Genomic DNA, 254,789 nt, shown 5'->3' on the forward strand with positions numbered 1-254,789 from the left:
GATATGGTCATGTAGTCCCCCACTGGCTTAGCACCCCAACTTCCTTGCCTTTGCTCGTTCTGACCACCATTGTGTGAGTGTACAAGAGCTGTGCAGGAAGTTTCCCCGGACTTTTGTCTGTGGCAGGAAGTTTTCAGAGGCATTTCTCATGTGGCAGGAGGTTGTTGCAGGCCTTTGTCAAGTCTTTGCTAGGGTTTATTCAGGCTGGGTGTGCCTGCCACACAATCCTCCCTGTGACCAGGGTCATGGTTCGATTGGTTTCCTTGGAGTTGTGGTACAATCACCTCTTGCCTCCAAATTAAAAGGGAGCACAGTCTTGGTGAGTCTTAGTACTCACTTTGAATTATCATTCCTCAGTTATTTTACTGCTATCACAATAGGTCGTACCATCAATCGCTTAATACAACTCACCATAATGCAGACTTTGGAATGTGAATATAACAGTCATCTGTCAGCAGATTCAAAACTCCACTATTTGCCCTTTCTTTAGCATCGAGGCTTCCTGCCACACTTCCCATCTGTTTCATGGAGTGCAGTCCTGGTGCTTGTGGGGCACAGACCCTCCTTGAAAAATGTCCAAGTCCACTCCATGCCTTCACTTGCCGGGGTGAATGTAGCAGTGTGAAACTACATGTTATGTCCCACACCAACCTGGCATTTGACGTATCTGATGACCTGGTCCTGGTGGTTCATGAAGGCCACTGCTACTGATGCCTGTAGAAACATTATGGTGATCCATGTCTCCATGTACGGCTCTGTAAGGAAATAAAATTAGGCCTCCAACCTTTGAGACAGGGCTTAGAAGTCAAGGATTATTCATCAGGCACTAACACAGATGTCTTCCTGCTTCTATCTAGGGCTTCCCAGGCTTATAAGCCTCCTGTTTTTTTCCAGGATCATTCATGGACACAATGACACTAGAGGGCAGTTTCACCACAACAGGTTGTCCCACTTTGGTTCTCAATGGAAATTGACCCCTTCAATTGTCTGGCAAGGGGGTGTCACCTGTCCAGTGGCCCAGCAGGACAGAGCACTTGAGCCTCTGGATTCTGATCATTTCCCCAGTAGTTACTGACAATGAAGACAGCTTGTAGTGGTTGTACATCTCAACTGTGTCATGAAATGTCAGTATGTCTTTTAATCAGGCCATTAGTTCACTCAACTATACCGTTGGCTTAAGGATAATAGGCAGTAGGAAATGTCCATTTGATACCCTCTCCTTGTGCCCACCTTTGTACTACTGTGGCTTTAAAATGTGAACCATTCTTGCAAAGCTTTGACTATCTGGTCTCTCATAGCAGCACTGACAGTTGTAGCCATAGACAATCCTGATACTATTTCTACTTCTATGAGGATGTATTTTTTAACATTGAGTGGCTTCCAGGGCTTGATGTAATCAGCATGCCAGGTGCTCCAGAAAGCCTTCCCTTATTTAACATGCCAGAATGGGGCTTGATTTGGCTGGTTGGACTTATCCGACATCATGGGCAAGCTGTGAGGATTGCTTCACAGGTTTTCATAAGGCACTGTCCAGCCTCAGGATCCATGTTCATAATAGAGGTCCAACTTGGCTGAATGGCCTTGCTTGATATACAACCATTCAGCTAAGTGATCCCAGTCTTCCTTTTCTCAGGTCATTACCCTGAACTGGGTTGAGGAACCTAAAGGCAAGGAGCAGATACACATGCAAGCAAGGCTGCAGAATAAGGCTCGCTGAATGTACCTTAGCGTCAGTCTCCATCAAAACCAAAGCAGTTTTGCATCATTTGAGACACATCTGTCAAACTTGTGTTATGATGTCTGGCTTCTTCTGTTGGACCTCACAAAGGTGAACTCTTTCACATACATTCTTTCTTTCTGAAATTCCTCTTGGAATTCTTTCACATATATTGTCCCTGACCATGGCAGGGGGGTTGGAACTAGATGATCTTTAAGGTCCTTTCCAGCCCAAGCCATTCTATGATTCTGTGATATGCTGTGGAAAAACAATTTCTCAGACTCAGGAATACAATGAGTGACCAAAAAAACCCTCTTTCAGTCTAGCTCCACAATATTTTTGACAGCCATTTTAAATTAAATATTCCCTTTTCACCTCTCTTTATATTCAAATTCAGTGAACAATGGCAACTATCAAACCAAATTTCTTTTATGAGACAATAACTTCATACTACTCTTTGGAACTCTCTCTGAGACAGCTAATTTGAAACATCAGTTTGATCTCCCACCTAGGAGGGACTCAAGACAACACATGATTAACATACCTATAGACATTTACAAAACATTTCTGATTTACAAACACACAAGTAATCTGAGTTTTGGGGATTAGGGGTAGTGTTTGGTTTTGGTGTAGCATTTTTTTTTTGTGTGTGTGTTTGTTTCCTGACAAGCAGGCAGTTTGTCTCTACTTGTCTTTCATTTATGAATATATAAAAAAATCAAAAGTATCACACTGATTTGCCATCAGTGTTTCAGTTTACTTGCCTATTTCATTGTAAAAATGGGATATGTTGCAGATTATGTGTCCTAAGTTTTGAATTTTCCACTAAATCTGGAGTACAGTAATACTGAAGCTGACAATTTGAAGGATGAGGATGCTTTGGTTTGGGGCCTTACTATCCCTTGCCGTCTTTGGAACGGATGTGATTCAATATTAATTTCTTTCTTCAATTTATTTAGAAAACTGTTAGAAGAGTTGAGTATCATTTATGTCATTTCACAAATGTATCTACTGGTATGGAATTCTCTGTGCACTCCCCAGAGTAAAAAAAAAATCTGTGCTGGAGCAGGAAGAAAAAATGGAGAGAAAACTGTAACATCGAATAATCTTGCTATGATAAAATGACACTCCCTGATTGAGCAAGTGTTTCACAATACTTGCCTTGCAGAACAGCAATACTATAATTGAAATTGTGCTACAGAAAAAACAATGGTGAGACCAAAACTTGTTTGGATGAGGTTTTTTTTTTTGTTCTTTTTTCAATAAATATATTACAGCTTTTCTAGTTGAAGGTCCATTTAGAAAGCAGTTAGTATATTGATCTTAAGACTGCTGTTTACTTTATTGCCTTTAGAAAACAGACGGCTTAAAATTATTCAACTTTATCTTTCATACATACAATGGTGTTTGGTTTTGTTGTTTGGTTTTTTTTTAACTGCAGGAATCAATATAACTGTAAGTACAAGGCATCAGGCTAAAAGCAGACTTTGAAATTCATTGCTGCAGTTCTATGAAAAAAAAGTAAAGTAGAAAAAGATTTGGAGGGTTTTTTTTGGACAAGTGTGGAAGTCAGGTTAAGCGAAAGAGTAAATTTACTTTTTAGGAGTAATTAAGTCAGAAGACTATTAGCCCTGTAAATTGATGGATTATATGAGAAACAGGTAAATATACTAAAGCCAAACATTTTGAAGTTTGGAGGACAAACCTTTTGAGAAGGAGGACAAACCACCTAAAATTACTTGTCAGAAACTAGCAATAGCACTAGCTAGCATGACAAAACAAGACAGTGAGGAGTCACAGTACTGCTTTCCATTCACAGTCTTTGCTGGCTTTTACAGAGCTTGTTTTTTGTGGGTTGGTTTTTGTTTTGTTTTTTTTTTTCCTATGTTATTTGTAGAAAAAATTATAAGGTTTTCTGAACTATTTGTGAAATCTGTTCATTTTATGCAGTAAGAACCCATAACTTTTGTCTGAAAGTTTCTTCTGAAGTTTTAAAAAAAGAGGATGTGTAAGAATATTTTTGGTGCTGTAAATCTGGGTTCTGACATCTATCTTTTGCATGTGCTTTACTTGAAGTGCCATGTAATTCCCCTCATTAAGTGCTATACAGTACTGAAATTCCCTCAGCTGACTGCTAATACCTGGAAAACACTCGATGGCACATTTTCACATGCATCAGATATCACTACCTTTCTTGCCAGATAGTTGAATACAAGGTGTTGTACTCTGACAAATCTTAGCTTTTTCTCATGTGCTTAAAAATAATTTTCTGAGGCATTTGCTTTCAAAACCATTTAGGCACCAATCTGCTTCTCGAGCTGACTTCCAAGGCAGAAACACATTTAGAATTGAAGATTTATAGTTAATTAATTAAGTTCTAATTTAAGATAGTCAGTGCAGCTGGTACCTTTCCAACTTGTGCTGTTGTTCCCTCCCAAATGTCCTCTTTGACCAGTTCTTTACTATTAAGGTATGGCAATCATATTTCTTTGCTTTTAAGTAGTGCTTCAGTTAGAATCTGCTGGAGTTTCCATTAGGTTTTTGATTCTTTTTTTCACAAGCAGTTATTAGCTCTGCTGTTTGCAGCATCACAAAGTCCTTTTGTTATTTGCTTACTAGCTGACAATCATTATTCTAAAACACTGTTAAGCCGGAAACTCAAAATATCTTTGCTAATTTTCTGTTATTACGCCAAGTGCTGTTTGTATTAACTCTATTTAACCAAGTTTTTAATAACAAACCCAATGGCGAAGTGAAAAGTAAGAGACTGGAAGATTGATTCTAAACACCACACTGAAGCTCGCTGTGTTCACTTTAAAAGTACTTGCTGTAGCTGTATGTAAAGCCTTGACATTGTTAATTGGTTTTCCTGCATGTACTATCATTTCAAGTTGTTCCAAGAATATGATGTTCAGAAATCTGGTAAAGGCTCTCAATAGCTTCCTTCAAACCCAAATTCTATGGTAAGAGATTCTCGCTATTCAGTGCCCCCTACAGTGCCATGATTATGTTCTGCATCAAAAAACTACCCTGCTCTCCACCTCAGCTACTTCCTTTATTCTGCTCTAAAGAATTTTTCCTGGTGCTATACTTATAAGTAATGAATGATTTCCCTCTTCTTCATGTTGTCAAAAACTCTGAACACTTCCCTTATCTTGATCTTGATCTTCAGCTACCCCAGATTTTAACTCTATTTATTCCCATTTTTACTTCCTTGTAACTTAAAACAATGCAGTGGTTTGTTCTGGATGTTTAAATTCTTTTACAGAAGGATCACAGGGTGTTAGAGTGGTTTACTTGGGTTTTTTTTTATTTTACATGGGCATTTATAATAATCACTTGAATGACCTGTTTGTTGCTTTCTTATTTAAGGTTTTTTCAGACTTCCTTGTTGCAGTAGATAGTGCAAGATTTCCCATTAAAAATTTGCTAAGTAAGATTTTGCAACTTCACAGCCACAATTTTCAGTAATCTCTTCAATAGCCTGGGAATATGATTCACTGTCATGTCATGGTTTGAGCATGTTTTGAGGGTGTTTTTGTTCAAGGTTTTTTCCAGCCAGGTGGAGCAGGGGAGTCCGGGAGGAAGGAGAGACAGGGCACCTGACCCAGGCTAGCCAATGAGGTATTCCATAGCATAGCACGTGATGCCCAGGATGCATACTGGGAAAGAGAAAGCTGGAGGGAGAGAGCTCTGGAGAAAAATGGAGGAGGGAGCACATGGTGCTCGGCCAGGCAGGGTGGAGTGAGTTATGGGTCGGTGGCTGGTGGGGTGTTGTATTCTCTTCACTTGCTGTTTGCTGTATCATTATTATTTGTAGTAGTAAATGGCAGTAGGGGTTTTGTGTTATGCCTTAGCTATTAAACCGTTCTTATCTCAATCCGTGGGGGCTACATTCTTTGGATTCTCCTTCCTAACTCTCCGGGAGTAGGGGGACTTGGTTTAAACCACGACATTTTTTTTTTGGCGCCCAACGTGGGGCACGAGGGTTTGAGATAAGAACAGATCTGAGCGGATTTATGGTCTCTTGTCACAATGCTGATTTATTGGCTCTTAGAGGTTTTTCTCTGGATCTCGCTGTTTCGGGATTTTGCCGGGTACTTTGTGTATGGATTGGATGTGTTTGTGTTTGTGTCGGAGGCTTGTAATACGGTGGGGCTCCGGCAGCAGGGGGGGATGGACGTGGCCGTGGACTTGGACTTGTACCAGGCCATCCCGCTGCTCTTCGCCGTCCTTGTCCTTATCCTCGTCGTCGTCTGTGTGAGGCTGCGTGAAGCCAGGAAGGAGCGGCCCCGGGAGCTGCCGGCAGCTGAGGCTGCCAGGGAGAGCGGCACGGGGAGCCAAACGGCTGTGGCAGAGCAGCGGGAGCAGGCGGGGGAGGAGCGGAGCAGGGCGGTAGCTGAGCAGCAGGATCAGGCAGCGGGGGAGGTGAGTCCCGCCGCCATTCCCGACCCTCCAACGGCCGAGAGTGTCCCCCGGAAGTCGCCCACCGACCCCCAGCAGGATGCAGGAGACTACACAGCACTTCCCAGCAAGGCAGAGAAGGAAGATCCGGACTCAGGAGAAGAGAAGCTGATAGTGGGAGAGCTGGCAAGCACGGCAGCTACATCAGCCCCAGTGACAAGTGCAGCAGCATCATCTGAGAGTTCTGATGGTTTTGAATGGCTTTTGGGTGCCCTTGGGACCTGCCTGCTAATTATCATAGGGATCAGCATGATGGCACAGACACAGAGTGTGTTCTACCCACAACCATTTTGTCTGATCCCAGAAGTTAAGCAGAGTCAGGTTTGGGCCTTGTCTAGGGTTAGACAAGGATATAGGAGCACCAGGAGACTGTCCCCAAGGCTGGACAGTCATGAGTGGCTGGGTATGTGGGACAGTATGGCCAGGTATCTGATCCACTGGGCCCCTCCAGTGCTTTGGAAGCATTGGAGGTGGAAGGCAGCTGTATGGAGTCCCCAGCAGCAAGCTGTAGAACTGCTGAAGGGGACGGTGAATGATTTTGAGCCTGGTGGGCCCAGATACTTCAGGCTATCAGTCCAGAGATGCAACATAGAGATATCTCATGATCGAGGGGTGGACTTATGAGTGATGGTTTATTGGAAATGTGGGATCTGGGCATGACGTGAATGGTATGGAATAAGGGGTGGATAATGTCATGGTTTGAGCATGTTTTGAGGGTGTTTTTGTTCAAGGTTTTTTCCAGCCAGGTGGAGCAGGGGAGTCCGGGAGGAAGGAGAGACAGGACACCTGACCCAGGCTAGTCAATGAGGTATTCCATAGCATAGCACGTGATGCCCAGGATGCATACTGGGAAAGAGAAAGCTGGAGGGAGAGAGCTCTGGAGAAAAATGGAGGAGGGAGCACATGGTGCTCGGCCAGGCAGGGTGGAGTGAGTTATGGGTCGGTGGCTGGTGGGGTGTTGTATTCTCTTCACTTGCTGTTTGCTGTATCATTATTATTTGTAGTAGTAAATGGCAGTAGGGGTTTTGTGTTATGCCTTAGCTATTAAACCGTTCTTATCTCAATCCGTGGGGGCTACATTCTTTGGATTCTCCTTCCTAACTCTCTGGGAGTAGGGGGACTTGGTTTAAACCACGACATCTCTGATACATAAATGTGCCTCCAGGAGATTTTCTGTTCAGTGAACAAAGAGAAGAGAAAAATTAAGTTAGGAAAAAAATAAAAGAAGCTTCACCCATTGATACAATGAGGAAAAATGTGATAAAATTGAGCTTTTGGAGAATGAGATTAAAGATTAACACTTTGCAGCTGCAGTCATAGAATCATAGAATAGTTAGGGTTGGAAAGGACCTTAAAATCACCTAGTTCCAACCCCCTGCCATGGGGCGCTAGAGTCACCAGCTCACAATCAGGAGTCAAGCTTGTAGTTGTTCAGTGGGAGGAAGCTGTCTGCTTGCCTGAAAAATGTCATCCAGTTTTATTTCATGGAGGGGGAAAGAGCATCACAACACACTGAGTTTAATTCACAGGAAACAACCAGGTCTTGGCACCTTTATCATGGTGTGCTAGCCACATTGTTTGCTTCTCCATCTAGAAGAAATTGTACTGGTGTTTTCTATCACCACTTCCTGCTTCAAGCTTACCCAGCCAGAAAAGTCTCCACTTTGATGTCGGTTTCTGATTGCACTGGATTTATCCTGCCTTCTTTTGAAAGTGGTCTGAAGTCCAGGTATTTCTCAAATCCAGTAATGGTTTTATTCCACAGTTTACTAACACTGTATTTTTAGGATACAGAATTGTAATTAATAATTCTGAAAGCTGATGCAGCTTAAATATGATCTTACTAGTGGGTCCTGACAAAATCTGTCTACCACAAGTTGTTTATTTCAGGGATTCTCCACAGAAGACCTTGAGATGTATGTGCCTGCCACTGGTCACCTCATATCCTGGTGTTTACAAATGGGTCACACACAGAGTTTCAGTGACAGCAAATTGATCCATCCTGAACTCTCTCTGAAGGAGATTTTATAAGGCCATTCTCTGAGGTGGTGTACAATATCGGGAAGAACTCATTAGCAGGAGGCAGCATGTTTGGAAGTCTATTTTGACCTATTGTAGTTATAATGATGTTAATGCTGAGCTATACCAAGTGAGCTGATGGTTTCTTTTACTTTTTAAAGAAAAAAATGGACATTTTCCACTTCAATAAAATGGTAGAAACACCTCCAGGCTACACAGCTTTAAGGAAGCTTACATTCCCTCTGAAGCTCTTCACACTGATCTGCACCAGTGTGTTTTAGCATCTTAACCATAGACCAAACCATAGCACATTGCCACTCTGCAAGGCATAAAATCATAGTAGAAAAACACTTTGAAAAAACTATCAATAAATATGTCTCACATGAAAAAATGAAGTTTATCACTTTCTCATGTTTTTCTTTATGTAAAGTCAACTTGCAACAAACAATGCTAGTACATTGATCAGTAAACATCCTCTTTAGTAACCACTGATGTGCTGTAATCTTCTGGCATGAGGAAGCAGAAGTACAAATCAAAGGCTGGAGAGAATTTTTATTTAACATTTGCGTGCATTCCAGTACTAAATTGTTTAGGGATTTTCAATCTCAGCATTAACCATTTTCGTTTTGTTCTGTTGGTTTGTTGTTTGGAGGTTTGTTTGTTAGGGCTTTTTTCCCCTCTCCTTTGTTATGTTTCCTCAAAAGTTGTGGAGTTTATCACTTTTAAAATCTCTTTATTTTCTTTTCCAAATAAAAATATCCTCTTCTCACAATGAAATCGAGCAGTCTGGTAAAATAACGACAGACCATGAAGAGCAGGTGCCAAAGCATTTAAGAAAAGAGTGAAAGAGTAGAGTATAAAAGTTTGACCCAAAGACCTGTTATTACACAAACTCTCATGTTTTCAACAGTCTTGTTCCTCTGCTGGAATTGTAAATATGGGAAGAGATTAAGATATGGGTTTTGCACCAAGAAAAATCAGTTAAGAAAAAAAAGTGAACTGATGTGATTACATTCAAGTGATTTAAATGACAAAACATGAAAAGAATCATAAATAGTGTAGGAAAGCAATTATCATTAGGGAAAGACCATTGCAATTAACCTAGACCAAGTTTAGGATTTAGTCTTTGGGGCTTAGTCAGCAGGTAGTAGAGTACATCAGAAGTGTTTGTGAGGCTTTTACCTGTGAAAAATACAAATCATTCATTACAACTCAAATGATTTCCTGCATGGTTGAGAAAAATATAATGAGTGCTTGATCAACATTTGTAAAAAATGTGTAAAAATTAATAGTTACAGCTGTTAAAAAACTATAACAGAGAAGGAAAAAAAAAGAGACTGTATTGTTTCAAGATAATCGGATAAAATAAAAATCCAGCATTTCTTGGAAGTTTTGGAGTTGGGTGAGAATGCATAATGAAAGAACTGTGAAATCTAGACCCAGCTTTAATACAGCTGATCATGTTCAAAACAACTAGAAATCACAGAAAAAAAAATATAATTTTCCCATCATTTGTCATACTGGAGATTTTCATCTTTGCATTCTCTTTCGATTGCAGTCATCCTACAAATATATACAGCTAGTTTGCACTGCTTTACTGTACAAAGTGTAAAAGAATATGCCTGGAATTAAATCAAAACAGCTCTTAGAAAAAATAATTGTGTTAAATGCTGCTTCAAAATGCATGACTTGAATATTCATCAGCATCTCTGGCTCTTTCTAAATCTATCTTACACAGATTTTGGCACAACAAGAACTCATCAGATTTGACATCTGCATTTTCAAATCCTTTCAGTTTACAGTTAATGGATAGTAGAAAAAGATGAAAGATGCCCCGTGTAAATAGTTTCTTTAAGCACTTCCAAAAGAATTACTTAGACATAACCTTATTACCATAAAGTGATCAAAAAAAAAATTGGATTAATGATTAACTATGAAGTATGAGTCATGAAGCTTTATTCTGGTGCTTACTTCAGAGACTCTTTTCATGGAACATAGAACATATAGGAGAAAATGTAAGGTAAAGAATATATACCTAAGGATTTAATATATATATTAAAAAAGACCAGTATTCGTGGTCTTTGTCTCTGTGAAGAAGAGACTAGCAGTTCTGCTATGTGCTTTCTTCCTCAGCTGAATTTAGGAAAAGATAATCACATCAGTCCAGAATTCACTGTAGTTTCACTGTCGGAATGAACCCATTTTATCACCACTTCAACTCACTTTGACTGCTAGGCAATAAAATCCTCACTTCATTCACTTTTATATCACCTTACACTGCCATGTGTTCCTGCAGCACGTTTGCTTTTGGAAAATTAAGAACATGACATTGATGACAAATTCATATGCATCTGCTTGCAGATAGTTTGAAATACCCTCTCTATCTCATTATCTTGTTATCCGTAACATCACAGGCCAGATTCTCAGAGCAAACTATAACTGCTACAAGTCATCTTAAAGACCAAAGCTAATCTAAGTATTTTCACAGTAGAAAGCGTGTTATAGAATCATAGAATAGTTAGGGTTGGAAAGGACCTTAAGATCATCAAGTTCCAACCTCCCTGCCATGGGCAAGGACACCTCACACCAGACCATGGCTCCCAAGACTGTTCAACCTGGCCTTGAACACTGCCAGGAAGGGAGCATTTACCACTTCTTTGGGTGCTGAATCCCTAGAATCAATGAGGGAGTGGATCTGCATACACTTTCCAGCACAGCTTACCTATTGAGGATGAACACCTGATTCTGACTGTGCTGATACTGATTTATGTCAGGCTAGTTCCATGGACTTCAGAGAAACTGCTGTGGGGTAATTGTCCAGTTTAACACAGAAGGGAGAAAAAATCCTGGGAGCTCATTTTAAGCTGTCTCCTAAAGTTTGACAGTACTTTTCTTTGTACTGCTGCAATCTATTTTCATTTCTAGGGAAGAAGAAAACCAGTCTTTCAGTCTATCAGTACATATAGATACCATATTAATTTTCCAAATCTATTTATCAGTGCAACCTTTCAAACACCAATAAAAGCACACAGCACATTTCTAATCAACATGAGCAGACTTTGTCTTCTCAGTGTAAGCACAGAATTAGTTCAATGAAAACAGAGTGAAACCACTTAAAAATTAGGGCAACTTAGCTCAAAACCGGGACCATCAAACATACAGAGAGGAAGTCAGCAAACAAAATTAGCATTTCTGAGCAGCCCTCAGGACTGAGAAGGTCAGCAAATTTAGAAAGATCGCATACCAATTAGATGAGGCACATCAACAGTTTCAGGAGTGATGGTAAGTTTCTTAGATTTCTATAACTCAGCAAGGTTATTTGGGTTAGCATAAAATTCGATTTTTTAAAGAATTTGTATATTGTTACATGTCATGTGCAACTGCCATATGTGCTACTAGATCTGTTGCTCTGAAACAGATAGGTGCCTTGTCCCATTTTGTTGGTGTGTGCATCTGTTCTCTTGTTTTTATGTAAAGTAATAAAATCCCTTGAATGGTAGAACAAACAAATGCAGTTGATCTGCTGCTGGAAACATGCCTGTTGCTAATTTCACTTTTTGTTGTCAGCACAGTACTGAAGTAACTTAGTGGCCAATATCAGCTCAGAAGCAGCTTTTGTTGTTTTTATACTGAATGTTTTTTAAGTTGTTTTACAGAACAGAGTCCTTGGAGTTCAAAAAGGCATGAGGAGACTTTTCCTGACATTCCCAAGCATATTCTAGAAACCCATGACCATAACAGAACAGGAAGGTACAGGGCCTGAATCCCCCTAGCAAATGCAAAGCCTGGGCAGCACCTGCTGTTTCAACCTGATGCTCCCCTCTGGCTGCAGCCAGATGGATGGAATAAATCCTCAAGGTTGTTTCACTCAACTCCTGCAGTTTACGCATCAGGTCTTACTGTTTCAGCATGTTATTCTATAACAGAATTTATTCAACTTCACTGAAGGGAAGTTGATATACTCACCAACATTCCTCAGTTTTCCACTGCTTCTAACCTTGTAGTAACATAAGTAGCTCATAAAAGATGGTTTTGTTATTTTTAGGGTTGCTTGATGATAAAGGCCTTATATAAATACACCAAGTCCAGAAGATAATCTGGGAAATGTGTCTTTCCACATCATCTTCACGTAGTAAATGCAGACTCATCTTTGCTCTGAATGGGTTCTGGAGCATGACTTGATTCTGCTTTTCTTTTTTTTTTTTTTTCCAAGCTATGACATAGGTATACTTTCAGGGGCCATCACATTTAGCTATGCAAAGAATTCATCAAGAATGTGATGCTGGGAGAAGTCTGGTCTGGTGTCTTTTCCCACCCTGTTTCTAGTGTCTTTGCACCTTATTACATTTTGTCACTGTGCAAAGATGCATATTTGAAATTCCCAGGTGCAATCTCCAAGACTAATTACAGCAGAGTGTAAGGAGACTCAGCTAAGCAAACAACCTCCTTATCCTTCTATGTAAAATACAACTGTGCAGCAGCAGGGCTTTACACAGTTGCTCAGGTTAAATGATGTACAAACAGGTGATACACTTCTAGCACACTTATTAGCTGCTATCAAGTGCTTCATCTAATTTGTTGAGAAATAAAAGCCTATTTCAGGAGCTCACAAAATGTTGCACAGAAAGTGTATGTTATTCTATATGTCTGGGTGAATTATGAACATGGCATCATGTCAGGTGCTCTTTGTCCCCTTTTTCTCTCACTTCTAATAATTAGTTGAAACTTGGCATTCTAGAATGCAGCCTTTGTTAAATGCCTGCAGGATGAGGTAAGGATATAGGATTAGTTCCAGCATTTCATAGACCTACACATAGTTTAGCAGGGAGGAGCCTTGAGAGGCAAAAAAGTAATTACTCACTTTTTCTCTCCTTTCCATCCAAACCCAAGTAGCTGAAATTTACATGAGATTTACGGTGGCACTTACTAGGCCTGATTTGGTATTCATGCTCATGACATGCTCTCTCTACTAGATTTTAGAAGAATCACTCCTCATTCACTTCAGTATCTTGTATAATCAGGGCCTCAATTAAAGTTAACATTTGTATGTCACTCTCTTATACACTTTCTATTACCCCCCATTCCAGCAAAAAAGCCTGGAAAAGAGGACAACAGATGTTCTTCCTGATTTGGGGATGAGATTTTCCCATTTCCCACATACAGTGTGCTTTAACATTGAATGTCAGTGTATACATTAGCACTGGAAGGCTGCTTAGCTGGTATCAGCTCTTTCCCCAGAAATGTTAGAAAAAGAATAGAGGAATAAAAGAATAGGAACCGGTGGAAGCAAAATTCTCCTTTGCAGTATAGTTCATTTAGTCAGTTATGTCAGGGAAGAGTGGATGTATAACTCTGTCATGCCAAAATTATAGTACTTTGTGACCATGGCAATTGGCTATTAACAATCACATATTGTACAGTACTATTGAGACTCTGCTCAAGGGCTTATGCAGATTTGGAACAAGGCTCTCAAGTGCTGTGACCATAAAATCAAGCTAAGACAAATGTAGAAGGCAACAAAGCACCACTGAAAGGCCTTCCACATTATAAGCAACCTACATCTTCCAATAAGTAGTAGTTTCTGGTTTTGATGATGTTTGCAATCGCTTGAACTTGGTTTTAAGTATGTAATTGGTAGTCTTTAAAATGTTACTGGCAACTACAACTCCAAATTAAGGTTAATGATACATTCTGCTCTTGTTTTAGGAAAGAACCTTGCGAGCTTTGAAAAGAAAAAACATTTATAAATTCCCGCATGTCCCTCCTGTGTCTCTGTACACATATAGTTTATAAGTATATTGTACTGTGACTGTTTTTATTCTTTCCGTCACCATTTTCCTGAAAACTTAATGCTCATGAGCCTCCTGAATCAACATTTAAAATCAGTTTCAATTGCCTGGAATCATCTCCCTACTATTGCTAGCTTGCTATAATGATACTTCCGCTTACATTGAAAACGAAGTTATTAGAACTATTTCATTGGAAGGCTAAATGTTTCTTACTGTTATCAGGTGGAAACTAGGTTATATATCTATCATCTCCTTTGCCTTTTAATTCTTTAAAGACCTATGTGTTTACAACCCATTTCATGTTCATCAGAGCAATGATGCCTCCTATGTCACAGCAGGCCATACTTCATATACTAAGCTATCAATGACATATAGTTTTTCTATTCTCAGGATCACTGTGTCCCAATGGATTCTGGGAAGAGCAGCATAACGCTACTCATTATGTATGGGGTTTTCTAACAGCACTCTGAACTTGCTTCTAGAATTGGCTTAAACAGTATAAAGTAATTAAGTTGAAATTCCATGTCTGTCTTCAGGTGATTTAACTGTGGCATGTTTTGAGCAAACTGAAAAAGTACCTGTCAGTGATTTCTTTTTGCTTTTTGGTTAAACCCAAACTTCAATTCAAATTTAGACTTGAGTATGATTCTCAAGCAGGACATACAACTTAAGGCAACATCAGTTATATTACTTACCTTTTTCTGCAAGCAAAGAGGGGCAAATTTACTCTCATTCACATTTCTGCAGCCCCAAAATGAGTAAAATGCTTAGTGTGCTTTGTCAGGAAAATTTTCTGAACAACAAGAGAAAAGATACTATAAGAAAAGCCTTTTTCCTCTCCTTTTTTTTAGTATTGACTTTAACATAAAATAATATCCTAAAGCCATTAAGCATAAGGAAACAGCAGTAATAATAAGAAATTAGACCACCTAGTGGGAATTCATCTGATGCAATCTGTTTCATTTACTGCAACAGATATTAGGCTTCTTCTTCAGTTTTTCTGAATACAGGTCATCAGAATTACATGCAGCAGCTTTGGCCTCCCTCAAGAACCATGATGATCCTCAGTCCAGAGTTAAACCCAGCTAGTCAGCTACCTGAGCATCCTTTTTGTAGTGGCAGACAGCAACCAAAGCCATTGATCTCTGTAGAGAGCATTTTTGGGAAAGGCAGACTGCAGTCAGCCCAGTTCCACACTGGTGTCAAGTTGCTTCAGAAAATCTTTTGCCAACAGAGCACTCCAGTTTATATAACTAGCAGGCCCAACACCAGCAATTCCTTGGTTCAAAGGAGCGTGCAGATCACTTTTAGTCATAATGTCCCTTTAGCACCTTGTTTCTCTGCTAACAGTCTTTACCATGTGTGATGACTTGAACAATAGCCTTGCATAAGGCCATAATTCATACAATGAAAGTAACTCCATCAGTAAACCATGAAAAATTTCTCAGAACATAGTTTGGCTTCAGCTTGTTCCTGGATATTAAATGTCTCATTGGAGGTCACACGGTGATGTGAAAGTAGAATGAGGACCAGTGAACTTAGCAAGCTCATTTCTTTTTGATCCCTGAGCCACTGAGCACAACCTCTTTGACAGTCATGTTGGGGTCAGGGATCAAAGGAGAAAGTATAAAGTAAATGCAACAAAGCCACTATTATTTGAGTCCCTTTTAGCTAAAACCAAACAACTGCTCCCACCTTTATTTGAAGCAGATTTGCTCATCAATGTATATAGCATGTGGTTTCCATGAAGAAGGCCCATCAAGCTGAAAAGCCCACCTGCCAGCCCAAATTCTGCACCTACCTGTCTGTACAGTGAAATAGGGCAATAAAGTAACTGAGACACACAACTGCAAGCTGTAGGAAAAGCACAGCAAGTAAGACTACCACAGTGAATTTGAGTGCCATTCTTTTTCTTTCCGGTTCAACCTTTAAGCAGTATTTCCATTAGTCAGGTAATCTCACATTATTGGAAATGTTGGTTCAGCTTTTGTTGAGTAATTCTGACAGAAATTACTTGGCATTGTGTTGACTGTATTTCAGCAGGTTCCCTAAAATTACTTTAATGATTTAAATGCAATTTCTATTCAGTATGCATCTAGATCACAACATTGCTACCATATTCAATGCTTTTGTGGACTGACTTAACAAAGCCACAGAAGAGAAAATTGACACTGAAGCTAGATAACTTTTACCCAGCTTTCTTTGGCTTCTAAAGGATTTTTTTTTAAAAAAAAGGTGTATGATAAAATGCAGCTTCCACAGATTTGAAATTTCAAAGTAAAAAATTTCCATATTGTAGAAATGCTTTGATTCCTCATTGGATGAGGGTCCAACTGATCATGAACAAAGGCTTAGTGCAGTAATGGTACCATTTAACACTATTCCCACTTCCTTGATGAACAAGCTGATCCTGTATTTCTGCTTTAACTTTCGCCTAGCATGTTCACTCCATTTAACTTCCATTAAAACAAAGTATCCTTCCTCTTCCTCCAACTGGAGATAGGTACAGCATAATTACAATTGTGTGCTATGAAAAGCGGTGGGCTAACAAGTAAAATCACAATGCTGTCTTGTTATTGTGATTGTAAATATGTCAGCCACAGTTTTAGCAGCAAATTCTGTGTTTTTTCCAACAAATTTATGCTGGAGTTCTCAGCGAATAAGGAGGAAATGTCACCCTGGTTTTCATGAGCTCAATCAACCTTGCTGTGTCCATTTCTGGAACAGCTGAAGGTAGATGATTTACATGTGTAGCCAAGCCTGCAGTGTGCCCATTGATTTGCAGGTTCAAGTGGTTTTTTGGTCAAAAGGGAAAAATGCATGATATGGAGGAAACGGTTATGTTTTCTTCTGTCTACCTAGATGAACTTGTAATGCTTTATCCTGTGCATCTAGTTGCAACCATGCATGAAGTTTGCATTTTCTAGTTTTAACAAAGTTATGTTGAAACTTTTAACTAGCCACCTAGAAAGGTGTTCTTTGTTACACTTCATTGAACTAGTCCATCTCATTTGTGAATCATTAATGATACTGGCTGCTTGGTAAATTTACTTTAGTTGTAAATCTATAAATGGCATGGGAAGATATGGTAGAATGATTTTTCATGCTTAGCTTTTAAATGAGAAAATTATGGTTTCAAGGAGATAGAGGTAAACTATAAATCAACATTTTGGAAAGAGATACAGCAACCTTAAAAAGCTAACATTTTTCATTCTGTAATAAAATTTTGCCGTTGTTTTCTCTAACTATATATTGCAGTGAGTGGGTATACACAGTCATGCATAAATCGTCCACTTTGATACTGTCCATTAGGAGAGAAGATTTTTAAAGCTGCTTCTTGACAAGCCTTATTTACAATGGTTTAAAGACAGAGTTTAAAAATCAAGTAGTTCAAAATGCATTTGATGATACTATTTGGGGTACTAAAGTGATCCAAAGTAGGAAACAGCAAGTCTGAACATGAAGAAGTATTTTCCTGAGGATGACAGCCTAGGAAAATTGACAGTTGTGTTTTCATACAAACATAGTCACTCTAACTTCAAATACAAGGTACCTTGTATTTGACAAGTAAATGCAAACAGATTCATATTCAGAATAGAATGACACTGTTTGTTTTTTTTTTTCCTTTTATTGAAGGAAACAGCTGTATGGCAAACAGAGCCTTACTGAACTGTTTTCTATTAGGGCAGTGTTGATATAAATTCAGGAATACACTGTGGCTTTGGCACAGGTGCACGGGAGAACTCCTGTAACATAATACAAGCAATGAAATAATAATCTTCACCACAAAATTTCCATCTTGTGAGAAATTATGGTTTTCAAAATGGGGCTTCATTCTGAAACAGGAAAAAAAAAACCCAAAAACAAATATCAACCCTTTAAAAAGTTCAGGCAACTTTCATTCAGAAATTAAGTTCTCTGTAGGAATATAACTGTCATGTAAGTTCTCTACTACACTTCACTATTTTGCTATAGAAAGATTTGCAGGAGATCATGAAAAACTGAACAAGCTCAGGCACCCAGAGAAAAGCACAGAGCTTTGAGGTGTTTCAAGACATGTTACTCCCTATTTCATAGTGAACGTATATATTTCTCCATCAAAAAGAAAAATTGAGTTCCGAAACACTTTAATTCAGCAGCTCTCAGGTCTTCATGGTAGGTGTCCTGGGCTCAGCAGTAGCAGTCATTTTTTCTCCTTCTTGGTAGCTGGTGCAGTGCTGTGGTTTGACTTTCGGGCTGGGAACGGTTGCTGATAGCAGCAATGTTTTGAGTTACTGCTCAAATGTTTGGTTTGTCCAAGGACTTTCTGAGCCTCATGCTCTGCCAGGGAGGAGGGGAGGCCGGGAGGAAGGAGAGACAGGACACCTGACCCAAGCTGGCCAAAGAGGTATTCCATACCATAGCACATCATACCCAGGATGTAACCGGGAGTTACCTGGAAGGGCTGGGACTCTGGGGGATGGAGGTATCGGTCAGTGCTCGGTCGGGCAGGGTGGGGTGAGTTATGGGTTGGAGGCTGGTGAGGTGTTGTATTCTCTTCACTTGTTATTTCCTTTATCATTATTATTATTAGTAGTAGTAGTAGCAGCAGTAGTGATTTATGTTATACCTTAGTTATTAAACTGTTCTTATCTCAACCCGTGGGAGCTACATTCTTTGGATTCTCCTTCCCAACTCTACAGGAGTTGGGGGAGCAAGGGGGGGAAGTGCACGAGCTCTGTGCGGCTTGGTTAAAACCACGACAGTAGGACTCATAACTATATTTGCTAAAACCATAGGCAAGTTTCCTACTTTAAATTAAGATGCAGTGTAAATACCAACACTCTGGGCAAAGTTCAGTTTTAGTAAAAGCTCTACTAAGCTCACATGTATACCTGTCATGAATTTGGGCTTACTAGTTTTTGTTCTGCTTATGGTTGACTCAGAGCCAACTGTGCTAGTAATTTCACAGCAAAATAAGTTTGGACCATTATTTTCAAAAGTCTTTTTGCAAACCTATAACAGGATTTTTTTTTTGCACTTAATTAATTTATAGTTTGTATTTTGGCCTTAGATGTCCAGTTCAACTTATGGGTATGGTAAAAGGTAACTTACTTCCTTAAGCATGCTGGATTCTTAGCTTGTGTTTTGGACAATATGGACATTAGCGTGTATTGACTTCTGTCTCTATCTTTTGATAGCATTTTGTCTAGTGCACAGTAAAAATAAATACTCTTTTCTTTCCCTTAAATGCTCTGAAATAACTTAATTACTTGAGCGTGTTAGAAACAATAACCAGACAGAAAAGCAAAATCCCATTACATGTTGTAACACAGAACCACATGAACAAAGAAAGCAATAAAAATCATCACAGCACAAAAATGTAATTACATGTTGTTATTTTATTTGTGTCTCCACCCATGGTGTAAACACACACACTGAGGCATTAATTATCTGTACAAATGTCTAGCCTCATTGTAACAATTATTAAATCCAGACTTAAAACTCTGACCCAAGTATGTCTTAGAACAAATCACTGAGATTCTTTTTTTTTTCTATTTCTGTTTCTAATTATACTAATTCATACGAACACTGGTAGTTTTATGGCGAAGGACAATGGCTGGAGCAGTCTTCTTTAAAGGCATCTCACAATAAGATGTTCTACCAGTCATGTCATTGAGTTACAATTATCCAGTTTTATTTTGTACCACACACATATACCTTTCAATTTTACCTTTCACATAAAAAAGAATTTTATGAAACAGGAGAAATATAACTTACGATTATATGAAAAATAACTGTAACAAATCACAAAATTACACATACTAGTAGAGAAAAAAGGTGAACCTAATCCTCTCAAAATATTTTCATGGTATGCAACAGCTGTCTTTAGAGCAAGTATCAGCCCGATATACAGAATGGCAAATGGAGCTCATATGTGTATATGTTAGCATGTATAAATATGTAAAATACTCTGTAAGGTTTAGGAAAAACATACTCCCACTTTCTCTCCTCGTCAAAGTGCTTTGTGTAAAATAATATTACACAAGATGCTGCTTTCTGTGCAGAATAAAAGGATTTTTTTCTTAAATAAAACCTTAGCTAATTTTAAATTATGGTCCTTTTTTTTTTTTTCTTTATCTGTTCCTAGGAAATATATATGTATCTATAAAAAACGCCCAACAAAGTTTCACAAAAACAACAAAAGTGCTGTTTAAAAAACAACTACTATGAAATTACACAGGTAAAACAGGGACTAAACAGTTAAATTGTAATTTTTGTACTCATTCACACCTCTTTAAAGAAAGTTGAAGACAAAATACAACGTGACAGATGGCCTTAGCACTGCAATACTTCAGCATTCGATATTAGTAAACCGTAACGCCATATATGTATATCTGTATATATACATGTATATATATATATAAAGGGAGATCTAAATACACACATGCACTCTGATACATTCACACATGGACACATGCACTTTGAAGCTGCACTTTTAAACTCCAGTGTAGATCCATTTCTAATGTAGTTATAAACAGACTATGAGTCTGAAAACAAGAGAATTGTATAGAAGAATGATTGTGAAAAATTTAATTAGAATATTGTTTCATGTCCAAAGTCTAAAATAATTTAACCTCTTAGATATGATTCCCTTTAGAAAGTTAACAATCCAGCCAGTACAATGACAACACAAAAATCACTGAGGCAAAAGTATTTGTGTATAAGTCAATAACTGCCATTATGCTGTGTATTTTGACAAGCACCATTTTTCATTGTAACCTGTGACAAATATAATTCCCTATTTTAAGATCCAAAGTGCACAAGAAAATGTCTGTGAGAAAATGGGGTTTTTTACACAACCGTCCTCAGTGATATAAACTAATGTTTCAAAGTCAGTCTAACTCTGAAGAGAATAATCATGAAGAATCCCCTTTGTCTTTGATTAAGAAGTAAACAAAAGGCATACCTTTTTACAGACTAGTAGCCCACTCTCATACAATTTGACTGTAATCTAGCTCTTTTTTTTAAGATTAAGGCTCACAGAAAGCTGTAAAGATACACACACACACATATATATATAAATTAAAGAAAGTATGAATGTCTTGCAAAAGGTTTTTTTTTTTAATGCAGCTGATGAATCCCCCTTTTTGAATTCTCTATTTCCACTTTTGTTTTGGTCTGGATCTTTCATGATGCATAAACTCCCTCTTGACTGGAGGGAGACTGGAATGTACAAGAATGTACAAGTATGGGAATGTACTTGTACATTCAGATACAAGAAAAAGTATTTCAAAAGATTCAAAAGTCAAAGTGGTACAGATCGTAAAATCTTAGAATATCAGGTTGGAAGGGACCTCAAGAGTCACCTGGCCCAGCCTTTGTAAGCTGAGCATGACCTAAATTAGATGTCCTAGCACGCCGTCCAGCCAAATCTTAAGTGTTCCAAACCAGCAGCAGTATTTCAGCTCTGTGCACAGCAACTGACAAATCCTCAACAGCCCTGTGGTTAAAAGAACCTTAAAGGTTTTACATATACGAAAGAACAAATCACAGTCCTACACATTTGAAATTGTTCAGTCTGCCTAATTACTCCTGCTGAACCAAGTTCTGCATGTGCAGTGAACACAGAATGGGCTTTAAGACAGTAGAAAATTAAAGCTTTGTTTAAAAGCAAAACTCTCTGTTAATGCACTGGACTAGATCATAGATTAATGCAATAAGACTCTTTTTGCTTGTGTATGTACAGATGTGTAGGGAAGCCTGATGTCATTTAACCGAATGCTAACCACATATAGTAACAACTAGCACTACGATTGCAAGCTGAAGCAAAAGGACTCATTAATATGTGATTTGAGAAACAGAACTGGAGGGGAAGAATTTGTATTTAAACAGTATTAGCTCTTACCGTACATCACTTACGTGCATGGTTTACCCATATATCCTTTGCTTTTATTGGATGAAAATATCTCCATTAAATATAAGAGCACATACACCTGTTTATAAGATTATACTTCATGAATATAAACCTCAAAAGGTTGCCAATGTTTATAAACATCTGGACATAAATCCATCTATGGAACATAACGGCAAATTAAATTACAAATTTGACTCAAACAGCATTCAACTCTCAAAAGCTTCTCAGGACAAAAGAAACGTTTTACAAACCTTTTCATAATTTATCTTTCTAGATTACTAATTTCAGAAGCATTGTTATGGTCTAGCCTGTAAGAATGAACTTTGGACTTTTATCCTTATTAAATCAAGTTATATGTATATTACAATGAACACTACACAGTAGGAAGTCCACAAAATGGATGGACAAGAACTAACAACCTAAAACACAGTCTTGTCAGAGTTGCTCCCAAGGTATATAGGATCGCAGTGATGACACATGTCCACTGCAAAATACTATTTTAAACTCATCCCTTTTTACTTTTCACAAAGGGCAACCTCATTAGCTTGCATTCTGGACTAAATTTAAGGACCAGAGCCTGACACTGAATAGGAAAATCAGAACCACCAGACCAGTTCATGTTTACATTTCTAAATAACCGACAGGATCATAGCAAACTTAAAAGTAACTCTTCTTCCTGAAAACTTGTTATGAAAATGAAAAATGTTAGCACAACAAAAATTTAATTTAATCAGTACAGATTGCTTTAAAAAAAAATCTGTGGAATTTAAGGAATAGTCTTTTCTACAGGTTATTTTAAGCCTTCTTATAGAGTATTATAGCATATACAGCAATAAAGCTCTACAATATAATTAAAAATCAACAGAAAGTTAAAACATACTTTTTCTTATCTAGCAGCTGTGCTAAATATGGACAAAGTCCACGTACTTTCTCATGTAGTGCATTTAAACCTTTTTCACTGCACAAAGCACTGGGACAGAAGGAATATTGGAAAAATAGCAATGGCCATATTGTACGGGTTAAAATGCAGAGGGAAGAAAAAGACACCTAAACCGAGGCCTGTAAACAATCCAGTACTAATGATGTTTGGCTCCAAACAGAAGCCACACCAAAGCCTCCAAAGGGTACTGCCAGGATGTATGTCTAATTTCTCTCCCTTTTTGATGCCGGTATGTTTTTAACTTTGGAAGCATCACATGTGAACAGGTTGTGCAAAAATCTGCGTGCCTTTGAAATGTTTATAGTATGCTCTGGCTTACTTATTTTCCTTAAAAAAAAACCAAACCAAAACATAATAATAAAATTATAAAAAGAAAAATGGAATTTTCTAAAGCTGTGCTCTTCAGAAGTCCACCCATTCAGCTTGAAAGGACTACAGCCAACAAGCAGTTTTCTTATTCAGTCTGTGAATTCCCTTTGAGAAATTAAGAAGTTAAAAAGAAGAAAGAACAGAAAAAAGTAGAGTTGCTGTGCCAGAGATGAAAAGAAAAGAAACAGTTGCTAAGTTTTTGGCAAAGCTTGCATTCTTCAAATATTCTCCTTCTCAGCTGACTGCTTGATTGCATGATGAATACTTGGTGACTGGTTTTTCCTCTCCATTTTGTATGTATATCAACCATATCCCCATACATACATGGCAGTTTCATGGCGAGAAATATTTTGGAGCAAAATATCAGAAGAGCAAGATGAAACGCAATCAAGTTCTTGTAACTAGATTTATATTACTTTAGCCTTCAGTGTAGACAGAAGAAAGCTGGCTAGAACAATGATCCACTGCATTTACTTGTAGGAAACTGCTATCCTCTGGCATGCTGTGAGCTGAATCACCAAAGATACCTACTGACCCTGCTGGAAAGTCATAAACTGGAAAAAATACAAAAATAATTAATTAACTAGGATAACTATGTAATGGAGAGTGTCCTAATACTTATGCAAAGAACTCAAAATGGCTTTAAATCAAATAGACAAACAAAACAAACAAGCCAATTCAGGTATGAATTTAATAATTATACAACTTTCTACATACCAAGGGAGTAATTTCAGTTCTGCCAGAATGAAGAATGAAGTACAGTAGATTTCATCTAACACTTGCCCATTGGGGTTCTAAAATTTAGCACCTACTGAGATCTAAAATTGTGATAATTTTTAAAATAAACTTCACGCATGGTTATTGAATTTTATCATACCCAACATATGATAAGAGGCAATAAAATACTGTGGAACATATTTGCTGTAAAGTAGAACTTGCCACAGAAATTACTATCTTCTACAAGCAGTAGTGGCAAGCACTAGAGTAACTGCAGAAAAACTCTCATATTTTGGATTACTTCTTTTCATACTGTGAGATGGTTCTTTGAAGTTACAGGTGTGTTGTCTTTTTAATGCACTAATGAAAGACCACGATATAAGAGATGTTTCAAAGCACAATAAATACTCAGTGAAATCATCCTGTGTGGAAAGACAGTAAAGCACTTGGGCATCAATGGTACTTAGGTCCTGATTAGTCCTACTATATTGTGCTGATCCTCTATACATAGGTAACTTTCATCTGTGTAAGCTCCTTATGTGCTTTTCAGGCAGGTGGAGATTGTGAAATGTGCACAGAAAAGTTTTCACTCAAGCAGTTCTTGCCATGGAAATGTAAATGAAATTCAAGACTGAGAAAAATCAAACATGAAAAGAATTAGAGATTTGAATCATCTCAGGTCTCTGCTACAGTACTTACAGCAATGAGGAGTTGCTGCACAAACACCATACAGGGCTCAATGGGCTTTATTTCAAATACACAAACTAGTGACTGGCCCCCATAGGTTAGAATCTTGAGAAGCCCTCAACAATGTGCTGTCTGCACAGATGTCAGATGTTACTGTGATCCACTGTGACTGGGTACCAATGCAAACCACACCACAGAGGTCTGAAAACTATCTCCTCTTTCTGAAGAGTCAAGTCTGTCATAGCACATGTCTGTCACGACAGGTCCCTGCATACATACATACACATCTGTCGAAGTCCACAAACAGTACACAATCACCAAAATGCCCAGCTGTCATTTACCTGCAATACCGGAGCATGTTGAAAAAGTCTGATGGAAAGTGTCAAGTTCTGCCTGGTCCACTGATGTGGGAACTAAGCAATCTTCAAAAGGAGGAACCATATTGCAAGGAACACTATCTTGTACATTCTTCTGAGTGTCAGCATAATGTGGAGGGCAGAAACTCTCAAGCTGTCCATATAACCCTACAACAAGGGGAAGAAAGTGGTCAATAAAAGACCTGGACAGAGACACATGGCATAGCATGTGTAACCATGGCCATAAGAATGATAAAAACCTCAATAGCAGTAGCTCCAGTACTTCAACTATTTTCCACCAATAAACCGGCTTTGATATGAAGCTCCTTAAGATTTTCTCCAGCTGCTACTAATTCTGAACACAATCCACTTCATGGATGTCCTGACATCCATGACTTGTGAGAAGCACTGACTGGCTAGAAGCTGAAATTTTTCAGGGAATTTCTCCCTTTACTCTGCAGTTCTGCTGTCTGAACTGTCCAGATTTCACACTGGGCTGCTGCCTGAAGTATTTAAGATAAAGCTTAATTCAGACTAAAGGAAGATAACTCAAGTAAGGCCTGCATAAAATCTGAGCATCTGTCACTAATGCCAAGACAGATGGCCAATAGTGGGGCATGCATATAAGATCAGAAAGGCTGCCTGCTGACGATCCACAAGGCGTGCTGTTTTTCAGTACATGGTGAGAGTCTAACCCACTCATCTGTAGAAATGAGTCCACATGGAAGAAAATCAAGACCATTGTGTTACATGACATGAAAGATCCCCACCAGGGTTTTTGTTAATAAAGTTGTTTTCTGTTCTTTAAGTGATTATTAGAGATGTTTGAGCACTGTGTAAATTCACATTGAGGTTCATGACAAAATATGTATTTATATAACCCAAACCATGCTTCTGTATAAAACAGGGACATGTATGCAATCTAAAAGGCAGAGACAGATGTTCTGCAATAGGTTGGCCTGAAGATTTTTCCCATGGAAGCAAGATTTTTCTCATGGAAAATTATGACTGGCATGATTTTTTTTTCTGTGCTGAATATATTCTCAGAACATATCACAGAAAACTGAGAAAAAAACCCAAACACACTTCATTCTTTTACCTATAAAAGCCGTCCTTCAGACTCCTGCGCAAAATGTCCAAAGCTTAGAATTAGTAGCAATTTTTTTAATTTACAGAATTTACTATTGTCTTGATGTGCTGTTGTCTTGATGAGGAATATGTTGTGCAACACCCCAACCCAAACAAACCTGCCTACCTCAGGTATCTTACAGTGTATGCTTATATATGTGTATACGGTCTATGCTTAGAAATATGTTAGGAACACAAGAAAAAAATTTTCTGGTTTGTGGCTAAGAGCTATGTGTGTTCCCATTAACTTTCCTATGAAAATGTGCATATGGGACTGTTTGTTGAAGATGCACTGAGTGTTTCTGTACAGATAATGCATTTCACAAATAATAGGTATAGAGAAAGGAGAAGGACACAGTGAAGAACAGGCTGTATCACTTTTTAATTGAAGAATGAGGAACGATGCATCATTTAGGAGTTTTATGATTCTTTGTTCTTTTGAGACTAAAAAACCACACAAATGCTGGCATGCATAAGATGTGCTTGAACTGAAACAGAAATCTCAGTATTTAAAAGCATCAGAATATACCAGGACTATGGACAGACAAGACAGTCTTAACCTGCAGCCAGGAACTCAGAAGAGACCTTATGGGAAGGTCTCTGTAACAATGGTGAGGGAAACACAATCTTTGTATTTTATTCAGTAGCATCGCAAAACACTTTTGTGTACGCAAAATGAGATAAATACCTGATTTACAAAAAGGTAACAGCTGTTTAGATGGGGCAAATAGTTACATGAAAGAACAATGAAACAATTGTCAGTGTAGTGCTGTGTCTGAAAACCTTAATGAAGAAAAAGAGTATCTTGACTTAGCATAAAAGAAGGAAATAAGAAAGAAAATATAAAAAAATAAGAATAATAAAAAATAATAAAAAAAGATATAAGAAAAAAATCAGAAGCAGAAGCACAGTTCTTCTTCCACAGCAGGTGCAATTTGCAGAATTTGTGCTCACTCTGGAAAGTCTGAACACTCATAGTCTTTTGCAGAGGCTGTGGGAACTTTGCAGCATTAGCTGTAAGATAATGGTTTTAATAATTTTTCTCTTTTAAAGTTTGACTGCAACAAAACTGAGTCAGACTGTGAAGCATGTTAAGAATTTACAACTGTCAATCCTTAAATGTTCAGTTGAGAATCAACTCTGGCAAAATAAAGCAAAATAAAAGAAAAAACAATAGCCTTCCAAAACTTGACTTAGAAGCTGCATTGCTATTGTCAGGTTTTGCCTCCTTTAAAAATGCTTTTAAAACTAATAGGACACACTGTGCAAGTTTACTGTTGAGTCAGGCTAGTTAACAGAAACAACCATTTCAATCTACAGTGTCTTAGCCAGCTGGCAAGACCCTTGAAGACACATGCTGAAATGTCCTTTCACATAGCTCTGTGCTCATTCTGTAGTTGTGCCTTTCTCACAGCATCCTGTTCCCAGTGCAGAACAATCTGGCAGTAACTTTGACTACCACTAGCAGAAGTCTGGCAGAAAAACTGCTTACCTTGGGGTTGAGCTATTGCAAGTCACATCACCTGTGTTTGTTCATTCCCTACTTAAGCTAAAGAATATTGTCTAACAAAGTCTTACAAGCTTTGATCCAGTGGTACATTAACCTCTATACTGCAGGAAGAACCAGGGAATTGCACAAATCACTTTCATTAACGGATAAACCCCCCAGTATTTTTTTAAGATAGAGAGAAAAGAGAAATAATTCAGCTTTTACATTTGTTTTTTCATGATTCAGGGTCAGAAATAACCATCTCATAAAATACAGAGCCATAAACAGGAAGGAGCAGAACAGCGCATACATTGTTCTCTACCCCTCAGGTATTTAGCACTTTGTCCATGCCTGCAGTGCATCAGGTCACAATGTAGATGCCTTTGAACTGGAGCCCAAAAATGATACAGCAAAATGTCCTAATTTGGTATCAGGAGTTATTCTCTTTATTCATGTGTTGCCATGCCCAAGATAATCAACACTACTGCTGAAGGTAGGATAACATGAAAACAAACATATGTAATTCAGGCCCTATATCCACACTACAGTTGGTCCCTTGTTTGAGATTATCTGTTAGAGAGCTACACGTAGCTTCATTTTTCTGTGTTTTCATGCAGTACTGGAAAAATAAAAAAGGTGAACAGGTTGGCTAATGAAGTTCCAGCAACCAAACAGTTCTCAGGACTGCAACCTGAACTGTACCATTTGCTCTCTTATTCAGCTATTTAAAAGACACGCATGCACAAGATTATGCCAATTGTGTTTCTTTGAGTCAGTGCACTACAGCCAAGATCCATGATGTCAGGATACAGAATAAATAGTTTAAACAGTTATTTTTCTGTCATGATAGAATTATTTCCTGAGGAAAGTGAAATATTTTAAAATATGATAAAAAAGCTGTGTACTGCAAGGATCTCTTCTAAAAGCAAAAAGCTCTTGTTCTTTATCACTTCCAGAGCTTTTTCCTGAGATGCTAAGCATCAGAAAATCCCAGGCACACACCCATCTCAAATTCCCAGCTGAAATTGTGGTCTACCTAAGTATGTGATAAGGTCCTGATTCCATTGAACTGATGTGGACAGAGAGTTGATTACAGGTATGTAATGAATGATTGTCACAGTAATAATTTTCATAAAGTAGGAAGTTTCTGATGAACATCTATTTCCTTCTCAGTCAGTTCTCTGTCTGGTACCACAAAGAAAGCATATTTTCTCATTAAAATAATTGTAAATGTTACCAAGAAATATACATCATGGGGGAGTAGTCTTTACTGTTATGCTTTGTAAAATATCCAGCTGTCTTTGGCTTGAACTACTTCAAAATAGTGTTCCTCTGCAATACACTTCTACAGTGTCCACTTGGTTAATTTCACAAACAGATAATAATTTGGTACCATCTGAGTGTGAAGAACAGAAGAAAAGTAAGTCATAGATACGAGTCACAAACTGTTCTGCAAGACTGGCTTGTAAAGGTGAAAAACTGATAAAATTTTGTTTATTTAAATCTGGTTATTTGTAATTAAAAGGTAGCTGTTACTAGTGGAGCTGCCTGTATAGATACACTAGTATAGCTAACTCGTATCAGCTAACATTTTTTTCAAATGGCAACTTTTTTCTTTTCCTGAAAATTTTGCATGACATTTTCATTTCTTCCATTACACAGTCAGCACTGGTCATCAGCTTACCTCACAAAAACATGCGCCATGAGTTACAGGCATGATTTTAAAGGACAGTCAGACTCCTAGTGCAAAAATATTTGTAGTATCAGAAGCATCCAAAATCAAGCTAGCTGTGTCCATGCCCAAAGGAGCTTTACCTTACTCTGTGCTATAAACACAAGAAGCTTGACCACTGTGGAGAATTTTTCTATTGCTCATCTTTTTTTTTTTTATCTCACACATCTCTTCTGACTTGTCTCAAAGCAATCCCTTATTTTCACAGTTGCCTGCATGCTGGAGATGCCTTTGTCTTCAGGAACCTGTGTTGAGATCCCTGTAGTTATTCTAGGCTGAAAAGAGTGACCAGTACAAGTCCTGGGCCAATTGTTTCAGATTTCCAGGACCTGAACTGACTTCTAATCTGTTTGTAAACGCATAGTACAATGGCATATACAATAGCATCCAGCTGGGAAGTCATCACTACAGTTTCCAGTTTCAGATTTACTGCTTATGGTAATGGAGTGAAATTTACCAAGTCTACTGAAACGAAAAGCTTCATTTCTGCAGCTCAGTGAGTTCTGAATATTCCACACAGCAAAGGAAAATATGAATTTCACAAGAGGAAGAAGGGAATATTTAGTCAATTACATAATATTAAACAAAGCAATGAAAAACCCTCTCTGACATTACTGTGTATCTGATGCTGAAAATCACTCGGAACAAACACTGACATTTGAACTATAGACAGTGTTCTTTCAAGAAGAAGCAGCTTCACAATGCAAGTAGCTATTAGATATAAAAGGCTTGTCAGTCTTGCACCTCCTACATAATTTATCTCCAAAGGATAGTGCTCTGAGATCTCCACGAGCTTCTAAGATGCTGAGGCTTTTAGTAAAGCAGTCTGTTGAGAACTTGCTGTCTTCAAATAGCTTTTGGGCTATGAAACTCTTTCTTCCTTAGTACAGTCAATTTAAATGGAGTTTGCAAGCTTCCATATTGAGACAAAAATATCACCATTGTTTGGTAGCAGACTGAGCTGAAGTGGCTACAGCTACAGCACTTTAAATCTTGAAAAGGCAAGTTATGAACTGCAGGAGACAGAAACTAACAGAGCTTCCCACAGACACTCCTTATATACCAAATAGTTTAGACTGGTGAGATAACTTTATGTTTTTTCTTCTACATTATACTGACTTGACCAAGGAAGATGTCAATCTTTGCATTGCTGGGAAAATTTGACCATGAACTCTTGAAATATTTCCTTTTGTGAGAGATAGTTTAGCTAAGCCTTTCAGGCATGCAGGACCAACAAAGCTTTCAGTGTAGCACATAGGAATGAGACAACTATGCTTAAGTTGGAGGGAGTACATTCTGACAAAATACCTCTTGGAGTGACAAAAGGTTACTTAATCTTTGAAAAAACATTCAATATCCAAATGTGGCTTTTGTATTGCAATATATCTTTTATAAAATAGAATTCAGCCCACATTTTCTTCCTACCATTTTTAAACACAGAGATCTTTACATCTGCAACTTTCAGTTGCTAACTGTACGCATACAATTCCTGTCACCAATGTCTATTTTCAACATAGGTTTTCCTAGGACATGGAGGCAAACACAGAAAAGCCAACAAGGGATTAAGGTATGGGTTTAAGATCCAAGCCCTTGGGGTTATCCGTTTTTTTGATCCACTCAGAAGATTGTATTAAGCTCTATCTCAAATCTGGATGTGGCACGGGGCTTCAGTCCAAATGTGACATTTGCCCAGGTCTCTACTGGTCTTATAATGGTGTTAATGACACATGTCTTTTTTCCTTTTAAAACCTCTTTGGACTGCAGGAAGGGGAGGTGGGAACACAGTAACATTGCTCTGGCTTGCTCTAATGAGATGATGCCCCAAGCAGATAAGGAGCTAGATTCCCCAGCCAGTGAAAGTCCTGTGTGGAGCAGCAACTAACCTGAGGTGATCTGTGAGCTTCTGGGAAGCAGGGTTCCTCAGAAACTGTTCAACTTCAGAGCAACTGCTTGTGATCCCAGTTTATACAATGCTTCTCCCATGACCACAAGATGGCTTTATGCCATTTATGCACTCAAAGATAACTTTTGTTCCAGGTAGAAGGACAGACCTTAATGTCTGAATGTGTTTCTGGAAGATGAGTTATGCCAAATATTCAAAAAAAAAAAAAAAAAGGAATTGAGCAAAATGTATTGTACTGTGGAAATAGGAAGGCTAACCTGATCCCTTCCTAGCCCCATATGCTAGGAATTTACTGTTTCTGCTCTGGCATGTCTCCACATATGTCATATGACAACAACAGCTCTGAAAATACATCTGAAGAGAAAACTGTAACTCTGTATTAAGATGAATGACAATTATCTAAGCTTGGAATTTTAAGTCAGTATAAAGACAGGTTCCTGAAGGCTACTTCGTAGAGTTTTTCAAAAAGTAAGGTGTCTTAAAAATATCAGCACCATAACTTGAGAGCTTACTTTGAAGCTTCAAAACAGTGACAAACAACTAACATGAGTGATGAGGATTCTTCTTTCTTACCTTGGTTGTGGAGGCTATTTGGTTGAAAAGAAGGGATTGTTGCTGGCTGGTATGTCTTTAGAGACATTCCTGCAGGCTGTGGAAGGTGGGGAGGTTGTGGTGTCTGTCTCTGCATCATGCGGTGTGGAACTGAAATTCTCTGGGTGCTGATATGGTGAGAAGGAGCTGGAGCAACAAACCTAGGAGTTCAGAATCACAGAACTGTAAAATACCCAATAGATAAGAGCTAAACAATGTTCCTACTTTACTTACATCACTATAATGTTTAGCAGTTTGCATAGGTAGAGACTTCCAAAAGAGCAGGGTGCAACTCAGATACAGAGAAGACACATTTTCAAATTTGACAACTGGGAAGATAAAAGGCTGAATTGTACCCTTATCATGGAAACTTCCTTTTATCTTCTGTGGGTGGGTTTAAGTCTTAATAGGAGGAGATACCTCATGGGGAACCTGATTTTTGAGGCACTGCAAACTGTCCCATAGTAAGGCTTTTTATCAACTCTAGCTGTCAATCTATAGCTGTCCTTCCACTCTGTAAGTGAGGGGTCAGTTCTGGTCATTGAGCATTAATGAGTTAGATAATAGTTTCAGGCCCAGGTTCATGTTTCAAGTTCTAGAATTTTTTATATGCTACAGAGAGCTATTTGAAAATAAAAAAACTGAAGTAAATATAATCTAAATAACGACCAGTGTTAAATTGATTCCAATGGGGAAGAGTCTGACCACACCAAATGTTGATCCGACCTCAAAGTATGAGCTTGCAAGCCTGGCAGAAGAGGAGAACCATTCAGACCAAACCTGGTGGTGCAGCTGCCATTGAGTTTCATCACATTAGCGGTGTGTTTTGCACAGCTCTGTCTGTACTGGCACTACAAGGTTACACACTGCTTTGAGAATTTCACAGACTTTGTAAGTTTAACATTTCTCTACACTTCCTTAAAATTGCATACTACAAAGCACATTACAAATAGGTACAACAGTAATTTTTGCAGATAAGAGACCTGGTTTATGCCCCAGTGACCAAACTACACACTCTACTGATGGGATTCGATTAGGGAACAAAAGCTCATCCTGGGCTCAGGAATGGCTGAATCATAGAATCATAGACTAGTTAGGGTTGGAAAGGACCTCAAGATCATCTAGTTCCAACCCCCCTGCCATGGGCAGGGACACCTCACACTAAACCATATCACCCAAGGCTTCATCCAACCTGGCCTTGAACACCGCCAGGGATGGAGCATTCACTACCTCCCTGGGCAACCCATTCCAGTACCTCACCACCCTCACAGTAAAGAATTTCTTCCTTATATCCAATCTAAACCTCTGCTCTTTAAGTTTCAACCCATTACCTCTTGTCCTATCACTACAGTCCCTGATGAAGAGTCCCTCCCCAGCATCCCTGTAGGCCCCCTTCAGATACTGGAAGGCTGCTAGGAGGTCTCCATGCAGCCTTCTCTTCTCCAGGCTGAACAGCCCCAACTTTCTCAGCTTGTCTTCATACGGGAGGTGCTCCAGTCTCCTGATCATCCTCGTGGCCTCCTCTGGACTTGTTCCAGCAGTTCCATGTCCTTTTTATGTTGAGGACACCAGAACTGCACACAATACTGCAAGTGAGGTCTCATAAGAGCAGAGTAGAGGGGCAGGATCATCTCCTTTGACCTGCTGGTCACGCTTCTTTTGATGCAGCCCAGAATATGGTTGAAGGTCACTTTCTTATCTATAGCAGGAGATTCAGGAAGGCTGACAAAACAAAGCCAGGTTATTTCTGCAAGACCATGAGTGAAATCTGATGTGGTATTCCTGTCACAACCTGTCTCTTTTCCCAGTCCTGAAGGCAAGCTGGAAGCCTGTACTGAACAAGAGTACCTACCTACCCTTCTCTGTGGTGGGTGTGCTCATTAGCTGCTGCTAGGAGGGATCAGTGCTTACAGTAAACACTGTCAGGATCCTAAAACGGATCCCTGTTGTTCTGAGGCTGGAACCTTAATTCACTGGATTACTTTCTTTTTAACCCAGTAATAAAGAATGTTTTTCCTGCAGAACTGTAAGAAAACCATAATCTTAATCCAAACACAACAGAAGGTGCAACTGTGGTAGTCACATTGTTGGTGTCACACTGAGGTAGGATACCTCTGGACTGGGTCATTACACATGTTGTAGCTGCGCCTCAGGACACACAAGATCTTTTCTGCTGCAGCTCAAAGTCAGTATCTGCCACACATTACCAGAAACACCACCCTTGACTTGCTGTGATTATCTGTGTGATTATGAATTAATTTGAAACCTATTCACTATGTTTCTGGAAGATCCATAATTTACATTTGGAGTACAGCCAAATTTCAAAATGAACTTTGAATTGTTTACTGCCTATTCAGTTTTCTTTGAGAACTGCATTCTTAGGCATATTAGATAGGATTTGAATTGTCTTTGTGCTGTTTGATATTAACTTCATAAACACGTATATTGTTGAAGGAAATAAAGATGTCACTACTGAGACACTGAGTCTTTAACATGTCAAATATGTCATTGTTCCAGATAACTGATACAGTGTAAAGACATAATAGGGAGGAATAGAAAGAAGTATGTGTGTGTTTCATAATAATATAGGGAATATGAAAAAATTACTATATAAATAAGTAGCTATATTGTGATAAGAATATCAGAGGTTTTTAAAGACATGCTGCAACTACCTGAGTAGGTACTGGAGTTAGTTTTTTTGTACAGCATTCCTGTGGAAAGACTGTTACTTGCTGCCAGAGATTAAAAACAATACACAGGTGGTTTTTACGACTACTATTACTTAAAAAATCATGGGATATCATCCTCTGTGTTTTCAAAAATCATTTGTGAAAATTAATTTCTGAAAAATGGTTTTAACCAGCAGCCAGTAACAGGGAAAAATCCTTTTCAAAACTCAAATAAGCAAAGTTTTACACACCACAGAATCACAGATTTGTGTTGGATGGGACCTTAAAATTATCATCTTGTAAAATGTGCTTCTATAGATTTCCTGTAGGCCCTTTTAGGTAGTGGAAGGTTATCAGATCTCCTGAAGCCTTCTCTTCTCCAGGCTGAACAAGCCCGACTCTCTCAGCCTGTTGCCATAGGAGAGGTTCTTGAGCCCTCTGATCATCTTCATGGCCTCCTCTGGACTCACTCGAGCAGGTCCATGTCCCCCTTGTGTTGGAGGCTCCAGAGCTGGATGCAGCATTGCAGATGGGGTCTCATGAGGGCAGAGTAGAGGGGTAGGATCAACTCCTTTGACCTGCTCAGGTCACACTCCTTTTGATGCAGCCAAGCACACGACTGGCTTTTTGGGTTGCAAAACTTCACATCTGGTTTGACATCCAAAAAATCCTTCAAAAATAATGCATTATTTTGTGTAGCCACACAGGACTCTTTTATAGTAGACTTTAGTGGTCTTTGCAATGATTTATGAACCACTTCACGAATATCTGACTTATTTGTACGGGTGACTAAAGTAGTCTACTTTTACTTCCCTTCTGCTTACAAAAAGAGAAAATTAATCTGGTCTCAGAACAGATTTGTCCTTGAACAAATCATAGCGTGTTACTGGAGGAACTGTAAATTTACTTTTTTTCCTGAAGCAATCAGGACCAGTTTGTAACTGCTCAGAAACTCTCAACCTGCTTCCAATGCACAGAGCCCTCACAGTAGCCAAGTAGCAGATCCCTTTCCTAAAGGGAGGAAGGAGAACAGGAAATGTGGTCTAAGACTACTTTTTTTTCAATTTTGCACTAAGAAGGAAAGCATGTGCCATCATTTAGACAACATCAATCCTTATGGCTGCTTTTAACATGCTTCCAAAATGGAAGTGGAATATTAAAGCTGAAAACTTTTTGTTTGGTTTTGTGTTGTCATTTTTTTGTTTGTTTGGTTGTTTGTTTTTTAATGTAGAGGACATAGTTTTCTTTGAACAATTTCTAAACACAATTTATTGGGTTGGTGATCCGTTGACTGGCTGAGTTCTAATACTTTTTATTGAGATGCAACAGTTTGGAACATATCCAGATGTTACGCAGCTCACATAGCCAGGAGATCAGGTTTTCATCTTCTTACAGTTGAAGTTTTGGCTGGACAGAGAAGAAAACTCTAAGCTCCCTGTAGCAAGCTGCTCTCTCTAAGTGTCCTGTACAGTGCTGCACTTTTTGACAATGTTAATTGAGGAACAGTCTATGCCCAAGCCCTCTTGACTGCCTTTGTATTTCTAGGCAAATCCAGAAAGTCTGGGGTTATATTTTCATTCTCTGCTTTAAACAGCCCTATTACTCTGCTATGATCTCACATTTTAGTTTGGCTCCACACTTTATGCTGTGTGCTAGTGCCTTTGCAGCTCCTCAGTCCACTGTCAATGAGCAAAACATTCTGTTGTGATACAGTATTTTGTAACCTAACATACTGCACTGTAAATTAGTCCAGCTAGCTATCAATGACAATCAAATAAACATGATTTTAAAACACTTGTAAGTAAGGTATAGCTTTTGCCAAGCATGATTTTGAAAAAGTAGATGTTTTGCCCAAAGTCATGAATTCTTTCATTTTGGCAAAAATAACAAAACCCTAAACTTTTTACTGACCTGTGATACAACATGTTTCTCTCCAATGATTATTATGTTGCAATATTTTTATTTTTTTTTTTAAAAAGGAAGCAAATCTTCTCCCTTAACAAAAATATTCTGGCCAGCACAAAACGAAATCTTCATCCATCATTTTGTTCAGCCACCAAATTTATGCTTGTCAAGCTCTGGCTCACACCTTACACAGCAATGATCCCACAGCAGGTTTCTATCCCCATGGTGTCTCTGTAGAGTAGATTGCATGTGCCAGAAGACTTTAATTTTGTATCCTTCTTTTCAGTCACCAATAAGCACCTAAAATCCTTTTTAAGCTCAAGCTTTAGGAACACTGGAACTGCTTTTTCAGATAAAACCAGTGAACCAGTTAGCCCAAAGAAGGGATAGCAGGAAAAAAGAACAGTCCATCTGACCTGCATCATGGGCTCTTTGGTGAGAATAAGAAAGGAGAATTTAAGTGGAATTTAAAGTGGAATTTAAGGAAGGAAGCTGTGAGTGTCGACCTCAATATATGGATTCCCTGAAGACAGAGATACATAACTTTAAAATCTCTCTCAGCATTTTCTGTGACTGTGTTGAATTAGAGAACTGAACTTCTTACAAATTCAAAGGAAAGGAAAAAAATGCCTTTGGAAAAAAGTGTAGAAACAGGCTAGAGAAAAACTGGTTTTGAAAGGAGGTTGTTACAAGGTGGGTGTTGGTCTCTTTTACGAAGTAAACAAGAGATAAGACAAGAGGAAATGCCTTGAGTTTTGCTAGAAGAGGTTTGGATTAGATATTAGGAAAAAATTCTTCACCAAAGGGTTGCCAAGCACTGGAACAGGCTGCCCAGGGAAGAGTTCACCCACCATCCCTGGAGGTATTTAAAAGACATGTAGATGTGACAGTTAGGGACGTGGTTTAGTGGTGGACTTTGCAGTGTTAGGTTTATGATTTGACTCAATGATCTTAAAAGTCTTTTCCAACTTAAACGATTATATGATTCTATGGCTTGGGTTCAGGGTTAGACTTGCTGCCACCTCCACTTTTCAGAGTTTGTTATTTATACGTACACCACGTGTTACCCTTCAGCTGGACATTGAGCCTTTGATCACAATTTTCTGCAGCCATCCAGCCAATTCTTTATCTACCAGGTAGTCCATCCATCAGATTTGTGTCTCTCCAGAGAATATAACCATATACTCAAATAAGCAAAAAGAAGCACCGTTGCAGAACTTTTAGTTCTGCAGTAATGCTAAACTGAACAGTTCAGCCCTACATCCTTCTTTCCAGCTTTACACAATCTCTAGAACTGCCTATGAAGCTGGGATGTCTCATGCTTCAGGGACATGCTACTAGCTGTGGCTCACAGGAGGATAAAAATCATCTGGAACACCAAGTCCAAATGAAGAATTCTTTTCTGGTCTCACACAATTTAACAGACTACTTCTTGCACAAAAGCAAGCCTTAAAAAGCAAAATGTGTATGTTGGGGAATTCAATAAATAATAACAAAAATTTAAAAAATAAATAAAAAAATTAAACACTTGACACCATCAATTTTGGGGCACTGAGCTGTACATGTTGCCTAAGCCAGATAAACACAATTTGGATTTTTTATCTGGGTTTTAATTAAAATATTTTTCCACCTTCCTCGAAAGCCCTTCTATTACAAAAATATGTGAAAAGGAAGCCAAGTACATATTCCCTTTTATATATATGCTTCTGGATACTATTACCATTTGGTACTTTCATTAAATAGTTGTAGTGTTTCATATTAGGGGAGCACTAAAAGCATGAAAGAGTTGGAACACACAAAATGTAAATATGCGCTTTTATTACACATGTTCTCTCATTTGATAAATGAAGTTGCTTCTTGGATCTAAAGTCTATACCTGACTTGCAGTCTGTGTACACTGAGTTTTGTACACAGAACGAAAGCAGTGTAAGATACGTCCCATATTTGGTTCAATTTTTTCACATTAATAAGGCTTAATTAAGTTCATCCTCTTTCTCCCATCACCTAGGTGGAAAAAGATGCAAAAGAAGCTCTCTAATTATTTATCTACCTCATGGTACCTGGGGATGTTTATTTCCTTTGGCTCCTGTTGCTCACAAACCTGAGACTCCTGTGCAAAATGGAAGGATAATATGACTGGCCTCCAGACTTCCCAAAGCAGTTAGAAGATTGGTTCAGCTTCAGTCCAGTAAATGTAGGCTATCACAGAGGTGAGTGACAGTCAGTCAGACCTAGCTCTGGAATTACCTTAGATGCACAGAGTGCATCATGAACCCCACAGCATGGGAGGAGGAGAAACAAATTCCCACCTTCACCCCTAAATCCTGCAGTCCTCCTAAGGAGACTGGGATAAACAGGGTGATTCACACCTTTCAAAGACTTGTATTACAAAGTGTTGCTTGTTCAGTTCACATTTTCACACCTATGATCAGACCATCATGAGATGGTGTAAATTACAGCATATTCACAGGGCCTCTAGGTGAGTGGACTGTATTAGACTCAAGATGCAGATTCTGCAATAGGTTTTCTTTCAAACATTTCCCTTAATTTGTACTGTATGCTCTGTAATCCAGCCAACGCTGTTGTAATACTTTTTTTCTTTTCTGAATTTAAATTACAATTTGTCACACTACCTAAATGAAGATACTGCACCCTTCTTTTCAATCCAAAGTAGCTCCACATATGGGAATTAGCACTTAAAGCCTTTTTAGAGTGAGTGCATACTGTTAACTTAAGAGAAAGGAGTGTATTACACAAGGTTTTTATTGTTCTGTAGAGGGCTGTAGTATCCTGAGGTCTGTAACACACTCAAGGACTTAATGAGTTGAGTTGTACTCTAAACATGTCTGCTCTGGTCCTACACTATCCTCAAAACTGGGCTAATGAGAAGATTGCTATATTTCATCGTTAAATTTACGCCTGTAATAACTATTGATCTGTCCCTGCCTGTGAACTCGTGCTCTGGCAATTGCTGGATATGGATGTTGGACAGTTCATGCACTACAGAGAAAACTTTGTTGAGAAGTAAAGCCTCTGGATCAGGAAAGAGGTCACAGGCAGCCTCAGAGTTTACACAAAGGGCCAGATCCATGGCAGAGGAAAAAGTTCAGGACTGTGTGGCCAGGAGTGGAGAGGAAGGACTGAACCACTGGATGAGCTTCAGTGATCATGAAACAGCAAGTTTCGTCTCAAACTGGTATACAAAAAGCTCAACAACTTCCAGTGGTTCCAGGACTGGCTGAACTCACATGTGCAGTCTGAAACCAATTTCACCTTTTGTCAATTCTCCGAGCCATCATGCTCTTCCATCTTCCTGATACAAGGCAGAGTGAGTACTGTTTTACTCCAAAGAAATTATGCTCTTCTATCAGTAATTGAAATCTAGTGAATATTCTTTTGAGGTTTATAGTTGGACACTTTGTGCTGTCCAAATTACTGGCATTTCTGTCACTCAAGGAAATTAAATACTTTGAATTACGGTAATGAAATACAGCAATTTATCATTTAGAGCACTGAAAAATTGGGAGATTGGGAGATTATCAAAATAATGTTTAAGTATCCTTATACGTATAGTAAGAATTCAGTATTTTGTGTGATGATGTATTTTCCTGACCTATCCACTGAAAAACTATTTGCTTAGGTTTCTTCAGTTTTGCAATCTGTTAGATTTCTGGCTCAATGGACTAAGTGGAAATTTATAATACCATGCACTATATAAATAATTTGAAAGATTGCTGAAAATAATTTAGGGAATATCAAACATAAAAATTAAACTTCCAAGCAATCTGCTTTCACATCACTGAAATACCTGCAATCATGGAAACAGCGAAGGTCAAAGGGTTGGTACCTACCCAGCATAAAGTGAATCCTGACTATAAATGAAGCTCTCAAACACAGTGAATTAAAAACTCTTTCTTGTCTTTTGGTCTTAATAAGATGCCAAGAAAAAAGGGGAAAAGTGCCTACAGAAATATTTAGCATTGAGAGAGTATTGACAGAATATGACTCTCCTACTGCAAGAAAACAGGAACATGAATCTCAGGGCCTCCATTCTATAAGGTATGGCCAGGCTCCTCTGGAATTTAGTATCCCACCTAGTATGACTTGCCACACTGAGGCCACTGGTGGAGATCAAGAGGGGATTTGAGGAAGTCCCTGAAGTAGAGATGGATGGAAAGCCCAGGCTGGGATAATAGAATCCCTTTCACCTCTCCTTCCCATGGTAAACCCACTACCAGAGCAATCGTTACTTGGGAGCTGCCACCAGTGACTTTTTTCACACCAACAATTCAGTTTCCACCCATCCTGGCAGCTCTGAAGGCAGTCCCACGCCAGACTCAGCATGGGAAAAGTAGGGGCTGGTCTTACCTCTCTGAGCCCACAGCTGAGAACAGAGGATGGACAGCAGTACCATGTATGTTATGTCCTGGGGAAAGGTGATTGCTGGAGTGGGACAAGGACAGTGCCTCAGATGCTGGTGCACTTCCACTTGTTTGTGTGCTGGGAAACATAGCTGCTGAAAGCAAAAGGAGAGAAATAACCCTCATCAGGGAGGTGACACCATTGACAATGGATCAAATAGTAATGTATGACATCTACCCTAAAGCCGTAGTGCCAATTATTAGCAACTGTTTTTTCTCAAGTGATGTTTTCTGTCTGAAGGAGAAAAAAAAAAATCAACCAACCAAACAAAAATAATCAAACCCCCAAAGAAAAAAAACCCAAACAAACAAAAAACCCCACAAACAACAGCCCCCCCTCCCCCCCCCCCCCCCCCCAATTAAAAAACAATCTTTGCTGCTCCCACACGATATTCTCATAAAACCAGGCATGATATAGCTGTACTCATTGTCTTGGGAGTTTTGTCTGAATAAGGCTTCAAATTTTCCAGAGCATCCTGTTGTAGAAGAGGTGTGAAACACTTCCTAAGATACGTATTTCTACAGCTAGTGAACAGAACACAGAATTTCGTGAATAGAGAAATACTTCCTACATTTTCCCTTCAGCTGTAAAAATCCTACATTTCTTGAATAAGTTCACCAAAATATTGCTGTTATTGTCCTCAGTCTCCCCATTAATGCATACAAAAATTTCAAACCAGTATGAACAGTTTTGTAATTTTCTATGAGATAATTCATTCTGTATACATTCCAACTAAAGAAAGGTTCTGGATGACTAAAGAAAAAGCAATACAGGATTCCCTCCAAACGTCCTAATTAGTTGACCACAAGTTCTGTAACCTCATTTTTAGAAGTTCTTTAAATCAGATAGTCAGAAGGTAAGATACTCACTACCAAATCTCTCTGAAAATCTAGTTACTCAATTATTTTTACTGACATCTGAGTCAGGTAGCTTATCTTGATGTTGAATGATAGCCAAATACATGTTCTTAAATATTTTATGAACCCTGAGAACAAATTAGATAGGCTCTACAACATGAAAATGATCTCCCACTGTTCGTCACATCTTCCAGTCTCTTTATAAAAAAACTATTAGTTAGCCCTAGTTTACAGAATAAAATTGTAAATATAAAACTTATGTTAGTGAATATGTTGGACCTAATGATTCAAATTTAGTGATAAAATCCTATTATTTAAATGAGTTCCTCAAAGGCCATTGTCCCTGGTACAATATCTTCCTAGGTTAAACTGCCTGCATGGATGCTGTAGTCCTGGGAAAACAAATGCTACTTTAGGAGTAACCCCATTACAGGTTCATTTTTAGGAAAAGGGTCATAATTTTGAATGCCTTTTTCACAGATCACGATTTTGAATGTTGTTACCACCTCATCTCCCAAGTCCTCACCCTATTTCTGGAAAGCCTCTATTCATCCTCACAAGTCAGTCTACATTAGGTAGTTATCAGGCTAAGACAGAGTTAATGAAAGACTCAGGAGTTTAGTTATCCTGTAGTTTCATTTTAAAGACCAGGCTCATTTTAAACAGTGAAGCAGCCCTGTCTGCCTGGACATATTTCAGCTGGTGGAGATGAAACATTGTGCAAAATGACAGATAGGAAACCACTTTGTGAATAGAAACATCTAATACAGATGCTGCAGAGATAATACCAAAGTTTAGGGAAACTTAGTATGAGCCACACTGGTAGGCAAAGCTGCAGGAAGGGAGGCTGCCCTACCACATGGCCAGGAGAACAACAAAAAGCCTGCAGCTGCTCATAGCACTAGCTTCTACAGTTTGTTAATTCTTACATGGACCAAAGCTTCCTAAGCACAACCCAATCTGCGCACAAGACAACAGCAAGCACAACACAGCAACAGACATATGGCAGTAGAAGGTATCTCAAACCTTAAAGAAGTACAGAGGAAGCAGATCCCACAGGGAGATGAGTTATCCCTTATGTCAGCAGTGCAACTCACTAAGAAAGGACTGAAGAAGTAAGCCCATCCTAAGACAGGGGCAGGTAGCTTTTGTTGTTTTTTCACTTTGCTCATGCACCCCAAAAATCACTCTCTCAACACTCATCTTTCAAAACAGGATCAAAAAAAATGCAGAGGGGAAAACAAACAAATGACCTTTTGAATTTATTATATGCTTATATGCAGGGTGGAAGAGGATACTGAAAACAACCAAATGCACATTCTGGCAGAAGAAACAGAGATAATGTTTCACAAATCAGGACACTGCAAAAGAAAACCCTTATTATGTAAATTAAAAAAAAAAATTAAAAAAAAGGATTGTTTAAATAACACCTTGCAAAAAATATGTTAGCTTGCATTTTTCTAGGAGAAAAATACTAACATGTGTAAGAAAATACATTGACTTAGTTTCCCAGTACTGTGATCTTTGAGTTTAAAATAAATTTCTACAAGGCTGTGGCCTTGGGAGGAGGGCTGGACTAGATGATCTCCAGAGATCCTTTCCAACTCTAATGATTCTGTGATTCCGTGATCAAGAGTAAAAAGACTGGACTATGACTGGATTTCCAAATAAGGTAACCAGAGCTATTCTTCCCTGTAATAGCTGTTCTCTGCCACAAACATGAAAAGGCACATATTTTCTAAGTTGTGCTTACATGTTGCTAGCTGGTCCATGACGCAGTGGTAGCACAGGTTCCCACATCACTGCCCAAGACCTGGTGACTCTGTCCCTAGGAAAAAGTTACCTGCAGCCAGCCATAGGCAACCATTTGTCCTTTCTCTGAACTAGAGCAATCTAAACCCCACTGCAGTATTTGCCACCATAGCACTACTTCCTACCACAGTACCTTTCAGCTAGGTTTCCTAGCAATTTCTCTGTACTTTTCTTCTTAGAATCATAGTATCATAGAATAGTTAGGATTGGAAAGGACCTCAAGATCATCTAGTTCCAACCCCCCTGCCATGGGCAGGGACACCTCACACTAAACCATATCACCCAAGGCTTCATCCAACCTGGCCTTGAACACCGCCAGGGATGGAGCATTCACTACCTCCCTGGGCAACCCATTCCAGTACCTCACCACCCTCACAGTAAAGAATTTCTTCCTTATATCCAATCTAAACCTCTGTTGTCTAAGTTTCAACCTGTTACCCCTTGTCCTATCACTACAGTCCCTAATGAATAGTCCCTCACCAGCATCCCTGTAGGCCGGCCCCCTTCAGATACTGGAAGGCTGCTATGAGGTCTCCACGCAGCCTTCTCTTCTCCAGGCTGAACAGCCCCAACTTTCTCAGCCTGTCTTTATATGGGAGGTGCTCCAGTCCCCTGATCATCCTCATAGCCCTCCTCTGGACTTGTTCTAACAGTACCATGTCCTTTTTATGTTGAGGACACCAGAACTGCACACAATACTCCAAGTGAGATCTCACGAGAGCAGAGCAGGAGGGCAGGATCACCTCCTTTGACCTGCTAGTCAGGCTCCTTTTGATGCAGCCCAAGATGCAGTTGGCTTTCTGGGCTGCAAGAACACCCTGAAGCCGGCTCATGTTCATTTTCTCATTGACCAACACCCCCAGGTCCTTCTCCACAGGGCTGCTCTGAATCTCTTCTCTGCCCAACCTGTAGCTGTGCCTAGGATTGCTCCCACCCAGGTGTAGGACCTTGCACTTGGCATAGTTAAATTTCATGAGGTTGGCATCATCCCACCTCACAAGCGTGTCAAGGTCCCTCTGGATGGCATTCCTTCCCTCCAGCGTATCAACTGAACCACACAGCTTGGTGTCATTGGCAAACTTGCTGAGGGCGCACTCAATTCCACTGTCCATGTCACCAACAAAATGTTAAAGACAGGTCCCAACACCGACCCCTGAGGGACATCACTCGTTACTGATCTCCAGCTGGACACTGAACCATTGACCACAACCCTTTGAGTGCGACCATCCAGCCAGTTCTTTATCCACTGAGTGGTCCACCTATCAAATTGATGTCTCTCCAATTTAGAGACAAGGATGTCATGTGGGACAGTGTCGAACGCTTTGCACAAGTCCAGGTAGATGACGTCAACTGCTCCACCCCTGTCCATCACTTTGTAGCCCCGTCATAGAAGGCCACCAAATTGGTCAGGCAGGATTTCCCCCTAGTGAAGCCATGCTGGCTGTCACCAAGCACATTTCTCTTTTTCATGTGCCCTAGCATGCCTTCCAGGAGAATCTGCTCCCAGATTTTGCCAGGCACAGAGGTGAGACTGACTGGTCTGTAATTCCCCAGGTCTTCCATTTTCCCTTTCTTGAAAATGGGGGTTATATTTCCCTTTTTCCAGTCATCGGGAACTTCACCTGTCTGCCATGATTTTTCAAATATGATGGCCAGTGGCTTTGCAACTTCATTTGCCAGCTCCTTCAGGACCTGTGGATGGATTTCATCAGGTCCCATGGACTTGTGTACATTCAGGTTCTTAAGATGGTCTCGAACCAGATCCTCTCCTACAGTGGCCCCAAGGTCTAGGTTTTCACAGTCCCTGCGTCCGCCTTCCAAGACTCAGGTGCTGCGGTCAGAGCCTTTGCCAGTGAAGACCGAGGCAAAGAAGCCATTCAGAACCTCAGCCTTCTCCAAGTCCTGTGTAGCCAGTTCTCCTGAAAGTTTCCAGAGGGGCCCTACATTGTCCTTAGTCTTTTTTTTAGCCGCTACATACCTATAAAATCCCTACCTATTATCTTTAACATCCCTTGCCAAGTTTAGCTCCAATTGAGCCTTAGCTTTCCTAACTTGGTCCCTAACTACCCGGACAACATCCCTGTATTCATCCCAGGCCACCTGTCCTTGCTTCCACCTTTTATAAGCCTCTTTTTTCCTGTGAATTTTTTTCAGCAGCTCCTTATCCATCCAAGGAGGTCTCCTGGCCCTCCTGCTGCACTTCCTTCTGGTCGGGATGCAACACTCCTGAGCTTGTAGCAGGTGATCCTTGAATGTTAACCAAGAGTCTTGGGCCCCCTTGCCCTCTAGGGCTATATCCCATGGAACCTTGCTAAGCAGGTTCCTGAAGAGCCCAAAGTCTGCTCTCTTGAAGTCCAGGGCAGTGAGCTTGCTGCACGCTCCTCTCACTTTCTTAAGGACCTCAAATTCGACCATCTCATGATCACTGCATCCAAGACTTCCCTGGAGAGTCACATTTCCAATGAGCCCTTCCCTGCTGGTGAGCACGAGGTCAAGCAGGGCACCTCTCCTTGTCAGCTCCTTTATTGCTTGCAGGAGGAAGTTGTCTTCCACACAACCGAGAAACCTCCTGGATTGCTTGTGCTGGGCCATACCGTCGCCCCAACAGATGTCAGGGTGGTTGAAGTCCCCCATGAGAACAAGGGCCTGTGCGTGTGAGGCTTTTCCTATTTGTCTGTAGAGTTCTTCATCCACAGGTTCCTCTTGATCAGGCGGTCTGTAACATATCCGCACAGTAATGTGTCCCGTCACTGATTTCCCCTTACTCCTGGCCCACAAACTTTCTGTTAACTGATCACCTGTCCCCAGACAGAGTTCCATACTCTCCAGCCTATCCCTAACATAAAGGGCAACTCCCCCTCCCCTCCTACCGGGCCTGTCTTTTCTAAAAAGCCTGTAACCTTCCATTCCAACACTCCAGTCAAAGGAGCCATCCCACCATGTTTCTGTGATGCCTATTATATCATAGCCCTGTCGATGTGCCCACATCTCTAATTCCTCTTGTTTATTCCCCATGCTATGGGCATTTGTATAGAGGCATCTGATCCGAGCTCCAAATGAAGCCAGCTCAGTGGCTGGAGCGGCTAGAATATCTCTACATTGCTCTGAGCATTTATTATAGGTGCTGGCAGCTGACTGGGTGTGTTGGGATGGAATGATGCTCCCCTCCCCCAACACAACTAGTTTAAAGCATCCTTGACAAGTCTGACAAGTCTTTTTCTGATAAGAAACAGTACACAGTTTAAAGTAAGCGTTAGCTCTGGCAGATAGGATATTTAAGGAAGAAAATCCATACATATTAGCTGCAAAAATACATCCTTGTACACATCATATGTTAAAATGATCACAGCATGACAAAAGAATGTACATGGACTCCCACGATGCCTTGTAATGAAGCCTCCAAAAGCAGCACCATGAATGATGGTGTAGGAGACCATATAATTTCTGCAGGCAATGCAACACATCTTTAATCAGTGCAGCTTCTTGCTGCATAGAGGTACTGTGCTGACAAAAGCACCTCTGTGGACACCCAGCAAAGTGATATCACAATACTAGCAGCTGCTTCCCAGTGGAAATGCCACTATTAAAACCTCCTACTGTAGACACAGCATTGGTCCAAGCTACTACTTGAATCTTGCAAATATTAGTTGAAAGTAAACATTGTCAGCCAGTAGAAGTCTACAGACTAATGGTAGACAAAAATACTGTTAGGGGTGGATCATCTCCTTAATAGAGCTAACCTTAGGAGACTGACAGAAAATTTTGGTCACTATTTTTAAGAAACTGCTAAAAACTTTACCACTTTTTCATGGGAGCTGTGTGTGTGGCAAGGTTTTTTAGTGGTTTAGCTGTTACATGTGAGTTGCTTGATCAAAATGGTGGCAGAAAATACCTACACAAAGGAATGTCTTTTCAGTGTCTCATTCTATTAAACACCTGATTTGAATGGTATAAAACTGAGCAAATGTCCATGGCAACCAGCAGGCTCACTGACTCAAATATACCAACACCAGGTGGGTCCACACAGAAAGATGCAGAATTGAGTCAAAGTTTTACTTAACAGAGAGGCTTTGTACAACAAGGCTCCTCTCTCTACCAATATAAGATAAACTAACACACTCAGAGTAATTTTTAAAAGATTCAGATATTCTTGGAAAAAAAAAACCACAAAAGAAACCAACAAGCAAAAAAAAACCCAAAAAAACCCCCAAAACAAAACAAAGAATCATTGATGCTGTTCCTCTGTGTCCCTTAAGAAGCCCTAGCTATACCATGATTTGCAAGATGGCTATAACCTGTTAGGCCTGAATGAATCTTAGATTGCGTTACACCCACAAAATTTCAGCCAGAGAGACACAGGAACCATGCTTTCATTTCTGGAGTCTTATTACAAATCAATTTATCAACACATAAAAATTTTCCATGAGAATATCTATGCAAAGGCTTCTCTGGGAGAAGCTAAATTTACATGCATTTTCATATGCATAGGAACAAATTAGGTGGTTGGAAGAGAAAAAGCGGATTCTATGAATAATGTTCCCTTAAAATAGAAGACAGAAAAGTGGCATTTTAAATGTTACAGAATCCAAAGCATGTAAGATTTACTTCTTTTTTTTTGTTTGTTTTTTTTAAATGGAGCTAGACCTGTAATTTCACAGAATGTTTTTTCAAGGCAGAAGAATCACCCTCCCCTTTGCAAATTACCAACAATGGTATAATTTACTATCTTGGATTTATTCCTGTCAAATTAGCACACTGTCAACCTATTTCTGCCCCAAAAATACTTCCCCTCTTACCATTGCCAGCAAGAATTTGGAGCAGGGCTGACAATTCTTTCCATTGTCATTTCCATAGAGTAAGACAGTGTGAAGGTTTAATTTTATAGTTCAGTCAGTTAAAATTACATAAATTACATTCATTTGCAAGAGTGGTGGGTTTGGTTTTGGGTTTCTTTTTGAGGATTTGGTTTGTTTTGGGGGAGGGTTAATTACTATGTTTCACCTTCTATTTCCATAAGGAATATTTATGCAGTCCTTGTGAACAAGTTTTACTAGCACACAGAAGGAAAAAGCTGAAATGATGTTTGCTCTTGAGAGCATCACCTTCATATATTCTCCCCTCTTACCTCCCCTAAGGAGCCTACACTTCCCTATAGGACTTCGTGGCCAGGAATACGTGGGCATGTGCTGTTTTGAGCCGGAAGTGGTAAACCCAGCAAATGTAAAACATGCTAACTGCGTTGCCCTGATTCTACTCAGCTTCTCTGTAAGACTGCAGTGTGCATGGAACTTAAGAAGCCATCATGCACTAAGAAGCAGAGCAGAAGTCAGATTGCATTATGTACTTAATTAGCCTGTCTCCAGAGTTGTTCCTCCCATGGCATCTTTATGTCACATCTCTGTCTTTCAAGACATTCTTCTCTTTCAGTGGACTGCAGTTTCTGAAGTTCTGTATCATTATGAAGAAAGAAACTAAATGGTGCTATTGCCTTGTTGCTTATGTTGTTTGTACCAATTCATTAGTAAATGTTTTCTTCACAATGTGAGCCTGACCATTACATCAGTATTTGGAGAACCATTAAGATGCCTCAAAATGGACATCATATACTCAGAAATAAATCTGGTGCACAAAAGGATAAGTCTGAAGGGAAATAAACTGACCTTCTTAAAACAGGTAAGATAATAATATTAACAATTTTCAGCCCCCTGTAACGTGTGTATGGTCCTACCTGGTAATACATCATATTTAGCGTGAATTCTGTATATGTATGCCATACTTAAATTCAGCCAAGAAGGTGACAACAGAGATCTTCTTAGTTGTTGGTTACCCTACATCACCTACTTTCGCCTTCATTCCGTATGTATCAAATAAAACTCTTTTTCACTGCAATGCCCATAAATATCTTAGCTCTTCCTCCTCATTCTTTTTTTTCTTTCAGTAACAAGTGACAACTACTTCCTAAGGCTGTCAGCTTTAACAAACAGACTGCTTTTTCCTCAGACATATCCCACACTTCCCTTGGTGCCTAATGGCTAGGGAGCTCACCCACTAGGACAATTGCTTTAATAAAGTTCTTTCATTTTTCCTGTGTGAATCTCATATCCTCTACCTGCTTGTTGCATCTACCTGATGCCCTAACATTTTCTTGGATATAAACTCCTTTGGAAATTAATTTTTTCTTATTATGTGTGTAGAGCACTGAGCTCAGTACTGTTTTACTGGAACAAAAAACAGACACAAGGAAAAGTGTTACTTAAGTACAACACATCTTAAGTCATAGGCATTATGTAGTAGTTAGGACAAAGATCATAGTACTGGAACATAAGATGTTATTTAAATAAAACTTGGAATTGCAAAACCTTCTCTAACTTCCTTGACAGAATTTTTAATTTCCAGCTTGCAAAGAAAATTATGCACTTGACAAGCCTTAGTAATATCATTTGTTTGCTCTGAAGCAGAGCAGAGTGTGACATTCAGTAACTATTTATAAATGAATGACACATTCTGGTTTGTTCTTGAATATGAAATTTTCATGTTTTAACCAAACAGCACAGTAAAAATAAATTTCTTGTATACTGCAGTATTTATGATTCTTTACCCTTACGTGTTTTATACTGTACTATACAAAGTAAGTTGATATAATTTCACAGAAGAAAAAAACATCATTTATATGTTTTTATTATGAATTAATTGCTCACATCTTCATCCTATGAACTAAATAAACCCCAAAGCCCATGTGTTTTTAAAAAGTAAAACCTAAATGCTACCAGAAATTTTACACTTCACTAGAAACAGGTGTGGATTTCTATTTTACAAAATATCATTAAGCACAGCCTTAGAAGGGTATGCATGCTTGCTAAATTTCAGACCTAAAACCTAAATGTAATTTTGTGTTAGTTTTAAATAAAGAATCTGTTATGTCACCTTACTGTATTAATAGGATTATACTCAGTTCAGATTTTTTTTATAAGGTCACAAAGGCTGAAAGCTACAAATAAAAGCTATGCAGTCTTAACTTTAAGAAACGGATATGTAATCAAAAATCATTGCTGTCTTTGATTTAAATATATCTGTGTTTGCAGACTCTGTACTTTAACAGTACAGAGAAATGCTGATCATTGCAGCTGTTATACTTCGTTATGTAGAAATGAACTAGGATTAAATGTCTACTTTTGTCATACATTTTTCTGGTAGTTTGCTTTCAAATACTTATTCTGTAGATCTCTTGGGAAAGCAGAAAACAAACTTTTGCTTTAAATGTGCATAAATGATAAGAAAAGTGAGCTTCAAGTGAGAAAACTTTGATTAATGGCATTGGAGGAATGGAAACCTGTTCCTTTTTCTACTTGAACAATAACACAGACACATTTCAGCTAATATGCTGTTTCTAACAGTCCCTAGGAAAAAAAAAGAAACTAAAAAAAAAAAAAACCAAACCAGTCCCCAGCAAAAATTTTATTTTTCAGAGAAGTCTCAAAGTTTTTCTTTGTATTTAGGAAAAATTCTGGTTTCAGAGAAGCTGGAAGAGTACATTCTCTAAGGCAGGACACATAAGCTTTCATATATTTTGCTTTTGTCTTCTCTTGGGGCATGAATAATTTTCATGTTGCCATTTCAGTAAAATAATTCCCTCCCTGTTGGAGTTATCTCATATGTTCACATAATATATTATTATGTAGCAGCCCTGATGAGTAGTTAATGAAACAATTCATTTCAACTTTATTGGGTGGTTGTCAAAATGAAGTGACATGAATTCATCTATACCTGACATAATACCCACAGTAACTGAAGTGAACCCACACAAGTGAATAAAATTACAAGAAATTTGTCAGGTTACAGATAACTGTGAACACATGTGAGGGAAAGTAGTTTATTACTTACCAAGAAATTAATGCTGATAAAAAGTATGTTGATTAATGCTGTAAGTATCGCTGAACTATAGGAATCAGTGCCAAGTAAGAAAAAAAAATAAGCCACTATAAATTATTGTATCAAAGAATGTCCATAGTTAGTAGTGCTGTAATTGAAAGACAAAGCATGATGCTTTGATGAAAGACAAAAAATAATGACACAGTCTCAGAAGCTGTTTATCGGGCATCATGACTGCAGACACTAGCAGCTGAGGGGTCCCTGGAGTCAATAGTTTTACTTTGCCTAGGATCCTGACAGTTCATGGGGCAGCAGCTTGTTCAAGCTGTCTGGACTGGTTTGGGCTGACCAAGCATCTGGAGTTTGAGACTTAAGTCTGAAAACTACATGGGTAAAAGAGCTGAGTGCTCAACAGATTCCAGTGGAAATCTCTGAGAAGGTACTCAACTTCTGAAAACCTGGTCTTTGCTCATTGGACACACTGTTCCCATCTAGCTTTAATCCTGTTGGGCAGAGAAGTGATTTTGAGCAGCCCTGCAGAGAAGGACTTAGGGGTGCTGGTTGATGAGAAAACGAACATGAGCCGGCAGTGTGCACTCGCAGCCCAGAAAGCCAACCGTATTCTGGGCTGCATCAAAAGGAGCACGACCAGCAGGTCAAAGGAGGTGATCCTGCCCCTCTACTCTGCTCTCTTGAGACCTCACTTGGAGTATTGTGTGCAGTTCTGGTGTCCTCAACTCAAGAAGGACATGGAACTGTTGGAACAAATTCAGAGGAGGGCCACGAGGATGATCAGGGGACTGGAGCACCTCCCATATAAAGACAGGCTGAGAAAGTTGGGGCTGTTCAGCCTGGAGAAGAGAAGGCTGCGTGGAGACCTCATAGCAGCCTTGCAAGATCTGAAGGGGGCTCACAAGGCTGCTGGAGTGGGACTCTTCATTAGGGACTGTAGCGATAATACAAGAGGTAATGGGTTTAAACTTAAAGAGGGGAAGTTTAGGTTAGATATAAGAAAGAAGTTCTTTACTATAAGGGTGGTGAAGCACTGGAATGGGTTGCCCAGGGAAGTTGTGAATGCTCCATAGCTGACAGCTCAAGGCCAGGTTGGACAAAGTCTTGGGTGACATGGTTTAGTGCAAGGTTGATGATCTTAAGGTCCTTTCCAACCCTAATTATTCTATGATTCTATGATCATCATCAACTAGTGGGTAGCTCTCAATAGCCTTGACAAAACATATCATAGACTTAGCAGTTTTACAAGCCTCACTGTAAAATAAAGTCACTTATTAATGTGACCACTTCATATAATGTCATTTTCAGCACTGCACATAACGTTCAGATAATTCTTTCATTTCCTACATCTGTTTCTCAATTGAAAATGTATTCTGCCTGAAAATTAAAACTAGATGTTTTTAGAACTACTAAAATACTGCATTAAAAAATGGCAACATCCTACCCATCGCTGTCTTCAGTTTTGAGATATTATCTCTTATGACTTATCAAATATTTCAAATTTAGCTGAAATGTAAACAATTGTACACTTAGCCAGGTATGACAGTGTTACATATTTTAATACGAAAATCTAGATACTTAGCTGAAACAAAAAATTAGGATTATCACCTTTACAGCACAAATGTGTTTATTGGTATATTTTAGCTATAATGTGAGAGCTCATAATGCAACATTTAAGTTCATTAATGTAGATGTATTTGAAAACTAGTATGTGATACATGAATAAGGAAAAGAAAAAATACTCCTTCGATTTTTCAATGAAGCTTAATGAATTCAAGATGTCTACAATGAATGGTAGAAGTGAACTGCTAGCCTGAGTCAAATTCCTACAGAGTAAAACCACTGCTTTTCATTTCAGTAGGTCTTTTAATGGATAAAATATGATTTGTCCTGACTCTTTTGAAAAAAAGTTAAAAATCTGTTAATAATCTATCTTTTCATATTATATTGCAGATTCCATCCTTCTAATGAGATAGATATGGATTTTAGAGTGCATCCAACTGTGCAAAGCCATCCCTAATCTTCAGTGAGCAATAATACAGCAGGCTGTTTGTCTTTTTCTATACCTGAGTAAATACTGTGAGCAAGCCCTGGGGAGTGTCCCATAGTATTATCTGCAGCATCATGTGGCGATGGGGCTGGCTGGAGGGGCTGGACTGCAAGGCAGTCATTCAGGATATCCAGGCCAAGCTCTGAGCTTGATTGCAACTGAAACACAGGAGATAAAAAGGGAGAAAAAAAAAAAAAGAAAATAAATCACACAAATCCTTAAGACACCAAAAATTATAATGAAGAAATGGTGAGGGGTTGAAGAAAGAAGTGGAATTTTTCTGTTTTAAATACTGGATAATAACCTTCCATTGCAGCAGGCATTTTCTGAATCTGAAGAAGGAAACTCTTTCAGACGCTTAACAATACTATACTCATAACAAGGACTACTTGTACAGATAAGACCTTATTCTGGTTTTATTGCTATTACTAGTAACATGGCTTTTTCATGACATTAAGTGCATGTGAAATTAAATGCCAGATATATCCAGATCCAAATTCTTATCAGTTACATTAGTAATGAGCATTATGTGACTTTAAACTTCTATGGAATCTAATATGAAAACAATTCTGCCACCTCCCTCAGTACCCTTGGGCGGATTACATCCAGCCCCATAGACTTGTATGTGTGTTAGTGGTGGAGAAGGTCACTGTCCGTATCGGTTTGGATTATGGGGTGTGTGTTTTCCTCCCTGTCTTCCTGCTCAGGGGATTGGGTACCTGTAGAACAATTGGTCTTACTGTTAGAGACTGAGGCAAAGGCATTAAGTACCACAGCCTTTTCTCCTCGTCCTTTGTCACTATGTTTCACCCCACATCCAATGGAGATTCCCATTAGTCCTCCTTTTGTTGGTAATGTATTTATAGAAACATTTTTATTGTCTTTTACTGCAGCAGCCAAATTAAATTCAACTAGACTTTGGCACTTCTCACTTTCTCCCTGCCTAACCTTACAACATCCTTGTAGGCCTCTTGAGTTGGCTGCCCATTCTTCCAAAGTAATAAAAAAGTAATAAACTCATTTTTTTCCCTGAGTTCCAGCCAAGGCTCTCTATTCAGCTGGGCTGGTCTTAGCCACAAGGTCATCTTCTAGCACATGGGGATGGCCAGCTCCTGAAACTTTAAGTTTTCCTTCTTGAAGAATGTCCAGCCTTCCTGGACACCTTTGCCCTTCAGGGCTGCCTTCCAATGGACTCTGTCATAGGCCCCTAAAGAAAGAAGAATTCCTGCTTGCTCAAGCCCACTTTCATGCATATGCTGTGGCAGGGAAGTAAAGACATGCAAATGGAGAAAATGATAGTGTCTACTATTAAAAATGAACCTGAAGAATGTAAAACACTTTGGGCACACACTGACAGCTGTTTACAGAGTTTTGAGATTATATGGAATCTCTTTTTTTTTTTTTTTTTCAATGTATAAAGGTAACGAGGGTGACTTTTCAACACACCACACTGCCAAAGCTCACAAGAGTACAAACTCAGGGCAGAAACCAAGTGCAGGGAGGAGTCATGATGTGAAATAGCAAATGTTAATATCAGACTGTACCAACAATCTCTTGATTATAACTGCAATAGCACCCTGAAAATCATAAGGAGGGTTTTGTTGTTTCCTCTTTTACATTCACCCCTGGAAAGCATATCCCCAATGATTAAGTTTCCTTGTAAGAAATGCCTCATGCAGCAGCTGGGTGCGGGGTGGGATTCAACTACAGCCAGTATTCCAACGCTTTCAGGGTCTGTTTTCCTGTTTCTCACTAACCACACTCAAAAGAACTGGTCATTTGTAGTCTCAAAAGTTTTCCAACAAATTGTATGATTAAATTCCTTAAACACTGCTGCCATTCCTAATCCCTTTTTGCCAACATCCCTTTCAGGAAAAATTGCTGCACATCATGGTGCCTGATTTATATTTCATTTTGAAAACAGGAAGTAAAGGGATTAAAGTTGGGGATTAAAACACTTGCTCTTTACTGCATTTTTTCTGCAGAATAGTTCCTTAGTTGCCATGGGCACTGCTCACTGACCCTTAGCCCCTGAATACACTTCTTTTTGCATTAGTGACATCTCTTAAATGGACTCCATAAAGAACAAATGATGGAAAATATCCTTATGTTCAACTGCTCTCAAAGCAAGAAAATATATTTGCTTCCCTTTCAATGCGTTCTCCCTTTTGCTATTTTAACAGTGAAATCTTAACAAAGAGTTTTAATAAGGGCAAATGAACCCTGAAAGATGCAGAAGCAAACTGGGCTCATAATGCAGAACCTGGCAGTTTACTCCCCACGAGGCAGGTGTTCATAAACAGAGCAATTTCTCCAGATTAATATAGTTGCATAATGGACAATGTCACCAGTAACTGGATTAGTGCCCGAATAACATGCTGAAATACCAATGATGTAATGCTCTAAACCTCCTTGGATTCCTCTTTCCTTAGCAATTGAACATTCTGAGTTAGAAAAAATAAAAAGAAGTTAGTTTATTTCCTGTGAGTAACACATCAAGCATTGTGTTTCTGGATTCTCACATACTGAGAAATGAAAGGATAAAATGGAAATAAGTGTTGTGAAATTAAATAAACCAAAGATACTAGGTAAAGAAAATCACCAGACATTGTTTAATATTCATGTTCTCCACTAAATCTAAATGGTGATGTAAAATTGTGTGTATTTCAAAACTTATAAAGAAACCAGTAGCTTCATCAATTGTGCAGTAAAATCAACATGTCACAATAAAAAAGCTTCCTTCTACTGTAAAACAATGTAAATTATGCATAATCAAGAAATGAGCAGCCCTATAAGAAGCAAGAGCTCTGTATTAATTTGCTGAGGGAGTAATATATTTACTGACATGACTCACATACAAAGGTAGACAATCTCTCAAAGTTTTACAGAAAACTCCATGTTAACCTGTAGTAAAAACACTTGTATGTGTTATTTTCAGAGAAATAACGTCCAATAGAGGATATTGTGTCTTTAAGCATGTTTTTTTCCCCATTTCTCTTAATGTTTTAATGGTAAAACGGACAGGTTTATATACATTATACCTAACAGGGCTCTGAGACAGAAGTGGTAAACTGTCAGAAAAAGGATATAACATGACTAGGATTCGGGACAATTCAGTTATTGAGATCTGCTTCTGAAGGTAAAGATTTTATATCCCCTTTTTGTCTATAAAGGGTTGCACAGTGACAGAGGAGCAGTACCTGCAGGATCATTTTGAGCTGTGCAAGGTGGGTTCAGTACAGCCCCTTCAGTTCAGAGGGGAACTGTGACCAAGGTCAGTAGAGGCCACCACTCTGCAACACAATTCCAGGAATTCCTTTGGCCAGACAATTCATATCCTTATTTCATTATTTCTAATATGCTCCACACCTAGTGTGGACTGCTGTTCTCTACTAGGCTCTACTACAATACAAAGCAGAACTGCCTGTCTTTTATTCCTCTTCAGCACACCTGAAAAGAGTCCATCAGGTATCATAGGAACAAATCCTGGAAAAGCCCATTTTCACTGGGAGAACGTTTTGACAACTCCACAAAAGCCACTGCTCAGCCATCGTGTTACAATTGATCGATCTGTGTCAAAAGCAAAATTATTAGGCAGAAATCAACCAAGCTGGAAGCCTGTGCACATATCCCTTGTCTCCTGAGGTCTCACTGTGCCCTTCATTCCTTAGTAATTTAGTAGATGTGCCATATACACTACAATTCAAAAAATCTCTACCAGCTGTAGATAGTTTTCAGAAGTATCCTTTGCACTGCCTCTCCCAAAGCCATGGCTCCATGCTACTTGCTTTCTGACAGAGAAAATACAAAAACTGCATCCTGGAAGAAGACAGGAATATAGCCACAAGCACAATTGTGTTAGACTAAGTACAAATCAAATACATAAATAAGGAACAAAATAAAATTAAGATTAAATACTGCATGCTTTAGCTGATCTATGCCTCTCCGTATACTACTGAAAAATCCAGTGGAGATCTAGGAGGTGTTAAGCTATCTTGTCATCTGAATCTATGCATGGTTTCCTCCAGACCCATTTGACACACTTGTGAGGTGGGCTGATGCCAACCTTATGAAGTTTAACCATGACAAGTGCAAGGTCCTACACCTGGGTGGGAGCAATCCCAGGCACAGCTACAGGTTGGGCAAAAAGGAAATTCAGTGCAGCCCTGCAGAGAAGGACTTGGGGGTGTTGGTCAATGAGAAAATGAACATGAGCTGGCATCAGTGTGCACTCGCAGCCCAGAAAGCCAACCATAACCTGGGCTGCATCAAAAGGAGTGTGACCAGCAGGTCGAAGGAGGTGTTCCTGCCCTCCTGCTCTGCTCTCGTGAGATCTCAGTTGGAGTATTGTGTGCAGTTCTGGTGTCCTCAACATAAAAAGGACATGGAACTGTTGGAACAAGTCCAGAGGAGGGCCACGAGGATGATCAGGGGACTGGAGCACCTCCTGTATGAAGACAGGCTGAGAAAGTTGGGGCTGTTCAGCCTGGAGAAGAGAAGGCTGTGTGGAGACCTCCTAGCAGCCTTCCAGTATCTGAAGGGGGCCTACAGGGATGCTGGTGAGGGACTATTCATTAGGGACTGTAGTGGTAGGACAAGGGATAACGGGTCAAAACTTAAACAGCAGAGGTTTAGATTGAATATAAGGAAGAAATTCTTTGCTGTTAGGGTGGTGAGGTACTGGAATGAATTGCGCAGGGAGATTGTGAATGCTCCATCCCTGGCAGTGTTCAAGACCAGGTTGGATGAAGCCTTGGGTGATATGGTTTAGTGTGAGGTGTCCCTGCCCATGGCAGGGGGGTTGGGACTAGATGATCTTGAGGTCCTTTCCAATCCTAACTATTCTATGATTTTATGATTCTAAGATGATGTAGGTTTCCAGGAGACAGACAGCTTTCAGAGGCAATTGTCAAGTAATCATTCAATATATAAAAGCTCATCTGTACAATGTATCTGATCCATAACTAACTTACACAACAAGATCACAGACATAGTCTGGGCACTGTTAAAACTGTCAAAGAATCAAAGATCGGGCAGCTCACAGATGATATTAGTTGGTACAAACTGTCTTTCAGTTCAAGACCCAGACTAAGACTTTTACATTCCCTTCTAGTCTTGTTTATCCAAATTCCTGAAAAGGAATTATCTTTTCATTTTTTCCACAAAGATGGAGCTAAGCAGTTGTGCCCTTATCCACTATGCTTTCCTTTAATTAAATGGAAACAATATTTTTGTTCATCATATTTGAAAAATCATGGCAGTCAGGTGAAGTTCCTGATGACTGGAAAAAGGGAAATATAACCCCCATTTTCAAGAAGGGGAAAATGGATGACCCAGGGAACTACAGACCAGTCAGTCTCACCCTCTGTGCCTGGCAAAATCTTGGAGCAGATTCTCCTGGAATGCATGCTAAGGCACATGAAAAACTAGGCACTTGCATAACTTGCAATGTAAGACTTATATTAAATATTTTCTTTAAATTTACAAATACAGATTCCTTCAGCAAGATTCCTGCAGAAATAGCAAATGGTTTTCATGATATGTGAAAAAGGTAATGTTCTTATACTTGTACAAGGCTGTGTGCTAGCTTGCGCAACAAATCAATCTTTATGAAAAGCATAATGCCAGCATTTGTCTTGTATATTGCTTTCAAATCACTGAGTATGTAATAGTGCAGGCTCTGGATTTTGTTAAAAATGCATTATATAATTATGTTTTCACTATCTTTAATAAAAATACATACAAACTAGAACTATGGACTAATATTTTCAAAACCATATCATCAATTCACAGATGAAAGAAATTTGCTGTTTACTGAAAACACAAAGTGTAAACAACTGAAAATAAGCTTATTTGTGCCAAGTAGTGCATTTTTTGACTAGTCAGAGACTCTACAAGATGATTCAAGGAAAAAAAATTAGTGAGCCCTGTTGAAGATACCAAAGCAAACCTCTCATCTGTAGCCTTCCTTATTAAAGCTGCCTGTATGTTCCAATATAATTTCTAATGGAAAATTTGGTTGAACTCTTCACATGGAAAAAATGAAGGAAAGAAACAGGGTGAAAGATGAGAGAATATAGGAGTATCTGGACTGGAAGAAAGTCCTGAGATTGGTTTTATCATAGCATATGCACGTCAACCACCTACATATGTTCAGTTAGGATTGCATACCCCAAAGACCCAAAGCTATGGAAATGGAAGACAGAATAAGAAAGAAAACTGAAAGAGAAAAGGATTATAAAAGCTGAACAAGAGAAAGAAAAAAGCAGAACACATAAATTTAGGGTAGGCTGCCTGAAGGTTAAAGTAACAGTTCAGAAGCAGATGCTTATTCTAGACCAGGCCCAAGGCCCATCCAGAGTGCTTACAGTTATGTACACTGTGTCCATTAGCAGCTGGCATTTCAGGAAAAAAAGTGAGAAGCTGCAAATAAGCAGTACAGAATAACCACACTTTTCCATTATCTATTTAGCTTGATGCTGACTTCTGTTCTGAAGCATGACCCTCAAGCACCAAAATATCCCTTGCAAAACTCACCTTTTTTTTTTTTACTCTGTCCCAGTACCCACAGAAATACCCATTTCTCTTTGAATCCTGCATGGCTCTTACCACATGGTAACTGTTCAACTTACAGAAATCTTCTAAGTTTGTAGTTCTTTCAAAACTGAAAGGAGGAGATGAATAATAAGAAGACAGATTTCAAAAGATATTGTAGCCCAGTGGCATGTTGTGCACTATCATTCCTCTTAGCATCACTTTATGCTCTCATTTTGGGTGCGGCTTACTTTTCCATCACTGAGCTCCCTGCTTAGATCCGCCCATATTGCTGAAGAGATGTTGAAATCAAGGCACAGACAGCATTTTTTACTTTTAAAAACAAAATAGGAAGCACTGCTTTTTATCACACAAAATTATCTTAAAATAGTTCCTGAACATTGTGATGCATAGAGATTATGCCTAAAATGTTTTGCTAGACATTTTTAGCATCTGTTCCCAGGTGTGTGGTATTAGTGTACATATTTTCCCTCATGTTTATTAAGAATTTTACAAGTGATGATATAATGCAGGTATAGCTCTCCTTACTGTCCTCCTTTCCTCTGAAATGTAAATGATATTATACTATCCACTAAATTGCTTGCATTAAATATATTTGTGCCATCATCTACTTGGTTTATAGGATTTTCAGCTCATTACCTGGAGCAATTCCCAATTATTTGATGGATGGTCAGAGGCTGGAGTTTAGAGGAGAAGGGGAACACCAGCTGCCTTAGAAGATTTAGAGAAAAGGCATTTTTGCCTCATATGGTAAGCCATAAAGAAAAGTTATTTTAAAAAAATTCAGAGATGGCAATTTATCAATATCACATTGCTTAATCTGGCCCCATCTTAGAGGGCCAAGGAAATCTTTGAAGACAGGTCTAGAAAATCTGGGCTGAAGATTCAATATAAAGTTTAACACAGCAAGTAGTAAATTCCACTGCTATGAATATGCTTCATCCTGCTACTTTAAGTCTCCGCAACATAAAAAAGACTCATTTGCAGGTACAGTCTTGGAGAGCCAGCAACTTAAGACACCACAATAATGTCACTTGGTGTGTTGGGGGAGGTTAAAAGGAGGATTAAAAGCAGTCAGGCATGATATATTAAATGAATCCATGACTAACGAGGTGTGACAGCAAAGGGTTTTATTCTTTTCAACAGAATAGATCCCTAGGGCTGGAAGTATTACTCCACTATGCCTTTATCACCTTGGAATTTTTGTGGTTATTTTTAATGAATTCACATTTTTGTAAAGACTCTTTTGACATTAAGCCAATTTTCACTTTTAATTAAAACCATAAATAACTTTAACTCTGTATTAAAAGGTTTGTTGTTTCTTACTTATTATTACTACCTGGAAATATTTCAAATACCAAAGCATGATGTTAGCTAGCAATTATAAGTTCTTAAAGGTTCAGTAACTATGTTGTATCTTGTAAACATTGTTCATTGCAAACTTTATCCATGCTTTAAGTATCTGGCTTGATAGAAGCCACAATTTTTCTTTTCTTTTTGTGGTGGTTTGTCTTATTTCTCCTTCCATATATCAATGTATCACAGGTGATCAATGCACATAAATAGATCCTTATCGAACAGGGATGAGAAATAAGCAATTTTAAGTTTAGAATGTGACCACAGAGAGTCAAGCAAGGATTCTGGTGCATAAGGGATGGAAAATAAGCAAAGTGAAATAGTGAATAAAATGCAGGAAGGAAAATCCCATAGAGTATTGCAATCTGGCATAATGATAGAAGGGAGATAACATGTAATTTCACTTTCAAAGACAGTAATGTTACAGTGCAGTTGAATACCTATATTCAGGTCCATTTATGTCAGTTTTAGCTGACACATCACACACAAATTTTTCAGAATGCAAAGTCTTCATTGGCATTTACTCTACATGCCTGTAAAAGACAAGTGCCTGGGTAGCTGAGTTGCCCTCCTCAGATATGCAGGACAGAGCACACAGACCTCCTTTGGTAGTCCTGCCTGTTGGAAGTGTGCACAGAAGAAAGGGAGCCAAAGCACTGCTTGTAAGGTGAAAATTGATGCTCAATTACCTCATCTCGGATACAGAAGTGGGCATTCATGAGTTTCAAAGAAATTCCTCAAGATTACCACAGTGCAGTTCCTCAGAGGCTGACATGGAGTCTCTGCTGCCATGTCCTGCTTCAACAAACCACTGAATCAAAATGTACTCTTTCAACTTGCATACTGCAGCCTTAAAAACTGCCGTGTAGGGCTTCCAATGCTGCACAAAACTGTTTTTTGCAACTTTCTATGAATGCTTGGGCACTTAATTTTAAAACTTCTGAACTATAACTTGTTTTACATAGGGCTCTGTTTCAAAATTTTGTCTATCCCTAAACCAGTTCATGCATGGTCACCTTTTATCAGGACCAATTTCCTTTAAAATGAAAGCTTTCATTTTTATCCTCAATGATCTAAATAATCTAAGGAAATATTGCCTGTGATTAATAGGAGTTATGACAAAAAATGCTCAGGAAAAGAAATCAACACCTTAGACCACAACTCAGTTCTTAAAAGATGTGCTTATACATAAATAACTGCTGACTCATGGACTTGACATCCACAGGGAACCAGTGTTGCGAAATATCTTGGTATATGTAAATATAATTTCCACCTTAATCTCAAATGTGGCCCATCTTACGCTCAGAATCCATCCTTCCATCTAAGACTGGCCATGTAAGCTGGATTTTTTATTACTGTGTATTTACAGATTAGCAGAACTTGAAAAACTTAAAAAAAAAAAGTTTTTAAAAAATGCCTTTTAGTCGCCTCATTATGTATCTTTAGTGATTAATCACCACATCAGAAAATAGAAAGCATTAAAGCACGCAGCCTCATTAAGTCAATATCATTTATATGAAATCCATATGTATTACTTCCCATTAAGTTTTTCTAATCAACAGCCTGATGTCAGCACAGGTACTTAAAGATTCATTGAAACAGCTAATATTAGAACACTGACATCTCCACATAAGCTTTACAACCAGTCAACACAGTAGAAAATTTACCTTTTTCCTTACTTGTTGGTCTTTGGAAGAATGGGCTTTCACATGCTTTCTCAGGGAGCTTGGATCTGTGTATCGTTTTGTACATCCTGGAATCTGACAAGCATAAGGTTTCTAGGTAGAAAAGAAAAAGGATAAAGCAGCTGTTGTATCACAAATTATTTTAACTCCAGATAACTCTTTTTGAACCTTGGGATGCTGCAAACCACATTATTACAGAACACAAATGTTGTACATTGTTATAAGCAAAATGCTCAGTAATTTATTAGAAAGAAAAAGGAGGAAAGTAAGGCTTGTAAGAAAGACAAAAGGAAAGCTTTCATTATGGCACCTGTTATTGTTACCTTTTTTCAGTAATCAGTACAATAAATATTGCTAGTTATACTCACAATTCTTCCACCCTTAGAGCAATCTTTGACTTAATCAGAAATTACACTCTTTAGAGAATCAGGTAAAGAAAGTGCAGTAAAGGCCCAGAGAGACTGTTTAGGATTAAGAAGAATCTGCTTCAGAAGAGAAGAACAAGAAAAAGCATTAGTTTACTACATTACAAAAAGAGCAAGCAAAAACCAAAGCAAGCACTGAAGACTGAAGTTTCAAAAATATTACATACAAAAATACAAATTTTAATGTGAAGTACAAGACAAACTCCTTTATCTCACATTTTCTAAAAAAAAAGTAATTTTAGAAAGATTCCAGATACCTTTGTATTTTTCTTAAAGCCCAACACATCTAACTCACCAAATCAACCTAAATCTTTATAAGTATCTCCTTCTGCCTGTTCTAACCTATCTGTCTTCCTCAAAGACTTTTAGGTTCACAACACATAGTATTAAATGAACTTCAGGTCCAATGGTTTGCTGAAATCAGCTATTTTGCAATGTAGATGTTTATGTTTCACAAAGCATTTCCATAAACAACTGTACAAATTATTAACTTACCAGCCATACTATTTGAAATTGGTCATTTAAGTTTTGTGACTGTCATTTAATTCAAATGGCATTGTTCTCATTCTGTTTCTGGACTTCTGCCCTTTGGAAACTGCTTGTCTCTGACAAAACATCATCTTTGTTATGAAACAAAAGGTTTTAAACTCATCTCAGCTGGGATTCAAATTCATAAGCAACAGTTTGTTAGAATGAAAATTTTTAGATTTACAAAATTATTCTTCCTCTCTTGACTTTTCTGGTACATGCCCCAGCCCCAAGTTCAACTGAATTTTTGCAAGAGAATAGCCATTATTATCATAGATGGCTTCTGTGTCTTTTCATAGTGACTTCAGGTTCCCTAAAGACCATTCAAGTGGGAGAAAGTTACTGCTTTTAGATGAGGCAAAAGCTGTGGAGCTGCGGCCTTTTTATCAACTAGTTTGGCCCATCTTCATCCATGCTTCTAGAACACCTTAAATTGCCTCACCAGACACTTCTCCCTCCTATCTCTAAGGTTATGGGCTACCTACTGACATGAAGCCGGATGAAAGGAGGACACGGTCTAATGTACAGGAGACTGCAATGTGACTTCGGCTTCCTTACAGTGTCCACGTGTGTCCTCTGGTGCTTGGCACGGTCACTGGAGTTGCTGAATGCTTTCTGGCAGCCAGGGTGCTGACAAAGGTAGGGCTTTTCACCCGTATGGCTCCTTAAGTGAATCTTGAGATTTTCTAGTCTGGAAAAGGCTTTCTTGCATCCCTCAAACTATAAAAGAGAAAGAAAAACACACTCAGCAAACTGCAACAGGAAGCACAAAAACAATAAGACCAGGCTGAAAGTGCTTTCAGAAACCTCCAGCCTGCTATGGTTGGATGATCCTCCAGAGCTGAGAAAACATGGCTTCTCAGTGTGGGTATTATGCAGGGTCTGAACCATTTAGACCATAAGAATGTATTTATCCTCCCTGCACATGACTGAATGAGGAAACCACATCCCAATCCTATTTTACACATGGGACACGGAGACCCAAAGAGTCTGGTCAGCTCAGAGATATGCAATTCTCAGTCTATCTGGGAAACACAGCCCTAGCTGATTCGCCCAGTAGCAGACAGAAAACAAAATGGTCACTCTGAAGTTCCCAAGTCCTGTGCTAGTTACCCTTATCTCAGGTCTAGGCTTGAGGATATTAGCAACTGAGCTTCCTCTCTCAGGAGAAACCCGACCTACTAAGCAACAACAAAATCATGCATAGAAATGTCAGTCTGCTCTACCTTGCTGATGATAATTCAAAAAGTAAAATTATTTCTGAAATATTTAAATATGTCTATATATATCTTGGAAATAGAAATAGGAAAGAAAGAATAGAAATTATTTTCTATTTGTCATATTTTTGCCAATGTTTATATGAGCCAAAAACCTGTTCTTTGTCTATTATGTTCCCATAGTATACTTTATCCTAAGGGAAAATAAAAACCATCAGTTCTATCTGACACCAGCATTTTTTAATATATCTTTGATTTCAATTAGGCTTGAATATTTATGAATATTAATTAGAAGTAATAGGCTTCTTTAATTCAAACAGACAAGATCAGTTAATCCCATTAGTTTTAGCTGTTGCATACTCTACTATGCAGCATCTAAAACATGCACTGTATAACATGCTAGTTTGCAGATCCTGTATACTTGCATAAAATAATAGTGCATTAACAGAGATGTCAAACATTTCTAATGTTAACAGAAATTTTTCCAACATTTCTCTATGTATTCATTTTACTCATTGGAAAAGAAACAGGCCATTTTTCACTGATGATTGAATTATACAAATAGATTTTATTAGATATTATTCAGTGTGCGTATGTTTACAAAAGCACAGATAGGAAAATACTGACAGAATTATGATTAAAATTAGCATGGCTTTCATGCAGAACTGCAACACCCTCAAAAAGAGTAATAAAAGGATATAAATCTTTCATCACTTAAGTACCATAGCTTATTAATTAATGTAAGAGAGAGTTACAACTTTGAAGAATAAAGTGTAATACACACATACCTGTATGAATATATAAAGTAGTAATATTAAAATTAAGCTTAAGAAATTAAGATTGAGAAAGGGGATGAAGCACCCCCAACTATATCATAAGTGCAATTTCATCTTTCATATACATCAAATTCAGAAAATTTCTCAACCCACAAAGCATATTTATTTATATCCTATCCCTTTAACCAAAGTAAACCTACAGTGCCTTTCAGATTAACCAGTTTCAGTCAGTGATTATTAATTTATGCTTGTACATAGAGTGTTGCCTTTATGAAAGTTTAGTACACAAGCAAAACATTGTTGCAAGTGTAAACATTTTTTTACTTTCAGGAAAATATTATTAGAAAATATTCCAGGATAAATAAATAAAAATTTTAGACAGACATCTCTTATAGCTGCCTGGATAAAAATACTGTGTTTTATTAGGAAAAAGAGCAGAGGAAGCATAAAAAACACAAGTGCTGAAAGACTGATATACCAAATGGCCTTAGGAAAATAAAACCATTTAAGAGCAGCTATGCTAAAATAACAAAGAAACCCACTGGATTAGCCCATTTTATGTGTATAAATTGTTATTTCTTCTTAAATTCATAAAAGAACAACCATCCATTCTGATGACAGTGACTAGGCTGAATGCAAGTATGAAATAAATTGTAGCATCGCAAATATCAAATTGTGCATTGCAGAAAAGGTCATTCTAGCAAAACACAGGAACTGCAAGCCTGTATTATTAGAAAGACCATCATAACACAACAGTTAAGGAATGTTACATTAAAAGCCAGACTTTTTGAAGCCTTAGGAGTCTCCGATGCTTAAACCAAAACAAATGAAAAGACATTATTTTCAAAAATGCAGAAGATGCATTCTTTCCTGATAACCAGATTTCAATGAAATATTCTAGAAACACATGATTATCTGTGAGGGAAAAAAGCCAGGCAGATTGTAGTTGAAATGGAATTCTTCATAGTTTTTAAGTTATTAAGTGTAGTAAAAGAGGAGAATGCAACACCTTCATTACAAGTAGTCACTTCAGAACATGGCATGCGTGGCAATCTGAAGTCTAACATTCCTAAACGTACTCACAGTTACACCCCTTTTCTTAGAAGTATTATGTAGAATTAATTATATAATGTTTTCCTAAACTGCAATACAGAAATTATAGTTACTGAGCTGTTATTTTTACAGTGGCATAAAAACTGAAACTGCAAAGTAGGTCATAAAGAAAATTTCCTCTTTCGACTTCCTAAACTTGGGAGGATTTTTCCAAAACATATTCATTAGAGTGTCCACATCCATATTTACTTTTCATTTTTGTAAGAATAATTGTCAAAAATAAGAAAAAATGTATTTACAGGGAAAAGTTAAGCATCTCAATAAAAAGCAAAAGTAGTATTTTAAAACACTCATGTTTTCATGGGTGGTCTGTTCAACTTTCTATAGTCAGAGACCATGTCCAGTGTACCAGGCAACCATCCTGTGAAATTACAATATAGTTACATAGATTTTTATAAAATAAACTGTGTAGCATGTAGAGCCCTGTTGGATGCACCAGGCACTTCTAAGCCCTGTAGGGGATTAGATGACAACCTTGATAAAAAATATATTTAGACCCTTACACTGTAAGAACAGCATGGTTCTGTGTCTATACTTCAATGTTAATAGAAGATCTTCAGTGGTCAAGTATTTAAGAAATTAGTTTTCACCATAAAAGGAACTGCTCTGAATATCTCAGTTGATCACCAGGGTAACAAAGACTGAAGACCTTCCTCTGGCACACATCTGTCAGAGATCTGATCCATTCACAGGAAAGTATCTAGTCTTTGTTTTTAAAGTCAATGACAAGACAGCACAGCTTCCTCTTAATCCAACTATCCCTAGTATTATCTGGTATTAAAAATCTTTACTTTTTCCTATCTGAATTTGATTTGCTTCAGCATCCAAACTGCATTTTCTTTTGTCTTTTCTTCTCTATTAATATGGTGAGTAACATAAAACATAACTTCTAGGTATTTTCTGTTATCATGTCACTTAACTAAGTCCCAAAAAATATAAACATACAAAAATTATTCGCTTTCTCACTATAAACACTTCTTTCTCAGATCTACTTTGAAATTTATTCTAACACCAAAACTAATAAAATTAAATACAGAAATATTGACATCTTGGCAGTATTTAATATTACAGTGATGTTTAATCCAACATTATGTTACTGTCTTATTCTGATACTTTCACATTTATGCTTTTAACATCTTTTTTTTTTTAATCAGTTATACACAGTGATTCTCAAATATTTTTTAGCATTAGTGCATTTGGGGGAGGATCATCTTTTAATTTTTAAGTGAAGGATAAGCATTTCTCTAGTCTGTTGCCATTTGTTAGGAGATATTTACAGATATTATAATGAATACATTTCATTACATGTTCCCAGTCTGGTCTTCCTCTAGGGTTATGGGGACAGAGATGTTTCTCTGTTTTAAATCTGACTTTGCTAAACATCAACTTTCCTATAACCATTAAATTGCAATATCCGGCTTTCCATATATCAAGAGGTAGCCTGTATCCATGCAAAGCCTTCATAACAGACCTGGATACTTCAGTGACAGAACTTTGCCTCTTCAACTTGAGGCTGTTTTCTCTTGTCCCATCACTTGTTACTAGGGAGAAGAGACCAACACCCTCACTACATCCTCCTGCCAGATAACTGTAGATATCTCCCTCCACATAAGGTTAAAAAAATACCATATAAACATTAAAAGCCTTGGAGAAACTTAACCCTATTGTACATTCCCAAACACAGAATAGCAGGCATTTCACCAGTGGTATTTTATACTCCATTCCAAACTGATCCACATCAACACCGGGACAAAATTTAGCGCAAGTCTTATAAACAGCATTATCCACCAAAGATTCCATGTTTGAAATATATTTAAGATCTATTCCTCAAAAAATAATTAATAAATAATACTGGACTATTTTTAAATATTCTGTGCTTGTCATTTACAATTTAATACTTTTTTCAGTAAAATATAAATACAGAAATATAGTACTATTTTTCTACTTTTTCCTTCTTCCATGCCAGACTGTAGAAGTAACAGCTTGATAAAACATGCTCCCTCAAAGTACTGATATTTATGTGAGAAGAAAATGAAACAAGTGGGACTCTGCAAAGGCAAAGGGCTTCAAGATGTTTTCGTGTATGCTTCTATGTCTTCAGACAGACAGTAAAATAATTTCATATAGCATGTACTGAATGATACAAATTGGTATGGATTTGCTTGCTTGAACACAGTATAAAAAGTTGACTCTGCCTAATGCAGATGTACTGTCTGGACATTGACCTGATCCCATTCACAACAGCCAGTTACTGTCTGAGATTTCTTTGTCAAGCTATTTGACTTGCTTACTTTAGTAAGCATAAGCTGAACATAAGCATGACAATTAAAAGTTTTAAATCCTAGACTTTGAAGAACTTATATTTTCTAGATGAGAATATAAGCCATTTCAGAATTTTAGGAAATGTATATATGCAAATAGAGAAAACGGTATTCTCATAAAAAAACAAAGGAAGAAATAAATCCGAGTAGCATATACATAAGGCCCCAAATAAAATCTTTGAATTGTCCAGTAATCATGTAGCATTTTGAAAAGGTTTACTAGCAGATAAAGGGCAAGTTAATTAATTAATAATGTTTTATGCCTTCCTGTCAATTGATTTTGAATGGTGTGGTATGCTGACCAGGTAGGTTCTTCTGTGTCAGTACCAAGGCAGGTGGTGTGACAAGGACAAGTATCTTTCCCCAGCTTTGCATTTATCACAAGAACAGATTTAAATGCTGTTCTTTTTGTATGGCTTTCAAACAAGAACAATACATTGCAAACATTAATTAACAGTCTTTTTAAAAGCTTTTCCCTTCCTCAACAGCATTAGCAGGGTGCTGCTGTGTGAGAGATGTAAGGGCTTTCAAAAAATTGAGAGTAAGACCTCATATGAAAACCTTTCAAATAGCTTTTTATTCCCGCAGACTCTCCTGCCTGGCAATCTTGTGAATGACACATAATTAGTGTCAGACATCATTCAAACTGCTGACATCAGGTGCTCACCAACAAGGAGGCTGCATGCTGCAGATGAGATTTAAAAGCCCAGGTTCATTTCATGTAAAATAAGCACTCTGCTTTTAACCCTTAAAGTGTATAAATGGGGGAAAATGTAGTATTCAGAGAAGCACTTCATTATAGAGCAATGATTTCTATCTGAACAGAACACATTTTGAGACATTGTAACTAAATGCTTTGGTAGATTCATGGTGCTTACATAAGGCTGGATTTTTCTCAATGCTATGCAAAGACTGTTATTTATTCTCTGATTTTTTAGTTAAGCTTATGAAATGAAACAGTATCTTGGAATTCTTTGCTCCAGTAAATAATGACAGACTATGCTTATGTCTTGCACATGATTATGGTAGATGCTTTTTTGCCCAACCATTCAATGAAAATTTGGTCCAAAGCATATTGAAGTCAGTAAGTAATTACTCTCTTTTTATTTTCCTCTTAAAAAAGCAGGTTCCTTCCACTATAATATTCTCACCTCCAGTCTATCTGGTAGATTCCATTAAAATTGTACAATCCAGCATTGCAAAATATAAATGCAAACCAAAGATAATTACAGACAAAGCCTAAAGTAAATTGTTAATTTATCTTCTTTGCAACTCCTACATCAAGCTAACAGGATTATTATTCTCAACGGATGTATAAGACAGTTTGTATTATGAGTCAGATGTAAGATTTACAGAACTAGTTGGTACTTATGGCTATAAAACTTTTGACTAAGGAGCACATAATGCTTTGTGTGTGTGTGCATTAATACAACAAGATTAATAAACTATATCCTATTTGATTTCAGATTTCCAATACATACATCTCATTGGGTATATTTTAAGTAAGAAGAGCTATATACTACTGCTGTAACTGAAAAATGCAATGAAATCAACATAAAAAATATAAACTAATGCAGAGCAAAAGTCACATTGGCTAACATAAGAGAAATCAAATTGGGCTACTTCTTCAGGCCAACACAGAAGACAGGCTAGTCTCCAGCACTGTCTTTGAGCAAACTCTCACTTTATCAGGAACACTATACACACTGGTTACTTGAGTTTATCAATAAAATTTAATTTTCATCTCCTTTCCAAGGAGATCAGTATTTATAGTGAACACCCTGGTGCTGATTCTGACAGGACAATCAGGAACAGTGGATTAAGGATGCCACCAAATTGCAGTAAAGGTGGAAGAAGAAAACACGTAAGGAACTGTCCCCAGCCACAATACTCTTTTTATTGTGGGAGCTCTTTCTACAGATGGCTATTTTAATTTATGTGTTCTTGATAAATATAGCATGCTCATTTCTCCTTCTCATTTCAATACTCTGGAGATCATACTTCTCACATTCTTGAAATCTGTACCACACCGTATAGTCTTAATTTCTAGGTAACAACATGCCTAAAAACACAAATAGCTCAGCTGAAATAAGCACAATACATTGAGTGTTATTTATCCTGCAAAATAGTGGTGTCAAGAGATTCATTCACCATGGAAATGCCTCTTGTTTTCATTAGTTTTAGTAAGTGTGGCCATTTCAGCCTTGGAAGATATTTCTGTTGCTGTAGAGAAGGTAAATATTATGACAAGTCCCTTCAAAAGAAACTATAACTGTACACATCAGCTGCTACTGATTAAAAAAGCATATGGTACAGAAACCATTAGAGGAAGAATGAACAATTTGGGAATTCTTTCACTGCTTAATTCTGGAAGACAGTGCACTTAATTTTTTTTTTATATATTTTTTATTTTTGTTTGTTTTTTCACCTTCCATTCTTTTCCACCTTGGCTTTTCTAAAAGATTGTCTCTGATCCTCATGTAACTTAGGTCACCATCTGCATTCTTGAAGCTTTCACAAACAAGTTGACATAGTTTTAAAATTGTTCACTGCTGGGAACTACAGACCAGTCCATCTCACCTCTGTGCCTGGCAAAATCTTGGAGCAGACTCTCCTGGAGGACATGCTAAGGCACATGAAAAACAGCAAGGTGCTTGGTGACAGCCAGCATGGCTTTACTAAGGGGAAATCCTGCCTGACCAATTTGGTGGCCTTCTATGATAGAGCTACGGAACTGATGGACAGGGGTGGAGCAGTTGATGTAATCTACCTGAACTTGTACAAAGTGTTTGACACCGTCCCACATGACATCCTTGTCTCTAAATTGGAGAGACATCAATTTGATAGGTGGACCACTCGGTGGATAAAAACTGGCTGGATGGCCGCACACAAAGAGTTGTGGTCAACGTCTCAATGTCCAGCTGGAGACCAGTAACAAGTGGTGTCCCTCACGGATCAGTGTTGGGACTGGTCTTGTTCAACATCTTTGTTGGTGACATGGTCAGTGGGATTGAGTGTGCCCTCAGCAAGTTTGCCGATGACACCAAGCTGTGTGGTTCAGTTAATACGCTGGAGGGAAGGAATGCCATCCAGAGTGACCTTGACACACTTGTGAGGTGGGCTGATGCCAACCTTATGAAGTTTAACCATGACAAGTGCAAGGTCCTATACCTGGGTGGGAGCAATCCCAGGGACAGCTACAGGTTGGGCAGAGAATAGATTCAGAGCAGTCCTGCGGAGAAGGACTTGGGGGTGTTGGTCAATGAGAAAATGAACATGAGCCGGCTGCAGGGTGCACTTGCAGCCCAGAAAGCCAACTGCATCTTGGGCTGCATCAAAAGGAGCCTGACTAGCAGGTCGAAGGAGGTGATCCTGCCCCTCCTGCTCTGCTCTCGTGAGATCTCAGTTGGAGTATTGTGTGCAGTTCTGGTGTCCTAAACATAAAAAGGACATGGAACTGTTGGAACAAGTCCAGAGGAGGGCCACGAGGACGATCAGGGGACTGGAGCACCTCCCATATGAAGACAGACTCAGAAAGTTGCGGTTGTTTAGCCTGGAGAAGAGAAGGCTGTGTGAAGACCTCCTAGCAGCCTTCCAGTATCTGAAGGGGGCCTACAGGGATGCTGGAGAGGGACTCTTCATCAGGGACTGTAGTGATAGGACAAGGGGTAACAGGTTAAAACTTCAACAGGGGAGGGTTAGATTGGATATAAGGAGGAAGTTATTTACTGTGAGGGTGGTGAGACACTGGAATGGGCTGTCCAAGGAAGCTGTGAATGCTCCATCCCTGGCAATTTTTAAGGCCACATTGGATGGAACTTTGGGTGCCATGGTTTAGTGGAGGTGTCCCTGTCCATGGCAGGGGGGTTGGAATTTGATGATCTTGAGGTCCTTTCCAACCCTAACTATTCTATAATTCTATGTTAAAGCAGCTATTATTAATGCTAACCCCTCAGAGAAGTCATCTAGTATTGAATACTTCTTCCTTCTAGGACAGTTGCAATAACTAGATAAACCTTTGTCAAATAAAAAGTCCTTTTGATTACTCCCTTTTTTAAAAAAAATGATGTCGGAATGCTATCATTCCCACCAACACAAATTCAGACATGTAGCTACATCTCATTTCTGCATTCATCAGGTATCTATAGGATCTCATGACAGAAATATGCTATCAATTGAGACCATAAGCTTTCAAAGATTGGGAAGAGGTAGTGTAAACCACATTGTCACTAGAAGATTCTGTTGTTCTGGAATATTTTGCTCTGTGAATTTCACAGAGGACTACATTTTGATCTCTATCACAATAGGGGAAAAAAAGAAATGTACTGATGCTTTATTAAAAAGTGTTCAGATTAGTATTTGTATGGCTAGTGAAAAATATGAAACAGAAAACTCCCCAAGAGGTACTATTTAGCAAAACTGTAAGCATGTGAAAACTGAGCAAATGTGAATTCTTAATCAACTTTAACTGTATTACTGCCAGCTCTTACTATAACAGTTCTGTCATAACCAGGTCCCAGTTCTGCATCCTTGAATATGCATCACTTCCTCTGACGTCAATGAAAAAAACAAAACAAAACAAAGCAAAACAAAGCAAAGCAAAACAAAACAAAACAAAAAACTCTAAAGGAAGGATTAAGTCCTGTATCTTACGGAGAAATCAGAAATTCTTTTTGAATCTGGAGTATTCATCCTTTTATCTTCCACCCTGCTGGGAAGTGTAATAAGAATAAAGGCAGAAAGGAGCTTTTTTTGCTTAATTTGAGTTGTTCAGCTAAAAACATGCTTTTGACTATTTGCAACTAAATCTCAAAATTCATGACAACTCAGACAATTCTCCCACATGTTATAAGCCTGTGAGTTAAAAAGAGAACTGGGAAGGCTTCCAGAAACCCACGTGGTGAGCAAGCTCTCCCGATTCAAAAGGGTAAGATGGAGTGGATATGAATGGATGTGAAGCAAGCAAGCTGTGACTGTGAGAAGATGGTGACAAGACTTTAGGTACTGGCAATACTTCAGTGGAGTATGGCCCCAAAAGGAAAATAAGTTTTAAAATGACCAACAGAACTGACTAATTAATGGGCATAATTTAATTAGGGATCATAAAAGTAATGGAAGAAGCCATATGTTGGACAAGGTAAAGTCTTGGTTAATGTTTACTATTTCTTTGCAGTAGAATTAAGTGAAATAAAATCATTATGCCTTGACTGTAACATAAAAATAAAAAAAGTTGATGAAAAACCAAGAGGTCAAAAGAGAACGCTCAAAGCAGAAATAGGTGCCATCTTCATTTTAGGATGGCAAATCACCTTGTTTCTTCTATGCTCCATGTCAAATATTGAAAGACTTGCTGTGATCCCATGCCAGTGGAAACAGTGAAAACAGCGAAAACAGCACAGAAAACTCTATAACTTGTTTTCCTCCTTTTGCTGCAATGTACCCAAGTGCAAAGAACAAGTATGTACAAACACACACAAGGAAAGAAATACAGGCTGCTGTTCCTCTCCATCCTTCTCCTTCTTAACATCAGGAAAGGCACAATAAGGAAGCAGTGTGATATTAGTATAATGGCTAGGGTTTACAGCTTTCTGACATTTAATTTAATAATGCAGTGCACAATATGTGAGTAACAAATATTAGCACTGGACCTTGGTTTGGAAGCAGGCAGTACCACAGCTAAATCAAAACATGTCTGGGTACCAGGAAATGGATCATAAGCTCAGAGCAAAGGCTGAACACAAAGGACACAATCTGAAGGACCAGACAACACGGGGAGAGAGGCCACAGCCAGGAGAGCTGCTGGCACATATTTGCTGCTTGTAAAACTGTGGTTGGGGCATAATATTTTTTTTCTAAAGAGCTCAGCAGTCACCAGCTTCTGCCTAAGGGTAATGGCCACCATTGGTCTTTCCTTACTCAGTACAGGGTTGGTATTCCTCCTGCCACACAGGCTGTACAGAAAGGCTGAAGTTCCCAAAACCAGAAGATCAAGGTAATGCAAAACCTATGTGGATCCCCTTGAAAAGCTGTACACATTTAAGTCACACATACATGGCTTTTGGTCCTGTCTGCCAAGACATTGTCTTATGCAAACAAATCACCACAGATGAAAAATCTGTGGTGAAGGGCCCATGATGGGTTAATACAAAAAATTCTCTTAGGGTAAGTCAAAAAAGCTGCTCGTCTCTGAAAACTTTATTACAGGAAAAAATGAAGTGTATCTGTATATATTATATATATATATATGTATATATATATATATACACAAAGATACTATGGTGTTGTTTATTTTTCATTCTCCATCTTTAGTAGAAAGTTATATAATTCATAAAACATCTACATTCCACAACTAACCTTTAAAATACCAATGACATCTACATAACTTAATAAAGTAAGCACATACTTATTTCATGTTAGGCATTGCTTAGAGATGTCCTAAGCCCTTTTCTTTTCCTGGTGCTCCTGAGAAAAGTGACATGGCAGTAATGAAGGGAGAGAACTGTTAAGTAATTTAGGAATAAAGCAGTTTCTCTGCTCCATAGCACAGATCCTCTAATGCATCTATTAATGCATTTTTTTCTCCTGAATATATAAATAGGTGAGTCCCTTAGAATCTTGCACATGAGTCGTTTTCAGCAAACAACTGGGGCTTAAGCTATAATAAACCTTAAGTGATCATTATCAAGCCAGGGCAAGAAAGAGTAAATAGAGTTATTCAGTAATAAATGTAAGGCTTTAATGGAATAATCACAAGCATTGATGAATCTAATTATTTTGTTCCTATTGTACAACAGATGTAATTTTCAAGAGAAGGTTTTACAGACCTTACAGAAACAGAACACTTCAATAATAAATGCAATGGTAGGATGAGAGAAGCCAGTCCAGATTGTGCTAGGCCAGGCAGAAAAATGAGATGCATATAATGAAAAAAAAGATTGGTAAGCATGGCATATTACTAAAGATAAGTACATACATCCATTCCTCAAGTGAAGTGTTTGTTCAACTAGTATTACAAGACTTCTGTTCATTTATGTGGTATGTCTGGCACCACAATTGGTTGGAAATACTTAAAGGATATCTGAAAGTATCAAAGATTACCAAAGAGTACCAAATTTTTACTGCTCAAGGGTACAGTGAAAAAGGACAAAATCCAAAACACCCACAGGTTCAGAGGCACAAGTAAGGGATGAGCTGTGCAATTTTCTGAGGGCAATGATAAGAAACCGAATTTTACCAAAGAAAAATAAAAGGATGATTCAGTAAACAACCATCCTTAGAACATACCACCAATGCATGACGTGAAGGGGTTTTTTTCAAGGTTTTTCTTTTCCTTTCCTTCATGGACACTGCACATTCTTCTTAGTATGTATTTCTGCCTGGCAACCTAACATTTACCTCTTTCACTGTGAATCATTACAGCATTATGTAGTCCTTGACACTAATCTTTTCCCAGTATGAAAGGATATCTTAAGAGAAACTACAACAGATGTAAGAGCTATTTTTATACTGTTGGCCAAAACCATCATGCTTGGGTTTTTTAACTGACAGTATAAACTTTATTTTCTATTTTAATGGCCTGCACCCTGAAGACAAAGCCAGATGATAGACATACATATAGATAGGTGCACAATACAGACTAATTGAATATGAACAGCAAATGAAGCTTACAGGAGCTAATGGAAACAGAAGACTAACTCTGAACCTGGGTTTATGTCTACCTTATAATCAAGAGCAATTCTAAAAGTGTATGCTGAAAACACAGCAGAATGATCCTCTATTACACTTTAGGTATCTGGAGTATTTCTTTGAAAATAACTTAAGGTTTACACTGCTATTGGAAAGGTCAACACCTGGCTAGACAAATGTCCAAATGAGTGGTGAGCAAATCTGGGATCTGTATGACATTTTAAGGCAGACCGGTCAATCTGATAGGTGTTTGTTATTGACAGCTTTATATAGAATCCAGATTATCTTCAGATAACAACTTCTCTGTTAGAGTGTGTGGGAAGGAGAGAATGATGAGTGAGGGGAAAACGTACATGGCTTCAGAGACCTGGAAAAATCAAGGGAGTGAAATGAATAGGTAATCTCAGGATGGTTCCTACTAGACAAAATACTTACTGACTCTAGTCACACCAGCAGCACTGTGAAAAACATCTGTTACATTTATATTCCATTCTTTCCTTTGTACCTTATGTCCCAATAAAGCATTCAAACCAAAGCTGTTAACCTTTAAAGATCACCCAAGCTTCAGACCACAGAGGTGACTCAAGGAAGGTCAGTGGAAGTTCTGGGTGTTGCACTGGAAACTTTTATTTCCTCTAGAAAATTGACCACTCACAGAAAAAGTGAGAGTTTTGGTTTTCATAATTAGTCACAAGGGGAATCAGAGTGCAGCAATGAAGGATTATGGTAATGATGAAATTGCTCACAGGAAAATGGTGTTACAGTTTCATTTTTTTCCTCCGTTAGTGTTTGTTTATAAGAAAGCCCACATCTAATCACCTTTGTCAGCTGTCACGGTTTAAGTGCAGTCAGTAACCCTCGCAGCCCACTCGCTCACTCCCCACTTTCTCCCACAGCCCCACTCCCAGAGGGACGGGGAGGAGAATCAAAAGAATGTAACTCCCACGGGCTGAGATAAGAACAGTCCAGTAACTAATAATGATAAGGGAAATAACAAGGAAAGAGAATACAACACCACCCGTTAATACCCAGCCCAACCAAGCAGTGAACTAGCCCTTCTGAGTAACTCAGTTACATCCTGGACATGACATGCTATGGTATGGAATACCCCTTTGGCTAGTTTGGGTCAGGTGTCCTGTCTCTGCTTCCTCCTGGCTTCCCCACCTCCCCGGCAGAGCATGAGGCTTAGAAAGCCCCTGGTCAGACTAAACATTCGAGCAGTAACTAAAAACATTGGTGTTATCAGCACTGTTCCCAGGCTGAAAGTCAAAAACCACAGCACTGCACCAGCTACTAAGAAGGAGAAAAAATTACTGCTACTGCTGAACCCAGGACACCAGCCCTGCTAGCAGTAACCTGTTAATAAGCAGATGCTTATTAACAGCATAATCTTTAATTCAAAACCCAACATATTTATGGGATTTTGATGTTAAAGCTACACCCCATAGTGATCATATTCTCTTTATGAAAACTCTATATAGATCAAACATTAAACACTTTCCAGTAAGCGCATGCCAGCTGTTACTCTGTTACTTGCAGTACTTTACTACTTGATTTTGTCCTACAGCCTGAAAACCCAGAGAAAAATCTGTATAAATCTTTTGCATTAAGCTAATTTAACATACAGATATATATATATGTATACACTTACCTGCAACATTGCAAGCCACTATTGTGAAAGGTCTAAAGGGCACTTACTAAGATTTTCCTTTGATTTCTGCTTCAATTTATAGTATGAACACTGCTTAAAAGGCTCAGTTGTTTCCTTCAGTATCCTGATGTCCCACCAAACAAAACTGAATTGCTTGAAATACAGCCCATTGATGCTTTTGTATCACTATAGGAGCTGATGGCAACCTTCCACCTCTTTTGCTGAATGGTGTAATTGGCCTGCCAGAGAGGATCTGGGATTTTAACATGTTCATTGTTTGCCTGAGCTAACCAATTATTCTGCAGTTGCTATCAAGTCTGCAGACTTTTCTTCATTGGGGTCATTAAGCTTGTCAAAACTAATTTGTCACCACAACTGCTGACCCTTATTGCCTCTGACAGCAGCACAAGTGTCAAACTAAACAGGCCTTTGAATTACAAGAAAGTAAATGACTGATCACAGCGCACCAGGCATCCTGACCGTATGCCACAGTCTGGCCTTCTGACCCCATGAGAGGTGGAAACATTACCAGCTAGATGATATGGGGTCACCAAATGACCCTACTAATCATTTTGTAAAGTAAGTAAAAAAAAACCTCAGCAGCTAAAGTGAAAGAAAACTCAAAGACAGTGTGCAAGCTGCAATGATGGTAATAAAGTTTTGGTTTGCTTTCTTTTTAATTAAGAACAGATGATGAAAGTCACTTACTCTAAAAACAAATTCTATGAATGAAGTTATCAGCTGACTCAGGCTACATTTTTGGAAAACTGCGCAGACCCAGAGGCTGGCTGTGGAGCACTTTGAGCCAAATCCAGCAGATCATTACTGTGTAATCCTCTGTGTATTCTTGACCACCCAAGTGACATCTGAACAAGGCCAGTAAGAGATTCTCCATCTAATGTAATACTAGCCACAACGTGCTTAGTATCAGCCTATGCTTACTAGAGTGGGGTAAAATTTCTCCCAGAAACATCTGTATACACCTAGAATTTGTTTCACTGAAGGTACAGGGTATAAAGAACCTTATAATGGAGTTACTTCCTTCTAATTATCTGTGTCACTGAATTAGTCTGGTGATGATTCATAACTTGATTTTATTCTTTGCATCACTATTGTAATTATATTCAGTTTAATTATTACCATGTCCTCAGTTGCTAGAGGGTGTTTGACAGGAGAATAAACTTGAAAAAATTAGGTAAAGGTTTCAGAAGACTGCCTTCTCTCATCAGATTCTTAAACATTCAAGGAACCAATTCTAAAGGGACCCTTATCCTCAGTACTCTGGGAGGTCCTAGTGGGTTTGATTAAGATGACTTGTACTCCCATAAGCTCACCTCATGAATAAATCTTTGCGGTGTCAGGACTTCACTTATATACTACCCTGAAACAAATACAAGAAAAGTTCTATAAATACTGTGAAAGCAAGAGATGATCAGTTTTCCCTACAGAAGCTTTCAAATGCCATTATCTTTTCTCAGTACTTTTTGTAGAGCACTTATTTTTCTAAGTCTTTGGAAAGATGCCTCTTTAATGAAAACAGGCAGATGCAATATACCTCAGCAAACAGGATCCAGTCTTAAAAGACAATGACTGTTGTTGGCTTTTTTGTCTAGGTGAATTACACTTGTTTAAACAAGAGTGACTCAGGGTTCATCAGCAATGTATTGTAATGACTTTGAGCACCACTGTTCCCATTTAAGAAAGGAAAACTAAAGAAGGAAGAGGAAAAGAGACTAAGAAGAAATGAAGAGCTGCACAAGATCCCGGGATTTTTTTTTTTTGAGTCCTAATGATGCCATGGTATTTAGTCTCTTGTGACAATAAGTGTTTTTTCCCTCTTTTAAGCAAGAAAGCAAATTCAACATCAACAAAGCCCTGTATCTGAAGCCAAGATTGGATGTGAACCTTAAGTTTTTCCTTGCTTTCTTTATCCCTTCCCCCTGGACAGAGAGAGCAGCCACAACAAAAAAAAATAAAATGCTTAAAAAGCAACATTATTATTTTGAGCTTGTTTTTATTTGGGATATTTATATTTGGGATAGGATGTTACAAAAAGGCTATTACATTCATTGGCAGAAAAATAAATAATGGCAATGGTCATTGCAGAATGAATAATTGGGGAAATGCCAAATACTGCAACTTGCCAAGCATCACAATCAAAAGCTTTCAAAAATATGCACATTCTTTGACTAGCATCTTCTGTTGTTAAAATCAGGCATGGGTGAACAAATCACAACAGAGGAGAGGGGAAGCAGAGTAGGGAAAGAAATAGGTCTTCATATTCTCTAAGTACTAATCACTTCTACAGGGAGACACTCCTCATTTAAAGCAAATTGCATTGTTTCTTGACACTTTTATTTCATGGAAGCGTGTTGACATTAAGAGTCAGAGAAAAGTGAGTGGTTTTTCCTTTTGTTTTACTTAAAGGTTGGCATCCACAAGCACCCAGATAAACTGTTCCTCTCATGTGATATACATTAAAATTGTACAGTCAATGTGTTTGAAAGAACCAGTAAATATTCAAAACTAATATTGCTAGTATACATTAGTGAAGCTTAATTCTTATGTTTTTATGATTGCCCACTAGCAGCCTAAAGCATATTAAGTTCAATGCAAAAAAAATGGCTAAGACCATATAAACTGTTCCACAAAGGTTCAAAGTCAGGAAAGCAACTCCTTAAGCTGCAACGATGTTTGTTCTTTGTGGGGTTTTTGTTTGGTTGGTTGGCTGGTTGGTTGAGGGTTTTTTTAAGGATTCCAATAGAAAGAAAGAGAAAAAGAAATCAGTGTAATTTTTATTTTTGGTAAAACTACACCCACTAAATACAAATTCTTAGAATCATAGAATAGTTAGGGTTGGAAAGGAGCTTAAGATCATCTAGTTCCAACCCCCCTACCATGGGCAGGGACACCTCCATGCCACACAAGGCTTCATACAGCCTAGCCTTGAACACTGCCAGGGATGGAGCATTCACTACCTCCCTGGGCAACCCATTCCAGTACCTCACCACCCTAACAGCAAAGAATTTCTTCTTTATATCCAATCTAAATGTCCCCTGTCCAAGTTTTAACCTGTTTCCCCTTGTTCTGTCACTACAGTCCCTAATGAATAGTCCCTCACCAGCATCCCTATAGGCCCCCTTCAGATACTGGAAGGCTGCTAGGAGGTCTCCACACAGCCTTCTCTTCTCCAGGCTGAACAGCCCCAACTTTCTCAGCCTGTCTTCATATGGGAGGTGCTCCAGTCCCCTGATCATCCTCGTGGCCCTCCTCTGGACATGTTCTAACAGTTCCATGTCTTTTTTTATGATGAGGACACCAGAACTGCACACAATACTGCAAGTGAGGTCTCACAAGAGCAGAGTAGAGGGGCAGGATCACTTCCTTTGACCTGCTGGTCACACTTCTTTTGATGCAGCCCAAGATGCAGTTGGCTTTCTGGGCTGCAAGCGCACACTGCAGCCGGCTCATGTTCATTTTCTCATTGACCAACACCCCCAAGTCCTTCTCCGCAGGACTGCACTGAATCTATTCTCTGCCCAACCTGTAGCTGTCCCTGGGATTGCTCCCACCCAGGTATAGGACCTTGTACTTGTCATGGTTAAACTTCATGAGGTTGGCATCAGCCCACCTCACAAGCGTGTCAAGGTCTCTCTGGATGGCATTCCTTCCCTCTAGCGTATCAACAGAACCACACAGCTTGGTGTCATTGGCAAACTTGCTGAGGGCACACTCAATCCCACTGTCCATGTCACTGACAAAGATGTAAAATGAGACCGGTCCCAACACTGATCCGTGAGGGACACCACTTGTTACTGGTCTCCAGCTGGACATTGAGACGTTGACCACAACTCTTTGTGTGCGGCCATCCAGCCAGTTTTTATCCACCGAGTGGTCCACCTATCAAATTGATGTCTCTCCAATTTAGAGACAAGGATGTCATGTGGGACGGTGTCAAACACTTTGTACAAGTTCAGCTAGATGACATCAGCTGCTCCACCCCTGTCCATCAGTTCCATAGCTCTGTCATAGAAGGCCACCAAATTGGTCAGGCAGGATTTTCCCCTAGTAAAGCCATGCTGGCTGTCACCAAGCACCTTGCTGTTTTTCATGTGCCTTAGCATGTCCTCCAGGAGAATCTGCTCCAAGATTTTGCCAAGCACACAGGTGAGACTGACTGGTCTGTAATTCCCTGGGTCATCCATTTTCCCCTTCTTGAAAATGGGGGTTATATTTCCCTTTTTCCCGTTGTCAGAATTTTTACTAAATATAATTTACCTTATGTCATCAATAGATGTTAGGGGCTGACAATAGCTGACAAAGAGAAAGAACAGCTAAAGATGCACCATGCAAAAGATCCACAATAAACAACTTACATGCCAATAAACCTCTGTCATCTTCTTGCAACTTCCCTAATGTGCCCAGAACATGTAATTGCTCCAGGATCCAAGAGAAGAAATCAGAATTGTTCAGAATAGTGTCACAATTTTTACCAGAAATCTGGGATCTGTGACTCCTGAAGGCACAGAGAGAGAATGATAGCAGTAATGAAAATACTGCATCTTGTTACTATCTTTTCAGGACAGCCATTCACCCCAGAACTAGATTTACCAAGTTAACTCTCCAGGTCAAATCACCATTACCTAATTAACATTCTGCAATACAGAAACATTCATGTTTTCTGTTTATATGGTAATAAAGAACATTTTTCAGTTTTAAACTTATAGATTCCTATAAATTCATCCACTTCCTTGGTATGTGGATCTGGCTACTACAGGAAATCCACACTTTTTAATGTCAGAATGGACAGAAGCTTCTTAAAACTTCAGAGTTGTGAAATACAGTGCAGCAGAATTTATACGTAAGGACTGAGAGTAAGGCTGTTAAATATTATTGCTAGTCGAGTTTAAATCACATCTCTATCATAGAATCATAGAATAGTTAGGATTGGAAAGGACCTCAAGATCATCTAGTTCCAACCCCCCTGCCATGGGCAAGGACACCTCACACTAAACCATATCACCCAAGGCTTCATCCAACCTGGTCTTGAACACTGCCAGGGATGGAGCATTCACTACCTCCCTGGGCAACCCATTCCAGTACCTCACCTATCCAGTCTGAACATTTTGGTAGTCAACGTACTTTAGCAGAAAGATCTATAAAAAGCTGATTTTAGTGACAGGCAAGAGTACCCAGGGGAAATTTTTTTATCATATTCCTAAATATTCATGCTGTCTGTACAAGAATATGAATAATTGTAACTAAAGAGACCCAGCTTGTACACCCAGTCAGAAACATAGAAAAAAGACTTAGAAAAAAAGGCTGAGTAAAAAGCTCAGGATCAGTATGCAGACATGAGTTAAAGTTGTGTCACTGCTGCTCTGTTCACTATTTCAGCATTTTTTATTCATTTTAATTATATGTAAATATCTACACAAGTGTAGGAACACCAATAATCAAACCTGAACAAATGTCAACTAATATTCCATATTATAATATATATCTGAGAATATAATGTGCTATAGGAATATGCTGTTCTATGAATGTAAAAAAAAAAAATAGATACACTTACAAGCGATTCTATACCTAGTTCTACCTACATAAGAAAAAAACATATCCAAATCTGCATTTTTTAAAATTATCAAAGCATTTAGCAATAACCGACACTAAAAACAGTTAAATATGCTGGTGAAAAATCTGTCACGAAAGAGAGACTGTGTGATGGTTTGTGTTTGTATGTTTGAAGGTTCACAAAATAAACTTAGTGATTTAAATATTCAAAGATTCTCACTTGATTAATATATACCGATGAATTCAGTGAGATAAGGCTGCTGATGTATACTGGTGCCAGCTGAAGATTATTCCAACTTTAACTGCTCAGTGCTGCCTAATGGTTTGTTAATAGCTACAACAACACCGCTTAGGGTTGCGATGATGTCAACAGCATTTCCTCATCCAGAGGCAAAGGTATGCAGGTTAATTTGTATCACAGAATCATAGAATAGTTAGGGCTGGAAAGGACCTTAAGATCATTTAGTTCTAACCCCTGCTATGGGCAGGGACCCTTCACACTAGACCATGTTGCCTATGGCTCCATCCAGCCTCGCCTTGAGCACTGCCAGGGATGGAGCATTCACCACTGCTTTGGGCAACCTGTTCCAGTGCCTCACCACCTTCACAGTAACGAATTTCTTCCTTATATGTAACCTGAGCTTCCCCTGTTTAAGTTTGGACTCATTACCCCTTGTCCTCTCTTAAAGCAAAATGGTTTAATACATATGCACATGATTAGGGGAAACCTACCCTACTAGATGACTTCCAAAATCAGCAAAACATAAGGAGAGTAAGTGCCAGTGAAACACAACTACTGGGGAAAGCTTTGTTTTCTGCCATTCCACTGTCTGCAAAAAATACTATGCCTATGTCTTATCAGCCTGTATTTTTTTAGTAGTATTTATTTTTTTCAACCTGTTAATACTTCCTTGTACTCGCAAGGAACACAGATTCCTTCCTTCACATACAGGTATTTTTCCACAATTGATAAAAAAGAAAAAAAAAACAACCCTAGAATGAAAGGAGGCTCATAACATCGCCATTTTTCTACCTGTTGCAGAAAAAGCCATGAGGCAGAAAACCTCCTCCTAGGCTAGATGGGATGCTTGCAGCCCCATTAGTGTATTTTAGGAATAAAAAGCTTCATAGTCCGGATGCTTCATAATTTCCACATAAGTGAGTACAAGCCTGGCATTGTTGAAAACTTCATACATTGATGATACATCTTAAGAAGGTTTACAGCACCTGTGGAAGCTTAGCAGCCCTAGGAAACAAAAATGCCCACAGCTCCTCTAGGTTTTAAGCCTCCTTTTTTTGTGGCTATGGGAAGCAGGAGATGAAATATCTCACCACCACCACCACATCTCTGGCAAGGAAAAATTGTGCACAAAACCAGGGTGCCCTTGACTAACCTTTATGTATTGGCTCCACATTGAGATACTGCTATATAGGCAATGGCAGCAAAGGATGCATTTGTCAACAGCTTGGCATTTGAAGAGTGTGACACAAACAGAATTGAGGCAATAATACCTCTGCTCTTTGCTGTACAATATTCAGTTATTTCTCTGTTTCACTGGTAATTCCCCTTCCTTTCTCAGAAATTACAGCCTTCTTGTTTGTTTCATTCAAAGCCATTCAAACCTAAGGGCATAGAAATTTTGGAAAATTCATACAAACAGTTGCTATTTTTTAAATTACCAAAATTACTCTCACAATAAAGAATTTAATACTTGGGAACAGTATCTGAACAACAAATACACACACTAAATCACAGAGCTGAAGATGCAAATTCCTAGGTAATTATCATCAGTCAAATGTAAACAATACATTTGAATAACTGAAGGCTGAAAATGATAAAGAGCGTTATTCATAAAACATACACTAGAAGCCCAGAAAAGTCAGACCCAAGGTCAGAACAAGCAAAATAATACAAATCAGATACAAACAAGAGCAAAATTTTCTTACCATGAGCTCACACAATTAAACATCTCAGAAATACATAAAATATACAGATGCATTAAGAGCCACACTCTCCCATTCAAATAAAAAATAAATATTTAGGAAACACTTAAGATATCACAGACTTCTCCAGGGAATAACAGTGAATAATAAAAGACCATCCTTCATTTTCTAGGATCTTATAGAAGCTTCATATATATGAATCTGCAAGATGGAGCTAAACTGAAGTCAGTCTACTCTATTCCTCAAGAACATCATTATGCAAAGTTTCATCACTATATCAGTTATATAAGATCTGTGCTTCCAGCACAATACATTTTGACTTGTGGCATGTATCACATTCATTAGCCTAGGGAAATAAATACGAACATCTTACTGAACAGCAGTTTAACTCTCACCTCAGCCATCAGTAAAAAACGAGAGTCATTTGATTTAACAGGATAGAGTATCTGCTATTTAGACCTCTGATCGTAACATGATCTGTCCTTAGTATCAGAAAATAGAAGGATTATGTAAAAGATTGTGGGGGTGTGCGTCAGCTCAAGAAAAAATATTTCTTAACTCATATTCTATAATCAAGTATATTGAAAATGGACTCATAGAAAAAGTACCACTGAATCTATCTTCTGTCTGAATAGGTACACACTGTCTGGCTCTGTTGTTCTCCTGTTTCTTGCTAGCCTTCTTTCAGAATTTTATTCTCACTTCCTTGTAACTGGCTTCCAGCAAACCAGCTAATTAAATACCACAGTGGTGACAGTGAATTTCTGAGTACTATGTGATTACTCCATGGACTCTTGTCAGCTTCCCACCTCAGCCAACAAAAAAGTTATGTGCTGTTCTGCTGAAGCAAGTTCATCGTGTTTCTGCATATACTGCCTATTGACCCAGTAAAAGACGGATTGGCTTTATACTAAATGTTCTTATCCCTGCAAGTACTTGCAATAAAGAAAATTAACAATAAATGAAAGATTATAGAATATAGAATGAAAAATACCACTGTTGCAAATATGTCAATATCATGATTTTCATTTAATAAAAAAGCTTCAGTAAGTGTCTAAGCTAAGAAAAGAGAAAGGAGGAGGCAAAGAATGTAAAGGAATAAAATAAGGGAAGACTGAAGGCAACTTGATTTATGCAGGAGAGAAAAAAAACCAGGAAATAATATCTGTGAACAGATGCTCTCTTTTAGCTGTTTCAGCATATGCCTCTCTCAGGTGGAGGATTTGAATGCAACTTTTTCCTGGACTAGATTTGTTTAAATTGTTTTCTAAACTGGATTTGGAGAACAGTTGTTACTTGACTTTGTGTCCCCAAAGTGGCGATATATGTCCACTGCAGGAGCTGGGTTTAGATGACAAAACTCAGGCAAAGACAACCCTGGTTGAACCCTGGTTTATACCCAGTGGTCAACACTGAGAAGACCTTGAGGAGACTTACCTGGAAACCCTGCAGCCCTCTGATATCAGATTTCTAAGTTCCAAACCCTGGGAAGTGTTCACATCCAAGGCCTTTTATGAAATATTGTCATAGTTGCATCTAAGCAGACATGCTGCCTACAGTTTTTAGGTGCAACTTGTTTTGCAATACCATTTTAAAGTACCTCTACGAACCTTTAAAATATCAGGAAAACAGGAATTTAAGGAGATAAGAGAATCATAAAAAGAAAACCAACCCACTCCTAATTTCTTGGTCAGATTTCTGTGCATATTTATAAAGCTTAAACAAGTAAACAAGACCTACTACAGTTAACGATACATTATCCTCAAGTTTTTAATAGATTGATATATGGTCTCCCAAAGAATAAATCTTAAGGTCCCATCTATGTTGTTAAAGTACAAAAGCATAATACTCATAATACTTAGATACCACATATGCCAGGAATACGTGGTATCTATGCAGCAGGTGAATATGTATAAGCAGGGAACAATCATACCTTTAAAATTCACAAACAAAAATCTTCTCAGCCAGATGGTACACTATGTCCTTTCCAGGGCTCCAATTTTAAAACTTAGGACTACGGTCTAGATACCAGTCATTTTGGAGCTGAACAAATGAGATTTTAATCCTTAAAATTATTTCTCTTTCTTTGCCATACAGCTAAATAATGTCCCTCTGATTTGATCCTTGGAATGGAAACTGAACTTTGAACAGCTTCTCTAAATAAATACCTAAAGAGTTATAGGACATTTTTTTTTTACATGCTCTGCTTATGACCATTTGGTTACACACATTCCACATCACTCTTGTAATTACTGTTTAAAAGGAGCTCACATGTTCACAAACAGACAAAATTAGTGCTCTTAACAGTATTCCTAGCATTTAACACGTTACTTATTGTGTTTCTCATAATTTCAAAACCAACTTGCTAAGCTGTAATTTTACTTTCTTTTAACATATTGCATATCAAAGCAACAGGTTTATTAACACTATGAAGTCCAAAGTATGAAAATGCTAGCACAAGCAACTTATCATACAGACCTTATCAATTCCTAGCAATGTTTTCACTGTAAATTATCCAAAATTGGGGCTTCTTAGGATGTTTGGAGAACTTGATATAAAGATAAATTGTCTGTAAATTGGAGAGACATCAGTTTGATAGCTGGACAACTCAGTGGATAAAGAACTGGCTGGGTGGCCGCACACAGAGTTGTGGTCAACGTCTCAATGTCCAGCTGGAGACCAGTAACAAGTGGTGTCCCTCACGGATCAGTGTTGGGACTGGTCTTGTTCAACATCTTTGTTGGTGACATGGTCAGTGGGATTGAGTGTGCCCTCAGCAAGTTTGCCGATGACACCAAGCTGTGTGGTTCAGTTAATACGCTGGAGGGAAGGAATGCCATCCAGAGGGATCTTGACACGCTTGTGAGGTGGGTTGATGCCAACCTTATGAAGTTTAACCATGACAAGTGCAAGGTCCTACATCTGGGTGGGAGCAATCCCAGGGACAGCTACAGGTTGGGCAGAGAAGAAATTCAGTGCAGCCCTGTGGAGAAGGACTTGGGGATGTTGGTCAATGAGAAAATGAACATGAGCCGGCTGCAGTGTGCGCTTGCAGCCCAGAAAGCCAACTGTATTCTGGGCTGCATCAAAAGGAGTGTGACCAGCAGGTCGAAGGAAGTGATCCTGCCCCTCTACTCTGCTCTTGTGAGACCTCACTTGCAGTATTGTGTGCAGTTCTGGTGTCCTCAACATAAAAAAAGACATGGAACTGTTGGAACAAATTCAGAGGAGGGCCACGAGGATGATCAGGGGACTGGAGCACCTCCCATATGAAGACAGGCTGAGAAAGTTGGGGCTGTTCAGCCTGGAGAAGAGAAGGCTGCGTGGAGACCTCCTAGCAGCCTTCCAGTATCTGAAGGGGGCCTATAGGGATGCTGGTGAGGGACTATTCCAACCCTAACTATTCTATGATTCTATGATTCTGTAAGTGTTACTGTTATATGTCCATATGATATGTCCGTAGTGAGCTATTTGAAGAAAACAGTTTTGTTACTCTTTGGTCAGGATATATAGATTCCTTGAGAGGCTAAATACATCTAAGTTCTCTAACCATAATTAGCAAAAAAAAAAACTTCAGAGACTTGCAGTGTATTTTCTGCGTCATTAGCATGACAGGATAAGGAATTCATACACCAAGGATGCTTCTTCATTTTAACAGAATTCTGAGTATAACTGAGACAGAATAAAAGATAAATACTGTGGTTTCATTTTTGGCATATTTAAGAAACACTCGTGGAAACAGAGGGTCAATGTAAACCCAGCTTAGTGTGCAGACAGTCCACATGAATGGAATACTTTCTTCATGGATGGAAAAAGACAGTGATACAGGTCTAACTTTGGTACAAACATCCTACATTTGGACATTGTGATTTAGCAGAATCAGCCCTGGAATGATTACAAGAACAAACTCCGCATTCAGTCGTTCTCAAAATACCATGTGTGAGAACAGCTTTGCGTTTGGTATCCACCAAGAACCAGCTTTTAAACATTTCAGGAGTTTTGTTCCAGTACCCTGCTGTTCCAAATCAGTGATACTGGGCTCATGTAAAAGTCTGAATATTTATTTCAACTGCAATACCACTTTGTTTTTTTTGGGTTTTTTTAGAGCTATTCTGAATTGTCCTTTGTGAGTTCATTACTACTTTACAGAATAGCAGACTTTAATTCCTTTGTTTTGTTGCAGAACTATTGTATTTACTTGCTAATGCAGATGCATAAAAGAACATGATATTCCAAAATGCACTCTTTCCCATGATTTGTTCTGCCTCTAACTGCATGTGGTACGACTACTCTGAATTTTAATATAACTGCATAAATAACAAAATAAGAATGTTTACTATACTATCCTGATGGCTAAAAAAAAAAAAAGAAAAGAAAGGAAAAAAAGAGCTGGCATATGAAATACAGCTCATTTCTAGGAGAATCTCAATTTACTCTTGCAGTGAAATATTTAAACCTTAGCAAGCTGACCTATTCTTTAACACTAATAGGTTTATTGCAGTCTTCTTTTTCAGTGTCCCTTTACAGAATAAACCCAATCTTTTGTCTCTGTGGGCCTTTCCTTCTACTCATGGTAAAAAGCTTATTCAGGGAATAATAAAAACATAAAGAATATAAAAGCTTCAAGCAGCTGAAGAATTTCTTTTACGGAGAGACTTTGTTGTTGGTATATTATATTTGTAAGGTTGAAGTACTGTAGACATCAGGTCTGGATTCACAATACCTCTAGCACCCCAAGAATCTCTCCAGTTGCTACCCAAAGGAGAGCTAAGAATGCTTTACTCCAAATACCAATCTGCTGCAGTGCCATCAGCTGAAATGCACAGCTTTTCCTTCTAACTCCTATGCTGAGGATGCCCTTGATTCATGTCTTTAATATTTTAATTTTTATTAAAAATACCAGCTGCATTCTTCAGATTAATTTTGTTCATGCTACAAATATATACCTCAATATTTTATTAATCATAAAAAATAAAGATAAAAAAATAAGTATAGTATTTCTAAAATGATGTTGTGAGCTCTATTCTCTTTGGTTAAAAAAATAAATTGGTTTGAAACTGAAAAAAGTACATAACTTTCTGATTAAAAGTAAAAAAGTATTTCATTTGGGAGCGTAAAGTGTAATCTAAAATGAATGATGCAACAAATTTCTACAGTTTGCTAGCTACAGTGCTAAATATCCACTGTCACATCTCAGTCTAGAATTGTAATTTTATACAATTTTATCATTGTCCCATCTTAAATTCTGTAGCTTGTATTTAGCTTACAAATCTGAGAAAAATTATTTCATGTGAAAAGGGAATAATTCTTCATGATCTTGTAATAATTTAAGCAGGAGACATTAGAATAGCTATAGCACCTAAAACAAGTGTGCAGTTTGAGCACAGGAGTATGGGATGTAGAGTGAAGATTTATTAAAAATTCATTGTCCATACAGCAGACAAGGAGAGTACTTCTGTAAATAAGTGCTCTCATCTGCCAAGATGAGCCACCCAGATTTTTTTCTTTCCCCATCTCCTCTCAGCACTCCAGATATTATTTCACGTGTCTGTGACCACCATGCTTTCCCCTCCTATCTACACTCTCTCACCTCTTCAGACCTTTCTACAACTCCGGCTCCTTCTCATGACCTGCTTCTCACCACTGGTGGGACAAATGGCAACTTGTGGCACAGCAAGGCTGGAATAAAGTGTACTGACTGCACAGGATGTCTCCACCAGTCTGAATAAACGTCTTATAACTTATTTTCACTTGACAGAAGTTAGTAGTTTGGGCTCCCAATGTATCCAGTTACCATTTTTTTCACAAGCTACAGGAACTTCAGACCATACCCTCCTGGTCCTTCTCTGGTGATCAGAAACTGCAATAGTGAACCCTTCCTTCTACTGAAGAAAAAAAAGAAAGAGGATCAGAAGCTCAGATCATGAAACTTCACTTTGTATATGTATCAGATCTATCCATTTCTATATCTAGGGTTCATAAATCTTAAAACAATTTTGGTTACCTGCCATCTATACATCTTTATCCTGTTTATCAAGCCCAATCATGAACTGAAACAAGCATTTCTTTTATGGAGCTATCCAACTGGTTTAAAATCACTGTATTTCTTGGAAGCTACAATGCTCATTGGTAAAATATTTAATCACATCACTTTATCCTTACAGTCACATTAATGACTCATTTAATGTTGGCTTCAATAGGATCACCTTACCTAAAAGAGATTCTTACTTTGTTAGCTAAAATTTGCTTGCTGAGTAATGCCAGATATTTATTCAAATGGATAGCTGCAGGATCTGATCTTACAGCATTTTAATATTCTTTCCAGACACATTCTTCCTGTCTCCTTTCTGTGAAAAACAAACACATTCTTTGCCTCATTTTCTCCACTGCAAGGCGTATTTTCTGAAACATGTACAACATTTCTCAAGCATTTTCTTTCATGCCACGTTCAAGCTCTGTATCACTACAAGTGGCACATTAGATTTCTTCAGAGAGCATTGGCCTGGAAAAGCTACTTCAAGGAGTGAGCCCTTTCCAGGGGATGACGAAAAAGGTGGCAGTATGGAATGTGTCTATAGAAAGCAGTTAGTTCATGTCCCTGTCAGAGAGCATGAACTTGCAGCTTCTGCTGAAAGTATTGCTGACTGGCATTTACCTATTTTTCTCAAAAGCCTTCAGATTTATGGTTGCATAGTTTCTGCAGGCAGTCTAGTCCAGAAATTCAAAGCATAACTGTTCTTACTAATGCTAGGTTTTCCTAACAATCTCCCGTCCTGAAAAGAAATCTAGATCAATGAGGGACAGAACAAGAAAAACTGATTGATCCTTTCCAATAACATTTTATGTGCTCAAAGAATTTATGCCTGCCTTTCACTCTTCAGTCCTCCATTCCTAAGCTAAAGCTAACTTGCAAGCAGCCCTTGCATGATGTCTATGTCAAGCTTTCTAAATCTCTAATCATTCACACTGGTTTCCTGGACTTGGGGGATGATGCTTTTCAATTGGTCCATGTCCACTTGAATTGCAGCGTTAAACTGTACAAGTTATTACTGGAACAAGAATAAACTCAGGATGGTATCCCACATCTTACAAACAGTACTTCTACCTAACAATCCCTGTCCCCTAAAAGTCTAATTTGCATCAGAACAGCGTTATTTATTGATACTCAGTTTGAGGGCTATTATCATATTTTCTTTTCCCCTGAAAATCTGTTACATGGCCAAATGTTACCAGGCCCTTACAATGTTCATTATTCTTGCCTAATTGCAATCCTCTATATTTATGCTTACTGAAAACCAACTGACAAAAAATAAATAAATCAAAACAAAAACAAGATAGCTTTGTATTCTGATCCTAATCCTTCAAGATGAACAGTCTCCCAGCTTTATCTGCAAACTGAATAAACATGTCAGACTACCAAGCAAACTTGTGACTAGATGGGACAGATTACTGTGAAACCTTACCCAAGTTACACCCCTCTCTGACACAATCATTGGGGTCTGCTCACAGGGTACCTCTGGCAGGATTACTCAGCCTCTTTGGCATTCACCCTTTAACAGTTCTGTGATTAGACTTCTCCAATGCTTACAATATGTATCATAAGCAAGCAGCAAATGCTTTCATAAAGAACAGTCACAGCATCTATGAACTCATAAAAGTCTTCTCACAAGTGGCATTGGGATTAGGAAAAAATAGTCAAATCCAAACACAACAACAAACTGCTCTTTAGCGCAAGGCTGTGCTTTAAATAACAGAGCAGATTATTTCAGAACAAGGATGATGTCATGGATGTGTCTTCGCTCAGTTGAGAGAATAAAAATTATGTCTTCAGTTGTCTGACTGCAGTCCTTATTTGCACACACTGACTCACCAATAAAGGAATCTGTGGAGGGAGGAACCATCTGAGTCATGCAGGCTGACTCAGCAGCATCCATAGAGCTACTCTGTATTTTCCTGAAGTCTCAGCTCAGCTGTATTTACATGTCTGCAGTGATAACCTCTGCTGCCTCCTTGTCTGTCTAGACTCCTACCACATTATTCGTGTCATCAGGATTTTTTCCTACCTCAACATCTAATGCCTGAGTAAATAGAGACTGAACAAGTCAAGCTCTCTAAACCCATTTTCACCAGGTGTCAAAGCATACCTGACCAGTGTCAAACTACTAGCCTAATTTTGATCCCCACATATTTTCAGCTGATTTCTTTTTATTCTTTTAAGAAACATTTTTTTTAAATGAAAAACTCAGATTCTTAACACCCACTGGAAATACCAAACACTATGTACTGAGGACACAATCACAGAAAACTTTCTGCAGACAGCAAAATGTCATGTGATTGGCCACCTAAGATTTCTACGGTAAATATGTCCATGTCTATTGCCTCTGAAAGGCATGTAAGACTTGAATGTTTTAGTATAAGTGAATGTGAATGTATAGTTTTAAACCTGCATTCATTTACATATAAGGTATTTTTGTTTGCTTTGCATTTGGGGCTTTTGCAGGATTTTTGGTTGGGGGTTGTTTTTTTTGTTCGGTGTCTGTTTGCTTGTTTGTCTGTTTATTTTAGATAAAGCTTCAAATGTACATGGACTGAAAGTGTAAAAAAAAGACCCTGTTTTTTTTTTCTTCTTTATTTTTTGTTGCTCCCTGGTCAAACACAGGTGTCAGAAGCAAGTTTTGCCTCATATGAAGAGTGACTGCAGCTGAAGTCCAGCATTAACACCATTCGGGTTTGACTGCAGAAGGTTCAAAGCCTCATTTTGTATACTGTAGCTGTTATAGGAAGTAATAACTTATTTCTCAGTTCTTTATGTGGCTAAAACTGTGGTATTAGAGGCTTGATCTAGGTGCTTTTCACACGTTACAGCTTATTGTGAATCCCACCATAATTCACAATAAAGAGATACTTAACCTGCAGTGGACTACCGCTGAGCAGCACCTATCACAACCAACAGCTTACAGCTGAAATAAGTACATCATGATTTAGTGACATAAGGATACATGGTGCCATAGTCAGGGGTTGGTGCCATAGTCAAGGGTTGTTACCATAGTCAGGGGTTTGGGCATTTAAAGCATGGGACTCGATTTGGGAGGCCAGGTCTACTGAAGGCTGGTGGAGCTGGTCTGACAAAAGCCTTGCACATTTGGTAGGAGGCTTGCCAGACTGGTCAAGAAAGCTTTAAACTAGATGTGTTGGAGGAGGGGGGCATCATTCCATCCCAACAAACCCAGTCAGTTGCCAGCACCTATAATAAATGCTCAGAGCAATGTAGAGATATTTCAGCCACTCCAGCCAATGAGCCAGCTTCATTTCGAGCTCGGCTCAGATGCCTCTATACAAACGCCCCTACCATGGGGAACAAATAAGAGAAATTAAAGATGTGTGCACATATACGGGGATATGATATAATGGGCATCACTGAAACATGGTGGGATGGCTCCTATGACTGGAGTGTTGGAATGGAAGGTTACAGGCTCTTTAGAAAAGACAGGCCCACCTGACAGGGAGAGGGAGTTGCTGTTTCTGTCAGTGACAGGCTGGAGAGTATGGAACTCTGTCTGGGGACAGGTGATCAGTTAACAGAGAGTTTGTGGGTCAGGGTCAGAGGGACAACAGCTATGGGAGACATTACTGTGCGGATATGTTACAGACCACCTGCTCAAGAGGACTCTGTGGATGAAGCACTCTATAGACAGATAGAAACAGCCTCACACGTACAGGCCCTTCTCCTCATGGCACACTCAATCCCACTGCACTGACTTGTGCAAAGCATTCGACACTGTCCCACATGACATCCTTCTCTCTAAATCGGAGAGATATCAGTTTGATAGGTGGACCACTCGGTGGATAAAGAACTGGCTGGGTGGCAGCATGCAAAGAATTGTGCTCAATGGCTCAGTGTCCAGCTGAAGACCTGCAGTGAGTGGTTTCCCTCAGGGATCGATGTTGGGACCGGTCTTGTTCAACATCTTTGTCAGTGACATGGACAATGGAATTGAGTGTGCCCTCAGCAAGTTTGCCGATGACACCAAGCTGTGTGGTTCTGTTGATACGCTGGAGGGAAGGAATGCCATCCAGAGGGACCTTGACACACCTGTGAGGTGGGCTGATGACAACCTTATGAAGTTTAACCATGCCAAGTGCAAGGTCTTTTTGCTACATATCACATGAAATAAAGATCTCTTGTTACTACCTTTTTCTTCATTTTCTTTTAATTTCTTCTTTTTTTTTTTTTTTGTACTCAAGAGATTAAACACAGGGGAACTGGATGACCAAGTTAAGCCTTCCTAAGGAATAGACTGTCCTTCCTGACAGTTATATGGCTCTGTGCGTACTTTAAAACTCCCACACAAGGCTGTGCTAAAATCCCTCTCTCCTTATTGAGTGAAACATCCAAGAATACTGCCATGCACAATTTATTATCTTTCTCAAGGTTTTTGATGACTGCTGTTTTTCAAAGCCATTAAAACCCATCAGCAAATGGCAGAAGGTCACATAATACCAGCACCACACAGAAACACTTAAAACACTAGAAGGATTGATTGAGGTCTCCATTCTGGACAATGTAGCTCAGGAAATCTTCTGATATATGACCTGCAGCTACAATTTTGAACAAGCAACAGTTCTGTTGTTGAAGAAATAGCATACACAAGCTCCTTTTACTGTCACATTATCTAGCCTTCAGAGCTGAGAGGGATACAGAACAGAGCTTTTTCTCTCTCTTTCAGAAATGCTGTGCCATTCAAACTGCTTTTTTGAGTATTTCAAAGTCACATTAAAAGTCAAAGTCTTTTACTAAGACTGTGTGTGCCTCAGAGAAATATATGAGCCTAGGCAATAAAGAATCATGCTAATTTTTAATTACCACTATTTTTCATACATCTTATTAGCAATAATATGACCATTTGCCATAAAGACTGTAAATATGTGAGTGCATTTATTCCAATAATCACATAGCTGATATTCCATATCACTTTTTTCCATAATAGAAATAGTTATTAGCCAAATCCAAACAGTCAGAGACAACATGATCAGATATTGAGAACACAGGCTGAAAGTCAGAATTTCCTCAATCCTAGCCTCGCAAATAAAATATTATTGAATACTGAGCAAGTTAGTACTAAATCCAACCAAGGATGTAAATATCTTAACAGTTTTGGACTTCTGCAATGCATAGGGAAAAGAAGGAAGCCAAAGCAGCAGCTACCATCAAATTTTCTGTCAGATTCTTATACAGATACAATTGGTGTTCCCCCAAAATTCAAGCTGGGTTAAGCCTTTACGGAACAGACAGAAGAACATCTGTTTTCTGTGCTTGACTGGGAAACAAGAATAAAAAAATGGAGCTATGTCAGCTCAGCTCTGTCAACACCAAATACTTGTACACATTCTGAACCGAAATGCAACCGCCCATGAGACTTCAAAGTCAAGAATATGTATGCCTATGGACCTGTTCAAAGCCAGGCGGTAGTTTACCAAGGGATGCCAACAGGGAGACAGTGTTTCTTCTTCTGGGTCTGGGCCACTTGTGTCTCACTCTCCCTCAGTAACAGATAAAGACTTATCCTCTAATAACGCTCTGTGCCACAGAGTAAACGCTTCATAGCTGCACTGAAGGGCAATACAGCGTTTCCCACCTGTAAAGAGAAGTATCTTCGGTCCTGCCTTTTCCTCCATTCCAGTGTTTAAGTTGACATGTCAGGCTTAAGAGTTAACTCTCTAGTTACTTAACAACACAGTGTCAGGAAGAATTAAAACCCAGTCCTGTGACTGAAGTATTAATTATCACTGCATTAGAATTGAAGTAATGTGTAAATGAAACTGCAAACATTTTACATACACACACACACAACAAGATTGAGAGGCATAGAAGACTAACAAAACTTTCATATATTGGTGAACGGTAAAAGACTAAATCGTTTTTCCACAGAGTGATATCAACAATAGCACTCTTTCCTTACTTACAAGTAACAGAACTCTCGGCTATTTCCAACTGAAGTAAAAATTCCTACTTCTAAACTAATTCCTTTCCAAATTTGTTCTTCCATGCCAACCTGTCCTTTTACCTGAGCTATAAAAAGCAGGTGGACATTAGAAAGTACATGAATATGAGCGACTACAGAAGCTGTTGAAGATAATAATAACCTCCCTCAACTTAGAGGGAAAGAAGCAATTGCACAAAATAGTTACTCATAGTTTTTACCAAAGGTTTTAGTGTTTTCATGTAGAGAAAACCTTTTACTTCTGAACTGAGTACAATGATTAAAAACTCTTGTTACTGTTAACTTATGAGAAATGCTCCCCCAAAACAATGAACTTCTGGCAACCCACAGTCCCTCCCAAACACACACAGACAAAAAAGGACACATACATTAAACAAGATAACATGGAAAATGGTAATTTACAACGAACCTATCACAGATTTTTCAAAATATTCACAGATATTTCAAAATATTACTTATAAATACTGATAAGACAATTGGAAACTATTAGAAAAGGATATTTTGTTTTCCTAAATTATTCAAAGTTCTAAAAAAAATTTGGTTTCCACATTTATTTAATCACAAATAATCTGTCTTGCTTTTAAAAATTAATTTTATCTCAAACTTTTAACTTCATTACTGTAGGCTAATTTATCTTTCAAATTAATGTTTAATCTAATACCACTTCCTATTCCACATTTAAACTTCATGAGTATTTATAGATACATTCTAGTTTTGCACATTTCTGAGACAGGAAATACAGTTTAAGTCAGAAAGAGTCTTGTAAAACAAGCCAAAATAAATGTTTTGTGACTCACTGGAAGGTATTGATGGCCTTTCTGCACTAGAAAGGATACGGGACTGTCAAGCCCTTACTTTAAGGAGCTGGATGTTTACCCAGTTCTGTAGAAGCTCATGCCTTTTAATGAGGCAAGCCCCCATTCAGCTGTCACTAAGAAGTACAAAACCAACTAGGCAGTATGGGTTACATGTTCCCTTTGTGATCCCCTCTACAGAGTGACTGGAAATTAAAGAACTGAGCTTTGTGATGAGCTGTAAAGACTCACATTATGCTGCAGTATTCCCTAGATCAGCCCTTGTTACAAGTGACACCAGCCCTCAGAAAAGCATAAACACTAGTCTGAGCCTTCCAGCACTTTAAATCTGTTTTTCTAATTAGTATGAAATGAGTTTTACAAGTTGGCAGCAGCAGCAAATTAATAATGGCTGCATCATACCAGCAGTAAATGAGGAACAAGAAAAGATGCAGAGAAAATCTGTGCCTGAATAATTTTATCCCATCTTGGATTAGAACTTTCTCAGAAGAAGTGTCTAGAATAAAAAAACACATGTTCAACAACTCTTTTCTCTTACTTGTTCAGTTTCTATGCTAAAACACTGAAGCATCACTATTGAGATTATGTAGTCACTGAATAGTCATGTGGGCAGTGTAGGAGCAGCATCCCATAGACAGTTATATTTGTATCGTGCTCATGCAAAGCTATGGCAAAGGCTGACCTCAAAAACCTACTGGTTTATAGCCACCAGCATCTCCTCTACCGTCCTATTTGCTGCAAAAAGTCAGCAGAGGCATTGCAGAAAGCTCAAGACATCTCAACTGATGATCAGATGAATCACTCCTTCAGAAATGTCCATGTCTGCCTGTGTGCATTCTGAACTGAGTTCAGAGAGACTAGACAACTTGCTGAGGAGAGATGAATCCCACCCCTGGAGATTCACAGAAATTACAAAAGGCAAGAACAAATGCAAAGAGCTGCATGACAGTCCACATGCATATGGTGGCTTTCTTCAGCATGTGTGGAATACAGGAACTCTGATTGCTAACAATTACAGATTTCAAGTTACAGAGGAAAATAAAAAAGTTAAACAGGTTTTAAAGCATACTGATCTGCTGGGGTTGTTTCTATGAAAGATTCATCTACTAACAGTGATCTAAAAGGGCTTTAAAAATCATCCACCATATGTTTTACTCACTTTGGAGAAAGGCCAAAGTGCACATACTTCTGTAGCTGAGAAGGAATATCAGTATTGTTTCTATTTGCACATGATGTTGCTATTCAAAACACATTTTGAGAGATATTATTTTAAATTTAAAGTTTGCCTGATAGATTGCAAATAAATTAAAATTTTAAACAGTATTTAGAACTTAAATAACAGGGAAATTTTGATATCGTAGAAAAACCTGTGTGTTAATTTCAAATAATACTGAGATAAAAATGGTACAGTCCAGTGATGTTAGTACCTTCTGAATCCTTTCACTTTTTAAAATATAATGTAATTTTGGTAATCTAGACTTTAATGAAAATTAAAATAAGTGACCCTGTTTTCTTGATTATTCATTGCTTCAAATATACTTTAGGCAAGAACAAACTTTCTTTTTGTATCAGTTGAGTGGCCCTGCTGAGAAACTGAATTTAGTGCAGATACCAGTTGCTCTTGAGAAAAAGAAAGAGAAACCAGGTTTTCAGGCTTTTACATCCCTACCCCCAAAGGCAGTTGATTTTACAGACTTTATTGTTTCAGTTACTGCTAACAGCCCAGCAGATTTCTGCTTGCACTTGAGAACAGAACAAGTTGATTCATTATAAATGAAAAAAATACAATGTTAATTTACCAGGAGGCTAGGAAGGCACAGCACTTACTCAGATCGGTTAGCACACAATTTTGCCCAACAGCTAAGAGGTTTCTTGCTAAATCCAGACTGCTTCCCAGTGATGATAACCATGTTTTATGGAGCCTGGAAAAGTGGAAGCCTTTAACTGCTAGTGCTTAGATCCCTGGCTGAGAGCAAGGGCAGCTGAAAGATCACAGTAGCTACACGACTGTGGGATTCAGTAAAAGCCTTGAGAAGTACTCTAAGCTTTCCAAATCTGAAAGTGAGACTTACTAAATCATGCGGATAAAGGGATCTTTCATGGTGTAGTTACGAGCAAGAGTGTTTTCTTTAGAGGTGATTAACATACAGTCATCTTCCATTCTTGATATTCCATAAATCTTATTCCTTCAGTGACTGTTTCTCTTGAAGCTCAAAAGAGACTTACACAGCTTGTTACTAAGCAATAAAGATTACTTTTGTTGACAGGCATGGAAACCTTTAATTAGATGAGTCAGTGGAGGTTTACAACTGAATAGGCAGCTAAGAAAACTGGAAAAAACTGTTACAGAAGAGATAACATCTGATGAAAAGTGTCATGCCCAACCATTTATTTATGTCTTAAATGAAGCATCTATTTACAAAAAAAAATAATGATGGAATGCAAAAGTTATGAGACTCTATTAGAATCAATTGTTTGAGTACATCCATCAATGTAATAACATTGTATTGAACAGTTTTTACAACATCCTTTGAATTTTTTACAAACAGAATGGCATATTCTGATCAGAAAGTAAGCCCCCTTTTGCACACAGAAATCTGTATTTTGCTACTTTGTGAGCTGTTGCTTTTACTTTTATGCTGAACCACTATTTTTTTATATTTTTAGACTCAGCCTTGAGGACCAGGTTTATATTAATGGCAGAAATAATGCAATAAATGTTTCCAGGCAATTATTTGGCATTACGATGTGATGTACTAGGATCTTTTTCCTCACTAATTGAACAGAATAATAATTTATTTTATGCTAAAAAAGCCTTTACAGAAACCAGAAATCCCATTATGGAAAACCAGAAGCCAAGAGTGTGAAAGATTGTCTTTTCCACAAGATTGGGTATATTCTGATCACTGATGACATTTATCATGTTTATTTTACTGTCTCCTCATACTTGAACTAGCTTCCTTATACTCATTTGTGTCAGCCCTGGTCGTAAAGCTGTTCTGTCTGATCAAAGAAAAGACTACACTGGTTTCCTAGAGGGCTTTATGTCAGGAAAGCTTAGCTACCTCCAGTAAACCTTGCCTTGTTATTGACTGAATCATAGAATCATAGAATAGTTAGGGTTGGAAAGGACCTTAAGATCATATAGTTCCAACCCCCCTGCCATGGGCATGGACACCTCACACTAAGCCATATCATAGAATCATAGAATCACAGAATAGTTAGGATTGGAAAGGACCTCAAGATCATCTAGTTCCAAACCCCCTGCCATTGGCAGGGACACCTCACACTAAACCGTATCACCCAAGGCTTCATCCAACCTGGTCTTGAACACTGCTTTCAACTCCTCCTTCTTTTATTCTCATGCAGGAAAAGGAGTAAATTTCTTCTGGATGTAGTAAGGAGTTATAAAATTCTCAATTAAAAAAACATAATAAAGCACTGAATGTTGTTCGTGTGTATTATGTGCAAGGCAGACTAATGTGACCTTCAGCTAGGGTGGTTTTTTTTTTTGCTACTGGGAGCAGGAGTAATGTAATAAAGATAACTCAGCATAATTGTGAATCCTGGTGATTACAGGATCACAGAATCCCAAGGATTGGAAAGGACCTCAAAAGATCATCTAATCCTACTTCCCCTGCAAGAGCAGGGTAACCTAGAGTACATCACACAGGAACTTGTCCAGGTGGGCCTTGAATATCTCCAACATAGGAGACTCCACAACCTCCCTGGGCAACCTGTTCCAGTGCTCTCTCACTCTTACAGTAAAGAAGTTCTTCCTGATGTTCACCTGGAACCTCCTATGCTCCAGTTTACATCCATTGCCCCTTGTCCTGTCCCTGAACATCACTGAAAAAAGCCTAGCTCCATCATCCTGACACCCACCCTTTACATATTTGTAAACACTGATGAGGTCACCCCTCAGTCTCCTCCAAGCTAAAGAGACCCAGCTCCCTCAGCCTCTCCTCATAAGGCAGGTGTTCCACTCCCTTAATCATCTTTGTGGCTCTGCACTGGACTCTTCCAAGCAATTCCCTGTCCTTCTTGAACTGAGGGGCCCAGAACTGGATGCAATATTCCAGATGCGGCCTCACCAAGGCAGAGTAGAGGGGGACGAGAACCTCTCTTGCCCTACTAACCACACCCTTTCTAATGCACCCTAGGATGCCATTTGCCTTCTTGGCCACAAGGGCACATTGCTGGCTCATGGTCATCCTCCTGTCCACCAGGACCCCCAGGACCCTTTCTCCTTCACTACTTTCCAGCAGGGCAACCCCCAACCTGTACTGGTACATGGAGTTGTTCTTCCCCACATGCAAGACTCTACACTTGCCCTTGTTGAATTTCATCAAGTTTCTCCCTGCCCAACTCTCCAGCCTGTCCAGGTCTCACTGAATGGCAACACAGCCTTCTGGTGTGTCAGTCACTCCTCCCAGTTTAGTGTCATCAGCGAACTTGCTGAGGGTACACTCAGTTCCCTCATCCAGGTCGTTGATGAAAATATTAAACAGCACTGGTCCCAGCACCGACCCCTGAGGGACTCCACTGGTCACAGACCTCCAGCTGGATTCTGCCCTATTGACCACAACTCTCTGCCTTCTTCCTTTCAACCAATTCTTGATCCACCTCACTACCTGATCGTCAAGCCTACACTTCCTTAGCTTATCTACGAGAATGCTGTGGGAGACAGTATCAAATGCCTTACTGAAATCAAGAAAAACCACATCTACCACTCTACCATCATCCCTCCACCTAGTCACTTCCTCATAGAAGGCTATAAGGTTGGTCAAACATGATTTCCCCCTCATAAAACCATGTTGGCTGCTCTTAATGACCCCCTCATCCTTAATATGCCTAGAGATGGAGTCAAGAATAAGTTGTTCCATCACCTTTCCAGGGACGGAGGTAAGGCTGACTGGTCTATAATTACCCGGGTCCTCCTTCTTGCCCTTCTTATAGACTGGTGTGGCATTTGCCATCCTCCAATCCTCAGGCACCTCTCCCGTTTCCCACGATTTACCAAAGATTATGGAGAGTGGCCTAGCAATGACCTCCGCCAGCTCCCTCAGCACCCGTGGGTGTATTCCATCCAGACCCATTGATTTATAGATGTCCACATTGCATAGCTGATCCCTAACCCAATCCTCATCTACCAAAGCAAACTCCTCCTTTGTCCTGACTCCTTCTGGGGCTACAGGAATCTGGGGCCCCCAAGGAGAGTCTGCAGGAGTAAAGACAGAGGCAAAGAAAGCATTCAGCACCTCTGCCTTCTTTGTATCCTCTGTCTCCAGGGCACCCACTCGTTCAACAGTGGGCCTATATTGCCTCTTGTGTTAGTTTTATTTGCTGTGTATTTGAAGAAGCCCTTTCTATTGTCCTTAACCCAACTAGCAAGATTAATTTCCAAGGAGGCCTTAGCTGTCCTAATTGCCTCCCTACATCCTCTAACAGCTGTCCTATATTCCTCCCAAGTGGCCAGCCCCTCCTTCCATAATCCATAGATTCTCCTTTTCCACTTGAGTTTGCCCAGCAGCTCCTTGTTTAACCACACTGGTCTCCTAGATCCCTTACTTGATTTCCTACCCATTGGGATGCTCTGATCCTGAGCTTGGAAGAAGTGGTCCTTGAATGCTGACCAACTATCATGAGCTCCTTTACCACCTAGTACCCTTTCCTATGAGACTTCCCTTAGCAGTTGATTGAAGAGGCCAAAGTTGGCCCTTCGGAAATCCAGAACTGTGGCCTTGCTAGGTATCCTATTCCTCCCACACAGGATCCTAAACTCCACCATCTCATGGTCACTGCAGCCAAGGCTGCCATTGACCATCACCACTTCAACCAAACCCTCCTTGTTGGTGAGTACTAAATCTAGCAGCGCTCCTCTCCTAGTTTGTTTGTCCACCATTTGCATTAAGAAGTTATCATCAATGCACTGGAGGAACCTCCTAGACTGTGAATGATTGGCTGTGTGAGTCTTCCAGCAAATATCAGGGTAGTTAAAATCCCCCATGAGGACCAAGGCATGTAGTCATGAGGCTGCTTTCAGTTGCTTGTAGAAAGCCTCATCAACTCCTTTGTCCTGATCAGGAGGTCTGTAATAGACCCCCACAGCTGTATCACCCATACCAGTCTGTCCCTTAATCCGTGCTCACAGACTTTCCACTTGCTCCTCATCTGCCCCCAGACAGAACTCAATACATTCTAGTCGCTCTCTCACATAAAGAGCAACTCCACCACCTCGCTTTGCTGACCTATCTAAAAAGGACATAGCCATCCATGACCACATTCCAGTCATGTGAGCTGTCCCACCATGTCTCTGTAATTGCCACCAGATCACAACATTTAGACCGCACACAGACTTCTAACTCCTCCTGTTTATTCCCCATGCTGCGTGCATTGGTGTACAGGCATTTCAGGGAGCGAGCAGAGCACACTGATGGCACCCTCGGGAGGCAGGAGGCCTTCTGGTCTTCACTAATACTAGAACAATGCCGCACTAGTTCAAACCCAGCTACAATCCCCTCACACTTTGAATCTAACCTGAAGCTCTGTGAGTGAGCTCTGCTAACTCTTGCCCTAGTACCCTTTTTCCCCTGCGGGATAGGTCTAAACAACTATCCTTTCCCACAAATGAAACAATAGATTGATAGTCCTCCCTAGTCTGCCATCCTTCAGCCCTAGCATGTTTCCCTTGGGCTTGTTCCTAACAGGCCCAGTTAAATCCCCTTCCCTCTTCATATCTAGTTTAAAGCCCTATCAATAAGCCCTGCTAACTCCTGCCCCAAAACCCTTTTCCCCCTCTGGGACTGGTGTACCCCACCTGCCACCAGCAAACCAGGTGTCTCATATAGCAGCCCATGATTGAAAAACCCAAAACCCTGCCTTTGGCACCAGTCACGTAGCCTTACATTAACCTGCAGCCTCTTCCTATTTATCTCTTCACCCTTGCTTGTAACAGGTACAGAGGCAAACACCACTTGCGCTCCAGACCCTCTAGCCAGCCGTCCCAGGGCCCTGAAGTCTCTTCATTGCCCTTGCCCTCCTTGTAATAATTTCATCACTGCCAACCTGAAAAAACAGCAGCGGATGGTAGTCAGGGGGCTGCACCAGATCAGAGAGTTTCTTTTTAACATCTCTAATCTGAGCCCCAGGTAGGCAGCAGACTTCCCTGTGGGATGGATCCGCTCAACAAATGGGCCCTTCTGTTCCCCTCAGAAGGGAGGTACCCACCACAATTACTCTTCTTTTATTCCTGGTTGGGGAAGTTCTAAGGCATGGGCATGAGTGACAAGCCCTAGGTGACTCACTAGATAGATGTACCTCTCCATCTCCATTTACCTGGGCCTGTAATTCCAAGACCTCATACCTGTTATTCAAGGGCAACTGGGAGGGAGGAAGGGATTGTGAGGGTTTTCACTTACCTCTCTGAGGAGGGACCTCCCTCCATACCTCCTTGTCCCTTAAGTTCTCTCCTTCTGTCTGATGGTAGGAGGGAAGGGGATCCATCACTTGTTCAACCACTTCCCTCTGCCGTTGCCTTAGGGTGTGGCTCCACCAATCTATTTCACTTTTGCCTTCTCTGATGGCTCTCAACCTTTCCACCTCCTCCCTCAGTTCAACCACCTGCCTGAGCAGATCATTTATTTGCTCACAGCAAACACAAGCAGTGTCACTGGCTCCCTTCAATACAAGTGCCGGGCTCAGGCCTTCGCTGCAGCCAGAGACCTGCACGGCTGCATGTCTGCAGGAAGGCTCAGTCTGGATATCCACATTATTACTCATTACCGCTTTTGATCATGTTGTAACCATGACCTATCTGGTCAATCGATCCATCTACGTCTCTCCACACAAACAAGCACTCCTTCCTCTTCCTGCGCTCTAGGCAAGTCCTCTTGAGGAGGCGGTTATCCCGCTCGCCAGCCCACGTGAACTGCTGCGCAAACTGCCTCAGCCCGCTCGGCTGCCTCGACCCAATCCAAGTATTTATGGCCGGTACCAAGCAGAAGCAGTAATACAGTACCAAACAGGTGACAGAAAGCGTGGCTGAATGGCTATGTATTTATCAGGGATACTGAAGTATCCTTGATTCAAGGCCAAGCTGGAAAGGTCTTTCAGCAACCTGCTGTAGTGGGAAGGCATCCGTGTTTGCAGCAGGGGGGCTTGGAACCAGATGATCATTAAGGTCCCTTCTAACCCAAACTATCTGTGATTCTATGATGTCTTCACCATCATTTGTTTGCAGTAAATCTATTTTTTAGAAGACAAATACAATTGTATTATGTGTTGTGGACACACACGGCTGCAAGGAGACAGCCATACTTCTGATTTTCAGCAGAATAGGGTTAATTTCATCCCACCCCAAAAGTAGAAGGGAAAACTAAACAGAGAAAACAACTCAATCACCTAAATAGAGATGGAGACACTAGGCTAGAATCATCCTTGAATCTGGATGATTGCAGGTGTACAGGCAGCTTGAAAACAAGTACTTTTCCTTCACAGGGCATTGATGCGACAAACACTTCAGCATGAGCTTCATTAACATGCCACAGCATCCTTCCTTAATAGGACTGCTTTTGTGAATCTGAACCATGAACAAATACTTACGTATTTGCACATGAGTGAGCACATGGTTATTTTGTTTCTAGTTTTTTAGCTCACTGTAGCAGGCCCATAAATAGCCAACAGTGCCATGGAAATTCCGTCAGTCATCTACTGCCTCTTCCCTTACTGATAAAAGAGAAGACACCATCTAAGATATGCAGAGAAATATAATATTTGAGTAAAAGTGAATATCTACAGTGCATATATCTATTCAGTATAAGTATATATAAAGTTGAAAAGGAGTAAGTAATAAGGACACAATTCACCAGACTGATAAAAAGAATGATTAGGTTTTATGATAAGACCTTTGCAATGCTTCAGCTAGTAAGACACATCAACTAAAATGATCTTTCAGTTGATCAACCTTTCACAGAATCATAGAATGGTTTGTGTTGGAAGGGACCTTAAAGATCATACTGTTCCAAACCCCTTGCCATGGGCAGGGACACCTTCCAAAAGACCATGTTAGTCAAAGTCTCATCCAGCCTGGCCTTGAACACTGCCAGGGATGAGAAAGAAAACCTTGATCTTTCTAGGTAATAAAGATATTCTGCAAAATGCAGTGGACTGGTGTCAATTTTTCTTGCAAGGTCTCACTGCACTCTGTCCCCTCTCCATATTCACATTATTTTCTCCCCCTTTTTTTTTTTTTATTTATATGGGGGAAGGGGGAGCAGGGGCAGCTGTAACCATCCAGCAAGTACCTACTCTGAATGCAGTATTGAAAATTACAGGCTAACTACACAAGCTGCTTGCCCCTTCTTATTTTAAATTCCTGTTCTATGGTTAAATATGGAATAAATTTCAATGTCTGTCTTCCCAAGGTTGTTACTGTCTGTCATGTCCCTCCAACATTCTCAAGCAATGAACATACTTTTGTTCTACCTTCTTGAACGTGTACTAAGACTTAAGAGTTTGCAGAAAGCATTCCATTATCTTCAAACTTTGGTTTCTAACAGGTCGCACGGAAGTCTTAAATGTTAAATTATTTGCTCATAAGCAGGAGACTGGGATGCATACTTATCAAAGAATTACCTTTCACACCATGAACAGTTGATCTAATTCCTACTTTGCAAAATGAGAAAGGTCAAGATAGAAGCTCCTATTTTTATGCAGCACAACCTTTAACAAAACAGATGCAGTAGACAAAGTCCTAGCAGAGACCTAGAAGAACGGAGTCAGGAATGGACTTGCTTGTTCTACTAACTCACATCAACAGCTGCCTTTCTGTACTACTTATAGTCTGAGTGAACATATGCAAGTGTATACATTAAGAAACACCTGAAGATGAAAGTTTTCTGTGTGTTTTTTAAATGACAACATACCCTGCTGAAAATAACGTTTTATGATATAACTGAAGTCTACAGCATAAACACTATCAGTGATTTATGCAACACCATCAACTTGGCCTAGCAACAAATCCCACAACAGAAGTAAAAGTATGCTTATAATTAAAGCCTAATGTGTTCTCAGGGAAGTCTGGAAATTAACCAATCTGGATATACTTTTTATCTATAACCATGCATAGTTAAGATGTGATTCGTATGGTATGTAGCAACCATTCCTATATGTAACACTGGTAAACTACTCTATGATTTTTCTAAATGAAAAGTAATTTCTAAGCATGAGTCATTATTTCCCCCTTGTTCTAGCAAAGCCAGGTAGTCTGAGAGAGTAATGACAGGGTATATTTTCAAATATCCATGTACAGTTCAGAAATGTCCAAGGAGACATATAAAGCAACAAAACTATGCAGCTACACTCTGCTTTATGGCATGAGTTGTACAGAAGGAGTTTGAGATGTATAAATACCAGTCACATTACTAGGCCAACTACATTTGTGGAAGCTGCAGATAAATTAGCTGGCAAGTGGAATAGCAGTGGATGAGAATACAACTAGAACACTACAACATGTTTCAGGGAAGTTGCTCAATGGATACAACATACATCCTTAAAAATAGAGGACAACAGATACATGGAACACTATGAAGAAACCATAAGGTATGGACAATTAGGGCCTGTACTGATCCAATCACCTTACAGGCAGCCTGGTCTGGCAAGACTCTACAGAACTGAACTAACACCACTTACAGGATGACAAGGGAAAGCAGAATAGGACTCCCTGTCTCCTCCAGACAAATCCTATCTCCTCATGTTACAGCACCAACCTTCTACAAGAATAATGAACATCAGGTTAGAGTTTTGACCATGAAAATCAACATATTTAGCTTCCCAAGTCAGAATTTTGTAATCATTTATTGTGAAATTAGTTACAAGTTTCACTAAGCCACATACCTCATATATATCTCTTACAAGAAAACTTTTGTGATCAAATACAAAAACAATGCAATATTTGCCCTTTACTGCCAACAAGCAGAACAAATAAGCAACACATCCTTCAGAGAATTATATTTACTCAGTATGTCTTGACTTTGCAACACAACCAGTTAAATTGCACAATGATTTATTATAGTTTCAGTTACAGATATATCTAGTGATCACACCTTCAAAAAAGGTCTTGATACGCAAACCTGTTCAAGTTTACTGTTCCAGTAAACAAGGAAGGCCACTGTATCTATATAAAGTGACTACAGAGTACACATCAGCTGAAGATTTGTAAGACACTCTGCATTGTCATCATGCATCCTAAACAGAAACCACTGATGAAAGCACTTGAATGTAATCCATTACAAGGCAAGCAAGAAAACAATTAAAAAAACACCTGATGCAACAGCAGGTATTTAATTTTTTTGCAAGGTAAATATATGGCTAAATTCTTACCTGGCATACGCTTTTTCACAGCCATATACATCAACCAACTTACACAGCACAGTATCTTTAACGTAAATTAACCATCCAGACTAAGAATGTCACATCAGAATGACACATCACTCAAAGCTGTATAGCCATAACAAAACACAATGGATTTATCGCAAGCATTTATGGTTTGGTTCCACACTGTCAAAAAACCAAACAGTCAGCTTCTCTTAACTCTTTTGCTCTTGAGACACCCCACCTGGAGTAATGTGTACAATTCTGGTGTCACCAGCACAAGACCAACATGGACCTGCTCAAGCAAGTCCAGAGATGGGCCTCAAAGATGATCAGAGGGCTAAAGCATTTCATTCAATGAAGACAAGCCAAGAAAGTCAGGCTTGTTCAGCCTCGAGAATGCTCATAACAAGAGAACACTTGTAACAGTGTTCCAGTACCTGAAGGGAGACTACTGGAAATCTGGGGAGAGACTTTTTACAAGGGCTTGTAGTGTCAGGACATGGAGGTGTCGTGGTTTTAACTGAGCCGGTAACTCAGAACTACGTAGCAGCTGGCCCACTCCCCACTTTCTTCTCCCCCCTGCGCCTGAAGGGATGGGGAGGAGAATCAAAAGAATGTAACTCCCACAGGTTAAGAACAGTCTAGTAACTAAGGTATAGCACAAATTACTGCTGCTATCACCAGTAACATTAACAATAAGGGAAATAACAAGGGAAGAGAACACAACCGCTCACCACCCATCGACAAACACACAGTCTGACCCGAGCAGTGATCTAGCCCTTCTGGGTAACTCCCCCAGTTTATATAGTGGGCATGACACGCTGTGGTATGGAATACCTCTTTGGCTAGTTTGGATCAGATGTTCTGTCTCTGCTTCCTCCCAGCTTCCCCTCCTCCCTGGCAGAGCATGAGACTCAGTCGTTGGTTGGAGTAAACATTACTGAGCAACAACTAAAAACATCAGTCTTTGTTACCAGTGCTGCTCCTAGGCTGAAAGTCAAAAACACAGCACTGTGCCAGCTTCTGATAAGGAGAAAAATGACTGCTGAACCAAGGACAGAGGAATGGCTTTAAACTGAAAGAGTGGAGATATAGATTGGACACTAAGAGGAAATTCTTTACTATGAGGGTGGCAAGACACTGGCACAGGTTGTCCAGAGAAGCTGTGGCTGCTCCATCCCTGGCAGTGTTCAAGGCCAGGTTGGACAGGGCTTGGAGCAACCTGGTCTAGTGGAAGGTGCCCCTGCCCATGGCAGGGGGTTTGGAACAGGATGATCTTTAAGGTCTAAGGTCCCTTCCAATTATATAGGATTCAATGATCCTATAAAACTGAAAAAAAAGCCCCCAATATCCCTTAATAACATGTCTTTGACATAATTTCTAAATATACCTCAGGATCATTTAGGTTTTTCTTGAAACATTTAAAATCCATTTTAAACATTGTTTCAGAGGCCAAAGCATTTTAAAATTATCAGATTGCAACTTCACTTTTCAGGTAATGATAAAACATCGTTAAACCATGCTTAAAAAGAAGTTATTTAGATGTTAAAATATTCAGAAGAATAGTATTACAAATAAAGACAATCAGGCATTAATATCTGGAGTGGCAGAATTAAAGAAAACTCCCTCCTGATTTTAACTCTCCAGATTAAAATCCCTGCTGAAAGACTGGAACATTCATTTTAATGACAGACTGTAGCCCAAATATTTGCTTTGATCAAAGCTTTTTAATTGCTTGAAGTTTTAATTTCTTTGCAAAAATTATTTTTTTTACTTCTATTTGAGCATGACTGAAAAATATTCTTCAGCTACATTATCCAGGTCATGATTCAGTAACACAATACAATGTGCATAGTTTGGTCTGAAGTTCTTGCAAGCATTTACCTGCTGTTTAAAGTACACTTAATTTAGTACTTAGCTTGAATGATTTAGTTGAAAAGCATTAATATAATGTCCAAAAGCTGAAAGTATTAATATAACGTCCATAATTTTTAACAGTAAGTTTAATTAACCATGCAAACGGGCTACCAACATAACTATTTCTGGTTTCTCTCTACTTTGAGGTACAATTGCAGAAATTAGTTTTAATGCTCCTGCCACTTTAAGTGAGATCATTCGCGGCAGGTAGATACATACACAAGTCACATTAGAAAAAATGTACTAAAAGTACTCAGGTTCCCAGTTTGTTTCTAATTTGATGCTGCAGCTTCATTTGCATTACAAATTTTCCAGCACTGTCTTCTTGGGACCATTTTATATATTATATATGCATCTCTACTTATGTATCAATTAGAGTAAAGTGTACCTTGTCTTACTCCTCACATTACTGATACAGCACTTAACCCTGTATCAGTAGAAGTAAAGAATACTATAGCAGTTACAAGAAACTGTTTTTTTTTTTTTTTCAACAGCTGTCAATTTGATACTGTTGGAGATCTTTCCTACAGTAGGGAAATCCCAAGCAAGGCAACACTGCAGACCTTTCATCTTGTCACCGTATCTGAAGAACTGCCTTCAAGTTGAGAAAACAGACAAAAAAAGCACTTCATGAGAGAAAAGAACAAAAGATGCTTGAGGATCTAGTTCATTAGCTATTCTCTTAACATGGCAGAAAACACTCTCAATATACACAGGTAAAAAAGTCATGTTAAAATATAGCATTGCTTCAGAAATAGCACAGAGTTACACGCAATGTCACCAGATGGCACTATTAACATAGGCTTCAAGCTCTTTCAAGCACGTGAGCAAATTTTTAGCCTTAGAAAAAGCTGTTGTTGATGTTGTTTTGGTTACCTCGACAGCAGACTTGTTACAGCCTGAGGGACAAAGCCCCTCTGAGAGGATTAAGCATTAGTGAAGAGACAGACTATGACTCCTGGGTGCAAATCCCATGCTGTTTACAGAAAATTCAAGGGAGTTGCATTTGCTAGCCTTCCCTGAGCTTAATGAGAACCATAGACCTCTTTTCTGAGTCATTCCATAGGAAAGACTGTTGTCTTCAGAGGCAGGGCCAGTTGTGAAGAAGCAGCTGTGACAGCTGGGTTGAACTACCCTGTATGTCAATGCAGCTGTAATGATATCACTTTTGCCCATATGAATAAAACCTCAAATCAAGTAGAAAGAGATTTTCCTTCCCCCTATGTCCTGAGAGAGATTATGTTCTTTGCACTAAAATTCTAATAGTGACAGAGAAGAAGCTATAATGGTAGAAATCTAATTTTACCCAACTTTTGCAGTGATATGAACCATACAGCAAACCTTCCCTTAAAGTGACATAACCTGGGGTTGCCCTTCAGTGTTCAGTTCATGTAATTTAAAAATTTGGAAGAGATTCTGAATATTATATATCCTGTTCTTTGTATCACTTGCATGGGTCTTAAATTATTCTGCTTATGCTGATGGAAAAATATAGAACTAAACATGTTCAACTGGATGGCATAATGATAGTATTTTAGAGAATTAATTTTTTTATCTTAAGCAATGTTCATTTCTGTTTTAATATTTCATAACCCTGAGTCAGAAAAAAATGAAGAGGAAAACATCAATGACTATCCTGCAAGAACAGTCAGTTATTTCTTCTTGCCCCTTAAAAACTGTTGCATAGTGGACTATTCAGAAAGCTACTCCTGAGATACTGAGTTTTGAAGATAATTTTTTAAAATCCAGCCTGCTATATACAATAATGAAGATGTTACATATCTCTGTGGAATACTAGCCACTAGTGTCCTGAAATCCATCACGCAGAAATATCAGGTTGCCACCTCTGACTGGGGGTTATTCTGTGTGCTTTGTATTTATTATAGAAATCACAAATCTTCTGACAATCCTCTCAAAGAATGTGCTGAGAGGTATAATGAATAACCCTTTGCATTAGAAAGATTCGCAGGACTTTGATCAGTGTCCCAGGAAGCATCAGGTCACAATGAACTGTACAAACTGATTAGGGTCAACCATCATCAGTCTACATGTAAGCACGCCTGTTACTGATTGCCAAATCAACCACAGCAAAATATATTAATTAATAATCATTCATATTTGAATGAACTAGGAATTCAGCTACTTAATTTGTGTTGAAATAGTTGCGAGAGTTTTCATCTATCAATCTCATCCCACAGAAAATTAAATAAAGCATAGTATTATGATGAAAGAGACTGTATGTTATTGGTTCATTTAGAAACTGAAATTGAAATAGACTTGCATGTTGGTGGTTCATTTTGTTGCTGGTGTCATAGAAGAAGCTCAGAATTCATAAGTGATAGCATCTGGAAAAATCTGAGCCAACAGCCACATGCATTTTAAAGTAAAAGACACAATACTTCTATCTTGTGATATTTCTTTTCTATTCCATAATCAGCCTATGAGTTTAATTACAGATGAATACTAAAAAAAACCTGAACCTACCCATCTTCTCCTTCTTCCTCTGTTAAAATGGTCTTGTGCCTACAGTATGCTACTGTACATATCACACTGACAATATATAAACCTGTGCAAACAGTCCTGAGAAATGAGTGAAGCACATGTACTGGAAAATTTCTTCTCTCTCCCGGGGCAAGGCATTTAAGAGATCTCAAGCCACTGCAGCAAAACACAGTTCTCAGACATCCTGAGAAACTGAGGCCAAGGTGAAAGCTATACTCCGTCAGAAAACTTAAAAGCCTCTCAAGAAGTTCTTTCCTATGTCAGCACTTTATCTCTCCCAGCCAGGCAATCAATTACACAATGCCACTTGGCAATGACTCTTTTTAAATTAGAAACAGTCCAGCCTAAATAAAATAATAAAGATACAGTTGACCACAGCTGTGATCCTATAAATCAGTATTCTAGAAGATGAAGAACAAGCCTGTGAAGCTGACAAAGTAGCATGAAATAACCAGGACACCGCTTGTAGGATACAGCCACTACGATACAGCGGAGATCCTCATTCACTCCTTAGTCCTAGTCCTTGTTTGCCCTGCACCAATATTCATCCTATATTGGATAGAGATCACTGTCCTTACTGCTCTGTTCTAGTTACTGCTTTTTAAGCATTTGCCCATGGTCTGCTTAGGCTTCAATTCTAGCTCAAATCCAAATTTGTAGCACAGGTCCCTTAGATTGCTGGTTTCAGACACCAGATGACAGATGCTCTTGACAAGGTTTTTGAAACAGTGCATTTCTTGGCTTGTTTCATCAGAACTATAATTTAATTTGATCATGATGCACAACTCTACCCTTTATGGTTGCCTAAATGTAGCTGCTAGAACTGACAATGTCTATTGCCAACAGAGATATACAAGTACTCCAGTAACTTGAACTTTAGGGACAATATAAAAGGTACACTTTCTTTTTTTCTTTTTTTTTTTTTTTTTAAGTGAACTTTTCTCTTGTCTCTCTTTTACTCAAAATCACCTGAGTTAATTCTGCTCAAATCTGAATAAACACTAAAGACTGTGAAGATAACTGAAGATAAATGATAGATGTTGCTGATGTATCTACTCCGGAATACACACACACACACAAAAAAAAAAAAAAAGGATTCTGTTTCTTGCTGTATGCTGCTTTCCTCTGTATTCTGACATTTTTTATTATTCTGACATTTTTTATTAGGTCCACCTGATGTTTGTGCAGATAAGCACCACTGCAAAAGACCTTTGAAGTGCAAAATAAAGCCAGTTATATTATAGAAGCACATAGCAGTCTGATCTGTAAGATATGTGGATGTCAGTTTGGTAAAACAGAGTTTAAAAAGAAACAAAGATGACTAAAAATGGAAGCTGCCTGTCACTGCAAACAGAATTCTTATGTCGGTCACATCATCCAGCTGCAGAAGATCTAAGACATTGAAGTAACAACACATGCAATGACACATACTCTGACATAATTATAATAAAGCTGTTTTCATCACATGGAGACTTCTGTGTCAAAAAAGTCCTTTCCTGAAGAAGGTACTTTTAACCTGATGGTGGGAGATTTTCTTTTTTTTTCTGTTTGTTTTTTTTTTTTTTTCCTGTGGAGTGCTTAGAACTATTTAATACTTCCCTGTTTGCAATGAAAAAGTCATACCGGTTTCCTTTAGGGTACCAGACATCTCACACTCCCCACCACCATTATACAACATTTTAACTGGTATAACAGAGGCCTGTTCATGCCTAAGTTGCTTAAAATTACACAGCTAAGAACAGCAACTTATGGTCAACTCTTAAGGTGGTTCAGTCCTATTCCAAGTCAAGGGCTTTTGAACTTCAACTGCCATTTACTGGAGCCAAGGAACACTGTCTTCACTCAGCATCTTAGTGCACAGGGCTAAGCATTGCATGGTATGCAGCTCAGAGACTTCAGATTGTTCATTTACCTAACTGTGAATTCCTACTTGTGAGTCAGAACTGTTCAGCTTGAAAGCCACTGTAATTAAGCTGACATGCCATTCAGTGACCTTGGCATAATCCTAATGAGATCTAAGTCAAAGACAACAATTACTGGAAAAATAGAGGTACGGTTCAAACAAAGAAGAAAGTACTAACATTTTCTGTGAGCAAGACCAATGTACTTTACAGCAGAGAGACATAATAAACTCCTTTATCAGCTAAGTCTCTTTATCCACCACAAAAAAGTGGCTTGTACCTGGGTAGTACATGTAGCAACAGAATCAGGTAAACAAATTACTCTAAGAGATTAAGTGACTGCAAACTAAGGCCTTTACAGTATTTCTTTCAACAGACAAAACACAATGCAGGCATGCCTTTTAAAAAAGTCAGCAATCAATACTACCCCAGATTTAGCTGAGTTTTCTAGTTACTCTTGTACACTGGAGGGTGAGAAAAAGCGACTTACCGAGCCACAGTCATTCTCATTGATGGTCTCCTGCCCAAAAGGAGAAGTCAGTTTTGTTCTCTATAAGAATGTTTATTAGCCTTTGAAAAACAGAGGTATTTTCTCTACTTACAAGTAACAGAAAAAAGCTTGTTAATGGTTAGCATTTGATGTGTTTGTACAACACTGAAAAAGCTTCCATGTTTAAGAATGTCTTTATATCATTAGTGGCAGATTATACACTAAAAAGGGAAAATATATGTTTATTATCTTAATAAAACAAAAGGTTGTTAAGCAGATATTCTGAGATCAGCATGAACAATTAATGACACCGTTATGCAGGATCAGTCATTTTTATTAGGAAAAGACAAAGGACAGGACAGCATCTGCTGTTCTGTTATTTTGGCCTTATTTAAAATATACAAATTCAGTTGCCAGTTGGAATTTCAGAGCAAGTTTAGCAAGATAAGAGTCTTGTTTACAGCTCTAGCAAAGTCAACTTTTAATTATTCTTAGACGGTGTTGTGATACTTGGGACTTGATTTCTGTTCAAATATTTCTGAATCATCCAAGTTTCTCAAAAGAAATCTATTATTACTGTGAAAGGATTAGTGTCTTGAAGCTTAACTATCTGCAGTAGCCTAAGTCTGTGTTGCTTTTCAATACACCTCTAGCAATCTCATTCATTTTCTGCCATCCATATGCCAGATGGTATAATTCCTCAAACAGACCAGAGAAAAACTTGTGATCTTCCCCAACACATGGTTATTCTGAAACATCACCACTTAAACCAAAGGGCATCCACACTATGGCTACCCGATTTTTGTCACCACAAAACAGGACCAAGATTGAGATATTTTGTTTGCTGTTGTAACAGGCAGCAAATTGAGCCAGCTTGTTTTACAAAAGATATATTTTATGAAGAAATATTTCTAACAAATAGAAATAGAAGTTGCAGTTCTCAAAAATCAAAATGTCTGTTTACGTACACCTTACAAAGAAAAACTAATGAAAACAAGTTTTCAATAGCATCATTACTAAGAATGTGAGTCATAACTAACTCCAGATTCTAACACATACACACATGTGTGGAAAGCCAGTGAGGCCAAACGTCACATTTTCTGGGATGGATCCTCTGTGAGATAGGTATATGGACCATGTACTATATACTTGCATGCTTACAGGATGCAACTCATTAACTCTTCTTCAATAATGAAACAATGGCATGACAAAATCCACCTGACCTGAATACCACCAATAAGTTATTCTAAGTGTTAATGACATTTGCCCAGGAAGCCGTGTTCAAGGACAGTCAGGTATTCACTGTGAGGTGCCCAATACGCTATGGAAAATACAGCCAATAGCCCCTGTGCATCTCTGTTGGAAGGACAATGATCAAGCTCTTTGCTGCTTCCCTACCCCTTCATCACATTTCTCACTTCAGACGAAAAGCTCTTACCCATGATAACAGTTGATTTGCAGCAAATTTCAGGTCTTACACCATGAGAACCAATGTAAAAATTTAAACGAACTGCATTTTACAAGGTCATAATTAACTAACAAAAAATAATACCAATTTTTAACAGCTGGATTTTGTGTATGGTTTGGTGTTTGCATTATTTGTTTGTTTTTTCTTTCTAGCAGAATTTTCCTGACAAAAAAAAAAATGGGACTAATCTGCAAAAATTGCCAAACATTTTAAGAAATCAGGCTTATTGAAAACTGTCAAGGATGTTTTACAATTCTGACAGTTCTCTCTCATAGGCAGTCAACAAGTACACCTGCAAGCTATCAAGACTCTAACACTTCACAAGTTACTACCTATTAGTTGTGTTGTAGTATACCACAAATATACAACTAGTCTCTTCCAAATACAAATTAAAATGTGTGTCTGACCTCAGGAGTTGTAGTGGACTAAGTGTTCAGAAATTACAATTTAGCATGGTTGTGCGGGTGGCCAGTAACATGTAAAGCTCTAGTAATATAATAATTTGAAATTGAATGCCCATACCCATAGATCAGCTCATCTTCTGACCCTACAAAATCTTATACATAATTGTATCAGCAAATAAAGAAAACTAGAGCATTTTTCCCTAACTTAAGAAATTTCATCAGCTCTTCATATCAACAACTCAAAGAAGCTTAGAAGACCAAACACTGCTAGCAACTCTGGTATAACCAGACTGAGAAGACAGAACCTCAGAACAAAACATTTCATCTTATCTCACAAGCTGATAGAGATGAAAATACTCAAAGAAAATAAATAAATCAAGCAATCAAATAAATAAACAAATATAACACACTATGCCTGCTTCTTACCAAGGACAGATGTTTTTCTTTTACGCTTTTAGCTTTTCCAAAACATATGTGCCTTATACAGTTCAAATACTTCACAACTTCCTGTGCAACTTTAAATAACACATTTTAATTACTTTATTCATCTGCATTTGTTTTAGGAGTAGTGACTGTTTGTGGATGAGGGTTTTTTACAGAATGGACAATTATTTTTCTGGGACTCAAGTGAAACATTTTTCTTTGTAAAGTTTTTAATTAAGTTACAAAGGAGAGCCTATCTGTTATTAAATTTGATGCACAGCTCATTGAGATAAATAGCATTTTGTCTCAGCTTTTAACTTCAGAAGGAAAAACATGAAGTTTCTGGAAACTTTAATGATTAAGCAACCCGAAACAGTGAATGAGTTAATGCAAAGAATGCCAAATACCATTCAAAAATTGGAACAGTTTGAGCTATTTAATTCAGCTTACTCTTACCATACAAAGGAATCTTAAAAAGTAGTTTGTTGGGTTTTTTAAACAAATATGTTTTGATAAAAATACAAATTCATGGAATACACAGTACCACAGGGTATATATACCTAACCCACAGTAACGAGTCAGTTTCTAAAACTTCGACAGAACATTTATTCTGTCTTCCTCAGTGTCATTCTAAAGATAAAACAGAACAACTGAGTTTGTGATTTTTTTGACAAAAAAGACAAAAAAATTACCTTGTTTTTATGGCTTATGTCACTAGTCCATTGAGGGAGGCTCTAAGGATCACAAAGACTGTACCTATATGGTCTTACAAAGAGAGAGATGAGCTAACAGCCTAAACTCTGAGCTTGCTGGGTACATGCTAGAATAGATCCAAATACTACATACCTATGATTAGTGTTGTGGATTGCTCCATCTGGACAGAATTTTGTAAGGACCATGAAAAGAAATCTTTACAACCAATACAAAATTGATTTAATCCTGTGTATAAATGTTGAAAATTGGGGGAAAAAATGCAAATATGCACAAAAAAAGAATAGTGAAAACTGGCATATTGTCCTCATCACATATGACGTAAAGCCTGTTAGTCTAATTTTCTTCTTTTCCTTTTGAAAGCATGTCAGAGTTATACTACACACCCATGTCCTTCCTCCCCATAGTTCAGAGAAACAAGCAGCAGGTTGTCTATGAAAACACACCACAGCACCTGTTTCCAGTCTCTGCAACCAGCACAGACTGTGACAGAAATGTTCTACATCCACATACTGTTGGACATGTTCTCTGCATTCACACCTGAGACATGATTCCCCCAGTACATCTAAAAGAGAACTTGCAGCTGCCTCTTGCTGAACATTGCTGTAACCTTGCCTTGTGAACTGTAAGTCATTAAAGACCTCATGCTTCTCAGTTATATTACATACTATTGAAGAAAAAACCCAGTATCTCAAGATAATGCTGAGGGACAGATGATAACCAACTAGCTTTTACTATTTTCTGGAAATACAATCAGAACAGTTTTGTACTAACATATTTGAGCTAAAATTGTATTTCATGGTCAGGGAAATATCCAAGTTCTGGACAAACACAGTTCTCCTTCCTATAAGCAATCAAGAATTCTCCTTACTCAGATCACTTCAGTCTTCTCTGTCTCCCTCAGGTTCAGAGAGTGTCAGGATATACCATTCCTTTGCTGACCAAATACAATTTTTGCTTGATGGTAACAGAGGATCTGTCACACCAGCACAGATGAGAAGGATACTAGTACTAGAGGGATACTAATACTTCAGCCCATGGTGATGGATTCAGTGACCCATCTCATCTTATGTAAGGGAAAAAAATAAAGCACCCAGATGCTAATATGATGAAAGAAGAACTAAAGTTTGTAAACAGAACCTGCTATGATAACCTCATTTTTGCTGTTTTCTAAGCCTTGCAAAGAATATCTGCAACATATTACCCCTGTGTTTCTTGCACTGAAAACCATATATGAAATGAAGACATTAACACCAAAGCTTTTCTTTGTGGGTGGCTGAAGGATGAGGGGAGAAAATAAGTTTCCAAACAAGGCATCACCATTTTTTCAAGATGTGTGGTGATTCAGAAGCACTATTACAGGTTAGTGTTGCATTCAGTGGCTTTTCAACAACTCCTGCCAACCAGAAGCAGAAAACCTCTGCCTTTAGAGAAAATGTCAGATCTCACAAACACATGACAAACTTTTGAGAACCTTATCACCATTAAAGCAGTTCAACAATCTTGCAGACTGCTTGCTTTTAATTTGGAGCCAAACTCTCCACTGTTCACCATGTTCACAACCCAGGCTTCACAGACACTCATTTAGCTGAGTTTAACAGTCTGAGTTCAACTGGTGACATGTATATTTTCAGTCACTCTGCATGCAGAGCTATCGATTATAATGATTTCTACAGTATTTGCTCAATCTGCATGTCTCTTTCCTTGACAAGTTATAGGATAATGGACCTACTTCACTGATGCAGACATAAAATCAGTGTCACAACCTAGTAGCTCACATTATTAATTTACACAATTGATTCAGGTCACATTTGTCCAGGGCTTCAAAAGCCAAGAGTCATTGTGAGTCAGTCCGAGCTGGGCAGCCGTGTTTCTCAACAGTGGTTCATTTCTAAAAAAAGGACTCTCAATAATCGCAGCAGTCTCAACATAAATATTCCTTAATTCAGTTTATGTATAGCCCACTCCTTTAGACAAAGCAAACTCCATGTTCATGCAGTCTACCAGCTTCTGTAAAAGATTAACATCAAATACCTTAAACAAGGTTTGACAAGTGTGTCTGAATCACTTGGAAATTCTAAGATCACAGGACTGAAACTTTGTCATACCAATTATATAAAGCCACTGGAAAGAAATCCATGCATTTTTGTAAGCAGGCAAAGCAGGCTTTTCATGGAACAAAAGAAGCCTTGTCTTTTTCTATTATGTGACAACTCCTAATTAGAATCAACGATTTTTTTATTGTCGGCCCAGATAAGGTTGTTTGCATAGCTGTAATTTCTTAAAACAGAAATCTGAATGTTACAAGGAAAACACATCCATTGGTGTCTATTCCAGACCTTGAAGAACAGTGTCACTGCTTGGTGTTTACATCTGATTAACCATGGAGGCACTTCTGTTAAACAGTAAAAAATAAAGAGCCAAAGCAATTTAATTTTATTTGAATGTATTTATAGAAATGAACCAAGAGTACCCATAAAGGAACGTTGTCATCTTTTCCTTGAGCTTGTGCCAGTTGATGACCAATAGAATGCATTCAAAGAGGGAGAAAAGAGAGGGAGGGAAATTATTTATAACAACTCTTTGTAAGGAGCACACTGCTTCATGGACAGATGAGGAACATTACATCTCAACATTTTATGCAGAAACTGCTCTTAAAAAAAAATTCTTACCACAGTGACATCTCTCTAAAATGATTCACTTGTGATCTTGAACTTTGTAATGATGTGTATTAATTCTCAAGAGCTGAATACACACAGAATAAAGTTTTTATATATCCTTAAAAATGATGGTAAGAAAGTATCAAACTTAAATCAAACCAGCCTTTAATAGACAGGAAAAACAAGCACTCCTAGTGGATAGCAGTGATGCCGGAAAACAATCACCATGTGACTATACCAAGGTTTAGCAAAACGAGATACACTGAACAGATCTAACTGGGTTCCACAGCGGTTCCAGACAAAACTGTCACAGCATCCTCCCTAGCTCCTCTTCTTGAATTTCCTTCTCTCGGTTAATTCAGCTCTCCACACAGACAAACTGCACCTCTCTGTTTCCATGCAGCCTTGTACAGAAAGGTTTGTTCAGCAGTTTTTCAAGTCCTGTTAATACAAGATCAACAGCAATTGTATTTCTATAACAGAAGACTCCACTGTACTGGCTGTATTGGTAATATCCTTGTCCAAAAAAGCCAATTTCAACCATTTATAGGAAGTCACGTTCTGAACAGTGCTTAATCCTACTGTCCAGGTCCTATGGAAATCTACTCTGCAAGTATCTCTCTGTAAAAGTACACAAGCTTTAACCACCTGCTAAATGCCACCTCAGCTCATTGGGACTACAGTGGCAGTAGAACAGAATTTCTGCAGGGTTAGAGTGAATCAAGCTGATACTTGTCTTCCTCAGGCAAATTTTTAAGAGTGATTTTTTTTTTTTTAGTTTAACATTTATTTATAGTTTGGTATAGCAACAGAAAAAAATCTCAAAAATGTTCAATTAAAATCTTGCCACACGGAAATTGACATGATATAATCTTATAAATAAAATATAATCTTTGTGCCTATCCACAAACACAAAGAGATAATAAATTAGAAACCATTCCACACAAACATAAGTGTTTGTATAATTAGGAATGTTCATTGTTATTTCTGGATACTTCACAACCATGCCGTGGATTACAGTGAAACTGAAAAGATGACTGTTTGAAAAAGTTAACTAAAAATCTGTCCTAAATTTTTGAAATATCTAAGTCAAAAGGCAAGAAAAGCTGGTTCAAATACTTAACAGAACAATCAAATTATTCATTAGAAGAACAAGGTAAGGTTTAATAAATTTTATGCCGTAACATAAAATATGGGTTTCTGGCTACTGGTTTTCACCTTCATCAGTTCTACATCTGCATGTAGAAAGGAGTTTACTTTGCATTTTTAAATGTATGCAATGCGAAGATATTAAGGGTCAGTACTTTGGATACCAAAAGGTTACTTCAGGTGCTCACTGAACTCAACTGGAAGTTGTGCATCTTGAGCAGCCTCAGGAAAAGCATATATCATTACATGTTGAATTATGGATGCATTAGGTATTTCATACTGAAAGAATAGCATTAAAAGAGCATTAGTACCATTGCTTAGAGATAAGATTTTTTTGCTTGGGCTAGGTGCCATCTGATGTGATCAAACAAATTTGAGCTGTTTGTGGAAGCACATGCACAATTCATAATTTGTTTTTCCTTTAAACAGCTAAAACATCCTAACCAAAGCCAGCAGGTTACTAAAATTGCACAAGTTAGGAAGTCTTATCTTTATGGTTGCAAATCAAAACGCAGCTTTTTGGTGTCTATACACCATTATACAGTCAAATTACTCATACATCACTTCCTTTTCCATGGTATTTCTGTTTTAATTAGTTTAGTGAATTAAATATATATATATATATAGTTTCTACTTTTTCACAATACCAGTGCAATATAGGATTTGATATAGCCTTCTCACCAAAAAACAGTGGCATTTACTGTACTTAAAATATATAGTACATGCTATATATAACACATTATATGAAAGCACACTGCTAAAGCTTTTAGATGAAAAAAAAAATCCCAATAATTTTTACAGGATGGATTTAACGGTTTTAATCAAAATTTCATCTTGAACACCATCTTCCAAACACATATTCTTCAAGTAGCATACATAGCTTCTATCTAAATATGCTTGCTCACCCTAAGATGTTTATTTGTGTCTCAAAAAAAGCATTATGCAAGTGTGTTAAGTTTTATGGGGTATTATTTTAAACATATCTTCTATTTTACATGCTTAGTACGCTGTGTGTGGCAGGATAATTTTTGATATTTAGCAGATGTTACATGGATGTTGCTTCAAATCTGAGAGGGATACTAGCAATGTTATTGGTTTATATCATATCAAGCAGCTGTGATAAAAAGTGCAGTATGAGTGCTACTATCCCATACTACAAAATATTAATGTAATTGTGCTGAAGCATAGCTCAAATCTCACAGAAAGCAGAAAGATTTAACTCAGCATCAAAAGGGGAAGCATTCCTAGTGTACCTGAATGAAACTGCAAGGAGAAAGCCTGAATTTTATCTCTAACAATATGCTGTTGCTATTTACAGCAGAATAAACATATTAAGCTCAGTGACTGCACATCATGACAAGACTAATTAAGTACCACTTATTGTAGCTGAACTTGAAAAGTACAGAAACACTCACTGTAAAAGAAAGAAGATTGAGTAGAAAATAACCTCACAGGTTGAGCCAAAAAGAGCAGAAGTTCAGCATTTGCCAATTGCTGCTGTGGAGTTTCCACAGCTACTGAAAATTCTCTTTTTTTCTAACCCAGGGGAAATCTGAGTGAACCTCAGATATCACTGGGTGGTAGCTGCTGGCAAATGTTACAGGTTTTATCTCAAACACTGACATATTAACTGCTTGCATTTCAACCTCCATTTTTTATTCAACTTTTTCTTTAACTTATTCCTACAAAGTACAAGCTGATGCATAGATTAATAAATAAATACAAATCATTGGACATGCCATACCTACTTCATATAAAGAATCATAGGATCACAGAATAGTTTGGGTTGGAATGGATCTTCAAAGATCATCTAGTCTAACTCCCCAGCATCTTCCATATCAAGTTTAGGAATAGACACTATATATATTTTACCATATCATTAATACCAGGTTTTTTCAGTCTTTGAACCAGGCCACTGAAAAGAATGCATTCCAGGAGCAGTCAACTTAGAACAGAATGTGAAACATGTTTCAGCGAAAAGTGAGGGAGATCAATACATTGTAGCAGCTATTTAATGAATTCCTATTCCAAACAAGTCAAATACAAATGAGGACTTTTGTATGCAGGTACTCCTTAATTTCACAAATTTCCATGTAATAAAGCAAATCCAAATACATTCACCTACTTTGGCTTCCATTACAAAGATAAAGCAAGCCTCCATTAAAATAATGCTTTTCAAAATTGAAATGCCTTCAAAAAATGGACAGGAATGAAAAATACACCATGACTTTTCAGTACACAGAGAAAGTATACTGGATCAAATTGCCAAAACCTAATCTGAGCATGCACCTTCATCAGAGAATTCAGTTAAAGCTGGAAAAAAAAGAGCCTGATTCACAGAAGACCAACAACATGAAACAAATCTATCAGAATCAGTATGCAATTATTTTCCAATCTGATCTGATTATCATAATCATCACAAGTTTTTATATATTGCTGATTAATACTCACTCTACAACACTTTCATATTCTAGAACTGAAGAAGACTGATCGTTCAGAACAAGAAGGAACAAATGACTGAAGTATCATTTGTAGCTATAATATATCATTTCAAATTTTTGTTACATAGCTAAATAGAAACTATTTCAGATGTGGCAAAACTACTGGGAAGTCAAAGGAATAGTCTACTTGACTCTGATTTTAACTACAGTCTTAGATGTTCTTCAAGTCTCTTCTCAAATATATGATTTCATCATCACAGAGTGGCAACAGAGAAGAATAAAATGATTTTATGAAGTTCACCTTGTAATTAGTTGTGCATCTGATTCTGTGTCACCGTAACCCAACTTGGAAGTAACCCTCACCTTGTAATACTAAAACTTTGCAAAGCTTGCTGAACTATCACAGCAATCCACTGGGATACAGAAAACAGCGTAAGATGATACACTTTCTGCACTCATCTGCACAGAAACAAGTACTGCATGATAATTATACTGACTAGGAACCACTGCAATATATGCTTAATGAGAAGATTGTCTCTTGAAAAATGTTAAGATCAACACATACAGTGACTACTGTGTGATGTCACTAAGGTAACTCGTGTAAGTGGCTTTCTTTGATTACAGGATATCTTGATAAGTTAAATTCCTTCCAAAGACCTATTGCTTCTGATACATATTCTCTGCAGTAAAGCTGGTTGGCTCACATAATGGATGTGACATCCTTCCTTCCCTGCTTTGTCTACTAGACTGCCTTTTTTCAGTTGTAAACTGCAGTGGATGTAAACTTTTACTTTATAATGTTCTTAGTGAAAGAGGTGTAAATAAACTATAGAAAGACTGTAGGTGGACAAATAAAGATTATTAATTATTGTTTTATCTTAAATCCATACATTCATACAGGTTTCGTAAAAAGCTTGAGATTTCTTTTGCCTATTTTTTGTTAATTACAGAAATCATACTCCATGATCATCTTGCCCAAACTGTTCTCTTTAGTACCTCACTTTAAATCTCAGTTTAAAACCTTAAACTGAATTGATATGAATGTAAATTTCACTGCTTGGTGAAACAGGTATATGAAACAGTCTGGCTGAAGAACAGTTTCCTAAATATATTGAGATACTTCCAGACCATGGGTCCTAGGCATTAGAAAGTCAAATACTCTTTTCCAAATTCACGCCACTAGTGAAATGATAAAGTGAGAAGACGGCAAGCTGTTCCTCTCAAACCCTGCTAAAGAATGCCATTTCTGCATTCTATCCCAAGAAAGCAGGTCTATCCCACATTATGAGAGTTATCATGTCACCCTATTTCTACATTTCATTACACTTATGACATGAAAGCAAGATAAGCATGTGGCTGCTGGTTCATGATATGCAAACTTTTTGGCACTATCTAGCAATGACTCGGCAATATTTGATGAAGTTCAGTGAAATTAGTCACACTTTTTAATGTTTACAAAAGCAATCCTCTCTGAGAAGCTAATAGAGACATCTCTTACATTTTTGTGACACAGTGTGACTTGGAACATGCTTTAGTTTAGATTTAGTTATCTTAAAAATGTTACCATATGAAGCGGTATCTCTATGGCTATCCTCTTAAACATTAACATATTTATCACCAGTGAATGACAATTTCTTCAAAGCTAAGGACTCCTGGGGGAGGCCTCATAATGAGGTCACTTCCCACTTACACGAGAAGGTCACTGTAAGCATCCTTTCTGAATAGGCAGGGCAGAGAGTATAAAGTGATACCAACACCCTGTTTTCCCTGGTCTACTTGGATCCCTCACCATAACTCTCCTACTAGAAGATGCTGGGTATCTCCATTACTCTTTTTACAGTGCTCTTTCACCACTCCAACTCTTTCTTCATACAATTTTCTGCCCTCACTCATCTGTTGATGTCTGTCCATTTTCTCCAAGTGCTATTCCATTAAAATATTACTTTCTTTACTCCTAATAATTCTTTTTTCTCTTCTCTCACCACAAAGCTGACAAGAAATCCCTGAAGAGGAAATGAAATTAATGGTAAACTGTGAAGCAATATATCTGGAGAGCAGAAAAGACAGTATCATGGAATTTTTAAAAAAGTATCCAGAAAGCCCCAGTTCAGAGGCTGGTGTGACTAAAGGGAAAGATAAGAGTCTCCCTAGGGTTGTGACCCAATCTCTACCAAATCCTTTAAATCTGAGAGAGAAACCTAGGAAGATAACTGCTGTCCCTCCAGGAGACTGGGCCTTTGCTGTAACAAAAGTGAAATAAAAAAGTTTTCTCTATCTACTGCACAAGCAAACATCTACATCATGGTAATAAAATTATTTAACTATGCACACAAATAGAAATAGACTCCAGGACCAATTTACATTTCATAACTTACAAATAAGGATTTTTTTTTCAAGTGAATAATATTCAGCAGTTATTCCTAGAAATTTTACACTCATTATTTTATTAGATTATGCTGAGGACTGGAAACAGCACTGGTAAGATTACTTTCTGCTGGCACTAAGTAAGCACACAGTAAAAGTAAGCTACTCATCATCCAAAATACAGACTGTATGTAAGGCCAATCAAGAATCTGAAGTACAGAAATTACAGGTTGTTTACTGGAATTTAAACATAAAGTGATTCTATGCTTTACTGGCTGGATTGTTATCCCATGTGATTACATATGTGTGAGATTGACTTTCAATGACCCTAAGGAAAACAACAAGAAAAACTCTGCGGGTTGACTGCTCATTGCTAGAATCTGCAAACAGAGAAATTATGTGCTTAATTCCTAATGTATTCATAAAAACAGGGCTGTGGGTCTGGTTTTTGTTAGTAATGAAACAAACAACTGCCTTAAGAAATACCGACCTCCTCTCAGTTTTTCATGGTAACATTATGCAAGATCCTGAAAATTCCTCAAGTCTAAAAGGAGTAACATGAGGCAAGAATAAAATTGTGCCATTTATTCTGGAGCACTTTTCCCATGTGTTTCGCTCATACAGGTACTTAAGTACAGAGGGTGCTTTGAATTGTACTTTATCAAGGTCTACTAAGTCAATTTTGTGATCTACAGTAAAAGATTATAAAATTAGAAAATAACATTTTGTCCACCCTTGTCTATTACTGCATATCAAATTAAAGACTACCTTTCCTTTCAATCTAGGGGGAAAGATGGAACAGTCATTCATTCACACAGACTAGTTAAAAAAGCACACCATTAAACTGGAAAAACAAAGGTAGAATTACAAATTCTTTGTATTTTCATGAGTAATATAAGACCTGTTATTGGTAACAGAGAGAGAATTCAGACTTACTGTGCATTTGTTTGGCTTCTCTCCTGAGTGGACTCTCATGTGAATCAGCAGTTTATAACGGGCATTAAATGGCTTGTACCTTCGTGGACACCCTGCCCAGAAACAAGTAAAGTCCTCTCCTTTCCTCTGGTCTATATGAATCTTCTCTATGTGCCACACAAGTTCCTCTTGCTGGTCATACAGTGCACCACAGTCTAACCAACAGCAGCCATACTTGCCATTGAAATCGCCTGACTCGCTGTCTTCATCAAGCAGAGAGCCTGGGGCAGAAACAGGCACAGCCAACGGGTGAATGCAACTTGGGAGGTTGTGTGGATGCTGGTGCTGGTGAGCATGGTATGGTGGTGGTGGCCCTTGAGAAGGAGGTGGTGGTAGCATGGGTGGAAAAGGCATGTCAGCCATGTGGCTCGAGAAGTTGTCCAGCTGTCCATCTTTCAGGATGTTCACCACCTGGTTGTCTGCAGGTAGCATGCTCGCCTGGATCACCATGTTACCCGCAGCACCCATCTCCAAGCTGGCTTGCTCCAGCTGCTGCATCCGCTGGTACTCGCCAGCCCCATTATCAGTGTACCCTGAGAAGGTGACATTGCCATTAGACATGAGGAGGACTTTCTGGGCAGATGGAATAGAGCAATTTTGGGCCATACAGCTTTCTCTCACTCCCAGAAAATGCCCATAGAACTTAGGTTGTGGGAAGACATTTGCTGGTGATGTCCTGGAACTGCTGATGTAGGACACCAGAGAGGTTGGGGATGTACGGATGATTGTATTGAAGTCGATCCCAATGCCATCAGACAGAGGAGATAGAGAGAGTGATCTTTTTTTGGAGCAGGCTGATTGAGACCAGGCTGAGGAATGGTGAGGACTAGTGTAAGGGAAATGCTTATTTTCTGTGCCATATAAGTAGGATAGTAATGAGTTAGATACGCAATTACCTGACACGGATGTTCCAGGTGAAAAATTTAGTAAGTCCCCAAGCTCAGTGCTGTTTTGAAAACCTTCATCAGGAGCTACAGAAGGAAGTGTCTTGTACCCATGTGACCACTCTTGCTTAACACTCGAAGTGGACTGACTTTCTGACAAGCTTAATGTCATAGAGGCCAGAGATTCATGCGCCAAGAGCAACCTACAATAAAGGCAAAATAAACTAAGTAAGAAGACAACTCAACAGTAGTCCTTCTATTTTCAAACACAAAGAAAGGCTACATGTGAAAAAAGTTCTCTGGAATTTTAAGTTACTCAAATTCAGCACTCTCAGTTAATGTACCAGCAGCCATACATGGGCAATACATATGTAACAAGGTCACTTAGGAAACCAGCTTTAAAATTTCAAGATTTTAAAGAAAAGTTGCTGTAAATGTTCTTGATATATCACTGCAGAAATCAATGCAAATCTGTTCATCACCTGTGGTATAAATATTTTTGGGCTTCTGAAGCCAAAGCGTTATGCTCCTGCCTTGTACGAAACTCATATTGATTTGAGTTTAATATTATTTTGCTGGCAAAGAACAGGAAGAAAACTTATTAATAAAGAATAAATATTAAACCTGAATATAATTGTAATGCATACCAATAGTAGTCTTTACAGAAATAACACAAGTTTATAAATACAAATATCTAACTTTACAAACCAAACAAAATTAATAAAGTAGAAGAGCTGCTTGAAGTGGTTTATTTAGTTTTGATCTGCCTATGTATCTCCCACCAAGTCAGCAATCTAAATTTTCATGAAAGTGTAATCTTGCTATTATAATTGTTTTTCACAGAAATAATGTAAAACTTACTTATACTGCAGATATTCTACTGATAGCCTAAAAAAAAGAGCTCATAAGCTCTTAACAGTACTGTGTTATACTGAAAGGTATAAAAAGGAAATATAAGAACATCAAGATCCCTTGTTCATGGCTGCAAATGCTGGGTAAAGGCCAACTGGATTTACGTCTTTATGTTTTCAGTTCCCATGGCAGATTTGGATCTCCTGTCAGCCAACAGTGCTATCAGTGTATGAATTTCAATTTTAAGGAGCTCTAGCAGTAGAAAGAACCAGGTATGCAGCTATATAAACCTGGAGATCTCATAGACACAGAAGCCTTTGCACCTTTCATTTTGGGATTAATTCCTGGGTTGATTATTTTCACAATAAACTTTTAAAAAAGCATAGAATTTCAATGATGGATCCAGTAAATGGGAAATTTAGTTTCTCTTCCACACCTAAATTGCATTTTTTAAGGTAGACAAGCCAATCACTGCTTCTTACCATCTCACATAAAACCCAAGATCCACAACAGTTCCTCCTATTGTACAAAGACTTCAGGAGGTCAAATTAACTTTAAAAGGACAGCTAATAGGTGCTAATAGGTACCTTGAATACTAATAGGTACTTTAAGTACCAGGTGTTGAAATATATTTTCTAAAAGCTCTAAATAAACAGTATATGAAATATTTGCATGCAATATTCCACAGGCACTGTCATGCAGGTAAGGAATAATGTATTTACAAAGGTATTCCTGTAGTTACTTATAATTATTTTACTGCATGTTTTTATATTGCTACAAACCTCAATTTTTGAAAAAAAGCATGCACCATAAGGAAAATTAATAAAATCAAATCTCATCTGTTTCTTGATACATACATCATTACAGCAAGCTTCTGAGGAGGCACTTCTACCTATCTGACTTGCTTTCTTTTTTTTTTAATAGGGAAGCAAGTTCTCATGTCTATGCAGGGTAAGCAATACTGCAGTTGCTTCTGAGTTTCTGCAAGACTTTCTTACAGATACGGCTTCAGGAACACAGAACCATGGGACAGATCTGTTTAGGCTCATACTTGCATCATATGCCTGCACTACAGCCTTACTGCTGCAATCACAGCTTCGCTTGGGATAGATGAAACTACTCAAGTGGTGGTTGGTGGTAGGCTGAAACTGGGAATCCTATTTAAAACAGTATCAGTGAACCCAAGAGAGCAAGAACAGATCCTAACAACTGCTCTGGAGATATTCTCAGTGAATTTACCACATTTCCATGATTTTGCTTTTTGTAAACTGACTTTTTGCCTCTGAGATCTGTGGATTATCTTTCAATTTGACCAGCAAGGTTGAAAGAATATACGAAAACACTACATAAAGTCATTCAGATGAGAGAAATGTATATAGTTTTCCACACTCAGATCTAGCCTTAGAAGTTAAAGATGAAAAATCACAGTGTCTTTGTTATCTTATTCTGCCCATCACATGAGAACACCCTGAATGATGGGATTTTTTTCATATTACTTATTATTGCAGCATTTTCAAACAATTGAGAGTCAAACAACATAAAATAGAAAAGCCATTTTGCAATGATTTTTATTTAAGGGCTGGATCGTGCTACAGGAACACAGCTCAGTCATTGCTGAAGAGCTGGAGGAGGGGAATTTGACTGTCAGGGCACCTTGGCTGTCCACTTAGCTCTCTTTTGTCTAGAGGGGAAGGTTGGTACAGGCTGAGGGAGGGACAAAGAAATTTGCAGGTGCTACATCCGTACACTGAGATACCTCATGAACAGTGAAAATGTAGCTCTAAATATTACTCAGCCTTGTTGTGGTGACCTACAGGATCGATGGGTAAATGCTCCTTTGCTCAAGATACTTGCTTGTAATGGATTGTTGATTTGCTGAACACTGTTTTGTAAGAAACATCCTGTTCAGGTTGAATGTCAGTATAGCCTACTGTTATGAAGGTTATGTTACTTCATCGGGGTTTAAATGGCACTTTCAAAACACACCATTGAAGAAAAGCACAATTAACATGCTGACTACAGTTTGCATTGAGAGAAATGAGAAAAATGGGATTGCTATACCAGGTCAATGTGGTGCAAAATTCAGATCTAAAGGGATAATATTTGTTTGAAAAAAAAATAATATTCAGGCTGTTGGGTCTGTTATCAAAGGGTTTGCTAAAGTTCAGCTCATTACAGGGCAGTTAAATCATGTTAGTATGCTGTGACCCCTAAACAGCTCCAAAGTCTTCAACAGAGCAAGAGGAGTAAGTAAGGTTTGATTTTTCCATACTAGTATATATATATGTATTTCTGGAAAATACAAATAGGGTTGGTTTAGGCTTTTTTGCTGGTTTGATTATTTATTTTCTTTTATAAGTAGGAACAAAAATTCATCAACATAACAAATCTGGTTTTGTAATGTCAAGAATTTTAATCAGATGCCTCACAGAACCAGTATCATTCAAAAAGTTTCTAATGCGTAACACAAAGGGATATACCCACCAGTGAAGCCAAAGAAAAACTGCATTTCAAAAGTCTCAGAACAAAACCAGCAAACAAACACTTTGGCCCAGAATTTCAAGTACACAGTAAGAGCCAGATAATCTGAAGAAGCCCCAGATTAAGCCTCTAAACTCAAAAGCAATGAACATTCCAACTTCCAGAACAAGGAACATTCCTTTAAAACCCAGGCTATACTGTGACTAAGTAGTTTTCTGGGGGAAAATAAATATAGCTAATAGGAAAATGAAGGGCCAGCTATACCATTGTGCCAGATTCTCAGATGGTATTAATTGGGATGTCTACTTATTGTAAATTAAACCAGTTTGTGATCTTTTATGAATGTTTACATGAGATTCCTTGTAATTACTTTCTCCCTCTGTGTACAGAGGCCACAATGTCAAGTATAACCTTACACATAAACTCCTACGTACACAAGACTCCTACCCATAAACATGGAAGAGTGAAAACTGTTTTCTTATCTTTTTGCTTTGTCTTCAGTATTACTAGCCAAATTCTTTTGCTCTTTCCTAGGACATTTTCTGACTTACATCAAAGTGAATCACAATATTGCATCTGGTTTCAAGCAGAATAACTGAATACTCTAAAAAAGTTTTTGGGAAACTCAAAAAAGATGGGGAAGGATTTATCCCTCATGAAATATAAATCTGAAAAATGCCAACTTTTTTCTTTCTTCTATCAGCAAAAAACAAGACAAGTCGTTTTGGTTTTATTCAATTCAGCAAGTAATTTGGTTTGGATTGAGCTGCCATTGCACAGTTCATGATGCCTGAGAGATACAGTTCAGGGAAGGCACTCAGCCCATGAAGGATTATGGAGTCACTCTAAGCAACTGGTTTAGGCTAATGTAGTTTATTGTTGAAGCAACTTCAAAAAAAAAAAAGTGTCTCAACAATCTGTCAATTAAAACCTAACTTTAAGTTTGTTTTGCCCTATTACATTGTCAATTTGAGGGCAAACTGCTGAAATGGACATTCTTTGTCTGGCAAACTGATTTTATATCATCTTCATTGATAAATCATTAAAAGAGACTCTAGGGGCATTAGAGACTATTCTGCCAGAGTTTCAACTTCAGTTCACCCTTAGTAAAAGTTTCTTTAAAATAAAAACAAAAATGTGTAACTCAGTGCTGACATAGTACACCCACCCACACATTCAGATTAAAATAACAGTGTGTGGAACCATACAGGAACACCTACAACTTATTAAGTAATAATTACTTGATGATATTTTTATACCAGCAGTTCTGTCTCAAAGGCATATCTCTGGATTTGTCATTTATCATCACCTTAGCACTGAATGGTTTTCGTTGAAACATGTATACATAATTAATCTTGTAAATTGTCCTGGCAAACTCAGCCTTTACAACTGAAGCAACAAGAAATGTCACAAACTATCTTGAAGTAAAGCAAAACAAAATTTTCTTCCAGTTACGTAATACCAATTTTAATTATTTCAACAATGCTCCTTGCCTTGTAATAAAGTGATGTAGCAAATGGGAAACTGTCTTGAGAGTAAAGATTCTTGTGGCCTTTTGTAAATAAGAACAGTTACATTTCAACTCAGTAAGCAACTGTGCCAATGAGTCACATCTATAAAAGTGGGAATGTAGCTTCTGAAATAATATGCCACAATGTTTTAGCACTGTGTATTTAAGTAATAGGCTAGGATGTGCTTAATGTATTTGTATGGATAAATATTTTCCCTTCATTTTTGCTGACACTATTCACAGCCAAGCCCTCAAAAGTTATTTAAGCATTTAAAAATTAATGAATTAATATTTACCTGTGGTTTAATGATATAAAAAGGCAACATTTACAGGGAAAAGCCATAGTTTTCATGAAACTACCCACGAAAGCTAGGAAAATGGACAAGGTTTTAGGGACATAAGTATAACAGACAAAATTAACTCCTGGCTCAGTACAGACTGGGAACAACTGACCTGATTTATTTACTTATGTGAACAACTGAACAATTTGAAAGCAAAGGTATTTGATGAGGAGGAGAGAAGGCATCTAGGATTTTTTTTTACTTGACAGCACCAACATAGCACTTTTAGTTCTATGTAAGCTTGAAACAGGTCACTGCTCCTGAAGATGCAACATGTGGACTATGTCTGCTTTCATCCTCCATAACATTTCCTGTCCTTAGTACAAAGATATAGTTCAGTGACTATAAAAGAGACCTACAAAACATAGAAAATGTGTGGACAAATTTCACCCATGATTTCAATGATCCAAACAGTATGATTATAGCTGGTGTCAATTAAATTGCAGTGAATAAATGGCATAACAGGGCATCACTCAGGCCATTTTAATCATCAGAAAGGTTGCATTTAAATTACAAGAGTATTAAAATACCCTCTTTTTAAAGTACAAAATATAAAAAAGTAACTCAGAACCTTGTATCTGATGGAGAAGGACTCAGGCTGGAAACATCCATAGACCTCCGTAAGCTAGGGTTGATGCTGTTGCATGCTGTTGAAACCTGATTAGCAGGAAGTGAAACGGGTCTCAGCTGTTGAACTGTCATGGGACTGCTGTAGCTGCCTTTTCCAATGGACTTGCACTGGGGTCCATAACCAAGACCTCCTAAAAGTAAACAAGGCAGGTTAGTATTCATCTTCCACAAACCCATGATGAGGCCACAGAACTCACTTTGCAAAGTAGGAAAAGTATCTGGAACCAAGTATCTCCAGATAAGGATGCAACAGTGAACAACTACAAGGATTCTGCAAGCTTCTCCCAACACAAAAAGTAGTATTTTAAAGGGGAATTAACAAATTCTGCATGTTTAAAACGTGTGCTGAAGTACACAAACTAAAGACCAGGCATCATAGAATCATAGAATAGTTAGGGTTGGAAAGGACCTTAAAATCATCTAGTTCCAACACCCCTGCCATGGGCAGGGACACCTCACACTAAACCATATCACCCAAGGCTTCATCCAACCTGACCTTGAACACTGCCAGGGATGGAGTATTCACAACCTCCCTGGGCAACCAATTCCAGTACCTCACCACCCTAACAGTAAAGAACTTCCTCCTTATATCCAATCTAAACTTCCCCTGTTTAAGTTTTAACCCACTACCCCTTGTCCTATCACTACAGTCCCTAATGAAAAGTCCCTCTCCAAGCATCCTTATAGGCCCCCTTCAAATACTGGAAGGCTGCTATGAGGTCTCCATGCAGCCTTCTCTCCTCCAGCCTGAACAGCCCCAACCTTCCCAGCCTGTCAGAGCCTTTGCCAGTGAAGACCGGGGCAAAGAAGTCATCCAGAACCTCAGCCTTCTCTAAATCCTGTGTTGCCAGTTCTCCCAAAAGTTTCCGGAGGGGGCTTACGTTGTCCCTAGTCTGATTTTTAGCCGCTACATACCTATAGAATCCCTTCCTGTTATCCTTAACATCCCTAGCCAAGTTTAGCTCTAACTGGGCCTTAGCTTTCCTAACCCAGTCCCTAACTTCCTGAACAACATCCCTGTATTCATCCCAGGCCGCCTGTCCTTGCTTCCACCTTTTATAAGCCTCTTGTTTCTTGTGAATTTTTAAAAAGACCCCTTTTTTTAAAAGAAGCATCCGGGTAAAAGAGCAGCCCTTGGCTGAGGGACAGCCAAGCTGTAAGTGCACTGTTATCTGAAGGCAGGAAGAGAGAATCCAAGGAACACTGCCTTGAATCCTAGCAAACACCACAGCTCTAAGCCACTGCAAATCCTTCCATCATTCCTACCACTAGCCATCCAAAAAGCAAGGGACTACAGGCATGCATACAAGTGCAACCCATGTAACAAGGCTGCTGTGGGGAAGCACATAGGCTGCACAGTTTCCCTCGCAGCAGAGGTATAGCAGGAGCCCAGCATCCCTCAGAGGTCTGGGAATAGGAATTTGAGCTGAATCAACCAGAGAAGCATTCTCGACTTTCTTTAAAAGGCCACAATCTGCCCTTAATCACTGCTGCTATGACTCAAACTGATGGCTATTACACAGTAGCCTGAGAAGATTACAAAGGTAGCCGGCAAGTGGGACATATCTGCAAAATGCTCTGTGTACATCATGTTCTGATTTAGGTTACAGATGGTGGTTTGCAAGATCCTCTGCATCAAAACAAGATGAAAAATGTTGGTTGTAATATGGAAGTTACTGGATATAGCAAAGGCTTATCACAGCTGGAAATTAATACTGAGATAATTCACATTTCTAGCTGCTTCCCCATGCAGGGGACAATTTCCCCAAAGCAGGACAGCAACATCAGGGGAAATAGTGAAAAGTGCTTTCAATTTAAACCATTTTCTAAATTGAATCTCCTTTTGACTTGGTTGTAAAATTCACACTATTCTTTTCCAAGACATTCAAATGGGTTGTGAAATCCACAAAGTACATTACGGCATTTATGGTCCCCACAATCATAGGAAGAAAATCCAAATCCTTTAATCTCCTCCAGATCAAAAAGGATTATCTTAAAATTTTGAATTTCACCCCAGAAATGTTAAATTGTAGCTTTCCATAAAGAAAAAAAAAAAGGAAAAAACAGGGGGAAAGTATAACTGTTTATTCCTGTTTCTGAGGCTGCTTCTGAGGACTATGCCTTCTTTTCTAATTATTATTCTTTTTGACTAATTAGTAATATCTACATACACATGAGGAGCACATACATGGTTCTCCATCCACTATGATACTAAGTGCTTTGTAAATTTGTATACAAATATTACAAGTTGATTGCATGATTCACCACCAAAATGTACTCCTTGGGATGAAATATGGCAGCCTTGTAGGAAAAACAACTTCCTCATTGCTACTACTTCAAAACATTAGTGAAGAATATAGCATATGGCTGAAAACTCAAGGGTAAGGAAAGAAAAAAATATTTAATAACCTAAAGTACTGAAATTTAACCAGAAGGACTGGAAATTTATGAGGACGAACATGTAAGCAGAATTGCTTTACTGCAGTCAGCTACTTTGGGTACTAGAAAACAACCTTTCAGGATTGTAGGATTACTGTCTGCTCTTACTGAAGATGTTCAGTTAAATCAAAGGAATAGGAGAAGGTATTTTATTTTCTTTCTTGTAAAGCATTTTATATTTTGAACTCACTAAAGCTGAATCACTGTGCTACTCAGCAGTTGTTTTTATGTTACAGGGTGTTAAAATGAAACCAGCCAGCAAAAATTAGGCAAAAATCCTAAACTGCCCCTGGAATAAAATGAACACCACTCCTCTTGGCAAAAAGCTGGGTTGGCTGAAGTTAAAAATTTATGTAACATTCACATCATATGAAATACATACTACTACGTAGTATCTTTATGTGAATATATCTGTGTGAATATTACATATGTTTAGACAGCTATTCTTTAGAAAAGTGCCCTTGTAAGACTTTCATTTAGGGACAGACCATATACTGGTTCAAACAACAATCTGTAATTGATACAGTGAAATTGCTATTTACACATGATTAACCTGATCTGCTTGAAACTTACGAGTCAGGGGAAAAAAAAAAATCCCAAAAGTAAAACCAGAAAAGTGAGTAGTGTCAAACCAGTACTGTTAAAATACAGAAGTGTCATCCTCATTATATCCTACTTTCCCTTTCAGTTATAGGGTCTGCTTTTATTGCCTGTGCATAGACAGCACCTGAGTGAATCTGAGAAAAGCTAAGAGAACTTGTTGTGTAAGGGTAAGGATGACAGCCAAAGATAATCGCTTATCGACAAAAGGAAAAAACGAGAAAATTAGAGATTGTATTATTGGGATAACAAACAAACGTAATGCAAGACTCTGGTCCTGATAAACATTTGCCTGGGCATTTCTCTGATGCAGAAGTGGAAATAGAAGGTTTTGCTCCTTTTATCATTGACAAACACTTGCTATTAAGGAGAAAAACTGCAATTACTCCACTTAAAAGGCAAAGGGGGTGTGAGGGTGTGGGGAAGAGAAATTATCCAGAAAGAAACTATCATCATTAATGGTTAGACTTGATGATCATAAATGCCTTTTCCAACCTAGGCGATTCTGCAATGCCATAATCATCTCCCACCACTGAAAAAGACTGCAAAGTAAAAAACTACTGCTATGAAAAGCAAAATCATAACATCTTATCCATTGTTTCATACAGGTGTAAATGTGCCAAACCCCCATCATTAATACCTAATCTGTACCCTGCAGGCCACTGGCCATTATTAATTTGATCTGAATCAGGCACGCTCATATTGAGATATCAGATATGTCAGAGCTCAAGATAGGAAGATTACACTGACTTTGCGCCAGCTGTAGTAGTGCAGACCACATCTGATCTAGCACAAAGTTAAATGGGTGCAAAATGGACGTCTAACCTGGCATGAGCCTGCTGCTGTCAGAAAGTTGTCAGAAAGCATGTTCAGAAGCGTTGAATAAATGTGGACTGGCAGATGACTATGTCCCACATCAGCATCTGACATCATATAGCCACAGTGCAAGAGGAGCCCTCAGTACAGGTCTGCTGTGTCATTGACCCAAAGCCTGCAAATTTCAGGACAATGAAAGGACAACCAGGAGTTCCTTAATGTCTTAAATAAAGTTCTTAGTTTAAGTTAAATTAGGAGTTCCTAAATGTCTTAAATGTCTTCACAAAGGGCAGGTGCTGCTTAAACAAACTGATATTCTTCTATTACAAGGTGACCCACCTGGTTGATGAGGGGAAGGCTGTGGACATTGTCTGCTTGGACTTAAGTAAGTTCAAATAACACTGTCTCCCACAGCACCCCCCTGGAGAAACTGGCTGCTCATGACCAGGACAGGTATATTCTTTCCTGGGTTGGAAAGTGGCTGGATGGCAGAGCACAAAGCGTGGTGGTAAATGGTATCACATCTAGTTGGTGACCAGTCAGTAGTGCTGTCCTGCAGGGCTTGCTGTTAGAGCCAGTGCTGCTTAATATCTTCACTGATGATCTGGGTGAGGGAATTGAGTGCACCCTTAGTAAATTTGCAGACATCACCAACCTGGACAGGAGTGCTGATCTCCTGGAAAACAGGAGTTCTCTGCAGAGGAATCTGGACAGGCTGGACCAATGGGCTGCGGCCAATTGTATGAGGTTCAACAAGGCAAAGTGCCCGATCCTGCACCTGGGTCACAACAACCCCATGCAATGCTCCAGGCTTGGGGAAGAGTGGCTGGAAAGCTGCTCTGAGGAAAAGGACCTAGGGGTTATGATTGATGGAGCTGAACATGAGTACTCAGCACTGGTGAGGCTGCACCTTGAATCCTGTGTTCAGTTCTGGGCCCCTCACTGCAAGAGAGACTTTGAGGTGCTACAGCAGGTCCAGAGAAGGACAGTGAAGCTGGTGAAGGGTCTGGAGCACAAGTCTGATGAGAAATGGCTGAGGGAACTGGGGTTGTTTAGTCTGGAGAAAGGGAGGCTCAGGGGGAACCTTACTGCTCTCTACAACTGCCTGAAAGGAGGTCGTAGTGAGGTGGGGGTTGATATCTTCTCCCAAGTAATAAGTGATAGGACAAGAGGGAACGGCCCCAGGCTGCTCCAGGGGAGGTTTAGAGTGGATATTAGGAAAAATTGCTTCACTGAAACCATTATCAGGGATTGGAATAGGCTGCCCAAGGAAGGAGTGGAATAACCATCCCTGGAAGTGTTCACAATCCATGTAGATGAGGCCCTCAGTGACATGGTTTAGTGGTGGACTTGGCAGGCCTGGGATAACGGTTGACTTGATGACCTTAAAGGTCTTTTCCAACCTACTTGATTCTATGATTCTATATAAATCATGAGATAGTCCAGTAAATTGAGGAGGTGGAATTAGTCCTGAGTGGGCTCACAGGAAGAGCTACAGTTGATTAGCATGTCATTTATTCCAAATAAACATATTACACATAAATCAAAACTGCTCTTTCATCAGTAACTAATAGTAACAATTAAAAAATATAAACAGTAAAAACATTTTATAGAACTACTTTAACCCATTCACTTGCTCATTTGTTAGCTTGTCTGTTTTCCCTGTTTATTGTCTACAGCTGGTTAATAGCTAAGTTTCAATCACATTTGACATGCAGAAGTATTTCACTGCAATCTTTTGAAGAACATTCAAAGAATACAGAAAAATACAATGAATTTAATTTAGGTATGCTGAATTTCGGATCAGGTTCTCTTAATTTATATCACATTCATAATTTTTGGAGGCATAATCTGATATTTAAATTATTTAAATAAATGTTCTTTTATCAGATACTGATTGAAAACTAATTGATTTCTTTGTCTGCTTCTCCAAGTCAAGAGTAGTAACTTGCTAATCCTGCCAAGTAAGTCAGGTTATAAAGTAAAACTGCTTCACCAAACCTTTGAAATTGTAAACTATGGTTCCCATGTATAAATGGGAAAAAACCCCATGTAACCTCAAAACAGTTCTAATTTTTTGGTGTTCTGAAACACAACATACCAAATACATAGTACAAACCAGGTTAAATTCAATCATCTCTTAGATCAATAGTATAAAAGAAAGCTATTAAAACTATCTGAAAAAAGCTATTAGAAGAAATAAAAAGAGTTGCAACAAAGGAACAGTAGGTAATTCCCCTGGGGGATTTTCTGTCTGTTGAAGTATAATAATTAAGGGCTTTGGAAACAGTTGGTTTCCCTTGAAAAAAAAAAAAAGGCTTCCAGTCTTGTTTGTGTGGATTCAGTATCAGTCAAAATGGGGAGAAAGAGGCTTATTGTAAGACAATAAAAACAGAGAGGACAGAAACCAATTCAGTAGATAAGTCTTCATCAATGTATTTTTCATGTAGGTTACATATAAGTCATCAAGGCCTTTTCAAACCAAATTTATTCTTTCTCCACAACATGGTGAATCTTCCAGAGGTTGCAGGCCTCTGTTACCATGTACATCTTTGTTCTGTGTCACCATATCTGCAGAGGTTTTGGCACCCTAGTTGGAGGTGCTTCTCAGTAACTGCTAATTGAAAATACTCAAAGGTTTGTTTGGAAGACTTGTTTCCAGATGGGAAATAGCCCAACCCCTCTTGCCCTGGGACTGCCAAACCTTTCAGGCTTCCCCTCCTCCAATTTTAATCATATTATTAATGACTACTAGAGAGCCAGCATTGTCTACTTGTTCTTAAACATAATGGGCACTTTTCTATTGTTTCTACAACAACTTAAGAGGAACCACTGCATGCCAACTACATAGAGACACCAGCTACAGAGCAGTGGATATTAGACCCTTTGAAGCCCTTTTTTAAGTGTTAAACTGTAGCTTCAAACAAGGCAGAATGAAAAGGCGGAATTGAGGGTGAAGAAATCAGACCCACTGTAGGAGAGGATCAGGTTTGAGATCTTAGGAACCTGAATGTACACAAGCTCATGAGATCTGGTGAAATTCAACAGGTCCTGAAGGAGCTGGCAAATGAAGTTGCTAAGCCATCATATTTGAAAAGTCAGGTGGCATTCCCGACAACTGGAAAAAGGAAAATATAACCCCCATTTTCAATTTCAAATTCAAACTCCCGTTTACTGTTGCAGCAAGTCCAGAGGAGGGCCACAAGGATGATCAGGGGGCTGGAGCACCTCCCGTATGAAGATCAGCTGAGAAAGTTAGGGCTGTTCAGCCTGGAGAAGAGAAGGCTGCGTGGAGACCTCATAGCAGCCTTCCAGTATCTGAAGGGGGCCTACAGGGATGCTGGGGAGGGACTATTCATTAGGGACTGTAGTGATAGGATAAGGGGTAATGGGTTCAAACCTAAAACAGGGGAAGTTCAGTTAGATATAAGGAAAAAGTTCTTTACTCTTGAGGGTGGTGAGGCACTGGAACAGGTTGCCCACATAAGTGGTAAATGCTCCATCCTTGCCAGTGTTCAAAGCCAGCCTGGACAGAGCCTTGGCCAACATGGTCTAGGGTGAGGCGTCCCTGCCTACAGCAGGCGGTTGTAATTTGATGATCTTAATGTCCTTTCCAACCCTAACCACTCTATGATTCTATGAACTGGAGAAAGACTGGCACTTGCCTCTATTACAGGATCAGCCAAAGTCTTTGCCTGTTTGGGAATCTGGAATTCTTCACACTGGTAACATTCCCTGAGCCCAAGTCCTTGATGTAAGACCCTGAGGCTTGTAGGTGGACTATACAAAACAAACAAACAAAAAAATCAGTCAAACCTACATTAGTTATGAGCAATTTTGGACAGCATGTAATCTAGAATTTTTCAGGGTACAAGTAAATTACTAAACTATGGCTCAATAAAGTTGACAGATTATCATTTTTGTCAAATATGACAGTTTCTCAACTAATGACACCACACAACAGATTGCCTTTATTTCCTTAGAAAATACAATTTTAAAAAAATCAAGGCTTTCTAGTTAGAGAAAAAATTCTGAAATTGAGATCCTAAAACCTCACTGGTTTTAATTATATGGTTACCATCTCATGATTTTCTTAACACTTAAAATTAGCAATGCCTTGTTAGTAAGAAATTTCCTCCAAAGCCTCTGGAAGTGTCCACTCTGAACAGTGAGTCAGACCATTAATCTACTAGTATCGGCAATTCCCATGTCCTTAACTGTTCAGAGAGACTTAATCTTTACAATCAAGGAAAATAATCTGGAGGAAATACACTGAACAGGATTATATGACCACATTGTATTATGAGAAAATACTACATATGCACTTTAAAATTTCTCCATGCTTTGAATCTTGGAAAAGCAGTTTCTTCACTATCAGAGTGCACTTGGTAAATTAGCTAGCACTAATTTCCAGGGCTATTTGCTATTTATTCATTGTATGAAGTAATCAAGCATGTACTTTCAGCAACTCTATTGTGAGACAAAAGAGACGGACAAAGCACAATGAAAAACAATGTCTCTCTTCAAGTGGAACCAAGGTAAAAAATTATCCAGAACTGACTAGTGAAAACAATACTTCACAGGTGATTAACTTAGCTGGTTTAAAGCAGACAGCAATGAGATCACTGACTTCTATGGAACACTTTAACCACTAAATGTAAACAAATGAAATCAGTGGTCTAGTAATGACTAAACTAAGAATATATTATGAAATATCCAGGTTCAAGAAAGTTCCAGGAGAAAACACACACTGTAAAACAAAGATTTTCAACTAGATCCACGGACATTTACAATCTCATGTTAATTTTGAATCAGTTTTATTCATATTAGGAATGCCTCCCACTTATTAAAAAGCTACTTTGAAAGCTACTTCGTTTTCTTATTTTGCATAAAAAGAAGTTATCAGTTAACTACTGCACAGACCAGTAAATGTTTAACTGGACTAAAATATAAATGTTTTAGCTGCAATGGGTAACTCCTTATTTGTTATCAGTGACATCAGATGACTTTGTTTTTGTCCTTGTTAGGATAATACACAGTATTTGCTCTTCTACTGTAGAAAACATACAGCTTTTCATCTCTGGTTTATACTACCACTACTCCACAGTCTTAGTTACTCATACCAGCTTCTGGTGAGTTTCTAACTACAAAACTTAACCTGACCATTTAGTTTGTATTTCTGAAAAAGTAATACAATGAGCAGGCTCCATATTCTTCTCAAATAACTGGTACAAAACAAGAGAAACACTTCCAGTAACATAATATATTACTGCTATATTAATCCAATGTCAAATAATACATAAGACAGATGAAGAAATGTACAAATACAGGCTAAGAAAGTTGAGGCTCTTCAGCCTAGAGAAGTGAAGCTGTATGGAGACCTCATAGTGGCCTTCCAGCATCTAAAGAGGGACTATCTGTCAGGGACTGTAGTGATAGGAAAAGGGGCAATGGGTTCAAACTTAAAACAGGGGGAATATATATATATAACAAAGAGCTTCTTTACTCTGCGGGTGGTGAGGCACTGGAACAGGTTGCCCAAAGAAGTGGTAAATGCTCCATCCCTGGCAGTGTTCAAGGCCAGGTTGTATAGAACCTTGGGCGACATGGTCTAATCTGAGGTGTTCCTGCTCATGGCAGGGGTTGGAAGTTAAGGTCCTTTCCAACCCTAACTATTCTATGATTCTATAATATCAGGTGGAAAAAAAAAAAAAGTTTCATTTTTTAAATTTCAGTATTGGCCAGCTCCTCAAAATACCGTTACAATACTGACAGAGAAAAAATTGTTATTACAGTCAAAACGAAAAAATACAGATATTTGAAAGAACAGAAAAGAACTGTATTGGAATTAGAGATAATACCTCCCAGTTCCAGTGACATTGGGAAAATACTGTTTGAATCTGACCAAAATTAACACAGAGCATACATCTGTGTGTGAGAGCACAGACTGTTATTTCAACTGACCTGCAAGTGGCATTACTTGAGGAGCAAACCAAAAAATAATATTGCTAAAACTTCCTCATACATTATGAATGGTAGGACTCAAATGAATTCTACAGGGAAACATATTGCCCATCAAATGGTGTTGCATTCAACTGCAAAACAAGCGTACCAATTCTGGCAGTGTCGATGGAATACTTCTTTGCTGATACCACCTGACTGCAATGCAAAAGAGCAAGCAAAGGAAACACTTTAGAATAACAATTCTGTGTACTTCATAACACTTTATCTCCCACAGCTTCTGGCACTGTCCAGTCTGCACTGCACATCTGTGATTTTCTTCATGTTAGAAATACATACATGGCATTTTTTCAGTAATTCCTACAATTTTTTTTCCTCAATTGTAATTAAAAGATGCTCATATCTGATAATTTCTGTTATTTCAACATCTTTAATGTTTTAGAAAACGCCACACAGAAGCTTTGTTATCTGTAACCATAGGCACATGCAGGTCCATTACTGAAAAGACTTTATGGTTCCATGTACCAAAGCAAGGCAGCACATCAATGTACTCCCTGTTCAAAGAGTAATTTATGATTTCTTGCTGCTCTCTGGACTGCTAACACAGAGACAGCCTTCCTTGTGCATATCTTATACTTGCTTCTCCTGTCAGCCTGCTTGTATGGGCAGTAAGTAACCTTGGGAAGAAAGACACAGACCCTTTCCTTCATCCAGACCCCAGGCAAAGAGAAGATCTTTTGTCTCCTTTACCCACCTAGACATAGGGATGCTAGCTCCATCCAACAGAGAACCAGGAGCATGTGGACAGATTCTCAGCAGGGTTAGGCTGCCATAACTCCAATGATCTGTGACAACTTCCCTCTACTAAAACCTGCCACCAGTTGTGCAGAAGTCCTGAGAAAAGGATATAAGAGCAAGGAGGTTGCCTTCTACCCCCAGCATGAGCCAGGTCTCAGCCTTTGCACCATAACACATCAGTGCCAGACTACATTGTATGTCATGATCCAGCAGGAGACACCTGTTCATCAAAAAAACATTCAATAAAGGCTTTGTTTAGTGTTAAACTGTAATCCCATATGACAGTCTCTTTCTAAATCTTTACAGATAAGCCAAGGTATTTGACACCACTTTTCAGAAAAGGATCTTTCCTCCCTGATGAAAGTCAAATGCTCAAGCATTCAGAGTTTGTGCAAGCAAGAAAAAAGATTAAATGCCAACCTGTTTAACAGTGATACTAATTAAGAACAGGTGGCAAATGTTAACATGGAAAGAACTACAGAAACTGGCTCTTGCAGTATGCAAGCAGGAATGTGAGTAACTTACAAGCACATTCAGTATGTTTTTGTTTCTCAGATAAAAGTCCACTGCTCAAGGATACTAAAGGGTAATTTTTACAACTGCTTTGTTACTGAGATTCTGAGCACTACAAGCAATTTTCTCTTTTTCCATGCACGAAAAACAAAATACTGATAATGTTTTTTCTGCTGAAAGCTAATATGACTATGTTATCCTAGTTGTCAGTTTAACCAGGCAGAAATAACAAGCATAAATCCCACATAACGTATGTATTCTAAGAGGATTTATGCTCAGTTAATTAGTTTAACTATTGCTTTCATGGTTCATTTAAAAGTTTCATGCTTCATTAAATACCAGTATGTTTTATCACCTCAAAAAAAAACTTTTCAGTAAAAAAAAGATGTCTTTTCAAGTTCCAGTCTTGTTAACTGATATATACATTTCAAGCATGTCTATCAAACATTATCAACAAATGAATTGCTACAGCAGCAGTATCTCAAAGCATTATGCAAATCCTATTCCAGACACAATGGAAAGGTTGTTGGTTTTGTGTTGGTTTGGTTTGGTTTTGGTTTTTGTTTTGGTTTGGTTTTTTTGCCTGAAACAAAAGTCATTTTCAAGAAAAAGAACTTGGTTTTGACACATGCTATTTTCATCGTTTAAAATGTTCCCACACTGATCTCTGGTTGTTCCACCTTTACAACAATCAACTCAAACATACCTTTGATTCAGTAGCTGTGTCTGTTTTGCAAAAAGTCCTTAAGATGAGAAAGTCAGAAAATCACATTCTTACGGAAGCATAAAGATCAATTAAACTAAGAACTGCAAAGATATAGAGGCGAAAAGCCAAGTGCAACTCATAAAACTAAACTTCTGTAGTTCAGAGAACATTTTTTCTACTATAAACATTTACTTACTTACATGAAGCATGCATTTTCTCAATTCAGGATACAAGATTACCTGAGAGCACTTTAGAACGCTTTCCAGATGTAGAAATTACTCCTTGTAAGTCCACCTGCATGATTACCACAACTTCTCTGGTAATTTTTACCACTATCTTCATGTGCAATCTTGTTGTATGAAACATAATATAGTTAGTAAGGTGCACTGCACTAATAAAATGACAGCAGTTCTTGTTATTTAAGCTGACTTCTAGAGTAGGCTACTATCAACATTCTTCACATTATAGTCTATTCAGATTTCTTAAAAGCCAAAATGTTATTACATCATGGTCCAAACAAAACCTTCCACTTGTCCTTCCACCTTATCTCTTCAGGTCAATGACAGGCAAACCCTGGGAAAATTATAGAAACAACCACAAGTACTTAAAATCTGTATTGTCACTAGATGCCTACAGTCCTCTCAAGGCTTTAGATATTTTCCTTTCAACTTTTTTCTTTCATTACTCCAAGGCATGCTAATTAATTGGAATTTCCCAGGTCTTTTGTTGTTATGACCAGAAAGAAAAGATAAAAAAAAAAAAAAGCTCATTCCATCTTGGTAAAGTGAGTCCATCTACCTTCCACAAAGACAGGGAAATAAGAGGGAGGATTAAGTCCACTTGAATAGCTTAGGCCAAGTAAAGACAACTCCAGCTCCTGCCCTTAGCCGTCATCCTTGCCAAAATTGGTTTATGGAGAATGACATCTTAACCACAGCTATTACTTTGTGAAGAAGAGGCTGCTGTGCTGGCAGGGTTTGGCATCCAAAGTTAGCTACTGAGTAAGGTCTGATGCAAAGACACAGGAAACCACACTGGCATACCAACGCAGTAGTGTGTGTGCGTGTCTGCAAGGGCTGTCTGAAGGGCGGAAAGAAGAGTTCATGGACAAAGGTGTAAAAAGGGAAAATGTGTGCGTGCTCTGCTGAGCTGAAATACCTTTGTTAAAGGGTGAAAACCCACACAAATGTCCTGAAAAATGCTGAAATCTTTTTAAGAAGCTGGTTATCCTGTGTATCTCTCCTTTATATCCCTAAAAAAAAATAAATCAAGTGATACCTATCTTTACATCAGTTTGACAGAGAATGTGATATACAGGTAAAACTAAAATGTTCAAAACTGATTATGGGATTTTTGAGGACTTCACCCTACTGACTTTAAGTGAAGTTAAATTCCCAAGCACATAAGTAATTTTTATGAAAAAATCTGGTCTTATGAGCTGCTTATGTAATTTTTCAAACTTCTATCATATGCAGGTGTTCATGTATTCTTCTTCATACCATTTATGTGAGTTTCTTTCATATTCTGGTATGATTTTCATTAAATTGCAGGGATTCAATTCCCTGCAACTCAGGGACTGCAATTCCCCGAATTTAATGTGAACTGGATATAAATCAGCAACTCTTAGTCAGCTGTAGCTGTATTTCACTATTACCAAAACCCACACTCTATTTTACAGTTTGTAAAATTTTATGTTCAAAAAAAACATGTTTGCTTTTGAAGTACTTCTGATGTGCACTGCATGCTAAAGATACAAAACAAGGCACATTCCACTTCCAAAGGACTCCAGAAGATTAAAATAGGCCACAGGAGAAGTTGAAGTGCTCGCAATTGAAGAAAAGACAACAACCAGAATAATTATTATAGTATTTTTCCTCTTATATGACCACCTTATATCTTCCTCATGTATCAAGAATCAAGTCTGAATCTCCTTCTCCCCCACCCCTTTCAACAGGGGGAAGAAATAAGATGGAAAAGCTCCTCAGTCAAGATAAGGACAGTTTAATAAGAAAATTAAAAGCTGCACACAGAGGCAAAACAAAATAAGGAACATACCAACTACTTTCCACCAGGAGAGAGGTATCCAGCCACTTCCTGGACAGCAGGGCCTTAGTGTATTTAGTAGTTGCTCAGAAAGACAAATGCCAACACCACAAATCATAGAATCATAGAATAGTTCGTTGGAAAGGACCTCAAGATCATCTAGTTCCAACCCCCTGCCATGGGCAGGGACACCTCACACTAAACCATATCACCCAAGGCTTCATCCAACCTGGCCTTGAACACTGCCAGGGATGGAGCATTCACTACCTCCCTGGGCAACCCATTCCAGTACCTCATCATCCTCACAGTAAAGAATTTCTTCCTTAGATCCAATCTAAACCTCTGCTGTTTAAGTTTCAACCCGTTACCCCTTGTCCTATCACTACAGTCCCTAATGAATAGTCCCTCACCAGCATCCCTATAGGCCCCCTTCAAATACTGGAAGGCTGCTACGAGGTCTACACGCAGCCTTCTCTTCTCCAGGCTGAACAGCCCCAACTTTCTCAGCTTGTCTTCATACAGGAGGTGCTCCAGTCCCCTGATCCTCCTCGTGGCCCTCCTCTGGATTTGTTCTAACAGTTCCATGTCCTTTTTATGTTGAGGACACCAGAACTGCACACAATACTCCAAGTGAGGTCTCACAAGAGCAGAGTAGAGGGGCAGGATCACCTCCTTCGACCTGCTGGTCACGTTCCTTTTGATGCAGCCCAGGATACGGTTGGCTTTCTGGGCTGCGAGAGCACACTGCAGCTGGCTCATGTTCATTTTCTCATTGACCAACACCCCCAAGTCCTTCTCCACAGGACTACCATGAATTTCCTTTTTGCCCAACCTGTAGCTGTGCTTGGGATTGCTCCCACCCAGGTGTAGGACCTTGCACTTGGCATGGTTAAAGATCATGAGGTTGGCATCAGCCCACCTCACAAGCATGTCAAGGTCCCTCTGGATGGCATTCCTTCCCTCCAGCATTCCCTTCCCTCAGCATGACATCCAACAGCATGGAATAACCTTTTGGTAAGTTTGTGTCCCCTCCCAGACTCTTGCATATCCCAGCCTACTAGCTTTTTTAATTGTGTGATGGTGATGTGGTGGAAAGCCTTGACACTGTGCAAGCAGTGCTCACCAAGAGCCAAAACATTGGTGTGTTGTCATTTTTGTGTAACCAACACTTTCTAGTAAAAAATGCATAGCATGGGACCACATGGGCTGCTATGAAGAAAGGTAACTCCAGCCAGCTGGACCAGAACTCTGGATATGGAGAAAACACAAAAAAAAGTCCAGAGACTTCTCTGGGAGAGGCAAATGTGTGGGGAACCCACTATGAGTTCCCTCGTAGGGAGGGCAAAGAAGGGGAAGCCCTTCCCAGTGATGTCTGGACTTAGGCATCACTCCAGACTTTGAACTTACTTCTAAAAGCATCATCAGAGTCCATTTTGAAAAGAGGAATGCTTCACCATTGTTTTAAAAATCTTACTTTAAAAAATATGAGAAAAAGGAAAAATAAACATTGAATAGGTATTAAACATTCAGTTTCCTGTCCAAATAATGTAGTTGTAGGATTTAACAAGGCTTGCATTTTCAGGAAAGTCACTAGTTTTGTAACCTGGAATGTCTGGTTTTCAGACAACAGCAAGAACTTTGAATATGAATACTTTTAACTCTGAATAATTCTCTGAAGGTCAAATTCTGTTTCATTACACAACAGTTGTTGCTTTTAAAATCAGCAGGTGTTTTTTCAAAAAGATATTTCTGCCAGAGAAATCCAACCAAAGAGGAATCCCAAAGGCTCAGCCAAAATTGCAAACTGAGCTAAGTGCTGCAGGCACCACAGAAGTGATGCCATTTCCTCATGCACGCCCTTTCCAGAAATTATATTGGCTAAAACACCACAGTTCCTTTCCCTGCTCTTCTCAGGCCAATATGACTTGGTTGTACAGGAGGATTTACCTACTCAAGATGCCCTGAAAGAGACAGGCAGAGGGACAATAGCTCCTCTCTGTAGAATCTGGGCAGTGGGACAAATGCAGTGGTGGCATGAAAAGCTGTGATGTAAATTGCTCTTCCCCCATGACTGAGTGGAGGACCTCTCGGTTGCTCCAAGAGGACGTCAGCTATGCACTAGGATGTAAGGTGACAACCTATCTCACACAAGATGGGTAAAAGCTAGGACGTGAGGGGAGAAGCCCAGAGTAATAACTATCTCATAGGAATACAGATGGTCACAGGGAAATGTAAGCCAGCAAGTGAATTTTATAGAAAACTTCCAACAATTGATCAAAGATACTCTTCTTAGGTCTGGCTTTACTTCCATATAAATGTATGAAAGTACCAGTTACATACATCAAGATGGTATCCTTCCTTCTGTTAGCTCTGCCTGATTGGTCTCAGGATCAGAAAAGAAACTTAACAACCGAGACTGCCCGGTTCCTTCTGCCTATCATGCAAGACAACTCCTACCTAGTTTTCTAGGTGAAAAGTCCAAAAGCATATACCCTTTTCAACAGGCCTAACTGTTGGAAACACTAAAAATTTGTCAGCTAAGATGAAGGTGTAGGCTTTTTTACAATTCCATGTTAAAAGTCAGGTGCTGAAATTTGAAAATCAGCAGCATTTTCTGCAATACTAAATACAAATATCTTAAATCCTACCCACATACTTTATATGAAGCAAAGTTTTGCTCCACTGAGTTACCTATTCAATAGACCTTTTAATTTCTGGTCCAAAATAGGTACTAGTCAGTTTCAAGTCTAATCTTTGCCTCATGTTAATAAGAGTAAAGTTTTCATAAAACTAACTTTAAAATAAGTTATTGGGTTGTTGTTTTAATCTCATTCCACAAGAACTGCAACACAATCATAGCCTGACATAACAAATATCTGCTATACTAACATGTCTTTGTTTCTCTTTAGGTACTCTACTTGGGTTCTACCAAGAATACATGTGAAACTAAACCATCACAGATAAGCGTGTTTCACCACCTAGTGTACACGTACATGGGCAAAAATACAGCTATCCATGTGCATTTAACTTTGCAAATTCTTAAATTAACAATTCAGAAGAAGGCACCTATAAAGTCTGTAGTCTTCATTACTACATTTTGATCTCCTTGTTTTCTACCCTTCTAATCTTGTGATGTTCCAAGTAGAGTGACACCATGTCTTTTCAAAAGGCTGCAGCTGAAGGGCAGGAAAAAAATATTTCTAGAGTTATCAATAGGCCAAAGTATGGTGTTTCATCGAACCTACTATGCAATCTTTGTGATAGTTTGAAAGGGTACAATGTGATCAGCCAAATGGATGAATGCCCAAGAGCTTGACCATGTGCAGTGAAGTAAAAGACTCATTTTAGTGATCTGTGGGTGAAGAACTATTCAAACAATTCAGTTTGACTATTAATGAACTTATAGGTTAGTATATGGTGAAGGAATTCATGACAAGAGCAGTCATGTGGAAAGAATCTGCTCATGAATATTTGTTCTTGTTTTGCAGAATTTGTTAATTTTTTTTAGCCTAATCAATGTGGATTTGCTCTTTCTGATTTAACATACTGTCAACTTTCTTAAGTCTGCACAGAGACTGAGGAATTCAGAATCTTTCTTGAACCAGAATCCCCTAAACTATAAAAAGAAAGACAAAATTAAAGATTAAGTGATTTTTTTGTTTGTTTGCACTGAATCCATGTCCTAATGTTTGATGTATGACTGTACAAAATAAGGTTAATTGCTGTAGCACTTGAGAACATTTTTATTAGTCAAGAAAGGGAATATATTTTTCTTGTAGTCTCAAACACTTCTGTTTCTGAATCAACACCTCTCAATAAAAGGTAATCTTTATAAACATTAAATGGGATAAAAAAAAGTTGAAGATCACATTCAAAATATTCAGCACAGTAAAACACTAGGTCAAACCCATATCTTTTCCCTGAAAACACAGTTTCACACTCATCTTTTTCTTGATGATTCTGCTGAGTTACTCATTGCAGAAAGGAGTGATAGTGCATGCCTCACATAGCATTAATGACTTGACATTTATCAACATTTTTCAATCACAGAGCTGTTTGTAAATGTACTATGTACATTTTCCTTTCAAAGTCAACTAAGATGGACGGGCAAGGGTACTTTGAACTGTCACTCAGTGTTTGCCAGCTTACTCAGGCTCTTCCATTACCTGCCATCAGGAGACAAAACATAAGGGGGAACATGTGAGTGGTCTTGGCATAGTGAGCCACTTGTGTAAAAAGAATGGGTCTAGACTCACCAGGGACATGCAGCCCTGGGGCACCTTGCACCACTGTAGGTATGCCACTGGTAAACAAAATAGGCTCATAACTCAAGCCAAAAGAAAAAGAGCTTTTTCCTTGGTTCTAGCTCTTGCAAGCAAATGTCAGCACTGTTCTTCGCAATATTGTCTAGACTGAGAAAGCATATATGTTAAATTATCTGCAGACACTGGATAAATGTGAAACCTGCTTAAAAATGTGCTTCACCTGCAAACCTTGTTTTGATGAATTTATTCCTAATTTCTTTACCTAAAAACTCAAAAGCTGGTATTCACAAAATGTTTTTCCATGGTAGCTAACAATGAACTGATCATTACATGTTTAAGAACTGAAAAAGCTGTGCTTTTGCAGTTTTTGCATGGTGCCAGCAATAGCAAAACAGATAATTTTGTTTCTATATACAATTATGCAAGCTAATTATATGACCAAATGTTTGCACAGTGTTTTAATGTTTTGGGTTTTTTTTTCCCCAAGAGTTGCTCATGTTTATCAGTTGTCATTGTAAGAAAACCAAGATCAGGGTGTCTCAGCTGCATTCTGCAGTGTGAGAACCCAACTAAATGTGAGCACTAGAGATACGTATTTTTCACAACAGCAGGGCATTTGCTCAGTCCAGTTCCCTACCTACAGCTGTTCTCAGCAGCACTTGAGTATGAACTTGTCTCACACCTGCACTGCATTCAGTCCCCACCTCTACTTCTGAAAATGGAAAATGAGATTTTCAAAAACTGACAGTAAGTTTTTTACTTTACTTCCACTACACTCGGACGCCAGGGTCAGTCAAAGTGAGACTACTGCTCAAGACTGTAAAAAAACTAACCAGTGAAATGTGCAAGAGGCTATTGCAAATTCAAGCTCATCACAATGTAGTCAGTGCTTTGAGACTTCACTATCCTGACACGGTTTTGTGAAAATACAAGAAATTTAAGAAAAATTAAAATACTTCGTAGGTACTTTTACATCCCATACACTGCGACAGTAAGAATTGCACTGTGTGTGATAAAACTGACTTTATTTTTTTTTTCTGCAGGGTATACTGTACTTTATGCTGTTTAAAAGGAATAAAGCAACAGCTTCTTTTCTCTTGCAATGTTTCATTTTCTTGCCTGTTTCACTGCCTTTCCTTTACGTTCAGCTTCCATATAGAAACTGTCATCCCTTACCTCTGAAGGATACAGAGGATCAGAGTGCAGTAACTTGGGGCTAGAAATATTGTTTTCAGCAGTCTGTCTTCCCCTTTCACATATGAGGCCATAAGACAATCATAATTTGTATTACAGAGAAGCAAATGTAAGACACAATCAGTACCCGACTATCTCAGTTATGCTCTTCTCACTGTTCCAACCACAGGACAACAAACAATCCAACAAGACTGATGCCGGTGTTTGGTAGAGACAAAGGCAGACATTAGTGAAGTAAAAATAAAGAAAATGAAGTACAGAAAAGGAAGCAAAGCAACACTGCATCTTCCTGATGAAACCTATGAACCTTGAGGAACAACACTTTCCAGATACCTCCCTCACAAAGTACAGCTTTGCAAAACTTCTCAAATAACCTGAATATCATTTACACAGATTTGGTCCTTGGTGTTCCCTTTGGCATGTAGCAGGGCAATTAGCAGAATTATATTGTGGTTTAAGTAAACATGGGTACGTACGCTTTGTTCTTCCTCCCACAGGTATCCCTTCATATGCTATCAGATCTGACACCCAAATGAATTTCTATCAGCATTGGTCTTACCAGAATTAAAAACCAAAGTAATAAGGAAAATCTACATGAAGAAAAAAAAAAAAAAAAAAACAAACGCATATTACTTTGCTGTGTTCTTGTGCAAGGACACTTTGATTACTCACAGCAGATGTTTCACACTGCAGCTCTACCTGCTCTGTATCTATTTCTTTCTGTAACTGCATGTAAAGTGTGTATTTTTAACACTAGAACCTCATTGTGACTGCTGTCACAGTCACTCTTCATCACTTTACAAAGATACTGGAGACTGAGCCGGGATTTGAACAGTGCTTTAAAAAATCTAAAAATAAAAGGCAGTAATGATGGGGAAATAACCAGACCACAGTGAGAACTGGAGAATATAGACTAGAAGCAAAACCACTATTATCAAGAGATGGAAAGCAAGAGTTACACCCATCACTGCCCTCCATCATTTTATGGTACCTGTTAAAGGATTACTTTCCTAAAGGAGCTTCTGACATGTGCTACCAGTTTGGAGAAATAACAACTACTAACCTGTATCTTTACTGAGTTATTACGCCTGCCACAGGCACTAATTTAGAATGTGCTACTACCCATAATTGCCAGGAATTCATCCTCTACATACAACCACAGGGCTAATGCAAAGAATCATGCTGTAAAATTTTGAAGAGGGAAGAGGCTCAGCAGTATCCAGGAAATGTTTATTAATATTTATAGACCAGGTACATTTCAGATAAAAAGACACATACTGAAGGCGTATGACAGGTAATTGAGAGGTATGGCCATAGACACTGTGCAGACATTAAGACATCTCTGTAATTTCAGCTGTAAATATTCTGTACAGTAATAGCAGCAGATTTTGGCAGTGACTCAGATTAGCGGTGACTCAGAGGAATTGCTAGTGAGAAAGCAGCAAAACTGGAGATCAGGGAAAGAAATGGTAGTTTTCCACAAAAACTAACAGACATGAATACAATATAGATACGTCTTTAACAAAGGGGGGAAAAAAAAAAAGAAACTCTGGCATAATGTCCTACTGCAATACAAACACCAGTTTACTGTTTCTTTGCTTTGGTGATGAGAATATTACCAGAAACAAACAGCAGAAATCAGTGGCCAGTATTTTTCTGCTCACAAGTTAGACAGTTACACTATTTGATTCACTTGTACATATGAATAAAGTAGGTTTGCATCTCGTATTTTGAATTTGTGTTGCACTAGTCATGAGCATATAAATTTAGGATGCATACATATCTATGTAAACAGATAATAAGTAGAAATACTGTAAAGAATTTGAATACTGACTAGAAAAACTGATGAAAAATGCTGAGGATCACACCCTAAATTTTATCATACTGCATTAGGAGCAGCAATTCATTTATTTCAATGAAGTCATCTGAACTTCACATTGCAACCTTTGTAACCAAGTATTAGGCATAAACAACTGAAAATACTGATACTCATTTTTTTCTTACAAATATATAAAACAGTATTTGAAAAATGTTTGCAGTTGGAAAAATCAGGTGCTTTGCCAGTCTTCTACATCTTTTTATTTAACAGCTTGCTTTTCCTGTTCTGAAATAACGCAGGGTTTTAGAGAAAAGACACTCCTCAGTCCGCTTTCCTACTACCGTAATGATTGTGAATGTCTTCTACAGGATGCACATAAAGGAGTGTCCTAAGGAGTGTCCTTTCCATCTCCTGGGAGGATGATTTTTGTAATTGTTTTAGGTTTGAAAAGAATACTTCACCCAGTTTCCCTCAAAAAAAAGAAAACAAAACAAAACAAAAAATCCCACAACAACAACAACAAAACAAAAAAAAACCACAAAAAAACCAACAAACCACCACCAGAAAAACTCTTGTTTTTGCCAATTTAAATGTCAGTGCACAATGATAAGAAAATCCATAATTCTAAATAGGTCCTTCAAACTACATAACATTCAGACCAATCTGTGAAAATGGATTTACAAACCCACACAAGAACTGAGCCCAATATGAATTACAGAATCATAGAATGTTTAGGGTTGGAAGGGACCTTAAGATCAAGGTCTAAGCTCCCTGCCATGGGCTGGGACACCTCACACCAGTTCACGTAGCTCAAGGCTCTGTCCAGCCTGGCCTTGAACACTGCCAGGGATGGAGCATTCACTACCTTCCTGGGCAACCCATTCTAGCACCTCACCACCCTCACAGTAAAGAATTTCTTCCTTATATCCAATCTGAACTTCTCCTGTTTAAGTTTCAACCCGTTACCCCTTGTCCTAACACTACAATCCCTGATGAAGAGTCCCTCACCAACATCCTTGTAGGCCCCCTTTAGATACTGGAAGGCTGCTATGAGGTCTCCACGCAGCCTTCTCTTCTCCAGGCTGAACAGCCCCAACTTTCTCAGCCTGTCTTAGTATGGGAGGTCCTCTAGCCCCTGATCATCCTTGTGGCCCTCCTCTGGACTGGCTCTAACAGCTCCTTGTCCTTTTGTTGCTGATGACACGAGAACAGCATGTGTAGTTATAATGAACAAAAGTGCATAATCATTTGCTAAACTTGAACAAAGAGCAGTATCAATAACAGAATTATACCTGTTGAATTAAGACTCAAATTCCAAAAACAGATTAGGAGATCAAAATTCCATCAAGAGCCACCATAACTGAAGATGTTTCTGCTGAAACTGAAGTAGTACCACTTTACTATCAAACAAAATTCACTGGTAAAGTTACAGCAGTCAGTAATGAGTATTTTGTCATAATTCTATTTACACAACTAGCTTATTAAGAAGCATAAAAAATAAAAAACACTCTTGGCTCTTGCAGCTCATATTAAGACAGTTTAAAAGACTACAGTAAACATTTCATAGCAGTATATTTGTTGCGGCACCTTACAGTTAGTATCCCATTTAAAATTTTTGTTTTGTTCAAGAGAGAATAATGTCTGTATTTACTTAGTCACTATAGACACCTACATCACACCCATCACTATGTATTATATTTTTATCACTGTCATTATGACTTGCACTACAATAATGCCCAGAAGCTGCAGTAGGCTGCAGATTGTGCCTGTTACTGGGTAAATATAAAATAAATAAACTCTTCACCATGAACCCAAACAGAGAAGAGAGACAAATGTGGAGAGTGAGAACAGGCAGAGACAGAGCTAAAATAGGACACAACAGTGCAACAAGACAGCCTGGGTTATTCCTGCTTCCAGTAAAGGCAACCCACTTGTGGGATTGCTTTTGCTCAGGGACCCAGATATACTTGGTGGGTAATGTGGAAAGATGGGGAAGTCCAATGTGTACCTCAAGGGGATTTGGTTTTAGGGGAAAACAGCCAATGAACTCAATTGTATGTTGTTGCCTGCTATATAGCACTTTTATAGCCCACCAACTAGATGTCTTCAGGTCACCAGTGGCTGGCCCTGACTTCTCTCCGATCATCATTCCAACAAAGAATGAACTTTGACGAAACTAGATGAGCTCAGCAGTGACCAGATGAGTTCCATGGTGTCATCAGCAAGCAACAGTCCAACACTGCACATGGTCTCTCCTGCTCTGAAAGACAGTTACAAGAGATGGAGCCCCACATCACACATCAGCTGAACTCAGCAGCTTTATAGGGACTGGTCCATGCACTAAGGAATGATATCTATCTCTCTCTCTCTGTGCAGATGTGTATATATATATATATATGTATATATATATATATATACATATACACACACGAGACAAGAGTGATGATATATTGAAAAAAGTGGGATCTGAGCATGACGTGAATGGAATGGAATGGAATAAGGGGTGGATACTGTCCTGGGTTCAGCAGCAGCAGTAATTTTTCTCCTTCTTAGTAGCTGGTGCAGTGCTGTGGTTTTGACTTTCAGCCTGGGAACAGCGCTGATAACACCGATGTCTTTAATTGTTGCTCAGTAATATTTACTCCAATCAATGACTTTCTGAGTCTTATGCTCTGCCAGGGAGGAGGGGAAGCTGGGAGGAAGCAGAGACAGGACACCTGACCCAAGCTAGCCAAAGAGGTATTCCATACCACAGCATGTCATGCCCACTATATAAACTAGGGGCAGTTACCCAGAAGGGCTAGATAGCTGTTCAGGTCAGGCTGGGTATCGGTCAGTGAGTGGTTGTATTCTCTTCCATTGTTATTTTCCTTAGCATTATTATTGTTGGTGGTAGCAGTAGTGATTTGTGTTATACCTTAGTTACTGGGCTGTTCTTACCTCAACCCGTGGGAGTTACATTCTTTCAATTCTCCTCCCCATCTCTCCAAGAGCAGGGTGAAGAAGAAAGGGAGAAGTGAACAAGTGCCTGCATGGTTCTGAGTTACCGGCTGGGCTTAAACCATGACAATTCTTTCAATAAGCTCCAGCAGCAAGTACCACAGCAAAGACCAGAATAACATTCTGCCATGCTTAAGTGAATACCAAGTTTTGACAGTAAAATCAATTGACCCATGTTTTCACATCTGCATCTCTGCATTCCTTGCCCAGTGCCCCTTCTGCTGCACCCAATATACACTGAGCTGGTATCTCAAGTCTGCTGAAAAGATGGTATGCACTTTTACAACTAGTCATGAAGGACATGCTTCACTAATTCTAGTATAAAGTGTGATACTTGCAAACCCTTCACTGGTCTAAGACAATATTTACCCTGGGAGAGATAAATGGTACGGAAACAGAGACAAAAGAACATGTGCAGGCTATTTATAATCCAGTTAGAAACAGGTCAAATAGATACATTTTAAAACAGTTTTTTTTTGTCCAGCTGCTGTGGTTTAAGCCCAGCAGCTGAACCCAAGACACCAACTTAAGGCAAAATTCAAACATGGAAGCATGGTCTTTCAAAAAAAATTCATATGAATTTCCCTAGCTTCCTTAAAGTCAGAGAAAACTAATTATCAAATTCAGCTTCAGAAAGACTGGCCATAAGTAGAATAGAAAAGAAAAAAACTAACTGATGCAGAAAATTCCCATTTTCATTTCCAGAAGAATTACTGAATCATAGAATCACAGCATATCTGAAGTTTGGAAGGGGCCCATAAAGATCATTGAGTGCAATTCCCTGCTCCTCACAGGACTATTCCATGTATTTATAACTGTGCGAGACCCTGAAAGTAAATGAAGACCATTTTTGCCCTTTATGTATAGAGTAGATACCAGAAAGAAGCTTTACTTCTTGCTGTCTTGTGTCTCTGAGGGGTAAGAAAGCACCTAAAAAAAAGCAAGGAGTTGGTATGCTTCCTGTTTACCATCATCAAACATGTCTGCAGCAGTGGGGACCAAACAAAGGAATGCATCACCATGGTGAAGATCATGTTATAGCACTGCTAAGAAAGGCAATACAGTTTAAGAAGAACACAGGAGTAATAATCAAAAAAGCCAAACTCATCTGCAGTTCAATATTTGCACACATCTACACTCAACTGTGCTTTTTGGCCCCCAGTGACTTTGTGTAAAGGCACAACCAACCTATTCTCTCTCTCTAGTACACACATAGAAATCAATTTTGTGTTTGGTGTCAATAAACTTCAGGTGGAGATCTCAAAGCATTGTGTAAACATAAAAATAACATCCAATATTTGCAAATTAAACTAGATATGAAGGGGGGAGGGGATTTAACTGGACCTGTTAGGGAAAAGCCCAAGAGAAACATGCTAGGGCTGAAGGATGGCGGACTAGGGAGGACTATCAATCTATTGTTTCATTTGTGGGAAAGGATAGTTGTTTATACCCTGTCCTGCAGGGGAAAAAGAGTACTAGGGCAAGAGTTAGCAGAGCTCACTCACAGAGCTTCAGGTTAGATTCAAAGTGTGAGGGGGTTGTAGCTGGGTTTGAACTAGTGTGGCATTGTTCTAGTATTAATGAGGACTAGAAGGCCTCCTGCCTCCCGAGGGTGCCATCAGTGTGCTCTGCTCGCTCCCTGAAATGCCTGTACACCAATGCACGCAGCATGGGGAATAAACAGGAGGAGTTAGAAGTCTGTGTGCGGTCTAAATGTTGTGATCTGGTGGCAATTACAGAGATATGGTGGGACAGCTTACATGACTGGAATGTGGTCATGGATGGCTATGTCCTTTTTAGATAGGTCAGCAAAGCGAGGTGGTGGAGTTGCTCTTTACGTGAGAGAGTGACTAGAATGAATTGAGTTCTGTCTGGGGGCAGATGAGGAGCAAGTGGAAAGTCTGTGGGTACGAATTAAGGGACAGACTGGTACGGGTGATACAGTTGTGGGAGTCTATTACAGACCTCCTGATCAGGACAAAGGAGTTGATGAGGCTTTCTACAAGCAACTGAAAGCAGCCTCACGACTACATGCCTTGGTCCTCATGGGGGATTTTAACTACCCTGATATTTGCTGGAAGACTCACACAGCCAATCATTCACAGTCTAGGAGGTTCCTCCAGTGCATTGATGATAACTTCTTAATGCAAATGGTGGACAAACAAACTAGGAGAGGAGTGCTGCTAGATTTAGTACTCACCAACAAGGAGGGTCTGGTTGAAGTGGTGATGGTCAATGGCAGCCTTGGCTGCAGTGACCATGAGATGGTGGAGTTTAGGATCCTGTGTGGGAGGAATAGGATACCTAGCAAGGCCACAGTTCTGGATTTCCGAAGGGCCAACTTTGGCCTCTTCAATCAACTGCTAAGAGAAGTCTCATGGGAAAGGGTACTAGGTGGTAAAGGAGCTCAAGACAGTTGGTCAGCATTCAAGGACCACTTCTTGCAAGCTCAGGATCAGAGCATCCCAATGGGTAGGAAATCAAGTAAGGGATCTAGGAGACCAGTGTGGTTAAACAAGGAACTGCTGGGCAAACTCAAGTGGAAAAAGAGAATTTATGGATTATGGAAGGAGGGGCTGGCCACTTGGGAGGAATATAGGACAGTTGTTAGAGGATGTAGGGAGGCAATTAGGACAGCTAAGGCCTCCTTGGAAATTAATCTTGCAAGTCGGGTTAAGGACAATAGAAAGGGCTTCTTCAAATACACAGCAAATAAAACTAACACAAAAGGCAATATAGGCCCACTGTTGAACGAGTGGGTGCCCTGGAGACAGAGGATATAAAGAAGGCAGAAGTGCTGAATGCCTTCTTTGCCTCTGTCTTTACTCCTGCAGACTCTCCTTGGGGGCCCCAGATTCCTGTAGCCCCAGAAGCAGTCAGGACAAAGGAGGAGTTTGCTTTGGTAGATGAGGACTGGGTTAGGGATCAGCTATGCAATGTGGACATCTATAAATCAATGGGTCCAGATGGAATGCACCCACGGGTGCTGAGGGAGCTGGCGGAGGTCATTGCTAGGCCACTCTCCATCATCTTTGGTAAGTTGTGGGAAACGGGAGAAGTGCCTGAGGATTGGAGGATGGCAAATGTCACACCAATCTGTAAGAAGGGCAAGAAGGAGGACCCGGGAATTATAGACCAGTCAGCCTTACCTCCGTCCCTGGAAAGGTGATGGAACAACTTATTCTTGACTCCATCTCTAGGCATATTAAGGATGAGGGGGTCATTAAGAGCAGCCAACATGGTTTTATGAAGGGGAAATCATGTTTGAACAACCTTACAGCCTTCTATGAGGAAGTGACTAGGTGGAGGGATGATGGTAGAGTGGTAGATGTGGTTTTTCTTGATTTCAGTAAGGCATTTGATACTGTCTCCCACAGCATTCTCATAGATAAGCCAAGGAAGTGTGTGGGTTTGATGATCAGGTAGTGAGGTGGATCAAGAACTGGTTGAAAGGAAGAAGGCAGAGAGTTGTGGTCAATAGGGCAGAATCTAGCTGGAGGTCTGTGACCAGTGGAGTCCCTCAGGGGTCGGTGCTGGGACCAATGCTGTTTAATATTTTCATCAGTGACCTGGATGAGGGAACTGAGTGTACCCTCAGTAAGTTCGCTGATGACACTAAACTGGGAGGAGTGGCTGACACACCAGAAGGCTGTGTTGCCATTCAGTGAGACCTGGACAGGCTGGAGAGTTGGGCAGGGAGAAACTTGATGAAATTCAACAAGGGCAAGTGTAGAGTCTTGCATGTGGGAAGAACAACTCCATGTACCAGTACAGGTTGGGGGTTGACCTGCTGGAAAGGAGTGAAGGGGAAAGGGACCTGGGGGTCCTGGTGGACAGGAGGATGACCATGAGCCAGCAATGTGCCCTTGTGGCCAGGAAGGCAAATGGCATCCTAGGGTGCATTAGAAAGGGTGTGGTTAGTAGGGCAAGAGAGGTTCTCGTCCCCCTCTACTCTGCCTTGGTGAGGCCGCATCTGGAATATTGCATCCAGTTCTGGGCCCCTCAGTTCAAGAAGGACAGGGAATTGCTGGAAAGAGTCCAGCACAGAGCCACAAAGATGATGAAGGGAGTGGAACACCTCCCTTATGAGGAGAGGCTGAGGGAGCTGGGTCTCTTTAGCTTGGAGGAGACTGAGGGGTGACCTCATCAGTGTTTACAAATATGTAAAGGGTGGGTGTCAGGATGATGGAGCTAGGCTTTTTTCAGTGATGTTCAGGGACAGGACAAGGGGCAATGGGTGTAAACTGGAGCATAGGAGGTTCCAGGTGAACATCAGGAAGAGCTTCTTTACTGTGAGAGTGAAAGAGCACTGGAACAGGTTGCCCAGGGGTTGTGGGCCTATGCTGTCTCCTACGCTGGAGATATTCAAGGCCCGCCTGGACAATTTCCTGTGTGATGTACTCTAGGTTTCCCTGCTCTTGCAGGGGGGTTGGACTAGATGATCTTTTGAGGTCCCTTCCAACCCTTGGGATTCTGTGATTCTGTGAAATCAAATTCACGACAAAATACTCAAATCTTATTTCACTCAGAGGGAGAAGTGGCCTCAATGAAGCTTTTAAGAATTTTCAGGTACAAAACTTCCAGAAATTTCATATTTCAACTGGATTCTTATCCCAAATATCCTCTATAAAAAGGCAGGCGAAACATGCATCTCTCTGTATGAAAGCAAATTTTGTTAGTGCCACCTCCTGGTGATGTAATAAAATTTAAAAACCCCATGCACTCTAACAAAATGAAATGCTAATATAGTATTTTGGCCTGTTCTGGTTTGCTTGTTTATGATTATTTGACCCAAGGCATCAGATTTTCCTCTCTGCAAGCCTGAAGGAGGATACAAAATTAATTAGCCATTTCTAGGATTACTTTTAGGATGCATAATCATCATTTAATCTTTAATCCATCTGCCTTGATTTTATCCTTTGGGAATTTTGCTGGGGAAGACATTCAAAGGCACACTGAGATCTGCACCAGAGGTTGTCCGTAAGGTCATGAGCTCCATCACCCAGCTTGTCCACAGTTTCTTTGCACCCTTGCAGCTGGAGATACTCTTTGTATGCTATTGACAACAAGCTGTCATCATGGTGAAAACAGGCATAGAATCATAGAATCATAGAATACTTAGGGTTGGAAAGGACCTCAAGATCATCTAGTTCCAACCCCCCTGCCATGGGCAGGGACACCTCACACTAAACCATATCACCCAAGGCTTCATCCAACCTGGTCTTGAACACTGCCAGGGATGGAGCATTCACTACCTCCCTGGGCAACCCATTCCAGTACCATCATAAATCTATTGATAAATATAGCCCATTACCTTCAACTGATTTGCCCCAGTCTGAAAGAATAGCATTTGATCTACAAGAATTGTAAAATAGGAGTTTTACTTAAAACTGCTCCTTTGCTATATTGCCCTTGTATGTCCTTAGCTATCCTTTGGATAGCTGCAGCTTATTTTAAAGCTCACTGTCCACACCCACAAATTAGAGGATAAAGGTATGAGTCCTGGTACAAGAGAAGTTAAATTATACTCTTAGCACAGAATGCTAAGTGATGGCAAAATGCCTAACACTGTTGAGGGATTTTACAGTTCCTGTGTAAAGTAGATGCTTTTTGGCATTAAGCCTAACACTATTCAGGGAATTTTTGTGAGTCGCCTGGGGCCTTTCTAGTACATAGTCCAACATGTATTTTTGTATCACCAGCTATTTTTATTCTTTTAAACATTTTGGTCTTAAACAAAATTATGAATGTGTAAGATATAGACTCTAAAACTACAGAGTCAAAGTCAATGTAAATCACCGCCTTCCATCATTTGTATTCAACAGCTGAACATCATTTATGATAGGGAAAAAAAAACGAAAATGTTCAGACAGAGAGGGGGAAGGAAAAAAAAAAGAACTAAAGGAAAAAAAATACCAAGCCACCAAACCTGAAATAAGCATTCCAAAAGAATATTTTGCAACAAGAATCTATGAACCATCTTTTACATAAAAATGATGTAAAATTCTTGTACATTCTATGAGAGGAGTAACAAGAACCACAGTGAACCTTCTCAAACCTGACCAGGATTGCTGGTCATTCAGCCCCTAAAATTAATTGCAGAATTAAACTTGGGGAGTCTCATGTTCTCAGCTGTGCCCTTTTAGAAAGTCCTAGACCAATCAGAAGAATCCACCAAGACCCATACCTCCTGTCTTCAAAATGGATTTCCCCAGCAAGTGCCAGAGCCGCAATGATTTCCTTGCCTTGATGGATCCCGTGCTGTTTTTCAAGAATACCAAGGCCACTGAAGCCTATGCAAAGCTGGAAAATGTGTCATGCTGAATAAAACTAGGATCATTGTCACTTAATCACTTTGCTGTACCTAAACATCATCAATAACCAGGCTTTAAGACTGCTGACAATTGATTATAGAAATCAACTGAAAAAGAAAATAAGTCTTGAGTTAAACTTTCTGTGTAAGAACTGCATGGAATACTGATGAACATTTTTTTTCACAGTGTGCCAACCGACACATAAACCCAACAGCACTAGGAGCAAAGTAAGTATATTAAAGAGATTTCAAGTGTGGCTCAAGTTGCTTACTGATTAACACTTCTGCATATAACACCCCTCGCAGACCTGTGCAGTTATTGTTCAAAAGTGAAACAAGGCTCTTTTGGCAACTAGAAACAAATGATCCTCCCTGACCAAGTTCACAGTTCTCACACAGCTTAGCAGCACTGGAGCTGCTGCTCCTTCCAGAGCCTCTGTGGAAAAAAAAAAAAAAAAAAGAAGAGGAAAACCAATCAAACAAACAAACAAAAAACCCAAAACCAAACAAACAAAAAATCTAATAAACCCTACTCCAAAGACTTATTGCCTGTCAACTATTTCCAGGATAAGGAAGAGCCGTAATGGTCTCCAACAGGAAATGTGCCCATCTTACACATGAACACTAAGTAATTGATTCATTTTACTAGAAAAAAAAAATACAGTCACATTTGCAAGAAAATAGGAAATAAAAGGTGCAATGACTTTTCATTGTACCAGGAACAAGTTTAACATTGCAGGAAGCACAGAAATGGAAGATGAGTGCTGTCTTTTCAATAACCCTGGAAACGAGAACAAAAGGCGCTCATGTCTACCTGAACGAGTTTCTGCATTTCTTACTAACAAATGCCCAGATTCACACCTAGATATTCATTAGTAAGAGCACAATTCCAAGTATTTTCATGTGAACTCTTCACAACTGTGTCATTGTCCTAGTCACGGAGCCACATGTTGACTACACCAGTTTTAGTAGAGCAGTCAAAGTGGAAAAAAAAGGCCAGATCGGTATCTCAGGCTTGAACTCCCTATGTATGCAGTCTCACCAGCTGGAAAGGAGAATGGGGGATGCAAGGAGATGGCTACAGCTCTCATGACTGAGCATTGCTCACAATTTCTAGAAAGTCTTGGCAGACATACTAGCTGAAAGCACAGTCACAATAAGGAAGACCAAAAGCCAGGCTGACAGGCTGCCTCTTTCCTCCCATGGACCTCTCCACCAGGTTATGATCACAGCAGCTGGAAGTGCAACAGCTACACCACCTCCACCATCAGAACCTCAGCATGGAATTTCAGTCACAGTGGAAATTCTTCATCCATCAAATCCAAGCTGCTTTAAGTCTGTAATATATTGTCTTACAGGACAGGTAACCCCCCTCCTAAACTTTGAATGAACTGCCATATGCATCTTAGGATAATCAAACAGATTCAGACCAAAGATCCCATTCCACCAGCAGTACCTACTCCCACAACCATCTTCCACAACTACCTGCACTAAGAGGTAGTTATTTATTTGGTAGATAATTATTTATCTTTCACAATGATAGGAAGAGCCGATATAGAAGGATCAAAAAATGATATCACTATGAATGCTTGGCAGCCACAAGCCAGTTATCCCTGTGGTAACTTTTCTGACACCTCTTGCTTAAAACCCAAAAAGCCAGAAGGATCATGAGGCCCTGCTTTCACGGTCTGTATTCGTACTGAAAATCAAGATCAAAGCAGCTTTTGCCCTTCTGCTCTGTGGGAGGTTTCCGTCCTCCCTGAGCTCGCCTGTTGACTTCCTATCATTGTGAAGCAGAATTCACCAAGCATTGGATTGCTTACCCACTAATAGGGAACATGAGCCAGGTTTAGACTGTCGTGAGACAGGTTAGTTTTACCCTACTGATGATGTGTTGTTGCAATAGTAATCCTGCTCAGTATGAGAGGAACCACAGGTTCAGACCCCTGGTGCTTGCGCTTGGCTGAGGAGCCACTGGCGTGAGGCTACCATCTGTGGGCTTATGACTGAATGGCTGTAAGTCAGAATCCCACCTAGACATAGTGATGCTGTCAGCGCCTCGGTGGCTTGCGATAGCGGTCACTCAAGACTGACCCAGGAAATTAGAGTCTTGTTCCGAACGTGTGGCTTAAAGCCCTTCCTGAATCTTCGGTAGTGAAGACAGGCCCTCCTCATAGGAGAATGAAAACTCCTATCTTTAAATCCAGGTTGATGGAGATCCTCTAACCTTGTACGGTCTTCCATCTAAGAGAAGGACACTCCTACAAAACGTAGGACCTGCAGTCTTTGCTGTCACCGTCCTAGCTTGCTAGGCTGTGGCAGTTAAACCTCAAGTGTAAAGGGTGGGGCCAGTTCTGCACAAGCTGTGCCTCACCTAAAAAATCCACTGTGCAGGCTGGAAGGGCTTGGCTCTCTCTTGTGGGTATGGACGGGTGAGGGTTGAATCGGTAGGTGACAAGGTGCATGGGAAGCTGCAGATCCAACCTTGCATGTGGGCGGACCAGCGCATGGGTAGCTTGAGTTTACTCAGGAGATGACAGTCCTGGTCAGACACTCCCTGATTGCCTAAGCACCCTTTTCAGACCAGATTTGCATATCCCACATGCCCTTGGTCACTATGCTTGAAGTAAGCGTGGTTAAAGCCCTCCCCAGAATTTTCACTCATGAAGTCAAGCCATCAATCTTCAACTCTCTAAGTGGTCCTGCTAATAAAAACAATTTTAAAACTTGATGAATTACTAATCTAAATCCATAGAAACACAGAATCTCAAATCCTGAAGTCTACAGTATCTTGTCTAACCATCACTGTTTATACATAAACTTCCCTAATGTCAGCCCTTCAGCTGAATTCTCTACAGCTATCCAAAAAAATACCAGACTATATGTGAGAGCTAATCAGGCCAAGAAGGAAAGATAGAAATGACAGCAACTAGGAACAGAACGGCCACGCACAGAAGATCAAAATCCTCAAATCAAGGACATTAAACTCAGTGATGTTCTGTTCACCCTGTGGTAACACTCTGCAACACATACTGTAGGTGAATTAGCTGTTATGTAGAGCGATTTCATATCCCAGCATGGATTCCCTGTTTTTAGGCATGTAATTTTGAAAACAGCAGGAATCAGGCTCCATCTGTAGTGAGAGACAGAAACCTCTCATATGCTGTGAACTACAGCCACAACTACAACAGAAACAATCACCAGATGGTGATCTCAGAGGTCACTCAATGAATATGCAAATGTATTACCACTGATCTGACTCAGCAGAGCACTCAAGCATGCAGTTAACTTTCAGCTTGCTCTAAATGATGCTTGTTTCAAGCCTGCAAGCATTGCCCAAGAGGGAGGGACTTTGTCACAATTTTCAAAGGTAAGTAGTGAAGAAAACTGAGAGAAGCAACAGACTTGTAATAAAACGACAAATGTCTCCCTTCCTCTACTTTCACTCAAATTATCAACCCAAGCTTTTCTTGGTATTGTATTTAATTCCTTTATATAAATTAAATTCTCATGTCTATGTGCATTCAGTTTCAAAAGTATGATACCAAAACTCCTCCAGAAAAGTAATCCCTACCTCCAGCATGAGCAGAGTCAAGAAGTGCTGAAAACTTAAAAGTTTTGTATTGAGTTCAAAAACCCAAGGGCACACAGTCAAGTATTTTTTCATTTGCTGCATAAGCACTTACCCACAGAGGACAAATCTCCAAATTTTGTGAGGGATATGCATCATTATTTTTTACAGCATGAACAGTGGCTCCTAAACCTGGATTGCAACTCTATGGTCAAGACATGCTCCAAAGTGTTTTACACCTTGTGCAGCCTAAGCACAGTAAAAAAGTTATCACTACATTGCTGCTTTCATCAGTAAGCAACTGTCAGCCACCAGTGGAAAGCTGGATTCATTAATGCAAGGAGGAGCATTTCTGACAGTACTCACAAAATTCTGGTGCCACAGAACTTAAAATGACTACCTGGTTTTGTTGAGTCAAGAGGTTAGGTTAGCAAAGCAAACTACACTGTTCATAAAGAATCTTAGGACAGCTCCAGGATTCTCAGCAACTGCTGTTGATGCCAATATAAAGCCCCTGGGAATAATTGAACTATGAATTACTTTAATGGAAAATAGCAAAGCATTTCGTTTCAGTATCTCTTCCTTTATAGTAAAAGAGTGGTAAAGAAGAGACTGGATTCCATCTCCTAAAACCATACATCTGTGTATATGAGAGTGGAGAAAAAATGCTATTCCTAATAGCAATAGAAGAAGGAGTCCTGCCTTCACCTGTGCATAGGGAGAAGGCATTTCCAAATTCTTGCTGTTCTGGCTTTAAAGACTGTGGGGCTGGCAGTCTTGGGGGCTGTGGGACTTGTAATACAGGCTTCCCACTGGTAACCACTTGTTTCCTAGAACTTAGAGGAGAGGTGAATAGTACTGTCAATGATGCTGCTCTTAGGACCTACCCCTCCCTTTAAATGTAGGCTGGCAGACAAGTTTCCAATAGTTGGTATTGGGGTGCCACTGCTTGAAGATGGACAGGGAGGTCCTGCATGAACTCTGATAGGGTGGAATCTGCTGTCCACTGATCATTCTAGGCCTATGATGAATACCTGTTGTCTGATGACTCATACTGCATGACCTCCTGTTCATTTTTAAGAAATTAATGTAATCAAAGTGGTTTTGACAGATCCACAGCTATGACTGACATCAATCCAAAATCTGTAAGTAATCCACTGTGTATTATGCCTGTTTAAAAAAATACATAAATAAAAAGAATGGATATTGTAGTAAATAATAAATGAAAGAGCACTGTATATGACCGTTAGCTTTGTGAAATTACTGGTTACAAGAAAAAAAATTACAAGCACTGTATGGTCTGTCAGGGAGAAAGAGCAAAGCCAAGCAATGACTTAGAGCTTTATCATGGAGAAAACCTGCCTCTTCGAAAACTAAAGTTTGCGTAGGGTCAGCTGCCTTTGCATTAGGTAAATCAGCCATGAAATTAAGTGAATGCTGACCAAGTGAAGTAGGCAGCCAGGAATGGAAAGACTTGATAGGATGTTGCCATTAGGATGAACACAGCTATTGCCATCTCTTCAGTCTATTAATAAAATGGTGCCAAAAAGCACAAACAGCAAGCCAGCACTTTGCAGATACAGACAAAACAGGGAAGAGATACCAATTCACATTCTAAACAATGTGCATACAGCAAAATCAAGAGAAAGTCACAAAATCACAGAAATGCCTCTAAGGTCCTTCATACTCTGGGGCACTTAACAATAGAAAAGTATTGCAAAAAACAGAGCACAGGAGTAGCTACAAACACTAATTCAAAAGTAGATGCTTATTGTAAGTGTATAGATATGCCGTAATTTAAATGTAATTATAGAATAGCAAATTCTGAAGGCCATCTTTCAAATTGTCCTAATTTTTTGAACCTTGGCTTTTCATCATTCACATGTTCCTGTTATTTAACTCTTAGAACACACAACTGGTAAGGGATTTGAGAGATCGTCTCAGCCACAGCCTACCTCAAGGCAGAATCAACTAGATCTATATATTTGCTAACATAAAAAAGATTTTTAGGCAAAAGCTGCACTTGCCAGTGGAAATCACTGGATTAAGATATTGCATAGACAGAGTAATTTCAGCCCTAACTCAGTTGAACAGCACATGCCCAGCTTTCATCACTAGGCACATGTTTAATGTTATGCACACATTTAAGTAATTTGTTCAATCATAGACTCAGTGACTAATTAACTTGTTCAGCAAACAAATTAAGCTGACAGAAATAAAACTGAAGTATGGCTTCAATTATGGTTTTCATTCAGTATTATGATCTTTCTGCATCAAAACACTGAACCACAACTTTTACCATCAGCATGCGAGATTTTCAACACTGAAGCCAGTAAGATTATATATAACCACTGTATTCATGACTGAATTACATGTAAACCCTGCATACTTGACCCTTCACTTACTATGATTCTGCAGTGTCTCAATTTTCTCCATCCTGTGAACTATGAAAAAAAACCCAAACCAACCAAAACATGCCTATTTTGCAGAACTTCATTCATAGCACACTTCCAGATAAGAGCAAAAGCCACCTAAATGTCTCTATAGACATCTGTGCATAGATATTCTCACACACTCTGCAGTTAAAACTCACTAATAATGAAAGACCTAAGCATATTGTCTTCAAAGGTAAGAGCAAAATCCCTACTGACAGTAGTAATATATATGCCCTAACCACATTTAAATGGTCATAGAAGATTTATTTTACATACTATTTTTCATGGTTACATTTTTACATTATGAAAATTTAAATTGTAAAGCATATCAGCTAAAAGCAGCATTATTTATTTCCGTGCCTGCCTGAAGCATTTAGGAAGATTTACACTGAAGCACAAATCACTCTCTGTAATTCAGTGAAGGACAGGGAGAACTGAATGTTCTTACACTGTCAGTGTTTGTTACAAAAGCAGGATATACCTTAGCCTAACACAGGCAACTAGATCCTTAGGAAAGGGCATACAACAAGAAAGCAGGTTTTCTGTTGGCAAGGCCATATACCATGTCGCTATAAATCAGCTACAAACAGAATTAATTCTTGCTGTAATTCTTGTCTGCAATTTTGACTACATTAGAAAGGTTCTAATATAAACAAGAAAAGATTATGTATGACAAATGCACTAGCTTTACTCAACAACATCATCTTTAGTTCATGATCAACAGAACAATATTTCTACATAGTTTAAACAGACCTACTAGCCTTATAAAATGCAGGTCAATACACAACCTTTGTTGTTAGTTTGGTCTTTGCTATTATTCTTCAGTAACATTGTAACATAAGGAGTAGCAGTGTTTTATGCCATCATTATCTCAATTTTATCATTAGCTACTCCTGGGGTTTTTATACTTGAAGAAAGGTCTCTGGGCCTGCAATTAATTTCCTCTTGCAAGTAAGCTGTATTTTGAATCTAAAATCCTGAAAATACAAACAAAACAACCTTTTTCATGAAAGCAGAAGCAAGTTAAGTAATTTCTCTATGTTTTCTTCCTCTAATGTCCTTCCTGATTTTATTGTGAAAATATGTAACATCACATTAACATGAAGATCAGCTCGCTCTTTCTTTAAAATACTAAAGCACCTTGGAGAGTGTAACTTTTCCCATTTTAAAAAATTACTATTTGGTGGTATTTTCAATATTATTTACATGTTTGCAAGTAGTTTTTCTTTAATCAGAATTCTTTAGCATCGACTTCCATCATGATGTCAGGACTCTCTCATATCAAGGTCAGAGTGGCCAAACTGATTCAAACCAAAACAACAGATTACCTAGAAGTGCATTAAAGTGTATGTAATGCCAATTGGACAGGGAATGTATTCTAAAAAGTCTGATTTCAGCATCAGCTCCCAGTTACCTGTAATAGTAAGAAGATGTGAAAAATTTCTAACCAAATTTATCCTGGAAATTGTAGGAATACAGCACCAAAGACAACATCTTATTCAGAAAAAAAGTTTAGAGTTTCTGATTAAGGTCAAAGCTTAATGTGCTAAGTTAAAACACACACACACCACACAGAAAAGAATACTATCCTGAGCACCTGAATAACTGTGCTGACAAATTACTTTGTTCTACCAAAAGAACACAAGCACTTGCCACCTTTTAATGAAATATTTCTGTCCATCAGTGACCTCTTCATGCTCTCACAGATAGGGAACAGACAATTATGTCCACTGCTTCTTGAGACATTTTTTAAGCTGAGATTACTCAAAGCTCTGACTGCATCTATCAATAACAACGTGACAACATAATTACTCAAAAACCATAACAATGATTCATAAATTCACTTTCAGAAAGCCACGTAGTAAAATTTAAATTTAAGCTGAAGCCCTGGAAAACCCAAACACTAATCCTTCAGAAAGCAAAACAAAAGAAGAATTCACAATTCTGTGCCTGCAGCACAGTATGCCACATAGCCTGCTTTCACAGTGCAGTTTTGAAAAGTAATCAGAGTTGGCTTACTGCTTCACCCACTGAAGATACATTTCAACTTCAATAAAAGATGAATTACTCCACCACAGAGATCAGTTTAAGGAATTGTAATAAAACCAGCCTAGAGACACTTTCACAGAAGTAGTTACCAGACACTAGCACACTGCACACAGGGTAGCAAGGACTATCTCAAACCAAACAAGACTGAAAGACAATGCACCGAACAGTCCCTCATTTCTATTCTTTATTGGAGACATGTCCACCTCACCTCTCCAACAGCTGCCATAAGCCACAGAAGCAAACAAGAACTGAAAATCCCTCCCTTGGGACTGTGCAATCCAAGACTATGACTGCCTTCCCTCATTCCCACCATGACCACAGACAGCCAAGCCTTTCTCCATGTTCCCTCTGCAACTAAAAGTCCACCCAAAGGGACTACTTCCCCTTTAAGCTCTGCTCTCCCCGGCCAGCCCTCACCTCCTTGCATCGCCATTGTATTTGGAGCATCACCTGTCAGTGGCACCACACTGCAATATTCAGAAGTCACTCCCTCCCTTAACATAAAGTCCTGATGAATCAGTCTGGGTGGACTCAAGGACTGGGATGGACAGGGGAAAAGGACAGCCACCAAAAACTATAGAGATGCCTCATCTCAACCTCACTGACCACTCAGTGTCCATAGAAGTGGGGCGTTGGATGCTTCTGAGGCTTTTTGTGTCTCTCAACTGCTTGTGACAAGGACACATCTAACACAGGTGTAAAACACTAACTTAAGAATCCATTTTCTTAAAAGCTCACACACATATAGCAAGTGCTGGTATTACAGATTTCGTACAGTTATCTGTCTATAGCTCACAGACTAAAGCATGACAATAAATTTTCTTGGAAAGGAAAACCACAGAGGTTTAACTAGGGGAAAAAAAAAACAATAGCTGAGAGCTTGAGATTAGGCTTGGAAGAGTAAGTACATTAAGAATCACAGCTGCAATAAAGGAAGACAATGCAGCTTCAAAACTGAAACTACAAAATAAGCTTTCCACTCAATTTATAGGAAATCTTTTCCCACCCTCTATGCCAGACAGCGTCTCAGCAGTCATGCACCACTGAGGATAATAAATACCTCTCATTAACATCCACTGGTTTGGTAATTTTTATCCATTTCTTGACAATTGTATTCTTGGACTACCATGGGGGACTTAATTCCAAACTATAATACTCTTATAATACCACATTTTTCTTAGGTCCAGGTGGTCAGACAAGGAAAACTAGAAAAGGGACACACAGTCCTAAAGTTTCTAGGTCTCAAACATCAGAAGAATACATGCTTGATGCAATATTAAAACGCAAGACAAATAATGCTAATGGAGCACTGTGAGACAACCAATCCCCAAATATAACTTTCTCGGAACTAGTGCAATGAAATAAACTAATTACTTATTACGAGCACCACTATAATTCCTAGGAAGATTAGTCAGAGAAAGGAAGGCATTTGTGCAAGGGACTGTGCAAACACAGAGTAGAGCACAATCACCAATACTGCTGCAACTGCCACCAAAAGGGCAGCTGTTATCAGTGGGCAGGATGATATAGTGTAGACCAAGCATTTTTACCATTCTGCCAGAAAAGTCTTTGCAGGTTTTTATTATAGTAATTAGGATCTCATAAGCTTTCTTTCTGGTAGTACTTTAAGTGTCAGAGCTGTGCTACTGCAAGTGGTAACAGAACAGCATGAGCTTTTCAGAAGCAACATTACTGTCATTAGGGCTAGTGACAAACTTCAGACCAGCTGCTTGAAAAAAACAATACAAATCTGGCAGCACTGAGCGCCAGAGTAGAGGCATGTTATCTAGCATGCTGTGCTGTCAATAGCTACGGCAATGTTACCTAGTAATCAAAGGCTTCTGCAAATCCAGAGTCGTGCATGTTTTTACTCACACTGGTTCCCTGCTAGCTTTGCCTATAATGACTTTGGACTTTCCAGGAGTGCAACCACAATTGCTAATGTTGCAGCGTCAGCAACAGTGAAAGCTTCAGTGCAAACAGGACACGGGAAACCACCAACAGTGTCCCCATGCGAGCTGGTGACAACGCAGTGACAGAGACACAGGGACAAGGGCACCATTCGCTGGTGCCTTCACTGTGACTACCACTTGTGAGGCAGCGCGAGTCAACCGCCAGCTGCTGCCCAGTGGATGGTCTGGGAGGTACCCACCGTCACGCTTACTACACATACGGCTCATCCCATAGATCTTGCAGCTAAAGCATTAGCATCTTCAACCAGGGCCAAAAGCTAACTAAAGTCTTGGGAGAGAAGGACACAGCTGAAAGTCATGAATTTCAAGTCTATTAAGTTTAAGAGGCCGGAGTTAACTGGCAGCACGTAGGCTCGCAAATGAGGCAGAGCTGTCATCTCACTGGGCACGACATGTCTGGTTTTTTGCCTGCGGGGACACTGCCTGGATGACCACAAGCCACAGGCAAGACACTGCTCGGCGCCGGAGCCATGAGGCTCAGCGGGGCAGCTCTGCGGGCCGCGCATCGCTCCGGCCGGCGCCCCCAGCCGACCTCGGGCTCCCCTCGGGCTCCCCCCGCACTGCCCGCCCTGCTCACGCTGCCCGCCGAGCCCTCCGCGCCGCTCCGCTCTGCTCCGCGCAGCCCCGCCGCTCTCCGCTCCGCAGCCTCCTCTCGCCACTACCTATCTCCGCTTATTCACGGCGGGATGACAAATCTCCCGGGCGGGTGTCTGTCCCGTTCTCCCAGACAGCACTGCGTCCTCATCTCCGCGGCTGGCTTGTCAGCGAGGTGAGTAACTGCCAAGTAACTTCACCACAACAGGGTTTGTTTTGCTTTTTCTCCTCCCCCTCTCTCCGCTTTGACATAGAGGCCGGGAGCCGCTGACTCTCCCTCTCCCCGCCCGGGCCGGCGGCGGGGGACACGGGGCAGCTGACAGGAGCAGAGAAGCCGAGCCGTCCCCTACCCCAGGGGCAGTCTCAACGGGGCGGGGATCCGCCGCACACACCCGCGGCGCTAGCGTCCCTCGCCGGCTGCAGCGTGCGGCTCCGGGCCGGGTCGGCCCGTGCCCCGAGGATGTCATGTGCCCGCGGGCCGCGCTGTTAACCCTTGCTGAGGCAGAGAGGGTCGGAGGGCCGGGCTCACTGCTGAGATGCACTTACCTCGCCACATAAGGAGAGCAGGGAGGTGTCGCCGCCGGCGTGCCCCGTCGGGTTGCCTTGCTGCACGGGACCGGGGGTGGCTCTATACAGGCTACAGATTGTGAAGGCTGTGGAGGGGCAGTGGCTGGGTGGCTCTCTAGGCGATGGAAGGTGCGGGAGGGTCGGGGAGGGGGGGATGGCAGTGTAGGTGCTGGAGGCTCTGGGACTGAATCATAGAATTAAGTAGGTTGGAAAAGACCTTTAAGATCATCAAGTCCAACCTTTATCCCAGGACTACCAAGTCTACTACTAAACCATATCACTGAGGGCCTCGTCTACATGATTTTTGGACATTTCCAGGGATGGTGATTCCACCACTTTCCTGGGCACCCTGTTCCAAAGCCTGATTAACCTCTGAGTAAAATTTTCCTAATAACCACTCTAGACCTCCCCTGGTGCAGTCTGAGGTTGTTACCTCTTGTCCTATTACTTCTTACTTGGGAAAAGAGACCAACCCCCACCTCACTGCAACCTCCTTTCAGGTAATTGTAGAGAGTGATAAGGTTCCCACTGAGCCGCCTTTTCTCCAGACTAAACAACCCCATTTCCCTCAGCTGTTCCATGTAAGACTTACTCTCTAGAACCTTCACCAGCTTTGTTGCCTTTCTCTGGACCTGCTCCAGCACCTCAATGAGGGCACTGGGTTGCCCGAGGTGGTTGCATGGGGCACCCTATAGGGGAGGCAGGGGAGCTGTGTGACTGAAGAGGTCATGTTCATGAGCTCTCTAGGGGTTGCAGGCCAGCTGGAGGGCAGCCTGGGCAGCTGCTATGCTGGCTTTACAAGGACTGAATGGGCGACTAAACAAAGGCTGTAGGAGGCTGTAAGGGCATCTGCATGGGACCTGTCCATGCAGTGGTGTACAGAAAACCGCTAGGGCAAAGGAGCAGGTAAACAAGGGGGACAGTACCTTAAGGGTGGAAAAAAGGATGAGGCGCTTGATGCCTGATGGCATTTTACTGTCTTAGAAATGTGGTGTGAAAGAAAGTGTTCTTCTCTATTATAAGGTAGAGATCCTGCTTGTACACATCAGTGGACCAAAAATGAATTTCAAAGAAACTGGAAGGAAAAGAGTTGGGCAGATCTGCTGCCTCCATCCCATCACCCAGAAAGTCCCAGGGATATTTAGCCCCCAGGCTTGTGATCAGCCTCATGCAGAAACAATTTTAGCCCAGAGGTATCCACCAAAAAAGTACTCATTGCACAGGAAAAGTCTCCTACATATGGGGGGCACAGCCCTCTCAATTCAACATATAATGGAAACATGTTGTTTGTTTCAGTTTGAGTCAGTTTTATTCCCTTCTGCTCTAACTGGAGCATTGACAGTTTAAATGAAGGGAAGATAAGCAGCTGAAATGCTAGGCTTACAGGGCAGCAAACTGCCCTATTAGTCTAAAGGGCATTAATATGCAAACCTCATGGCAGGACACCCTATCAGCTGAGAAGTCTCTGAGCAAGGGAGCACACCTGCATGCATGGTCACTGGAAGAGTGCAGTCGGCTTAGGCCTTGGATGCAAAGCAAGATCAGCCCAGCACTTGGAAAAGATGTTACTCACAGTTCTCCAAGAATGAAAGTACTTGTCCTGGTTGCTTCTTCCAAGAAGGGGAGCCCGTATACCTGTTGCGCTGCGAGCGCCCTTAGGTGAGTGGTTAAGGAGGGGGGCACATCAAGGTGTGCCTAGATCACTGGTTTCCTTAGGGCCAGCCTTGATCTTCTTAGCTGAATAACCTCTTCTGAGCTAAAGCTCCTTTGTCATTCCCTCATATTACATCAAATTTGTGCGACTGTGAAGCTGATAAGAGGTCAATATTATGTGTTGTTTACCCAGAAAACATAGTGGAGCTGTTGAGGTTTCAGGCGTTCCTGTAGGGTTACATTGCTTCCCTGTCTTTTTGTTTCTAAGTGTATGAATGTTTAGGCAGTGAGTCATTTCTGAATAAAATTATTATATGTGGCTTATCTAAAACAAAAGTATTTGCAAGCTTTAAAAAGCATATTAAAAGAATTGACAAGGGATGGTCTTTACCAGGTGAAAGCACAGAACTCACTTGTGAGCCCAATGAGTTAAACGTCCATTTTTTTCTCTCTTTATTTGTACCATATGCCAGAATTTTCTATGCAATTGTATTTTAATTCTAACTTATCATTAAAAATTTCAAGAATTATCCCTGCACAGATGTAGTAGCTACTCTAATGATAGTGTTAGAGTCACATTGCAAATGAGTAATACAGGCTTAGGCAATAAAAAAGGCTTATTTAAAAAATTACATTTTCAGAAGACATATTGTAATGAATAACTACCAAAGCAATTAAATAACGGTGAACTTCCTTTAAATAAATTGGTTTCAATAAACACTGGCAGTGTTGTCAGAAACCAAATCTGACAGCCATTAAAAAAAACCTACTCTTTATTGTCATTCTTATGTATGGGAAGCAAATTGCTTCAGATCTTCAACTGAAAAAAAGTGATGCATCCTAGCAGTGTACCATCTTGAAAAATTCACTGTCTAAAACACAGGTTAAAGGCAGCCTTTACACACAGGATAAGAGTTTTTTTTGTCATGATTGAAGCCTGTTGAGAAGTATCTTGAGAGGGAGCAAAGAGAACAGTCAAGATCTCATATTACCAAAGTTAGCATTAGGCACTGCGACTCACATCTAAAGATCCTACTTAGATTGGTATTCTGAAGAAGTAAGTGAAGTTTATGCAAAATAAACCAGAGAAGTCTTGTCTGGTTTTCTTAGTGGGCAACACCATTGCATGTTCATACATGTCATACACAACTGCATATTCACACCCACCAGTATGAGCTCGTACTCATTCCACACATAAAGCATTCATCTTGATGATGAAAAGGCTATGACTTAGTTCTTCAGAAAACTGCTAGCCTTTATTACATTAAACTTGTTTTTCTCTAGTGCAGATTTTCTCCCCTCTAGCTAAAAGCATGTGTCTAACAGAGGTAGTGGATTCAGAAAAGGATATATTAAAGTTCACCATGTCAGAATCCACAGCAACATCCGTGAATTTATTGTCACCCAATCAGCAGCTGAGAGTAAAAAAATGGGGGTTTGTCACTTCAGTCCCAGTTAAATTTGCTTAGTTCAGTAAAATATTTAAGTTACCTCTCAAGAAAATGCATAGTTACATGCTATGTGAGGTGCAGTGAGCTTTTGATTTAAGCCTGGAGTTTACAAACCCTCAAACACACAAGAACTTTTCCAGATTTTTTTTTCTTTAAAAAAAATGTACTTTCTTTCTTGTTTTTCTTTGTCCCTCCACCCTTCAGAGGCTGTTGGAATAACACAGTCTCCAACAGTTCCACTCCAGTCTCTTTGTAGACTGATTCTGGTTCCACTGTGCTATTGTGTATGTTGTCCAAAAGAGTGTTACTATCAGGAATGATGCAAGAGACACCTGCTCGTATATAAATCATAAATCCTTGTCTCCTTTGTCCTCCAAAAAGACAATTCTTCTAGGTGAGCCCTGAAAGGAGATAGTGAGTGGCTAAAGATGCCTGAAAAGAGCTCATTCAATGCAGAGAGAGAAACTGTATGAAGAGGCACGCATTTATTTTGGTTAGTGGCATTTTTGGAAGGCTTTTCAAGTAAGGGATTGAGTTTCTGGGCAGTGAAGCATAATTTATGGGAAATCAAATTATTTCCTTCAGGTGCCAGAGGAAAGCTGTTGTAGCAGGGGAAACAGGAAACAAGAAATGTGACAAGCTGAAGATAGAGCTGATTTTAGATTTCCTCATCTCTCTTCTCTGTATACCAGCAGCAGTACTGAGTGCAAAGGAGAAAAATTAGGTAGAAAGTTTCTACGACAAATTAATTCTGTTGCATTTCAGGACTGAAAAAAAATTGTTTGGACCAGTACCCTGGAAACAATGGCAGTCAGTTTAACTGGAAGACACCTCTGAAAATAAAGAGAATCCAAGAGAGTAGCTAGTATACAATGATGCTTGATTAGAGAAAACGAACAGAGCTCCAAGGGTTTGCCTTTGATTACTCAGGCATACTAGAATGAACCTAAGTTTGAACATTCACTTCTCAGATGCAAACAGATATGCAGGAGCTTTTTCAACATGTTTTTGTCGTGACTGATAAAAATTTTGTTAACTAATCATTTTGGTCTAATCCTTTAAGTGTTTCTTTCTCAGATCTGCCATATCTGATTTGATATCCAAATTATTTTCACAGTTACTGCATAACTGGGAACACTGGTTTCAGTTATTAAGGTGGCATGACAAAAAAAAACAATCACTGAATTGCCTCTTGAATAATATAATGTATAACGGGAATCTCGTACTGGCACTAATACATCTGAATATCATAGATTTGAGTTTTCCTGGTTTAACTGCAGAAGGAGTTTGGGAGAGTTTGATTGGTTGTGTCTTGGAAAATCTCAAACCGTGCAGTTTCTGCTCTCAGCAGGAAAATTAAAGAACAAGTGAATTGCACATGTTGTGACTCTTTTTATTCAATTTTGTCCTTGTTTCAGCTGTAACAGAGTTAATTTTCTTCCTAGTATCTGGTGCAGTGCTGTGTTTTGGCTTTAGTCAGAGAACATGCTGATAACACACTGATGTTTTAGTTGTTGCTAAGTAATGCTTACCCTGACCAAAGACTTTTCACTCTCTCATGCTCTGCCAGTGGGAGAAAGCAGAGACAGGACACCTGACCCAAACTAGTCAAAGGGGTATTCCATACCACTGCACACCATGCCCAGTATATAAACTAGGGAGAGCTGGCTGGAAGGAGCCCATCACTGCTCGGGGACAAGCTGGGCATTTTGTGCATCATTTGTTGCTTGTTTGTGTGTTTGTTGGCGGGGGGCAGGGGGAGCATTCCTTCCTCTTTGTCTCTTTAGTGCCTATTATTATTGTTATTGTGCTATATTTTATTGTTGTGTGTTGTTGTCTTATAATAAGTATTTGTTGTGTAATATGTATTATAACATTTTGCTTTTATTTTAGATTAAACTGTTCTTATCTCAGCCCACAGGTTTTTACCTTTTTTTATATTCAAGCCCACATCCCACTGGGATGGTGGGGAGTGAGCAAGTGGCTGCATGGTACTTGGGCTTAAACCACAACAAGAATGGAGGGACTACTTTGCCTGGGATCCTCAGTCGTCATGCCTGAACAGAATTGAAAGCCAAATTGAGATTGATATGGACCAAATTATAGTAATCCAAGCATATTTAATCTCCATCAGAGAATGTAAGATTATCAAGAGCTGGCATGACATCCATTCCATTCCCTAGTTACTTACTGACGACTGACATTGCTAGAAATAGCATTATAGGTAGGATGCTAATTGAGGGTGATGTAAGAAGCAAAGAAGGAAATTTCCCACAGTCCAGCTAGAAACCCTAGAAGAAAATTCTGTGATAAAGTAGAACTATTGTTTGTTTGTCCTACAGTAAGATCTTCTGATATTAATAATGATTTCTTTTGTAGGCCTCAGCAATTTAAGATTGATCAGCTGATAAGTGCAATGTTGAAACTTACTTTTCTTGTTTGAGAGAGTAAACATTTTACTAATCACTTCTGTGGTATGCACATACCACTGCAATTTTTATCTTCTTGTTTCTGTACCAACTTACTTCAACACTGATTTTTGATGTTGAATTATACTTCATATCCTGTAAAAGATACCTACATGTCTGTAGTTAGCTTTCATCAATATAATATCTTATGATTTCCCCCCAAGCAACTATGTAGATCAGAAAACAATGGTGGAAAGCACATTGAAAAGTAGGTCCTTAATCAATCAGATGTTAATGATTTACCCCAAACCTGCAACACCCACATTCATGGTTACTCAGAGAGAGATCTGTTGCCTCTTTCCAGGTAATAGGCTTCCTGTGGCAATACTGTACCTGCAACAGCAATAGCTTCAAAGACGTGCCTCCCCAAACCCTTTTCTAAATTCCTTATCATCTCTGGGAAGAGGCATGCTGACTACTGGAGGTAGCCCCAGATCTTCAGAAGTCTGCCTGCTGACAGACAGTTGGCAAAAGTTCTTATGCTCCTTTCACATTATGATACCTCCAGTCTGACTGTCCTCATGTAGCATGGATTTTGTCCCAAGCCACAGAAAGGGGAAAAAGAGTGACTAGTCACTTCAGTAAGCTGACTGGAGATGACCAGACACCTTTCCTGTGTTAAAATCCAGTAGGAGAGGAAGATGTGTGCACTATGTAGGTTACTACCATTATCCTGTAGTGGCATGGTATTTGTAAATGCTGTATCATCCAATTGGGTGGATGAATAAAAGTAGCAAAATTAAATTTATGGTTGTTTAGGAGCAGGGAGATATTATCCTCACTATAAATAAATCTTTCTCAGGCTTCTTCAATCAATGCTAAACCCCATGTGAATGGTGTCTTGACTTTTACTTCTACCATGTCTTTAAGATCTTAAAGTCACTCAGAATCCTTTGTTTTCATTTTTAGAATGTGTCCAACATGGAAAGATACACAATTTAAAAATAAGATGTGACTAATCTGATTCTAACCATTTTTTGTAAAACTTCACATGCAATTCATTCTGATAGATTGAAAGTCTAACTTTTTTCTAGCATCAGGTATTTCACTATCAGAATTTTTCTCTCATGTCTTCTGCCTCTGCATAGTTGAATAAACTTCCTAAAGGAGTATTTCCCTACTTGCAATCAGATAAGACTCCTACAGTTTTTAGTGAAGTTAAAGTCCAGATACAGAGCTGGTCACACAGTATTCTCAAAAGTTTGTGTTTAGACATGTTAGAATTAACAAAGATACCTACATTCTAGGCAAGTATTGAAATACAGACTTTCCTGACTTTGTTCTCACAACAGTAGACGCTCATATTCCCAGCACTGTTAATATAAGAAGTATGGGGACATGTTTGAGGGAGTCCAGAGAAGGGTCACAAGGATAATCAGAGGACTAGAGCACCTCTACCATGAAGACAGGCTGAGAGTTGGGCTTCTTCAGCCTGGAGAGGTGAAGGCTCCAGGCAGAACTTAGGACAGCCTTCTAATACCTAAACAGGGCCTACAAGAAAACTGCAGAGGGACTTTTTACAAGGGTTCACAAAAGATTTCACAAGGGATCACAAAATCACCGAATCATAAGGGTTGGGCAGGACCTCTGGAGATCATGTAGTCCAACCCCACTGCCAGAGCAGGGCCACCTAGACCATGTTACACAGGAACATGGCCAGATGAATTTTGAATGTCTCCATGTTGTGGTTTAAACCAAAGCCACACAGCTCATTCACTCACTCCCCCCCTTGCTCCCCCAACTCCCAGAGAGTTAGGAAGGAGAATCCAAAGAATGTAGCCCCCACAGGTTGAGATAAGAACAGTTTAATAACTAAGGTATAACATAAATCACTACTGCTACTACTACTAATAATAATAATAATAATGATAAAGGAAATATCAAGTGAAGAGAATACAACACCTCACCAGCCACGGATGCATAACTCACCCCACCCTTCCCAACCGAGCATCGACCAATACCTCCTCCAACCCCCCAGACCCCCAGCCCTTCCAGGTAACTCCCAGTTATAACCTGGGCATGACGTGCTATGGTATGGAATACCTCTTTGGCTAGCCTGGGTCAGGCGTCCTGTCTCTCCTTCCTCCCGGCCTCCCCTCCTCCCTGGCAGAGCATGAGGCTCAGACAGTCCTTGGACAAACCAAACATCTGAACAGTAACTCAAAACATACTTGCTGTCAGCAACATTCCCAGCCCAGAAGTCAAAACACAGCACTGCACCAGCAACCAAGAAGGAGAAAAAATGACTGCTACTGCTGAACCCAGGACACTCCAGAGAGGGAGATTCCATAAGCCTCTTAGGCAGCCTGTTCCAATGCTCTGCCAGTCCTCAACATAAAGAAGTTCTTTCTCATGTTTAGGTAAAACTTCTTGTGTTTCAGTTTATGGCCATTGCTTCTCATCCTGTTGCTGGACACCATTCAAAAGTTTGGCACCATCCTCCTGGCATGTGCCTTTGAGATACTGATATGCATTAATGAGATCCCCTCTGAATCTTCTCCTCTCTTGACTAAAGAGGCCCAGCTTCTGCAAACTCTCCTCACAAGAAAGATGCTTCAAACCCCTGATTATCCTTGTGGCTTCTGCCGGACCCTCTCCGGTAGTGCCTTGTATAGCTTGCTGGCTCCTAAGCCCAGAACTGGACACAGTACTCCAGATGTGGCCTATGAAGATGGGAGATATAGATTAGACTAGGAAGAAGTTCTTTACTGTGATGTTGGTGGGACACTAGCTCAGGTTGCCCAGAGAAGCTGTGGCTGCCACATTGCTGGAAGTTTTCAAGGCCAGGCTGAACGGGGCTTGGAGCAACCTGGCCTAATAGAAGGTGTCCTTGCCCACGGCAAGGGGTTGATGACCTTTCAGGTCCCTTCCAATGCAAACTGTCCTGTTTATAATTGTATACACATCTTCACATTTAATTAGCTCTGTAAGAATTTTCAAGTACAGGGATATAGTGGATTAGAAACTCAGATCTTGAGCCTGGTGTTGATTGTGTAAAGCAACACTGACAACTTCTCCTTTTTTATCCATTTGTAACATAATATAAAACCAGTCATGGTGATATTTATTTAATTCCGTTTGAGCTTTGAGTTCTAAGCTGAAATAATGTATGTTGCCCAAACAACATGTAGCTGTTGCTAATTCCCTTTTATACTAGTTTGTCCTTGTTAAAAGGAGACAAAACAGAAAAGAGTGAAAACAGGTCACATACTCTGTTCTTGCTAGAGATACAATGTGTCTCACAAATGATAGAATAAACCACAAATGCACCTAAACTTATGAATAAGCTATGACTTATTTAGTGTGACATAAGTAAATTTGGTGTGTTTTTAATTTAACAGCATAGTATTCTGCACTGCAGGTTTGCAGAAACAGTTTCTATAAAACGTTGAAATCAGACAAGTGTTGTCTTTCATAATAACTTCAAAAGTACAAGAAACTTTTAGAAATTCTTTATCTCAAAATTTTACATTTTTTCAAATCCTAAAGGCTTATACTTGACTGTGGTTCAGCACATTTGTGTTACAGCAAAAGCTGCAGATTTTAGTTTCTATTTATTTTTACTATTTCACTATTTTAGTTTCTATTTTCAGACTTCTACACTTACGTTCAGGCTATAACCCTTAGAGACCATGGTGGAAAGTCCTTCCAAGACTTCTAGGCAACATTGCATGAAAATAAATGCTCATGCAATGAACTTGAATATTATCTTTGCCATTTCAGATTTTTACTTACTATTTCTTGTACTACATGGAATCCTACTCTACAGCATGCCTAGTCACTATCTTCTGTGTGCCTGACAAGACAAATCCGTAAGTGTAAGTGATTTAGGTACATTTTTGTCCATTTTCTCTATATAGGTAAAAAACATATTCTTATAATCTTATGTTGCTTTTTTACTTACTTTATTTATTATGCAAGGATTTTAAAGCTCCCTTTTAAAAATTCTCCACTCAAAGCATGTTATTAATACTCTGTGCTGTGTATGTGAAAGGGCTTGCATTTCCACTAAACCCTCTGGCATTCATAGATATAAGATGGAGCTGACTTGGAAAAATGACGTAAAAAAATTCTACAATATAAGGTTAAGGAAACAAATCTGGCAAACTTTAGCTTTACAGAATCATAGAATCATAGAATAGTTAGGGTTGGAAAGGACCTTAAGATCATCTAGTTCCAACCCCCTGCCATGGGCAGGGACACCTCACACTAAACCATGTCACCCAAGGCTTCATCCAACCTGGCCTTGAACACTGCCAGGGATGGAGTGTTCACGATTTACCTGGGCAACCCATTCCAGTGCCTCACCACCCTAACAGTAAAGAATTTCTTTCTTATATCCAATCTAAACTTCCCCTGTTTAAGTTTTAACCCATTACCCCTTGTCCTGTCTCTACAGTCCCTGATGAATAGTCCATCTCCAGCGTCCCTATAGGCCGCCTTCAGATACTGGAAGGATGCTAGGAGATCTCCACTCAGCCTTCTCTTCTCCAGGCTGAACAGCCCCAAAACTTTCTCAGCCTGTCTTCCGAGCTCTTTAGAGAAATGCTGTGATACTTAAAGAGATCTCCTGCCTTTCCTTTTCTAGGTTTCCAGTTACCTCTGTAATGAAGACTGAGTCCTGACTTTGTTAAAGTCATGTAAATTATTTCTTGTACAGCTGAATTCAGATTGCCTGTTGTTGCTGGGTTAGATGCAAAGTGTATTATGTGCTAAAATGGTTCTTTTTTTTCCTGACAACTGTGAAAACACACATTGCATAGTCTAGGGATACATAAATTGTTGTGGAAAAGCTTGACCACAAAGAAACAGGAAAATTATACACTAATACTGTTTAAAAAACAGAATGTCACCTTTTTTTTTCTATTAGAATCCAAGAGTTTTGGCACAAGCTTTTTTTTGTTTTTTTTAAGAGGTACCATATCTCTAGACAGAATATATGTACACAGATACATATATACTCAAGAATCCAGTCAAAAGTTATCATATCAATATCTAATGCAAGCCTATACCCATTAAACAATATTGTATGTCAGTAACAACTGGAAGTACTTATGTATATTTTTGTTTCATTGCATTGCTCATATGCTCTTTTTTTCTGGAATTGTTATAATGCTGGATGTTACTATTACAGGAGAACTTTTCCAAGATATGAAGAAGTAATTCAGTTGGTTTGGATTCCAATAGCAAAATTTAAAATTTTTAATGTTTAGCTGTATTGCAGCAATGATTTTCTGTACTTCCCCAGGTTGAAATGCTAAAAAAAAAAGGAAAATACAAAAAGAAATGCAATGTAGCGAGAAAGCATGGGTGAACTGAAGGGCTTCCCTCAAGCTAATGATTTTTCAGAGCATACACATTTGTGTACTGGCACAAATCAAAACCTGACTTCTCAAATAGGTGCTCATTAACTTTCACTGCTATGCCATGAATACATTCATAGATGCTTCTCAACTGAGTGTTACAGTGGCTGGAATTGTCTCCTCAGACAGCTTCTCTTCTTTGGCAGGTACATTTATTCCAATTTGGGTTCCTCACACCATGGACTATATTTGCTGATTCATGATTGTCACAGAATCACAGAATCCCAAGGGTTGGAAGGGACCTCAAAAGATCATCTAGTCCAACCCCCCTGCAAGAGCAGGGTAACCTAGAGTACATCACACAGGAACTTGTCCAGGCGGGCCTTGAATATCTCCAGCGTAGGAGACTCCACAACCTCCCTGGGCAACCTGTTCCAGTGCTCTCTCACTCTTACAGTAAAGAAGTTCTTCCTGATGTTAACGTGGAACCTCCTATGCTCCAGTTTACACCCATTGCCCCTTGTCCTATCACTGGATATCACTGAAAAAAGCCTAGCTCCATCATCCTGACACCCACCCTTAACATATTTGTAAACACTGGTGAGGTCACCCCTCAGTCTCCTCCAAGCTAAAGAGACCCAGCTCCCTCAGCCTCTCCTCATAAGGCAGGTGTTCCACTCCCTTAACCATCTTTGTGGCTCTGCGCTGGACTCTTCCAAGCAATTCCCTGTCCTTCTTGAACTGAGGGGCCCAGAACTGGACGCAATATTCCAGATGCGGCCTCACCAAGGCAGAGTAGAGGGGGACGAGAACCTCTCTTGCCCTACTAACCACACCCTTTCTAATGCACCATAGGATGCCATTTGCCTTCTTGGCCACAAGGGCACATTGCCGGCTCATGGTCATCCTCCTGTCCACCAGGACCCCCAGGTCCCTTTCCCCTTCACTCCTTTCCAGCAGGTCAACCCCCAACCTGTACTGGTACATGGGGTTGTTCTCTACACTTCCTACAGGCTGTGATATTATTGGAAAGGAAAGAAAGTAAGAAAAGGATACCCTAACATGAGAATGAGGTACTGGACCTTACTGAGAGCTTGGCATCACTTCTTTCCACTCAGGTCTTACTGGAGCTCTTGTTCCTTCAAAGATTTCTGCGTTGGATGAGGTATTTTGAAAGGCGGACAGCTATTAAATGGTGAATCTTCTTAAATTTACAGATTAAAGCAATAAATTAGTAACATAAACCACATTAAATAAACAATCAAAAAACCCTAAAAAAATCCCAAACAAATTACGTCTTCAATTGCCATACTGTAATCACAGCTCCCAAGGTTATGTGGCATAATCATAGAATCATAGAATAGTTAGGGTTGGAAAGGACCTCAAGATCATCTAGTTCCAACCCCCCTGCCATGGGCAGGGACACCTCACACTAAACCATATCACCCAAGGCTTCATCCAACCTGGTCTTGAACACTGCCAGGGATGGAGCATTCACTACCTCCCTGGGCAACCCATTCCAGTACCTCATCACCCTCACAGTAAAGAACTTCCTCCTTATATCCAACCTAAACCTCCGCTGTTTAAGTTTCAACTCGTTACCCCTTGTCCTATCACTACAGTCCCTAATAAAGAGTCCCTCCCCAGCATCCCTGTAGGCCCCCTTCAGATACTGGAAGGCTGCTAGGAGGTCTCCACGCAGCCTTCTCTTCTCCAGGCTGAACAGCCCCAACTTTCTCAGCCTGTCTTCATACGGGAGGTGCTCCAGTCCCCTGATCATCCTCGTGGCCCTCCTCTGGACTTGTTCTAACAGTTCCATGTCCTTTTTATGTTGTCCTTTTTATGTATCTAACCTGAACTTCCCCACTGGGAAATACATTGCTATTGTCAATTTGTCTGTCTATCTAGACTGCAGGCTTTTTAAGGCAGGAATACATTTTGCCATGTGTCCAGAGTTTGACCAGTATCATCCGAGAGGTGGTGGAGCTCCAATCCCATGAACAATGCATGGTAAAACAAGAGTTAACAGTCTTTCCAAGCACTGGTTGTAGAGCCCTAGGAGAGCCAAAGCTGAAGCTGGGGCTTCATTAGCTCATGAATTGAGACAGTCCTATATCAAACACCATGAAGCCCTATCTGGCTTTAAGCCTGTATGTGCTCCTTTAGTCTAAATTTTAAAAAGACTATTGTAGGACATAGACAGAAATATAAACCGGTCTTTTTTCCTAAAGCTTATTTCAGTGATTTAGAAACACTGTTCCTTAAATGCTATCATGGGAAAAGAAGCACCATATCTCACTTCTCTCCCTGTAGTCCAACACCGCAGTTAAGCTTAAATTCTCCTCTGAAAAATAAACCCATTATTAAATATAATCACATTGTTGTTCAGTGAGGGCTAACATTTGACAGAATTTTTTTCTAAAATGCAATCTTAGGTTCAGTCCAAATGTTGAAACTGTTTTTTTCAAAGGTACTGTTAGCTTTTTTTCTCATTTGAAACACCTTATTTCCCCACTCTGATGTATTACAAAACAACAAAAGACTTTCGCCTAAAATCATAGAAAAAATGTCTCAGGCATCTTTGAAACAGATCTTTGAAGCAGATCAGCTTAAAGAGAAATCAGAAATTTGAAACTGGGGCGGTCTTGTTCTAACTTCAAGTTCAGATTCCTTCTTTAAAAAGTAGAATGACCTGGCAGTTTGTTTTTTTTTTTTTAGCTTGCTCAGAGAAGTTAAGTCAAAACACAGTGTTTGCCAATGTCTTGAACACAGTTACACGGAATCTGTCTATGAAGAATACATATTTATTTGTCACTGTGCAAACAAGCACAAGGTATAAATACAGTTTATAGACAGTAGATCCTTCAGCCTGCATTCAGTGCAATACCTGATGGCATTGAAAACCGCATTGCAGTTGTCTCAGAAGTGGGTTTGCACTGACCTCTGTAGGACAGACCTGAGACAGGATCCATTCATGTTTCAGACTTACTATTGGGAAGTTACAATCCTGCTGGACACAGCTGCAGTTCTTCAGCCTACTCATGGTGCAGATCTTCTGCCTACTCATACCAGGATAAGAAACTGCTGACTTACAGCCCATGATACCCCCAGTACCTGGCAATTCTGCTGTGGTAGTGTGGTAAAGACCTTTCCATCAGTCCCTGGAACCTTTAGACATTTAAGTACTACTTGTGACTACACAAAGATTTCTGAAGAATAATTTCTGTGAAGCCACCTGGTTTCTAGGGTTTACAGCATGCAGAGATCCCCTGGTAACCAGGCTCTGGCTCACTACCACCAACTACACAACATTCAATTCAGTCTGCCTACTGAGATAATTTCTTTAGTAACTGTGCTACAGGACAGGGACAATCTGTGCAGGATAAAGAATATTTTGATCTCGGGTCTGCCTGTTCCTTCATGTAAAGTTAGTGGGGAGAAAGCACAGGTGAAAACATTTGAGTTATGACTCCACAATTACCAATTCCAGTCTCAGTTTATAAACAAAAGATATAAAATAAATTCCAATGAGTGTTCTTAGGCAAAATTTCTTTGACCACGTCAGATTTTGTGTTACTCACAGATTCAGACAAACTGCAGTAAAATGTTATTCAAGGCCAGGTTGGATGAAGCCTAGGGTGATATGGTTTAGTGTGAGGTGTCCCTGCCCATGGCAGGGGGGTTGGAACTAGATGATCTTAAGGTCCTTTCCAACCCTAACTATTCTATGATTCTATGATTATTTTACATTACTACCCTGTGAAGCAATATAGCCTTGGGGCAAATCATCTCAGAAACAGCATTGCAGCAAAGACATTGAGTCACATCTTTGGCTGTACTGGAAAGTGCAAATACAGCAGATCCAGCAGGGAAGTTATCCTGCCCTGATATTCACTCAACATTTGTGAGGTAGGTCTGGATTGCTGGTCCAGTTTTGGATCCTGCAGCAACTTAAGGAAGACATGGATATACTGGAGAAAGTTCAGCAGAGGCCCCAGCCCATTGACAACCTGGAAAAGGGAGAAGAGATCTGCTTCAACTTCATAGAATCATAGAATCAGGTAACAGTTTGGGTTGGAAGGGAGCTTTAAAAGTCATCTAGTCCAGCCTTTCCTGCAATGAGCCAGGGACTCTTCAGAAATGCACATCAATAGATGAAAAGCCAAAGATGCAAGCTAGGGCATGGAAAGTTCAGACCAGAAATAAGTAAAATGTTTTTTCATCATAAGTGTGGTCAAACACTCTGGAACAGGGAGGTTGTGCAGTCTATCTGCCTGTATTGTGAGTGCCTTGCTGCTGGGTAATGGAAACCAACAAAAAGTAATACCTATGCAGTTCTTAACTCCAGAGTCTCAGAACAGAGATGCTGCACTGGCAAGTACTGTGTGCCTCATGGTTGTGAAATACAAAAATATCAGCACTCAAGAATTCCAAAGCTATAAATGACTACAAGAAAAAATGTTGCATACTTTTTCTACTTGTAATTACTTTGAGCAGGAACTCAATTTCCGTGAAGACACCTTTAATATATACTGAACTGAGAAACACATGTTGAACTGAGACATCTTGTTTTTACTTCAAACAGTATTTCTTTCAACAGATGTCATGTCAGTGCTGAAAACCCCCACAGTTCATAGGTATATTTAAGTGCTTTTTACATTGAGACCACATCAGTTAATGGCAAGACAGGTGGTGAAAAGGTGATCTTTATTTACAGATTAAGAGCCTAGCCTGTATTTACAGACTCTAAACTTGTCTCTAAACTGGAGAGACATAAATGTGATGGATGGACCACCTGGTGAATAAGGATGACCGGATGTAGACAGTTGAGGTCAATGGCTCAGTGTATACAACTGGAGGTGGGTAACGATGGTGTCCCTCAGGGATCAGTGTTGGGACCAACCCTGTTCAACATCTTTGTCAGCAACATGGACAGAAAGCCAACAGCATATTGGGCTGCATCAAGAGGAGTATGACCAGCAGGTTGAAGGAGGTGATCCTGCCCCTCTACTCTGCTGTCATGAGACCCCACTTGGAGTATTGTGTGCAGTTCTGGTGTCCTCAACATAAAAAGGACATGGAACTGTTGGAACAAATCCAGAGGAGGGCCACAAGGATGATCAGGGGACTGGAGCACCTCCCGTATGAAGACAGGCTGAGAAAGTTGGGGCTGTTCAGCCTGGAGAAGAGAAGGCTGTGTGGAGACCTCCTAGCAGCCTTCCAGTACCTAAAGGGGGTCTACAGAGATACTGGAGAGGGACTCTTCATCAGGGACTGCAGCAACAGGACAAGGGTAAGGGGTTCAAACTTAAATGGAGGAAGTTCAGGTTAGATATAAGGAAGTTCTTTATTGCAAGGGTGGTGAGGCACTGGAACAGGTTCCCAAAGAACTGGTAAATGCTCCATCTGTGGCAGTGCTCAAGGCCACATTGGACAGAACCTTGGGCAACATGGTCTAGTGTGAGGCATCCCAGCCCAAGGCAGGGGGCGTGGAGCTAGATGATCTTAAGGTCCTTTCCAATCCTAACCATTCTATGATTCTATGACTCTCTCAGCAACCTTAAGGTCAATACTGCAGTCCTTGCCTTGAGAGCAGCAGGAGCAGAAAAGGCCATTTTACTACACCAGTACTAATCTCTCAAGTTCACATCATCATTCTTCACAAAATACATGATGATTTCGACAGCAACGGGGTAATCATTTTGCCAAACCAGAAGCATACTAGGAAGATGAGCTTCCTGCACCACACAGGACACTGGTGCCTGACTTGTTAGAGAAGACCACCTATCTGTTCTTGAATCAAACCCGGTCTCACCATTTCCACAGACAACGACAGTAACACCATCACTCCTGTTCTGTTCGCCTTTAGCTTCTGTATAGGTCACTATGTGGTCCCTGTCCAAGTACACCCCTATCTACCCTTGCACTAGAAGCAGAAGGTGCTACACCCATCTGCACCACTGCTGAACAGGCAATAAGCCCTTCACACAGCTATTGCCCATCTACATTGAGATCTACAGGCTGCATAATAGGTCTTTTTGTCTGAATAAATTATAGGCCCATGTCTCCTCATACTTTCTTACAAGTTAGAGCTCAACATGCCAGGGCTGACTGGTAGAGAGAGGTGTCCCAGCTTGTGTATATGAAAAAAATGACTCAGGAACAGCAAAGCTCTGTAAAACTTTATCATGAATGCCATAAGAATTAGTAAAATAGAGGCGGGATAATGTGCCACAATAAAAGATACCCTGTATGGTACATAGTATTGGTATGAATAGAGTGTCATGGAACACTTTAGGGGCTTTAAATTAGAATTCCAATTTCAGCATAAAGCATTCTTACTTGGTTGGAAGTATGATCTGGAAAAAAATATTTGTGGACAGAAAAATATTTGTTTGTCCAGGGCCTTAACCTTAGTAATTGTTACCCTACCTAACATAAATAGTGCAAGAGATGGAATTCAGAAATCAAATAATTTTCACAAATAACTTTTTAGTTTGTTGAAACACCACTAATTTTTAAAAGTCACTCCTCTCAGAGCTCCTTTTTCTTTATATGAAAACAAAATATTCTCTTAACTTGTCAATAAAATAAAGTTACACAGCAGATCAGGAGCTTCTTGGAAAAATAATTTGGATCTCTGACCATAATTTTGTGCATTAGAACAACACATCCACTAATATATTATCCTACCATAGCTAATGCAAAAATACAAAGTCTCTAGTTTAAATTCCTTTGACATTCATACAGCTTTGGAGAGTTGCTGTCTGGTAAAGAAGTGGTAAAGGAAGCCATCCCAAGGACACTCTAGCATTTTTAATGAGGATGATTAGCTGTTACTGACCCAGTGTGCCTGAAGCTTCTGTTGCAACAGTCTGTTAATTAGACAGGTCTAAGTATGCTTTTAGTCGGTGCTCAGGAAAGGTCCAGCTAAAAGAGGTGCTTATATATAAGAGCACCTATATATAAGAGCCAGGCTTAGACCACAGGTCCCACAGTACAACCAGCAGGTACAGCAGTTTGCAAAGAAGGGGTCTCAGCTGAGTTTGTACCACTGCAATAGCCTCAGACATGGTACTACATGTCGCAGAGTACTTCCCCCAGTAAGAGTTGTACTTGCTAGGGTAGAGGCTTTAGCACAGACGAGCTCTGGATGGTGGATGCATCCCTCCAAGGCTGTAGGGGGTACCTGGGGTCTCTTTCTGATACCAGGTGAGATAGTTCTCTTCCTGCAGGCAGTATGCTGTCTTGGGAGATCTGTGCTGTCAAAAGGAGGAGTTATGGGAGCAAGTGAGCAGGCTATGCAGCATCAGGGAAGAGGAAAGGGAGACAGACAGGATCCGCTCTGAAACTCAGATGCTAACTGCAGTAGAGAAGCTGGCAGTGTCCACCCCTACTATTAAGTGCAACCTCTGGAGAATGGAAAAGATGGAAGCTGTTGACCTCCAGAACAAAGGCTCCTTCATCACCTAAGAACTTGAAATTCTAAAGTCCACTGTCCTCAAAGTTGAACAGGAGACTTATGTGCCTTCATGGTCCCCCTGACCCTGAACCATGCAATACCTCCAGGAAGAAAAAGTGATTAATTCTAACAGGTGACTCCTTGCTGCAGGAGACAGAGGCACCCATCTCTTGTTCTGACATACCAGGTAGAGAGGTTTGTTGCCTCCCAGAAGCCTGGATCCAGAATATTCTGTGGGGACAAATGAAGTTTGTCTTTAACTATTACTTTATCTACTACTCCCTACTGATTTTCCATGGGGGTAAAAATGATACTAATAGAGGCAGCTTGAACAGTGTCAAAAGTGACTACAGAGCTCTGGGGGCCATAGTCAAGGGCCTTAGGTCCAGATGATGCTCTCAGTCCTGCTGCTTAAAGGGAAATATATGAGGAGGAAGGAAATAATGGAAACATTAGTAGCATGTTATTAATTGGATGCAGAGCAGGTGTTGGTGACAGGGTTCTATAACAATGGGACCCTGTTTGCAGGTTAGTCTCTGCTTGGAATAGATGGGATTCAAATCACTAAACACAGCAAAGCAATTTTTGCCAATGATGGCTGACCTCATAAGGAAGACCAGAATATCAACAAAATGGAGCTTAAGCAGGGTCACTTCCAGGATTTGTGTGTAAGCAAGGAAGAGTCTACAGGACACAATTATAGAGAAATCCCCAAAACCCTTTCTAGGAAGTCAACATGCTGAGGTGCCTCTCCAAAGTGCATACTGATCCATATAGTGTGAGGAATAAAGAGTGAATTAGATATGTGTGCATTTGCTGGGCTATGATAGTGCTGGAATCAAAGAGACATGGTGGGATAGCTCCCTTGACTGGAGTACTGCAGTAAAGGTATATTGGCTCTTTAGGAAGGTTAGGAAGGAAAGTTGACCAGGAAGAGTTGCCCTTTGGATGAGAGAGGAGCTGGAGTGCACAGAGCTCTGCCTGGAGGTAGACAAGGAGCCAGTTGAAAACTTATGGGTAAGGATTAAAGAGAGTAAAGGTAAAGGTGATGTTACAGTGAGTGTCTGCTACACACCATTTGACTAGGAAGAACACATGGATAAGGCCCTCTACAGAGACAGAGGGAGCAGCCTCATAGTTGCAGACCCTGGTCCTCATGGGAGATTTCCACCACCCTCACATCTGCTGGAGGAACAACACAGCAGTATATAAGCAATTCTGGAGGTTCCTGAAGTATAGTGATCATAACTTTCTCCAAGTGACAGAGGAGCCAACAAGGAGATGAACCTCATACTCACCAACAGCTTCCTGGGAATGTTAAGGTCAAAGACAGGTTCGGCTGCAGTGACCATGAGGTGGTGGAATTCAGGATCTTGATGGGAGGGAGAAGGGTAGAAAGCAAGGTCACAACCTTGGACTTCAGGAGAGCAGACTTTGGCATCTTAAAAGATCATCTTGGGAGAGTTCTGTGGTCCCGGAAGGAAGAGATGTCCAAGAAAGCTGATTAGTATTTGAGTATCATCCCTTCCAAGCTCGAGAATGGTCCATCCCAGTGAATAGTCAGTCAGGCGAAAATACCAGGTGGCCTCTGTAGATGTACAAGATGCTCTTGAGCGAACTCAAGCACAAAAAGAAAGCATACAGAGGATGCAAGCAGGAACAGGTAACCTGAGAGAAATACAGAGATGTTCCTCAGCATGCAGGGAAGAAGTTAGGAAAGCCAAAGCCCAATGAAATTTGATCTGGCTGGGGACACGAAAGTGCAAGAAGGCTTCTGTAGTTATATAGCTGACAAAAGGAAGAAAAGGGAAAATGAGGGCTCATTGCTGAATGAGATAAGGGGTCTGGTTACATAGGACATGGAAAAGGCTGAGGTACTGATTGCCTTCTTTTCCTTAGTCTTTACTAGCAAGACCACCCGTCAGGAACCCCAGAGACCAGGAGGAAAATATGGAGCAAGGAAGATGTATGCTTGGCAGAAGAGGATCAGGTCAAGGAATACTTGATATGTAAATCCATGTGCACTATTGGGATACACCAGTGAGTGCTGAGGTAGCTGGCAGATGCCATTGTGAGACCGTTCTCAATAATCTTTGATAGATCATACGAAATGGAAGAAGTGCCCTAAGAGTGGAGGAAAGCAAATGTTACTCCTGTCTTCAAGAAAGGCAAAAAAAGAAGGACCCAGGGAGCTGAAGGCTGTCATCTTAATCCCTAGGAACATGGTGGAGCAGCTAATCCTGGAAACCATTTCCAGGCACATGAATGATAAGAAAATCACCGGGAGTAGTCAGCATGGCTTCACCAAAGGGAAGTCATACTTGACCAACTTGATGAAGTTCTACAATGTAATGTCTGGCCTGAGAAGTGAGGGAAGAGCAGTGGATATTGTCTACCTGCACTTTAGAAAAGGCTTTTAACTCTGTCTCCCATAAAATGGGTCAATTACTGAGGTTAGTAGCTCGAGAGAGGACGCCTTCACCACCGGAGTGGGGGGGAGATCAGCGCCTAGGAGACTCAACTCAGAACGGCAAGGGCCACCGAGGGAGCCTCAACTCCTCCCAGGAGCCGGCAGCTCAGTGACGCGAGCACGGACTCACCGGGGGCGGAGCCAGGAGGGGCGGCACCAGCCCTGAGGGGGTAAAAGGTGCTCCAGAGAGCGCGGCGAACAGGGCGGGTCGAAGCAGTTTGCGCGGGCAGGCGGAGGGGTGGTGAGCACTCCCGTATGACCAGGGCGCGGTCTGGGAGCTCTGCCTTGGCTGCCCCGGCGATAGCGAGAGTAGACACCCAGACAGAGCCGATGAGAGGGGAGGCTGCAGTGCAGAGCTCGGAGTGTAGAGGGTGCCTGCACTGGTCTGGTGAGGGAAAGGTGCAGAATGGGCAGGGCTGCAGGCGGTGCTCCCGGGTGGAGGTCCTCCTGCAGCAGGTGGCTGAGCTACGGGATGCTGTCTATCGGCTGCAAGATGTCAGGGGAGCTGAGAGGAAGCAGGACTGCTTGCTCCAGGACCAAACTGTGCAGGGGCCTTAAGATTCCCCTCTAGCTCATGGAGGAGAGAAGGAGGCTGTTGACCAGGGAAGCTGGGAATTAGTAGCAAAAAAAAAAAAAAAAAAAACAAAGGAGGAAGAGAGCAATTAAAAGCAAGGGGCTTCTTCCTAAATCTGTTGTCCCCACGCAGAACCGCTTTGCTGTCCTGCAGGGGGCTGATGAGGAAATGCACCAGAAACAGCAGGCTAGTGCGCTGGTACAGATCTTTACTGGTGCCGCCAGGAAAATGCGGCGGGTTGTAGTAGTAGGGGACTCTGCCTTGAAAGGGACAGAAGTGCTCATCTGTCAGCCTGACCCGGTCGCAAGGGAGGTGTGTTGCCTACCTGGGGCACGGATCAGGGATGTTGCGGAGAGGCTGCCTGCTCTAGTAAGTCCCAAAGACTGTTACACATTTCTGGTGATATATGTGGCTGCGGTAGTCAGTTGAAAGCTGACTGAATGGCTGGTGTCAGAAGAGAACTTTCTGGTACATACTACTTACAACTCTAATTGGGTTGTTTTTTTTTTTTTCCTCTTTCTGTGTCTAGAATATGAGATTTCTTTTGGTAATTAGATAAAATATATAGTATCTCACCAGCGTGAAGTCATGCACTACACTTTTATCAACTGTGGAACTCTATCACACAGCAATGTCTCTCCAGAACATGGACAGTAAAAGCAACAAGTGCTACTTCCATGACTCAGTTTACCAGAAGATGTCACCAGTGTCAAATACTGGCAAGTATAAAAATAACTTCACAGGCTTATTATTCAGGAATTGCATTTGCAAAGCTGATTTACAAAATACACATCCTGTCAAAGTCATTGCTGTTGTAAAAATCATTCCTGTAAAGCAGAGGGTTTTATAACACATAAAGGTGGCTAGTGGTACATTTTTCTAAAATCTCATATGCCACTGTCAACTGTTCACTAGCCCAAAATTATAAACATGGTGGTTGTTATTTATGCCTCCTGCTGGGTACGTGCACATTGTGTCAATGACACTGTTGCTGTGGGTAACACCAGGATAACTAGAAAAAGATTAGCAATGGAAGTTTGAGAGATTCAGGTGCATGAGAGGTCTTTGTAAGCTATGAGGGCAGACAGATCCCCATCTGCCTCAAACTTTAAGTAGAAACGTTCTCTTAATGGCATTTTTCTTTGAAAATTTACCTTGCCAATGCTGTGAAGTCAAACAGATTTTTTTTTTCCCCACTAGAATTACTTTTGAAAGGGCAAAGTATATTCCTACAGCAGCTTTTAGGGATGAGGAGTGAAACTTTTTTCAGCGATGCATTTTGGCACATCCCATTAAGGTTATTGGTTATTTGCAGTACTTACCCAAAACAAACTAATTTTATCGTGAGGTGTTTGCCAGTAAATACTGCATTCAGTATCACTCAAATTTATTCAGAAAGCACAGCAATGCAAGGCAATAGAAAAGCTGTCACAGACCTGAGGTTGCTCAGCACAGTCACTGTGTGTTAACAGGGAGACACATCTGCATCTTTATAGGGAGGCATCAGCAACCAAATATTGCACCTCAAATTGGCAGTCTTGGACTTTCTGCAAGCCGTAAGGCAGGGCACACAAGTGTCATGAACAGGGTTTGTTGCAAAGCTGCCTCTTTTAATTGACATTTGTCTTTTTTGTCACATAACCTGGTTCAGAGTCTTCGTTAAAATCTCTCTTCCAAATGCCCCAGTTACAGTTAAATTGCACGGAGTGCAGCCAGGCTGTTTGCTTCTTTTCTGTAGCAGCTCTAATGAAAGTCTAATTATCTCACCCTTCGCTTATGTCCCAATTACTGCAACATCATTCTTTCCAAAGGATCTGGCATTAGATCTGTTTCCTCCTTTGTCACCTACTAAGGAACTATTCAGACATTAATTTTACTAACTGCAGTTGTCACAGAGGGCCATAATATTGCATGAATACTGGAACTAATTACATTTGGACAAATAGTGAACTAAAAGTCTGAGCAACATGAAAGAAAGCCCATTTGTAACTTCTAAGTACAACTATTCACCTCTGCACTTTTTAACTAGGCAGTAATGACTAAATACCTGTGTAATGTAAAGTCAATGTGCAGTGTATCAGAATACATGTTCTATTATAGTTAAACTGTCTTGGCCTCACTTTTCCAACTGCTTCATCTTGTTGTTGTACATATGATATCACAAAACAGAAGCATCTCCTCAGTGTTGCCAGTTTTATTATTAAGTAGTAATAATCTCATTTTGAGAATGTAAAGCAATGGGGAAAACAGAGATTTTGCCGACATCATTAGCAGACATTGAGAATCACAGAATGGTGTAGCTTGCAAGTGACCTTAAAGATCATCTAATTCCAACCCTCCTGCCATGGGCAGGGACACCTCACACTAGACCAGATTACTCAAAGCCCTGTCCAACCTGGCCTCGAACACTGACAAGGCTGGAGCATCCACAGCTTCTCTGGGCAACCTGTGCCAGTGTCTCACCACCCTCACAGTACAGTATCTCTTCCTGATGCCTAAACTAAATCTGCTTCTTGTCAGTTAAAGACATTCCCCCTTGGTCTGTCACTAGAGGCCCTTGTGAGAATTCCCTCTTCAGATTCCCTGTAGTCCCTCTTTAGCACTGGAAGGCTGTGCTAAGATCCCCCTAAGCCTTCTCCAGGCTGAGCAAGCCCAGCTCTCTTGGCCTGTCTGCGTAGCAGAGATGCTACAGCCCCCTGATCATATTGGTGGCCTCCTTTGGCCTCACTTGAGCAGGTCCATATAGCTCTTGTGCTGGAAGCCCCAGAGCTGGATGCAAAACTGCAGGTGGAGTCTTTGCAGGTGGGGTCAAAGCAGGGTAGAGGGGCAGGATCCCCTCCCTTAACCTGCTGGTCACACTTCTTATAATGAAGCCCAGCATATGGTTGGCTTTCTGGGCTGCACCATGTTGAGCTCTTGTCAACCAACACTCCCAGGTCCTTCTCCTCAGGGCTGCTCTCAGTCCAGTCTCTGCCCAGCCTATAGCTGTGCCAGGGATTGTCCTGAGAAGCGTGCAAAACTTGCAAAACTTTCAGATCCAATTTTAACAATCTAATACCTAAAGCAAATCTTGGTATTGGTTTAAGCAGTCATCAATTTCTCTGTTTCTTTTCTTCTTACCTAAGATGCAGTCTCTTTATAAACTCATCTCTTAAACAACATACTGCTTGGATGAGCAAAGAAATATTATCAATTTTTTTGCAGATAAAACTGTTAATTACACACATAGTACTGACACAGGAGAGATCTTTTTATTTGCATTATACTGGTTTCTGAATGTATTCTGTCAACAGGATTTATTAATCTATTAAACAGAAATATTCAGAGTTCTCTGTTAATTGTTCAGGATGAAGCTAAATGTGAGAATTCAGAGATTTGTTTCCAACATTCTTATTCATAGGGTGGAGCTTCTAAATGGTAAAGATAAACATCTCAGTAGTATAAATCACCAGAAAGAAGGTACAACAGTCTCTTTCTGTGCCCAGTCTTTCTCCTACCTTCTGACCTCAGAAGGTAAAATGAGAGAGCATTATCATCTGCAGAAAGTGCACAGAGGAAAGAATACAACAGGAAATAAGTGAAATATTACCCTTCTGTAGAAGAGAGGCAGAGGCCAAAGGCTTGTCCACAGTCCTTCGCCAGACTTGTCAGTGCGCATAAATGCCACTCTCCATTATCATCAGCAAAGATGTTGAACAGGATTGGTCCCAACACTGACCACTGAGGGACACGACCCATTACTGGTCTCCAGTTGGACATGGAGCCATTGACCTCAACTGTCTTTGTGCAGCCATCCAGCCAATTCCTTATCCAGTGAGCAGTCAATCCATGAAATCTGTGCCTCTCTAAATTGGAGATGTATGGATTCACAGGAATTGGCTGGCTCACGCCAGAGGAGTCACTGGGGTGCATGGGCTATCCCATATGGAGTCATTGCGGTGTCCTGGGTGCTCAGGCCTCTCGCTGAGGATGGAAGCAAGCAGCAGCACCTTGGAACATTCCTGGGGCTCCTTTGGTGAACGGAGCTCTCCATGACAATGTGGAGACAGAGGGACAAAGGAAGCCAAAGCCCCATGCGGCCCATCCCCAGCCTGGTGTCACGCAGAGGCAGCACCCCTTTGCTTCCCCATGGGAACCTTCAGCTGACAGGGTTGACCAAAGACCGAGGCTTTATTTCAAAGCATGACCTCACATGGAATGGAGCCAAGTCAGTTTGGCTTGGCTGCCCCAGCTCTTGCCCACCCACACAGCCTACTCAATGGGGAACACCCAGAGAGAAACTGAGCAAGCCTTGAGCTCTGCAGGCACAGGTCAGCACCAGAGAAACACTGGTGTATTTTTGGCACTGGCTAGTCACAAATGTAAGCCAGAGTGCTAAGTGGGCAGCGAGGTGTATCCCTTCCCTTTGCTCACCTGTGATGTCACAGTCACGGCTGCACATCATGTGGAGCCAGGAACCTGTGAAGTCAAGGTGACTCCTACACCACTTGGGCCACCACCTCTTGCCTGGTAGGAGTTTGCTGTGTCCTGGTGGCTGTGTGCCCGTGTCTGGCATTCTCCTCCTGGCAGCTGTTTTGGGGTTCTTGCCCAAGTGCCCTCCCCCAGCCAGGCATCACTCCTGCTTCAGAAGCAGGACAGACAGGCTTGCAGGGGAGCTTCCTTTGTCCCCAAGATGAGAAAGGCTTCTCCAAGAGGGCAGCGCACAGCCAGTAGCAGCAGGGACAGACGTGCAGCTGGGCCCACTCAGGTCCTCAGGAACAGGTACAAGGTTTCTCCAAGGACCATCAGCTGCAGGGTCAGGCCCCCAAGAGCTAAAGCAGGGTCTGGGGGGACACGATGGAGGAGCTGGCGAGCACGGTGGGCAGCACAACTGTCCCAGGGAGTGGGAAACCCACTGTTAGTGGGGAAGAGGCTCAACTGAAAGCCCCTCTTGTCCCTGGGGCCAAGCCCCAGGTTCCTGTTGGAGGGCTCTGGCTGTGGAGCTGCAGAGGCCCTGGGAGGAAGAGGGGGCTTTGGCGGAGGGCAGCTGCTCCCCTCTGCCCATAGGCCTGTCTTGTGGCCAGGGCCTTGGCTCATGCGGCAAGAAGGCAGTGCCAAACAGTGTCCTGCCCTTTCCCTCCCACAGGTGCCCCTCTTCTCAGGAGGACCAAGGGACCAGCTGCAAAGAGCCAGCATGCTGCGGCTGCAGTGCTGCAGCCACAGAGCGTAAGTTCAGTGCTGCCTTTCACCCCATGGTTGCACCAGGCCTGCCTGGCTCATCTGGGAACAGCCCTCAATACCCAGTATCATCCTGCCCCAGGAGCGGCCTGGGACCATTTTGCCTTTGTGACCATGACGGAGCTGGCCATCATGTCTGTAATAACCACGGGACTACCATAATAACCACGGGACACCCCTGTGGGGTAGAGATACAGAGCCCGAAGCCTCATGCACAGTCCTGCCCCATCCTTGCTGTCAGTGCCCTGCCTGCAAGGGGATCCTGCCGGGTCTCTGTTGAGAAACAAGCAACACCCTCCAGGGCATAAGCCTGCCCTGTCCCACAGGGAGGAAGTGTGCAGGACCAGCACGCACCTCCTCTCAGGGGGTCGGCCATACCCCAGACAGGGTTCCTCAAGAAAGCTTCTCAGGCTTTTCTCCCATTTCTTTGCCCAGGGCTGGTATTCAGCTTTGCTTACAGAATGGCAAAGGCTGTGATCTTCCTTTGGAGAAACATCAGAAAAGGCATCTCCATCCTGTGAGTACAAGTGTCTGTTACTGACATGGAGCTCGGGGGTGCCAGAGGGTCAGGGTGATCAGATGGGAATCTGGTGGTGCTCCCCACCAGGAGAACCCCTGGTTCCCCTGCAAATTGTTGTTCAGCTCATAAGAGAAATTCCTCTGGGCAGGGCTCTGCCTTGAGCACTGCTAACCCCAGGACTCTCTCTGTTTCAGGAACGAGAGGCTGTTCATGATCTTCTGCTTGATGAGCCTCACTGCTCTTGGTTAGTATTTACCTGCTGCCAATGGAGGCTCAGAGGAGTGAGGTGTGAGCCTCAGCATGAGGCAGAGGCAGTGAGGACCTGTGTGGTCCGTACAGCATCTCACTTTTGTGGATCTGGGAGGTCACAAGGTGCTTCGCTGCATGCAGATGAAATGGGGCATAGCAGTGGGGTGCAAAGCCTGGAAGCAGGGCTGTGCAGCACCCCGAGGCCCAGGGCAAGAGTCCCTGCTTGGATCTACCTCCCCTCCTGCACCCCTTTGTGGTATCCTCAGCCAACCTCTTGCCACACTGGTGTGGGAGGAGACTGTGTCACTACGGGGATCTTTAGAAACAGCAATAAAATTACTCTCTCGGTGATGTTACAGCTGGTGCCTGGTGCGGGACCTCGCTGCTCCTTTGGCAGTTGTTTGGAAAGAATGCGCCACAGGTCAGTGGGACAGGAAAGTCCTGCCAGGGAGCACTGCAGGCGATGGGTGGGTGGGTGAATCGCCCAGTCCTCTGGTGCCAGGCAGTGACCCAAAGCAGCAGCAGCAGCTTCTGCTGTGCCTTCCTAGAGCTGCTAGCTCGGGGAAGCCCCAGCTGCTGTGGGACTCCAACAAGAGCCTTTCCCTTCCAGAGGCAGCCTGCACCTGACCTGAGTTCACTGTGGTAAGAGCCCTCTCCTCTCCGCAGCCCTGCAGCACGTTTGATGGGGTTAGCACGGGCAGATGAGCCTGTGCTATTTGCTTTCACTTGCACAGCACCCAGAGCTCATGTCTTCTGCTCTTGTCTGGGCCTTTTGCTAAACCTGGAGGGGGAAGGAAGTGCTTGTGTAAACCAGGGAAAGAAAAGGGTCTCGAGCGTCACTGTCTGTGCTGCTCCTGGGCTTGGAGGTTCCTCACATTGGTGGGCAGTGATCTGACAAGATGCAATTTCCTGGTGACTGCAGCAACACACCTGATGTGTGGAAAGGACAAGCTGGAGAGCTGCAGCAGCTGAGGGATGAGGTGAAACGTCTGGCTGCAGAAATCCGCTCTATAAAGAAGGTGATCCTGCATTCTGGAAAGAGGGCTGGGCAGGAAAAGGCCACCAGCCAGCCCAGGAAGGACCTGGTGCAGGGGGCCCTGCTTGTCCCAGCCTCCACACCCCTCCCTTGCCAGTAGCTGCAAGTTGAGCTCTAGCGCTGTAGAGGCCTTCCTCGTGGACAGCTCTGACGTGGTTGCTTTCCTGTTGCTTGGTGTCTTCCCCAGGAAGCTCAGCAAATGAGAGAGGTGATGTCTGACCCCATGGAGGTGCCTGACTGGACTCTCAAAAGCACAGGTATGGGCAGCCGTTGGGTCCAGGCAGTTCTTGTGCTGGGCTCGTGCTTGGCGTTCCTGAAATCAGGCAATGCTACAGACACTGCTCTCCGAGGTAGAGGGAGGTGGGACAAAACCACGGGGCCCATGAGTATGATGTAGCAGTCTGGCTCCCTTAGGCTCAGCCCAGCCCTGCTGCCAGAGCCCTCCCTGCTGCCTTGGCCATGCCCGATGGCATTTCTGCCCTTTCCCACTCCGTGGAGCTTTCCTGCAGAATAAAAGCATGTGGCTGCATCACCCTCTGCTGTCCACACAGCAGGACCTTGCTTGGGTTTGCTGCCCTTGCCGTGGAGGCTCACTGTCCCCCAGCACCCACAGATCTTCTCTTTGTGCGCCTGGGAGAGAGATGCCATCACCGGGTGCAGGGATCCCTTGCGTTTCCCGAGGCACCTCCAAGTATCCATTGCGGCATGATTTAGCAGTCACCTGCAGCTACCAGGTCCTTTGCACCTGGGGCCAGTTGCAGTCAGCTGCTCTCTTCTGCCCTCAGGGACTGCCATCGACCTGCAGAGTTCATCCAGCACCTCTGCATGGCTCAGAAGGGTGTTTTGGTTCCTGTTTAGTGAACCCTTTGAAGAAACCTTTGTGCAGGTACAGTAGCAGAAACTGTCAGTGCTGCTTCTCTTGCCTCTCTGGATCAAGTTGGGGCCAAGCCCTGGGTCATCTACTGTCTGGCCGGGGGTCTTGCTCAGGTCCAGGGCAAGGATCTGGTGCCTGACACCTGAGGTCCCACACGGGGCTTGGCTCCCTGGATAAAGCAGATGCTTCTGCCTGCTTCCCAGCACACCATGCACCTGCAGCAGAAGCACAGCCCCGGGCACAGTGCTGCCTGTGCTTCTGCAAGCAGGGGAGCGAAGCCCTCGCATTCACTTCTCTTGCCCTCTGCTTTTAGCCTGATGCTTCCCCAGGGTACTGCTGGCCTATGCAACAGTCTCAGAGCGAAGTGCTAATCCGACTGCCCACAGAACTACAACCAACAGCCATCACCTTACAGTACTACTCAAAGATAGCCACTCCACTGGCAACTGTCCGTAGTGCACGCAAGGATTTCACTGTCTCTGTAAGTCTGTGCTGGGCTCTGGGCTGGGACGTGACCACGGGTAAAGCTGTAACCAGGACCTGCTGCTCCCTGCGCATCTGCAGAGATGTGTGTGTGCTCCCAAGCACTGCCCTTTCTAGAGGGGACATTTCACAGACTTGCTCAGCACGTTTTGGCCCAGCACCTCCAGGGCCCGGAGGAGGAGACACAGCCCCGTGGGTCTCCCTCTGTGGCAGACTGTGCCAGAGGTGCAGGAGTGTGGCGCAGATCACGGGCCAAGATCTGGCATGAGCATTTGCTCATGGTCAGCTTGAGCCTGACCTGCTCTCCTGTGCATTTGTCTCCAAGGGACTGGATGAGGAAGGCCATGGCGAAACTCTGCTGGGGTCATTCCTCTACAGCATGCAGATAGAGCCAACTCAGACCTTCCCTCTGCAGGTACAGTGGGTGCGCATGGGCAAGAGGCCAGGGCAGAAACACCAGTTTGCCAGCAAGTCGCTTGCAGGCAGAGAGTGGACAGGCCCTAGCACGACAGGGGCCTGAGCCCTGCGGTGCCCAGAGCTGCCTGTTGGCACCTGCAGGGCAGTCAGTGGCGAGGAAGATGCTCAGCACCGTGCTCCGGCAGCAGGGCTCTCCCCTGGTCCTGCTTCCTGGCACAGGTGACCCTCAGGTCCCCATAGCTGCCCACCACATTCTCTCTTGAGGTTAGCTGTTTGCTCTGCAGAGGCACAGGAATCCTTTGCCTCCTGGGTGGGAGAAGGGAAGGGGGGAGAAGCTGCTTCCTCAGCCAGAGCAGGAGCTGGTCCCAGAGCAGGGGTCTGGCTGGCAGAGAGAGGCCCAGGGCAAGAGTCCCTGCTTGGAGCTACCTTCTCTCCTGTTTTTCAGTCTGCACCAACTGCCTGTAGCTGTCAGAAGAGAGTCTGAGAAGAGCCTGTCTTTGCTGCACTTTCTTTTTGGGTATGTATACATATGGGGGAATTTCTCTGTCAGCCTTCTTTTCCTAGTGCTGAACTGTCCCATCTCTCTCAGCCTTTCCTCCTAGGTAAGATGGTCAAATCCCTTGAACACTTTGCTGTCCCTTCACATGTATATGTCCAAGTCTCTCTTGTACTGAGTAGCCTAGAACTGGACACAGCATTCCAGGTTTGTCCTCACCATTGCTGAGTAGAGGGCAAGGATCACTTCCTGCCTGCACTTATCCTGTTGCAGTGCAGGACATGTTCACCAGTTTTATCAGAAGGGCACATTTGCTGGCTTACATTCAGCTTGTTCACCAGAACTAGAAGGTGCTTTCAGCAAGGCTGCTTTCCAGTGGTGTGGTCCCTAGCATGTGGGTGGGCCTTGCTATCCCCAGTTGCAGGACTTCGCACTTGCTGTTGTTGATCTTCATGACATTGAGTGTGTGTGGTCTGTGTGTGTGCATGGACACACATGCCAATTAATAAATTATTTGTGTTTTGTTCCTGAGGTTGGATACTTCTAGCAGTTAACAGGGAATTTTTATCTGTAAATCTTGTCCTGAATGCTTATATTGGAAATTCAGCTGCATGAAGTATTCTGACTAGGTAACGTTCTGCATTGCCTGTTCTTCTCGCAGTTTGCTGGCATTTTGGTGAGGGTCTGTGCTCTGAGTTTAACTGAGTAAAGATCGGTTACTTGCACCTTGAGGATGAAATAGTCTGTGGATATTCTCAGATGGCCCTATCGCTGTTTACATTGTTTCTTGATCTGGTACTTTTGTTTATCCAGTGCATTGTGTTTTACAGCTTCTTTGAAAGGAGATGCAACAGAAAATCACTTGCATGCCAATATGCATACTGACCCCTCCTGGGAAATCCTCTGAGGAACTCCTGGGATAATATGGCCCTACATGTTTGTTGCTCATGGTAGCAAACTCTGAGGAAGGACAAACGAAAGACATATTGGTCAGCAGAAAATTCAGAAAAAGTTTATGAAAATGTATAGCTTACAAAAGAGAATAGACTGCAGTCTGTCTTGAACTAGGATATACACGAGGTTAGTCTTCTACCCAAATTTTAATTTTAAAAGTCAGTTTCCCAAAAATGTAACTGGATGATCCCGGAGAATCCATGTATTTCCCAGTCTGTAGTACCGCTCATCTTTTCCATGGGACTCCTTATAAAGGGCAGTCTCCATATTCTTTCTAACCACCCTTTAAATACTGGCACATGGTGATCATGTCTCCCCAACCCTTCCTTTCTCAAAGCTGAACAAACCCAGTTCTCTCAGCTGTTCCTCATACAGTAGGCTTCCCAGTCCTTAAATCATCTTTGTGGCCCTTTTCTGAAACCTCTCCAGCTTGTGAGGTCCTCTCAATTTGCAGGGGTCCAGCTGCTGCAGTAACTCACAGGCCAACTCTTCCTTCACTGATGGTGGGTCTGTGTTTGCATCAACCTGGATTTTTGTTCCCAAGGCCTGGGGCTCAGCAGTGCTGTTAAAGACAGGTGAAGAAAGTGCTGAGAACCTCTGCCTTTTCAGTACTCTTGGTGACTAATTCCATCAGGCCAGTATTTTCCTTCTGTTTCTGCTTGATGTTTATGTACCTGAAAAAAATTTCATGAGGTTTCTTTTCTACATCTCTGGCCAATTTCAATTTGAGCTGAGCTTTTGCTTTTCCAACTGCATCTCTGCACACCCTAGCAATGATCTTGTAGTTCTCTATGGGTATTTGTCCACTTTTCTATACCTGGTACACTTCTCTCTTGGTTTTGAGAAGACTCAGAAGCTCACAGTTAATACCAACGAGGTCTTTTGCTCCACCTCCTTACTTCTTTTACCTTTAAAGGGGATGAACTGCTTTGTGCTTCCAGGAGACAGTTCTTGAAAATCTCCTAGCACTCACTAGCTTCTTTATCATCCATGAAAGCTTCCTAGGAAACCCCTCCAAGCTGAGCTCTGATTTGTCTTCTGAAACCTAAAACTTTTGTCTTAGTACTAACCTTCAGCATGCTCAGCTGAATCCCAAGCTCCATCATACTGTGATCACTGCACCAACTCTATTACTAACCGAGATAGTACAGAGCAGGTTTTCCTGGTTTGTGAGTAGCAAGTCCAGCAGTGCCTTATTCCTGATTGGCACATCTAACATTTGTATGAGGAAGCAGTCCTCTGCACATTCCAGGAACTTGATAGATGATGTGAGCTGCTCTACTGCTTTTTCAACAAATATCTGGGTTGTTAAAGCCACCCATACAAACTGTTTCTGTTGACCCAAAGCTTGCTTAAGTGAACCAAATATTGCTTCGCTGGCATTATGGTCTTGATTTTCAGGTTGATAGCAGATGTTTATTTTAAGATCCCCTCTAGAGATGACCTTTCTGATCTTAACCAAGAAGCATTAAATAGGGCTTCCACAATCACCTTAGTTGTATTCTATACTTTTACAAACCTTAAAGGCATAATTACAGGACACTAGTTAAATAACAGTTCACTATGAGGTTATGGATATGGGATGTGATGGAGGGTGGACACTCCCACTGAAATCAAGAGGGTCTTATACTTTGAAGAAATCTGTGTAAAATGCTTGTAGGTGCCTCCACTGGAACCACGGAAGCTTCCCACTGCATTGTCTGACCATCATATCAGTGAACCCTCTGATATGTGCAGAAAATGTCTAGTCCAACATGTCTTGTTCAGATGTACCCTCTGCTCTCATTCGTCTTCCTTTGTGTATTCTGCTGCTCTCCCACACATGTATTTTTAGTTCTGTCCACCTCATCCTTCTGCTGTGATTTCCGATGACTTGCTATCATCTGTTAATAATTTGTAAGTATCTGGTTCTTGTCGAGGCATGTGAAAACAAAATCAGTCTTCCTTAAAACTGACTCACTCCATTAGCAGTCACAATATCCTCATATAACTGAGGTAAAATACTTTTGAAAACAAACACTGGCTGTTAAGGTTTCAATTATGTGTTAACAATAAATTATTTACTTTATAAATAAGGTGTGTTTCACCTTCATTGTTAATAAGATTTTGAGTGTAACAAGCCTGGAGTACAGAAAGTAAACATCTGTCTCAAGAACATATATTTCCTAGGAAAATTAAGATTTTTTTGGACAGCCCTTGTGATAGGTAAGTTATAATTTGGCACACTCAGCATCTGGGAGGAATAATGCATTAGATTGTTTATTAAAGGTAGGAATGGCACCACAAAAGTGATACTGTTATATTCATCTTTGTAAACCATAAAAATATATATTTAAATCTAAATAAAGAATCACAGCTGTACATGTTTGGTTTGTAAAAATTCATAGAATCATAGAATAGTTAGGATTGGAAAGGACCTCAAGATCATCTAGTTCCAACCCCCCTGCCATGGGCAGGGACACCTCACACTAAACCATATCACCCAAGGCTTCATCCAACCTGGCCTTGAACACCGCCAGGGATGGAGCATTCACTACCTCCCTGGGCAACCCATTCCAGTACCTCATCACCCTCACAGTAAAGAATTTCTTCCTTATATCCAGTCTAAACCTCTGCTGTTTAAGTTTCAGCTCGTTACCCCTTGTCCTGTCACTACAGTCCCTGATGAAGAGTCCCTCCCCAGCATCCCTGTAGGCCCCCTTCAGATACTGGAAGGCTGCTATGAGGTCTCCATGCAGCCTTCTCCAGGCTGAACAGCCCCAACTTTCTCAGCCTGTCTTCATATGGGAGGTGCTCCAGTCTCCTGATCATCCTCGTGTCCCTCCTCTGGACTTGTTCTAACAGTTCCATGTCCTTTTTATGTTGAGGACACCAGAACTGCACACAATACTCCAAGTGAGGTCTCACAAGAGCAGAGTAGAGGGGCAGGATCACCTCCTTCGACCTGCTGGTCATACTCCTTTTGATGCAGCCCAGGATACGGTTGGCTTTCTGGGCTGTGAGTGCACACTGCTGGCTCATGTTCATTTTCTCATTGACCAACACCCCCAAGTCCTTCTCTGCAGGACTACCATGAATTTCCTTTTTGCCCAACCTGTAGCTGTGCCTGGGATTGCTCCGACCCAGGTGTAGGACCTTGCATTTGGCATGGTTAAAGATCATGAGGTTGGCATCAGCCCACCTCACATGTGTGTCAAGATCCCTCTGAATGGCATTCCTTCCCTCAAATTCATGTATTTATTTGCTACTTTAAGACAAAAAATTAAAGCTAACAGTATTTCACACTACATGCTTCAACCTATAATTAAAAATGAAAAAAATTCTCATCAAATATTTTTGATGGTATACATTTTTGAGGGAGAATTTGCAACTATGTCTATGTATGGTAGTCTTCATTGGGTAAGTACTTGATGCCCTGTTTTTCAAACATGGTTAATGGGGTATCTTATTTTAAAAATATAACATCACAACCTAATTCAGGTTGGAATCCATATCTCAAGTCCAACCTAAAGCCCAAAGCAGTGTCAGATTTGGTTGCTCAGGGCTTTATCTAGCTGGGTCTTAAAAATGTTGAAGGGCTGAGACTGCTACTATTTTGGCTCTATTACCTGACCCCATGAGTCCTGCCACACACCTTAGTAAAGAACTTGACACTGCCTTCTCAGTTAACCTCCCCATAGGAGGAGATAGCAGGCTGCTGTTAGGTACCTCTGAACCCTTCTCTTCAGGCTAACAAGAATGGTTCCCTCAGCCTCTGGCAGTGCTGCTTCCCTAGCCCCTGACCATCTTGATCACTTCCTGCTAAACCTTCTTCCACTAATCAGTGTTTGTCTTGCACTGGTGTCTTGGGTTCAGCAACCACTACAACTGGATGGCCCAAAACTTGCCACAGTATCCCAATGTGGTCTAAGGGTTGCCTAATAAAGAGGGATAATAGTTTCCCCTGGCAGTGGCTACCCTCCTATTAGTGCAGCCCATGGTGTAACTATTCTTTACTGCCAGGGCAGGTGCTAGGTTGTGCTTAGCTTGTTGTCCAGCCATGCCTCGCAGGTGTTTTTGGCAGAGCTGCTACCTCACTGGTCCTTCCCCAGCCTGCACTGTTGCAGTAGTTCGTGTGTCCTGCTTGCAGGACGTTGCACCTCCCTTTGCCAAATTGTGTCAGGTTGGTGGTTTGCACATTTCCCCATCTGATGCTGCTGAACTGCAGCGCTGCTCTTGGGCCTGTCCACTAAGATCTCATGATTTGGTGTTACTGGAAAAGTTGATGATGGTGCACTCTGTCTCCTCCCTGGGATTCACAGATATTAAACAGGACCAGTTCCAGGGTAGACCCTGACAAATTACATGCGCTAGCAGGCTCTCATTAGGATACTGACACCTCTCATTCATGTAATAAACCATTCTGATATAAAATAGAACACTCGGAAAGTAGTTAAATAATAACAATAGAGGAATTATGTAATAAGCTCAAAAAAAGTATTTAGATCTCCAAGGAGACATGACATGATCTCCAAGGTATGACAGGAACTTTTCTGACAAGTTTTAACAAGCCTTGTAAAAGATTTTCTTTATGCCTGAACAAATACTGAGAAATCTGAAAGACTCTGTTGGAAAGAACATTTGAGCTTGTTTGGAACAAAATTTATATTTCTGTTCAGCCACCATGAGGACAACTTCAATAAGCTCACTGAGTGACAGTCAGGATCTTAACTTACAGCTATATGCTACACGTGTGAATAAGGCAGCTGTTCTGTAAGCAGAAAAAGGTTAATTCAGAATACAATGCAAGTTGTATAAACATTGGCTACTGTGCTAAGATATGAATAATTAAGTCTGAATTAAAATAATAAAATTTTACTTCCTAAACAACAAGGTGATGGCTGCAGAAAAAATCACATGCATGTTCTTTAATACAAAATAGATGTGTAAAACATTATACACAAACTGATGAGACAATGACCTATTTCAGTACCAGAAATCCTCCCACGATTTCCTTCTCCAGTTCTGAATATGTCACAGCTATTGCACAAAACCACTAGGACAAGGTTTGGACTCTGGCAAAGACAGCCAAAGAGAGAGGAACAATCATTTATTTTACTACATAATTTTGGCAATAGAAGTGCTCACTCCTCTTGTTCTCTAAAGGCCACGTGTTAGAAAGAGTTTGTGTGTGTGTGCACACACAAGAGGAGTGCCTTTCCATCCACTTCCACCCCTTCTTTGGATATTGAAGTTCAGACATGTTTCTAAGCAGTCTTCAACAGTGGGATTATTTAGCAGTCCTCTGCAGAGTTTTTCTGAGCTGCTCAGTAGTGCCTGTAGAGAGGCTGAACTTCAGGCTCCCTCTTTAACTGGCAGATAAATTATTTCTGCTTTTTATACATGCTAATTTTGGAGATAAGGGTTAATGATCTCTCTGAAAAATCTAGTCATTTGTTACATATTTATTTCATATAATACCTTCCGTTTTCCTACAGATTTGTTTCAGGAGCACCTAGATGTTGCCTACACATTCTCTGGATTTCCACCTTTCAGCAGTCTGTGAAGTGTGAAGTTTAAATTGAGCAGTGTAGCTTCTGATATTCAAATGGATTTTTGTTGCCAATTTTTTTTAAGGCTGTGGTGCTTTGGCAGACTGAGTTGTTGCCCTAGGAACATCCATAAAGCCCTGAATGTTTCACTCTTTCTGCTGTCTAGAAAAATTTTTTACTAGGTTCAGTTACAGAGGTTAACATTGCTTAGTGTAAGTTGTTTTATGCTCATACTAAAATTTCTGTGCTAAGACAGTGTCTTCCTATTTAATTGTTAAGGCAGTTTATTTTGTCAACTGGGCAGTTTTTGGACTATATTCCCATTTTCACACTGTTGTTACGTACCGTACATCCATTTGAATGTTTTCTTGTAGCTCTTGCAAATGCCTTGTAAAACCTGTGAAATTAATCAAGGTTTTAGAATGGAAAGCTAAATTTTATTAATCGTTTGGCATTAGCTCTGCTTTCTGTGAGATCATGTTTTCACTGTGGCCTTTACAGCTCACGGCAATTGCAATCTGTCAGCATCTCCAAAACCTTTAGCAAGAAAACCCATACCTCCTGTGGTGAACATGGCAGTGAACACTCAGTAAGTGGTACAGTCTTCTGTTTGGTGAAAACACCATGTTCTGCTGTAGTTGTGAATCACTACATCATATTTATCGGAAGGAACTGCTGGATGTCATTTGGAAGATGTCATCTGTAGCAACAGGACAAGGAGTAATGGGTTTAAATGTAAATAGGGGAAGTTCAGGTTAGATATAAAGAAGAAGTTCTTTACTGTGAGGGTGGTGAGGCACTGGAACAGGTTGCCCAAAGAAGCAGTAAATGTTCCATCCCTGCCAGTGTTCAAGCCCAGGCTGGCCAGAGCCTTGGGTGCATGGTTTAGTGTGAAGTGTCTCTGCCCCTGGCAGGGGGTTTGGAACTGGATGATCTTGAGATCCTTTCCAACCCTAACTATTCTGTTACCTCACAATAGTTCAGGACTGAGAGTGGGAACTGGCTGGGGCAGGGTTCTGGGGAGGGGTTGGGGAGGAAAAAGCAGCCAAAATGGGGTTTCTCGGAATGGAGGAAAAGGGGTTGATCAGAGCAGTGATGCCATAATGCTCTTTGCTACTTAACTTTCCAAATGAGATTTTATTTTGGCTCACAGAATCAACTACGTTGAAAAAGACCTTTAAGATCATCCAGTCCAACCATTATGCCAGCATTGCCAAGACCACTACTAAACCGTACCACTGAGGTTTTTGAACACTTCCAGGGACTGTGATTCCACCCCTTCCCTGGGCAACCTGTTCCAATGCCTGATTAACCTCTCTGTGAAGAATTTTTTTGCTAATATCCAATCTAAACCTCCCGTGGTGCAGCTTGAGGCCGTCACCTCTTGTCCTATCACTCGTAACTTCTGAGAAGAGCACAAATCCCACCTCACTCCAACCTCCTTTCAGGTACTTGTATTTAACGTTGTTCTGGACTTTTATTCATTTTCTTTTCTCCCCTTCCGATACTTCCGCGTGAAGCCTCTTCCATTCACGCCCCTTACTAACAGCAAGAAAATCTGCCACTGTTGTCGTTTCTTTTAACCCTGGGACCGAAAAACCCTCGGGTTCCCCTCTTCCGATCCTCCCGGGGGCAGCCGAGGCTGCGCTCCGCGGGAAGGCGGTGCTCAGCTGCTGCCCGGCCCCTGCCCGCACCGCCGGAGCTATGGTGGTGCCGCCGCTGCTGCGCGCCGTCATTATGGGGCCCCCGGGCTCCGGGAAAGGCACCGTCTCTGCTCGGATTATCAAACATTTCGGGATGAAGCATCTCTCCAGCGGGGACCTGCTGAGGGACAACATCCAGAAGAGGACAGGTAGGAACGGGGATGGTACACAGTACAAATTGGGAGTGCGGGGGGGGTGCGGGTGGCGGAGACGATCCGGGGCGGGTGGAAGCCGAGGAAGATCGTCCTCGCCACCCGTATACCCCCCCCCCCACCTCTGAAGCCTGCTCCCCGCAGCCTGTCAGGAAGCTCCTCCGTGACACAGTCCCCCTCCGCCGTGGCGGGGGGGACGACACACGACGTGGTACTTCCCCCGCCCCGCTCATTCCTGTCCCTTCTCCCCCCACAACCGGGCAGCTCCTGGAGCCTTCTTGAAGGGGATTTTGCTGCTCCCAGTCTTGCGTCTTTTGTGTTACCCCTGCAATGTCGGGCGTCTTCCTGGAGGCCAGGGGCCACCGGGGTTGGCCTCAAGGCTTTAGTCAAGGAGCATTTAAAAGCTGTCACTTGGTATCCTCTGTGTAAGCGTGAACGAACAGGGTATATCTGGGGTTTGTCCCGTTTTCCGTGTCCTGCAACACCTGTTTATTTCATCTTGGCGATCTTTGTAAGCACCGAGTGGGGTTTGTTTAGTGTAAAAAGTGGGGGCTATTTTAGGTGTTTGATAGTTACCCAGCTGAAACGTCTTTAAAGGGAAAAATTCTCCTGTTTTTAACAGGTGGGGCAAGAAGAGTTCTGAGCTCTGTGACTTTTTAGGTGCCAGAGGTACCTAGAATTGCCAGCTATTCCAAAAGCTGAAGGCCTTGCTCCGAAGTGGCAGGTGTAACTGTAGTGGTACTTTCCAAAACCAAGGGGCAGAATTTCTCAGATGGCTTACCTTGTGCTTTTAATATTATTACTACCTCACAGCAAGTTCATACCATGCTTAGATTTCCTCATGGTCTGTGTTTGCCTGCAGTTGCTTGAATTAGGTAATGATGTGAATTACACTTAACTGTATTATATAGTCCTAGCTTGACATCTGGCTCTGTTGAGATGCCACAACCCCTCTCTCTGGTGGATTTTGCAATGATGAAAGGTTCCTTGCAGACTTCCATATCTGCTTTTCTTCACGGTGGGGTTGAAAACCTTGTAAGAACCATTTCAGATTGCATGTGATGAAGTGACAGTATTGTTACTTCCAGTACTTTGAAGCTGCAGGGGACTGTATTAACTTGTAAGTATCACTGCAATATTATCGTTAGGTAACTAGCAAACTTCTTGGCTTTGGAAGCTTATACACATGTTTGAAGGTGAAGAATTATCTGTATTATGAAATCAACTGTGATGTGATTTCCACATCTCTTTTCACATGAGTTCTGTTTGCTCTGTAAGAACAATGAATTTGGCTCAGTTGACTGACTTTACTACAGTTGATATCTACAAGTTAAATATTTGCTAGAAGCACCACCCGTGCAGGCATATCTGATCACATTAACGCTTTTTCTGTGTGCTGGGTTGTGCAAGCCTAAGTTTTTATTTACAGAGGCTCACAAAAGCAAAATAGTAGCTGTTAGAAACTTTCAGCATGTGTGAGACCTCATGAGAAAGGAAGATGTTCCAGAAGATGAAGGAAATATGTTATTTACTGAATACTAAAGGTTTTGTGCTCTTTCATTACATCTTGGAAGCAAGATCAAAGAATGAAGCAGAAGGCTGTGTGAGAAGAGGAAGTTGCAAGAGGAAGCACCCCATTGCTTTATTTGAGGAGAGAGCTAGGATGTAGTGAAAAAAGTGATTTGGCAAAATGTTCTGGGTGGGTTTGACAGATGAAAGAATGTGAGGGAGAACCAAGATGTGAAATGAAAGTGTAGCAGGTGTGTTAAAACCCCAAATGTGAGGAGGGAAGCCAGTGGAGGGTGTAAGAGATTTAAAGTCTGTTCTGAATTGGCTAGTGTAGAACTTGCAAGAATCTGCTCCAGTTTTTCATTTACAAACTAACCCAGATGAAGCTCTGTTTTAATTTTACTGGGAGTCATTCACTGCAGAAATGGTCTCCGAACGGCTGAAATGAATACTGATGTCGCAGGAGTAAGCAGTACACTGAGGGAGGGAGAAAGACTAAGAGGCAACTAGGAAAGCTCTGACAAGTTTAGTCAAGGCAAAGAGTTTTATGAGTTTTGATTGTCATAGAAAAGTCCTGCAATTCCCAGTTCTTTGGAAACACTGTTTATAAGTTGGGCACTTAAAATACTTGGAAAAGTAAATATAATCAACAATAGCTTATACAGAGACATTTTTGGCACTGGCTGTCTTTTGAAAATGGACTTTGTCTATTAAAGAGTCCTGTTAAACATGTGAGTGTCCTTAGCAATTTGCAGTTACTACTATGTTCTGCTGCTTTGGAGAGTGGAGAGTCTGTGACCACCTCTCTAGTACTAAGCAACCTTTTGTCTGAATATGGCTAGAGCTTGTGTGCTATAATTTGGTTAAGACATGACAATCTTTTGCAAAACTGTAAAACTTAAATACCTGTTATCACCTAGGCAGGGAAGAAACCTGTGTTACTTTTATTACCAAAGACTGCCATGCCTGTAGTGGTTTCAGACCTAAGCTGAGAAGAAATTAGAACAAAATTAAAACAACAAAACCTCACAGATTCCAAGCCCCAACAACAGGAAGGGGAAAAAAAGAAAAGGGGGGGGGGGGGGAAAGAAAAAGAAAAAAAGGCAGTTGTGGTATGCAGACTTCTTGTCCTAACATATAACTATTTGTGCCTAATTTTTTTCTTCTTCAGTAGTGACTATCTGAACAACCTGAGGTTTGTAGAGAGAAGCAGCATGTTTCCAGCTCTGTTGGTCTAATAATAGGACTTTACAGCTTGCCATACTCCAAACCCCTCTGGGCCCAAAAGCTCATCTGTCTTTCCAGAGTACATTAGTTTCATTATCAACCTTACCTTCTGCATATTCTTAGATCATTGTGGCTAGAGCAGTCCTGCAGTGTAAATCAGGAGTAGGTCCATGCATTGAGGTACACATTATCTAGTTGTAATCCTCCTAGCCTCTACTTTTGCAGGGTATGTAGTTAAAAGTGCACTAGAATAACAAACAAGGTAAGACTTGCTGATCTCAAAGATGGGAGGTAGGAAAAAGAATAGACACTTTGTATGCAGGCAGACTGTCTCCTCCTTTCCAGTTTGGGATATGCTGGAAGACTCCGGACTCCAGCGTCTGATTATTTTCCATATTGCGTGGCTTATCTGAAGTCTGATTGAGGATGCATAGAGCCAAATTCTAAATGGTCTTCAGGGTTTTCAAAGCCTGACTATAGATGTGAACACCCAATGAGTGGAAATTGTCCCTTTATGATTTTTTTTTTCAGCACCCACACTACTGTTTGCATTATTTGAGGGCATCTAGTGCTTTTCTCTTGCCTTGTCTGAAGAAGGGCATCTGTGATATTGGACATTCCAGTACTGCATCAAGTGATGGGACTGCCATTCTTCATTGCTTTCCGCTGAAAGTGGTTGTATTTTGTGTTGGCATGCCAGTCCACCCCATTTTCTCTTCTGTGTAGTTCTCTGTGACTAGATCTGAATTGGCTGCAAGTAAAGGCTTTGAGAGATCCACAGTAAAACCAGCCTAGCTGCTATTTTGGGTGACTTATGTTATTGGGTAATTGTTTTATAAATGAAGGCTACATGGACTTTTTGCCTATGATACAACTCAGGCAAATTACTTTCTTCCTGACTGTACCCGTAATTTAGATGAGCTACAGCATGCTACTGCCTGTCTTGTGGAAGCATGGTGTGATATCCGGAACTGTGATGCGTGGATGGCATTTTAGCAAGCCAGTGGGCTAAATTGCTCGTTTTAAAGGTTATTCAGTTCCATGGGAAAATACTAGTGTCTGCATGCTCCCATAAATAGTTTTCAACATCTATAAACATGCTCTTGTAACTCTAGTATCACAAAAATACATATCTGGCAAGCATGTTCCACTGCATAGTGCTCTCTTAAATACTGAAGGTGTCCCTCTTCATAGTGAAGTCACAAGTCAGTAACAAGCCATTAAACTGAGAAAATACTTTTCTTGACAGGAAGTGTAAGGGCTGATATCTTAACAAACGTATCCTTTACATTTTTTCTTTTGAAGAATCTTTTACTTAATGACATCTCCCAATTTTATGTTTTGGAACCTAGTATTTCAAATACTTACCAGTAAAATTGTATGAAGGGTGTGGGGGTAGAGGTGTGCTGAATGCCCTGCTGACATCTGTGGAACTACAGACTGAGCAAATTAATCTGATAGGTATTTGCATGACCAGACCCTAATGGATCATCTGTTACTGAATTTTGGTACTGTCTGTCTTGTTTACAGCTTTACAGTTCTGCGTCATCCTGATCAAAACAAAATTTTTTTGGCAGGCTTGTGGGCTCTTTTGTGCTTGCTGGAGGTCAGAGATAGTGTAATGTGACTTCTCTTACTTTCACAGAAGTTGGAATCCTTGCCAAGTCCTACATTGATCAGGGGCAGCTTATTCCAGATGACATCATGACACAACTAATGCTGAATGAGCTAAAAGGTCTAAATCAGTACAACTGGCTGTTGGATGGTAAGTTATCATGTTGGATATCATTATACATGGAGAGAAAATCTGCACTGGAAAGCTTGAACTGCTTTGGTCACTGGTGGTTGGCTACACTTCCAGTAGCCATCCTTTAGTAACTGCAGAGTATTTCTTGCCAGCTTATAATGAAAACTTAAGCAGCAAGTCTGCCAGTTTCTTTGGCTGTAAAATGCTTTGGGTGTGTCACACCTTCAGTGTGTTCCAAGAATGTCAAACTCATGTTGAAAAGGGTAGTTGAACACTCTAGTAAAATTTCAAAACTGGCAGTTCTGATAATCCTTACGCTTTATTTCTCCTTTGAAATATGCATTGAGAAGTTTCTTTTTTTAAAAAGCCTTTTCTTGTTAAATTCCTTGGGGAATGAAACACTTTGGGGGAATGAGACTGAGAAATTATTTAAACAGAAAGGTAGGTATGTGGTGCAGCAACAAGATAGGTATGGAAAGCAAGTACTGCAGCAGTGCAGTGTATAATAAATCACTAACAAAAACATTGCTTAACTGCTGTAAAAGGTCTCCTTCATTTGCTCTTTGATTCTTTTCTCTAGGGTGAGTTGTTCTGCAGTTGTGCAGCATAAGCATACTGCTTTAGCATTCACAGCAGAGGCAAAATGTATTTGCTGCCATCTTCATGAACTGAATGGAGATGGCTGGGTACTTTTGTTATCCCATCCCATGGGAGAACAGTTGTGTGCGCAGCACAAAGATAATGTTTAGGCTGGATGTGTGTGGTTTTGGATTCTAGTCACAACCTGTCTCAGTAGATAAAACTAAGAAGATACTGGTGTTGCTTTTTATTTACTGGAAAGTGTAAAATCCACCATACTTGGTGCTTTAATTGTAATTCTTTCTAGTACAGTGATCTGTTCTGGTGGTTTTAGTCACAGTTATGTTCCTCCTTATTGAAGACAAAGGCTTAATTCCCACAATGAACATCATGATGAAACCTAGTCGGTAAAAGAAAGAGCTGCAGATGTTTTTTTTCATTAGTTCCAGGTCCTGTGTATGTACAGTTTCAGTCTTGTGGATCTTGTTACTTCTACAGTGTAGCTGGGCACACTGACAACTCTTACCAGAAGGATGGGGTGCAGACTGTAATTCTGCTGCATGTTAACATGCTGCCTTCTTTGAACTTTTGGAGCACAAATTCAGTTTGCATGAGGATTTCTAATGAAACTCGGTGAATTACACTAGGAATAGGTGGCATAATCGGCTCTTGTAGGAACAATGCTGTTCTGTTGTAATACATTAACCAGAAAGTTGTTAGTTTGGTAGCTGCAGCTCAGAACAAACAGCTGAGGTCAGCTTTGCTGAGCTGCTTGTATGCTCACTTAGCCAAATACCCATTTCCACTGTCTGTGATAAATTGGTGACTTCTAGAGTCAGAGCAGATATAGCAGGCTGAGGCACATGTGTGTGGGTATGATCTGCTCAGACTGACGTACTGTATAATTAGGGCACTTTTCTCTGCATTGCTGGATTCTCTGTATTTCATCACATTTTGTAGATCATTTTTTTTCTGTATTGAGAAAACACTGAATGCAGGAAACTGGTTGAGTTTCAGCTAAATGCTTTTGTAAAGGCACTTTAATTATTAGAGGAAGTTTCTAGTTACTAAGCCACAAAGCAAAATCCTTTTCCAGCTGCGTAATTAGGATGTGTAGTGGCTGACTAGCTTGTCAGGAGTAAGAAAGAACAGCAGTGCTGGAGTCCTGGCTCTCCCTCTGCTCTTAACATTTAGAAGCAGCTCTGTGAAATAATGTGAATGTGAGAGAAATAGGGAGAAGGGCAGTTGATGACCGTGATGCAAACCAGGTGCATGAGACTTAACGCACAAGCAAGAGCTTGGTCTGAGTTAGTAAACACTTTGCTGTTGTGATGTGTTAGACAAGACACACTAGCCTTAAGACCTTTTTCTTTCTTTTCGTGTTCTAAAGATAGCTCTTGGCTGGTTCCTTACTCAGGCAATGGCTTCATCAACCACAGTTATACAGAGGAGTGTTTAAGTTTTAGCTATCAGTACTTGCTTTTATGGAGAAGTTTACTTCTGTCATATACTGAAAATTACAAGCTGCTGAAGAACATGAGACTGTGAAAGATCTCTGTGGGCAGAGGTATTATTTCAGTGAATCCAAGGTGCAGTAGCATGTTTTGCAATAGCTTTGACCACTAAAGTCCTTGTAGTCAATTTTTCATTTAAAATTATTTTTTTAGACCTTGTTTTTCTCATTCCCTGTTCCCCCACCACCCTTTGTAAGTTCTACTTGATTTCTCTAACAGTAATATGTGCCTTTGAAGGCACACTACTGGAGCCACAGAGTTCATGGGGCAAAATGTAGTGTCTTTCTAGTGAAGAGGCAGATTCCTGTTCAGCCTGAGTGTTCTCATAGTCATCATCCCTGAGGATAGTTCTGTGGCATTTCACAACACGGACCCTAGTTGATGCAGAGACTCAAGTCCTCATTTATTACCACCAAGCCCTTTTTATCTGCTTGTTTGGTATTTTCCCAGCCTGCACATACATACAACGTTCCATCTTATTGGCCACTGTGGAACTCTTCAGGTAAACAGTCCAATCACAATGTTGCAGACCCTCTCACAACCCCCACATCCTCTGGTCTCCAACTGAGATTCCCACCACAACTACATCCTGGCCCATCCTCCCAAGCCTTGCTTGTTTACCTTCCCTGTCCTTCAACTACAACTCATCGCCCTAGGGCTTGTCAAGCACCAAGGCCTCAGAGCTCATTCCCAAACTCTTTTTCATGCAAATTTTATCGCCTTCACTCCCCACATAGTTCCATACCCTGGACTTTACAGAACTCTTTCTAAAGTAACTCTTTTATGTAAAATCTATTATGAACTGCCTGTGGTAGATACACTGGGCTTACTGCGACTAATAAAATATGTTTGTAATGCACACTGCCTTAAGCCAGACTTAATACAGCTGTAGAATTAAAGAGTTGTTACAAATGTTTCTAGATTGTTCCAGATCTCTGAGTAAAGTGCTTGTAGCTTTTATTGTTCTAAATGCGTATACAATGCTTTTATTCAATAGAGTGGTATGTAGTGCATATATGATCTTTTTGTCTTAATTTGGTACACTTTTGGAAAGATACTAACTGTAATGAGGAAATGGAAGCTTGGAGGCACTTATCAAGGTGAAGTGCCATGACACACTGGAAATCTGATGTCTCCTCAACCTCTGCAGTATGACAGTGCTTTTTTTTTTTGTCTGGCAATTATTTTCTCTAATGACTGAATCCAGGTAATGCTTGCTATAATTCTTCCTTCGGATTTTTATGGAGCTGTTTCCTTTAAAAAGGTTTCCCCAGAACGGTTGCTCAGGCAGAAGCCCTGGACAAAGAATGTCAAATAGACACTGTGATTAACCTAGATGTGCCATTTGAGACCATAAAATGTCGGCTCACGGCACGCTGGATCCACCCGGCCAGTGGCAGAGTCTATAATCTGGAATTCAGTCCTCCTAAAGTGCAGGTAAGCAATACACATCAGTGTTGGCACTAAATAAATGTTGCTTTGCATTTGGTAATTGCAGTAAACTATCATCCGCATGTGTTGCTGCAAAACACAGTAGCTCAGAAGAAAAAAGTACTCTTAGGAGACAGAACCCTTCTGGTAACAATCTGTCTCCGTGGAAATGTTAGTGACCTGGTAGGAGCTCAAGCTTAGGTAAAATGTGTTTGTCTCTTGCAGAGCAGAACACGACAGTGTTTTCTCAGTCCCTGTTAAAGCTGTTCACTGATCTGGAATACTGGCACAGGAGTTGGGTATGTTTGTAGCCTGTTCTGCAAGTCTGCAGTCTGTACAGTCCAAAATGTAGTTTCTTTTTCCTTCCTCCAGAGTACTCAACTCTTTTTACCTAGGAAGCACAGTGAATCACCAATCAGAGTAATCCACTTAATGCTTTCCCTGTGTTTATATTTAACCAGGACAGGTATTTTCAGGGGAGCGGTTGTTGTATTGCAAAATTTGATGTAGAAACGTGCCAGTCAGGGAATCTTCTCAACAGATCAAAGGAGTTATAGCTTGAGATATCCTAATGAGGAACAGTAGACTTGAAGATAATGATTGTACATTGTTACCTTAAGATTTCTCAGGAACTTGGAGTAGCCTTAGTGCAACTTGGCTCAAGTTGTATTTCATCCTTAACTCTAAATAACTTACCTCTTGTGACACTGCATTTCACCTGGAAGCTCTATTAAGTTACACCAGAAGCTTAGTAGGCCTTGTAGTTTTTGGATTTCAGTGTTTTCTGTGGATTTCAGAAAAAGAGATCAGCTGAAATAGTTCGCAAGCACTGGAAGTGAGCAACTGGAAACATTGCAACATAGAATTATCAGACCTACCAAAGAGTGGGCTTCAGCTTTGCTATTTATTAGGAACACTCCACTCTACCCTACACTAATTAGCATATCAGAACATAGTAAAGTAAATTGCACTATGTGTTATCTAATAGACCTGCAAAATATTTACTTACCAAACAGAACTGAAAGATTATGGCTTTAGAGTTAATGCACAGCTGAAGGCTCAGTATTTGATAGGTACAATTCAGGCACTAGTATGGCTGTGTGCACAGATGCTAGAAATAAACACTCTGACTGTTTTAAATTATTGTGTTATGTAAACAAGGTAGGTTTGGCCATGTAAATCTATCTCTAATAAGATACAGATGTTCTGAAACAGTATTCACACCTTCATGAACAGAGAAGCTGAGTGAACATTGAGTTACTGATTTTCTGGATCTGCCTACAAGAATGCAAGTAGGAAAGAAAAACATTGTTGTGGTCTAATTTGCTTTGTACTTGCAAGATCACTCATGTTTCCATCCCAAATACCAGATTAAGCTTGTCTTTAGGGAAAATTAAAATTATTGAAGATCTAGTTCATATGTAAGGAGGAACAAAGAGTCCCTTGTATCTGTGGCAAATCATACACTGTGCTTAGATGCACAATGATCCAGTGCATCTAAGGAGGAGACAAATTTTCTGCCACTAGCTAGTTCTTCATAGGATAGGCCAGTGGTCAGTAATTTCTTCAATCATTGCTGGTTTCAAGGCTTAAAAGCTCTGTAATAACTTAAAACACTTCAGTAAATTGGAGGTGAAAAGTGTAGTGAAGTAGGACCTGTCATAATTTATGTCATTAGGTCCCCACCTCTGTTTACTGAATCCTAGAAAAGCTTCGGCTAGCTTTTGTGCCAGTTTTTGTACAACTCTTGATGGCGCTCTTATATTTGCAACTTAAAATCAAAGAGCCATTAACTCATTTCCCATTTCAGTATTGTCAAAGGTCCAATTGGTCTCGTGATTGCTTCCTGTTATGCAGGACTGTTTTACCAACAATGTGTTTTTCCCAGCATACACAAAGGTTTTCTCTACATATTTTCCATATTCAGTGAATGTTCTAGAGACAAATTAGTTGAGTTACTATGACCTGATGTTCATTGCTAATACTGAGAGAATACTTTTAACTGTTTTACTAGGAAGTCAACATTCTATATTCCAGATTAAGATATGGGCAGCAGTCTTTCTGTTTATATGCAGAAATCTACACCTTAACTAACTGGAAACTGATCACAATTTACATAGAAAGCTACACAAAACATACTTTGTAACAAATACACACCAGTGTTTGTATTGAACCGTGATTAGGGCATTGATGATATTACTGGAGAGCCACTTGTTCAGCGTGATGATGATAATCCAGAGACGGTTACAAAGAGGCTTCAGGCTTACGATGCACAAACAAAACCTGTTCTAGAATATTATCGGTAAGTAGTAAAATCTATTCTTCCACATTCTAGAAATTTCTTCCATAATAGCATAGTGAGGAACAGATCTCTTCAATTACAAAGATAATGCAACAGTGAACATGGTATGAGTTGCAGTGTATCTTTCATCAACTCAGTAAGAAAACAACCCAGTAAAATGAGTGTTTTCCACTGTTGCATGAAGCCTTTTCAGGAGCCTGCTTACCAAAAGAGCCTTTCACAGCAGACATATTTACAAACAGTATTATTCAATACATTATAGTACTGTTCTGGCAATGTAGCTCAGGATAGTAAGGTAACAGATACCTTTTTTTTTTTTAAGATTTAACAACATTTTCTCCTCTGTGTTCATAAGTAGAAGCCCCCCTAACAAGGGCAAGGGGTCAAGAAATGTTACACAAACAGAAAAACTGTTAGTGAGGATTTAAAGTGGCTGCTCAAAGAGCAGGACCGTGATGGGCAGAGTTAGTACGACTGTTTGTGAATAAGCAGCTATTTCAGAATACTGCCATTTGGACATTGAACAAATTATTGGTTCTTTTAAGAGCCAAAATTATACGTAAATTTTCTCTTAATACAAAGCTGCAAATACCACATTACTAATATGTAGATAATAGTAGGTTACCATGTGGAGCTCTGCAGTTTCTTCTTGCCTAGACAAATAAATTGGGACTCTCTTGACAGCATTCTAAAGTAACTGTCCCTTCTCTGTCTCCATATTCACCACCTTTCATTATGCTCTATGAAAACTGTTGAGCAGAAGATTAGAAGCTCCATCTTTGGAGTGGTTAAGTTTTAAACAAGATTTTCTGGATTGACAAGCATTTTCCTGACTTTAGTAGCTTTCTGAAGTAAGAATGGCTCAAAGCACGACAGTAAGACATAGGCCTAAGCTATTATTGAGACTGTTATTGAGAATAACATACTTTACAGATGAAACCAAGTTTTCTAGAACTAATTCATAATTTGATTGTGCGTGGTTCTTTTGCTTGTTCTGATGCAACTTCTTTGATCCTTGAGGTGTAACTTTACAATACTTGACTCAGTCACTGTGGTTTGAGTGACTGCTGTGTAGCATGTGCTGTATGACTCCACTGCTTCTTTTTATTTTTACCCTTCATAGCTTGTTATGAAGTACTTTGTAGACAGCTGTCAGTTTAATGAACTGATCTGGCCAGTGGCTCACTGTTTGAAGAACAGAGTATTTCCTGTATTCCTAATGTTATGGCTGTTACTGGTGTTAAATCACATGCATATTCACAAACTCCTGCCAGGACAATTTTAAAATAAGGTGGACATCTTGGAAAAAATAAGCAATTTGATTTCTGTAATGTTTTCTTCTTTTTCTTCCTTAGGGAAAAAAGGTTACTGAAATCCTTCTCTGGAACAGAAACCAATAAGATCTGGCCACATATCTATGCTTTCCTCCAAACCAAGCTGCCAGATGTAAACCAGAAAGATGCCACCACTACCAGGTGAAAATAGGTCTAACTTCTGCTCATCTGTCATAGTTCACACTTAATTAATGAGATTCAGCAGTCAAGGATTTCTCTTAAGTAGCCTACCAGACTGATCAGCAATTGAAGTCCAGTGTTGTCCTTAACTTAAATTATGATAAAATTTTGTTGTGTGTGGTTCTCACATTAATGCTGTATTTTTCTATGTTAAATATACCTAATTTTTTAATATAGTACTTCAACAACTTTTAATATAGATTTCAACAAAAGCCGCTACTCTTGTCTTTTATTCAGAAAATATTTATGTTTGCAAGTACTGACTGGTGAAGGAAACACATTTCAGAATACAGCTTAATTACAAAGCACATTTATTGATTTACTCACTCATGAAATGTAGGGTGAATCAATGGTAAGGACACAAAAGCACATTTCTGAATGTGTGATTAGTTTGGGCCAGCCAGAAACCATGACCACTATTCTGCAAAGGCCATTTCAGACCAGAACTGGCATACATATATAGATTATTCTCATGGAAGACAGTCACCTTCTTCCAGCTTTGCTTGCACATATGTTCCTTGCTGGATGATTTGCCTTATTGCTGTATTTCTACCCTCAGTGCAGCTATCAGGCATGAAAAGTGAAGTTTCACTTATGCGCTACAAATTTGGTAAAGTCTCTGTCTTTGTGCAGCTGTCCAAGATGTTATTCGTAAGACAGCAAATACTGAATAGATCAAGTGTAATCTGGTACACCTGGAGCTACATACAATCATAGAACAGTTAGGGTTGGAAAGGACTTTCAGATCATCTAGTTCCAACCCCCGTCATGATCCTGACTAGCAAACTTGTCTTTCCTAGTATCTTCAGAAAAAAACCTGTGCATGTGTGCAGGTGCCAGAATTTCCAGTGGTCAGATTAATTTTATCATATTATTGTAGCAACTTTCATTGCAGCAACTGCACTGGTTTTCATGGTTTCATGTTAAGAATTCATGTCTCTTGACCAGCTCTTATCTTTATTTATTCACAATGTAACTGAAATTACAAAATTCCACAGGCCACATTTTTTAATAGTCCAGGTAACAAAGATATTGCTATTTTTCAGTGAACTCTCCTAGCCCTTTTTTATGTTCACCAGACTGAGTTTCAAGAAGACTCAGCAAAACCTGAGAAACAAACAACTCTGCCTAGGTGATGTCTGAAGTAGCTGTGTACTACTTATGCAGGTCCCAATCTCCTTTTGCAGTGATTGTTTGGAGACAAGTACAAAGCTGTGGTGCTGACATACCCTGAACAGACTACATTTGCAAATCCAAACTACATTAGTAGTCTGTGTTATCAACGTCGAGACACATTTGAGTCTAAAAAAGGTGGTCATTGTAGAATTTATAAAGCTTTCTCATTACTGTAAGTGCATAAATTGGCTTCAGCTATCACTGCAAGCTGTTTTCTTCATATTTTAGAGAAAGTTTGCCAAAAGACTGACCAGTTGCACTTTCATCTTCATAAATGTCTATATGGATGCTGTAGACTAAGCGAGTTTAAGATATCACTTCCTTGGATAAGTCATGGAGAACAGTAGCTATCACATTACAAGGAGAAACCCTTATACACTGCTTACCTCTATTTATGCATTTTTATTTAAATAAAAAGCAGCTATGCTTGTTTTTTTGCCAGCCTACGTAAGTTTCAATTAGCTGGGAGGAGAAGGCAGTGGGGGAACCTCCTTATGCTTTGACACTTATTCCCAGACCATCCAATTTTACCCCCTTAGAAACTTTAAAAATAACTTCTAGTCTATTACAGGTTGCTGGATCAGTATGGCTTTACTACTAATGGCAGCAATTGCAAGTCACTGTGCTACACTGCCCTTACTACCTTTATATATGACATTCAGTTAAAAACAACCTGAAGTTATCATTAGTTTCCCTTAATAATTAACTAATTATTAAGGAGGAGGTGGTGTTTACTTTCTGGAGTATCTGTCAAACCTAAAAAATTTACTACTGAAACTGGTTATCTCTAATTTGCATTTGGGACAGAGCTGCTGCCTGTTCCTTTATCCTCTGTCTGCAAGAGAGCTGTTAGAGAGCACAAGGCACATGAGAAACTACTTCTGCCAGTGGATCTGGAGTTCTTACTTTTGCTACTGCTTTTGTATGAATACTCACTCCAGTATGTACTGCAGACTGAGACTTTTCCTTGTCTTTTCTGTAGCCAAAGCTGAAAATTACTGGATCTCAGCACAGCTTTTGCCTGAATTATCAACTACAGGTAGACTGTGCTCATCAAACTATTGAAATCTAGATACCTTCCAGACCTTACATATAATCAGAACAATGCAGTAAAGGACCGAGAGTGCGTGCCGATACCTTTATTTGAGATACATGATGTCTTCCACTGAAGTCTTTCAACTGCAGTATGTTTTTATAGACAGAACTGCTGTAATTGCAGAAAGTTAGAAAAGCAAAGTAGAATTTTGGATTGCAGAGGTTCTGTGGAAGGCCTTGTCTAGAAACAGTGGTTTTGTCTAGAAATAGTGTTTTTATCATTATGAAGATTTCTTAATAATTTTCCACTTTAATAGTTTTGAGCCGGCAATGTTAGAAACCCACTTTAGTAGGATATGAAATGATCTTTCACACCCTACATGAGATCTTACCCTATATGAACTGTGACAAAGCTTTTTGTATAAACTGAAATCTTAGCCTAATCCTAGTACCTCAAGTTTTGTCGATCCCCTCCATCAAATACTTCTCATCATAATGAGACTTGATTTAAAAAACCTGAAGTTAGCACTTATAGACATGCATTGCTTACATTTTAGGACAAAACAAAGTTACATTTAATAAAAGCACAATGTAACATTTAAATCCCCTTAGTGGAGGTAGAAGGCCAGTGTTTTAATCTAATCCATTCAGATCTGAAATACTGATACCAGATATTGATTTATTGCTATTACTGATAACCAAATTTGAGAGCTTATAACATCAGCAAGGTAGCATGAATACAGTTCTGATCTCCAATATTCATAGAGTAAAACATGTCCACATCTGTAGTAAGACAATAGCAGATTCTACCAAGAATCTACTGCTTCTTGTAAACATTGTATTTGTGCAGATTTTTTTTTTCATACTTCAATTTCTAAATTAATAAAGGCAAGGTTAGTAGCAGAAAATGCATCCGGTTTCACATTCGGCAATATGCTCTTCAAGGACAACCAAAAACCTAGCAGCACATTTTCAAACAATATTACAAGTTTTTCTGAATTACCCACCCTTCAAAACTCCATCCCCCCTAAAACCAAACTAAACAACAACAAAAATCTGACACCAAAAATAAAGTGCAGTACCCAGAAAAATAAATGTCAAGAAAATAGCCATGTTTGTTTCTTTGGGGGGAAAGTAAGAAAAAAAGGGGTGGGGGAAAGAGTACTTGGCCTCAGTCTTATGATTACTATACTGTGTCCATCATTTTGGATTCTTCTTCATCTCTTTGTATCACAGAGTTTAAACTGCAGACATCTGTGTCTATGGAACCTTGCAGATCACCTGTGTTCTGCAACAGATGAAAATTGACAGTTTAATTATCTGTAAGTGTATATATTGAGGGAAATTTTAACTGAAGTATGACTTTTTGTGTTGTCCACAATAAGATGAGACAAATTTGCAATAGTAAGGAAATAAGCTCTGCAAGATTCATCAACCAATATTATCTTACTGTGTCAAGAACTCCTTAAATTTGCTTGCATAGCTTGTATTTGGGCTCAGTATTTCTTGCACTTGACTGCACATTTACTTAAAATCCAGCTGTTGGATCCTATTGAGAGGTACTGTAATCAAATTATTTCAAATAAGCAGGCTGATTGTGACTGCTTCCCTAATAACTAATTTTTGACAATCTTGTAAATTGCTTCTTGACTCCCATCATGTGGCCAATGGCAGTACTGTAACAGAAGACCTAAGTATCCTCAGTTTTCTTTCATCACACAGAAAACTTTCCTTAAGCTTGGCTTCCCCAAATGATCTCATGAACAGGATAATAATAAACCTACCTGTGGAAAAGATGTCAGCTGTCCTACCAGACCAGGATTGACACTGAGATCGTGTACTAACATAGTTTGAAAGCCATGTGATTGTGACCATATTCTCACTCTTGTCTTGAATGCTTCAAGTTCATTTTTAAAAGCCTCAAAATAGCCTTCTCCTGTCTGCAAAGAGAAAAATTAAATTTTGCACTTCAGGCAGATATACTTTTGAGTTGTAAGCATTCACAGTGCTGAAAAAAACATGCAGTAACACATGTTATACCCTTCGGGGAATAACAACTGCGAATAATTTAAGAATAATGTTAGTCAACTTAAATTTCAGGTAGATTTCCTTTTAGGATGATCTGTAGTATTTGTATGTAGGAGCAAAGTAATTGACTTATCAAAGGACATGTTCTAATAAACCTAATTTTAGCTTTTATTCAAGATAAGAAACCAGTACCCTTCAGAAGTACAGGTGCTTGTTGCAGCACTCTGGTCAAAAGTAAAGCATAAGTTGGCTTGCACTTTAAGCTAACTCCTTTAGGTAATACTGAGACCCATCAGTCTTGGATAACCAAATACAGTCTACAGAAGATCAGTTTCAGACTTACTGCATTTCTCCTGCATGGCTCTGGATTGCTCTATTTCAGTAATGAGAAAGGAACACTAATTTGGGCCCCCCCATGAACTGCATATGAGAAATTGTGACAATATATAGGTATGCTGTGAAAACATAGGTGTAATTAAACTGGTCTACGTTTGCTTTTGTTATTTAGCTGCTATTTGTCCCCCTGCTGTGTCCTGCTTTCCCTCTGCAATAAGCAAAATACACTATATTTTCAATGTCAGAATTTGAATTACACCAAAATATTCTGTCTAGGAAAGAATTGCTAACAGAACACTTTCCCATAAACCTAAGTCAGTCAATAAAATATTTAGCTTTTTATGGTTAGGAGGAAGCCTTCTCTACACTACTGGTCCCTTGTACAGCATCAGAATTTTCTTCTATCTTTACCCAAGTTGACTTACTTTGGCATTTTGGAAAAAGAGACGAAAACAACCTCTTGGATCCACATTACAGCTTCTGGCAATTTCTATAATAAACTGCATTACAACTGCTTGGTGTGCTACTTGCTCCATCAGAGCTCTTTTCTGGGGGGTGGGAAAAAAAAAAGTTATGATTTAAAGGCATTCCCTGTGATTATATTTCTAAAATTCAGCACAATTTTCTTTGTTGCTAAACAGATAACTGATGCTCACAAAAGCAAGGGGCCTTATAATATATTGTGACAAAGCACTGAAGTCAAGAGAGGGTGGGAAGAACAGTTAAACAGCTAATCAAGTTGGTCAGCTTTTCTATAATGCACGTGGGGTGGGAGATAATTTAAGCATCCTTCTCATACCTGTTCAGCTTCTAGATGAAAACACCACAACATAAGATACCTAGATGTTTCTTCACATACAAGATACGGGTGATCAGACAAAAATCTTTGACTATCATCCCATCTGCTCAGCATACCTAGTAAGAGAAACATTGTTAAAATACTCTAAAAGGATTACTGATTTAATACATCAAGGAAGTTACTTGCATTGACACCCAAGTATCTTTAATACCACTGCAATTTACTGACCTCAGAATGACAGCATGCAGCTAAATTTGGGGGGTTTATTTATATATCTAACCAGCACTTAAAGATCATTACATGAAGGTATAATCAGACTTAGAAGACACTAACAGTAGATTTTAACAATCACAATTTCCTATATTTTAATGCATCTCTAACATTGTTATTTTTAATCATTTCTCGTACCCACTAATGAAGTGGTGTAGTGTCTATTAATTACTTCAAATAGTTTAAAAAGTTTATGGATATTTACATTCAGTGATTCTAGCAAACACAAATCCTCTAAACACTTGCAAATAAGAACACAGAAGTGTGTAATCTATCAAAAATGAAAGTGCTTCTAACACATTGCTAGCGTTTTAGAAAATCTGATTACAGGACCAGCCTGATCTCAAAAAGCAAAGCCATAACAGTATTGGCAAGTTAACTAGAAGACTGAATTGTGATAGCATGTAAATAGCTGCCCTTAAAATCAATACTCAATACTCAGATGACTTCTTAAAATTGTCCTTCATGACAATCACTGACAGTCATTACTGGCAACAGGTACCAGATGTACAGCTTTAACCGTCTATCAGTGTATAATTATAACTGGGCTAAAGATAATTCAGTGGTAATGACCTAAGCTAATCTCAATTCTAGCAAACAAATGCCTAAAGAGAAAGCAATGGCTAATATTTCTTTTGGCTGTTTTCAAAAAAGCTATCTTGCTAAAGGTCTTTATTACTTTGAAGCCAGAGCAGGATACAGAAGCAGGGCTTATGTAGTATGTGTAGTGAAGTCCACACTGACCCTTGGCAGCAACTAGCACAGAACAAGTAACTTGAAAGAGTATTAATGCACTGCCTCTTTATACAATGGACATACATATTTTGAATTAAAATAACATTATTTTGAATTTAGGAGGCAAGAAAAAAAAATACCTTCTGTAGTAAGTCTGCTTCTGTAAAAACTTAATCTGAATTCAGGGAACAAAATAATTGTGCCCAACCCTTAGCTAGGAAGTCTGCATAAAGCCTCTTTTTTTTCTCCTAAAATACACAGCGGGGGAGAAATCTTCTGCTACATTACACTTGGCAGTTAAGGTATTTGACAGAATCATAGAATCACAGAATGGTTTGGGTTGGAAAGGACCTTAACATCATCAAGTTCCAACCTCCCTGCCATGGACAGGGATACCTTACATGAGATCATGTCACCCAAGGCTCTGTCCAGCCTGGCCTTGAACACTGCCAGGGATGAAGCATTTACCACTTCTTTGGGCAATCCATTCCAGTGCCTCACCACCCTCACAGTAAAGAACTTCCTTATATCTAAACTAAACTTTCCCTGTTTAAGTTTGAACACATTACCCCTTGTCATACCACTTCAGTCCCTGAAGAAGAGTCCCTCTCCAGCATCCTTATAGGCCCCTTTCAGATACTGGAAGGCTGCTATGAGGTCTCCATGCAGCCTTCTCCAGGTTGAACAGCCCCAACTTTCTCAGCCTATCCTCATATGGGAGGTGCTCCATTCCCCTGATCATCCTCGTGACCCTCCTCTGGACTTGCTCCAACAGTTCCATGTCCTTTTTATGTTGAGGACACCAGAACTGCACACAATATTCCAGGTGGGGTCTCACAAGAGCAGAGTAGAGGATCAGGATCACCTCCTTTGACCTGCTGGTCACGATCCTTTTGATGCAGCCCAGGATATGGTTGGCTTTCTGGACTGCAAGCGTACATTGCTGGGTCATGCTGAGCTTCCCATCCACCAACACCCCCAAATCCTTCTGCACATGGCTGCTTTGAATCACTTCTCCACCCAGCCTGTAGCTGTGCCTGGGATTGACTTTGTGCCAGGTGCAGGACTTTACACTTTGCATTGTTGAACTTCATGAGGCTGGCACTGGCCCATCTCTCAAGCCTGTCAAGATCCTATCACTGCTGTTTGCATATTCTTGACAGAGCTGTGCCTTGACTTGCAAGGCTTGCTAAGGCTAACATGACTAGAAACTCTTTATTTGAAACAGTTTAAAGTCCTCAGAAGCCAAATAGCTTAGTAAAAATGAGCTTGTACAAAGAATTGAATTTTTCCAGCTCAGTCCTGTTCTTCATTGTTCTGAATTCCAAATTTGGCTACACTACAGCACACTCTGAAACCAGCCTGTAGCTAAGAATGGAAAACACTTCAGAGAACTGTGAAAATTTCACATTACTTTTGAAGATAAGTTTTGTGCTTAACTGGGTTGAACAATTATGACAGAACTAAAGTGACACCTAGTGGATAATTAAATATAATTTTAAGAAATGCACAATTCTGTGCACACATGCCCTTAGTAGACATTTACAAACATTTTCCCTTTCCATCGTTACCCTTGTAGTTTCATAGCTTTCAGAAAAAAACTTACTAAAAGGAGACAGCTGTGAACTAGCCAATGCACTGTTTTAAATGACATATCTCTATGAATGTCCCTGCCTCTTCCCTCTGAGGAGCAGAAAAAGTTGCTAGAACTTTAGTTTTCAGATTGAAGTTCATTTAAGTATTAATTCTTTTCTAAGTTTTTACAGGTTACAGGAAGTAACAAGCTTCTAACAAACAGTTTACACCTTATTTTGCTTTGAAATTATTATATGTCCTGATAAAATAAAGCTAAGCAGTCTATTAGCCAGATCTTTCATTTTTAGCATTCATTCTGTACAATAAATAGTCGTAAACCTACACAAAATTATGCAGAAGTCTGAATTGCAAACTGCTGGAAAAAGCACACTCACCAAAGTGTCTGATCTTTTGTTCATGTTTTTGCATAAGTGTTTCAGACACATCTTCATCTTCCGATTTTCTTATTTGATTAATAAAACTCTGAGGAAGAAAAAAATTGTACTATCACAGGAACTACAGACACACCTTTTTGTGATATACAGAAGTATTATAATATCTTACTATTTAAAGGGCTATGCTCTAGAGTCGTGTCATACTTGAGGTTTTCTTTTAAAGAAAACATTACCTAATAAGAGAGTGTAAAAGTCTCATAATCTAGAGAATTCTCAGAAACATTTGTCCTTAGACAGGAACATCCTGATCTGTCAACAATGAGAATCAAGTACATTGCAGCCTGGATGCAGCTAAATCAGTGAAACTAGGAGAAATAGTAGCTGTTCAAATTAAATTGTGAAAACAAAGCCATGATTCTACTTTAAAAAAAAAAAAAAAAAAAAAAAGGTTGTGCTAGATAATCTGTATTACAATAATTATTATTACAGGCAAACAGTTTCTCATTTTAAGCATTTGGCACAATAGAGAAGCACAATGTGAAGAAACAATTATTCAGTGCATTTAGGAATGTTTGCCTTACACAGGATCAGAGTGGTATAGGTTGGAAGGGACATTTAAAGATCATGCAGTTCCATCCCTCCCAGCCATGGGCAGGGGCATCTTTGACTAGACCAAGTTACTCAAAGCCCCATCCAACCTGATGTCTATTTGCTTCCAGGAATGGAGCATCCACAACTTCTCTCAGCAACCTGTTCCAGTGTCTCACCACCCTCTTCATAAGAAAATTCTTCCTTATATCCAACCTAAACCTATCCTCTCATCTTAAAAACACTGCCCCTTGTCCTATCACTACAGGCTGTCATAGAAAAATAATCTCTTCATCTTTTTTATAAGCTCCCTTTATGTATAGAAAAGCCACAATAAGGTAAATAAGGCCTTCTTTAGCCTTCTTTTGTCCAGGCTGAACAAACCCAACTCTCTCAGCCTTTCTTCATAGGAGACATGTTCTAACCCTCTGACCATTTTTACAGCCCTCCTCTGGACCTGCTCCAACAGGTCCATGTGTTTCTTACTGGGAATGCCAGAGCTGGATGCTGTACTCCAGGTGAGGTCTTGACAAGAGCAGTTGAGGGAGAGAATCACCTCTGTCAACCAGCTAGCCATGCTGCTTTTGGTGCAGCCCAGGGTACAGGTGGCTTTTCTGAGCTGCAAGTGCACACTGCCAGCTCATATGTAATACCTAGGTGACCCACACAAGTTCTGATCTATGCTTTTGGTAGAGAAATGTCATCCGGATTTGTAGTATGAGTGCAGCTTGCAGATTGCTCCCTTTCATGAGGCAAAGTAATAAATAAACCATTTAGCCCACACTGTGGTTTTGTGCTGTGCTGGACACAGAAGACATTCAACACTAGTAATGACTAGAAAGGAAAAAAAAAAAGGGTAATACTTGTTTTCATGCACGCTGATATGGGTCATACCTTATTAAATACCTCCTTACTAACAGGATCTGTGTTCCATAGATGCTGGTTTTCCCTCTGGTTTAGTGCTTCTTCTTTTCTTCTCCACTCTTCCTCTCTCCATCTCAATTCTGCAGCTTCAGTCTTTGCTTGAGCACACTCCTGATCCCAGGATTCTGAATTATGCAGTACTAAGCTACCAAGTTTTTGCTGGGCTTCTGCTAGGTTCCAAGTGCATTCTACAGAGTGCTTCACAAACTCTTTTTCTTTTTGGCAGGCCAATTCGATCGCTTGGCTGTATGGCTGTGAGGAAAATCAGACATGCTATTTATGGAGGGAAAATTGACAGTTTATAGTTGGTATAGGAGCAGACAGGCTAAATCCCAAAGGTAACGCACCTGGAAGGCCCTTTAGATATACAGCATTACATTCACAGGAGCAATGAAGCAAGGTATTTTACAGCTAGATGGTTTTTATAAAAAAGCTTTTAATGCAAGCTGTCTTAACTTTTGTTTTGTGCATTTGCAAAATCATGGATCCTGTACTGCTATCAGTAATAGTCTCCACACTGTAAAAATAATTTTGACACAGCTGAAATCCACTGGCTGTCTTTGGGCTGTAATGCTAGAAAATACTGCAAGCACAAGAATACTGTGAATACATGCTTCTGATAAGAAAGTATCAGTTTTGCAATGTCAGATCACAACAGTAAAGTAACTGCTGCTGTTTGTATTCCAGTAAAGACTAGTACCCAGCAGGTGGCCAACATCTTCCCTTCAACTGACAGTAAAAGTGGAATTTAAGTTATCAGGTGGCTGAGGCCCAGCATGACCATATGCTCCTTTTGACCAAATCTACTGAGGAGGTCACTGCTCACAGCTGGGAGAGAGAAGTAACCTCTTAAGCAACAGTGCCTCTGTTACTTTCGGTGTTCAAGAATTCACACCTGCTAACTTAAGAAATTATCCTCTTACATGGCATATCCTGTGCCTTCCCACCAAGAGTAGAGAAAAAACATCCGTATGCATTAGTTCCTCAGCCTTCTTGTACTGCATTATGAAATCTGTGTTGCTGATAACCTCTGGCAGAGAGACATGAAGGACGACACAAGTTGTGAAAGCTTATTTAAAGGAAACTTTAATGCAGGTACATCAAACCTCTTGAGCCAACTTTGTCTAAGAACTGCAAGAGTCTTAATAACAAGACGAAAATGTCACTGTTTGGAAAACTAACGTAATGGCAGCTTCTTGCAAGAACACGCAGGATTCCTGACAGCGTATTCATAAAACGCCAACTTGCTCTAGCCAACAGAGAAACGCACCGCCCATAAATCTGCTTTTCAGACACCGGGATGCTGGGTGAGCTTCAGCCCAGCTCGTTCCACATGTCAGAGATGGGACTGTTACTCGCGGGTCGGAGTGCGCCAGACCCCGCCGCGGCTCATCACACCTGCCGCTCCTGGCGTGGCCTGGGACAGCGCAACGGCCCCCCGGGGGTGCGGACACTTCCGCACACCCCCCGCCCGCCACGCACCGGGCTCTGCGGTCCCCTCCGCGCAGCGGAATCGGGCTGCGGTTGCGGGGCAGCCGGGGCGCGCACAGCACCGACCCGCTCCACGCCGGCCGGGGCGGGGGAGCGGCGTCCCCGGGGGTAGGAAGCGGCGCAAGATGCCGGGGCAGCAGGGGTTGGGGGGCACGGATGTACCTGCACTTCCGGCAGGCGCTGGCAGGAGGCGGGAGCCAGCCCCCGCTCCTTGTCCTCCTCCGACGGCGAGCCGCTGTCCCGGCAGCGCGGCAGCCACACCGCCATCCCTACCGTCCACCGTCCCGTGCTCCCCCTCCGCTCGCACACCTCACCGGAAATGAGGCAAGCGCCACTTCCGCCAGTCCAATAGAACTGCCGAGCTCCCGCCCCCGGTGCTGCGGGGCGGGGCTTGTGGCTGCAGGGCTGTGCAGCGCCATATTCCCCAGTATGGCGAGCTTCAGTCCGAGCCGCTGCCCCTGCTCCGCGGCAGGCCCGCGGTGTATTGCTGAGGCGCTTCGCTGGTCAGCATACCGTGTGTCTGGCCAGACCGTGCCGGTGGAGGGACGGCCGTGTCCCCGGAGGCCACCGAGGGGCGCTCACAGCTTACACGCGTGTGTAAATGTATGTGTGTATATATATGTACACACATATATATATGTGGTACATGTACTTAAAAAGGAAAGCGACGCGCCACGCGCTGCCGAGAGGGAGGGTCCGTGCGCCGTGGCTGTCAGAGGCTCCTCGGTCGTCGTAGCAACGCGGGTTGAGATTGGCCCGTTCGAGATCCCCCTGGGCTCCGCCGCTGACGGTGGTGGTGGTGCTGCCGGTGCCGGCGGTGCGGCCGCGGGCAGAGGGGCGGGAAGAGGGACGGCCGGCCCAGACGGCGGGGCGCCGGGAGTCGGACCTTGTCAGCGCGGTTATTCCGGGACCTTGAGGTGGCGCACCGCACGACGGAGCTACGTATGTGAACAGATGCGCACTCATATGTGTACTCCGTGTGTGTGCGCAGCTGTGTATCATATACTGTGTTTAAGTATCCGTGCGTGTGCCTCTGCGGCCGGACCTTCAGTTCTGATTGCTCCTGAGAAGCTGTCTGGCTTTCAGCAGCTTGGTTCTGAGCTGAGGATGGAGGTTAATGTAAAACGAGGCTGTATTTTAGCAGTGATGACGTCCCGGGATGTGGTCTTGCTGCAGTCGTAGTATCTGATCCATGGGTTATTTAACTCTTCCGCCAAATAGGAGGCGCTGACAGGTTCCTTGGGGTGTCAGGCACAAAGCCTGCTAGAAAGGGTGAACAAGGAAAAGGTTAGATTAAATATGAGGGTTTTCTTGCTGTGTGGCGTTTATTCAATGAAGGGGATTACTGCTGTTGTGCAAATGGGCAATACTAGAATGTTGCTCATTACAGGCCTTTTTATCACATACAAGAAAATAAATAGTAGTTTTCACTCATTCACTTCCTCATAGGTGTCAAATGTTTCTCTTTTGTGTAATGCTAAGGTCTATGGAATCAGGCCTTTTTTACAAGAGATGACAAAAAATAAAAGTCCAAAACACAAAATGAAAGACCTCCCAATGACAGATCTTAATCTGGCATGCTTTTGATATTATCAGTAATAAAGACAAGGGCCTGCTGAGTCCTTTTTGAGGTAGAGTCTTGAAGACTTGGATAATGCATGTAAGAGTGGACTGGGGTTTTCGTGTTAGTGTATGGGCTTTTTTTCTTCCCAAATGTTACATGTCCTGTTACGTTTCTTCCTGAGAAACATGACATTTTTCTCAGTGTGTGCATCTTGGGTCAACACAAAGAGACAGAATGCCTCCCTCCTGTTTTTCCAGTAGTGATCAATATACACTGTTCTCCTTACACCTTGCTCTGAATTGAGCCATTTGAGTGTCAGCCTCTACTACCTCCTCTTGGGTCAGTTACATGATTTTTCTCTCCTTTGGCCAGGTTGTATTCTGACACCTAGTGTACCCCTAGGCTAACCTAGCAGGTCTGCTTTTTATTTCTTCTGTCAGCAATTCTTTAGTTCAAAGTCTGTAAGAAGTCATGGATTGAATGACAAGGCAGTCTTTGAGAAGCCAAAATCTCATTTATTGTTTGTTGGGGGGTGGGATGCGGGAGAGAATAAAATTATTTATAACAATGGTCTGTCTATGTTCTGTTGCATTCTTGAAAGTAAACTTTGGCCAGAGTTTTTTAGTCATACCTGCAGGAGCAGGTATTGTATTAACTTAAGAAGTTTCAATTTCTCAGCTTTAATTTAGTTAATATTCCTTTCTCCTTGCTGGGTCTCATGTTTTTGTTCTTTTTGAGCAAGCTACTTCTATAAAGTTTAACAGAAGGTGAAGCCAGAAGCCACTGACTGCCCTATGAGTCTACCAGGTGGCAGCCACAGAGAGTTATCTTGTGCTGATATTTCCTTCCTTTGTGCTTCTATTCTAATATTAATAATACCAGAATAAAAAAATGAGAGTTCAGGTGCTGTCCCCACCTTGTATTTTTGGCTATGCAAAAATATGCAGCTTAAAGATTTTGCTTTGTTGTCTTCTTTCAACTTTATAAATTAAAAATATATTCAGAAAAAGTAAGCATATATGAGAGGAAACTGTGCCTGCCTGTGTGTTTACTACATCACAAGCCAGACCTTACATGGCAAAACTGACTATTTGTTTGCCTTCTTGTTATAGTATCATATGCTTACAAGAGCTTTTTCCTGGTGATTGTAAAGCTGGGATCCATTAGAAAGACAGTCCTTACAAGCAATGTGGCTAGAATGATGAAACTTTGAGATCAAAAGTGCTGTTATTACCTTTTTCTGAATTTTTTCTTCCTTGTGCTGTAGTTTTGTCAAGAAATCACCCAATTGCATGGTTTGGTTTTAGTCCAATTAGAAGTGAACATGTGTCCTTGCCCTGGTAAAGACACAGAACCCATCCAAATGAAGGCAGTAACAGCTATTATAGCATAATATCCACTGTGAGCAGCTTATTGTTGCATTTCAGGAAGGCAGTACCTTTGCTGTAGTTTCTAATCCGAGTACTTGACTGTACGTTACAGCTTGCCTACTGTCTTGGGAGCTTAAGAAGGTAGCTTTTGTCTCTGGGTGTGCTGCCTATCCAGAGCACTGCTGGATTTACTCAGAACATTTACTTAGAACACAGGTATAATGGGGTCCAGAAGGAAGAGAAAAAGTGGACTGAGTGTGGTGTAGAGCGTGTGAAGACTTATTAAGAGTAACCCAGCGTGGTTAATCCCCCTCATCTGAGTATATGGTCTTCCAAACACACCTGATCTCATTGTCATGGTAACCTGGGATAGTTCCTTCCCATCCAAGTCTGTAGAGTCCTAAGCACACTCATTACAGTAACCTTGGATAGTTCACTTCTTCCTATCTGAATATGCAGAGTCACAGGCATGTTTTATCCTATTCGGACAGTAATTCAGGATTGTTTGCTTCCTCCCTGATCTACACCCATCTGTGCACAGGCACCAATGTAGTGGTCAGCTGCAAATCTCAGAATTCAGACAATAGCACTTGCATTATATAAGCACCTCTGCTAGTGAGCAAAACAAGAGATTGCATATATATGATATGTTAATCCTGGTGTGAGTTTTATTATCCACCCCTGCAGTGCTTTCCATTGAGACTCACTCCCAAGCAGAGTTCCACTGCATCCCTTTGATTAACGCTGGCTTCCATCATGGTAATGAGATGCTTTCATTAAAGCCGGAGCTTTTATTTGCTGAGTTTTGTTCCTTGTGCCTGAGGGATCCTTACCTGCTTTTCACTTGTAGATACTTAGACCTGCTTTTACAGTGTAAATACTTGCACCTCAATTAGTGGGACACTGGTATCATGCAGTGTGGTTACATGGCCAAATTATATGATGTTCATTTACTGCACACTGGCTTACTAGAGGAAATTAATTTCAAAAGTAATGGTAGCTGTCTTTCAACATTGTTTTATGATGACACATTTGCCAAACAAACATTGGAATATTGCATATCTCATTTCAACCTCTTTTAGTTTATTGCTGCAGGCAGCTAATTAGAATAATTGGGTGTTTGCCTAGTGAGGTGACTCTCCACTGAGAAATTAGCTGGATCAAGATTTAGCATGCTGTGTATAAGCACATACGTTATATATACTTTGTAAAACGTGCATTATACGTCATCTGTATAAATCTTCTGTCACAGCTTTGAACATTCTTTACACTGTAACTGTAATTTCCCTTCAAGCCTTGCAATTATCTCCATCACCAAAATATTTCAGGGTATTTGCAGCCCTTGGAAAGTTAATGACAACATCAAAGCTGCTCTGCTAAGCCAAATCTTCCAAAACTAATAAAAGCATGACAGGATTACCTCCCTTTTGCCCTCTTTGTTTCATATTCAGAAGATAATCAGTTACAGCATAGTCGGAGCACTGGAGATAAAGTGAGTAAGCCGTGTGCTGGAAGCAGTTATTCTCTCAGTCAAGCAGGCAAAAAAAGCTCTGACGTTGCTGTGTTCTTTCCTGTAAACAATTATAGATCTAAATGGTTTTGGGGCTTGCTGGTTTTCTGTGAATTTGTTTGCTATGACCCTCAAGAATGTGAACCACAAGGTTCCCTGGTACAGAGGAGGGCAGTATATTAAAAAGGAACTGCTGTATTAAACATTTCCTGCATCAAATAATTCTGAATCATGCTGAGTGTGTGCCATTCTTGTGCCACTCTTCTCATGCCCACTCATGTCCCAGCCACCAGCTATTACTGACAGAATCTTTATGCATGAGAGAGGCAGCATTCTGTCAAGGACATTCATAATTTACTGAGCTTTCACTACACAGCTATTAATGAAAATTCCGTGTAACAATCTGGACAGCTATTTTTTCTGTGGGTGTTTTTTTTTTTTCTTTCAGTAGCAAATGACTTTGCGTTTTATGGAGAGAGTACACAAGACTTTCTGTTCCCAGAGCGCAAGCTGACTCCTGCATATCCTGATGTGCATGGTGATGAAAACATTTTCCTGTAAGTTACCTGAAGCTGGTATTTTCCATATGTGTTTGAAGAAGGAAGGAATTCAACTACTTAAAAGTAACTTTGTGAGGACTGGAATTTGACTGTCTCTTTGAGCAGAGGGGAATGCTCATGTGCTCTTTCTTTTGAATATGGAAGTGCTGCGGAGAATGTACCTAAAGAATATGAGCTATCCTAACAATTAAACCTCTTAATCACAGACAGTAAGAACAATGTCTCTGCATAAGCAGGTTAGAAGTCCTAATAGCAAAATTTTATGTTCAATTATGTACCTCCATCCACAGATCATGTGAAAGGGCAAGGTGCCTGAAAGATTTTGAAGGTTTTTCACACCAGTTGTGTTTAAGGATGTCTGCTTTCTGTGCATTTTCTTTCTCTCATGTGTGGCCCTTTTTTTTCACTCTGCCTGTTTACTCATCTCTTGGGTGTCTTAACATTTTCATATCTTTGTAAATGTTTCCAGTGCCTGTTCTTGCTAGGGTTTATTGTTTCCTGAAGCAGTAATTGCAGTCTAAGATGATTACATTTTCATCCTTCTCACTGCATTATGGATTGGATTATGCAGAAGAAGCAACAAAACTGACTTTGAATTTTATTAATCTGAGTCCACTGAAGCTTAGAATAGCTTTGAACAGAGACTTTGAACTGCAGACTAAATTTTGCATTGATTCCTTCAGAAAGTTCTTGTAATTACTCTACAAACTAGGAATGTCATTATTTCACATGAATAGCTAGGGTTTATGCGTAAATTGCAGATATAGAAAATACTAGCCTTAAGAAAAACTGTTAGAAAGTTCTACCTAACATAAGAATACTTTCTATATGTTTAGAACAGAAATTTAGAGACATGTTCTGGTTAACCAGTGTTACATGTTATGATTCTCTAGGGCAGAGCAGGCCGGAAACCCGTTTAGATTTTCAGGTGGTAAGCACAGGAACTTGATACCATTTGAGATGCCATGGGTTATCCTTTGTGGGCTGCTGCTGCTGTCTCAAAAGAACATGAACCTCCTGTGGTCTTCACTCCCATCTCCCTGCTTTGCATGGGAATTTGGGTGCTCTTTCATGTCCAAAATGCCAGAAAAGCTACCTGCAGTTAGGCCCCAGAATCTTAACCTTCCAGCAGAAAGGTACTGCAATCTAGTCTTACCTTGTGTCTTCGTTTGTTTCCTGTTTTTACATTGGTACTGGTTCCCGTGGCAGTATGTGCCCAGACTGCGTGGAGATAATGGCAATAACGTCAACATTGCTTTAGGTGCCTGACAGACTTGTCTATCTTGTGTCCTTTCAGAGGTGTAGACCTTCATTTTGCATAGGAGGGCAGGGCTGGTGGGGTGAAACCTTTGCTCTGGGCAGGGGCAGCCAGCAGGAGAAAAGAGAAGGGGAAAAGCATGTCAAAGGAGAATGAGGAAACAAAGGCAGAGATGTGGTGGAAGAGTCTTAATGGAATACACAGAGAAGCAGAGAGGACTGGAGGACGACAGGAGGCAGGAAGGCATGGCTACACAGAGAAGAGAGTGCTGACTGAAGTGGAAAACAGAATGGAGGACAGTAATGAAGCAGGAGTGGTGGATGAAAGAGAGAGTATGAGAACTCTCCTGGGAGTATGAAGCCTACAGAAAATGGCAGGAAGAAATAAGTAGACTGGAGGGGAAAAGGAACAAAAGAAGAATTATTTGTGTGCAACCCTGTTCGGAAATTTGATAGGAAGGGGTGAAAGGATCATCAAGATTTTACATGATGGTTTGAAAGGATGTGACAAATGAGACATTAGAAATAATGTCACTCCAGAGGGGAACCAAGATGTGACTGTTGGATCTCTTTTGGTAGGTTAAATTCCAGTTTGGATCTCAGCTGGGAGAAAATCAAAAAGATGGTGCAGACTCTCCTTACCTCAGCACAGGCCAATCAGTAGCTTGCTTCTGTGAGTACTAATGTTACAGTGCTGACCTGAGAGCATCTCCTGGTTACCTACCATTTCTGGCATATGAGGATTTTTGCCCATTTAGCTACTATTTAGCTACTGCTTTCTAGTTCTACAGACTATGTCGTTTAACACATCTTGCAGTTGCTGGAAAGAGGCCTGTAGCTCATAGCACCTTAATTAACTACAAGTTAAAAGTGGTTGCAGGGGTAGAGTCAGATGCTTCAATTGTAGATATTTACATCACCAAACCCCAAGACCTCTGATGGTATTCCCCACTACATTTGTTTAGCAAGAATCTGAGGATGAGAGATGGTGGAAAATTGCACAAACAGTACTTCAGGTACTTTCAGCATCATGAAAGTGTTTTCTGCAATACACAGTGCTTACTGTCATAGGTACTTAGCTTCCACTCTCAGCTGGAAGTCCTAGTTTTTCCCTGAGCAATGTTGTATGCCAATCCCCTTAGGAACACAGGTGTTTATATCCACTCAGAACTGTGAAACAGAGGAGGGAGAGCAATAAAACCTGCGAACCTACTACTAGAAAGTGCTACACGTAAAAGACAGCCAGCAGAAGCAATGGTGTATGTACTCATGAGGGTGATAAGAGGCACTGTTGACCTGTCTTCTTACTGTATCTGACCTAAAACACTGAAGAAAAAAATCGTTGCTGAAACCAGTGGTTTGGTTTTTTTCTCACCAGCATTGATGTTTTCTAATAAGGATGTCTATTTTCTGCAGTCATCCTAAATAGATTAATATTCTGTGTAGTTATGTCTACTTGATCAGCACATTATTACACAGGAATGACTTTGAGATTGAGAGTTAACCTGACAGCATGTGAGAAATATATAGGAACAGGTTTCTAGGTTGTCTTCTGTCCTCTCTCAGCAGCCCTTTGAAATACTGATTGTTACTTATCTAATCACTTCTCTGATGATAAGAAGTTTGTAATCCCAAAGAATCTCTTTACATGAATGTAGCTGTTCTGTCAGTCAGAGATCGTTTTCGTTGCAACCTTTAGATGGCGACAGGGGTCCAGTGAATTTATTTTGACATTTCTTTTGGCCATGTCTTGCTTGAATGAGATTTAACAATGGGACATGAAACTCTTGAGAAAACTACAAGGGACAGAGGACAGTGTCTGTTCTCCTGAACTGGTTCAACTCTTTTGGAAATGAACGAGAGGTTTGCTTTGGACTAGATACTTTTATCAGTTCTCTTAAAGATAAGCAATGAATTAATTTAAGGAGGTTTTGCTAGAGAGCTTCTAAGAATGAAACTGATTGATTTCCTCAAGTGATGGCATATCTTTCTGAGGCCCTCCCTGTACGACAACTCAGAGGAGTAAAGCAGATGTTGTAGAGTTATCAGGAGCCTAAGCCTTAGGCTTTTGATATCCTAAATTTAAGATGAGAAAGAAAAGTAAATAAGCCACAGTATCAGCAAGAGAAACTGTGGTGAAAATAGTCTAGTCAATCCTATTTCTCATCCTTGAACTGCAGGTGATTTTGACTGCCATCTCTCTATGTTTCTAGCTATCCAGTCACTGAGGCTCTAAATTCAGGGTCCTAAAAAGGACATATGAAATTTAGTGCTTTCTCAATTTTATGTTTGTGCATGGAAACAGTTTTTAAAGTCTGTCAATAACTGCTCTTCTGTAAAATTCACGGGGTGAGCATCTCCCTCACTTGTTCATCTTTATCAGCACAAAAGGTAGATTCTGCATTGGGAATTTTATATAGCATTTCTGATTAGCTTTTCAAAGGTAACAGGTGCTAAGCTATTAAATGTTAGTGGAATAATGGAATAATGGAATTGGAGCATCTAGCTCTTTCAGAGTTTCTGAGGAGTTCCTCTCTTTTTCCGTTCTGGCATACCAATGGAATGAGTAAAATTAGCAAAGCACGGTAAGAACCAGAGCCATCCATTTTGGTGGCAGTATAACTGAAATACCTATGATTGAGATCTGCTGCAGAGTAAGGTGCCAGATTTGCAGAGTCCCCTTTCTCTCCAGGGTTACATTCCTGCACATTTTTTCATTGCTTAGTCCCAGTTCCAATGCATTATATTTGCATGCAGCCATCAACCCAAACAGCAGATGCTCTCATCCTTCAACTCAGTGAAACTCCCAGAAAGCAGTCTATGTAAATTAAGCACAGTTAACAATTGCAGAATCCATGTGCATAATCTAGTTCTGCATTGGCTCACTTCATTAAAATTTTATAGGCCAAATAGAATGACTAAACACATCCTTCCCAAATACCAGCAGATGCATTCTCAGGGTTTTTGTATCAGTGTTTTTCATAACCCTGCTTAATTTTAATCTTCCAGTTGATATTCCTCTTTTGTGAATAAAAAATGACAGAATTCTGCCTGCATCCAGATGATGGGCCTGCATATAACTGAAAGCAATCTTCAGCATTTCCTTACAAGTTACACACAAAACCAGTGTCCTGAATAGGTAGTGGGACGATACATGTGGCATGCTTGTCATGTCAATTCCTCACGTGGAAACAATAGATGTGGGCTGTCCCCTCAGCTGCAGGATGCTTTCTGCAAAGCTAGGTTGAGATGGCTGACATGGTAATAGGGAGCATGAAGAACCTGTGGGCCACATCCTACGCAAGACTTACATCAAGTTAGTAGAATTTTCATTTTACTAGGGACACAGGGTCAATTCCTTTATCTTTGTGACACTGCCTGTAGCTAACTCTAAAAGAACACATCAAATGGCCTGTGACTGAGTCTGAAACCTTTTATGAACAGTCTCTTTGTCAAAGCTTATTCTTAAGCCCAGTTTCCTCAGAGATCATTGTTTAGAAGTGTTTCAGATAAAGCACTCTTGCAGATAGTCTGGTTCTTGGGCAGCGAAATTGTTTTTGTTTCTGCAGGTGGAAAAGCTCAGTAACTGCTGGATTTTGACCTGAAGAGCCTGCTGAGACTGATGTCTCTATTCCTTCTGAGTGGGGGCTTCTTTTTGTGTTGTGTTGCATCTCTTCCTCAAAGACAAAATCTTTAAATCTCAAAATTTAATTTAGAATTTACATTTTCGATCTCTGAGATTTCTTTTTTGCTGTCTGATTCTGGATAAAAGTGGCTAACTAAACTACTATGTCTGAAAGGTTTTCGTGCCCATGAAAAGAATTAAGACTCTTCACCTGCTTAATAATTGTGTCATATATTCTTCATCATTCCTGAAAAAAAGTGTTGAAATGGGTCTTTAATAGATGTTCTTGGAACATCATTTTTTAATAAAATACTTTGAATAATCATGAAATATGCAGGATTTTATTTTAACTGAATTAATGAAATCTTGTAGTTTTTCAGTTCAACTAAATGTTAGATTTTCTGGGCAAGCACCATTATGCTTTTATGTAAGAATGATTTTTCAGAGTAACATAGGCTTGCAGAAAAAACCCGAAACGTAAACCACAACCATATGCCGTATAGAGACTGAGTATAAGCCCTTAGACTTTGGAGGGGAAATTAATGCCCATACTATGGAGAGCAAGGTCTCAATGGTTCTGACAAGGTCTTGATCTAACAAAGACCAACCTTTTCCAATGAATAGTACCAGCTGATTATGACATAACAACATGCCCTACAAAAGGTGGCTCCATGCTGATGTTGAGATTCAGCAGGACAGCTGAGAAGCACCCAGAGTGGGCCTGTGTGGACTGATACCAGGCACAGATGCAGTACAACTGATAAGCACCATATCACACTGCCACAGTGCTTTCAGTCATCAGCTCAAATCAGTCTTTTTGCACGGTCCTGTCCTAGTTCAGGATAGAGCTTTTAAGGGGAAATCCTCCAAGTTGTTTCATGTAGACATTCTTCTTGGCTACTCCCTTTAAAAAGAAGGGAGAGCATCACAACAAGAAGTTCCCAGCACAGGGAAGCAGAAAGCAGATGGGCAGGTCTTTATTGTGATAGAAGGAAACTTTCTGTGGAACTAAGATTGCTGCAGTGCAGCCATTTAGTTGACTAAAATCAAACCAGCAAGTGAAGACTTGTCCTGAACATTCACTGCAGTCAATGGGAGGGTCTCTTACCTCTCTGCAAGCAGTCTGTCTTCAAACACATAACGGAGCACACACTATACTGGATGATGCACAAGCCCCTCCAGGCAGCTACCTCAGAAAAATAACCTGTGTGCTCCTGAAGCAATCTGGTTGGTCACAGATAACATCAAGAGAGATGGTGAGCAGAGAAATATGATCAGCTCCTAATAGATCAAATTATCAAGCTGCTGAATTTGGAATTACTTATTGGTGTTTATGCAAAACCACTTTAAGGTATACATTTAAGCAAGCAGATCACTTCGGGGATTTTTAATTAATCCATAAGATTCTTCATGGCCTGGGCCCTCTGATGCCTGAAAGCAATGTGCAGTCACTCAGTCACTACTCAGTAAGATTTTAAAGATGGGGAAATTGAAAATGATCAGTCAGATTTTCTGCATTCTCACCTTTTCAGAGGGATACATGCTCCTGATTTGTCATTAGTTCCATTTAGGAGAGTTTTTCCACAGGTCTTGTGAACCTGAGATCTTGCATAATAGTTTGCTCTCAAAAGATGTAAAGGAGTGAGTAAGGAAAAAAGATGAGCACTTCTGAAAGCAGATATATCTCTACTTATGAACTGATACATGATGGTTCAGGTATGAACCTGTGCTGGCTGAAGTAGTCCCAAGCACTCCTTTGATCATTCTAAAGCACAGTCTGCTGTATGGCAAGAGATTTCCTGCTGTAATGAGTCCAGCATCTATTATAACAATTAATGAAAATCTGAAAAACAGAAGGCTAAGTAACTGTCTTTCAAGTGCAGAGGTTTAAATCTCAGAATTTCACTTTAATAGCTAGAAACCTTTTCACTATTTTCAGACTACATTTGGCTGACTGATTTTCACATTTTTTACTCGAGACAGAGTAGGCCTTCATCACCCTCTTCATTTTGGAAACATTATGTTCTTTGAACTTTGCACCAGTTTTAAGTAGTTACTTTGAATTTCCAGAATTTGTTTTCCCTGGCCAAGGAAGACTGAAGCTGTAAATTTCTTTTTGCTATATTAGCTTGAGAGAATCTTGCCTGAAAAAATCTGCAGCACTCCCTCCCTTGCAGGCAAGCGTCTTGTGTTCTCAGAGAGTGCAAATAAATCTCATCCATCACAAATTATGCATGCTTAAATAAAAAGCTTTCTCCAGCAATATAGCAGAGAGTTAAATGCTGACTAATATAAAACAGTTAACATCTGCTTACCCATTCTATAATCTTTTACCATATAATATCAGAAAATGGTTTGGGTTGGAAAGGACCTTCAAGATCATCTAGTTCCAACCCCCCCACCGTGACACCTTCCACATACCAAACATAGGACTTAGCTGAATCTTCAGTGTAATATAATAACAACTGGAGGAATTTTATTGTCTTTGTGTGAGATTGGTTGAATTTACTTCATCTTATATAGTGTTATCAACCCTTTATTTGTCACTTGAGTCTAAATTAATGTCTTTTGGTCCCTTTGAATGGATCATTAAGATTATGGGAACCTTATATATAAAGGGCTTTTCTTTATTGTTATATGCTGTTCTTTGAAATCTAGTATGACTATCAGAAAATGAAAGGCAGCACACCGTGCTGGCAGTTCCTAAGGCTTGGATAACCACTTGCTGGCGTAGAACTTCACAGACAGAGGAAGCAGCGCTAATTTAAATGACAGAATCAGATTAACCCTGAATTTTTTCAATCACCTTGAAATATCCTAATATTTTCTTTTGTAAAAATGACATCTGAGCAGCTGGAAGAGTATCAAAGTAATTGTCTTTAAAAATAGCTATTTTAAATGACTGTCCATGCTCAACACCTTGGGTAAAGTGATTTATAGGAATGAAAAGTAATGGCAGAACTCTATTTCCACTTCAGTACTCCAGTGTTCAGCTACTGTAACTGCAGTTTTCAGTTTATTTCAATCAACAGTGTTACTTAACCTTGGAAGAAGTAAAATGCTGTATGTATAGAGAGAAAAGAACCAGCACTCAGCTGGAGTTAGTCTCCCTTATTATAAGCATATCTCTAGTGATATCCAGAACATCTATTAAAGAACAATTTCAACAATGTTTCTTCAGTAAGGAGGAAGAATGTATAACACAATTATTAAGCAGGCAGAGTCTTTATTATTTTTATGAGCATGCAAACCTTTCAGACGTAGTAATTTAATTAGCCAGTCTCATCCAGCATCAGATAGGCATATCTCCAGAGGTCTATTTATGGCCTCTTCAGGAATCTGCTTTGAAAAATCCTGTGGAATATGATCAAGGGAATAAGAGGGTTGTGTGAGAGTTGGTTGATTATCAAGGATAAGAAGGATGTGTAGCTGTTGGAACAAGTCCAGAGGAGGGCCACGAGGATGATCAGGGGACTGGAGCACCTCCCGTATGAAGACAGGCTGAGAAAGTTGGGGCTGTTCAACCTGAAGAAGAGAAGGCTGAGTAGAGATCTCATAGCAGCCTTCCAGTGTCTGAAGGGGGCCTACAGGGATGCTGGAGAGCGACTCTTCATTAGGGACTGTAGTGATAGGACAAGGGGTAATGGGTTCAACATAGGACTTTTGGGTTGGATGTAAGGAAGAAACTCTTTACTGTAAGGGTGGTGAGGCACTGGAATGGGTTGCCCAAAGAAGTGGTAAATGCTTCATCCCTGGCAGTGTTCAAGGCCAGGATGGACAGAGCCTTGGACAATATAATCTAGTGTGAGGCATCCCTGCCCATGGCAGGGGCATTGGAACTTGATGATGTTAAGTTCCTTTCCAACCAAAACCATTCTGTGATTCTATGATTCTATGATCACCTCCTCCAAGATCACCAAAGCTCTATTCAAAAAAGTAGGAAATCAAAGAAAGGCAGTAGGAGGCCTGTACGAGTGTGTAAGGAGCTTCTAAGCGAATTCAGACATAAAAGAGGAGTGGAAGCTGCAGCAGGTGAGCCAGGAGGAGTAGGGAGTTGTGGTCTGCTGTTGCAGAAAGACAGGGCTGACCTGGAGTTGAATCTGGCAACATTTCTGGATGTGAACATGTGGAGAAAAGTTTTTGTTATTAATAGGTTTTCCCTGTCAGTTTATAGAGAGAAACAAAGTCTTACAGGAAACTAATCCTTGCAGTTTTAAATTGAATGTTTCCGTGAAAATGCAGAAAGTGCCATTACCATGTAATTATTTCTCACTTAATAATAAATTACCAAGGTACAGTGGCCATGGAAACCCATGGAGCAGTCAATTGCTTTTATAATTTTAGCTCCTATTGTTGCAGCATGGTGACAGTTGTCCTTACCTGAATTGCGTTGACTTGTTTTCTTGATTTATCTTTGAATGCTGTGGTTGATGACATGGTTTCACAGGTTTTTGATCCTTAATGATAATACCAAGGGATAAATAAAAGGTATTAATCATGTCTGCCTTTATCACAGAAGATAGCTTTTAACAATGTTCTTG

At 40.1% G+C, this 254,789-nt stretch overlaps 4 protein-coding genes across 6 annotated transcripts; 2 read left to right on the forward strand and 2 right to left on the reverse strand.

The window, feature by feature from the left end:
- Positions 1-23,612: 23,612 nt before the first annotated feature.
- On the reverse strand, positions 23,613-171,630 carry GLIS3 (GLIS family zinc finger 3). Its single transcript, XM_005155006.1, is given in 12 exon segments — positions 23,613-23,749; positions 24,941-25,123; positions 31,781-31,959; positions 40,741-40,888; positions 53,411-53,552; positions 62,973-63,083; positions 64,502-64,663; positions 129,782-130,907; positions 136,460-136,649; positions 171,259-171,401; positions 171,403-171,545; positions 171,547-171,630. Coding segments are annotated over 12 exon segments (2,748 nt in total).
- Positions 171,631-177,483: 5,853 nt separating this feature from the next.
- On the forward strand, positions 177,484-208,454 carry LOC115947436 (sperm-associated antigen 4 protein-like). Its single transcript, XM_034072712.1, has 11 exons — positions 177,484-177,782; positions 204,681-204,760; positions 205,208-205,289; positions 205,487-205,536; positions 205,901-205,962; positions 206,152-206,183; positions 206,464-206,560; positions 206,765-206,834; positions 207,363-207,463; positions 207,765-207,932; positions 208,260-208,454. Exons 1-11 carry the CDS (start codon positions 177,484-177,486, stop codon positions 208,452-208,454), a joined length of 1,236 nt encoding a protein of 411 aa, XP_033928603.1.
- An 8,554-nt stretch (positions 208,455-217,008) lies between these two features.
- On the forward strand, positions 217,009-229,229 carry AK3 (adenylate kinase 3). 3 transcript variants are annotated; one of them, XM_031054381.1, is made up of 6 exons: positions 217,026-217,184; positions 221,569-221,688; positions 225,028-225,200; positions 225,425-225,493; positions 227,378-227,496; positions 228,852-229,229. In XM_031054381.1, exons 1-6 carry the CDS (start codon positions 217,037-217,039, stop codon positions 228,973-228,975), a joined length of 753 nt encoding a protein of 250 aa, XP_030910241.1. In that variant the 5' UTR covers positions 217,026-217,036; the 3' UTR covers positions 228,976-229,229. The 3 variants fall into 3 exon arrangements, with proteins under 3 accessions (XP_005155062.1, XP_030910241.1, XP_030910242.1); XM_005155005.1 differs by lacking the exon at positions 225,425-225,493 and having other exon boundaries at positions 217,009-217,184; XM_031054382.1 differs by lacking the exon at positions 227,378-227,496.
- A 75-nt stretch (positions 229,230-229,304) lies between these two features.
- Positions 229,305-240,709, reverse strand: CDC37L1 (cell division cycle 37 like 1, HSP90 cochaperone). The gene is made up of 7 exons (XM_005155110.3): positions 240,525-240,709; positions 238,842-239,123; positions 237,360-237,447; positions 234,385-234,500; positions 234,011-234,133; positions 233,006-233,161; positions 229,305-232,509 (listed from the first exon to the last, which is right to left on the reverse strand). The coding sequence occupies exons 1-7, from the start codon at positions 240,627-240,629 to the stop codon at positions 232,408-232,410; spliced, it is 972 nt and encodes a 323-aa protein (XP_005155167.1). The 5' UTR covers positions 240,630-240,709; the 3' UTR covers positions 229,305-232,407.
- Between the last annotated feature and the right edge of the window lie 14,080 nt (positions 240,710-254,789).

Source organism: Melopsittacus undulatus, chromosome Z, assembly GCF_012275295.1.
Source record: "Melopsittacus undulatus isolate bMelUnd1 chromosome Z, bMelUnd1.mat.Z, whole genome shotgun sequence".
Taxonomy (NCBI): Eukaryota; Metazoa; Chordata; class Aves; order Psittaciformes; family Psittaculidae; genus Melopsittacus; species Melopsittacus undulatus.

Bases quoted from the DNA above. Each gene is read 5' to 3' on its own strand.
- CDC37L1 (XM_005155110.3), bottom strand. From the start codon at position 240,629: ATGGCGGTGTGGCTGCCGCGCTGCCGGGACAGCGGCTCGCCGTCGGAG. The intron at 234,501-237,359 runs GTGAGTGTGCTT...TTCTCTTACTAG, and splicing joins ACAAAAGATCAGACACTTTG to GTATGCTGAGCAGATGGGAT. The intron at 232,510-233,005 runs GTAGGTTTATTA...CATCTGTTGCAG, and splicing joins AGCTGACATCTTTTCCACAG to AACACAGGTGATCTGCAAGG.
- LOC115947436 (XM_034072712.1), top strand. From the start codon at position 177,484: ATGAGGCTCAGCGGGGCAGCTCTGCGGGCCGCGCATCGCTCCGGCCGG. The intron at 177,783-204,680 runs GTGAGTAACTGC...TCCCTCCCACAG, and splicing joins GCGGCTGGCTTGTCAGCGAG to GTGCCCCTCTTCTCAGGAGG. The intron at 207,464-207,764 runs GTACAGTAGCAG...CTCTGCTTTTAG, and splicing joins TTGAAGAAACCTTTGTGCAG to CCTGATGCTTCCCCAGGGTA.
- AK3 (XM_031054381.1), top strand. From the start codon at position 217,037: ATGGTGGTGCCGCCGCTGCTGCGCGCCGTCATTATGGGGCCCCCGGGC. The intron at 217,185-221,568 runs GTAGGAACGGGG...TTACTTTCACAG, and splicing joins CAACATCCAGAAGAGGACAG to AAGTTGGAATCCTTGCCAAG. The intron at 225,201-225,424 runs GTAAGCAATACA...CTTGCAGAGCAG, and splicing joins TCAGTCCTCCTAAAGTGCAG to AACACGACAGTGTTTTCTCA.